The 255,068-nt window shown below is 44.6% G+C and overlaps 3 protein-coding genes and 1 pseudogene across 6 annotated transcripts; 3 read left to right on the top strand and 1 right to left on the bottom strand.

Moving 5' to 3' along the window:
• The first annotated feature begins 29,801 nt into the window (after positions 1–29,801).
• LOC135898047 (HEAT repeat-containing protein 3) lies at positions 29,802–102,234 on the top strand. 2 transcript variants are annotated; one of them, XM_065426798.2, is made up of 15 exons: positions 29,802–30,046; positions 33,481–33,653; positions 39,116–39,200; positions 66,255–66,349; positions 66,423–66,532; positions 69,935–70,063; positions 70,700–70,842; positions 75,659–75,706; positions 75,773–75,869; positions 80,096–80,184; positions 80,263–80,408; positions 83,248–83,384; positions 87,516–87,766; positions 92,658–92,831; positions 102,017–102,234. In XM_065426798.2, the coding sequence occupies exons 1-15, from the start codon at positions 29,909–29,911 to the stop codon at positions 102,149–102,151; spliced, it is 1,950 nt and encodes a 649-aa protein (XP_065282870.1). In that variant the 5' UTR covers positions 29,802–29,908; the 3' UTR covers positions 102,152–102,234. The 2 variants fall into 2 exon arrangements, with proteins under 2 accessions (XP_065282870.1, XP_065282869.1); XM_065426797.2 differs by having other exon boundaries at positions 87,501–87,766.
• LOC139054938 (uncharacterized) lies at positions 92,851–99,359 on the top strand (annotated as a pseudogene).
• A 2,447-nt stretch (positions 102,235–104,681) lies between the features above and the next one.
• On the bottom strand, positions 104,682–157,498 carry LOC135898048 (alanine aminotransferase 1). Its single transcript, XM_065426799.2, has 13 exons — positions 157,041–157,498; positions 156,248–156,337; positions 146,447–146,555; positions 146,005–146,135; positions 145,768–145,881; positions 129,387–129,516; positions 121,694–121,773; positions 121,487–121,620; positions 107,453–107,561; positions 105,998–106,063; positions 105,768–105,923; positions 105,542–105,654; positions 104,682–105,431 (listed from the first exon to the last, which is right to left on the bottom strand). Exons 1-13 carry the CDS (start codon positions 157,293–157,295, stop codon positions 105,341–105,343), a joined length of 1,578 nt encoding a protein of 525 aa, XP_065282871.1. The 5' UTR covers positions 157,296–157,498; the 3' UTR covers positions 104,682–105,340.
• A 1,250-nt stretch (positions 157,499–158,748) lies between these two features.
• Positions 158,749–229,098, top strand: kappaB-Ras (NFKB inhibitor interacting Ras like 1). Of its 3 annotated transcripts, XM_065426800.2 has the most exons (9): positions 158,751–158,956; positions 159,078–159,211; positions 159,292–159,411; positions 172,168–172,263; positions 184,368–184,415; positions 214,218–214,313; positions 214,390–214,483; positions 224,325–224,411; positions 228,844–229,098. In XM_065426800.2, exons 2-9 carry the CDS (start codon positions 159,161–159,163, stop codon positions 228,906–228,908), a joined length of 657 nt encoding a protein of 218 aa, XP_065282872.1. In that variant the 5' UTR covers positions 158,751–158,956; positions 159,078–159,160; the 3' UTR covers positions 228,909–229,098. The 3 variants fall into 3 exon arrangements, with proteins under 3 accessions (XP_065282873.1, XP_065282872.1, XP_065282874.1); XM_065426801.2 differs by lacking the exon at positions 184,368–184,415 and having other exon boundaries at positions 158,749–158,956; XM_065426802.2 differs by lacking the exon at positions 159,078–159,211 and having other exon boundaries at positions 158,755–158,956.
• The last annotated feature ends 25,970 nt before the right edge of the window (positions 229,099–255,068 follow it).

Here is a 255,068-nt window from a genome sequence, read left to right as displayed (position 1 = left end):
AGCCGGATCAGAGAAAACCACGTGCAACAAGGTGAGTTGGGCAGAGGTTGCCGCTTCCTCGCCTCCCCAGTTGGCTGCTGAGAAAGTTGAGGAGGAAAACAGTAGATTAAGGCAGGAACTGGCGAAGTATAAAACTCAGAAGCCTTGGGAGTCGGCAGGGGGTGCAAGCGTGCCAGAAACGCCTGCAGAGTCTACAATGGAGGAGGATGCTCCCCTCCCTCCTACTCAGCAGGCAGTGGCCCACGTCATTCAGGTTGCGGAAAAGTGGGAAGGGGTAAACAGTGACGTAGTGGCAACGGAGACCGATAAAAAGGCCGCACTGCTTACTCCTCAAGGTCGCCTGCATGTTATGCTATTCATAACTTCTCGCTCCTTCAATCAATGAGATATCTGGACACGTAGCCCTCTAGACACTGTGGCGAATCCTCGTCGGATGCTGCGGTCCCGTAAAAATAGTCAACTACGTCCGAGATGGTGTAGGGGTTGAGGACGGACTTCGGGATGAAAACAAACTTGGGAGGATTTATTTTACATTATATACAGAGAGGTGAGAGTCAAGTAACAGTCGTACAGGCATTACGGGCCGGCAGCAACTCGGACGCTGCGGCCCGCGGCAAGAAGTTCGAGAGAGGTCAATCAGGGAATGCTCTGGAATCTCTCGAATGCTTCTTTTAAACCCTTCGAGGACTGGAAGTCGCGTCATGTTCGGCCAATGGGAGAGTCCGCGCAGATGACGCCATTTTCGGCCAATGGTAGGCACCCGTGCGGCGGTGTCACACCCGGCGGCTCCCTGCCGTCTTGCCTTGCTGACTTGCAATGCGCTCTTCAAAGGCGGACAAGGGGGGACGCTTGGGCCCCATTGTCCGAGGGCCCACCTACTCCCGGCGGTACGGCTCCGCTGGCGTGCAAATGCCTTCTTCAAAGGCGACCGGTGCGACGCTGCCAGGCCTTCCCGGTACATCACAGCCGTCTGGCTTCGGGACTCATGTTACCTGGAACAGTGCCGGGCTATCCCCTCGCTTTCTGGAAGAGCCAAGCATTGAATAGCTCCACCGGCGGCGTACGAAGTATGGGCCTTCAACTTGTTTGCTCGAGCGCTCCTCTGGAATGTGCTTTCTGCGTTTCTGCGCTTCTCAATTAGTTGTGCTGCGATTCGATGTGGTCTGGGGAGCTCGAAGTAGGCGCAGGAAACAGCCCCATATTTAACAATGGCCGTAGCGAGTACCCTCCTTACTATAATCTCGGACGTAGCATTGACTATTACGGACTCGCAGCATCCGACGAGGATTAACAACAGTGTCTCGAGAGATACATGTCCAGATATCTCATTGATTAAAGAAGTGAGAAGTTATGAATGGCACAACACGCAGGAGACATTGAGTAGTGATTCTTACGGAACCGCAGCATCCGACGAGGATTGGCAACAGTGTCTCGAGAGATACGTGTCCAAATATCTCGTTGAATAAAGGAGCGAGAGGTTATGAATGACACAACACGCAGGAGACCTTGAGGAGTAACCACTGTATTCTCAAAATCTGCCTCGACTACAGTAAGCATCGCAAGCCGAGAGGGCAGCCCAGCCTCATGGAGTGGTCGTTGTTCCGAGAGGTGGAAGACCCTACACTTAACGCGCTCATTGAAAAGTAAGGAGTGGGCTGAGTCATTGCTGGGAGCGAGGGATCGCTTTACGCGTGCGCTCCAGACCACAGAAGAAGTTCCAGTTATAGAAAACCACCTGATACATCTGTGAGAGGCCAGAAAAGGCCTCACACGTCGGTGGATGAGGCAAACGTATAACTGCAAGCTCAAAATCAAGATCGTGGAAGTAGCACGGCAAGCGGAAGAGAATGCATGAACCTTGGCCGAGAACGATTGCGTTGTCAAATGCGACTCCATGAAAGGCAGCCTCGGCACCAAGGCGGCTTGGTGCCATCGATGTTTCATAGAGCCTACCAAGTCGTGCGGGAGCAGCAACGTAACTTCAAAAGAGCCCTGCATGGCTTCGCGGGCATGGACAAGCAGCTGATTGCAGCCCCCACTAGCAAATATCTCTGTACAATGAAAGACAACTAGCCAGCACGGGAGTATGAAAGCATGGAGAATCCTGACCTGGGCCGGGAGTTCGAGGTCGAGGAAATACAGGCGGCGCTTATGGCCATGAATCGGGGCACGGCGCCAGTGTTGAAAGTCGCAAACGAGCAGCTAACATTGTTGCACCTGTGGTTGGGGGACCGACGACACAAGAGAAAGAGGGAGCCGGCGAACGGACGAGAGGCGCCCCACTGCAGCACGTGCCAGCCGGCGCAGCTACCAACAACCTGATCCGTTCCACCGCCTTTTCGGCGAACCGCCCATTCAGTGCGAGGCGCGGGCGCCCCCGACAAGGACGAAGGCATCGGTGCGGCCAAAAGAGAACGTGGAGTGTTTCTTCTCACTTTCCCTTCTCCTTTCTTCAATATCTTTTGTAAATAAACCAGTCTCGAAACGGATCCCAACGAGTGAAGTTCCTTCCTTCGAGGCTCCTGCGTGCACGGCCGACGCCGTCCACCTTAGTTAACACGCAGCAAAAGTTAGCAGAGTCGTCCAAGAGCGACAGCAATTAGAGTCAGCCCAAAGGCGCGAGCATTCATTTACAGCCAGGGAACGACAATGTGACGGTGGGATTCCTTGCCATTCTTAATTGGCAGACGCTCGAAAATCTCACGCAATACATGAACTAGTGCTGGAGAAGGGGATCGAAAGATACCCAGGGCGTGGAAGACGGCTTGTCGGCTTCATTCCCAAGCCTGGAAAGAAGGTGAGCATCAATAATTTGAGGCCAATCTCGCTTACCTCGTGCTCAGGGAAGCTTATGGAGAAGGCGGTGCAACTGCGCCTATCGGCGTATCTAGAAGACCAGGACTTAATGCCCCACACGATGTTGGAGTTTTGGGCACACTTGTCAACTCGGGACGTGTTACTGCAATTGAAAATGGAGGCGATCGATCCCCCGTGTAAGCGCAATAGTAGGGTCATACTGGCGCTGGATCTTAAGGGGGCATTCGACAACGTGAAACACTCCAAGATTCTGAAAAATCTACTGGGAACTCATTGCGGAAAGCATATCTTTAAAACAGCAAGTTCTTCTTGAAGATAGGCAAGCGCACGTCAAGATTGGTGACACGAGGTCCGAGCCGATACTCATGGCCACCACGGGTACGCCTCAGGGAGTGGTCCTTTCTTCACTGCTCTTCAACGTTGCCTCATGCACCTTCCGGAACAACTTAGTGCCGTAGGAGGAATTCGTCGCGCCCTTTACGCGGACGATATAGCCATATGGACAACAGAGGGCAGCTTAGGACAGATGGACTGGAACCCTTCAGAAGGCTGCCACCACATTGAAAAGTATGCAGCAGAATGTGGACTGCGATGTTCCCCGGTCAAGTCGGAGCTCTTCGTCTTGCGCAGGAAGGGGGATACTGCACCGCTGGAACTCTCGGTCCACAACACACTTATTCTTGAGGTGGAGACACTGCGGGTTTTGTGGCTGCTTATTAACAACAAAGGCATGAACGCAGCCGCGATCACTAAGCTCTGAACGATGTGCGAAAGAATCATCGGTATGATATCTCGGATTCAAACCAAGAAGAATTAAGGGTATGCAAGAAAAGGACACTCCTAGGCTAGTACAGGCCTTTATCCTCTGCAGAATAGCGTACGGGGCCCCGTGCCCTCGGATAAGGAAGAGCGATCTAACCCACCTGGATGTTATCATTTGAACGGCGTGTGGGGATGTCGTGTCTAGCGAAGGACGAATCCCAACATAAAAACGTAACGCTTCTTTATTCGACGAACGATGGCAGCGGACGGGCATACCAACGCTACGTTCGTCACAGTAGCGGATGGTAGAAGGCGGCTTCTCTCAGCCAGGCAGCCTGTTTTTATAGCCACCGTCGGTGACGCATACCTCGGGTGACATGGCGGTGGCGCTATGCTTTATCGGCCATGCAATCCAGCGTGCAGCTGTGTTATGCTTGGCCAGATGATAAGATGGAAGGTGCGCAGAAATATGCGCAGAGTGTGTCGCCACATCACCCCCCCCCCGCGGAGTGGAGAGCCCTCAGGGCTTGAAAAAATCTGGGCAGCGTACGCGACGTCCGCTGCGCGTAGTGACAGAAGCAGGCTGCGATGTCGGCGGTCGTGGATGGACGTCTGTGGGTGTACTGGTATTCCCTGGTTCGGCGGAATCGGTGTAGGCCGGCTTCAGCCGGTCGATAGAGACGCGGATGGCGTTCCCTTTAATGCGCAGGGTGAAGGTTTTGTCATCGCGACGGATAACTGGGTAGGGTCCGCTGCAAGGTGACTGTAAAGGCCGGCGGACGGTGTCGTCGCGGAGAAAAGTGTGCGAGCACGTTGCCAGATCCTTGAAGACGAAGGGCGCGGTCTTACAGTGGTGAGCTGCAGGTGACGGGCGGAGGGTATTGCGTCGGAGCCGGGCGATGAAATCGGTGGGATCTGACGTCGCGGTGGTGGATGGCGGTGCAGCGAGAAATTCGCCTGGGAGGCGGAGAGGTTCCCCGTAGACGAGCTCTGCGGGTGTAGCCTGAATGTCGGGCTTAAAGGTGGCGCGAAGACCTAAGGTGACGGCTGGGATGGCTTCAGGCCAGGTTGAGTCCGGGTGGCACATGATGGCTGCTTTGAACTGTCGGTGGAAACGTTCGATCATCCCGTTGGCGCATGGGTGGTAGCTGGTGGTCCGCGAGCGTTCGAACCCGATGGTCAGTCCGAGCAGCCGGAAAAGGTGCGATTCGAACTGTCGTCTTTGGTCGGTGGTGACGCGGCGAGGGGGCCCGAAGCGGGCAATCCAGCCGGCGAAGAAGGCCGAGGCGACGTCTTCCGCAGTGATTCCCTCGAGGGGCCATGCCTCAGGCCATCGAGTATACCGATCGATGGCGGTGAGGCAGTAGCGATAGCGTCCAGCTGGAGGCAAGGGCCCTATGATATCAAGGTGGACGTGTTGAAACCGACCGGAGGTCTGGGGGAATGCGCCGAGTGGTGAAGTGACATGCCTGGTCACTTTAGCGCGCTGGCATTGAATGCAGGAGCGCGCCCAAGTGCGGCAATCACGCTGCATGGAGGGCCAGACATAGCGGTCAGCCACGAGGCGTGCAGAGGCGCGTATGCCGGGATGGCTGAGATTATGTAGCTGGTTAAAGAGGCCACGGCGATGGGAAAGGGGCACGTAAGGCCTGCTTCGTGTTGTTGACATGTCGCAGTAGATAGTCTTTGTCGATTCAGGTATGGGGACTTACTGCAGTTGTAGCGAGGACCCGCCCTTAAGAAGCTCCTGCAGTTCAGCGTCCGTAGTCTGAGTCTCGGCGAGGACATCAGCTGTTATCTGTGAAGGGCAAATAGCTGCCACACGTGAAAGCGCGTCGGCGACCACGTTGTCCTTCCCGCTGACATGTTGGATGTCGGTGGTAAACTGGGCGATGAACGAGAGCTGGTTCTGCTGAACCGGTGGGAGTTTGTCGCGGCGCTGAGAGAAGGCGTAGGTCAGAGGTTTATGGTCGGTGTAGATAGTGCAGTGTTGTACTTCGAGAATGTGGCGAAAGTGCTGAACTGCTTCGTATATCGCCAGAAGTTCTCTGTAGTAAGCTGGTGAACTCGACGGCGCGGGGGTCGTGGTTTCGTCGGTGGGACTGGCCGCAGAAGGGGTCGTTTTGCGGGCTGAGAGTTTCTTGGAGAAGAACGCCAAGGGATGCCAGGTGTTGTCTACGTGCTGCATAAGGGCGGCGCCTACGGCGATGCTAGAGGCGTCCGTGAAGAGCCCCAAGGGAGCGTCTGGCACAGGATGGGAGAGAAGTGTGGCGGTGCAAAGAGCAGCTTTGCATTTTTCAAAAAGTTCTGTTAAAGCCGGTGTCCACGTGATGGGTTGGTTTCCTCGCAGACCAGCCAAAGCATCATGGAGGGGAGTCTGGTACTCGGCTGCGTGTGGCAAGAAACGCCTGTAAAAGTTCAGCATGCCGAGGAAACGGCGAAGGTCTTTAGCGGTGGTTGGTTGAGGGTAATTTTGCATGTCTGAGATGCGTTCAGGTAAGGGTCGAGTTCCCTCTGATGAAACTTCATGGCCGAGGAATTTGACGACTGAAGCGCCGAGCGTGCTCTTTGGGACATTGACGAGAAGGCCGTGGTCATCGAGGCGTTGGAAAAGCAGACGAAGGTGCCTGTGGTGTTCGTTGGCGTTGCGGGAAAAGACCAATATGTCATCAAGATAGACGAAGCAGAAGTCGAGGCCGCGGACGACTTCGTCGATGAAGCGTTGAAAGGTTTGTCCAGCGTTCCTCAGGCCAAAGCTCATGAAGGGAAACTCGAACAAGCCGAAAGGAGTAATGACTGCAGTTTTCGGGACGTCGTCCGGATTGACGGGTATCTGCGTGTAGGCCTTGACCAAGTCTAGAACGGAAAAAACGTGGCAGCCGGAAATGCGATGTGCGAAGTCCTGTATGTGGTGAACGGGGTACCTGTCCGGAATTGTGCGGGCATCGAGGTGGGCGACGACATAGTCGTAACGGATCCGGTCTTGTGTGATGTGCGCAAGAGAGAACTGGGCCTCGACTTGGGCGAACCATACCTCGGGCGAGTCGGCCCAAAACGGCGGAAGCTTGACAGCGACACGCCAGACGCCGTGCGGGGCAGCGTGCGGGATGCCATCTGCCGGGGTTGTGGCGTCCTCGGCGGAGCCGGCAGGATGCTGCTGCACGGAACCATTGAGCTGGTCGTGCCGTTCCTGAAGCTGTTGCTCTTGCCTCTGGATCACCTCTTGCTGCGTGTGAAGCTGTCTGTTGAGAAGTTCCAGCTGTCGTTGAAGGGCGTCTTGTTCGTCCATGGCGATGCGTTGTTGTTCGTTGTCCGGGTCACCAGATGTGGGGATGTCGTGTCTAGCGAAGGACGAATCCCAACATAAAAACGTAACGCTTCTTTATTCGACGAACGATGGCAGCGGACGGGCATACCAACGCTACGTTCGTCACAGTAGCGGATGGTAGAAGGCGGCTTTTCTAAGCCAGGCAGCCTGTTTCTATAGCCACCGTCGGTGACGCATACCTCGGGTGACATGGCGGTGGCGCTATAGGCTTTATCGACCATGCAATCCAGCGTGCAGCTGTGTTATGCTTGGCCAGATGATAAGATGGAAGGTGCGCAGAAATATGCGCAGAGTGTGTCGCTATGGATGGCGGCGGGATGGCGTATAAGAAGGCGCTCGGTCTACCCAGAAAACATCTATAGCGGAGCGTCTTCTGGAAGTGCATAACACGGCTGATGAATAGTTCAGCGCCCATCTTACAAGCCAGGTAATGCGATCGGCCACAACCAAGATTTGGAGGGCCTTAAAGAGGATTTGAACATCTGCCTTCCGTAACAAGTGGCTGGGCGTTAAGGTATTCCTTGGGAGTGGAGGGAGTGGAGGAGCAAACTCCTTACTAAAAACATGCACCCGTTGCGAGGAGCAAGATGATGAGCAAATGCTATTCAAGAACAGAAGTAGCGTTTTTCGTGGACGCTGTAGGTCCTGTAAAGGGGTTATCGACAATATTAGGGGTCACCAGATGTGGGGATGTTGGTGGGTGCACTAAATACAGCTTGTAGACAGGCTTTCACTTCGTAACGAGGAAACTTTGGCTATGGAAGAAATAGCCCTAGCCGCGACATACTCCGCGTCGGAATACGTTATTACAGATTCACAGGCAGCTTATAGAAACTATATGCGTGGTAGAATCACGCCTGAGTCAATCACATTCTGAGTCAATCTTAAGACTCTAGCTGCACGGAAGCAGCTGATACGGGTACCAGGTCACCAGCGGGTTGAGGGAAACGAGAGTGCGCGTGCTTCGGCCGGAGAGTTTCTTCCCCGGAATCCTTCTACGCAGTGGCGTAGCAACAGGGTGGGCCGGGGGGCCGTGGGCCCCGGGTGCAAGGGGCCAGTGGAGGGGAGGGGGGGTGTCATATACGTCTGAAGACGCCCCTCTTTCCGCCGGCTACACCCGGGCGGGGGGGGGGGGGGGTGACAGAAGACCTATGGGCCCCGGGTGCCAGACGACCTAGCTACGCCACTGCTTCTACGTCCTCCTTTGTTGACTTATAAGCTCTTCCTCTCCGTTAACGACATACCGAGAATAATTAATGAATTAATAAAAGATGAATTGCAAGAATTATATGTTGTAATGTAGTCATCGCTGGAGAGGGTCGTCCGGGTCCCTATTCCAGGACTCGGACTTGTACTGGGCTGCTACCCGCTCCCGCTCCACAGGCTCTGCTGGCCCTCGAGAGCCGGGCTGGACGAAACCTCCTCTCACCCCTCCCACGTCAGCTGCGTAATTCGAGCGATGCTGCTATTAGCTTGGCAGGACCAAATTATATGATACATGTCAGTCCGGCCGCCACAGAATTTACACGTAGCAATAAATTCTTTTCGATCGATTTTGGCCAGCACGGCCGGGCTGCCGTACGATATGGTGTGAGCCTGCGCAGATCCTTCTGCTTTAGTAAGACCGGCCCTTAGCGGGATAAGGGAGAGTTCGCAGTATCTCTGCGTATGTTGTAATCGGTGTTGGTAACTGAGTGCTGCAATCGGAGGGGTCGGTAGACAGAGCCAGGGGACTGGATGCTCGGGCCGAGTTGTGTGTTAACCCATTTCCGGGTATACATACTAATGGACCGGCACCGAAATGAGCTGTTTTCTCATTTCTCGTGTTCGTATCTGTCATACGATGGTGCGAGACAGAGGTGAAATTCGTCCTCTCATGTAATTTCTATGTGCTACCTTAGAGTCGGTAAGTATATATAGTCCGCAGGGGGGGGGGGGGGGGGGGCAGAGCGCGTTGCTGCGAGGGCGATCACGGTTGCTTCTAAATCGATGCATACCCGTCAACTAGCTAATTTTGGTGGATGACTGCTACTGTGGAAATCCCTCCCGCGGGGCTCGCAGCGTCTACGAAGTAGGCTCCCTCTGCGTTGCTATAGTGCTCATTCATGAATTTAGCTCGGGCTGCTCTTGTTCCTTAATTGGTGGTAATCTGGGTGCATTTGCGAGGGAAGGCAATGTGAGGAAACAGCTCCGCGATTTACCGGGTATGTCTTGCCTGCCGGACGCTGAAGCAGCAATAGAAACGTGGAGACCATCCACAACCTTCTTGCCTGTTTTGGTAGTTATCAGCAGCTCAATATGGAAGTGTCCCGTGTCTAGAAGCCTTTCGAGTGAGAGAAGCGACCAGTTTTCCATCATTATCTTACCCCTCCACGTTCTAAGCGCTGTCAGAGTCCTTCCAGTTTAAAAAAAAAAAATGGAAGGACTCTGGCGCTGTCAAAGGTGGCTGAGCACCTAGCCGGGTTCTCGGGCTGCTGCGCACGTGTGATTCCGGAACTACGAGGCCGGAACCGTTTAGAAATCGTTCTCTATTGAGTTACCCATCGCGAGCTAAAGGCATCTATCGCGGAAAAATCAAGGAAATGTTTAGGCACATAGGGTCCTCGGGGCTGTATTTTTCGGCAATAAGGTAGCCTCGCCGCACGTGGGATTAGCTGACTGAGCTATGCCGAATACTCGGTTGCCATAGTCGAAAGTTGGAATCCCGCTATAAGTTGTTTTTTTCTTCTCATTTTCATTTTTTTACGATGGTGAGCTTTCAATTGACCTCCTGTGAATTGTGACGCCTGTCACCGGCAAAAGATGCCGAGAGTGAGCGGGGCTTTACTAATCCAGGTACAACCAAATTAGAAAAGCCCACTAAGCTTCAACAAGACAATCCCTCACCAGAACAGGAATTGGCCTCCCTGGTGCAGTACTCGGCTACCCCCTCCCCCATGGCTCACTCAGTTACCCAATGGCCCTCAGTCCCCAGCTGCTGCGGAGCACCTGACCTAGGTGGCGGTCAGACCTGTAACGCAGCAGAGGGTGCTAAGAATCTTTGGATCCGGACAGACCGCCAATGGAAACTGACCCTTGCAACGTTTAACACCCGAACCCTCTCGAGTGAGGCTAGCTTAGCAGGATTTTTGAGGAATTATCAGACATTGTTTGGGATATCATCGGCCTTAGTGAGATTAGAACTGGTGAGGCTTATACATTGCTGAATAACGGACATGTTCTCTGCTATAGAGGTCTCGTAGATAAGAAGCAATACGGGGTAGGATTCCTAGTCCATAAGGACATAGCGGGCAACATTGACGAATTCTACAGCTGTCGTAATCAAGCTTAATTAAAGGTAGTACAAGATTACGCTCCAACATCCAGTCACGACGATGAGGAAGTAGATCAGTTTCATGAAGATGTTGAATTAGCGATGAGAAAAGTGCAAACTCAGTATACTATAGTAATGGGTGACTTCAATGCAAAAGTGGGGAATAGGCAGGCTGGGGAACAAGCAATTGGCCACTTCGGCGTCGATTCTAGGAATGCTAGAGGAGAGATGCTGGTAAAATTCGCAGAAAGGAATAAGCTTCGAATAATGAACACCGTTTTCAAGAAGCGTAGCAACAGAAAGGGCCTGGAAAAGCCCTAATGGGGAAACAAGAAATGAAATTGACTTCATTCTTTCTGCTGATCCCAGCATAGTGCAGGATGTAGAAGTGATAGGTAGGGTAAAGTGCAGTGATCCTAGGTTAGTGAGGGCTAGGATTCCCCTCAATTTGAAGAAAGAAAGAGCAAAATTGGTCAAGAAGAAACAGGTCAATCTTGAGGCAGTAAGGGTAAAAGCAGACAAATTCAGGCTGGTACTTGTAAACAAATATGCAGCCTTAGAACAGAGAGAAGATGATGACAAAGAGCTAATGAATGAAACTGTAACTAGGTTGGCTTCAGAGGCAACAATAGAAGTGGGAGGCCAGGCACCAAGGCAACCAGTAGGCAAGCTTTCCCAAGTAACAAAGGACCTAATATAGAAACGACAAAATATGAGTGTCCAACTCAAAAGATAAGATAGAATTCGCGGAACTGTCAAAACTGATCAACAAGGCGAAAATAAGTGATATTCGAAACTATAACGTGAGAAAGACTGAAGAAGCCGTAAAAATGGACGCAGTCTGAAATCAGTGAGCAGGAAACTTGGCATAGGACAAACCAAGATGTATGCACTAAAGGATAAGCAGGCTAATATCATCAGCAAAGTCGAAGATATAGTAAAAGCAGCGGAATAATACTATACTGACCTGTACAGTACCCAGAGGAGTCAGGATACCTCAATTATAAACAGTAATGAACAGGATACAGAAACTTCTCCTATAACAAGCGACGAGGTCAGAAGGGCCCTGCAAGACATGAAACGAGGAAGAGCGGCAGGAGAAGATGGAATAACAGTCGATTTAATCGAAAATGGAGGGGGCATAATGCTTGGAAAACTGGCGGCTCTTTATATGAAGTGTCTATCGACTGCAAGGCTCGCAGAAAACTAGAAGAATGCAAACATTATACTAATCCACCAAAAGGGAGACGTTAAGGAATTGAAAAATTATAAGCCCATTAGCGTACTCCCAGTATTATATAAAATATTTACCAATCTCCAATAGAATAAGGGCAACACGACTCTAGTCAACCAAGGGAACAGGCTGACTTCAGGAAGGGATACTCTACAATGGATCTCATCCATGTCATTAACCAGGTTCTTTATATGCTTCTTTATATGGCTTTCATAGATTACGAAAAGGCAGTTGATTCAGTACAGATAACAGCAGTCATAGAGACATTACATAATCAAGAATTACAGAACGCTTACGTAAATACCTTGGAATATATCTACAGAGGTTCTACAGCTACCTTAATTCTACATAAGAAAAGCAGAAAGATACCTATAAAGAAAGGAGTCAGACAGGGAAACACAATCTCTCCAATGCTATTCACTTCGTGCTTAGAAGAAGTGCTCAAGCCATTAAACTGGGAAGGCTTAGGAGTAAAGATCGACGGCGATAGCTCAGCAACCTTCGGTTGGCAGATGACATTGTTCTATTCAGCAACACTGGAGACGAGTTACAACGAATGATTGAGGACCTTAACAGAGAGAGTGTAAGATTGGGGTTGATGATTAATATGCAGAAGACATAGATAATTATAAGTAACCGGGCAAAGGAACAGGAGTTCAAGATCGCCAGTCGGCCTCTAGAGTCTGTGAAGGAATACGTTTACCTAGGTCAATTAATCCCAGGGAGCCCTGATCATGAGATGGAAATTCACAGAAGAATAAAAATGAGTTGGATCGCATACGGCAGACATTGCCAGCTCCTGACTGGAAGCTTACCATTATAATTGAAAAGGAACGTGTACAATCAGTGCATTTTACCAGTGCTGACATATGAGACAGAGACTTGGAGACTGACAAAGAAGCTTGAGAACAAGTTAAGGACTGCGCAAAGAGCGATGGAACGAAGATTGCTGGGCATAACGTTAAGAGACAGAAAGAGAGCGGTTTGGATCAGAGAGCAAACGGGTATAGACGATATCCTAATTGACATCAAGAGAAAGAAATGGAGCTGGGCAGGTCATGGAATGCGCCACTTAGATAACCATTGGACCATAAGGTTACAGAATGGGTACCAAGAAAAGGAAAACGCAATCGAGGACGACAAAAGACTAGGTGGAGCGATGAAATTAGGAAATCCGCGGGCGCTAGTTGGAATCGGTTGGCGCAGGACAGGGGTAATTGGAGATCGCAGGGAAAGGCCTTCGTCCTGCAGTGGGCATAAAACAGGCTGCTGCTGCTGCTGCTGCTGCTGCTGCCGCCGCCGCTGCTGATGATGATGAAACATTTGACGCCAGAGGAGCTTTGACTTTCTAAAGTCGTCCATCGGACCATACAACGAGACAAGCCAAATCAACACACTGTCAAACAAGCTGACAATGCACGCAGTGAGCGGCGATGAGACAAAGCGTTGTGGTGGTTCATTTGTGTCGTCATGTCACAGAAAAAATGCGCCAAGGCATCCATGTCGAGACACTAAAGCCAGCAAAGTTAACTACGTTATGATGTATTTTCTACGCTTTCTGGCTAGCAGACGAGAAAAATAAACAATGGTCGCTCGCCGCCATCACTGCGGGGACTCGACGTATTGCAACGCGTTCGCTTGTGCGCAAACTCTCCGGAAAGTCTGGTCTCGCCGGTGTAGGATACCGAGCAGTATGCGCATATGGTTATCCGTGGCCCAATCATCTCGCGTTTTCTTCGTTATTCCTTCGGTAGCCACATTAGTTGCCGAAAGTAGGCATTCGATCGTGGCCAACATGATTTCCTTTGCGTTTTCTTCATTTCGGTGCCCCCGCCCCACAAAAAAAAAGTACATGTTGCGGCGCAGCGAATAGTCGCATGGTGAAAGCTCGATTTTGTTACTTCTTTTGCGGAAAGTAATGGGTCACGGCACACTTCAGTTGCCGGATACTCTTATTACATTATTGCGATAACAATTACATGGACACTCCAGGCGTATTCCTGCCGTCGCCGTCATGTTCCATATAAAGCCCAAGGGCGACAGCATCTTGACCGCGCGCCGCATGCTGCATGTGAGAGAGAAAGCATAGGGAGGGTGTGTGGCATGGGTGAGCTGACGATGGTGGCTCAGTTTTGTGTGCGCAAGGGAGAAACGCTGGAAGGAAGCGCGCCGCCTTCCGTCGCGCGTGTTACAACGGGTGGAGTGAAGATTCCGTAATCTGTGAATCTGTGATTGGGCAACATGTTTATTTGCGTTGTTTGAGGCATTATATACAGTGACTTTTTCTTAGATACGTAGATTTATTGGAAACTTATACGTACATTTAACTATCTTATTGCGAGGTTTTGTGTATACGTGCGGTGAACTTTGTTTCCAGTGACACTTTCTTGCCCTTTATCAAGCTGTATCTTCGTATTTGTATATTCCATTGTATCATTGCATTTCTAATGTACGATGGCGAGTCAAGTGAAAGTTAGCCAACCAACCCCGCGCAATGATGGTTCGGTTCCTTATCTGCGAGGCATGCGCGTAGCACACAGGCATCTCTCATTTAGAAAAGTGGCACGCAGGTGTGAGGACAAATATTCGTTAATGCTCTCATACACTGGGTTGAACATGGCTGCGTGATATAATAGACCCTCCAAAAGTTGAACAGCGCGGTGTCGGGAGGTTTTTGACAGCTGAAGCTGTTTCCCAACAAGAAATTAGTCGCCGTGTGGCTGCCATACGTGTACGTTGAACATTGCATTTCATTGGTCATTGTGAAGCGTTGGAGGAAACGGTTCAAAGAAGGACGTGAAAGTTGCAAAGACGGTCCAAGACCGGGCCAAAGCCCCCGTGCAATCACCCCAACGCGATTGAAAAGGTTGATGAGCTGATTAGACAAAACGGTGGATAAGCATCGATGAACTGGCAGAGCGTGTGAAAATCAGTCACGGTTTGGTTCACACCATAATTCCCGAACATCTCGGTTATCGCATCTTGGATGCCCAAGATTTTGAACGACCGCCAGAAGACGGAGAAGTTCCGTGCTGCCTTGACTCATCTGATCCGGTATTACAATGAGAGTGACGACTTCTTGTCTGCAATTGTGACCGGAGGCGAATCATGGGGCCACTACTACGAGCCCGAAACACGACGGCAAAGCTTAAAGTGGAGAAATTCGAATTCACCACCCGAAAGCAAAGACCGTCATTTTCGTCTGGAAAGGTGTTGCTGACTTTCTTTTTTCTTTTTGATCGTCAGGGGCCATTACTGATAGTATTTGCTAAACTTGGAGAGACTATCAATCGTTTCCGATATTGTGAAACGTCGGAAAGGCTGCGTGTCGCAATCAATAACTAACGACGTAGAAAATTGACAAATAGGGTCATCTTGCCCCACGACACATGTCCACGTCGCTTATGTGGTTAATACAAAACTGGCAAAGTTCAAGTGGGAAGCGCTGCAACATCCGCCATACAGCCCAGACCTGTCGCCTTGCGCCATCCTCATTTTGGGGCAATTGAAATAAAAAACAGCGCAAGGGAACCATGATTCCTGTCGGACGATAACGTGAAAGAGTCAGTTGCAGGCTTTTTTAAGCCGAAACCCAAGGAGTTTTATGAGACGGGAATCACGCGACTCGTTAGCCAGTGGGACAAATGTCTATATGCTCATGGAGACTATACTTCGCATATATTCCCATTGGTTCACTTTGATTTGACTCGCCCTCGTATATTTTGTAGAACTCCTGCTTTCTGTATGTGCTCTCTCTTGCGACTATAATTTGGATGCAATTACTCACAATACACCGCCGGTGAGCGCTGCTCTTGCGCAATACATTGGAACAAGGGACAGTGTCATTGAGATTTTTCGCTGGCCGTTGTATATGTACAAAAATGTCAACAAGGTTCTTGAATGACAAAGTTTAAATAACATAATTGTCCTCAAATTCATTTTATGATGTTTACATTTTTCATATCAGTGGCATACACTGCTTTGCTGGTTTCGAAATTATATAGTTCTAAAGCTTACGTGATATTTTCTTTAGGCAAAAAACATGGAAACATTGATGTCAGTTATGTCGGGTGCAATTTTTGGGACATACGAGTGCATTATTTTATGAAAAAAAAACTTAATTAACTCATCTTGGCAGTGCGTAGCATTGAAGAATTCGTTTGCAGCATCTTTGGCAATGGCAATGCAGTTATTGTTCATGTATTTGATCCCTCTACAAATTCTATAAGGAGGAGGCGGAGCTGCAACGTGACCCCTCCTCCTCCTCCTCAGAACGATATTTCTGGCTAGGCCACTGGTGCTATGTTAAAGAGCAGCGGGGAGAGGACGGCTCCTTGGGGCGTCCCTCTAGTGCCCATATTTATTAGTGCGGAATTGATGTTTGCGATATTAAGGATCGCCTTGCAGCCGGTTAAGAGTTCCTAACGTAGTAGAAAGTTCTGATGCCGCAGTTCGTTCTCTGCAACTTATCTAATATTTTTGATTGCTTGACGTAGTCAAATGCCCCCTTGAAGTCCAATGCGAGAATGGCCCTGTGATTATATTTGCTGTTAGGATCTATAACTTCTCTTTTGAGTGGTAGCAGAACGTATTGTGCAGATAGATGCGCCCTGAACCCGAACATGGTGTTGGGGATGAATCCGCGGTTCTCGAGGTAGGTAGATAGCCTTAGCTGTACACTGTTTTCTCCATGAGTTTACCTGCGCATGACGTGAGGGAGATCGGGTGGAAGTTATTAATGTTAACTTCTTTGCCTGCTTTAGGGATTAAAGTAACCGCCGCCATTTTCCAGGCCGTGGGCAAAGTGCCGGTTCGCCAGCTCTCGGTGATGTATTAACGCGACAGCGTTAAGGAGCTCGTGTCGCAGAAAAGCCGGTGTCGTCGGCGTCGGTGTCGGCGTCGGCGGCGTTGGCCGTGAGCGATAAATCCCAGCAGGCACTTCATGAATAAAAAACAACTTGCAAGATGGGCTGGGTGGGAATCGAACCAGGGTCTCCGGAGTGTGAGACGGAGACGTTACCACTGAGCCACGAGTTCGATGCTTCAAAGCGGTACAAAAGCGCCTCTAGTGAACGCGGTGTTCCCTTAGAAACGAGCTGTTTCTAAGGCTCAGGCGTGAGTCGCATGCTCAGGCGCACATTTCGTTGTCGCGCCGAACGCTGCGTTGCTCGACGCTCACCGCGTCCGATGCGGGGCGCGTAGTCGCTGCGCCGTAGCCCATTGTCTTACACCCCTTGGCGGGTCGACGGGAACGCTCACGCGTTCCACTCTTGAAGGCGAAGCTTAAGCGTCCTCCAATTTTTTTGTGAGGCTTTCAAGCATCTTAGCGCTGAGATAGCCAGGATTTCGACAGTGATTTTGTCGCCTCCAGGCGTCGTGCCTCGCCTCATGGCCATGAGTGCAGCCTGGATTTCGCCGGTGCTGAATTTGCGATCTAGTTCCTCGTTTTCGGTTCTGGTATGCTCTTGCTCAAGCTCGTTATCTTGGGTCATGCATAAATATTTATCTTGAAGTGCTTGGATGAGTTCCTCGTTTGTGCCCACGAACCCGAGAAGTGCACGTTTCAAGTGCCGCTATTGCTCTCCCCTAGTTTCGGTCAGTTCGATCAGGCACCTTAGGAGGTTCCATGCTGTCTTAGTACGCAAGGCGCCGTTAAGGAAGCTCGCACTTGGCAAGCCAGTTGTCCCGGGCCAGTTTCCATGCATATTGCTCCGCTTTCGCTTTAAGGACGGCTATCCGAAGTTTGACCTGCCTGTTTAATTTGTAGTGTTTCCATCTCCGCGTTATAGGTCCCTCCTTGCGTCCCATAAATTAAGTAGATGATTATCGATTGCGGGGGTACTGTGTTTGGGGAGTGCGCGTATAGCTCTCTCACGTCTCTATTAGCAGGTGGGCTCATTTTTCGTATTGTTCTATGGGCTTGTTTAATGAGCTGTCCTCATGTTTCTTGAAGGTGGTCAAATCGGTGATTCTAGCTTGTGCTCTGCGTTTACGGTAGTATCCATGCTGTAGCGTTAACTGGAGAATACACTGACCACTCTCAAGCGTTTCTTGAGTGTTACTCCATTCGCAGACGTACGCATGCTTCGCTAGTATAATAGGTCAAGGCACGTATACCGGGACGCACTGTTGCCTGTCCTCGTGGGTTGCTCCTGGTCCGTGAGTATACTGTTAGACCACAGTTAGATATGGTTGACGCTAATTTCCTGCGCTTGAAATCTTCTTCAGGGGATCCCCATTGAAATGCATGTGCGTTAAAATCCCCCACTATTACGAGTGGGTCTTGTTTCGCGTGGCGGAGTACCTTCTGAAATATTTCGTCTAATGTAGCTGCCCTTTCCCGCGATCTGCTATAGACGTTAAGAATGTAAACGCTGGGTTTGGATTTCTGGTGAGGAACAAGTTGTATAAAAGTGCATTCTACCTTTAGCATGAGCTCGAGGTCTGTGGTGAGTGCGGCGCAGTCTTTGAGTACTATGAAGCATGTAGATGCATTGGTTTGGTGCCTGCTGTACTTCCTGAGCTTCGGTATTCACATATTGGAGCGCGACAATGTTAGACATTTGAGCTAAGACTCTGCGTATTGTTGCAGGGTTTCTCTTTTCTTACAGAAGCCCCTACAATTCCAGTGCGCGAGTTTCAGAATGAGTGCGTTAGCCATCTTGTTCCTGTAGGTCACAGTCTTGGAGTTCCTCTCCATGCAGTGCCCCACGAATCGCATCTATCTGCTCCTTTACTACATTTTCGCACAGATAGCTTGGGGATCTTTGCCCGAGTGCACTCGTCGTGTTCCTGCAATTTACACTCGAACTTTGACAGTCTGCAACTAGAGCAGCCGTGGCTCCAGAACTGCTTGAAGTGTGCGTTCTATTGTGTTTCTAGTGTTCTCCTCGATGGCTGTCTGCACGCTTCGTTCAATCACATTTTGGAGTTCTCGCTCCTTGTCTGCCTGCACGCGCTGTATGCACTGCATGACTATAGCCTTTATTTTAGCTTCATCAAAGGCGGCCGCACAATTCACAGGCCCTTAAAAACTTCAGTAAAGCCCTAAAGGCCTTGAGTGCAGAAACCCGTCTGGACCAGTGTGCTAAAACTTTGACTATTGTTGCGCGTAACATCGCGTTACTGCGTGAATTTTTCTAGTTTCTTTCCCTCTCTTCTTTCTTCTTTTATTCCCTTTACCCCTTATCCCAGTACATGGTAGCCAGCCGGTATTTACACTGGCTAGCCTCCCTGTCTATCCTTCCCTTTTGTCTCCTCTCTCTTAGCTTCATCAATGGCACCGCTATTACTTTCTGTATTGCTTTCCGCACTTGACCCTCACCTAGATTGCTTCACTTCCTGAGTGCCTGCCTGTGTTGTGGGGTAGTGGATGTCTTCGTCCATCTCTGTTTCATGTATACTGCGTTTGCGGATGAGGCCTTATGACTATCGATTGTTTTCGCGTGCTGACACTTCAGCTCGATTAGTTCTTGTCTTAACAGGATATTATCTAACTTAAGTCTTTCAGCTAACGTAGGGGGGTCCGGAGGCAGCAATACCAGCCCAGCTCACCTTGTTAGGGTTCTTGCGTTCTCTTGTGCGCGGTGGGTGATACCGGGCTGCTGGGCGACTGCTTTCCTTGGCCTTGTTCCGGTAGTTGTCCGCTGCTGTCTTGGGGAGTGTATCGGGTGTGTCGGTTAATTCCGCCTTGCCGGCCTTTCCAGGCGATGGTGATGTTGAGCGTTGACGTGGTTTGATGTTCTGTTGCCTTTGATATTGTTGGAGATGGTGAATTTTCTTTTTTCAATTTTTTCCTGTTCTTCTTCTTTCTCCTTTTATTCCCTTTACCCCTTTCCCCAGCACAGGGTAAGCCGGTACCTGCACTGGCACCTCCCTGTTTTTCCTCTCCTTTGTCTTCTCCTCCTCCTTGGCGTTCCTGACTTGGCTTCGTGCTCGTTGACCGCCGATGGCTCGTCGGTATTTCCACTTGCACTCGGTGGATCCCGTGAGGTGCGGACCGTTGCATACACCACACTTGGTGTGGCATTCGTGTTCCGGCCTTTGGATTTAGCGTTCCACAAACTGAGCAGCGGGCAACATGCGGATTGGGGCATACGTCCGACCGATGGCCCACTGTGCCGCAGTGGGTGCATACTGGTGTAGTATTACGGTAGAGGCGCACAGTGACTGCCTCCCACCAGTAGAAGATATGTAGTGTATGGCACCTTTCTGCCTTCGAATGTAAGCACTGCTGCATTTGAGTTGTCCACTTTTCGGACCAATACAACCGGTGCATGCGGCGAGTATTTGGCCGAGCTGTTATCGATGATAACAGCTCCGCCAGATACTCGCCGGATGCACCGGTTGTGGGCTGTGCAGCAGGCCCACGACGCCGCCGAGCGGCTCGGCCTTCCGGTTCCCACGTGGGAGCGGCCCGCTTTGTGAAGACTCACGATCTGCAGGACTTAGTTAAAGTTTTGCCATACTATACCATGCGGCGAGTATATCGCTTCGGTAATGTTGGCTTGAGGGGTTGCAGGGTCTACTTGAATTACCCCACGACACTTGTCGCCCGTGGCCTTGAGGTAGGTATGCACTGCGCACTTGCGGCCGCCTAGCAGTAAGTGCGTTACTGCCAGGACTTGCAGTATGTGCTGCGCCCGTCGTATTCCAATGACTACGATGTTGTGGATCCACACCGACCCCATACAGAGTACCTGAGCCCCGCACGGGAGTCCGGCAGCTGTGTATACGGCTCATCCGATCAAGTTGCTGCGCTTGTATTGAGTGAGGTTGCATACGTCTCTGGGTTTCATCGCTGCGACGGCGTCTTCCGCCCCTATCTTCGGGTTCGTTGTTGGCTTCCTACGCTTCGGTCTTCCCTGCTCGCCGGTAGCAAGCCCAGTTCCGTAGTTGTGTGCACGGTTCCCGTAGGGAAGCGATGCCCGTTGTATCGCGGTGGCAGGTGGAAGTCGGCCCCACGCTCGCACGATCTGCCGTCTTCTTCTAGATTACATATTCAGTGGTCTTATCAAAGACTGGAGTTGTTACAGTTCGCACTTCTTGCACTTGCACAGTTTTTGGGTCGTGGGGTACTCATGGCGACTACACTTGCTGCCATGCCCGCAACTGCACGGCGTCTGCGCTAAGCCTTGGGTTTAGCGACTACTGCGCGTGGGAAATGTTGAAGCCCCGTAGAAAGCCGAAAAGTTGGCCCACCTGATTGAAGCTGGTCTCTACGGATTGTTCAGCCGAGCTTGACACGGTTCTGCTGATTTCCGGTCTCTGCGATGAAATTATCCGCTGTTACGTTTCGCCTACGACGCGTGGTATATAGCCGGCGCGGATGCAACGGACGCCGGAGCTTCATTCAAAGCGGCGGACATTTTGGCCCGTTCAACGCTGCCGCAACGCCTCCCCGCCAAGCGCGTCCAGGCATGTTTCAATGCCACGTGTCTTCGTGTGTGTGTGTGTGTGTGTGCCCACGCTTGTCAAAGCGCGGCAGCCGGGGAGAGGAGCTCCCCAAGTGTGAAGCGAGGAGGTCTGACAGGCGCCGGCCCGGCTGATGCGTCAGTACACTCGTCTCAACATGTCTCTCAGCTTGTCCGTGCCCCGCCGTCACGTGGCCTCATCCCGTGACGTTCCTTCTTGCCCTCAACTCCGAGAGTATAAAAGCAGCTGCCCCCGGACGCCAGGAGAGAGGCTCCGATTTCTTCCGTCGAGTTACGTGCTCTCCCGTCTCTCCACTTCGGTCGACCTGACCGGCCGCTCTTTTGCGATGCTAGAATAAACAAGTTGTTCTGTTAGCAGTCGACTCATGCTTTGCCGGGACCTTCGGATGCTTACAGTTGTGCCCCAGGCCGCCAGGCCAACGCTACCCTTGGGGCTTGCGACCCAGTTGCAACAACTCGTGCCAGCGGTCCGATTGCAACAACGGGCGTCAGCGCTGAGATTCCAACACCGCCGTGAGGATTTCGCGAACACGGAGATGATGTGAAGCTTAACCGCTCGGCAGGACGCCCCTCCACGTCTCAACATACTCCAGGCACGTACCCAAGGGGGGGCCCGGGGGGGCCCGCCCCCCCCCCTCCGAATTTAAGACGCATAACACCTCCCCCCCCCCAGCCCACGCCACCACTTCTCACACATGCCAGATCAATGTTGAAACTTGACAGCTATTTGGCGGTCAATATTTTGTTGCCTTTTTCACTCCTTTTGGATGGCTGTAGTTATCGGCATCTTTTGGGGTGTGAAGGCCAGTTTCCTAATCGATTCGGTGCCCACGCGATTAACTCGAGATGCATTCAGTTGTCGCCATCTTTTCGACGGTCACGCGCTTCGCTGTTGCTTCGTTAGTGCAACCTTCTTCGTTTAGACTGGTCCAGGGACCAAGAAAGGGATTCGGTTCGTAGTCAGCTGGTCTGTATGCACGTGGAACGAGTTGCGGCCAGAGAAAACGCCAATCGCGTTTAATTTTTCCTTTTGCTTTAATATTCTCTGGAGTAACGGCTCACCGCGACGCTGACAGATTCTCGGAACCATATACCCGCGATATGGGTTAGATAAGGTGAAAAATCAAATAATGCGAAACAGCGTCCATCATGAAACCCTGCAATAACCGTTAAATCCGTAAGCAACATGAATGTCATCCGTTACCTCGTCTGGTTCTTGCCTAATTGTAGGGCACTTTTCGTGCAAAATTGCCAACTGGAAACGAAATTCGCAAGGCGGTGAGAAATTAAGCGATCTACTAAGGAATCCATTGTCGGCAACCGAGGCAACAGCCAAACAGGAAGAAAAAGCGAAAGTTAACAAATTTAACCGTTGTTTATGAAAGTATTTATAGATCAACAGCTTTTTATTTAAAGAGGAAGTAGAAAAAACGCCGCCGTAAGTGGAGAACAATTCGGCGTGTTTTGAATGACGCTTCCGCAGTTATCAGTCGAGCCGCCTGACGTAGCCACTTCTCTGCCGTGCTTATGCAAGTGTCTTGCTAAGCTTCCGCGGTGGGCATAGTATGTCTAGAATCACAGCGTCCTGTGCCCTACAAGGTTGTACTGGACTGGCAGCCACGCATCGTTACGTAACTTCCCAAATAATAATACGAGTCGTTTGCGGCGCTTAACTTGGTAGAGCATAAACGAGGGATCCAAAAGAACTGTGACGGTTCCTCAAATATATATTTCTTTATAGTTGTTCCAGAGCTAATTAAAAAAACGCTACTATAGTCGGATACAAATTAAGTCTGCAGTGAAGCCCCGCCCACGCCCTCATAACCGCCAGCCACTGTTCCTCCGGGAGGCTGCAAATAATTCGTACTTCAAACTTTTTCTGTTACCCATATAAGGCGCTAACCACAAAAATAAAATTATTAGCGCGTAATTTTATACATTTTGCCTCGCCTATTACAGTGGAACGGCCAAACCCTAATTCTTTATTGAACTGAAATAACATGCTTGCTTTGCTGCCACTATTTATTGTCAAGTTTCGCTTTAGTTGGCAGTGAAGTTTCATGAGTAAAACGGGTTCAGCAGTGAAATGAACGGCACCGCAGACTTTTGAAGAGTGAAATGCTCAGACTCCATACACTTTGTCCATGTCTGTTGCGCACCCCATTGCTTCCGCCGATGAAAATACTCTTCAGGAACAGCAGACGCTCCGGAGGTATCAAGTACGACTGCATTTTGAAATAATAATAATATTTGGGGTTTTACGTGCCAAAACCACTTTCTGATTATGAGGCACGCCGTAGTGGAGGACTCCGGAAATTTTGACCACCTGGGGTTCTTTAACGTGCACCTAAATCTAAGCACACGGGTGTTTTCGCATTTCGCCCCCATCGAAATGCGGCCGCCATGGCCGGGATTCGATCCCGCGACCTCGTGCTCAGCAGCCCAACACCATAGCCACTGAGCAACCACGGCGGGTAACACTTCGGCTTCGTTACTTGTCCTTGGCAGTGTTCTTCCTGCGCTTCTTTCCTGCGCAAGTTCAATAGACGTAGTTCCTTGTTTGCCAAGTAAAGGAGAGGTGTATAGCACAGGGCGTACCTGTAAAATACGCCTTATTTCATTTCTTTTTTGTAGGTTTACGAGTTTTTTATGTCGAATGGTGGACGTTATGCACATTTGTACTAGTAAAGGACCCCCCCATCTTGCATAGAAGTTACCTTGGGTTGCCCCCTCCCCCCCCCCCGAAAAAAAAGTCCTGCGTACGTGCCTGACATACTCATATATACAACATCATACTCATAGATACATACTCATAGCTACAGCATGCTCATAGAAACAGCATAGATATTGCAGCATTCGCGCCTTGAGGGGCAGACAGTCCCGGGGCCCGCTAAGGGTCTTAGTAAATTAGAGCAGTCTTATATATATATATGTCATTTAATAATCCGGCTACGCTTCACGACAGTGAGCCTGAGTCTTTGTCGGTGCAGTGCAAATTTTGTGGCCAGAATCGGCAGACTCATACCATCATACCATATCAGAAACATAGCAGTATTGCCATAATAAATCAGTCACATTCGGAGGATCATCATTATGCGAAAGCGTCAAATGGCCCATTCAGCCAAAAAGCCAGCACCTGTCGTTAGTAACAGCGAAAAGGCAGGTAAATTCCCATTGGCTGCATGCGACGCCACGTCTCGAGCGCGCCTCGACAGAGCCAAGCGGGCGAAAGGGCACACCTCGCTAAAGCGCGCCAGGTGTTGCGTGAGGGCAGAGGGCATCGCCGCGACGCACGTGAACCTCGCTCTCGGACGCCTGTGTTATCCGCCCGTGAATTCCTTGTCCGCGTTCTAACGTTCTGACTGCGCATCGGCAAGGCCAAATAAAAGCGCGCCAAGCGTCTCAACGCGCTCGCTTGCCCGCGAGTTCACAACTCCAGGGACCGCTAAGCGGCGATCAATTAGACATTAATGCTTTCGCATTCACAACTCATAAGAAGTGCTTAGGTGTCCTCGGAGTTTCTTTAATTATATGCGTGAGATAACTGCTTTATTGTAGCATTAAACAATTCTAAGTGTTTACTTCTTCTATAAGGCAAGTACTTGGGCTTCCGCGGCTTCGAAAGCTGTTTTTTTTTTCCCTTCTTCTGTAGCGGGTCTGTCCGTCACGGTTCTTTCGACGTCTGCCAGTAGTGCCTTGATAAACTTATCATTCAATATTGATTGAATCTTCGCGTCATGATCACTTCTCTCGGGGCACACAAAAGTGGGCACCACGAAATGCGCGTGTAAACGGTGCAGATTGCACGCAACTAGTGTCGTCCGTTGCACATGGCATTCGACGGTCAGCTTGCATCGGCACAGTACTGCTTGCGGAGGAACTCAGAAAGCCACGCTAAGGTGGCTAGAAGCCAAGCTTTCCTGCTGTTGGGAGTGCTCATGAAAAGGGCCGGAACAAACGTAGTACAGATGTGACATTGCGATCTCGGTGGCCATGGGGCCACGGCATAAGCTGTGCAAACCAACGTGTGGTTGAACACGTTGGTTCTGAGAAAGGCACGCTAAGATGGCTAGAAGCCAAGCTCTCCTGCTGTTGCGAGCGTTCATCGATAGGGCCGGAGCAAAGGAGGTTAAAGGAAAACTGCTGGAGTGGAAGTCGCCTATAGTGAATCCGGTGGCGGCCATCTTGAGGAAGGCAAGAAGCGGCCTGTCAAGAGCTTCGCATCGCTGTTCGACGACTTTTCCAACGTTTTTTAATTGCCTGACCAATTTTCAGGTTCTAATGCTACACTGTGGCCTGGAGTGGCACACCAACTATTTCTCGAGTGGGAGGGCGAACCGCAAGAGATCTCACCTCTCTCTCTTACACACACACACACACACACACACACACACACACACACACACACACACACACACACACACACACACACACACACACACACACACACACACACACATATATATATATATATATATATATATATACGAGAAGAAATTGTGTTAACCGAGGGGCCCGATTTTTTATTCATCATATCACGAAAAACCAACACACAAAGACACCAAGGGCAACGTAAAGGAAATTACTTGTACCGACTAATTGAATTAAAGAAATGATAAATTAATGGCAATGAAAGCGGATGAAAAAAAAAATCGCCGCAGGTGGGGAAGGATCACACGTCTTTGTATTACGCGTGCGAATCCCACGTCTTCGCATTATGTGTAGCATCGCACGCGCAATGCAAAGACGTGAGATCGTTCCCCACCTGTGGCAAGTTTCTTCATCCGCTTTCATTGCCATTAATTTATAATTTCTTTAATTCAATTAATGGGTACAAGTTATTTCCTCTATGTTGTCCTTGGTGTCATTGTTTGTTGGCTTCTCATGATATCACTATATATATATATATATATATATATATATATATATATATATATATATATATATATATATATATGTGCTGCTGCTACTGAGCGGGATCCGGGCACATCTGTGAGGCACTCATTGCCTCCGGTACATGCACTATCTTGAGATTTTATAAAATTGCAAGAAATAAATGCAAATTAAAATAATTTTCCGGGCCCCCTATGGTTCACCATGTGTGAATGATAAATAGGTCAGGTTTATTACTCAGGTTCAGGTCAGGTTCACTTACTGTAATAGTAATTATATATATATATATCATTGCGAATTACTATTACAGTAAGTGAACCTGACCTGAACCTGAGTAATAAACCTGACCTATTTATCATTCACACATGGTGAACCATAGGGGGCCCGGAAAATTATTTTAATTTGCATTTATTTCTTGCAATTTTATAAAATCTCAAGATAGTGCATGTACCGGAGGCAATGAGTGCCTCACAGATGTGCCCGGATCCCGCTCAGTAGCAGCAGCACATCGCACATAAAAAATGCTCGTTCGCTACGAACAATTTTGAATAACTAAACAAAGAATTGTACTTGGTGTTTACGTCTACAACATAAAGGTATCGATAGTATACATAATATTATTACCGAGGTTATACGCAACGAAGTACAATCAACATAAATTACTTGCAATATCCACAAGAAAAGAAGACAGCAGATGTGGGACTCCTTGAAGACTTACAACCCGATTTCCAGCGAAGCGGTTCCTTTCGACCAGTTGTAATAAATGTTTCTTGTAATTATATCACATACTTTAAAAAGTTGTCCGTATATACATGACTGTCCCGTTTGAAAGCTTATCCGCATGTAGTGTTTTGTAATATTTATTGTTGTAAATTTTTGTTAAATCAACACACATGTTTTTTCAGCATAACATTTTCATGGTGTCCTCCCTCCATCCCTGCCCGCCCCCACCATTCAATTTCCGCTAGATATGGTATCAGAATTGAGTTCATAGTTCGCCCAGAGCAACAGGATAAATTATTTGTTCGCAAAACGCATTCATAGAGCTCTGGATCGCTTACATGCATAATTTACCGCAAATGTCATAATTAGTCACCTGTATTTGAAGTTTACCTGCATATTGCCCATAAAGCGCCCTTTACTTTCGCCAGACATAAACAAATCCTCTTGTTTGTTCCCCGAAGACATCGCTGAAACACCTGAAAATAGGGAAATAGAAACTACGTCTATAATTATTTTCAACGCTTCTAACTAGACCAGGAACATAAAAATTGTGTCGCACATTGTAGTTACCATGCCACCCCACTCCCCCTACACTTTCCACAAAATATAAACCTGTTGTAACCTACAGCAATGCCGGGACAGTGGGAAGCATAACTGATAGCGGCCATATCACGCTCTATAACACTTCAATTAGATTTTTTTACAAAGGCTGTGTTTGATCCAATCACATTTAACTTCGCACAGAAAGTTTCTATAGCGTAGCACCAATTTCGCTAAATTTAGCCTTGGTGGCTTTCACAGTTATGCTAGGGCTGCAGCGGGCTCAGTTCTTCCCCAGTCGTTAGACATGCTCAAACACTCTAGAGTGCTTGCATACGTAATTTATTACGAAAGCCCCAATCACTTATCTATTTTGAACTTCATCTACACATCACCCATTAAATTGTCCTTAAAATCGCTACACATAAGGAAGCTGCCTCCTTTAGGTCAGTGAGGCGAAACATATCACGCATGAAAAAGTAAAAAGAAGAAAAAGAAGAAAAAGATGAGGGCTCAATAATTATTCGTAACGCTTCTAAATAAGCCAGGAACGTTAAAACCACACGACACTTTGCACCTAAAATGCTGTCTATTGCTTCAAAGTACAAATTAACTGAAACGCAGAGTTCTCTTGGGACATTGGGAAATTTATAGCTAATAGCAGCAGCGTGAGACTTTCGAGCACTTGCTTACAATTTTTTTAACACTGTATTTGATCAACACGCATTTACCGTCGTACATAAACTTTGCGTATTGTTCTCCTTATGTTCGCAAAATTTGATCGCAGTTGTAGCTGTAGTTATGCCAGCGCAACCGCCTAAGTTTTACACCTTTCGTAAACAGTCTAACAACGTTATGGACCACTTGCATATGTATTCTGCTGAATAATGCTCATTTAACCCAGCCATTTGGAACATTGCCTAGACATTGGCCATACCATGCCCCTAATATTCCCCAGATATAAACACGATGCCTTATTTAACTAACCGAGGACACAGAGGAAACAAACTACGAATCTCCTATGATGCACGAAAGCACATGGAAAAGCGGGGGTTTAGTTATTATCTGCAACACTTGCATTTAAAGCAGTGAAAGTTTCGCAAGACATTGTGTTTAAAATTCAATTTTCACGGGATTTAAACCATCTCTCGCGTCGCTTTAGGAGTCTGGGAAACATTTCGATTAGCGGCAGTACGACGCCCTGGAACACTTTAATGAGTAACTTTCTACAAAAGCTGTAATGAACCTACACTGTATAAACGTATATCGCTGGTCCCTCAGAACACTGCTTAGTACTTCGAATAAATATAAACACCGTACCCCGCATGTCTTACTGAGGGTGCCGTGACATACTTTGCTCAAACATGAGCAAAGTGACATACTGAGCAAAGTGCCGTACTTTGCTCCCCCCCCCCCCCCCCACCACCACTTTTGACAGTGGGGAGGCAAGTGCCCCCTATGACCCTGCGGTAGGCTATGGTGGGCTGTGAGGTGAGCCATATCGCAGGCCTCTGGATCAGAGATATTCGAGTACTGGGGCATTTTCCCATTTTATCGGCATCAATATGCAGCTGCCGAAAAGTACAACAAATGAAATCTCGCAATAATTAACATTTATTCCCCTTCTTTAATGCAGTGTAGAAATTCATCAATCATGAAAGCTGTCAGAACAAAAAGCAATTAAAGACTGAAAATGTAGCATGAGGAATAGCAGTACATGCAACAAACACAAGTATTCATTATTGTTTTCATTATCATCAGGTGTTGCTTTAGCATCTTCATTGCATGCAGGGTCTCGGAACTTTGGTGGCGGCCGTTTACTTTTAGCCTAATATATAAAATTTTCCTTTATTCTAGAGCAAGACAATGCTAATCTGCAACATTATTTAAACGAGAAAGATAACGTTAACATATCCACTGCTTGTACGTCAACTATCCTAAAAACACCCGAGTGCACTAGCTCATTTTGGGATCCGCGCAACACCGCGCACAAGATACGACGACCCGAAACACATAAGCTGCAGCGACTGGCGTGCTTTTACTTCTTTTGCCTCCCGCAAGATGACGATGCGGCGGCTTCACTTGACGAGCGCTCCCTCCACTCCAGCAGTTTTTATTTAACCTCCCTGGGCACGGTGTAAGAATAATTATTCTTACACCGTGTCCCTGGGTAGCACAGATGTGACCATGGTGGAAGAAGAGTTCTACCATGGATGTGACATTGCGATCCCGGAGGCCACGGGACCCCGGCATAAGCTGTTAAAAACTGTCTGATTCAAACCGTTCAAAAAACGCGCGTTACACTAAATGACGCAACAGTGCGCCCCACAGCACAGCATTTTTGTTCTCGGACATAAGAGTTTCTAAATAATATGAAACTCTATGTTCTCGGGTTTGTTTCCGTTTATGACTCCATCACACGGTGCTTTAAACACTCCATGGCCGTCATATTTTAAACCAGCGCCTGTCTGAACATAACTTATTGTTAAAGAAGTTTAATCACAAATATATTATTTATAAATTAATGAAAACTTTGATTATAATTACTGTATAAAAATAGGCCACGATGGCTCGCCAGTCCTTTCGGAACCTGCAGTATACAGCAAAAGTACGGCCTTTGAGATGGTTTTACTACTCTGTGGGTATGTTTGGGGCACGACCTACTGTAGGTCGTGGTTTGGGGGGTACGATGCCGACATTTTTGGGATAGGTGAGGTTTATGTTGGCAACCTATGTGTAATGATTTTTTTTTATTATTATAATTAATTTTTTGATAATCATGGCCGCGGCCAGCTCTCATGTGGGCCGACGTGACTAAACCTGCAGAACTGATAAGTTCGCTGATTTAAAATTCGCCGATCCAAATGGGCAAAGCAAAACCTAAAAAACATACGTCCCGACGTAACAACCCTACTGGAATGCCATCGGCTCGTGACATGGAACAGGAGGGAGTACTCCAGGAGACAAATGTCAACAGCTCTGTCGAGGAGCTGTGCGACATGGTAGGAGTCGAGTTACGTTTTGCACGTGGTTTCTAACAACACATTGATGTCATACATTCGCTGGTTTTGGTTCAGTTTTCACTGTTTGTGTCTGCTGAAATTTTAATCGTTGTGTGGCGGGCAGCCTGCTCTCTAAACAGAGCAGTTGTGTCGGAAATGTTTTTACACCTGGTGTTCTGTTGATTACCAAGTTGTTGAGAGGGAAGGCAAACGTGTGGCCAGTGACCGGTGTTGCTTTTGCGGCTTAAGCCCCAGAAGTACTCGTTAGTTACTGTTCATGTGTTTACCGTGTGCTGGGTGCTCGCACGTGGCGCAGAGCATTGCCCGTTTCCTAAGTATGCCGATTAACATTCGCTTGCTTATGTCGTTTGCGTGCTTAAGCTTCACTGGTTTAATACTAGTGAAGCTGAAGCGTGCACGTGTCGCGTGCAGTGCAATTACACTGGGCACGACAACTCTGTATTTGTGGTGCACTCGCTCCAGGAGCCAGGCATGATACTGTTTGCTTATAAAGCCGCTGCATCAGAGAGGTATGCTCATGGAATACCTAGCTCCGTATGAGCATCATGCACAGAAAGTTGAACAGGCATGCCGAGCTAATCATACTAAAGAACTGATGTAAAAGTAACAACATACGCAACGAGTTGCTGAAGCGCAGGCAGAGCGAGCGGCTTAGGCAGCTTGTTTAAGGAGAAAAAGAAGAAGGCAAAGTGCAGCGTCCACCGCCCGATTCTTGGCCAATCCCCCACTGTGGGTATGTGCCATGGCCACTAAGGACAACAACAACAACAGCTAATAGAAGCGGTGTAGAGCAGCCCTTCGAGCCCACTGAAGCAGCATGCAAGAGAGGATAAAGTTCGAGGCATCATCATGCGCAGAAAGTTGAACGAGCATGCCGAGCCAATCATACTAAAGAACTGATGTAAAAGTAACGACATAGCAATGAATTACTGAAGTGCAGGCAGAGCGAATGGCTTCAACGGCCCAGGTAAGAAAAAAAAGAAGGCAACGTGCAGTGTCCACAGCTAATAGAAGTGGTGTATAGCAGCTCTTCGAGCCCACTGAAGCAGCATGCAAAAGAGGTTAAAGTTTGAGGCATCATGATGCACAGAGAGTTAGATGGGCATGCCGAGCTAATCATACTAAAGAACAGACTTCGAAGTAACGACATACACAATGAATTGCTAAAGCACAGGCTGAGCGGGCGGCTTAGGCAGCCCGGGTAAGAAAAAAAGAAGGCAACGTGCAGTGTCCGTAGCGAATAGAAGCAGCGTAGAGCAGCTCTTTAGCCACCAGACGGGGCGGGCGGCGGCTGGAGAGATGATGATGATTGGCATCCCCAACGGGGCGGCGACTAGTCACCTAGCCTGCTTGAAAGCAACATGCAGTGCCCACAGCGAATAAAAGCAGTGTAGAGCAGCTCTTCAAGCCGACTGAAGCAGCATGCAAGAGAGGATAAAAGTTTGAGGCACGGTAAGCGGCTGCCATCAATACGGTGGTACTTCAGCCAGTGAACCTCTGTGGATGCCTCCTCATCCTTCCCAATAAAACATCTTAACTACATCTTGCAGCTATTGCAAGTTATTAGCTATTAATGGGATGTTAAAGTTACAATGGGTGTATTGTGTCATTGAGTGCCACGAAGTGATGACTTTCTTTTTATCGCATACCTCTCGAAGCCTTACAAAAGTGCCACCTTTAGTTTTATAAACATAATTTATTCTTTATTTGTAATTAACCAATATTTACATTTTCACAGCGTAGCTGCCAAAAACTAGTCACTTCTGCATGAAATAAACTGCCTATAAATTCCAAGTCTAGTTATAACTGCTAACCACACGTACATGCCGACATCAGCTCACGTCTGATTGTGGAAAAAGGGACTATTACTTCTGGACAGAAAGATTCTGAAACCCAATGAGTTTGTACAATAAATATTTATTCCTCTCTTATCTGGCGAGGGATTCACGGATTCACAAAGAGGTGCCCAGATCTGTCCCTGCCAGATGTCAACATATGCGACTGGGTGGTTGGGGAAGGCAATGACAAGTTGCGTGCCCATTTCAGCAGTGCCTCTACACTGGCCCTTTAACAAAGGAGGGCACCCTGCAAGTTTCTAGAATCTCACTCTATCCACAATGGCTCACAGACCCTCTTTACTTTTTCTCTCTGCAAAACTTGCGTTCCCTCTCCGTTGCTTCCCCCCCCCCCGCCCCCCTTCTGGCCTTTGTTCGCCTGTCCGCCGTCATGAGTGCAGTCAGCAAAATTATCCTCCTTCCATCAGACGATAACTGACATCAATGCCAATGCCAGCGTATACGTGTGGTTAGCGCTACAACGTTGTAATTCAGGCCAAGTGCCTTGTTTTGAAAAATATTGTCGAGCTTTTATGGTGAGAGGTTTTGATTTAAAGATTTGGAAGGAAATATGCACATCCGGATGCAGAGCAGCATCTGCACAAAGATGATAGGAGATGTAGTGTCAATTTAGTGTTGAGCAGACAGCTTGCCACATATTGCCCTGTTCTCTTTTAATACTTTGTTGTTATTCATATTTGGTTAATGCATGTTCAGTTAATGCGCACTTATCCTGACCATGATGTGTACCTTTTTACTTGCTGTGTATTTGGCATCCGTCATAATTTGCGTGACTATATTGTACAGAGGTCAAGACACTTGTCTAGAATGCACAAGTCACATGCTCTAGTCTGTACTGGCAACATTAGCCAGGTGGATGTGACCGTTCACAGCTACATTTACGAGATGCCTTGTCTCCTTTTATTGCCTAATGCTTTGACAGCTGCTCGCCGTCAGGAGCACGTTCTAGACAAGTGTCTTGACCTCTGTGTACCCATTCTTGGAAGTTATGATGTTACCAGGTCTAAGTTGAACTATGTATAGAGAAACCTGATGTGAGGAAACATTGGAGAGCTTTAAAATTGGGGACCCAAAGTTGGAGTACACTATCGGCTGAGTGTACAAAAAATTCAAAAGGAATTTGGGGTTTTGGGTGCAAAAGCCACTTGAGGATGCTATATCTAAAGCTTCCATCCTATTAGTAAATATTTTTTCCTGGCTTCCTTGTTGTTTACATTCAATAACTAAACATGTCAGAATACAGGAACATTTTATTAAAAATATGTAGGAATTTTACTAAATATATTTCAGGTTCTATGCATGCAGAATTAAAGAATAATAAAGCCAATAGTTGGAATCGAGCTCACTCTAGCAGCACGTTGGTGTGGTCTGAAATGCATTCACTTTTTCCAAAAACTTGATTTTTTCAGTGCTAAGTAATCAAATGAAATTCCTAATTTTTATCTATAAATGATCAGCAAAACTACATCAAACCATTTTTCTATTGCACTCATGTGCAACATATCGTAGAGGCATTGCAGCATCTCCTATCAATCATTTGTGCATCTTTTATTCCAGCTCCAAGGAAGTAAATTGGAGGAACGAGAATGTGCAGCAAATATTATGGCCAGTATCGCAAGAGACCCAGCCTCCTGCGAATCACTTCTGAAAGCATCAGTTATACGAACAGCAGCGCCACTGCTGCTTGACAAGAACACTGCCGTGCGGCACTGCATTGCTGGAGCACTTCGGTAAGTGACCGGCAATTCTGCTACGGACAGGCTGCATTGTTTTTCTAGGCACTTGTGCTATGACATGTGCTAAGTGTATGGACATCTCAACTAGCCAATGCAATCAGCCAACATGACGTGTATGCTAGTGCAGGCCATGTAAACATTTATTGTGGAGCTTTCTGACTGTAGCTTTCTTATATCTATACCACACGTACAGAGATAAATTAGTGTTTGGCATTATCATAGCACTTGTCCCATGTCAGGTAATGGCCTTGTTTCCCAGCTGTGGCAGCAGCATTTTGATAAAGACAACATGCAAAGGCCCTGAATGCAGCATTATTGGCCACATCACCAGCCATAGTAATTGGTTGTTTATTAAGATAAATAAAATTAAGGAAGGGAAGGAAATTACTGCTGACCGCGCTATAGTTGTCTAGCACAATCCGCTGACACCTGAACAGCGGTCAACAGTGGTCAGGTGGTGGTAGGATAGTAAATCGCCAGCCATAGATGGCCATGATTAGTTTGGACAGTGTCCTCCATAGCCCAAGTGTTACATCGGAATGTTAAACCCTTACCACTGCATGTATGATATGTGATATAGATAAAAGTTGAAACTTAATAAAATCAGAGTAAGGAAATCTTATGTATTCAGCCAGAATCTGTCATGTCTAGCAATGAAATACACAGAGACCGTAACTCTGCAAACAATTTCCCAGTTCTTCAAGAATATGTGACCGCAGCAGTTTACACAACGTCCAAAATGTTTGTAAATTAAGTGGCTTATTTTAACCATTTTTACATCTGAAATCAGTACACAAAAAATACCGTGATGTTTGTTTGCTGTTTATCACCTTACTGCAATGTGTTGAAAGAGATAGGCATTCAGGCAGTTCTGTGAGGCAAATATTAATTACTATTTCATATGTGATACAGTATACAGTTATGGGTTGTTTTGTGGAGAGCCAAAATCTGATTCATTGTGAGAAAAGAAATTTTGTGGCTAAATGTAATGTTTTTATAACCTAAGCAATTCCTTAGCATCATTATTGTCATGAGTATGTGAAAAATGAAAATGCTAGCAATGTTTACAATAGCTTAGCATGGGGCCTGCCGTGTTCCAAGAGCTATTGACAACAGACACAACAAAGAATTTGTGGTGGAAAAGCAAGAACGCATTCTTCTGCCTTACGTCAGTCTCTAAAAAATTATGAAAAAAAAAGAAAAGTCAGGAAAAGGAAGCGCTGGAAGGGTTCCAGCCTAAATATTCTCAATCAAGGATAACACTGGCAAATTTTAAATAAATTTAAACTATATGCAGCTTCTTACAGCAAAGTTTGTTAAGTTTTTTTTTAATGGCTCAGATATTTTTTGCAGGTTTTGTGCATTCCGAATGCCCTTCTGCATGGTCACAAAATGTATTGGCGGCGAGGAGTTACGGAGTCGCCATCTAGCGGAAGCACCTCGCTGGCGTAGTATGAGGGATCACGCGGCGCGCTCCTCATAGGTTTTGCTGTCAGCGCTCACTGAAATAAAGTCCCTTTTACACTGAAAACACCATGCGCGAGCTCTCCCGGACATTTCTGTCAGTACTTTTGAAACGAGAGAAGTTTTTTACTGTCTAAATAATAATCTTTGGCAAACTGAAAGCACACAATCGTTTACAGACGCTATCTCTTTACCGAATACGTACAGTGAACGCCACTGCGCGCGGTCGCCGCGATGGAGTCTCCCGAACCGGCTTCTTGCGTGAAAGGTAGGTAAACGCTGAGAGCAAGCTATGTGAAATATGTTCTTATAGTATTTGTATAACTAAATGGAGCGTAATAGAACGAAGCCTCAATGCAGCGATCGCATAGATTCGCAGCGACTGACTGCGCGTCTGCGTGCTTGTCCGTGCACTGTTTCGCTTTCTCCGCGCGCGCGTTTTCGCACCGTGCCATGAGCTTCAGGCCGCAGAATATGAGCATTTGACAGTATGCAAGCAACCATTGTTGCGTGGGTGCTATCAGAGCTGTTCAAAAATAACTTCACTGTAGAGACTTCGACACCTACGGGGACTGTGATGTGCCGTCGCGACGATTCAATCTTTTTTTTCTTCTAAATTCTTTGACTTTCAATATTATTTCTCGAGTTGCGTCGCACTGTATGTTTATCGGTGTTCTCGGCATGCCATTTCCCGCTGCTCCTTTTTTTGTAATCCAGTGCATTAATTCATAACACAAACATGACCATATGCCATGATTTTTTGAAATGTGCTTCTTACCGTTGCCTTTCCACTCCACTCAACTTGCCAGTATCTATAGCATCGACAAGTTCATTGACCAAACTTCATGACATTAGTCGGGCAGCGGACTCGGGCAAGCGTCTCGGTGCGCGTTTTCAGAACATCGCAGACCGGGTGCCGTAGCAGAAATCTTCCTCGCGTCTGTGCTTGCTGTATACCCGAGTTGTAGCTGATGACTATTTGCTGGTTTTATGTTCGCGAGCCAAGCTTCACACAGCTTCTTGTCCTGCGGCTACGTGTGAATAAGGCTGACACCGGCCTCCGTTACGTGCATTCGGCCCTGCGGCACGGAGCAGTAGCCTACCATGTTGCGTGCCTTCAAAGGCAGCCACTACCTATTATAGTGCTTTCAAGCGTTGTAAAGGAGACTTTGAAGCGGGAAAATTTCGCCACTAAATAAGGACCGCAGCGTACGAGGGAACTTAAACTCGTTTTCAGCTCGCTTCGGCGCTCCCAAAGCAGCCGACACGCCCGCTATGTCCACGTGATCCCTCCTAGCACGTCACGCCGACGGTGGCGCCAGCTTTTCCAGTGGTGGAGCTCGAGGCCAATATTCTTCATTGTGTATCACATATGATACACGATAACTTTTGCTCATAAAATCATAATCATGCTTTTCTTTATGAAATCAAGGCTTGTTTGGGCATGTCTAACCTGAACAAAGGCTTGTCCAATTTTCTCACAAGGAAATCAAAATTTATGCAATATGGGTCTAAAGCAAATCACTAGGACTGTTCAGCTATCATCTTGCCATTCCGCCGCTTGTTGAAGTTTAACTTTCTTATTCATGGATTACAAGTTGCCTATCCCAGTAGTGCCATGTTTATGATTAGTAGTTTCAGTGTTCTGCTTAATGTCACTGTGAAAAATGACATCTTCATTTGCTGTAATCAAGTTATTGAATTGTCTTCCATAATTGCTTAAGTCATGATCCTTATGAACCTTTAAACATGAAATAAAGCTTTTTCTTTTTATGCGAAGCATATTACGAGAGCTCAACCCAGCTCCTCAGGCGCGGCGGTGTCGCCGTCAATGACCTTTGACCCCATGCCATACCACGTGACACCGTGACGTCACGACAGAGGAGAAACGGGGCTCCAACTTGCGCCGTCGCTCAACTCTCGCAAGATGGGCTGGGTGGGAATCGAACCAGGGTCTCCGGAGTGTGAGACGGAGACGCTACCACTGAGCCACGAGTACAATGCTTCAAAGCGGTACAAAAGCGCCTCTAGTGAATGCGGTGTTGCCTTAGAAACGAGCTGTTTCTAAGGCTCAGGCGTGCGTCGCTTGCTCAGGCGCACATTTCGTTGCCGCGCCGAACGCTGCGTTGCTCGACGCTCACCGCGTCCAATGCGGGGCGCGTAGTCGCTGGCGGGTCGACGGGAACGCTGTCGCGTTCCACTCTTGAAGGCGAAGCAGAGTAACGCATGAGTTGTTTCTTCGTCTAGCCGAACCAAATATAGCCAAGCAACAGCAGTTCACCAGGCTAAACAGTGGTTCAACAACTAAAATAAAGGCTAGTATGCTTCGCATCCTGGGCTTAACCTTAGCTAAGCCACAGCCATTTTTTGCTCCATATAATTTATTTTATACATTCCTAAACATTCTGGTTATTACATTCCAATATATTTGGTATATGTATATTTGGTATATATATTTGGCATGAAGCATTGTGTTTTGATACTTGTAATTTTATTAATAGTTTACGCTGTGCATACTTATTTTTCACTTGTACTGCCCATTTTCAATGCTTTCTACATTCATGGACCCATTGCCATCTTTGGCTTTGGGACTTGCATATTTATATGATTTGTATCAAATTACTGTGTGTCCAATTGATAATTGCACTCAAGTCATCCCATGATTTTTTCGAATCTGTGTTCACCGATCTATCTCCATCAAACCTTTGGAGCAAGAGTTTGAAGTTACATGGCTACATCATCTGAACAATTTGGTTGGTGACTTGCCTGCTGTGTGGTCAGTGAAGTGTGACAAATGTGAAGCAGTTGTGCAAGAATTGAGTAATTGTGACAGTGCATTTCTGCAACTTGTGTTCTGAGTTTATCAACATGACTTATAAGCAGTGCAGCAAAGCCAGATGCTATAGCATTTTGATTTCGTTTCAGTTGTGTGGCACCTCTCATGTATTTAAGGTGCCCCTCACCAGGCCACATCGAAAATTTCAATTATATGCTGGAAATTGTTAAGTTTTCTGGGAAGCATTCTACCGCAATAATTTTTCAAATTAGTTTATTAATAGCGAAGATAGAAATATTTCAGTGCCGCAAACCCCTGATTTAAGGAGGCGAGCGTCACCGCCGACATAACACTCTCTCCACTTGCCCCACCTAGCCTCCAGAAGTAAAATTCCTTCCCTGTGTTCTCCCATACTGGAGCTCTGGGATTGCATGATGCATACGTCACAGGCCGCGGTTTTTTTTTTTCTCCCTTTTTTTTTTTGATGCGTAGTGCACTTCCGCTGAGAGTGTCATGTGCAAGCTGTGGTGTTTATCTGATTCGATGCAGCACATGATTTTGCTCGCTGTGCATGAGAACACCTGACTAGCGATATAAGTTAGTGCTACGAGAACACTAAGGCTGACACAAACGAATCATAGAGCATGATTTCACACTAGAACACGATAGAAAATAACATAGTTTTGTTGTCTGCTTGCATGACTGCACGACGTAGGAACAAGCAGACAAAACAAAAGTACATCTGTCTTGCTATGGCATGAAGTAAAACAAGAAAATGCAGACATTAGGTTTGTGTTTTATTATTTCTCTAAACTTCAATTTGTCCATTGAAGCAACAGATTACACAAATAACAGATGTTGCCTTGAATAATTCTCAAAGTCATGTGTCACTTTGAGCGACGTCACAGCATATACGTGTAGGTAGGCGAACTTGCACATATACGTAATTTCTCCGGCAGGGAGTGCGGTGCTCACGAGGAGAAGGGCAAACGACGTTTGGTTTGAAATTTCAGCTCTTTCCGGGGCACGTAGCAATGTAATACTTAGCCATGAATACAGACATGATCGTTAGTGCACATTGTATGCACTGCGCTTGTCAGTTCAAAATGGCCAGACCTGGGGAGGGACCCTTTCAGATTGGAGTGCAGTTGGTTCTAACAATGATGAGGCAACTTTCTTGAGACTGCTTTCCATTTTGTTGTCTTTTTCTTAATAGGAACATAAGTGCCATTAGCCATGAAGCATGCCATGCACTTATTGACTTCGATGTCATGACACCATTAATAGGCCTTCTAAAACAGGTAAGTTTGGGTTGAACTTTCTTGTGTAGGCATTTTCTCACTTCTGGATACATTCCTTTAATTTCAGAACGTTTCTGTTCCTGAAATAGATGGAAATAGACCAAACTGGTTGCAATTAAAATGTGAGGTTCTTCTGGCTTATGGGAGCAAAATCTTGATTTATGCTATCAAATCTTTTGCAAAAGTTCACAAATTCTGAAATTTGAACTTTTCTTCTTTCTTTCTTTCCTTACTTGTTTTTTTTTTTTCTATGTGGAAAGCTACAAGCTGCATATTTTTGAGCATCAGAAGCATGCAAAATCGACATTCTAGGCAGCTGCAGCATATATTTCTTTTATGTGCGTATTTATGTGACTAGGTGTGTTGCAAATCTGTGTGACTCAAATGGGCAATTTTGTGTGATTTGTAAATTAACATGAGGATTTTCTGTCAGGCAGGCAGAATGTGCGGAATTGCAGTGATTGATATTTATGCAAATTTATTGTGTTACTGTTTGAATAGTATTTATTTAGAACATCTGTGCATTTTTTTAAAATTTGCGGACTTATATTTGAAAGTTTGAAACTGCTGCGAAGGACCATTAATTAAAGTTTTTTTCATTGTCCATCATTGGCTCAAACAGTGCAATTATAGAACTTTATTTTGAACAACTTTATTTTGACATCAAAAGCTCCCACATTGAAAGCTTTTGACTGACATGCATAATGAGTCTTACTTTTTGATTGTGTTTGAATTTGATCTATTGTCTGGTACAAATATTTCACTCAATTTATAATTTTTGCCCATATATAAGGCATTAAAAAAAAGCAAGCATACGTGTTTCACTGTTCTTTGGTAGAGGTGAACTGAGGCAGTTGCTTTATGTGAGCGCAAGTTTAAATAGTACTCGAGAAACAAGGTTAGACCATTGAGGGGAGGGGGGGTACCATTCCAGAGTATACTTGAGCGAGTGGCACAATGCACACCTTGTGCAGCAGCAGCATGTCTTTATTTTACATTTTGTACTCTCAGTCTGCCGCTGCTGGTATTAGAGTGCACATTCCTGAGTGAATTGGTAATGAGTATCATAGGTGTAAGCATACGACACATTCTGTACTGTAGGTGTCCTCGTTTCTGCCTTCACGGTTTTTAACGTTTATCGCTTACACATACAGGTAGTGGCAGTACTTGGGTTTAAGAAAACTACTACAGAGCGGTTCAAACTTAAATTCCCCGGTAGTTTATACGGGGTATATGACAAGTCCAGCTTCATTATATTGAGCTCTCCAACATGGAAGATCTGTTCAGATGCACGCCGCTCTTGAGCAATGTCTGTGTTGAATAGAAGCGAAAATCAATGCATATTTGTAATGAGTTTTCTTGCCAGTTTCCATCAAAGTACAAGTCTCGCCCTTCCAGTGATTTTCTTTCGTCTGCTGAGTGCCACAGACAAGTGGCAGTCGATTTATTATTTTGGTGTGATTGCTGTGCTACTAGATAGTGCCAGCTTCCCAGAAAAAAAAATTTTTTTGTCTTAGTGCGGTGGAAGTCTGGCTCCCCTGGGTTGGACAAATGGTATTGTGGCATTGGGCAGCTGCAGTAATGACAGCTGCCTTTTTAAATTCCAGAATCATTGTGTTCTTCGATTTTTTTGTCACCTCAAGCAGACAATTACAAGCTCTAGTGAGCCAAGTTTGGCACTTCAACTTAGTACTGACAGTTGCAAAGAAAAGTTCGAGCCTCAGGTGTTCTTTCTTGTGTGGACACAGCTCAATGAAAATGCTTTGTTGCCAGCATCTCTGCGATTTCCTTTCCTTGCAGTGCTAGGAATGACGCGTCACATGGAGGACATCAAGAAATGTCAAACTTCACGTAGACTGTTTCTCCTGCCATGCCTATCTGCAACTCATTAACATGGAAAAAATTGACAGAAACTTACAGCAGTACATAACAAATCAACTGCTGATATCGCAATAATGCAAGCTCCTCACGATGAATCAGTCATAAAAAAATTCATGAAATATTGGTGTTTTTCTAAGAAGAAATTTGGCACACAACTGACAAAATACGCCAAAGTTTGTCTTGTGTTAATTATTTATTTTTACTTCGTTAATAGCTGCTGAGTGTAATTATATGTGGGGCCTCAATTCCTCAAACACACAATACTATTGAGGTGCCACAGAAATGTTATTACCATGTTTATTATATAGTCATAACATGGATCATGAAAAAAAATACTTAATGAATAGTTAGTGTGATATTCAGTTCATATTCAAAACTTCAAATATTCGCCCACCCTACTTAATACCTTTTGCTTCGCTATGTGGAGCAGTCTCAGAGACTCAGTCGTGATTAGAGCTTCCTTGGATGTCCTCACTCATTACTTCCTCATCAATTTTGTCACTGTTGTTTGCCCTGCCGGGTACTCTGGCAGTAACTGCCGCATCTGTCAGAGGCTTAGGAGTAGCTACAGCATTGTCAGTGTACAGATTTTCCTCCAATGCTAATTCGGGTTTGTTTACCGAAGACCAATGCCCCACCATCACTTCATCAACAGAAGCTTCGTCAGCCTCCGTGTTACTTGTAGCGTCCAATAGAAAGCCTCCCTTTTTGAAGCAGTTCACAGGTGAAGGGTGCACGTCTAGCCATGGCTAAAAAAATAAACTGGACTGCCATTAGTAGTGGTCAAAGTCCCTTTGCGACTGTGTACGTATTGAGAACAAGTTTACTTGGGACATGTTAGCCATAGAATGGTTTAGTTTGTGATGATGCCAGTGTCCATGGGCTGCATATCTACTGTTGTATTTGGAGTGACCAAGCAGACTTCCACAAATGAAATGTTTGACACAGGGGGTTGTGCACTGCAATTGTCCAGAACCAGTGCCACCTTTCTTCTTTCGTGGCCCATCCATTCCATGAGCCATTCGTGGAAACACTCCTTTGTCATCCAGTTCATTTTACTGTGGCATCACACTGTTACTCTTGAGGCACCAGTAAAGCAGTATGGGCTCTCCTATTTTTCAACCACAAAAGTGGAACACTTGTCGTTTTAATCCATATTAGAGCTTGGGAAAATGGTCATACAAAGCTTGTGTTTTACATCTTTGCACGGTTCTTATTTCAAAGCATTATTTTTGGATAGCAATATGTCGTAAAGCGAACCAGACTCAACACCATTAAAACTATTTTTGTATTCATATACTGTAAAGGTACAAGGCAGTTTTCTCCAAGCCTGCCCATTTTGTGTGGACATAAGTGATGCTGCCTTTCTGGAAACTGACTTAAAAATGATTCTGTGCGGTTGTGTAAACCTGTGCCTAGGTACTGCATGGCTGGAAATCAGTGCTGTGCAGCAGGAAAGCAAAATGCTTCATCTTTTCTTCCATAATTGGTCCAATGAGTAGCAGGTTCTTTGCATGGGCGTTCAGGATCCACAGGTAAATGTTCTGCTCCATATCATTGTGGGGGCCCTGCCAAATCTTATTCACTATCTATTGCATTGCTCTGATGTAGAGGAAGCTGTGCACCTTCTTGTCATTCTTGTGATCTTTCATGATGATGCACTTTGTTTTAAGAGGGGATATTTCCTTTGCTCTGACCGTGCTGTGCCTCTTGGTGGAGGTGACGATCCTCAATTGTTGCGAAAATGAACTCCTAAGAGACAGCAACATAGACATGCAGAAATGGCAGCATGTACCGATTGCACCAGTACAGTGGCTACTGGCTGCATGTAAGTGCCTATGATGTGGAAAAACAGGTTAGGTAATCTGTAGCCATGCTGGAAATGGGTTGGGATCATTCTTTTGGAGAAAAGGTGTAGGATAATTACTGCTGCCACCTTTCACATGTCGGCTTTGTCAGGAGTAATTGATTACTACTTCCAAGTGGAGAAAGGTTGATAGGTGTGCAAGGGCGCACCATGCATACTGACCATAGTTGTGGCGCAGTGCTGGAGCAATGCTGGAGCAATGCTGATGGCTTGCTTACATAATCACAGTTGGGAAAAGAACCAACTCAGAGAGCACTCAAAAATACATCGTCATCAGCCTGTTTTATGTCCCCTGTAGGATGAAAGCCTCTCTCTCTGATCTCCAATTACCCCTGTCCTGCGCCAACTGATTCCAAATTTGCCTGTGAATTTCTTAATTTCATCACCCCACTGAGTCTTCTGCCATCCTCGACTGCGCTTCCCTTCTCTTGGCACCCAATCTGTAGCCCTAATGGTCCACCAGTTATCTAACCTACGCATTACATGCCCTGCCCAGCTCCATTTCTTTCTCTTAAAATATGAGCTATATCTGTTTGCTTCCTGATCCATACTACTCTCGTCCTGTCTCTTAACGTTACGCCTAACATTCTTCGTTCCATCACTCTTTGCGTGGTCCTTAACTTGCTTTCGAGCTTCTTTGTCAGTCTCCAAGTTTCTACCCCATATATCAGCAATGGTAGAACGCATTGATTGTACGCCTTTCTTTTTAATGATAGTTTCCATTGGCGTTAATAGTAGATAAATAGTAAATAGTAATAGTAATAGATAAATAGACATAAATAGTAGGTAACCTGCCAAGTTAAGAAGATAATAGGTGGAAGTTGTGTGTTATCACCTATGTAATAGATCCATAACCGCAAACGCTCTTCTGGCGCTCTTGGTCATTTGAAGTAAAGGCCTGCGCGAGATCGCGACACTCTTTGGCATGTCTGGCTATGGCAGAAATAGGTGCACACTCAGATGCATCCGGCTTGTACAGAAGGATTGTGTCGATTATGTGCAACGGGTGCCAGTCGTACAATACTGCGAAGCAATACAATACAAGCAGTACTGCGAAGGCTGATGGAAGAAACGGCAAGCTGGGATACAGAGCGGCGGGTATTGTCGTTGGGCAAGGGAGAGCAGGAGAGTGCGTCAGCGTCAGAGTGCTGGTGGCCGCTACGGTAGAGCACACTAATATCATAGTCCTGCAGGTGAAGTGCCTAATGGGCAAGGCAGCCTGATGGGTCCTTCAGTGACGACAGCCAAGAAAGTGCGTGGTGGTCTGTGACGACATCAAATGGGCGGCCATACAAATATTGGCGTAACTTAAAGTCCAGATGATCGCCAAGCATCCTTTTTCCGTCACGGTGTAGTTACTCTCGGCTTTCGTAAGCGTGCAACTTGCATAAGCCACAACATATCCAGAAAACCTGTGTTTGCGCTGTGCAAGGGCTGCGCCGAGGCCAACACCACTGGCATCAATGTGTACCTCTGTACGGGTAGTCAGGTCTTAGCGACGCAAAATTGGAGGTGATGTCGGCAAACGGCACAGGATTGCGAACGCCTCGTCGCACTCTGACGATCACGAAGTGAGGAGCCTGCTGCTTCCAAGAAGCTTCGTCAGGGGCGATAAGATGGTGGCGAAGTTTTGAATGAAATGTGTAAAGTATGTGTAAAGTAGGAACACAGACCTACAAAAGAGTGCAGATTTTTGATGGATGTAGGTTTAGGGAATTCAGCAATGGCCCATAGTTTGGCTGGATAGGGGAGAATTCCATCCTTGGAGACAACTTTACCTAGTATGGACAGCTGCCGCACTGCAAATCGGCACTTCCTTAAATTTAGTTGTAGGCTGGCATTTCTCAAGAAGGTCAAAACATGCCGGAGGCGTTGAAGGTGCGTGGGGAAGTCCAGAGTGAAAACGACGACGTTGTCAAGGTAGCAAAAGCATGTCTGCTATTTCAAGTTGCGCAGAGCAGTATCCATCATGCGCTCAAAAGTTGCGGGTGCATTACAATGTCCAAACAGCTTGACGCTAAATTCGTACAAGCTGTTGGGCGTGACAAAAGCCGTCTTCGGCCGATCGTCATCTGCCATGGGTACTTGCTGATACCCTAAGCGCAGATAAAGAGAAGAAAAGAATTCTGCTTCTTGTAGGCTATCAATCGCATCGTCAATTCGAAGCAGTGGGTAAATGTCCTTGCTAGTAAACGTGTTGTGCCGAAAGTCCACACAGAACCGTACAGAACCATCTTTTTTCTCAACGAAGATGACAGGTGATGCCCATGGACTGTTCCAAGGTTGAATCACTTCGCATTGAAGCATGTCATTGACTTGCTCGTTCATTACACGACGTTCTGCAGGAGACACACAATGCAGGCGTTGCCACAGTGTTGGTCGGGAGCCAGTGTCGATGCAATGCGTAACAGTGGACGTCCGGCCCAGGGAAGGTTGCCCGACGTCGAAAGAAGAACGAAATTATTCTCACAGGCACAGAAGCTTGGAACATTGGCTGATGTAAGGTTATCAACAATGGAGGAACCAAATACATCACAGGGTGTCGGAGCAGACATGGAAATAGCACTGAGCATACTGTAAGTGACGCAGTGCGTGTCTTCAGGCACATCCATAACTTGCATGGCTTCAATGGCTTCCACGCAGCCAGTACATTCCCCTCACAGCAGCATCACAGTGTATGGGGACGGGTTGCTAAGAAAGATAGCGCTGGATCCCTCAGTTATTTCTACAGTCGCAAAACATAGCAGCAGACCTTTTCGGGTGCAAAGGCAGTCTGATGTAGAAAGTAGTGTAGCAGTGTCAGAGAGGCTGCCGCAATAGACAGGCACAACTGTTGACGAGTTCGGGGGGACTGTGGTGTCGACTTTGACAAGTAGCTTGTTCGAAGTCAAATGACTGTTGGCCAGCATCAAGTCTGACAAGGGCAAGAGTTCTGTTTCAGCGTGTGCGCAATAAATCGTGGCATTGTGACCGGAGAGAAAATCCCAGCCTAAGATGAGGTCATGCGAGCATGACGAAATGGTGATGAATTCGGCGGCGTATAGAACGTCTGCAATGACAACACGAGTGGTGCACGCCGCTATGGGGTGAATACGCTGGGCGCTGGCTGTACGGAGGGATAGTCCAGAAAGTGGAGTCATCACTTTTTGAAGCAAACGGCTAAGTTGCGTGGTCATAACGGATATAGCGACTCCAGTGTCTGCAAGCGCAGATGCGTGAATGCCGTCCACAAACGCGTCTATCACATTCGATGGGCTTTGTTGAGGGCTTTCAGATTGCTATAGCATCGCAGCCCATGCCTCGTGGACTGCAATGACTAGCTTTCCTCCTCACGAGCGAAGGGACGAGGCCGCATCGGCGATAGTGAGCGACGACACAGAGAAGGCGAACAGCGGGTGGTGGGCCTCGGGCCTACTGACTGTGACAAGTCAGAAGGTGGGTCATCATATGGGTGGGGAGAACCGGCAAGACGACTTGTCGAGTATGATGATGCGCTTGAAGACTACACGCGATTGCAAAAGCGTGCCACATGGCCGGCGTAGCTGCATGCAAAGCATATGGGTCGATTGTCCAAAGTGTGCCACCTATTCGCCATGGCAGGTCCCATCCATGGCACAGGAGACGTTGTACGGGGCGGCTGGTAGAATGGTTGTGTGGCGGGCTGCGGTTGGGGTCTAAACATGACGCCGGCGTAGCTGAGAGGCACACATTGCGGAAGTGGTTGGGGCCAGGCGACGACATCGGCATAGCTGAGTTGTGCAGGCACACAGATCTGTTGGGTCCGAGTGACGACATTTGCAGAGCTGAGAAGTGCAGCCGCAGGAACACTTTGGCAGAGCTCAGGCAAAGCCACACTGATCTCATGCTCAATGGCGCAGCGGAGCGGAGGCACAAAATGCGAGGAGGGCTCCTACATACTGTAACGGATACAAAAGGCAGGTACAAAAAGAAAGCGAAGAGAACGAAGAGTTTTTAGAGGCTGGACTGCGCTACGATCATGCTACGATCATCGCCCATCTCCTGTAAATAAAACCATTTCTTCACAACTCTTCGTAACAGTTGTGGTGGAAGGTGCGGGGTAATCGACACTCGAAGGCGAAGGCTGAACCACAAGTTCTTCGACAGAGCCGTCGCCTTGCTGGACTCCCACTGAATTCACCGGTGTTGAATATGTCCCATGACGCAGACAAACAATGGCTCATTCCACCTGCTGTACTGACCAGTTCTGTTCAACAACTGATAGGTGTGCATCCCTTCACCAGAAGATCGGACGAAGGCATCAAGGAATGGCTCATTCATTATCACTGGATGAGTGCCGCCAACAAGTGGAACAGCGCTTCTAAGCTTTCGAACGTCATGTTCTTTCTAACGGATACTGCATTGGTTTAGTTCAACAATCACGAGGAAATGTTCACAACATGGGGCAGATTTCTTTCGGAAATCAAAGAGCAATTCAGCGACTCCACCACGAAAAAGAAGAGGGCAGAACAGACGCTACTGCAACGTGCGCAAGTGCCAGGTGAAACCTGCACGACCTACTCTGAGGCAGTAATAAAACTGGGTAGGATGGTGGTCCCTGGAATGTCTGAGGAATACAAAGTGGGGCCCATGCTAAAAGGAATTGCTGAAGATGTTTACAGTTTCCTCATCGCAAAAGACACCCTGGCTTCCATCTCCGACATCATTCGGCACTGTCGCACTTTTGAGCAACTGAAGACAAGGCACATCACACCAAAGTTTGGCAGGCTAGCCAATGTGACGACAGTTGCAAGCATAGATAGTAACCAGCCCCTTGATCTTGCATCAATGATCTGACAAATAGTTAGGGAAGATCTCAGCTTGCACGCGCAAGTGATGCACCCAGGCACTCATAGCTTCCACCTACCACCAGATTTCGAGCCAAACGTGGCATCCTGCTCCCCGTATCCTGCGACGAGGGGCATTGAGGATTATGAACTCGCGCCCCAACAGCAGCCACGTCTCTGTGACAGAGGCCCTACTTGTGACACGTGGCCTCAACGAGGACAGCCACGTTTTTACCCGTGAGGCCCTGCGACTTCTGTCAGGGTGCGACAGGAACCGCACTAACCCTACTACCACGACGTGACTTATGACCGATATAATGGATTTCAGCGAGCAGCAGAGACACATTAGCCACATGACAATGAACTTTCTCGCTGCCCGCAGCAACCTGGAATTCGTTTCGAGGAAGATGCTGTGAACCGCGACCCTCCTGTGTGCTACAACTGTCGTTCCAGAGGCCATATAGCTCGGTATTGTCGCCAAGGCCGTCGGTCACGAAGGACACCACCGATGTTCTCGCTTCCCGGAATCCGTACTTCATATGACTTGCGCATGACCGATTTGCTTCCAATGGACCGCTTCTCGCATGAGACAAGACACAGTGATTCGCCAGCATCTGAGCGGAGTTTGACGCCACCAAATAACCGTCCCCTCGGTGCCATTCTTCCTCACCAGCGCCAGGAAAATAGCATCCGCGACCAATGGAGGTGAGGTCGCCAGATGGTCTTCGCAAGAAATATCTCTGCCTGTTGTCATGCTCAAAAACAAAGTGAATGTGTTGATTGAAGGAATACGGACTATGGTGTTAGTTGATACTGGGGTGACTGTATCTGTGATGAACCTCGCTTTCAAAAACCATCTAGGCCACAGAGTTATGTTTTCTTGGAACGACGGTATTACCTTTCGTGGAGTAGGCTGCAAGTGGCTTCATCCCCTTGGTGTTTGTGCTGTGATTGTTTTGTTGGCTGGGAAAGCGTCTGTGTCGGAATTCCTTGTTCTTTCTCGTTGTTCGCAAGACTTTAATCTTGGTACCGATTTTCTTGAACAATGCGGTGCTTCCGTGTACGGTGGTTGTGGTGAAATATCATTGAACAAGTTATTTATATCGGCACACTCCGAACAAAGCTCGCGTGGCGAAGACAGGGACACAGACACACTCAGTGTTCTTGATGAAGTGACTGCACCATCGTGGTGCCTGACGCCCGTTCGTGTTTCTGCAACTACTGTTGACGCTGATTGTGTTGACCTTGTAGTTAGGCCTCTCTGCATAAACTCTGCTAAAACTACTTGTGTAATATTTGTGCCCTGCTCTGTCGTGTGCATGACGAAAGGAGTCGCCACATTGTGGGCGCTGAACTATTCAGCCACGCCGGTTGTCCTTCCTTGTGGTATGAAAATTGCTCTCTTCAATGAAGCCACAAGTAGCTCAATGGCGGCACTAACTGCGGACGTCTATACAGCTTGCTCTCCTTGCGATAATCGCCATGCTGAAGAGCTAATGCTTGGCATGATCAGCAAGGATCTCTGTACATCGGAACGGCAAGCACTGGTACAGGTCCTTGCCAGGCTTGAGGCTGCATTCGACTCACGCATAGAGATGCAGCCCCTCGTTTACCGTCGTCCCGCGCTCGTCACAGAATAGATACCGGCTCAGCACACCCCATCCGCCAGAAGTCCTACCAAGTGTCATCCTCCAAGCCCAAAGTTATTGCAGAGCAAGTCAAGGAAATGATGAACAAAGGTGTCGTTCAAGAGTCGTCTAGTCCATGGGCAGCCCCAGTAATCCTGGTCCAAAAAAAAAGATGGCTCCTGGAGATTCTGCGTGGATTACAGACGTATAAATGCAGTGACGAAGAAGAATGTCTATCCGCTACCATGAATCGATTACGTCATTGATTGCTAGCACGCTGCTTCTTACTTCTCAACACCTGATTTGCGATCGGGGTATTGGCAAATACCCGTGGACCCTGCCGACAAGGAAAATACAGCTTTCGTGACTCCAGATGGCCTATTCGAGTTTAATGTTATGCCTTTTGGCCTTTGCAATGTTCCTGCCAACTTCGAGAGATTCATGGACACAGTACTACGGTACGTCGTCTAAAGTGGGAGATATGCATGTGTTACCTCGATGATGCTGTAATCTTTGGCCGCACGTTTGAAGAACATAACGAACACCTCAGCCTTGTTCTCGACTGCATCGAGAAAGCTGGACTGGTTCTAAACTAAAAAAATTGTCGGTTTGGCGAACGTCAAACACTGCTTCTGGGACACTTAGTCGACAAGGATGGCGTCAGACCCAATCCTTGTAAGATTGAAGCAGTGAGCTCCTTCAAACCCCTGCAGTCGGCATGAAAATTTCCCTCATTCATTGGCCTATGTTCATATTTTTGTCGTTTTGTTCTCCGGTTTGCCGACATCGTTTACCGGTTAACAAGTATTTTGCGACAAAATGCGGCCTTCAATTGGACACCAGAGTGTGACATGTCATTCTCTCAGCTGAAGTTTATACTAACGTCAGCACCCTTCTTGTGTCACTTCGATCCATCTTGCCCGACTGAAGTTCACACTGATGCCAGTGGAATCGGGATAGGAGCGGTGTTTGTACAACGTCACAGTGGCACAGAACATGTCGCATATGCCAGCCATTGCCTGAGCAAATCTGAACGCAATTTTACGATTATGGAACAGGAATGTCTGGCAGCTGTTTTCGCCGTACAGAAGTTACGGTGTTATCTTTACGGTAGACCATTCAAGATTATCACCGATCATCATTCTTTATGCTGGCTGGTTGGTTTGTATGATCCCTCTGGTCACCTCGCACGTCGAGCGCTGCACCTCCAGGAATATGACTATGTGGTATCGTACAAGCGTGGCCGTCGTCATGCTGATGCAGACTGCCTCTCTCGGATTCCTCTTGCGACTACCGACTGTGATGCTGAGAATTTTGACGACTGTCTCACTGCTGTTACTTCTACGTTCCCTGTTGGGCAGACTTTCAGCGAGAACAACGGAATGATCTTACCCTCGATTCGCTTTTTGTCGCCGCCCGTACTTCTCAAGTCAGCAGTCGCTTTACTGTCTGTGATAAGTTGCTCTACAGAACTAATTACTCCGGGCATGGAGCGCATTTTCTGCTTGTCCCCGAGAGTCTTCGCTCCGACATTCTACGCGCCATGCATGACAATGCAACATCCAGCCATTTTGGCTTCGTACGCATGCTACATCGCACCCAGGAGCGCTTTTACTGGCCCAAGGTGTACGAAACAACCAAACGCTATGTCACTAGTTGTGAAACGTGCTAACGTCACAAGCGACTGACCACCGCAGACCCGGGTCTCCTTCGGCCATTGACACCGCCCAGTATGCCATTTGAGCAAGTAGGCATTAACCTTTTGTGTCCATTCCCGTTATCTAACAACAAGAACTGTTGGACAATTATCTGCGTAGACGATCTTGCACAGTATGCAGAAACTGCAGCCATACCCTCTTCCACCTCTGCTTGCGTGGCGGTTTTCCTGCTGCGTTCCGTGGTCCTTCGTCATGGCCCACCACGTGTCATCATCAGCGACCGTGGTCGCCACTTCACTGGTGTTGCCATCGAAGAGTTACTTCGTTTGTGCACTTCACAGTTCTGTCATTCCATGCCATATCATTCACTGACCAATGGCCTCATTGAAAGGACAAACAGAATGCTGACCAACATGCTTGCCATGTACACTTCCTCCAATCATAAGAACTGAGACAATGTGCTGCCCTTCATCACTTACGCATACAACATGGCGAAACACGAAACCACAAGCTACAGCCCATTTTATCTCCTGTATGCAAGGTTATCGCGAAGCCCTCTGGACATTTTCCTACCCTTTGTTCTGCACAATGACGATTCTGTATCGAAGACTTTGTGTCTCGCCAAAGAAGCCCGTCGAATAGCTCGTCCTCATACTCTGGCCTCGCAATGTCGCTCGAAAGAGGGATACGATGACTGTCACGTATAAGTATCGTTTGAAAAAGGTGACTTGGTCCTTCTTTGGACACCGCAACGCAAGCATGGATTGTGCCAAAAGCTCTTGTCACAATATTCAGGCCCATTTGTAGTTGTGGACCACCTGAGCGAACTCACTTACATCATAGCTCGCCTCCTGTGCAATGATCAGCGATCAAACAGAACTCAGCTTACTCATATTGCTCACCTCAAGCCTTTCTCCCCTGCTTGTCCATCCTGACTTGCCCCATGGGCTTCGTCTGCTCGCGGGGAAATGTAACAGACACAAAAGGCAGGTACAAAAAGAAGAGAACGAAGAGTTTTTAAAGGCCGGACTGCGCTACGATCTTGCTACGATCATTGCCCATCTGTAAATAAAACTATTTCTTCACAATTCTTCGTAACAATATTCTGCGGCTGTGCAAAGGTCAGCAATGATAGTTGGTAGGCAACCACCTCACGGACGAATGCCTTCATTTCTTTGAGCAATGCAGACTGGTTCGAAATTGTAGCTAAACCAGCAAGGGGTTCGTCGTGCAATGAAGAGTGACGGGTCAACGGCTGCTGCTGCCGTAACTCTTCATAGCTTTGGCCCAGTGTGATTATTTAGGCCACGGAACGAGGATTCTTGGTGAGCAACATGTTGAAGGCGTTGTCTTTGATACCTTTCAGCACTTGACTGATTCGATCAGACTCTGCCATGGTTGAGTTCGCTCTCTTGCCAGAATGTCTTCAATGTAACTGGTGAATGATTCACCCAGCTGCTGAGAGCGCGCCTGTAGATGCTGCTCGGCACACCGCTTACGAACAGCAGGGCGACCATATACATGGACAACGGCAGTCTTGGAACAGGTCGAGAAATCTGTTTCGTGGTTGTTGTACCATAGGCTGGCGACAGCCGTGAAGTAGAACAACACATTGTTCAGTTTGGCTGGTTCGTCCCAGTTGTTATGCATGCCGACCCTATGGGGTGAGCCAGTCCTCCACATCGGTGTCAGCTGCGCCAGTGAAGATGGCAGGGTCGCGGTGAGGAGGTACACCAGAACATGCGGTCGGTGTGTGAGGATGTGTTTGCTGGGAGGCGTCCTAAGGAATGGTAGATGGCAGGGTACGCGATTGAAGTTCCAGGGTGGGAGGTTTGAGGGCACAGCACTCTCCACCAAATGTTAAGGTGTTTACTTTATCGGACTAGGAGCAGTGCAGCAGCGACAGTCTAATGGCGTTTTTCACTGGTCGATTCGGAGCAGGATTTCTTGCTCCGTGGCAACGAATCCGAATTTCACTGGTCGATCTGGGGCGGGTTCGCGCGTTCCACTGGTCGTTTCGGATCAACTCGCTCCACGCCGGATCGTTCTGACTTGCTCCGCCGCCGAGGCGCGGATTCGGGTGGAAATAGGTCGCGTCACTTCCGTCTTCAAGCAAAATCTGTACCTGGTTGGTACGCACAACATTGTGTTGCTTCGCAATATGGCTGCGTTCGGTGCTGCTGCAGCGCTCGCGTTTAGCGATTAGAGCGCGGATGACAGCGATTACGAAGTGACGCAGGTGCTGTACGAAGACTTCTATGCACGTTGTCCATGCACAATCCTTACGGGCACGACATGGAAATGACGGACTATGCGACTGCCACGGTCAAATTACACATGGGGGACGGCGAGTTTGGTTGCCGTGGAAACGTACAGAACGGAAGTAGGGCATGGTTTTCAAAGCCGGTTCGTGCGACGTGTATGCAGACTTTCTGTGTGATGCGCCGCGGAGCGTTTTTGCGCTCCGCTGGCCGATTCGGATTTGTGAAACCCGAGCGCTCGCTCGAGGATTTCGGCGGCCGCTCCAGATCGACCAGTGAAAAATGCCATAAGCAGGGCACTGACTAAGTAGAGCACGGACACTTCCTATCGGGCCGCCTTCATCCGGTTTTCTTCTTCAAGCTGGACAGTGTCCATATGGACCAGTGCACAGTATGGCGCAGTGGAGTGTGGTGTGGTGGGGTGGGGAACATGTGCTCACCCATTTAAAGATTGCGTGGCTAGTATCATCTCCAACCAACCTGCTCTGCCGGTTGCCATTTCATGCTTACATCCATTCTTGATTATGAGAGAGCCAGCAGTTTTTTTTTTTACTTGGGAATTTGTGTATTACTGTTTTGATTTATCTGTTATCATCCAAGAAAGTTATAATAATATTTTGAAAAGTCTGAAGCTCTTAGGGGGTTTGACATATCATTTTCAATCCGACCAATTCAATATGCGTGCCAAGTGCGATATCACTTGGGGCCTGTGGAGAAGGCCTTGTTGTTGCATTCCTCCCTCATCTGAATTTAGGAGGCGTTACTTGGTACGGCTCCACTGAGCTGCCATGATGGGCATGGCTGATAGTTGTAGACTAAGTTCATCTCGCATATCGTTTAAAGCTTCAGTGTAAATGGGGTGCAAATGAGTACCTTCACGACAATGCAATCCAATTTTTTGTCCGAAGACCAGTCATTTAAGCGAAGTATCACTTCGGCACCATGAAAATGTGCATCATCCGTGATAAAATGTTGCTTTTCGAAGAGTAATAAATTTTCTGTGGCTGTTTGATCTATGGAAGAGGCACAGTCTTACGAAATCACTACATGCTGACTTAAGGAAACCATGCAGTCAGCAACAACGCTACATTATTGTGTTGGTAAAACAGGGATGATTATACTTTCTAAGAACAGTTCATAGATGCTGTCACTTCAAAAAATAGCAATATGCCGGAATTACGATCGCGGCAGCTGATATACGTATACAAGCAGCGCTCTTACGCATGAGAGAAGAGGTTGCATGAACATTTTTTGCCAACCAGCGCCCACTTCGAAGGTGTGGATGATGGGAGGGGCACTTGCAGTGACATCACGCTGTTTGCAAACATGGAAAGTTCTATTACCTCATTTTCTTGCTTTCTAAGGCTCTGCTCTCGATAATATTGACTCCTTAGACATTTTCTAGCAATAATGTATTACTTTAGCTTGACTTAATATTTACGTTTAATGCCCTTTTAATATTTTTTTCTGGATTTATGCCAACAATGTTTGCTGTGCTTCAAAGTGTTGTTTACACTGGCTTTACTCAACAAAGTATAACAAAAACATAGACGTTTCGCCACCTATGCGGGTGGCATCGTGTTCACAACCTTTCTGAAAAACGGCTGTCGCAAGACCAAGTGAGTGTTTTGTCGAAAGGGATGAACTTTGCTATCGCACCGCGGTTTATTCCGAAACGTGATATTATAGTAGAAACGGAAGAATGTTTCCGTCACATGAAAGATACTGCAGCTGTATGCCTTGCTCGTAGCCGCATTGTGAACATTTTGGCAAATGCCCAGACGCCTCAGTTTAATTTAACCACTAAGGAGCGCGCAGCGCTTCATGACTTGAAGTCTGACGCATCGGTCGTGGTCCTCGAAGCTGATAAGGGCGGAGGTATTGTAATAATGAACCGCAAGGACTACGATAGAAAAATGCAACTGCTTTTGGATGATCCTCTGCACTTTCAGAAGTTACAGCACGACCCCACTTCCAGTTGCGAAAGGCAGTTGGTCGACTATTTGCGCAGCTTGAAAACGAAAGGAAGGGTCGACCAGTCGCTGTACCGTCGACTCTTTTCGTCTGACGGAGCAACGCCGAGAGCCTATGGGTTGCCAAAAGTTCACAAAGACGGCTGCCCCCTACGCCCTATTGTTTCTTTTGTTGGGTCGCCGACATACAACTTGTCTAAGCTTTTGGTTGAAATTTTAAAGCCGCTTGCGGAAGGGAGCACGTTCACGGTCAAGAATTCTAAAGAGTTTGTTACCGCGGTACGCCAGCAGCAGCTTCGGGACGACGATGTTATGGCATCCTACGATGTAGTGTCCTTGTTCACGAATGTGCCGATAGCATTGGCTACGGATATTATTGAGAAACGCCTGCAGGAGGACTGTACGTTAGAAAGCCGTACTTCCCTGACTGTTGACGACATCATGATTCTGCTTAGGTTCTGCTTGAAGCAAACATATTTCTCGTTTGCCGGTACCATATATCACCAGATAGAAGGCGTCCCGATGGGTAGTCCTGTTTCTGTAATCGTGGCTGATCTGTTAATGCAACACGTGGAAACGGCTGCGATGACGTCCTTACCCTTCCCTGTCAAAATGTACTGCCGCTATGTAGATGACACCTTTGTGATTGTCGAAAAGAAAAACCTGCGTGCCATGCATGAGGCGCTTAATGCCGTCCATCATGCCATTCAATTTACATGTGAGACGGAGAATAGTGGCAGCCTAGCCTTTCTAGACGTGCTGGTACAACGGAGCGAAGGAGGTTCGGTGGAGACAGCCGTATATCGCAAATCTTGCGATAGCGGGAGTGTGCTGAGTTTTGACTCTCACCACCCTATAGAACACAAACATGCCGTGGTACGCACTCTCCTGTCTCGTTGCGATGCGCTCTCGTCAACGCAAACTTTGAGGGAGCAAGAATTAACGAATGTGGCCACTCTATTGCATAAGCGGAGTTACCCTGAGCATTTTGTCAATGATACGCAGCGCCGCATGCAAAAACCTCGTGAGAGCAAGGCCGAAAGGCCAGCTTCCTTTGTGTGCATTCCGTATGTCCGCGGTGTATCAGAAGCAGTGCGCAGGGCTTTACGGCCTTTAGGTGTTCGAACTGTGTTTAAACCCTCGTACACGTTGGCAAACGTGTTCCCGAAGCCAAAGGACCGCACACCTCCGGACGAACAAAGTGGTGTCGTCTACAAGGTCAACTGCTCGGACTGTGATGCCAGCTACATTGGCGAGACAGGGCGGCGACGTCGCACCCGTATCAAGGAACATCTAAGAGATGCTACGAAAGCCACCCATGCTACACGTGCCAAGACAGAATTGGTTGATCATTGTTTATCAAAGGGACACATGTTTGATTTTAACAATGTAACCACACTAGCACGGGAACACCGATGGGGCCCAAGAAAGTTCGTAGAATCATGGTTCATCCGTCGTAATCAATCTTCATGTAACTCTAACCGTGGCCCCCTGCCGGATGTTTACGGCACTTTCATAGATAAATAGGATGTATTTCTCATTTGTTGCCATTGTGTACTGACGATGCCACCCGCATAGGTGGCGAAACGTCTATGTTTTTGTTATACTTTGTTGAGTAAAGCCAGTGTAAACAACACTTTGAAGCATGAGTTCCCCTGGCTTTTGGAACATTTTCTCAATGTTTGCTGTGTTACCACATGCATCACCTGTTGGTAGCAGCATAATTTAGGCATTGCTAGTAGAGTTTACTTAGCACACCACCACCTTAACAACACTAACAGCCTTATACTCTTAATTGCACTTCCCTGGACTTTTGCTAAGTCTTATTAATAGCACGGCATTAATATTGTTACGGGGTTAAAAACAGTCAGACATGTATTTACAGAATATTTACAATAATTATAGCAGCTGACAAGATGGTAGACAGCACGCGAAGACCAGAACATCGTCTTCTTCCGACGATGATTAAAACATCTTCTTCGTCAGTGTGTCAATATTTCTGAAGACTTGTGTTGGTTCATGCATGTTGCCTACATAATTAACCGAACGCCTGGCTACATTCTCTGTAAGCTCTCCGGAGCACCTTCATCCTTAAAAATTAATCCTGTGCAAAACATTAATTCACCATAAACTGTAGTATGTATCTGCCATCTGGGTCAAGAGTCACTCTGTACTCATCACAACCTTTGAATTGGTCCAGAATTCCACTGCATGGTTCATACTGTCGAATTATTCCTGTCAAGGCAGTTTTTCATCCATTAAAAACACAAACTCCACCCTATCTGTCTTCAGACCATAAATATCCTCGCCTCTGCTGCTCTCAAAAACTTCATCAAACGTTAAGAATCGATCTCCTTTCTCGACCTATGTACATTTTTTTTGTGTGTGTATGGATCACATATTCATATTTGGTGTCCCATCTTGTGTAACTAACCTGTTCAATTGGTCTTTTGTTCCAAAAAACGGTGATAAATAAAAACACCTCGTCGCTCCTATCTCTGTTATTACTGACCCCAGCAGCTTCAAAACTACCATAAAGTATGCTTTTTTTATCAGTCATGTATCTAATGACACCTTTCTGTAATGCCTTCAGGCTTTGAAAGTACATCTAGTAAATAAGTACTAAAACAAGCCTTACATTTTTCGAATCATTAGCTGCAGTTTTGCAGGCTTTAGAAATCGCTGAAAGACTTTTCTCTTAGTGCCAGCCTGACGCTTTCATAATGTGGTCCTTTCACAATGTAGTGATAGTTGTCCTGTTTTGTGTCTGGCCAGACTCACCTCCTTGATGGTAGATTGCAGCAGCACTGTTAGCCACTTTTCATAATAGATTTTTGCTTTATTTTTCCACCTCTCTGTGGATGTTGGTGTTAAGAGGAGCATTTGTTTCCGATGTATTTTCCCAGCTTTTGGTAAGCACTATCTGGCACATTGTGGTGCAACACACACTTCATACCAGTAACACAAATTTTCTTGTTGACAGGCATTGTGTATATGTTTGATTCAGAAGAAAATGCATTACTGCAATGCAAGCAGCTTGGTGGGAGTTAGGCGGTTTGTATTGTTTAAGGAAGAGAAGAAAAAGTAATGCTGTAGATGTTATTTTTAATATTCCCTTCAGTCTCAGTGTACACATTTGTGTACGCTACTTTATTTGCCTGTTCTGTCCAGTGATGGCATGGAAAAAAAACTGGACATCGAGCCACTGATAAATTGAACCCCTTGTATACTCACTGTGGCTCTATTTGGCTTTAATGCACTGAGTACTGCGGCAAGTACTTTGGTGAAGGCACTGCCATGTTTGACGGGATGTGCAGCATGCTGCATCATTTTAGCAATGGTGAAATAATTGTTTTTTCTTTCTTGTAATGCTTGCTGCCAATATCTAACTTGTTCACATGTTGTGAGTGTTCATGAAAAAACGTGATATGAATGACTGCACATTAAATTGAAATTTAATAATTCCGTAATCATGAGGACTCGCTAGAAAATACACAGAGCATCATCTTACGACCTTGACTTTCTTTCACTGGAGTGTTGTGCCTTGGAAAAAAAATTTTATAACTTTGACGCGTTTATCAGAAGTCCTTCAAAATTAGTGACTGAAGGGAATATAGCTTTGATGCAGAATGGCTTGCATACAAAGGAAGTTCCTCCCATACTAATTCTGACGCTACTGCTATTTTAGTCTTTCTTCCACTTATTTCACATTCTGTTGGGTTTCAAACAGATGATGGGATGCTTTTGGGTGCCACTGCCAAGGTTGGTGGTGCCCAGTGCTTGTGATTAGCCGACTGTACATGGCCACACATAGCACCGTGGCATAGGCGAGGCCATCAGCCTTCAACGTAAGTGTTTAAGGGTTCGCCGTGTGCACATGGGCCATTGCACCATATTGCCATCCATCATTGACCCGAGGTGCTGACTTTAAATATACAACAGCACGCCGATGGCATGCACTGCTTGCCGTTTTGAGATGCCCTTCTGGCGTAGGCACAAAGGGCATGTTGATTATCATGGGGGGACTCATTAAGAATAGATGGGGTCGCGCACGCTCGCACCACGATGACGTGAAATATGAAGCGCTTCCAGAGAGGCGTGCGTGGCCTCTGGGACCTGGTGGTGCGCACTACATGTCATGAGGATGTCCGGCCGGTCGATGAGTGAGTCGTCCCCGTGGCCCTGACGACACTGTTTGTAGCGTGGGATAAGTGCCGTCTCGTGGCCTGGCGTTTCCATGACTGCCTTCCACGTTATCCTCGAAGCTTTTCTCATTGACCTTCATTTAAAGTCCAGTTTTAAAAGAGTGCAATTCAGCATCGATTGGACGGTGCTTGTGTTCTGTCTAGTATGTACACCTTTTTGTATTTTTATTACTCCACTCCTATCTTGGTCCTGACTGGTCCAGTAGTATCCCTAATAAATAAATAAGTAAATAAATAAATAAAGTAGTTATAATAATTCAGCATTTATTCTTCGGCCTACGACAGTCGCCTTGAAAGTTAATGCGTTCGAGTGACAATTTCCATTGCAATGTTAGTCTGGCTGTTGCCCTCTGCCACATTCCGCCTCGTTTGGCAACACTTGCATGTGCTGAATGGCGCATATTAATTAAAAAGTGCAATGTCTGCATTGTGAAAATGGCGTCCAGGGCCGCTCCATAATGATGAGCAGTTTCACCAGAAAAATGTATGCCTTGCCGTAGGCCTAAAGTTTTCATTTTCCCTGTGGGCGCTAGGGCCCGGTAGACCTACCACCCTCCTTTAGAAGAGCATGCATGTACACTAACGCCTTTATTTTCCAAGTATTTCACCCGGGGTCTGGCGAAGGAGATTATGCACTTGTGGATTGGTGGTCTCTGCCGCGGCCTATGGGAGTGAGTGAAGCCAGTGGCGGCCATGTTGCTAGATGAAAAACAGTGCAGCTCCAGCATAGGCAGCTGTGGTGTATGCGCGGCGCTCCCTGGGTTTGGGTTCCATGATAAAAAATAAAAGTGAAAACCCTTTAAGAGGTATATCAGTCTATGGTTGTGTGTCACTGTTCTCGAAAAAAATAGTCCTGCGTCGATTTATTGCCGCAGACTTTGAGAAAAGCTATCAGCAGGGTGCTTCACCAATTGTGCTTCCTCGCTTGGTTAAATTATGAATGGTGTCTCCATGCAAACTAAGCTTGTATGACGTGAGTGCATAATGTACATTTGCCATTATTTACCCACTAATTGATGTGAAATATTGTCAGACACTGTGCATAAACACTGAATACACTTCCTGTCCGTGAACGTTTGACTAAATGGTACCACCACTGTTTCATCTGTCGCGAGCGTTGTCACATTCTTGTGAACATTTGGAAAAACTGTGCTGAAGATTTTGTATCTGCTGCTGGTAGTTCCAAAAAAACATTCATGCAACTGGAGACCTTGCTGAAATTGCATTAGTATTATATTAATAATAACTCTTTATTCTAGTGCACAACATTGCGAGCTGGTTTACACAAGTTGCCGCAAGCTATATATGCATTTAGCATTCTAAAGAACTTGAAATTCATATGCTGAAGCTAGAGCTTGCATCAAGAACTTCACTGTAGACATTCTCCTATATTTCGTATGTGCTGAAAAGATTTATGCCACTCATCCATCCCGACCAGAACTTGTTATTGTAACACATAAGACAACTGAAACATATCAGTCAGAAATGCTACACGGCAGAAAAATTTCCACTTGACACCTGAACTTTTGCAGTGCATAACATTCACTATACAAGCTTAGTTTATAAATCAGGTTCTGTTTCATTAATTTTTAAATATAAAAATCTTGAAAGCAGGTAAATTAGCACAATAAAACACAGACACGAGAAAGGGAGACAAAGACAAGGGCTACTCACAACTGTTTAATGGCAGCGAAAGATTTTACGGACATTTCCTTTAGTCACGCATGCACAAACAGAACAGTACGAACGGGCTCATGTATACCAAAGGCGGTTGTGCAAGTTGAATTCAAAGTCAAGTAATGCGATAGACGGTTCACTCACATGCCCAATCTGTTTTTCTTGATAAAGAAGGCATCTAGTGCAAGCCTTAAAGAAGCGTTACCGCTCCTGCCTAGAATGGTCATCTCCGAAAATCGAGCATCACACCCACACGCAGTAACATGGGCCACCGTATGTGTGCCCTTATCCTCCTCCTTGTTTAATTTTTGTACATGTTTTCTTAAGCGGTTGTTTGTGCAATGTTCGGTTTGGCCGATGTACAACTGCCCACTAGACAAGGGGATGACATAAACAACCCCTCTAGAGCACTTAACAAAGGGCTTCTCATACCTAGTGCGGCAGCCCTATGTGCTTTCACAGCAAACTCAAGGGCACAGCTTCAAAAGCTTGTTGGGCGCAGAAAAAAACTAGCAGCATACCATTATGGCTTGCAACCTTAAAAGCTGTGTGACGCTTTGTGCACATAGGGTATAACTTCCGGCATCAACTTCGGTTGTTGGACCTCTGCTCTTGCCTTTCATGCTCCAAGCTTCACTTTTTGCAACAGAATCTCGGCTACAGCATTGACTACCATCAAAGAGAAACCAGCTTTTAAAAAGCGGCCTATTTGGTTTGAGGATCTAGATGGTTTGAGAAACTAGACCGCATTTGGTGCATGCACGATTTGCGGAGAGCCGATTCCTTGCACAGCATTCCTACTGCTCGCTTCACCACCTTAGAATGTGCAGAATCATCAGGCAATAATTTCTTCAAGGCATGTACAAAGGGCAAGAGCAGATGTATTAGAATGCAGAATGCATTATTAGAGAACAAAATTTATTACCTGCAAAAATTGCTTTGAAAAAAATCATAGTTTTGCTATAAAGGTGAAGCAATGAATGCGATAGCAACATATTAAGATATTATACGAAGTGTAAGACTCCTAGCTGTAGTGGCAATATGAATTGAAGTAAATGTAAGCGAAGTAAAAAACAAGCTGTTGTACTGGGAGTCCTCTGTTGGAATCCTGCCATCGGCCAATTTCATTTGTGTTTATTAATAAAGCCAACATCCTTCTTAGCAACTTTGCCACCACTTTTCCGTATCGGGTATGTTTCAAACCTCTTTCCTGGGCTGCTTCTGGAGGTAGTGCACAGCTGCCAATAAAATCACATTGTTTTCAGCTTTGAGCTCTGCTATTGTTTCGCTCTTTTAATGTTTAAGTCTGAGAAGATTTAAGATGAAAGGCAATGCGCTGTCGGCGTTTTGTGAAATTTTTTGTGGGCTGCCATTCTCAAAATCCTGAAGAACAATTTTGTCAAGAATGTAATACCTAGTATCCGCAAATATAGTGATCGAATGGTGTGGCAATATAACCAGCATATAGACCCTTTCACTGTTTACAAACATAGGCCCTGGACGGCTTCCGGTTTTGCTCATTGATGTAGCCTGCTAAATTTAGCGAGCAAGAAAGGCATTGGCTGCAATGTCGCATAGCAGGAGTGCGGTGAAATCTAAACGCACAGATTTTCAACACTTTTCCTCTGTACATAATGACAAATTTACAAGTGAATGTTGCGGTAAGCTATGCGAAAATTTTACGTATTAGTCTTGAATGAGCATGTCTTTTATCTCAAAACTTTAAAATAGACTTTCCACACAGTAAAACAGCTTAAAAATGTGCTTTGTATTCCGGCACACTAGACTGATAAAGCCCGTGACCGGAAGTTTCTTGGGACCCGCCATGGTTGCTTGGTGGCTATGGTATTGGGCTGCTAAGCACGACGTCGCGGAATCGAATCCCAGCCATGGCGGCCGCATTTTGATGGGGGTGAAATGCGAAAACACCTGTGTACTTAGATTTAGGTGCATGTTAAAGAACCCCAGGTGGTCAAAATTTCGGGAGTCCCCCACTGCGGCGTGCCTCATAATCAGATCGTAGTTTCGGCACATAAAACCCCATAATCTAATCTATCTGAAGTTTTTTGCGGCCTCACTCTAGCTGCTGTTATCACGCGAGTGAACCTGCATATACCGCATGTCATATAGCATGGCATGGCATAATATACCTAAATATATACGGAACCTCACGGCAAAGTCGATTGCGAGAACGACGGCGAAAATTCGGTTGGAGTGATCATATAATTGCCATCGCAATAAAAAAATTTTTACAGCCTTCGAACACCTAGGTAAAGGTTTAAATGAGTCGTTGCACCACGTGCTAGTTGACCGCGGCTGCTTGGCCCATCGACATAGTATGTGCAGGCAGCGCCTCCTAGATAGCAGGCCTGTGCACTCTGTTTTCTGACATCATGCTACTTGGACCGAAATTTCCATTGCCAAGCCCGGCTTGACCAAAGCGGTGACGTAAAAATGACGACGGGTTACTTGGGAGCGTCTCAGTTAGATTCTATGGCAGTCGGCTGGGGTAGCATAATGTCACAGATCGATGTGCACCGCCCTTGTGCTATCTAGGAGGCATTGGTACAAGCCAAAGTGCACAGTAGGGTGGTTAAAAACCTGCTTCACGTTATCATGCACATGTGGCGAAAAGCGCGGTACCGAACTCGCTCTTTGGTGTGGCTTTTATCCGTCAGTACATGCCGATTCTTGCACCTTGGCCCGCACCTGTCAGCTTTGGGACCCTTCGCTGTGGAGGGTGGCAGCTGCCAACATCCGTGTGTTCATTCAGGCAAACCGCACTAGGTATTAGTTTGCATAAATTAGTGCACTTTGCAGCTAACGGTGAACAGACGGCGTGCTTTGCGTACCCGAGGCCAGTGTGGAGCGTGTTCACCTGAGGATTGCCTCTCTACTGGATTAGCGAAACACCGCATGAGAGCGCCTTCCTTTACCCATCCTATTAGATGGGGAACTGAAAGAAATGAAAAAGAGGGGTGCAGTCGTGCCCGGAGCCAGCTCCTATGGCCGCGGCGCTGCAAATGAAAAGGGTCCTCTAGGGAGTTCCATGAAAGATTTGTATGTCGCGCACAGTGTTTCGCTGGTCCCAAGGGTACGCGGCGAGCGACATGCGTTTTCGCACGGCCACCGGTCTGGCCCCACGGCAGCGTGCTGTTGCCAGATCACTGGCAGTGGTGTGTGCAATTCCAGGTTTCAGCAGCATTTCATACCACACCACCTATCGAGTTCTTTCTTTCTTTCTTTCTTTCTTTCTTTCTTTCTTTCTTTCTTTCTTTCTTTCTTTCTTTCTTTTTTTCATTGCTGGGTTTGATTTCATGTCAAAAATATGGTTTATTTGCAAAGTTTTTCATTTTCATCACCACTATAAAACAGCACCTCAAGGGAATAATGAATGAGCATAAGAATAGCGCAAGATAAGACAAGGGCAGCTCGGACGCTGACTTCCAACTGATTTTATTGCTGGAAACCTACCGTCATGTCTTATTTTACAGCAAAGCTGTTTATGGCTAGGGTTCCGTGGATTTTTCATGTCCGTCAGCAAATCTGCGTGTGCAAAAACTCAGCTTCCAAATTTGATGCAAAATTGCTTCATTCTATGCATAAGCTTATACATTTCCAATAGATTAGTTATCACTAGGCACCATTTTCAAGATCGGTAGACTCTCAGGTAGATAGTTTTTTTTTTCTTTGCTTACGGGGTATGAGCCATTCATTGTCTTACGTGGCGGACAATTTTCTTGTTGGGTAGGCATAGAACTGCTTACGCATTTAATAACAGAGGTGATACGAGAATGTGTATGCATACCTATCATCACTCTTGTTTTATCAAAACGACTCCCCCGAAATTATGACAGTTGGCCACTAAGACGACTATCATTACGCCGAGTTTCATTTGCTGTTCACAATTAGGTAGTTCGCAGTGAAGTTGCAATAGTTGTGGAATTCCCGTCTGCTGTCAATACATGAGCTTCTACGGGAGGGAAATGGATAGCCCCATGTTTGTCTACTAGGATAAAACTCTAGTCCTTACAAGTTTCATTAAGCTAATTAACTAAGAAGTATGCTAAATGGCAATTACAAACAAATGTGTTTTGTTTCGTGCACTTATTTGGCTTTGCTATCCAACCACGTTCACATCATGGATTGGAGGTAAATTTAAGAGCACACTGACAGCTTCGCTGGCATTCCACCATCACAGAGTGGATTAGCCCCCAATTTTTTCCTCTATTCTTAATGAACCAGCTCATGTTTGTCAGAATAATGAATGCTTTTAGAAGATCTTGGAGATGAATTGGGCAGAGTAATTTAGCCATGATATCAGCGCCTCTGTTATCAGAAAAAAAAAAAATTGTGCCCTGTAGTTTTTTCTTGCTAACTGCAATATTTTGCTCAATTCTATAATAATTTCACCTTCCCTTCATGTAGGAGTGAAGTCTGCAAAGTATAAGTGTGGTACCTAAAAGTTGATTGTTAAGCACATTTGCATAGATGTTATGACCATGAAATCAGTCTTAGGGATTTAGCAATGTCGTTTTCCACCATGGCTACTCAATTCTCTATGTAAACACTGTCAAGTTGTAACCCTGGGAAATAATGCTGTAAAAGGGGCAAGACTCATTCAAGTGTTTTTCCCTCTTTAGTCTTGCCTCTTTTGTACTGGTGGGAAATAAACATTATTATTATAAAAAAGTTGTCAGGACAGTCACTTAAAAAAAAAAAAATTATGGGGTTTAACGTGCCAAAACCACTTTCTGATTATGAGGCACGCCGCAGTGGAGGACTTCGGAAATTTCGACCACCTGGGGATCTTTAACGTGCACCTAAATCTAAGTACACGGGTGTTTTCGCATTTCACCTCCATCGAAATGCGGCCGCCATGGCCGGGATTCAATCCCGCGACCTCATGCTCAGCAGCCCAACACCATAGCCACTGAGCAACCACGGCGGGTGGGCAGTCACTTAGAACCTTGTTTCATTCTTTGCTATGTTTTGATGGCTGAGGTTCTACCAGTGACATTTGGGTACCCCAGCAACATTGCTTGTGACATTAGAGAAGATTCTTACGGCACTGAAACTTATTTTCCGTTTTATTGCAGTACAATTCTCCTTGGAAGCCTGCTGAATCACAAGAGAAAATAGATTCAAAGACTGAAGTTTTTTATGAAGGCGTACATTTATTGTGGAATTTGTGGTGAGTGCACCACATCTGTGCACCTTTTCACAGGTTAATTGTAGCTACTATTTTCTTATGTCTTCACTTGCAGTGAGAGCAGTGAAACCTCAGTGTCTGTATTCAACCGAGAAAGGTTATGGACATTGCTGCTTCCCTGTATGGATGTAGGCATATATGGTACAAGGATAGCAACAGCTGTAGGTAAGTGCCATTGCTCTTATCCCATGCTGCTCCTGTCAAGAGATTAGAGAGTTGTACACTCCATATGCTGTAGGAATATTCAGCCTAAAGCTCCAATGCTATGAAAATGTAAGAAAAATGTTTTCACGTCCACAACTGTACAAACAAGGCAACATTTGCTACTTGTTTGCTCCGAGTAAACAATGCATTCTCGCTGTGACAAGAGTGTACCAGGAGAAGTAGGCACTTCTGTTAAGTTTATTCTGATTCAATGCTCACACATTGAGGGCAGTAGTGACATAGGTTGGAATGCTAGATACGCTCAATATTGTCATGTAATAGCGGCGGTGTGCAAGAAGGTCAAAATAATGCATCGAAGAACAATAAAATGATGCAGTTTAGTGGGCAAACTTGTGCCTGCAAATAAACTCGGCGGCAGCGCAAGTAGCAAGCTTGAACATCCGGTGTCGAATTGAGACTGGCAGCTCACTCATTCATTACTGATAGCTTGCTCCAAGAACCTTGTAGCATCCGCGTCAAGCTTATCTGACCGATTTATCTAACAAAAGTTCAAGGACACATCAATAGTATGATATCACTGTGCATCGTTGCGCTACAGCAAAAACACGATAACAAAGCGGCTCCGAAGGTGGGCGGTCAAAAACTACAGGAGTGCACGTGGCATTGCCTCCTTCCCCCCCCCCCCCCCCCAGGAAAGAAATTGTCCCGATGTTTTAAACAAAATAAGGGAGCAAAACATGAAAGTTTGAAAGCCTGCAATGAAAGAAAGAAAAAACTGTCCATGAGTCCGCTAATGGTGAAAAGACTTCTTCAGGCACACAACGTGGATAGCTTCTGGTCGTGCACAACGTTGTTGGGACTGTGTCACTCTGTTGGGAACAACTTCATGGACAAGTGATGCTATTCGCCGGGTAATTTTGTGGGGCCCGAAGTTCCTGCGAAGCAGCTTCTCACTCTGACTACAGTGGCAGATCGGCATCCGGACCATAACACATTCACCGGGCATGTATTCTTGGTCGCGTTGTCATAGGTTGTAATGGCGCATGTCAGTGCATTGCTGTCGTTTGATGCATGTTAAGGTGAGCTGGGCGAGCATAACCCTTGTTGTGGCAGTGTCGTGTAGTGCTGCGGGTGTGGCGTCAACGTGTAAGGTTGAGGGCGGACTGGTGGCCTGTAGGGTTCCCACCGCGAGCTGGCTGGTCATGTTTGGCTTTGCAGTGCAGATGTTTAACTCATGACTTCGGGTGTTGGTCCTTCTGGCTGCAGTACCTGAGGTGGCCGTGCAGTTGAGCCTAGGGCTTGTTGTAACTCCTCCCTATTAATGTCAGAGAGGGATGCTACTTGTGGTTGAATTGTCGGGCAAACTTTCCCCAATTTTTCGCAGATGATATGCAGATAAGGTCTCTAAGGCTGACTGTGACGATTCCATTGAAATCCGTGTCGTGGGTTTGGACTGCATCTAGGTGGTGTTTGTACTGTCGCCCGCAGATGTTGTGCACCTTCTCAATTATAGCTGCTTCAGTGATGAATTCCTCGACGGTGGTTCACGGTATTCACCTGGCGAAGAGTTCCTGCTGAACGCCTCTCATGAGGTGACGGGCCTTCTTATCCTCAGGCATTTCTCTTGATGAAAGAGACACTTCAGTTCCTCTGCGTAGACCGTAACGGTCTCGGTTGGCCATTGAATTCTCATCTCAAGCAAAAGCTCAGCGCGTTCTTCGTTCAGAATGCTGTCCCAGAGGTGAGGGTTGCTTTGTGGTTTTGTCCTTGCAGATTCTTCTAATGAGAAGTACACAATTTGCAGCTTCTCCATGTCAGACCATCAGTTAAATGTTGTGACCCGTTCAAATTGACCGAGCCACTCTTTGGGGTCGTCGGACGTGGCTCCTCGAAAGGTCGGTGGCTGCTGTGGCTGGTGTAAGATGACTGGGCCAGTTGATCTGCTCACCATCGGGGTGATCCTTGCCTTCTTCACCTGATTGACTGGAACAGGCAAGGCCCTGAATTCTGGTGGCAGCTGCTGCCCTTGGCAGCTTCTTTGCAGCTCCTCAGTTTCTGCTTCTGGGCTGTGGTCCTTGACGGCATGTAGTAATGTCACGTAGTAGCGGTGCGCAAGAAGGTCAAAATAATGCATCAAAGAGCAATAAACTGATATAGTTTATTGGGCGAAATTGTGCCCGCAAGGATACTCGGTGGCCGTGGAAGTAGCAATATTAAAGGTCGGATGACGAACCGAGACCGACAGCTCAATTGTTTGTTATTCTTAGAGCATGCGCATAAAGCTACAACAAAAATGCAATAACGAAGTGGCGCTGAAGGTGGGCGGTCAAAAACTTCAAGAGTGCACGTGGCAATATCTACACGGGTGAACTGTTCTGTTCACTTTGGTTAATTTGATCTCTATGAAAGCAGGTCATGCTCACTAAGTCTTATTAAAGGAAACAGCAAAAATGTTGGAATTTTTTCTGCCATTTCAGTTGCACAAGAAATGTCAGTTTTTTCCAGAAAGGTAAAGCGTTGATTGCGGTAGCAAATTATTAGACCGCTATATGAATTAAGGTTAATACGGCCGTGTAAATTGCAGGGCCAAACATTCGCTTACTCTCCAAATTAACAAGCATGGTGTCGCGTGTACAGGCAAACATGAACAGATCTTACTTGATGACCATACAAACTCACTATCAGAACGCTACCGTGATGAAGAGCGGCACTAGCGGCAAGCGAAAGCTTCATGCTGCCATTAGTTTCAATGCTTCTCCGAAACTTGAGATTATGCAACGTCCAACACTAGGTGCCTGAGAACACAGCACAGACGGAGCCACCAACCATCACAGCTCGTGTAGTTGTACCTGCTGCAGATTGCCTCCAAGATAGAGCACATGCGGCTGCTCTCAGCCACACCACTCACGTCCACAGCTGGGCTAGAATTGGAAAAGAGAATTGGAGAAAGGAACAAGTGGTCCTCAAAGTTGATCAGCTCCTTGCTGTTCGTTGCCTTTTCTGTTCCCTTATCATTGATTCCTCCCCACCCCTCTCTCCTTTTGTGCATAACACCTGCGAATTTGCCTGTCCCTGCTTCCACTGTAAATTAAAGACAAAGGAAGAGACAGCTGCGAGAATGAAATAGCTGCACTGTTTGCACATTTAAAAGACAAGGCTTCTCTTCTTTTTTCCTGCTGTTATGCACTGGAAGTGTGTACATTGGGATTGAACTAATCAGAGGCTTGGCCCATACATTGTATTGCCGTTGGCCAGACCCTTCAGACAGATTTAACTAACCAGCATCAAATTAATGGAATTGAAGTGCATGTGTCCTTCAGTTCCTTCTCCCCCCGTACACCCCCCATCCCTCCCCAACATTTAAAAAATTGTAAACGTCAATTTCTGTGGTGTCTTTTGCAGGCCATTGCTTGCATGCTGTTTCTGAGGACAATGCAGAGCTGGCTGAATGTCTGAATGACTTTGAAGCTAGCATTTTCAAAACTTTATCGGAAGATCCCGGTGTAATACTACTTCAGGTCCTCTCAGCAGGTAACACATGCAGTATTTTTTTTCACTGAGCTGCTAAATATTATACACCTTCCTTGACTAATAAAGATTTGAAATAAATTTATAAAGGATTACTGTGATAGCATAGTGCATAGTATGGAAACTATGAGAGTAGGGATGGAACTAGAGGGAAACACTGTACTGGTTGTCTGCACAGTTGAATTTCATGAACTCAATTTTGTCTGGGCATTCATGCTTGATTCAAATTTTTTAGAAGTTCGAATTGAAAAAATCTTATACAAAAGCCTAGGCACCTTTTTTAAATGCTTGAACACAGTAAATGGAATCTGTGTCTTGGTGGCCATGGAATTCTGTTTTTGAGCATGAGGTGGCAGGTGTGATTCTTGGCTGCAGCAGCTGCACTCCCATGGGGGTGGAACACAAAAAAATTCTAAGCTATCGACCATTTCGTACATAGTAAAGAAATCCAGATAATCAAACACCACTTGTACTTTTAAGACTTTGTGTAGTAACTGGTCCACCGTTTGTGCTCTGTGAAGGAGGCAGGCATGTTAGATATCTAGGTTAAACTGCATGCAATGCAGTTTCTGCTGTGATACATTTTAGATAGGCCCATCTAACCCTGAGCCTTCCTTCACTTGACTTTGTCCACTGCAGGGATCCTGATAAATATCAGAGAAGTTCAGGAAGTTCCCTTGGTGCCTGCTGTGTTGCCACTCATTCCTGTTTTGGCTAAGGCACTGTCTCTTCCAGTGCTTGATCAAATAAAGACGTTGTCAGAGAAGGTGGCTGAGCTTCAAGTAAGCTTTTTTATATGTTTTTATTGTTTAGTCACAAAAAGTTGTAATGGAAGCTCTGAACTTTTTTCCAGTAAATATGGTGTTCAGGAACGCCTATTCAGAGGCTTTGGCGCTTGTTAAAGATCCCTATTTAGTCTGAAATATTCTAGAGAAGGCTTATAAAATGTATGGTCAGTAATGTTCTTTCACCAATGACGGCCGTCTCATGAAGCTTGGCAATTTCAGTACAAAAGTACATTTCAACTGCGTGGCTTCCCTAGTGATACAGGTCTGTTTACTTGCTTTATTATTTACCATTTGTCCTCAATGTATTTTCCCTGCTTCACATGTGCTGTGGAGCACAAATCATGAGTGAAAGGAAAGAAATCTGTTGCTGTTGTTTTGCCACACACCATTAAACTGTATATTCTGAACTCTATAAAGTGGGCCATTTGCAGCTGCACCGCAGAAATAAATTCCAAACATGCATCTTCTGGCTCTGCCCTGGACACATAATCTTGTGCCTTTAAGAATTCTCCTTCCTACATTTCTTCCTAGTTCCATTTACGTGCGCATGCTGATGCTGTATATTAACTGTTATTATTATACAGATTATTATTAATAATAGCCCCTTGAGACTCTTGAGCCATGGCAATGTATGCAGTATTGGACACAGCCATCGAAAGAACGAATTTTTTGTGTGTGATTTGCACATTCGATTCTAAGCATCTTAAGAATTCTGTATGCGCCTGTTCTTGCAAAAGGCAATCATGCATCTGCAGCAAGATATGTTTGTTTGTTTGTTTGTTTGTTTGTTTGTTTGTTTGTTTATACTGTCAGTCCTAGGATGGACCATTACAGGAGTGGATAGAAATACAACAAAAAAGATAAAAAATATCGGTACAATAGCAATATTAGCAATAATAGCAATACAATAGCAGTCCTGTAAAAAGTGGAAGGAAGCCACACCGGCGTTCCCAAGTGCATTTCCAAAATTGGCCGCGCGGCTGGTTACAGTGGCACCTACAGGTGTTACAGGTGGCACGCGGGGAATGTGACAAACTGAACTGAGTTCTACAAGTTGCTCGGCATGCCAGGGAACTTGGCCTAACAGAATTTGTCTTGCGTATCTTGTGCTGAGTGATATTCGCTTTCTATATCTTTGTGTGTATGTTGAGAATTGTGCTTGCTAACTGATGTTGATTTAGAACATAAAGTATAAACAAAATGGTAACTGAAGTTTTGAATTTGTCACACAATAAATAACTTGAATGCTTTACTATATGTAAAAAACGAGAAATGGGGTTAACCGAGGGGCCCGATTTTTATTAGTCATATCATAAGAAGCCAACAAACACTGAAACCAGTGTTTCAGTATATCATATTGACCGCAAATAAGACGGGGACAGAGGGAGAGAACACATAAACAGCACGGGCAGTAAATACCAACTAGGCCAAAGTGAAGTTCTTCTGAAGCAGTGTTTCAGTGTTCAGTGTTTGTTGGCTTCTTATGATATTACTATATGTAAGGTGGTACAGTACTTGTCAGAAATTTCTAAGCCATCCATGAATAATGAAATCTCTTGGGAAGATATCTTAAGGTTTAGCATGCCTTGTGCTTTGAAGCTTGATAGAGAGAGCAACACCGTGAGCTACAGTGTCCGAGTATGCTGTCCGTCAACAGGTATAGTTACACGCAAAGTGGCTTCAGTACTTTTGACAACGACTACTTCTTTCACTAATCAAAAATGTGCTTCTATAGCGTCATATGAGCATGCTGCTCGGCACAAAAATTAGAAACTAAATTGCAATCACTGTGTTGGTGATTGGGCTGCTAATCCATGTGCAAGTTCAAGAATGGTGTTTGGAGTTAAGGCTTTTTGCACTTATGTCATCTTCTGAAGCCATGGTGCACCTCAAATTCACAGTCCCTAATTTCAAAAGCTGGAATTTGAAATTTAACTCGTGTACCTATTTCAAAATTTTAGTTTCGATGAAGATCATGTACTTTTTACAACGAATTAGTGAAGTAGTTCTATATTGCGATGAAACAGCACTGAAGACAATGCAAAAAAGAAGAAACAACAAGACTGCTACACACACACCACATTAGCCTTGTGGTTATGGCATTGCGCTGTTGAGCTAGAGGTCGTGCATTTGATCTCTGCCATGGTGGCCGCATTCTCATGGAGGTGTAATGCAAAACTCTTGTCCTGGTACCATGCATTGGGTGCACATTAAAGGGCCCCTGAAACGGCTCGGACAAATTTTGCAGACGCGTAGGGTACAGCTAAAGTTAATCATTCGCACCACAATTTGTTTGAAGCGTATCATATGAAGAGAGCTACGGACAATTACAAGTTACCCTCCTCCATAGCCTCGCATTTTCTCCTGAACTCGTTTGCCGAGTGATCGGGACTAAGCTCCGACTTCATTGGCTCTGTGTCATGATGGCACATCGTGTCGTCTACTTCCGTTTCTGTAGAAGCACGCGCGCAAAGCCTCTCTAACCTTTTCGGCAGCTGCTTGGCAGTCGACCCCAAGCGAGAGCTATCGAAGCAGCGTGTGTTAGTGCATTCTGTCGCAGCGCCGAACGTGTCTGGTATTCCGGTAACCACAGGTGGGCTGGGCTTTTCGACGGATGGGTGGAGGCATAAACTCAACTGATGAAGCAACTTCAGCGTAGACGTATGTGAGCGGCCTGATTGGTCTGCACGGTCCATCCACCTGTTTGCGCAGAGCTTAACCAGCCAATCAAAGAGCTAATATTGCTCTAACTAAGTGTAAGAGATTTTGAACATTTACAAAAGCCATGTGTTCACGATTATGGTCGAGCGAAAAATTTACACCAGCAGTAAAGATACACTTCGTTACTGCTACTGTGTTTGGTTTGTGCCACCAGGTGGCTGTATCGGGCAGACCATACACATTTGCGCCTTTGCTCATCCCGTGAAATGGCACGGTCTAACGGCCAGGCCCAGTCCGCTTGCGCTTCCGTTTACCCGAATACCAGGTTTGCGAAACGCTATTGTGGTATTAATCCTCCAGTGTAAAGGGACGGTCACAAATGTGCAAATTCTGGCGCCGATCAGATAGCGACAGTCAGATGCGCTGCAGCCACTCTGCTCGTCTGCTGCCTTGCATAGGGACACAATGTCACAGCTTGACATATTGACACAACGCAACAAAGGTGATTCATGGTGCTCATGAAAAGACAGACCGACACTGACCGCGGAGCTCTCGTCAAGATGGAGCACAGTGTAACACAAGCAGACGATGCTTGCTGTGTGCCGGAAGTACTTAAGTGTAGTGAGAAATTGTTCTTGTACATTCTCTTTCTGTTACTTTCTATTAACTAACATTCCAACTATTACGAACATCATTTATCACCATAAAGGTGGAAAAATTATTGATGACGTGCCCTGAGAAGCCTATCGGATAGCTTGCCCTAATGACGTCAATTGGGTGATTTACGTCATATGGGTAGGGGTGGCTGAAAATTCCGCCGAGCAGTGTGCTGCGATCGGCAGCGATGTACATTTTTAAAACCTTATATTAAATTACACGCTTTATGCGGAGCACTTAGATGGGTCAATTAATGATCAGAAGGACCTACTCTAACGACTCGGTATGTTTGTACAAAATCATCAAAATCGTTTCAGAGTCCCTTTAAAGAATCCCAGGTGGTCAAAATTAATTCGGAGCCCCCCATTATGGCATGCCGCATAGTCAGATTGTGGTTTTTGCATGGAAAATCTCAGAATTTTTTTTTTTAAGACTGCAACAAAACAGCTCACTATCTTGTTGCTTCAACTTTTTTATCCTTTTCTCTAGTGCTACTTCATCATGTCATTACACCAAATCATCCAACTGTCCCTACTTTTGTAGTTCTGTTTTGCAATTTGAATTTAATGAAATTCTGACACATCACATGCACACAGAAAGGCAGGCAGACTTCAGAAGCTTTGGCATATGTGTTTCTGCATGCAGGTATTTGTGGCACTCGCAGGAAAGTGGAGTCAAATGCACCACTGTGTCATCTGTTGTACCAGTACAAAACTTGTATTGGGTGTTGCTTTCATGTAATGCGTGTCAGCGGCGTGGAGAATGGGAAGAATTAGGAGAGAGTTTAGGAAGCATTATGTCGCAGCCTTGAATTACAGTAATTGAAAATGAATGCACTGTGGGATGAAACAGGTTTTATTTCTACTTTTTTTTTTCTGCAGGCAGCACATAATGCCTTTACTTTCTGTACTTCCTTTGATGAAGGTGGTCAGTCTTCATCTTGTCTGTCTTTGTTTTTATAATGTCGCGCTGCTGCCATCATTTACTGTGGTGCACATTTAAGCTTTGTGTATTGCTACTAGAGTGTGCTAGAGAACTAGGTGTTTGTACAGTACTGTAAACCAACAGAAAATGGAAGTCTGGCCTTGGCTGCTAGTGATGCATGTGGCGCTATCTGACAGTGGGTTTGTGAGCTAGGTGTGACCTGTGTTGCAGCTTTGCTTTCTCCAGCCTGAACCATGCACTAATTGTGCATTAGGCTCATAGCATACAAGATACGGCAGCTGGTACTCTTGATTGCGAAAATATCATTGAAATTTCTTGCACAATTTTTATTCACACATTTATAATGACAAGGTTCTATCATTTGTGGACATTTTAACTCTCTCTGGTTGCTACTCTTTGCATTATTTGACGAGCTCAGCCTGTGCAAATTGATTATAGAGTGCAGTTTGTAGCCATAAAATACTTAAACAAATTATTTTTTGATGAGTAAATCATTATGAATTAGCTTGACTGATTCAAGCATACTTTTCTGACATGTTGTGTATAGGCAGCCACGAAACAGAGAAACGTAGACACAGAAGAAGTGGAACAGGAAGTAAGTAGCTTTCTAGCCACTCTGAGTGTTGTGAAAACTCATTCTTATAGATTGTACTTTGAACAGGAGAAGACCATTGACCAACTTGTTGCATTGGTTTTGGATGCCTTGATGGCCAAGCAAACTGCCCTGGAAATTCTTTCCAACCTCTGCTGTGGAGAAGGTGCTTGCACAAAAAAAAATTCATAAAAGCAAAGATGTGTATTAAAGGGGCCTTGAAACACTTTTCTTAAAAACTAATCGTGGAATGGCATTGCAAAAGCAAGGGCAAGTGATTTTTCACGGTGTTTGACACGAGATGGTAAATTACCTGCTGCATGCAGTGCAGTTATAGTTGGCTGACATGTTCACCGCAGCCTCTATGCCAGATGACAGATCGGCAACATTATTTCACTATGTTCAAAAAGTGTTTCAGGCCTCCTTTAGTAACGAAAACTGCTTGTAGTTTCTCCCACATGCTCTCACCATGTGGGAGAAACTACAAGCAGTTTTCGTAGCATATGTTTGCACCAGGGAGGTGAGTAGTATATTGTTATATTTCCAATCTTAGATTACAGGTTACGAGATGTGTTGCATTGACGTAGCAGGGCTATGTGTTAGCCGCTTTTGCAGTGTGCACCGTAATGTGAGCAGTGACATTCTTTTCATTTGCTTGTACATATATATATATATGTATTTATGTTCAGCTGCTGCAACTAGGAACCAAATTCACATAATTAGCTTTCATAAGGCCTGCTCTTGACCAAGGGTGCAGTTCAGAAAACAGCCACTGGCTTTAGAGGAAGTTTTAGTTCAAAGCTCATGCCACCTATTCAAATAGATGCAAAATGCAGAGGCACCTTTATAAAACAACCCCTGGACCAATTTTAATGAAATCGATGCATTTGAGAAAATTCTAGTGACTTTTGAATGCGAATTTCTTAGAAGATTACAGAAAGTCGGTAAGTTAAGAAAAATAGAGCACAGAGTTTACAAATACATAACTTTTCTCCAAAAATGTATATTGCAGATTTGTAAACTGCATCTGTTAGAGCATTTAAAGGATACAAATTTGATATACGACCTTCCAGCTTTTTACGTGAATTTGTTACAGTGTTTACGAGTGTTTTGTGTAAGTCCTACTCACATAATAAGGGCATATTTCATATCGGTGTATAATACATCAATTTGTCCACTTAAGATGTACTATTAGGTGCAGCTTACGAAATTGTGATATCACTTTACGTTGCTGAGTTACCAAGTTCTAAACTTCATAGTTTCGTTTTCTGAAATTTTACAATATTCAACAAGTCTTATTAAAAATTAAATGGCCTAAATGAAAAATGCGCTTCCAACAGGCACTAGATTTTAACTTTTTCCTTTAACTGCAACAAACCTCATCACATCCAGTGCAGTGCTTGAAGAGAAGATCTATTTCTTCGTTCCCATGCATTTAGATAGGAGCCCCCGAGCTAAATACTGCTTTCCTAATGCGAAAGCCTTAATTCCCCATGAAGCAGAAAATTCGAAGAGCGCCCGGCGTTAACATCCAATAGTACCAAAACTTACGTGACCTAGTGATGACGTCGCATTCCCGCTGCTGGACCTGCTGCAACTCGCACTGTGAAGTCCCATGTTGAACAGCCATGGCATCGGATGTGTGCTGTGGCCCAGACTAAAAAAAATTTACGTCTCCAGATTCAAAAACTGAGTTGACCCACATTCTAAACTGACCTGGCCCGCTCACAAAATTGATTTAGTCTACCCTCAGATGTTGGGGGTCCAACATTGACTTTGCCCAATTAAAAGAAATGAGTTGACCCACATTCAAAACCGACCTGGCCCACACCCGAAATTGACTTGGCCCACCCATCTCAAAATTGACTTTGTCAAATCGAGCAAATGACCAAGTGAAAAGTATCGCATGGAAGAGTCATCATATCCCTGTCACACAGGCAAACTTCAGTGCACTTCGCCGCTACTGTCATCTGCAGGCTGCCACACGTGAACGCTTAGTGACATTACGGCAGAGCGCACTCATCGGCGAACACACTTCGCAGCGGCGTAGTCTCGTTAGCAATGAGTAAAATATAAGTAATATTGAAAGCAGTCAAGAGTAATTTTTAATAACATTTTTTAAAAATTACTAGTGTTACAAGGTACATAATAGCATGTGCCAAACTGCACAAAAAGGAAAAGGAAAAAGGGTAAAAAACTACTCTAGTTCTCGGGCTGTTTACGGCCATGCCAGGTAATGGCGACACAGTTGTTCGGCAGAATGCGTCGTTTGAACTGGTACTGGTCAAGTCTTGTTGTCTTGTTTTGTCTTAGCTTGTGATGATTAATCTTGTTACTGAGGTTGCAATTAATTATTTCACTTGCACTTAAGTTGATTGTAAATGCTGTTTCTAACAATAACAAACTGTTTTTGTACATGCATTTTTAATTTAACAAATATATGCTTTGCCTTCTGACTGCCGATCACGATTGCCACAAATTTGAAAGAACATTTTTCTTTCTCATGTAGCAGCACGCTGCCAAAATGACACTCAGCGTACTGAAGTGCACTTTAGTTTGCTCATGTGACAGGGGCATCATACTGCTTTCGCATTCAGTGTACCTAAGGAGACTTAATGTGCCTCTATAACATTTAACCCCTTCAGGTCTGTTACTTCTGTCCAACAAAAATTTAGTTTCACCACATTTTTTTGCATCTTCATAATATATTGCTGCAGAATGTGTTAAGAATTTTCAATCTTTTGGTGTATTTTGTCAAGTTTGCAGATAGTGGATTCCATGTGAGAATTCTCTCCTGGAATGTCATATATGAAAACGTCAGTTATTTCAGACCTGGCATACATCTAAAGCACCCACCCAGCGACTTGAAATGTATGCTAGATGTAAAAACATTATGAAAAGCAATTGAAGATGTGAACCTGCTACATTATAGCATACTGACACAAAGAGCAAACACTCGGACGTCTACTTTCGAACTTGTTTCACTAAAACACCTCGCACACATTTAAACTTGCAGCACGGGTCTATTCAGAAGTGTTTCAGAATAGTTGCAGCACATTTCAAATGTCACTATTTTCATCAGTGGTTTTGCTTTTGATGCACTATCTTGGCGTGCACAATATTGCATACGGCGCCTCAAAGAGTTAAGGAGCTACTCTAGCTGGGGATTTTAAATTAATAGCTGTTGATGAAAAAATTAGCTTTCTTTTTTCTTTCTTGTGAACTTATATGTCAAACAATCAGACCATAGTAGTGAAGTTTCCTTTGTGCCTCTGCATAGGCCACTGAATTGCAGGCCTTTCACAGGGTGCGAAGTGCAGATACAAGTCGAGTGAAGAGTGGAGATATCTTACATCGTCATTTAATCCATTAATTCAGTGGTGTCAGTGTGTAGGGATGAGTATGATAGTTGATAATTTCAACGATTGCAGCAGATTCATTCCTCCTTGAACCTTTCTTGCCATATTAGGAGTGGTGCATATATGTCTGCAGTCTGTAGGAATCTGTAGATAATAAGTGCCTTAAGTTATGGCCAAAGTGCTCATCCAGTAGGTAACTGGCCGACAACTGTACACACAGTCTCAGTATGCACTCTCGTTGGAGGCTGCATTTACTCAACAGGCCTTATATAAATTCAGCTTTTTTACTGTGCGCATTGTCTTCAAAGATTTATCCCCGACTTTTTATAAACAAAACAGATTTTGTAGTAATAAATGTTGTGACCTCTTTTCATATTTAACACTTGCGTAATTGTTTGAGTAACAGGTGGTTTCAATGATGGACCATCATTACATTAGCTCTTTGTTTGCATGCCATCAAAAGACGTGACAGTACTGTTGTAGCTTATTAATCTGTATGAGATACGGATACTATCTTCAGCATTTTCGAAACAAAGTTTTTTCAAAACAAAACTCACTCCATCTCTTTTGTTTCGCTGTGGCGTGTATTGTTGTGCTGCCATCGTCATGTTGCTATTGTTATACCACTGTTGTCATCATCATCACATCACTATCATCATTGTGCATTCATTGTCCTGCAGACGCCGTCGCATTCGTCCTCATGCCGAAGCCCTTGTCGTTGTCACTGTGTTGTCATCGTCTTCAATGTTACTGTCATTATGTTTCCAGGGTTTCAAGAGTTTTGAGCAAAGTTGGGGCATTGGTTACAGTCAAAGGAATAACTGCTGTTCCAATAAATGAGTTCAGGACTACAGGTGTCATTGAAGTCTGCAGATTTTTGGGTATATTAGACCCTGCAAAAATTAGTGAGCATGGTGCCTTGGTTATTGCTTTTGTTTTGTTCTTGTTTATTTCTGGACGGGTTTGAAGTTTCTTGTTTTGGTGACACCATTTATGTAACATTGATATAATTTGTGCTCATGCGGTGGCACAGGTGATGACGAGTCTGAAGATGTCGATGTTTCTGACGATAGCTCCGATACCTTTGATGGTGACATGGAGACTGAGGAAACTTCTGCCATTGTAAGAACCCACATGATTGTCCTTTAGCAACAGCACCATGACAATGAGCTAAAATAGTTTTATTTATCTTTATTTCAGTTCCCTCTTAATATATCTTCTGAATTTCATGAGGCTCTGATGGCACAGAACATTGTCTGCAAAGTCCTGGACCACGTGAGCCAAATGGACGATGCATTTGGCAGTTGTCTTGGTGAACACAAGCTTTCAGCCTCAGTGCCAAAAAGGTGCTGCTTTTCATTTTACACAATGAATGCAGTTGCTTGCTTTTGTCTATTTCAGGGCACCCCCTAACTCCACTTTTTTTTTAATCTTAAAAGCCTAGGTATAACAAAAAGGAAGAAAAAGCAACTACGGCTGCCTCAATAGCAGCTACTATTTCAATTTTAGTGTTCGAAGGTGCTCCAGTAAACATGAGCACATGTTTTGATAGCATGTGCCTTATTAAATGACTTTGCTCATGAAATTATAAATGCTGTAAACTGTGAAAGACGCATTGAAAGATCCACCTTTCATTGCAGTTTATCTGCATTTGCACATAAATGTAGATGCATTTGCTAGTGTGTGTTGATGCAGTTCTTGGAAAGCTATTGGGGAGGTTTCAATTGCCCCAAAACTGCGTAACTTTCTGGTTAAGAAAACTTAGAATTATGGGACTTTGCAGAATCATTGACCAAACACCGGCAAAGCTATCACACTTTCTAGCCAAAGAGAATAATGCCACCGTGGCTCTGGGCATCTTCTGGACATCACAATCGGTTTTATTTTGGCATTGAGAACAAAATGCATATGTATTTTGCTCTTATGGCATGTTCCTTGCTGCTGAATGCACCCCACAACACACTTAGACATTTCCAATTTCATGAAGCAATCTTCATTGCCCACATTGGCTCGTAGAGATCCTGATTCAGCTATACTTGTATAACATTTCACCATGAAATTATTTATTCTACCTTGTCTAATTGACCCACACATGTGAAATATCTCCTATAGGTGCTCTGTGGTGTAGGGTAGCCAACTGGACTCTTGACTGGGTAACATCCCTGCCTTCTCTCTCTCTGTGTTTTAATGTGGCTATCATGATCTCTGCTGCATGTTCCAGTTAACGTCACTTCAAACATTTCTTTTATCTCCCAAAGTAAGCAAGATATATCAAATTTCCCAGTATGTTCTAAAAAACACCCACTTTATTTCTGCAAAATTTCATTTTAATCCAACTTCTAGTTCTCTTACAGCATTTCTTTCTAACGACCCAGTGAATGTTATCTGCAGTGCATGAGACTTGTATAATTTCTTGACTCCCATAAATTACTCAGATGCCTTCAATTTTTCATGTAGACGTGAAATATCTCCTGCATTTCTGCGAAGTTTCATGACGATCCTACTTCTAGTTTACCTGTAATCAATGCAGACAGTTTTGTGCATGGCTTCCTGTTCATGTTTTGTTTCAATGCAAATTGATTTTAATAACATTTGCCCGTAGCTTCACTGTAACGAAACAAGGTGTTCAGTGTGAAATAATTTAAGAAAGGGAGAACAGTTTCATGTATGAAATAGGTAACAGACATATATATATATGGAGAAAAATATTGTCTATATGCTGATTGGGTAATTCGCACAATAACATTGCAGCTGGAAGCTTGTCCCGGTTTGTTCGCATAATATGCCATTTTCCAAACTGGTTGCACTTAACATTTTTCAGTGCAGGCTATTGGACCTCATCGGGCTGATTGCCACCAAATAACCAACCTTCACTTCGCTGCTAATAAACACGGTTAAATGAAGAGAACAGTACAAGAAACATGTGCGCAACCCTTGCATTTTTATGCAATTGTCAATGGTTTCTAATTGTGCACACTTAAATGCTAAAATTTACTGAGCATGAGAGCTGTGAAACAGTTATCTCCTTTCAAGCTGGCTGCAGAGTCAGTTTCAGGAGTGTGGTGCAGTAGTCATGCAAAAGCACAAAAATTCTCTTTTAGTTTGAAAGGGCTTGCATTGGATGCGAAGAAGCTTTGAGTTTTCACATCTCCTGTATTACATAAACTTCATAAAGCTCTGCCAGTGATCATATCATAGTTTGTCATACCAGTGTTACATGGGGCATTTTCAGCCGTGATCTGGAAATGCAATCCTAATCAGACTTCATCGCGATAATAGTGTCCCGTTTGACTGGGGTGTCAGATAAGTGTGCCTGAATTCCACATTTGGGACTCTCATTGAGTGACTTATGATACTTTTTCTTTGGACAAGTGATCATACTATACTGTAGTCTATTCCACATTTTTAAAAAATGATAATATATGTTTTCCTGCTTCTACAGTGTCCATGCCTACATGTAGAATACAGAAACAATAGTGTGTTGTCAGTATGCATAGCATATTGTAATCATTGTGACATTCTCTTAGATAAGTGTGCCCATAGTGACCACTGTACCTAGTTTGTGGCTACAGGTAGCAGTTTTTCAGGTATAGGTAATAACCTTATCCCTGTGCCCATGATGCTTTTGGCATTTATTCTTCAGTGAAAAAGTGCTGTGAAAAAAACATCACGCACAAAAAAAACATGGTTCAGCTGTGAGCTGGTTTTAAATTATGTTTTAGGCAGTGGTGCACTGTCAGTTCTTAAATGCCAGAACATGCAACCAATCTATTTAGAAGTAATTAGGTGTGCTTGCACGTATTTGTTTACACTGAAAGGTCTAGACTAGCTTATGAAAAATCTAGGCTGCCTAATCTGCATTTATTAGAGCTCATGGAGAATGTAAATTGATATTGTAACAGAACAGTTCATGCCCACAAATATAAGCAGCATGCTTTTTTCATGCAGTTTCAAGACCTTTGTGTCCTTATTGCCTTGTGCAGTAGATGACTACTGTAGAAATGATTGTGCGTCTAGGGATGTATCTTGTAGATTCTGTTAATTTCTGCAAGCTTGAAGAGAGATGTGTTTGCTGTAGAATATTCACCAGTATGCCTCTAAGTGATAGACTACACCATTAAACCGTATAATGTTTTCTGGGGGGATTTCTAGCTTTTGCAACATGTATAATATGCCATTTTTCAGGGTTCATGCAGTTCGGTGCCGCGCCCTACTTTGTATTGGTAATATGGTTCAAGCATTGGCTCCGGATGATCTTGGTGGAATTTCTGGTTTGGTTAGCATGTGGACATGTTTGGCACAGCTGGCGTTTGTGCAAATGGGTAAGTACAAATATATGGTATATATGCAAATATAGAGTTCATCTGTGATGTCTATAGATGGGCGTACTAATCGCATTGCAGCTTTACTGTGTAATATACAGAATTCATAAGCTCATATGACTATTGTGGCTTTGGTTGTGACTGGGGTGATTCTGGTGCTCCATAGATGATTCCCTGCCCAAGGACAAGTAAGGAAGGGACAGAGTATGTTAAAGTATGATAAATATCTTCTATTTTTTATACTGCACAAAGTCTGAACATAAATAGAAACCAGATGCAATACGAGGGGTAAATTTAGGTCCGCAAGAAGGAAAAAGAGTTGTCCGACATGTCATGAATGCCTTGATAATGTGACATGGACTTCGATGATAGTTGTCTATTAAAGCCCCGCTGCCCGCTTATTCACCCTCCCTTTTCTAAATGGTACACTGGGGTTCCACGTAGAGGTGCTCATGTGTGCCACCCAGAGCGTTCGATGTTGTGCACTTCATAAACACATGCATGACAAGTGCACCTATCTAATGAGAAGTCAGCGCTGCTCATAAAAAGGCTCATCCAGTGCCTGCTAGCCTGAGGCATGCATTGTATTGCGGCGATACTCTAACAAGCATAATGTAAGTACAGTAAAAGACATGAGGCTAATACACGTGTTCCATGACCAAAGTACTGGAAAAGTGCACTCGCGGTGAACAAAAGGTAGCTTATTCAGGGTACGAGTGGCCACCAGTGGTTATCGATTCAGTTAATGTGCGACATTGTGTGATCATGCATATAGCACGTTGCATGCACAAGGTTGCACGAAGTGTGGTGCGATAGCTCGACATTCACTGCAAGATGCAGAGAGCATTGCCACTTTATGTAGGCATAGGCTGCTAAGGCCTCCTTGATTTCAGGGACACCACCTTCCTTGGGACCTTGTAAATGCACAAAAGAAGTGCTTTTTGTCTCTGCCCGCCCTGGCAGCTCCTTTCAATAAATCTGAACTGACTCGGATCGTAGGATCGTAGGCTTCGTTGCTTGTAGTTTCGGCAGCCACAATCATGGTGGTACTGCCATTGTACACCTCGATAACAGGGAAGAGGGATGATGGCCAGCATGATATGCAGTCTGCAAGCCACAGCAAACGTATTGGCACAGCGGGAATGGGCATCTATGTTTTCGGTTTTCCACTTCCATCCATCACAGCGCTTGGCAACAATCGCAGTTGGTGTATGCTGCTTGCCACATTTCATTACCAAGACCCTGTGCACAGAATAACGTGGAAAGTTTTGGGACCCAGATATAATACGGGAAAGAAAATATGCATGTTAAAATTAAAAAAAAAAAGCCTTGTTCCATTTCATAGATGTGGCTGTTTATGGGGCCTCTTGCAATATGTGATCAATTATACCTCTAATTCTTAAGGTGGGGTTCGTCTGAGTTGATCACATCCAGTTCCAAGGACCCCTCCGCGAAACCTGGAAACTATTTGTTTTCGGAGTTAGGTATGTTAAAACACCCCAGTCACTATTGTGGGCATAGACTTCTCTTGTGTTGCCGTAATATGAAAGCATAGTGTTCAAGGTATTGCTTCTGCTGCTCTCTATGATCTGCGACTGGAATGACCTTCCTTGCAGACAAGCTCTTATACCTGATCCAGCTGATTTCAAAAAAGTCATCGAAGAAGCTATGTACTCTTCATAATTCTACGCAACAATCATTGTTATCCGCCCTTCATGCCCCCACCCCTCATGTAAAGTCCCGTCTGGGAACCCTTGAGGTTAAAAAAAAAAAGAAAACATTCTTTAGCTGTTTAGGTGGTATAGTGGCAATGCTCTGCGATCTTATCAGCTGTGGGTGTACTTCCTCTTTGGAGCCATTAGAACTTCTGAGGCGGTTTGTCATGGTATGGTCTATATGTTCTTGTGATGACATACAGTGAGCACTCCATCGCAATGTGCTTGTCTAATGCCAGTCTGAACACATTTGATGTGTTATCAATCTATACCAGGACACCTGTGATACGATGGCTACTTCTTGCATTAGTGCCATTTTATGCTTCAGCTTCGAGGCACGACAGCTAGGTTCATGAAAGTGCCTGTGGGTATGCAAAGTACTATATTACTTTTAAAAAATGTTAAGAGCATACAGAATACAGTTGAGCCCCACATCTAACGATACAACTCAAAGCGAACTTTTGGCTCCTACAAAGTGTTTCTTAACAGCCAAAATGTTTCACAAGGAGTCTATGAGACAGCTGTCCACTATGAGACAGCTGAAGCGCACCTGCCCTTGGCTGCTGCGCGGGCGGCGGCAGCGGCTGCTCTCTTTGATGCCGCTTGCTCCGTCCACGTCAACAGATGCCTGCTTGCGAGCTGCACATCGCCTTGCGCTATCTTTTAGATTATTTTCTCAGCTTTTTTTTCCCCACTAGTTCTTTGCTTCACGCAATGCCGGCAACGAAGCCCAAGACAGTGCAGATGTTCGGTGCGCTAAAGCGCGATATGCGACTTGTACGAGCATCGAACTTCCGATCTTGCGCAGCGAGTGCCGACTGCGTAGACGCTTTCAGAGGCGGAACTGTGCTGTCGGCTGTCGCCAGTTGAAAATCCGACACATTGAGTGTGCCTGGAGCCGCAAGAGCTAATAAGAAGCTCCGCAGGAGCTTTCTAATAAAAAACACATGTTCAACTTTAAGGCCCGTTTTCTTGGAATGGATTTGTTCGCTAGTAGAGGTGCTGGGGAAGGCGATATCTCAAGAAACGCTCTTCACATTTGTGTGCCGTTTTTTTTTATTCTGCTCTTGAATGACTTTGCCAGGGGGTAACAAGCTTTTTTTGAAAGCTGGTGCAGTTAAATTATAGTAAGCTATCAACTTTTGATGAATGTGGTCATTACTGGCTTTATCAAATTCAAAGTTGTGTTAAAATTTTTGGTGGGGAAATTAAAGGGCTTTGTAGCCCCCTGGATATCTATCAAGGGATCATAACAGTAAATTTCAGCTTCCTACGATGTCCTAACATTTCTCCAGGCTCTTCCTCAGGCATGTACATGAACCACCTAGTTAGACCACAGTAACTTTGGAACTAATCAACACATCTTCATGAAACTTTGCAGTTCCTCATAGTTCGGTGGTGTGAATTTACCCTGAAAGTTTTATCCGAATATCTTAAGAAATAAAGTTTGGTCTCCAGGGTAGCCTCCCCTCTTAAAGGTTCATTACTGGCACTACAGTATTTGACTCCACCAATGATGAAAGCGAATACAGTGCAGAAACACAAGTCGATAAATAATTGGGACAGACAGAGCGCTTGTGTCTGTCCCTGTTATTCATCTACTTGTCTGCTTCTGCACTGTAGTCGCTTTGATTATGAATTACCAACTAGCCTGTTATTATAACTTGTTTCACCCGATGAACCACTCAAAGTCCTTAGGTTCTCACTTCTGTAAAGTGCTATATATACATTGAAGAAGGAGGTAAGCCTCCATGAATAAAAAGCTGCTTTCACTTTGTAAATATGGCATTTTCTTTTGATCAGGGGACACAAATATCCACAAATATGAAAGGGCACATCAGGCTTGAATTTCACTAATTTTCCTTCTATCTGCACTAAAGTAAAAGACGATGCCTTGAGCAGGATTTTTAATACGAGAACCATTTTGGTGAATAGCAATGAGTGAGGTTCTAGCTTGCACATTAGCATAAATTTGTTTGAACACAGAGTGCCCCTTTCATATAGGCACAAAGTGCACATCTCTACACTCTTGACAACAGAAGAAAAAACAAAAAGCACACATTTGCTATCAGCATCTGTAAGACTGCTCTTATTAGAAGCTTGTTTGAGTGTTTTCTACACAAAGGCTTTCCTTGCAATACTCAAACTTGCATATTTAACACTGTTGGAGGACATATCAGGTGAAAGGCTTTCGAAACAAGCAAGAATTGCCCTGACCACACTAGTCGTAACGTTATTACTTTCATTGTTGCTGTAGCACTTGCCAGCCTCAGCTTCTACAATTACCTAGTTCGGTTCAGAAAGCAAATAGTAGCCTTAACTTTTTTCTTTAACCTATTAATTTTGCGTAGTTATTTAGCACCACATTATAAACATCTTGATTTTTCTGAATGTGTTTAAGATGGTTTTGTTTTAGATTCCAAAGATCTTGAGCTCTTGGAGGCAAGCACCAGTGCCTGCAGGTCAGTGTTGCAGACTCTAGCCTCATCTGTCGCCAGCAGTGGAAATGGCGGCACACCGCCTCTGCCTAGTGTCTCTGATGAAGAACTTAAAGTCCTCACTCAAGTGGGTCTGCAGTGTTCTGAGCCCTCTGTAAGGACTAATGTGACGCGCATTATGGCCACCTTGGGCTGCCTGTTGGGTGCACATGAGACTAATGTCCTCAAGGTTAGTTGTTTTCACAACTAATCTACCTTGTGCCTTGTGGTGCATTTCTCTGAAAAATCTTGGTAATGAAGTTATATACGGTGCACGAGGTATTTGCAGACATAATGATGACTTCATAAATAGCAACAATATATCACGCAGTATCAGTATATTCATTCTATATTTTTTGCATTCTTTATTTTACTCCACTATGTGTAGCCTCCATTATTGACTGAATTAGGCTTCGGTAATGGCTGTATTAATGCATCAAACAGCTGATGTTGGATATTGTTTCCCCATTAGTACTAGTAGCCTTTAACATCAGCATTGTTTCTCTGTTCATTAGTCTCCCTTTCAGTGATGCCCCCCTGATACATAGTAGTATAGCAAGTTCATATTGGGAACTAGGACTCCACATTGAAGATAACTTGGCCACAGAAGTTCACAGTGAGCCACCCTTGGGTTGCACAGGCCCTATGGGAGCAAGCGAATCCATCACCTAGGAATAAGACCTAACGCCCAATGACTTCATGCACAGAAAGCCTAGCTGTCGACTTTGTCACTTGAAGCTGCTCTGCAGTGGCCATAATTGGCTTTTCAGGGTTCTCACTTGTCGTGGCCTCCACCTGCTGGAAAAATGGAATTCGCGTGACGGTTGTCTGACCAGTAGCAGCACTTATTTCTCTTTATCTCAGGTGATAATTGGCTATAAACAGTTCTTACCAAAAAAGAAAAAGGATTTGGCAACATTTAATAACAAGGTGGCTATGCCAAGTCACTGTGGTTGGCATGTAAGGCTACTAGGACAGCGTTTGGTTTCATCTTCTGTGTCAGACTGGAAGCTGATATCCTGGACTGACTGAAAACATCTTTATTTACAGGATATTCATAGAACTCGTGGGTGGGCCGCCTATTCCGGTAGCCCACTGGTTACTGCTGCTGCGCTGGCCCTCCCCACCAGCCAGTGCTGACGGTCAGGATCATCGCTGAGCAGAATAGCCTCCCACTGCTCTTTTGAGGGATTTGGAATGGGATCAACTATGGGATTAAACTGGCAAGCCCACACCATGTGGTAGAGCTTAGCTACCTCTCCACAGTGTGGGCATTGCGGGGAGTATAGTGTAGGGTACCACTGGTGTAACTTAGCTGGCGTTGGGTATGTATTAGTTTGTAGCCTCCTAAGAGTGTTCTCTTGCAACTTATTGAGGGATTTATGTGGTGTTGGGTACTCCTTCCTGGCTGTTCTGTATGGTGCGAGAATGTCCGCATACACTGCTAAAGCAGTTAGGTCCCAGCACTCTTCACGGTCATCAGGGGGAGACGCCCGGTATAGAAGAGCTCGGGCATGCCTGTGAGCGGCTTCGTTTCCTCCTGGTAGTTCCAGGTGACCGGGAAACCAGATGACTGAGGCTTGGCTGGGTGGATGCTTAGTCAGCAATGACAACCCTGACCTGTGAATTAATCCATTATTGAGGTTGCGACAGGCGTTCTGGGAGTCAGTGAGCACATCGGCGTTGGGGTTAGATGCTATAGCTAATGCAATAGCTGCTTCCTCTGCGTGAGTGGGGTTGGAAGTTTTCATCGAGGCGCAATTCACCATCGATCCTGAAGGCGTTGAGACCACAATAGTCTCCATTCTTTGGCCCTGCGGCGTCCACATAAAGGTTGTTAGGTTGCTCGTCCCATTTCTTCTGCAGGGCTTCCCCTCTTGCTTTTCTTCTTTCGATGTTATATACGGGATGCATGTTCCGCGGAATGGGGTACACGTTGATGCGTCTCCTCACATCACGTGGTACCTCTTCCCTTTGGTCTATCGTATAGGGCAGATTAATATGGATCTTTTCGAGCAGATCTCTACCTGGTTTTGTGAGTGCGAGCCTATTGAGTTGTGAGAGGCATTGTGCTTCCCACATCTCTTTCAGGGTATTATGTACTCCTAGAACCATGAGCTTTGCCGTTGGCGTGGAGTTTGGTAGCCCCAGTGCCGTCTTGTAGGCCTTCCGGATCAGCGTCTCCAACTTTTCTATTTCCGACTTGGAGAGGTTAAGAAATGCCGTCCCGTACATTATCCGAGAAATCACGAAAGCCTGCACTAAGCGGATGGCGTCCTTTTCCTTCATGCCATGGTGCTTATTTCTAATACGATGCATCATCCGAAGGATTTGCTCGGTGGATGTTGTAAGCTTCTTCACAGTGGTGGTGTTCTGTCGCCCCTGCGGGATATACAGCCCTAGGATTTTGATCTCCGTGGGTTTCGGTACTGAGTGGTTGTCTATATACACCGTGATGTTCTGCGGCAGGGGTGTCCTCGGGTTCTTCAGGATGAGCAACTCGGACTTTTCCGGCGCACACTGGAGGCCTCTTTCCCTTGCGTACTGGTCCACCGTGTCCGCTGCTGCTTGAAGACGCTCCTCGATCTCGGCGTCACTGCCCGAGTTGCACCAGACAGTGATATCATCCGCATACAATGTGTGTTTGATACCCGGGATTTCGGAGAGAAGGCGTGGGAGATCTTTCATAGCCAAATTGAACAAAAGGGGTGACAGTACCGCCCCTTGCGGAGTTCCTTTCGGGCCTAGAGTGATGGGATCAGATTTTATTCCACCGAAGTTTATAGTGGCTTGCCTTGCTGATAAGAAGTTTTTGACATAGTTGTAGGTTCTGGTGCCACAGTTGGTGTCGGCGAGGCTTTGAAGAATATTTTTATGCAGAACGTTGTCAAACACTCCTTTCAAATCAAGTGCCAGGATGGCCCTTGTCTGTGACTTGGGGGGTGTCTCAAGGAGATCCTTGTACAGGTACAAGAGGGCGTCCTGGGTCGATAGGTGAGGGCGAAAGCCGAATTGAGTGTTAGGTAGGAGGTTGTTCTCTTCTAAGTATCTACTGAGTCTCGTGTTGATGACCCTCTCTATGAGCTTGCCCAAACACGAGGTCAGCGATATCGGTCTTAGATTATCCAGTTTAAGGGGTTTGTTCGGCTTTGGAATGAACCGAACCTCGGCCGTCTTCCAGGATATTGGTAGCGTTCCTGTAGCCCAATGCTGCTCGTTGAAGCATTCCACCAGCGAGGTGATGGTGTCATCGCTGAGGTTAAATAAGAGCTTAGCTGTTATTTGATCTGGACCTGGAGCTGCATTTTTTCTCATGGCCGCTATTTCTGCTTTGATCTCTTCCTTCGTGAGTGGGATGTCCAGCTTCGCATTCGGCAGCCCAGAATACTCCGGTTGTTCCACGACTGGGTCCGTGCACAGATACCTGGTCTTGAGCTTTTCCATCAACTCTGTGTCCGTACCCGGGATGGTGTGTACAATCTTCGTGAGCCTGTCTTTAGTGGCCGACTTGCTGCTGCTGGGGTCGATTAGGACACGCAGGAGCTTCCAAGTCTTTGACACACCTAGCTTCCCCTGAATACCATCGCAGAGCGTATTCCAGTTCTGTCTAGCCAAGGATATGGCGTAGGATTCTGCCTTTTTGTTTATCTCGTCTATTTTTTTCCTGAGTTTGCGGTTAAGCCGTTGTCTTCGCCATCTCTTTGTCAATGAGTGTCTTGCTTCCCATAAATGCAGAAGGTGCGGATCGACCGCTGGGCAATCTTCTGTCGTGCAGACCTCTTTCGTAAAGGCTTTCAAAGCTTGCACCTCACCCTTAACCCATTCCTCTAGGTTTGTAATAGAGTTTGCAGTATATGCCCGGGCCTGTCTCCACCTGTCCCAGTTCGTAAGTCTTGCGACACCTATTTTGCGTTTGCACGCGTTTGTGCTTATCTCCAGAGAGAGGATGAAGTGATCGCTTCCCAGGTGACAGAGGTGTTAAGCACTTAAACAGATCTAATGTTAATGTGTGTGGTGAGTCAAAGCTGTGTCCTCAAATACGCTGTGCACCCGATACACTCCAATTGTGTAAATTGAACTTAATTATTCAAGCATACGAAGAGTTTAGCTAGCTTGCATTTTCAGTGCATATTGAAACACCTAGTGGAACTAAACCTTTCGGTTTGTTTGAACTTTTTGTTACCCATGTCAAAATATTGTACCAAATAAAGCACTTTCTGTGGAAAAAAAGACTGTTCAGGGAAGACATTTAGAGTGTGCTGTAAAATTAAACCATATCATATCTGCACAATAACATTAACATACACATATTACGTACACTCCGTTTTCTTAGTTCAGAAAAAGTGCAGTGTCCTCTATTCCAACGAGCACCCAGTAACTTGCTTGTATTAGTTGTTCACAGAAGTCTGAGGGACATCAAAGGAATTTATTTTTTGCTTGCTTTGGTGTAGTAAAAGCGAAAAATCTCACTTTTAAGTTCAGCGTAATCAGTCTAAAAGTCCACTTAGTCGACTGTCTGTTTTGATGGCTGCTGATTAGCTGGAGCAGTACCAGCAAAGAGAAGACTGGCTGCGGGTGCAGGTCTCCTCTTTGATGGTGCAGCTGCAGCCAATCAGCTGTGGCCGAAATGAACAGTCCAAATAAAAAAAAAGAAAAACTACAGCTGGGAGGGTATTTAGTTGTATTCTACTATGTGGACTCTTACAGAATAACTCTTCAGCTGTAGTTACTTTTTCGCCACAACCTAATTTCACCATGTTTCCATCTCAGTAGGATTCTCCATTGAAGTTGAGCCAGATATTATCCCAAAAAGGTTTCTTTTTTTTTTTCTCTTCTCTTGACTTACTTAAAAAATTGACTCTACTTAAAAAATTTAATTGCTTTCTTCTGGACTTTGCATTGCAGGTTTAATTTCACTGCACTGCTACTCAGCTGAAGCTTGTACAATTGTTAAACTGCTTTAGTTGTGGCTTGAACGGTCTTGTGGTGATTGAAGAACTACTCGCATGCAAATTTGTTTCTACATTTTTGGAGTTAAGATATTAACATGCTGTGTATGTGCTTCATGTGTGTATATGCAGAAAGTAGGGCAGTACCTTTTGGAAGTTTCCCTGAAGGACTCCGACACCGTGGTGGTAACAGAAGCACTGGATGCTATTTTTGATGTCTTTGGAGAAGACACAACTGATGCAGTTGCTGCAGAAATTGAATTGGTGGCAAGGTTACGGCAAGTGCTACCTGCCTTTAAAAGCAAGGTTAGTGGCACTACTTCGCCCCATGAAAACTGTTCACAAAGCACCTGTAAATTGTGATTTATGATGTCGTGAATAAGGTAAAACGGAAGCAGCTTGCAGAGCATGCATTGAGGCTATCAAGTTAAAAGCGCCCTGCTACACCTTTTCTTAAAAACTGAGAGCATACTGGAGCAAATGCAATGCTTTTCAATGTATACCCGGTGTTTTACATAACTAGAGCCAAGGAGTAAGAATTCAGTCGTCAGTCGACGCTGGTGTGTTCCCTTTTTTGTCCTTCGTCTTTTCGCACTGTTCCCCTGTAGCGTATATACCGACTAGCCCAAGCTGCCATGGTGTTGCAGTCTAAGAAAAAACAGGAAACTGCAGCAAGGTGAAGTGGACTGTGCTGTTATCGCCCGCCTGTATGCGGCGTGCAACGTCACGACAGATAGCTGGACGACCACTGCGATTGCCAAGCTACTTGTGACACGTGACGTCCCCAGAATGTATATTATCGGCCAGCACAATAAACGGGGGACTTTTTCCCTTTCGTCACCCGGACCGCGGCTCGTCGACTGTTCCTTCCGACACGCATACGCGTCACGCTCGTATGCCGTGTCACGACATGGTGTCAGAAGTGGGCGGTGGTCAACTATCTCGCTGAGGCCGTGGACGGCAGCATTTCCAGAAAATGGCAAACAAGCCCGCAACGGTAATCCCCGGGCTACAACAGCCACCACCGCTGGACTTTGACAAAACGTCAGAGTGGCCGGCGTGGATCGACCACTTCGATGACTACCGCTTCGCCACAGCTCTCAACGAACGTTCGGGAGATGCCCAGGTACGCACGTTACTTTACACAATGGGACGCCAAGCCCGCGAAGTCTTTGCTACATTTTAGCTGACCGACGATGAAGCAAAAAGTTATGATGTCGTGAAGCAGAAGTTCGACAGTCATTTCGTCAAAGAGCGGAACATTGTTTATGAAAGTGCCTGCTTTCACAGACGCCAGCAACGGCCAGAAGAGTCGGTGGATCAATTCGCAACCGCACTTCACGTGCTGGCAGACCGCTGCGACTTTGGGGATATGAAGAAGAGACTCATCCGGGACAGGTTTGTCGTCGGGCTCCGGGACGTGCAACTATCCGAGGCCTTGCAGATGGATCCGCAGCTGACATTGGCTACGGCGCTAGCCAAGGCTCGCCTCAAGGAAACCGTGCGTCAGCAGCAGCAGAGCCTTCGACCGGAGGGTGTCCACATCGGGAGCCCGCCAGAACTTCAGGACCAAGGCGCCATCGTGGACGCCGTAGGCCACCAGAAACGCCCGCAGCACAAAGAGGGACGGTGCCCCTACTGCGTCGGCGACACGCACTTGAGGTCGACGTGCCCAGCCAAGGCTTCCAAGTGCCACTACTGTGGTAACAAAGGACATTTTGCGAAAGCCTGCCTTGAGAAAGTTGGGTCAGCGCAAAGAAAGGTACGCGTCTGGGCTGTCGAACATGGTACCGGGGAAACTTTCATTGGCGCGATTGACGCGGCCGGGAAAGCGCGCTATGTGCAGGTTCTGATAAACTCTGTGCCTATCCTTGCTAAAGTTGATTCGGGTGCAGAAGTGTCGGTTCTACCTTCTACATTTCCAGGATTGCCCACCCACCTGGATAACGCAGACGAGGTACTACAGGGGGCTGGCGGGAACAAGCTCAATGTTCTAGGCAAATTTTTCGCAGAGATTGCGTGGAAACAGAGGACTGTCCGACAAACGTGCTATGTCGTTAGCCCTCTTCGCGACATACTTCTCGGGCTGCCAGCCTTAGAGGCTTTAGGTATCGTTAAATTTGCCGACTCGCTGACTGCAGACAAGCAACGGTATGAGACACTTTTTCCGCTCATGAGTCGTAGTCTAGGCACTATCCCAGGAGAATACACAATCAGGCTACAACCGGGCGCAATTCCACATGCCATAACCGCTCCGCGGCGAGTGCCGATTCCGCTCATGGAAAGGCTAAAGCACGAAATAGAGAGACTCGTGCGCATGGGAATAATTAGAAAGGTAGACGGCCCCACGGATTGGTGCGCAGGAATAGTCCTGGTAACGAAACAGTCGGGGGAACTGAGAGTATGCGTCGACCTCACAAAGTTAAATAAGTGCGTCGTTCGTGAACGCTTCACGCTACCTACGGTCGATCAAGCATTAGGCTCTCTGGCGGGTGCGAAATGGTTTTCGAAGCTTGACGCCTTCTCGGGGTTCCATCAAGTCCGACTAAGTAGGGACTCTGAAGAACTAACTACGTTCTTGACTCCATTCGGGAGGTACTGTTTTACCAGACTACCGTTCGGAATTACGTCCGCTCCGGAGTATTTCCAGAAAAGGATGTCAGAAATACTATGTGGCCTGCCAGGTGTTGTCAACGTCATGGATGACATTTTAGTGTTTGGTAATACGAAAGCCCAGCATGACGAACGTTTAGCTGATGTTCTGTCACGCCTAGCTAGCGCAAACGTGACTCCGAACAAAGATAAGTGCCTGTTTGGCGTTAATAAACTGAGATTTTTGGGCCATATTCTGAATGAGAACGGAATTGAGCCTGATCCAGCGAAGGTCAGCGCTATTAAGAATCTAAACGCACCGAAAAATGTCACCGAACTGAGAAGCTTGCTCGGCATGGCCAATCACCTAGGTCGCTTTTTGCCTCACCTGGCGCAAACTACCGCTCCGATGCGTGCTCTTTTGCGCAAAGACAGCGAATGGGTCTGGGGGTGTGACCAAGCAAAAGCACTGAACGAGCTAAAAGAGCTCATTTGTTCTGCGCAGTGTATGGCCATGTACGATGCAATGCTTCCTACCATCCTTTCAGCGGACGCATCCTCTTTCGGACTGGGAGCTGTTCTTTTTCAAACACAGAAAAACGGTCACCGTAGACCAATAGCTTTCGCGTCTCGTTCTCTCACGAACACAGAACGGCGATACTCCCAGATAGAAAAAGAAGCGCTAGCGCCGACGTGGGCCGAAAGATTTGACGAGTACATCCGTGGCCTAAACGTTACCTTTGAAACTGATCACAAGCCTTTAGTGTCTTTACTGGGCCAGATGGCCATTGATGATATGCCCCCTCGAATTCAACGCTTCCGGCTACGCCTTATGCGCTATCTTTTCACGGTCCAGTACGTTCCCGGCAAATCGCTAGTCACAGCCAACACCCTCTCGCGATCCCCTGTAGCAGGCAGCGATTCTGAAAAAGGCTTGAGTGTGTCAGATATCACAGCGTACTCTAAGGCGTGTTTGCTTGGCTTGGAAACGGGGGACAATTTTTTATCCAGAGTGAGAGAATGTCAAATTAATGATCCCGTTTGCAAACATTTGCGCAGACTGTGTAAAACCAATTGGCCAAGGAAACCGAATGTTCCTTCTTTCCTCATGCCGTACTGGCAAGATAGAGCATGCCTTAGCATAATTGATGGTCTCTTGTTGAAAGGAACAAGGCTTGTAATCCCACAGTCTCTAAGAACGGAAGTGCTGTGTAGACTACATGATGGGCACCAGGGTATCGTGCGTTGTCGTAATATTGCTAAAGGTTCTGTCTGGTGGCCAGGATTGAGCACCGATCTGGCACAGTTCGTGAATCAGTGCACTGTTTGCGCACGACATGCCCAGCAACTAGCCGAGCCCATGATAGCAACCGCAACACCATCGTTTCCTTGGGAGAGAGTGGGAGTAGATCTGTGCGTAATCAACGGCCAGGCATATCTTGTCGCCGTGGATTATCTTTCACGCTACCCTGAGGTAGCCATTCTTCCATCCACAAAGTTGGGAACGGTCATTGATAGACTGAAAAGTATTTTTTCTAGGCATGGAATCCCTGAGTGCGTGGTGACCGACAACGGTCCTCAGTTCGTGGCAACTGAGTTTGAACAGTTCGCTATGTCCTACGGGTTTCGCCATGTCACCGTGAGTCCGAGGCACCCGCAGGGCAACGGGGAAGTAGAGCGAATGGCTCAGACGGTTAAGCACCTCCTTCTAAAGTCTAAAGACCCTTATCTGGCATTGTTGGCTTACAGGGCGACGCCCGGCATTCTTGGGGTCAGTCCTGCGGAAATACTTATGGGTAGGCGACTGAGGACAAGAGTCCCAATGCTACCACGTCATCGAAATCCGGGAAAAAGCAGCCCGAAAGTCGTGGCCAGAGACCAGACGGTGAGACGGCGGCAATGCCGCTACTACAACCGACGCCACCGGGCCAGACGGCTTCCCGAGCTAGAAGCAGGTGACTTGGTCTGGGTGACAGACATGCAATCCAAGGCCACAGTCCTCGCACGAGCACCGAAACCGCGGTCATATGTAGTGCGAACAGACGACGGCGTTTGCCTCCGCCGAAACAGGAGAATGCTTAACCGTCTCCCAAAAGAAAGGGCGCACATGGAAACTTACGAATTTCCAGAAACCGCGGAGCAACCGAGCGCGGCACAATTGGCTCATAGCCCAGATGGCGCGACTGCAACAGATTCAGCGGGGCCTCCAACTCGCGCGGTGGCCAGTGGTGACCCCACTCCAATTGTAACACGGTTTGGTAGACTGGTGAAGAAACCCATCCGACTGGGCTTTGATGAGTAGTGCTTTGGTGTTTAGTGTTCAGTGTTTTTCTAGTACAAAATATGTTCTTTTGTGGTGATGAAATCCACACGACTTCACTTTGAGTGGTTTGCTGTTGTTTTTTTCTGTCATAACATATTCTCTACCATGTATGTGCGAATGTTCCTGTGCTTGAGAAAGAGGGATGTGCTGTTATCGCCCGCCTGTGTGCGGCGTGCAACGTCACGACAGATAGCTGGACGAGCACTGCGATTGCCAAGCTACTTGTGACACGTGACGTCCCCAGAATGTATATTATCGGCCAGCACAATAAACGGGGGACTTTTTCCCTTTCGTCACCCGGACCGCGGCTCGTCGACTGTTCCTTCCGACACGCATACGCGTCACGCTCGTATGCCGTGTCACGACATATTGCTTGCCCTCGGATATATTTTCATATTCCACTTATGTAGTTAATTAAATATGAATTATAGAACAGATTTTAATGTTCACTTTGTGCCAAGTTTTGCATTCTAGAGGGAGTTCATTCAGAAACAGTGCTTTTTTCTGACATTTGTAAAGGCCGGTGAAATATGTGAAAATATGAAGATCAAGACGCATGCCCCCCCCCCCCACCTTGTGTGAAGATGAAAACATTGATTGTGTGCATTCTCTTGTGCTCATTGACCACCAAATGTCTGTTAGTATGATATTGGAAGCACTTGGTTTGGAAAATTCTTGCATGCACCGAATTTTCACAGAAGATTTGGAAATGAGAAAGGTTGGTGCCAAGATGGTGCCAAAACTGCCAACTCCTGGATAAAAAGTTGTGACGGAAAGAATGTTTTATTGATTGGAAAACTTCAGATGACAGTAATGAAATCTTGCCAACTTGGATTTATGAATATGACATCATGCTGAATGTCACAGAGCAAGGTGTGGCAAAAGACAAGGCCCAAAAAAGCACCGAAGAACAAAGCAAAAATCATTCACGTTGATTGTGTTTTTTGACTGTCATGGAATTGTACAACACGAATTTGTACCAGAAGGTTCTGTCAATGCAGCTTTTGATGTGAAGGTCGTGACATGTCTGAAAGATCACATGCGCTGCATGCGACTATAGAAAAAAGGGTGCTGGATTCTGCACCACTATAATGCCTCTGTGTGCTATGTACTGATAGTACATGCCTTTTTGGCGTTCCATAACTTCTGGAATACCCTCTTTGCTCGACGGGTTTAGCCTCCTGAAACATTTGTTTTGTTCCCCAAATGCAAACTGGTGCTTCAGGGTGGCATCTCAAGGATGTGACAGTTCAAAAGAAAACATTGCTGCTGAAGCGCTTAGGTAAACAGTGCAAGACTTATTACTGCACATTTTATTTGGCCAACTATCACGTTACTGCTTCAAATTGTGGGCAAAGCTTCTTTTTTCTTTCAGTAATGCAATTATGGTGAGCTTTCGAGGTTGGTGTCAGACAAAGATGCCAAAGATTGACAAAGGAGTGGTGACAGGATGGGTGGTACATGTTAACAGCTGCTGCTTTCCAGTTTTCTATATCTGAAAATTCATCAGCCCGTCCACTCTGTGAAGGACAACCAGCGAAGCTGTTATGTGTTCTTCTAAAATTACGAAATTATATATTATATGTATGATTATATATATGCAACTAAAGCCCGTGTCTCACCAGTGCTATTTTGTTGCCGCCGCCGCCGCTCAAGTTCTGTTTGCGTGCCCGCTCATCATGGGCACGCTGCGGATTGTCGCTGGGTAGGGGATCGCTACGACAGGCCTTAGCGGTGTTCCACTGCCGGCGCTGACATTCCCGGTTCTGCTTATGCTGCCGTTCTTGACAGGCACGCTGCGGGTCTTTGTCGAGCGGCACACACGACTGGACATGCTCATTGAGGGACGCGAGACCAACCTTAGCGGCTTCCCACCGCCGCCGTGCACATTCTCACTGTCACTCCCATCATCATTCTAGAAGGACACGTTGCTCCTCTTCCGTGTGCACTATACACGTCCACCCCATGGAACCGTTCAACAAGAACTGCCGATAAGGTCGCTAGGTGACACTGATGTCACTCTATAGACGAACACACATTGGATGATACGTATGTGTACGTTTATTACAGCTTTTACACGTACATGGATGGATGGACGGATGGATGCTACGAGCGTCCCCTTTGGAACGGGGCGGTGGGTTGCGCCACCAAGCTTTTGTTATTATATTGCCTAATGTCCTACCTATGTTAAAGAAAAAAAAAAGAGGACAAGCAAAAAAAAAAAACACGCAATGAATTCCTGTAATCAAACTTTCTGAACCTCTGTTGTGAACTTCGTTTTGCTACGTCTCCATTGTTGGTCGTTTCCCTACTTCTACCAATCTTCCAGTCGCCTCTTAATAATCTCTATTGCGGACATGTTTCCTTTCCCCCTGCTCTCGCTGAACCCAAGGGCTTCAAGGAGGCCAGCGGTGCCTAAAACTACTGCTGGGCAGATATCTTCACATCCTAATAAAACATGCTCCCATCGTTTCCCTAGCTTCACCACAGCAAGCACATGCTTCTTCCTTCTTATATCTCGCTTTATACGTGCGTGTTCTAAGGCATCCTGATCTCACTTCGAGAACTTATAAGCTTCTCTTTGAGTTATCATAAGTTGCTTCTTTCCCGATTTTGCTTTCCCTCTAAATTAGTTACTCATAGCAGGTTTCATTTCCATTGCTGCCACCCATGAGATTATTTCAGCGTGTCCGACTTTCCGCTTGACGTTCTTTGTTGCTCACCCTACAGGCCGCATACTTGCTGGTAAGCTTCCTAGTTCTTTTCCTCCACTGTGAATCAATGTACTTTCTGTACAAATACCTGAACACTCTCCCAGCCCATTTACTTTCTTCTATATTCCCAAGTTGTTCTTCATAACAAATTTTAGTGCGAGCTTCCCTTACTTCAAAACTTGTCCAGCCCATATAGCCCTGCACAGCTTCATTTGCATCTTTTCCGTGAGCACCCAATGGGAGGTATCCCACTGACCTTTGGTTGCCATTGAGTCGTGATTGTACCCCTGATTTCAAGCAAACTGCATTTCCAAATGTAAGTCCTAGTACCATTACACCTTTCCAGATATCCCGGAGCACCTTGTGCCTGTTGTATCTCCATAGTGCTCTGCATTTCATTATGGCCTAATTTCTTTTCCCTTTACTGTATTGTTTTTTCCTGTGTTTCCATATATCTATTGCCTTTGCTTATCCATATACCAAGGTATATGGATAAACATGGTTGCTATAGTGGTGCGCCGGCAGTGAACGAGCGCCGCGCCAAGAATGGGCGATCCATCATAGGTTTTGGCACTTATGCTAATGAACCTACAAGACTAGACTCTTTTTTACACTAGCTCTGTAGAAGAAAATATTTCTTTGTTGACGCAACGTTACTTGCACCGACACAGAAAGTTTGCTGGGGTAGCCATACACAGTTTTGCTGTAAAAGGCTGTGTATGCTTGTGCGAGTTTCTGCTTGAGTAAGTTCAACTATTCACAGAAAAGCAGGCAACAAGAGAGACATAGATGTGTCACTCCATGTACGAGAAATTTATAAAGAATTTTAATATCCACAGCACACCACAGTAAACCAGTTGCAATTAAAACCAACACCGAGACAAAATAACCTACGTGAAGCTGGTGGCAAAAAGCAAAAGTTAGATAAGAGAAGGAAGGAAAGGCTGTGTCTGTTTCTCCTCCACTAGGGAGGGAATGTCACTCCCACAAACGAAGACTAGTTTGTTTTATGAAAGGAGATTGCCTGTATGCATCTATAACCTTGACTCCAACTGATAGTGCTGAACAGTACGACTTGCTTTGCACAAGCTAAGCTATCATGTGGCTGCTTCGCATTATAGGCAGAACTGCAATTTTTTTTTTTTAAGCACAGCTCCAAGCCTTGTTTATGCGGGTAGGTAAAAAATGATGTGGCCATCTTCTGCAGTTTTGCTCGTTCTATGCACGTCACACCAAATGCACAGATCTATACACATGGCCTACAAGTGTTGGGTTGAAAACATGTGGCTTGACACACCATCACAGGCATTGAATGGTAAAGTGCCCTCCATTGGAACACAGACCATGTTTCCACATCAGTCAAAGCATCAATAATGGCTTGATGCACTACGTAGTATACACTATACAGGCCTTTGATTTTAGAATTATCATGGCCAAGCATCTCTGGGCACACACCCCTATCTCTTTCTCACCTGGCTACACCAGCCATAGAGCAACACAGCTTTTGTCATTTTTAAATTTGAATTCATAAAATCTTGTGTTTGACACTCTTGCACCACTAAACTCAACTAGCCACTGACTGCTGATAAGTGTACTGAATTCATGGTGGCATTTCACAAAAGACAATGGAAACAAATGATATATAGCTCTGCAAGTGCACAGTAGTAGCTGCACCTTTCAGGAACAGGCCTTAGCTGAAGTGGGTGGTCTCACTGTATTTATCCCATGTCAGAATTGCTGTGGATTTGCAACTCGTTTGTGTGTAGCTGTTTGTCAATTCACAGCTGCCAAGGCATCTTGCATACGGCAAAAAGCTCCTCAATTACGAATGGCAGTAACAATGCGTTTTCTTTACATTTCAGGTAAAGCAAGCAAAAACGATGTTCGCAAGTCACTACCCCGTGATTGTGACAGCCAGAACAAATTTGATACGCTTCATCAAGTACAAGACACAAAGAAAAGGAATGCAGAATGGAAGTGGAGGCGATATTGGCTAAGCATTCCTCCACATCTAAGGATGCAAGAAAAAACTTGATTTGAAACCTTGTGTGTGTGCATAAATTTTTCCTTGATGCAGGCACATGCTGCATACAATTTTTTGCACAATTTCGGCTAATCTAGTTGCTGTAACGCACGTTCTGGCTGTGACTGATGAAAACCTCAATCAATATGCAAGATTAATACCTTTGTTCACAAAGTCCAGGTGAATATGGCAACGGAATCATTATGGGAGAGGTAGCACAAATGGCGCACACAATATGGCAAATCAGACAGAAACATAGTGCCCATCTTTTTTGTGTGTGCAGGTTGACACTGAATTTGACTATTTTACTGCAGTGTCTACAAAACTAATGGGCAAATCAGTTCAATGATAGTCTAATTTTTTGTATCTGTGTTACTGACAGCACCTGTGTTCTTTAGAAGACCGATTCCACTCACAAAAGCAGACATTCACATCATTCTTTTTATTGTGCATGAAGTAAACCCCACAACCTCATCCATCTACCTAAACATGCAATTTATACACAGATAGCAATATTGCTTCGAACTATTAACCGGAGGTCACAACATACAATGTTACAACAGCCAAGACAAACTGCCCACATACAAGTGGAGATAATGTTTCAGGAGGCTAAAGGCACACGACAGTGAGAGAAAAAAACTACTCGGCTCACCAAGTTGAACAGGGTGTCAAAGCTACACAGCAAAGAAAAATGAATGGCCCGCTCTCAACACCAACGAAGCAGGGACTTCTCAGACATAGAAAGACTGAACAACTGTTCACTGGTGTACTTGCACATTTACGCACCCGAGTGAAGGAATGCACACACACATAATTTGTCTTGTTTACACAAGCTCCCAACATTTAATAACCACACCGCAAATGCTAATGAAAACGAAATTATCATGCATCTGAATGAGGCAGGTAAGTCTTGGCCAGTCAGGTACAGCTGCTGCTCTTTCAAATGCAGCAGCAAGCTATAATAGGTCACACTCTGGAGTGCTATTCTATAACGGCTAACGTTGCTGAGCAGCAGCACTCTCCTCTCCCAAGATTTACTTCGAGTATATATTCGATGATAAATTTCTGCGTGCCAGTCAATTCAGCATTTTAAAAGGTATGGCACGAGCATCTTTTTGTGCTCATTTAACTTATTGCAAACGAATGCACAAAATAAAATAAAGCAGGCTTCCTAAGCATGCAAGCATGGTACAATTACATACACAAATGAGCAACATCATCTACTAAAATCTGTGTTGCCAGCCAAAGGAGACCATGAAAGATGTTTCAAAAGTGTTCATTCAACATATTTTATGCCAACAAACTTTCATGTGTCTCGCAATGTCGTGTGACTATAGCAGGACCCTACCAATTAGCTGGCTTGCCCAGCAATGGGCGGTATGGTTTTCAGACATCAGCTTGAGCAGGCACATGGTATTGCACCTAACAATGTGCAACAAAGGTTAATTGCTTGAAGGTGCCATATGCAGATTCATGTTCCATCCTTCAAGGCTTGTTTTTTGTGATCTCCGCAAATCATCTCGTGCGAAAGCGAGAAGCAATTTACAGCGAGACATGCACGCAAATACATGTTCTTGTCTCGCTGTAAATTGCTTAGTGCTTTCACACATGATGCTTCAACACCAACTAGCCTAATTAGTTACATTACTCAGTTACATATGGATAAGACTGCCTGTCTGAAGCCGCATTACCAATGCAACTTCACCTGTGCATGAGTAGCGATCACAGCTGCATCAACGGAAATGTGCTCGGGGATGACATGCCGTGTGTTCAATATATGAAACAGGTGCAGCAAAAGAACAATATACATGACTGCACTGCGCTTAGTGTTGTTGTGCCATTACCACAAAGCCGTAATCGTGGTGCAGCGGTACAAGTTCGTAACACTGCTGGCACCGGTTGGATGTCATAACACTGGTGGCACCGGTTGGGGAGTCCATAACAGTGTCACACTGACGGAACATGGATGCAAGTGGTGCAGTGCGCCACATATGTCCACGTTTTCTTTTTTTTTATGTTCGTCCGTTCTGTCAGTGTAACACTAAGCACGATACTATTATGAATATCCACCAACTAGCCCCGTTCATTGCTTAACTATTTAGTTTTTACAAGGCTTGAACAAAACATACGGTTGCAAAAAGGTACTTCTGATTGATATATATATATATATATATATATATATATATATATATATATATATATATATATATATATATATATATATATATATATATATATATATATATATATATGAATTTAACAATTTTAAGCTATCTGGGCTTGATGCCAGTGGATGGCACAGGGGAACACTGTATATAATAGTCTAACAGCAAATTCACAGCATGAAAATGTCGTGATGCTGCAGGGGTTTCATAGACGAGTTCTACTATCATAGTAACAATTCCTATCTTTTAAAGAAGTAGGACTAAACAATGCAAACAGTCTAAACCGGTATGAAATAATCCTTGTAGGGGATTACAAAATATAAAAGAATAGAAGAAAGCTTTTGCAGGGAAAATATACATAAACTAAGGGTTGCATGTTTATTGCTACTTAAATATCAGCACTGAAGTCATTGATGTGCTAATTTACACCGACTACACGTTATACAAAAAGTAAAAATGAATGCTTTCAAAAGCATGTTATAATAAAGTTCAAAACTAGACCAGTTTATACGCTGCCCTTTAAGGGAAACATTCTTGTATGGCACTATACACTAATTTCCAACAGGAAATGTCGCAATGTATCGCTGCACTGTTCCACAGTTAAAATACCATAACTTGCTAGAGTACATGCATAAAACAGCAATGATATCTCATGTCAACAATGTGTGAACATCACTTATTATGGCTTAATATCATAGCAGAATAACGCGAGAGACGCCTTAAAAGCAGTAAAGAGAAAAACACTCGTCAACACCTTATACCTACTATAAGGGCACTTCAAAGCATATGACAAAAGCTAAACCAAAAGCAACTGCACCTATGTGCCGAACACTTACACATACAATCATTGTCCTTTGGTGACCAGACATCTAAACATTGAAAATGAGACACGGTATTATAGCTAGTCTCTCAGTCCGAGCGAAAGCACGTGGCATAGGTATTTTTTGGCCTCAATGAATAGGGCGCAACTGGAAATGCTTTGCTTGTGAATGCAGCACTCATTTATACTTGTCCATGAACTTCTGGTGGAAGCCCTTTAAATGTGCAAGCATCACCTGGAGCTTCTCCAAGGGGGGCAAAATAGTGGTCCTGAAAAATAGAAGTCTTCCATAGTAACTGCTGCCAGTTCAATGTGCTGAGGCAACTTGCAGTTGTTAAGCACAGCAATTATCATGCAAGAATATCTGGGTTATACAAACCTAAAATGATAAGTGCCAGGTATCTGCCCAAAGCCACTTCCTGGGACAACACACACACCAGTGTTCTCAAGCAGCTGCATTACATAAAAGAAGTCTGGTGCCTGGCCTGTAGCCTGTCAACAGAGAAAAGCACAGGAACATAATGTCATGCAGTGGTTGAGCTACTTCCAAGCCAAAACTACTAGCCACCCCTTTGACCTCCCACACGACAGATAAGAATAAGCACCTTTGCCTCCTCAATGGCTTTTTGGGGTAGCGTGAACTTTGGGAATGCATACATGGCCCCAGCTACTTTGTTGCAGCTAAACCCTTCAAATGAGTTGAATGTATCAGCAACAAGTTCTGCCCTCTTCTTCAAAGAATCCAGGACAGCTGTCTTCTCCTAAAATGAGATGAAGTGGGTTTATTTCAACACAGTGTCAATGCAAAAGCTAGCCATGAAAACAAAGTAGTCACCTTTATGAACAAGTCATACGATGGTTCACCAGGTTTTGGAGGGTTGACAACACAGTCCATGGCACACTGCAAGTGTTAATCATGTCGTGAATGAACAAGCACGTTTCTATGCACTGTTAAATTTTAAAAAAAAAAGCCACAGAACAGTTGTAACACACTACCAAGATGAAACACAGCTTTACCCATTTACATATAAGCCGCATCTTTGCTTACTGGCACATTTCAGCCTCAACCTTTTCAAGGACTAGTGATTCAAATTAGCATAGTCATTAAGATAGCAAAAGTTGAAGAATTACTATTACTTTAACTACTATTCAGCTTCTTCCCACCTCCAATACATATTTGGGCAATCTTTGGAATAATCTTTGGAACGCCATCGCTTATGAGAGTGACAAGAAAAAATTCCAGCATCTTTTAGCAACGCATTTTTCAAACTCTACATAACCTAACATGTTATTTTTTTTCTTGAATTTCCTGTTATTATTGTGCTACTACCCCTTAAATTCTGCTTTATTATAGCCAATATTGTCCCACTTGCTTTGTAATTCTATTGGTTATATTTTACTTTGTGAAAATTTCTTGTTCACCAACTTCCCACATTCCAAAGCATTCAGTTCGTCTTTTGCACAATTTTTAACACATTACTGCATGTTAGCACATTTCTTACACTGTATTTCTTGTATATGTATTCATATATGTATTATAATTATTGTATAACCTTTGAGTGTACTCTCCCCCATTACACAATGCCTCTAGGGGCCTGTAAGGTATCTTTAAATAAATAAATAAATCCTTTGCAGTAAAAACTATTCCTACCTAGAATGTGGCAGAAAAATAGGTGTTTTCCCCCATGATCCTGCGGTGCTACCAAGTTCCCAACAGTTTAGGAAAGATGATATCATATATTTTAGTAAAAGCATCACTAATAGCAGTGGTAGTCCAGGCAGTTTAGGCTTTGGAGCAGCCACACCAGTCTTTTGGAACAGCTTTTAAGCAGAAAAAATTTGCTTTTGGAAAACTTGGAGCAGTATATAAGTAATGTGTGGTTATTTGGTGCAGCTTCTTATTACTGCGTAATCGGTAAATGATGCTCAAGGGTAAAGGAAGACGCAAGGTCAACAGTCAGTAGCAGTAACATTTCGAGTATAACATATACCACAATTGTGATAGCAAAAAAGTCATTTAAGAAGCATTTTAATTATCTTTGGTGACTAATTTGTCTTAATTGTGTGCACCAAAGAACATAAACTAGCTTTGAAAGCAGATTTAAGCATAGCTAACAGTGTTCTTTGTTAAATTTAACATTAGTTTAATAATGAAGACCCTGTATATCCTGCCTATAATATCTTGAACAATCAGTTACAACATGCAGTAGTTAGATTATAGTAACCCTTTAATCATTGCAAGAAATTAGGCTACTGTTCAAATCGCAACTTAAAAGCCTCCTCTACTTACTTGGCCCAACACGGAGGAACATAGTTTGGCAGAAACCGATTTCAACAGGACACGCTTGACAGCTGGATCAAGATTTATCACCTCTACGTAGCCACCACGTAATCCACATCTGCACGCATTAGAGTCAAAGAAATGATCATCCAAATAAAAATACACAAGTAATACACCAAACTTTTCATACTGACATCATGATACTACCACAATTGTAATGAAGGAGAGGAACAACTGCATGAAAGAGGGGTAACAAAGAGTGCACCTGACATTACCAGTGCAAACCACCAGACTTACTAAAGGTAACCAGTATGAAAACGCAACCAGAAATTATCAGTGAATAAAGGCAAGCAGGCAAATACACAAAGCCAATTTCAAATGCATGCTCTATACAATAACAAAGGTGCACTGTCTTGTTAATGCAGTCATGCTTGTCTTTACTTATTTGACCTTTTTCTGCAGGGTTGTAGGCAAGGAGAACAGGACGGGGTGCGTTTCAGGATGCTTTGTTTTCCTGTGCTTTTCCCTCCACAAACTTCTAAATCTGTTGCACAACTGTGTGGCAAGGCTCCTGAGGAGGTTTCACTACTACAAAGCTCTAGAGAACAAGAGGTCCAGGCCCATTATAGGGCCCAGTGCACAGTGCAATACAAAGGCATATGAATGGTACTGTCTGGCTATACAGCAGGCACGGCACAAACATGGCTGCATTTTTTTTTTTGTATGCTGTATGTCGCCAGATGGCCACAGGGTGTTGGAATCGTCATTTTGTATTGCCTCCTAGTGCCGTGATGCATTGCCCTCCTGTATTTTGCTGCAACCTTTGGTGTTCTGCTTATTTTCCTTCATGCAATTGTGTACTACAATAAAGGGGCAAAAGGTGCCTTATGCCCATGCAACACTGGCTGGATGTCTCGTGAAAATCTAGCCAAATTATAGCACAAAAAATTAGGCGTGGTTCAGTCAAATGTGGAGTGCAATTTCACCATCTATTTTGAGCAACATAACATGTTTGTTGCATTTAAAACCTGATCTTCAAAACAAGGAATGTATTCTGGCATCTGTCCCATGACAAGAGCATTGCTGTCGAAGGATGCTTGTCTGTATAAAAATTAAAACATCACATGAAATGTTGAAAATAGTAATGAGCCCTCAGATGATTGACAACCACTGTGCCTTCCATAGAAACGTTTCTCCGAGACATTGATGCAGACCAGCTATGAAGTGCCTGAAGAAGCTGCAGTGTATGTTTCCGAGTTGCTAAGGGGTTGAAGTCTCCATGTCAGTTGTGAACTTGTGCACTGACCCAATACAATAATTTCTAATATCCACTTGGCAGGGTATCATTTATGTGAAATTTGCAAAATTAAAAGTGTGTTTTTCTGCAACATGCATGCAGGAAGCTTGCTCAATGCAGCACATTGTTTAATAGCAAGCCATGTGAACGTCTTTCTTGGCTGCATGAGCACACAAGTATTTTTCCAGCCTGGTTGCAGCGAGTATTACATATGCAGTGGTGGGAATGACCAAGAGCATTTTGGAGCACTCTGCAGCACTCAACAGTAACTATTCCGAGTGGTTGACGGATGGACACTATTCTTGCGCATCAGAAATGGTTCCAGAGTACCGGAGTACATCACTGCAAATATTCTAGACGAAGATAAACCGCATACACAACCATTCACAAACAAATGAAACCATGCGAGTCAACCTGCATGGCAGGAGAAAAAAAAGTGAGTGCTCAGTGGTAAAGCAAGTCACACAAAAGCACAAGAAAATAATGACAATACAGTCACAGGGTATGCAGGATGGCTATTACAGCAATTTTATTTTCGGCCTTAAGTCTAGCAAGTAAAAAAGCTGAGCTACAAATCCACTGCACTACAAACACACGCAGATAAACGCAACACAGCAAAGCGTCTAATAACATGCAAGGGGGTACGTTTCAGCTTGCCAAGTGCCATCACACAGCAGCCGTGCTGAACGCCTGGAGTACATGTCATCGGTTGAGGAACACCTTCCCCACCAAGGCAACATCGCTGCTACAAAGTATGAATGCGGGACACTCCAACATTGTGGAAAAGGCCAAGTGTGCTCTACTATGCCCAACAGAACTTCATCCTAAACTACACACAACCTGCAAATACGGCGCATAAGAGTTTCCTAACGGTGGACTGCGAACATGCGTGATTGCACACTGGATTAGATTACCTCAATGACCTTTTAGCTCATTTAACTTTATGGATGGCAGGAGACACGACGGCATTCTTAGGTGGTGGCGACTGCCACCTGGCGTTAACCACAACCCCTCTTCACCTTGGCCTATGAGATTGTGCAGTGGCTCATCCTGGAGCAGCTTTGGAGCAGTTTCTCATTTGTAGCATGGATGTAACAGCTTTAACGGAATGAAGCAGATTGGAGCAAATGTAGCAGCATTACTGCCACTGCATACCCCTTACAGAATTCAGCACTCCACAGAAGCAGGCTCTTATACTTATTTCTTAAAATAACTTGTGTTAAGTAAACCTCAACCTTTGTATACTCCAATACAATTAACATAACCCCACAAATAGCAGCAACCAGCATATTCTACATCAATCATTTATCTGCTATCTGATTAACTGTATTCAAACAAGAAATGTAGCTGCAGCCAATGTTTCGACAAGGGCACTTGTCTTCGACAGGGCCCTGAGGAAGACAAGTCCTCATGTTGAAACCTTGGCTCCAGTGACATCCTTTGACCACAGTTAATCGCGTCAAGCCTCCTTCTTGCTGTGAACTTTATGTGCTGAAATTTATGTCAGGCCATTAGGACGAGTGCACACACAGCTTGAGCCGCACATTTCCTTCACTAAATAAATTAAACTCTCTGGAATTTTTTTCCATAGCTGTGGCTTCTCAACAATCATTCAAGTCAAAACATAGCATATTTATGCTGTTAGGAATGGCCATACGGGGTGACAATGTGCCAGCTATTTCAGCCCGCTGCACATGTTCCAATCCAACCGGACGGGGCGCACTTCAGAGAACTGCGGAAAACCGGCAGCCACGTGGCGCGGGGTCAGCTCAGGCGAGTTCTCGAGGGGAGGTAATTGGCGGGACTTCCCCATGAGCTTTTCGAGACACCAGACAATGTGTTACCTGGCCGCACCACCCGGGACGGAGCAGAGTTCTACGAAGCCCCTCTGACGTCGACTCCGGACCTTTACACCAGTGTGTGTGCGGCACATGTATGTGAGCCCTCCTCCACCTCCAAAAGGGCGGGTCATCTTCGGTGACGTCGAACGATGACTGGACGAACGTTTCCGTCCGCTTGGAATCAAGGGGGGACCAAGTGCTTATAAGCAGCGATTGTCGGCTGCTAGTGTCTGCTCGTCGTCGGGAGCTGAGTGCTCGTTGTTATGCTAGAAATGTAATTGTGAGCTGTGTGCTCGTAAGCTGTTTGCTGAATGTTAGTCTTGTGGGCTCCATATGGGAGTCACGCTAGACTGTCGATGTATGTCTTGTCTAAGATGTAAATAAATCCTGTTCACCAAGTTCCTCTCTACGACCTTCAACTCCTTCAAATGGTGGCAGCGGCGAGATCGTCCGACGACTCCTACATCTGGTTGACAGCGGTGGGATCGTCCGACAACTCTTACATCTGGTGGCAGCGGTGGGATCGGCCTACGGCTCCTAGACCGGCCTACGGCTCCTAAATCGGCCTACGGCTCGGGAGACAGCAACGGCAGCTGACGGACGTTGGCACATGGTGATCGACCAGTATCCTGATCAAGTTGGAGGCGACTTAAGATTGACCACCTCTTGCAACTGACTGGGTACGGCGGAGAAGGACTGGCGATATGGTGCTGCTTCAGTGGGTAAGCACTTGGTTTTGACTAAGATTTACCAGGCTTCAATTTCTCTGTGTTTTTGGATTTGATTCACTGGGGATCTTTTTACTTGTATTCTGATTTGCGCGAGTATCGCAACAAGTATTGTGCGACAGCAGAGCCAAAGCTTAAAGTAGCGACCATGGTCTTAATGTGTTTGACGGGGGCTGACCTGTTGTGGTTGTGTGAAGAGCTCGAGGTAGACGTAGAGAAGGACTTGATGGAAGCAGAAATTCGGAAAACCATTCTCGCAAGTAGCAATGATTTGAAACTAATCGAAAACCTAGGGAATCGAATTCTAAGAAAAAGACAGGAACACGAATCAATTAAGCAAGAATGCCAAAAGCGCGAGCGAAAACGCCAAGAGCATGAGCAAAAACGGCAGCAGGTTGAAAAGGAAATGGCAGCAGTGAAGAAACAGAGACAGGATTTGCAGCAGTTAAACACACGAGGAGAACAGTGGCTTGAGAAATCTGTAGGCTGGAAGCAGCGAAAGTGGGAAGAAAAAAATTAAATTATGGGGTTTTACGTGCCAAAACCACTTTCTGATTATGAGGCACGCCATAGTGGAGGACTACGGAAATTTCGACCACCTGGGGTTCTTTAACGTGCACCTAAATCTAAGTACACGGGTGTTTTTGCATTTCGCCCCCATCGAAATGCAGCCGCCGTGGCCGGGATTCGATCCCGCGACCTCGTGCTCAGCAGCCTAACACCATAGCCACTGAGCAACCGCAGCAGGGTGAAAGTGGGAAGAAGCAGATAGTAGCACACTCCAGAAATTTGGCCGGCTGACCCTGACACTTTACTGCCCAACAGAAGAACATGACCGTAAGAGTCGTACTGCTTTATCGTTCGATCCAAGCAAGTGGTTTGGCAAGTTTTTTGCAATCAGATGCCAGTTGAAAGCCAAGAGAAGGAGTAGTACCTGTGAGAGTAGGAGCACGTTCATAGGTGAACTCGAAGTGCTAGCAGCTAACGATGCCTCAGTGGCAGCAGAGGCCGTTAAAGGCCAGAGTGAGAGCGACGAGGTGCTGTGCCAACAGAGGACTGTAGAAAGAGCTAGGCCAGCTGCGAACAAATTGGCACAGTTACCGTGTGTGTTCGTCGCATCTAATGGTATCGAGGTCGTTAGCGAGGTACAGGGTACTGTTGACCCGACAGACACGAGCACCCATGTTGAGTCAGATCTGCGTGCCGAAGTGATGTGCGAGCTGGACGATGCAGTTGAGAGTAGTTCTCAGGATGGCAAGCTCCGCAGCTCAAGAGAAGATAACTGCATTGTTCAGGGATCGGTGCGGCTCTCCGCCAGTCTAGTTAGCCAAGAGAAGGGTGATTTAGTTATTAATCACTCAGACTGTGCAAGTAAGAGACCGATCTGGGCCGACGAAATGTGTAACGGCCAGCATGAGGCACGAGAAGACGGCCTGAAAGGAAATGCTAAGAGAAAGCGCCGTAAAACGAAGCGGGGTAAACACTGAAAGACGGTGACTAATATAGGGCCGCCAAAAGTGGCGAGAGACCCAAAAGGGCAGGGCGCGAGAAAAAGAAAAGTGCGGTTGTCGTTGACGACGTGGGCACATCAAAAACGTTCAGGCCACCGGTCAAAAAGTGACCGAGAAGCATGTTCTGCACAGACGCGGACACAGGGCAGCTACGTTCCTTGTCGGTCCGTCGTTCTTTTCGAAGCTCAGCGTGTAGTACAAAGAAGCTAAGAAAGGTGGCAAGAAAGGTGGCAAGACGAGACCAGGTGGGGAGTAGCGACGCGGTCAATCGAGTTCGTGAGGAAAGAGGGGCGCCAGGACGCAAATTGGCAGGTGACTAACGTCTTTTAGGAGCTGATAGTGAGTCAGCCCTTTTATTGTTCTTGGGTAGCCAGAATAGCTTTCAAACCGCGACCACCTCGAGTACGGCTCAAAAGTATGAGTCAGTTGTAAATGCTTGGAACGGGAGGCCAAGGGAGCTTCCGTAGAAGTGAAAGGTGTTTTATTTTTGAACATTTTGGAAATTTTCGTGATTTGAGACTAAGAATTTCTTTCAATATGTAAGGTATGAGCTCTGTTTATGTTTTGTTTGAGAAACTCAAGATTTGAAAGACGAGTTTTTTTTGTAAACATGTATCGCGAGGTGTTCATTAATAAGTACATAGGCTTTCTTTTTTTTGTGTGCGTGAGTAACCTGAAGGTCAAGGTTATCGTTGAGAGGCCTATCGTAACGCATGTGTATTAGTTAACCTTCTTTTGTTTTATGTGTTTTTTTATTTTGTAAGGTTAAGCGCATAGATTTTCAGTTAGTGCATCATTTGCATTGAGAAGAGCTCTTAGGTCCATTAGCGCATGTCCTGTGCGGACGGAAGGAAGCAGGAGGTTTATGACTGGGTTGCTCGTGTGTGTCGAGGGCAGCCGTATTCTGACTTCTCTAGTACGCGTGCGTAGAGCTACCGTATTTACTCGCATAATGATCGCACTTTTTTTGTCAGAAAAATTGACGCAAATTCAGGGGTGCGATCATTACGCGGGTTAAATTTACCGCGAAAAAAAAATTTTTTTTTTCGCCCCGCGTTTGCTGCGGGATGCGAGATTGCGGGTGCGGGACACCAAAACAAAAATGGCGGCCGGCGGAGCAAGCCGAGCGCGCCGAACGCGATTTTTTTTTCTTCTCGTGAGTACATTACGTGTATTGAAACAGTTTCTTCCGTATCAGTGATGAATAATATCGTTAATATCGGCAAGTTTGCGGCAGTAACGTAGCCATGTCCACTTTGAGGGGACAGAAACAGGTGGGCGCGCTTAGCTGCCAGTGACATAGAAATGCATGGGTGACGTGCTGCGGAAACTGCGGAAACTGCGACATCTGTCTTCACTACTATCCTAATACGGCACGTTTCCGCTAAGGGTGGGCGAATATCTTAGCTGTGTTACAAGTGTCGGCGTATGAATAGGGTGCACTTTTATCGTATCAGAGACGTGGCTACTATCATTGCCGCGCGCGATTTGTTGCGTGCTCACGAGTGCAAAAGCAGATGAAAAGAATCGAAATGCGCCGTTATTGTTTTTGTTGAGATCAACCATTATAAAGCCAACCCATAATAAAGGCAAGTTTGGTTGTACCTCATTTTGTCATAGATGTGCGGAAAGTGATGAAAGTAATGAAATGAGGCATCTACTTAAGAATGTTTGGTGCGTGCAGGCCGCTTGGCTTGTCTTGAAGAGTCGTTCGCGTAGCATTCGACAGATGGTAAGCGCGATCATTATTAGCTAGACTTAGCACACGACATATCGCTGCGGCAAGTTCGGGGTGCGATCATTACGCGGGGAATAAAAAAAAATCGAATTTTGACGACAAAATTTAGGGGTGCGATCATTACGCGAGTGCGATCATTATGCGAGTAAATACGGTAGTTAGTAAAAGACACATTTGTTCAAAGGTTCCTCTGTGTTGCGTAAGTTACGCAAGTTTGGTTGTTTGTTTAAGGAACGTGTCCTGTGTGGATTAAAGGAACAAATGTGAGCAAGCGTCGCAAGTACGTGTTTGGAATAGAGACCACAAAGCTAGCGCGATTGTATTTATGTACCTGTGGAGTTGGCCAGACGGTTCAGTAGCAGCAGTACATGAGATAAGTACGCCACTGTGATAGGATAAGAACAGGCTGTTCGCGAAGTTAGACTGCTTAAGTTATGTTTGGGTATTTGTGTTTGAGAGAATTCGGTTGAATTCTGTGTAAACCTTTACTCTTGTGCAGCGTGAGCGTCGGGTTTGGTCGAACTCAAGAGGAACGTGAACGCTCGCTTTGGCGGCACGAAATTTTGGGGCGAAATTAGGGGTTCCCAGTTGAGTGGCTTGCATGGAAATTTTGATAGGAAGCCTGGTGGGTTAACAGCTGATTCCGGGCGTCTGCACGCTGAGTGGTATTGTGTTGCCAGGATCGACTCTTCTGTGCCGGTTGTTGTGAGATGGTTGAAGGCATTCCAAGTGCGCAGGGGTTGCAGAGAGCAAAGCCATCTTCTTGCTCGCCAGCCATTCTCTTCCTGCCCAGCAGTTGCCAGCACTGGCCAGGCGAGATTTTCTGGGCCATGGAGGAGCTGTTAGAAATGGCCGTACGGGGTGACAACGTGCCAGCTATTTCAGCCCACTGCACGTGTTCCAATCCAACTGCACGGGGTGCACTTCAAAGAACTGCGGATAACCGGCAGCCACGTGGCGCAGGGTCAGCTCAGGGGAGTTCTCGAGGGGAGGTAATTGGCGGAACTTCCCCATGAGCTTTTCGAGACACCAGACAATGTGTTACCCGGCCGCACCACCCGGGACGGAGCAGAGTTCTACGAAGCCCCTCTGACGTCGACTCCGGACCTTTACACCAGTGTGTGTGTGCAGCATGAGTGTGTGAGCCCTCCTCCACCTCCAAAAGGGCGGGTCATCTTCGGTGACGTCGAACGATGACTGGACGAACGTTTCCGTCCGCTTGGAATCAAGGGGGGACCAAGTGCTTATAAGCAGCGATTGTCGGCTGCTAGTGTGTGCTCGTCGTCGGGAGCCGAGTGCTCGTTGTCATGCTAGAAATGTACTTGTGAGCTGTGTGCTCGTGAGCTGTTTGCTGTATGTTAGTCTTGCGGGCTCCATATGGGTGTCACGCTAGGCTTTCCATGTATGTCTTGTCTAAGATGTAAATAATGTAAATAAATCCTGTTCACCGAGTTCCTCTCTGCGACCTTCAACTCCTTCAAATGGTGGCAGCGGCGAGATTGTCCGACGACTCCTACATCTGATTGACAGCGGTGGGATCGTCCGGCAACTCTTACAATGCCAAAAAAGAAAAGTTCTCATCACCTTGACTGTTTGAAAACAATATGTACAGCTTATAGGCGTGTTTCCTTATTACCAATCATGATCGCAGAGAGTGCGCCAGAGTGCCATGCTTTTGCACTTGAAACTCACGCCCTGTGATCGATGGCGCCATCTGTTGAGAGAGGTGGAGACTTCAATCAAGAAAGCAGTGTGTTCCTGGGCCTCATTAAGTACCTGTCCATTATTCTACTATAGTCTATTAACAGCACTTTTAGAAAGGCTACACATGAGGTCACAGTTGAACAGGGTTTCTTCGACACTTGTCTACAGTGCTTGAGCATGCTCAGGTGCATTACGACAGTTTTGCGTAACTTGTGCGTAGCTTGCACGTCGGCAAGCGCACGTGTGGTCTCAGCTTTAGAGTAAGTGCAGATCCCCGGCTTGAAATAACAGACATTTCACTACACCAGCATAGACTAAGTACAGACAAGATTTCCAGGAGACCCCTTGTGGACAACACACCACATTGGGCTGAAAATTGCTTCATGAACTTGCTCAACAACTCTCCTCCACCTCAAGATACCTTAATAAACTGACATTAGGCAGGGAGCAATAATCCTTACTGTTAATAATGAAAGCTAAGAATTTTGTATAGTTCCTTCAACTCTCATAATCGCAGATAAAGATAAGCAGTTTTCAAGGGTCTAAGAAAATTTTTTATCGCCCTAAACAACACTTGAGCAATAAACAATGCAGCATTATATATTGTAGAAAACTAATAATTTGCTATTCCAAATACACATAAGTTGCAAGAAAAATCTTTAATTAATTGCACACAAAAATTTGTGTACGTCCTTGGCCATGTGGGCTCAGAGGCCATGCATGCACTTGTAGTGTTTGTGTACTTGCTATCGAAATAAAAAGCAATAAAAATTATGTCTACGAACAAATCAATGTTAAATGAAATTTAGAATATATGCTCACAGTCATATGTTCCACAAGGACTTTCCTATAAAAATAGTAATCAGCACATAACTATTCTTCGGGGACAAAACAAAAAGGATAGTCTTTCCAGTGCCCATGTCAAGCTGTTAAGCAGTTTCTCAATCTTGTGAAACAAAGGCAGACTGCATTTCTAGCAGCACACATTCATTTTTTTGCACTCCAGATAACACAGCTGGCAGTTTTGCCTCTTCTACATCTTCCTTAGTCAGTGTTGAAGTTCTGGCACTAGTTTTTGAGTAAGAAGGTGTTCACAATCTTCACCATCGAGCCCCAGCAGCTGCTGGACAAGGTCACTTCTGAACAAGTGGCTGAATTTGGTTTTTCTCTCAAATTGCAACTGGACAATTCTACAAAAGATCCACATGGGTCTGAAACTTTATATCTTAAATCCCACTGAATATTTTATATTTTATGCACATATCACTCTAAAGCACGAGTGCGATTTTTTTTTTTGCGAATGGATAATTTAAGAGGAAAAAAATACTAAGGTTTTCCAGTGTCCAGGCACCATTTTCATGCACCGGGCATCCTCGCAACTTAACAACCATGTAAAATGCGAAATATTATGGCTACAAAGAATACATTTTTTTAAACATTGAAGTGTTTTTGAAAAATGTCTTAATTTGCACCACTTTTCAAATGTTGCTACATTTACTCATTTTTATATCCTCGACCAATGCATATAGCCTATAGAAACTTCGTTGGCTGTGAGAACTTAACCTGCTCAAGAAGTGGGCTGAATATTGTTGCTATATAGCTAATGAACTTTTTTACAACATGCCTCAAATTTCTAGTTTTGACGAAAATGAACACTAAAAACCAAAGTAAAGAAAAACTATTGTTTTTTCAGAATCTCGTAAATATCTGTTCACAGACACTGCAAAAGAACATTAAAGAACATGTTGCATTATTAGACAGTTTTAGTTTAGCGTACGCAACTATAGCGTACGTTATACGCATAGCATAGAGTACGCTAAGCAGCGCACATTTTTTACAGTTTTAGTTGGCCTGCAAGATCTTTGGATCTCAGAGGCCATATGCCATCGTGGCTATTTCCCAACTAGCAATAGGTGGTGCTGACATCTCTAATGTTTCTTTCGTTCGGCTTCAACTCATTCGAAACGAGGAGCGATCTCGAAAACACCACAAGGTCATCCATAATGCTCTGTCGTCGAAGTGGCATGAGACATGTTACATAGTCATTTGCTAAGTGTATTTTACAAAAGCAACACCAAATTCAATTCGAAGCGGGCAGCCGGTACCGCCACCATGTTTGACGCAAACACCGCAAACCACGCAAAGACGCTAACGCTAAATCTAAGAAATAGTGTGCGCACGCTATACACTATGGGTCGTTTAGCATTCTGCGCATGCGCAGTCACGACCCGTTATTTTATAGCCTACGCTAAATTAAAGCTGTCTATTTTGTTTGCGTTGACAATATAGGTGATGGAACGAGAGCTTTACCAGGATGCAGCGAGTTGCTGAGAAAAAGGGAAATCTGGATAACAAACATGGATATGCCTCTGAATTGCCTAAACTTGGCCATCATTGCAACATAAAGGCAATTCATGATGAAATCGGTGACTGAAATCATTCACCACTGATGATCTATTTGAATAGGCATGGTAATAAAAGAATTAACTGGTCTAACCTCTGAACCGCGTATGTGGAATGGGTCAATAAAATCTAGTGACAACAAACTGTTCTGTAAACATCAAACCACAATGCACAGCCACATACCCTTTTTGGAATGATAGTTCGAAAAGGAATCCATGTCATTTTGTGGTGGGAGAAGAAGCACGAGACTCTGCCTTTTCAACTCTAGAAATTTTACCAAACCTACCCCGATTTTGTATTCAGCCTTGAAATTCTGAACTGCTAATACTTTTTCTGAGTGCATGCTCGGCCTCATGACAAAAAGATTTTACTTATCAGATATGACAGATCTAAGCTCCCTCTCAACAAGGCACAGCTAACCAACAATATAATGAAGTTGGTTAAATCAGCAATTTGCTTCATTATATTGAAATTTTATTCTACTGAAAATGCACCTTTTACGCAAATAAATAGCCGCTGATCGATTTTTCTGACATGGAAAGGGCTCCAAGATTTTCTGAATTATTGGGCAATTGAAGAAAGCTAAAGTGAGAAAAAAAATGCATTTTGTTGAATTTCAGTCAGATGAAAGATGCCGTTTCATGCCGCGTTGACGATATCTTCACATTGGCGGTATGAACTAAGTGAAGCTAGCCGCTTTTTCATGTCCGGCACACAGTGTGACAACACTATCATGAAAAGCGCTGGCAGCATGCAATGAATGTTTCATCTGCCTCAAGTTTCAACAAGTTTCTGAAACTAAACGCACAGGAACACCACATATATGATGCCATAGCATCTTGGCACATCTACTGTTTGGACACGCAGCAGATTACCTCTAAAGTTATAATATAGTGTATGCTAAACTAAAACTGCCTAGTAGAGACATTTAGCGTGTCCGCTATGCCAGGAAACAAGGGCAGTTCGGGTGGACTGCCGGATTGCAGGGGCGTAATCGTGAGCGGTGCAGCTGCCTGGTGGCGTAGAGTTCAACCAAAGACAGAGCTAGAATTGCAGTAACGTAATATATCCTGCTTCGCTGCTGGTGCAAGTTTTCGGAAGCGGCGTAATCGTGTTTACAATTACGCCGCTGCCGAAAATCTACACCAGCAGCTAAGCAGAATATAGTAATTGGTTTTGTGTTTGTGTGGTTGAGCTTTGCACCACTAATCTGGCCACTCGCATTTATGCCCCCTGCTCAACCGGATAACTGCCTGTGCTTGCTAGAATACCGGATGCACTAAAATTCTCTTATGAGCAGCGATCGTCGGCTGACCTTCGCAAGTCGACATGGCAAAAGTACGTTGTATGCGCCCGATTCAGAAAAAAAAAAAAATTTGCCGCTAATTTCTTCCACTGTTGCCGATAGTTGATTGTAGCGTGGTCTATTAAAAGCGAACTTCGTTGCATTAGTAAAACAGGTAGAAGAAAGTAAGGCTGAAATACGGGGTCTGTTATATCCGAAAGCCTGTTGTACCCAGGTCCGTAGTAACGAGCATAGATTGTACACACACACACAGACACATATAAGCTAACTACTACATAATCCATAAATAAATAAGATAGATCCAACCTGTGCAAGGTCACTCGTCAGGTAGCATTTTGTAATAAAAATAATGTACAGTAAAACCTCATTAATATGTTATTAAAGGACCACAGAAAAATAATGCATTATGCAGGAAAATTAACATTAATTAATAAATGCAGCAGCTCTACAGAGGAGGCGAAATGCTACTTTCACACAAAAATTTAAGTTGAGAAGAAAGTAAGCTATTGAAAACGAAGTAAATAAGGCTAGCTACTTCTGCCTGGCAGTTGTATTGAACATCAATATTTTGTAGCAGCCACAGCCATGATTCAGACTAAACAAAGCCTCCAATTTCTGCTTGGTGTTTAGACAGAACGTTTGATAATTGTAACAGCCTTTTTTTAAGCACTCGCAGCCCTTTTTCAATTTCCCTGTATATTGAAGTAACTGCACAAGGTATCAAAAGCTTTTGACAGCATCTGCAAGCTGGGTTGTGGCACACCCGCTCATGCCTTCATTCACCTCCTCTTTGCAATCAGCATCAAAAGCTGTACCAAGGTCAACGCCATGTCCAGCACGATCAGCGATTCTGATGTTCGGATACCATTACACGACACATTCGCGATGGGCGATATCGGCTTATATTCGTGCCATAGCATCCTCAAGTTCCTACACCTCTTCAGCCGACTTGTTAGTATTGTTGATGTCTTACACAGCTTTGGCATGTTTTCAATGGTACCGTGCAGCAGTCAACATAGATGATGTCGATGGACTACAACACGGCTGAAGTGTGCAACTGAAGTTTTTGGACGTAACAAATGTAAACAAATGTAACTATGGCAATTACAGGACCAGTGTTTCAGAGCACAAGAGCTAAGAAGACATAAACACGAATATATCAATGACGTTCTACTGTAGTTGAAACAAAGCGTCGAATATGAAAAGTAACTAAGCACACGTCGCTTATGATCTAAACAAAAGTTTGAACTTGCAATGAAAACTTTACAAAATGTCTAGTAATAATTAGACAATGTGGACATAAAGAGGTCCTTTAAGTGATTGCACATATTCTTTTGCATATCCTGTGCCCTTAACAGCTGTATAAGGGCATCATCTTGTGTACAAACACCATAGGTCAATTTCACTGGTTCACATGGAAAAATGTATCGCTAGTATGTAAGCATTAACTGTGCCACCACAGCACACCACGAAAAGCTGCTGTGCTCTACTTCAACGCTTTCAGGTGTAACTCACTCTCCCATGTAGCCTTTCGAAGCAGACATAAATGAAGCAAGTTCCATGTCAGAGTAAGGGGGACCCATGTTGTGCATTATCTTGCGAAAACTGTGGAATGCAGCCCCTTCAGCATAGATGTTATGCTGATACACCTGCAAGTATCAACAGAATGCAAGAGGCATTTCAACATATAATAGAAGTAATACAACTTAAATTATTTATTACCTCATCAGCCATAAGGAAAAGCTTGTGCTTATAAGCGAACTCAACTACTTGTTTGATATTCTGCTCTGTCAAGACTGCCCCTGGAAGAGAAGAAGTTGCAGAGAATCAACAAACTTCATTTTTTCTTCCGAACTGATATTTAGCACATTCAAAATTATATATTTAGAAATCAATTTAACAGCTCCTTTTAGCAAGAGAAAAGTACAACACTTTTTCACAGGCAAAGATAGTTAAATGAACCAATGAGCATTTCTAGCCAACAAGTCGGAAGATTTCACATGGTAACACATCGGATCTCAATAATTCAAACTCGAAGGGCCCGAAAATTTGTTTGAATTAAAAGAAGGACTTGTTTTTGAAGTATTAGTGCATCATAGCACGATGAACGAATGGTGCGAGTCGTGAAATATCGCAGCGCACAAGCACACGGCGAGCGAAGACCACGAAACTGCCGATGCTGGCCAACGCTCACCTTCCCCGATAACGGCAGAAAATGAAACTTCAAACAGCAAGCTGGTGCCGGGCTGCCGGGGCTGGCGACACACCGGCGCGGAGGCAGGCGCTGCTGGGCCGCCGGGCACGTGTGTGCGAAAACCATCGAAGATGAGGGAGTTGAGAGGGAGGGCGAGGGGAGCGGATTTGCTTTCCTGCCAGTTTGATGGATGGCGCTAATTACCTCAACATCTTAGGGTGCCTGAATAAAACTAAAAGGTAGCGACATACTTTTCTATTGCCGCCGCCACTGCTGCGAGGAGGCAGGAGAGAAGGCCTTCGCCTCTCGATTGGTTGAGTGCCGTCATGTGGTATTTTTTTGCCTTTTTTTCCCTATTTTTTCTTCCTTTCTACGCCTCGGCGCAATCACCACCACGACAGTTAGCCGCCATGTTTCCGCGGCGAGGCTTCCACAAGGGATTTCGGATGTTTTGGTAAAGTTTCGTGGCAAACCGCATCATTGAAGAACTCAGTTTTTTTGTTTCATGTTGGGGATTGATTTTAAGAGTACTGGGGGTGCAAACATGTATGAACGGAGCTGTTCTCTTTGTTGACAGGGTACGGAACTCAGGCAATGGGCAAGCTTATGCACGGGTGCTATTCTCAGTGCTCATTAAGATTTGTTTTCCTGATCCCACAGTTGCTGCCGCCGCGAGCCGCAAAAACCGGCCCAGGACTGATCCCTACGCGGTGCGCGTTTTACCGCTAGTGCGGATGGGGCATTATGGGGCAACACAAAAACGGCGACTTGCTGTTTGAGAGACAGTAAAATTTCTGCTACAGTTTTTTTCTTTTAAAGCAATAACGTTAAGGGCCTCGTGTTGCAGAAAATCCGGCATCGGCATACCAAGTCAGACGTAGTTTCGGCAAACAAAACTTTTGAACCACCGATACCAAAGCCCTCCGTGTGGCGCAAGGAAGTTACTGAACTAATTGCATTTCTTAAGCTAAAATATATTTAAAAAATCGTAAAGTACCGTATTTACACGACTGTAAGTCGACCCCTTTTTTTAAATTTGAAAGTCTGAAGTTGGGGGGTTGACTTACAATTGAAACCAAAACATGGCCCCGCCAATAAAAGCAATACCAATGGGAGCTACAATGTAGTTACAATTTTATGTTTGCTCTATAGCCCTACCCGTATCTTTTTGCTATCCCGCGTGTTTGTTCGCTTTTCGGAAGGGTTTTTCTACATTTTTGAGAGTTTTACAGTGCATGCAACAATCATGGGGGAGGGGGTGTCGATAGTTGATGGAAGCGCCGCTGTTCCCATTTGCGGCGGCACCCTCAGAACGGCGGCGCTTGCGGGCAGTGATGCCACGGCTGCTGATTTATCAGTAGATCTGATTTTTTAAGTTTTCTGCTGATTCAGTGATAAAGCGCTTGAATCTGCTGATTTTCTTGCTTTTCTACTGAAACGAAAGCAGAATCTGCAACTTTTTCAGTACAGAGGATGGATGGATCGATGGATGGTTATAGAGGTTACAGAGGTTATATTAATGTGATGCCACCTAGCGAGACAAAAAAAAAAAAAAAAAAACGTGGTTGGCTTCGAGGTTAACATACATTCTTGCGTTTCCAGACTCTCAAACGTGGCGCTAACTCTGTCTTTGAGCAAAGTGGGAAGAAGGCATAGAGTTTCTATGCTCTATGGGAAATGGTGAGGCGGTGAATTTGTGAAAGTGGGCGCATACCGAACCCCACAACTATGAAACGACCATTATCATCATCATCATGACCAACCTATTTTTATGTTCACTGCAGCACGGAGACCTCTATCTTCCAGCGATCTCCAATTACCCCTGTCTGGAAGATACTATACTGTAAAGCTTCCAGGTACTAACTACCATCTGACGCCTTTGAATAGGCCATCGGAGGGCTTCACTGTTTTTAAATTCGTGCTTGACAATGGCTCTCTGGATCCCCGGGTTTTTCAAAAGTATTGCTAAGAATCTCGGGATCAATTTTTGTACTATTTCCTGGAAGCTACAACAATTCAACAGAGTACTAATATAAGCGCTGAATTCGTGGGCTCATAAACTGAGTGCAAAAATTGAAATAAAAAAATCTACTCATTTCTACTGATTTTTCGCGAAAAAATCTATTTTTTAATGTGTCGTGGCAACACTGCTTGCGGGGAGTATCGGTAGTTCATGGAAGAGCAGACACCGCTCGCGGGTTTCTCTTTCTCTGTTTAAAGGCTAGACGCGTTCCACTTGACTGTCGGCTACATGCTACTTCTATGCTTCCCCAGTAATCATGAATGCTACAGGCCCACTAATCGTTCGGGACTCGTTCACAGCAGCGTTCAAGAGGGCTGCCATCCTTTACGCCGAAGAAACAAATCGCTGCGCAGCGGGTTGCAATTTCGATGTTTCTAAACGGGTGGTGTGAAAGTGGCGACTGCAGCGAAGCGAAATTTTCACCTGTGACGGCAAGTGAGAAATTTCCCACGTGCCGAAGTCTGGACGCTTTCCGGAGCTGTAGGCTAAGCTTGCGGCGTGCGTCGCTGAAATGCGTGATCGGGCCCTGCCAGTGAAGTGCGACGTGGTCATGAAACAAGCCCGGACCTTCGCCTTAATTTTAAGGTTCTACTCCGCTGTGAGCACGAGTGGCTGGTGGCAGAAGACTGCGAAATTACGCCAACCGGACCTGTCAAAAAAGCCTCCCTGACGGCTGCGTGTGGTTGGGTGCATTTGACGTGGGCTGCTGTTCTGCAAAATGTTTGCCAAATTCGAAATTTCGCTGGACACTGACGCGCTGTGGGACCGCAGCAACGATGACGATGGCAGCACTAGTGAAGACGAGTAGTCCAGTGACCATGTCAGCTACTAATAAATTTTCGTTATCGAATGCGCCCTCGGGTATGCTCTCTTATTATTTTTTTTTTCCGGTCACGCGATATAAGGGGGGGGGGGGTCGACTTACATTCGAGTCGACTTACAATCGTGTAAATACGGTGACTTACAACCTACGGACATTGTAGGTCGGGTTGCAATTTGAATGTACGAGAAAACACAATTCTGTTACGCAAGAACAAAAACACCTTTTCCAGCGTTTCTACCATGTACAGTTAACGACTGAATTTTAGGATGCACAATTTTTCAGACATGCCTGATATTTCAAACGTCTTCGCGGCACCACCATGAGCCCCATAGAATCAATGCATAAGGACATCTGAAATTTCGGATGCTTGAACCCCCCCGCCGTCCAATTTTCCTGAATTTTTGACACAACGGAAGGTCCTTTGGCTCCTTGCGCAGCGCCCTTGCAAAGGAAATTGACTTGCAGCCGAAGCATATCACTGCTTTGAACCACAACTAGCCGAATCTAGCCGTCACACACCGATTTGGTCCGGCCACGCTGGCTATGTTCATTGCCGCATTTTTGCCTCCGGCGGAGTTTCCGGAGCGGCGCCATTTCGTTTGTTTGCGCAGGCCACGTTTTGGCTAGCGTGGTGTGTGGTTGTGCTGTTGTGTCAAGTGTGCTCTGCGACGCTAGGCCTAGGTGCTTCGACGTTCGTCAGCGAACTCCACTGTTCGCAACTTGCCTTCGATGGCCCCCACTCCATCTTCGTCGTCCTCGCCGATGGCATCGAAGCGTGGAAAGCAATACCGTCGGTTAACGATGGAAAAGAAAGCCGCCGTTATTAAGCAAGTCGTGAGTGGCCGATCGCAGGCTGACGTGAGCAAGGAGTTCGGCATCAGCTCCGCTCTGCTGGGGTTTCCATACCCACGGAAATAACTTTTGAACAGTTTGTTGACGCTTACAAGCTCGACTTGTGTGCAGAACTGACTGACGAGAAAATAGTCCGTCAGGTTGTGGGGGATTCAGAAGACTCTGATGTTGAAAATGAGGAGCCAATGCCTGCACCGCCTACAAGCGCCGAGTTGACGCGAGCACTGTTGACTGTTTCATCGGTGTACAGTGCTGACATGACCCTTGCTCAGAACGCCGTCCAAACAACAATCAACAAGTTCAAGCCACTGCAGCAATAACACCGGCTGTCTGACGATGCACATGTACATAATAAACCGGCAGTCGGCTGCATACAGTTTTTGAACGCCTCCTTTTATAGCCACTTCACTGATGCTTTGGCAGGGTTTTGGAAGCCTGGTACTTCGCCCTTTACCTCCAGATCAGAGAAAAAAAAAAAAGAAAGTGCGTTTTTTTTGCATGCATTCATTTTTTCGGACGTTTTTACGTTCCCTGGAGGGAAAAATCGGTATAGACCGGCCATGGAGTACGCCATTTGCGCGCGCAGGCGCACGAATATTTTGGAGTCCACGGAACGGCATGCCCTTTTCCTTAAAACACTTCCAGATGGCGCTCACCTCTGCAGCATCGCAGCCCATGCAAGAGGTCGCGTTTCTACCACAAAGCCCGCTTTCGTGCTTAGCATTCGCCACGAGTGTTTCCCGGTAAACTTTACGGTTACATACGCTGCAGTTGCCGGGAGGCATGAAAAGCAGTCAGGTATCTTAGATTGCTTAAGCGTTACACACTTAAAGGCGAAGCTTAAGAGTCCTTCAACATTTTTTTTTTTTTTTCGCACAGCGTTGAGGGGTCTCTCCTAAGCTTTTCCTCTATGGCAAAGTCAGAGCTATAGTGTACTAGAATATGGTTGAGTAGGACGAGCAGCTGGGGTGGTGCATGCTTTGCAATGAGGCGCACAATGACAAAAATACTGTGGCGGCGCTGCAATCGAAGTGGATTGGGCCGCATCAAGGTTGCACCGTTGGAAACTGCTGGCAATACTTCTCAGAACAGTCAATTCATAGAACTTCGCGTGCTGGTATATGCGTCCAGACCACTCAAGCAGTGTTTATAATTGCATATTACATGTATTTATGCCTTAGGAATAGATGCCTTCCTTTTCTTTATTTCATTTTATTTTTTTTAAATGCCACTCAGTGATTGCATGTGCATTGCAGCACAGTGTCGACTTTCATTCTACTATTTTATTGTACGGTTGCCTTTGGAGAACAAATATTTTTCTTGTTCTTCAAACAGCATATAGTAGGTCTTCGAAACGCAGATGGAAAAACATTATGCAAAAAAGAGGTGAGGCGTGCAGACAGGACACAACAGTAGAGAAGTGGACAACATGAACGTCCACTTCTCTACTCTTGTGTCCTGTCTGTACGCCTCACGTCTTTTTTGCATTATGAATCCTTACTAACTAGCTCAGCTTTCTGTCGTTCTATGGAAAAACGTATGTACATTTCCTGCTTACCGCTTTAAACAAATAAAACATGCCCCATCTGGCCCTCTGTACTCAGATTTGCAAGAAGTATTCTTAAGAAAAAAAAAAAAACTGTAGCAAAACGTTTCATTCATTTTTCCATCTTCTTTACATAACAGAACATGGAGTAATTGGCACGGGTTCTTTTATTGCGCTCAGGCCTCGGGCGCCGAAAACAGTTCTAGGAAGCCATCATATATGTTAATCTTTGGCCCGTAAACAGTGCGACATTTTTTGTCCTGCCCATGCTTATAAAAAAAATTCAAATAAAATAAAAGCGGTGCGGCAGCCTAATTAGAGGTTGCGTAGTGGATATGGTGGTGCATTGTTAAATTCAAGCTCACGGGTTCAAACCAGGTTGCGGAATTCAATGAGAACGAAAGGAAACTTCTGTTTAGGTGAACGTTAAAGAACTGCAGGTGGTGAAAACAGAACAAGGTGCCTCAAAATCATATAGCCAGATCTAAACCGTCAGAATATGTTTAATTTTAAATAAGAGAGAGATAGAGAAGGTAACTGCGTCCGTTGGCTTTATTCTAGGGGTATAAAAATAAATTATTCTTGAGTCCGATTTTTGAGAAAAACATGTTGCGCTTATCTTATATTTCATCCCTAAATGTAATGCCGTTACTAAGCAGCTTCTGTATTATAAACGGCTTTCAGTTATCTGGTGCACTATCATAAGGACAATAATGAAGCAATTAGAGGAATGGCATGCCTCACATACATGTAGAGGTATCTCTAGATCTGCTGTGTTTGTTGAATAAGTATGGCACCACATTTGGCACCCAGGTTTAATGAGTTGCAGACATGGTGAGACTGTAAAAAAAAAAAATGTTTTCCTTGCCTGACCTTAAGAAAGGAAAGTCATTTACAGTATCGCGCACCTCATTCTTTCATACAGAAATACAACTTTCTCTCATTTGGAAAAGACAAAAGATTTACTCCCAATGCACTTGTGATAAATATGAAATTCGCAGTTTCGCGCAAAAAGCGAAGCATTGATTACGATGGCAAACTAGTAGACAGCTATATGAAAAGTAACGATAGTAGTTTTATCGGACTATGAACTTTTAAACGTTCGCTTACTAACTAAATTAAGAAGCATGGTGTCACGGGCACACAAGCATGAACACGTATCACTCAATGACCACGGAAACTCTTTAAACACTGGAGTGAGGAAGTGAAGTAGCAGGAGTGAGGGAATGGATTTTGTGCAGCCTCTCACTTCGATGCAAACTAAGTGACGAGAACACAGCGTGGTGCGCCTAGATGCTCACTCTTGTCTCTGCCACAGATCACTTTAAGGTTAGGGGCCACATGGCCGTGCCGTACGTGTACGTAGCAACCGCCGGGGTAGAATGCCTCTCCTGTTTGCACCAGTCCCGCACACAAGTTTCGGGAACTCCGAACACCCGTGATGAAGCACGATTTCCGTCCGTCCGGCACACGTGAGTGCTTTCCTTTTAATTGCGGCATCGTGATGAACTCTGCATGTCTTTGCAGTTGGTACTTCCATGCTTATAGAGCAAATGCAGAAAACGGGAAGACGGACGGTGCACTTTTGCCGAAGCACACATACTACAGCACATGGAGAAAGCTACGGCAGCTAGGTTCAAAGCACGTACGAGGCGGCCATTTTTAAATGGCGATGGCAATATGGTAACACAGGTTTAAAGTCATACCCAATTCTAACACGCACACAATTTTTGGGCCCATTTTATGGGGAAGGAAATGCGCGTTAGATTCGAATAAATATGGTAACAAGTTACGGTGTAAAAGGATTACAAACGCTATGAAGTAACGATTGGATAGGAAAAACCATAAGTCTGACAAACCAACTAAACCAGCAACAAGTGGCGATAATCGCAATATGCTGTACTAGATAAAATTTCTAGCTATGAACCTGCTGTCTGCACAGAAACCAGTGCTTAACAAAACTTTTGTGCAACTCACCAGTAGGGTTTCCAGGATTGATTACAACCAGGCCACGAGGATTGCAAACTTTTTTAGCTTCATTCAGAGATCTTTCGAGTTCTCGGATGCTCAATGCCCAGTCATTCTCTTCATCCAAGTAATAGTTTATCTGCAGACACCAAAAGAAAGTGCAATTCAAACTGTAGAAGTGCAAGCTGTCACAGAACCACTGCCAGGTTAAATTGATAAACATAAAATTGTTCGACAGGCTGTTCCCAAAATATTGTTCAACCAAGCTAAACAAGGAGTTGCTTAGTTTTCATTGGAATTATAGTAAAACCTCTTTAATTCGAATTTCACAGAACCGAAAAAATGACAGAATTAACCGAATGTTGAATTATTGAGGGTACTAAGAAAACAAACAAATGCTTACTACGCCAACACGCTTTTATTTACTGAATCAGCAAATCCTGTTTCTATTTTGCATAAAAGCAGTCCGGAAACTGCAATTCCCATCTCATGACTGATTAGTGCTCGCAGCTGTGAAGGCCTCGTGACTTCCTTTACAGCGCGGCCGTGGCAAGTCTTCATCTGAATTTTTGATCTTTAATTATGTTTAAATATGGCCAAACAGTGCCATGCCCATGGTAATGAGTTCGCAGTGTAGTGATGAGCTCTATGAAGTTGGTGCGACGCGGCTGTAGAGGGGCCTTAAAATTAATCGTTCTAAAATGCATAGAATTTGTATAATAAGGTTATGGCCGTGACGGTTATGTCATAAGGTTAATAAGGTTATATGAGGTGTACTATGAACATTGGGATGCATTTGAAAAGAATGATATGATGTATAAAATATATGATTCTAAAATTGGCTAGAGCACTACTGCCTCCTTAGAGCCCTTGAAACACAAGGGCCTGGAGGCATGTGCTATGCAAAACAGTTATCGCAGCAGCATCCTCTGGAACGAGGATGAATTTATTGGACTTATAACATGTAATATAACATCATTAAGGAAACCGAGGCCTGCCTTGGTGTCAAAAAGCAGTTCCTTACTAAGAAACATAGCCGGGTGAAGAGGGATGTAATAATGGTACGCAAGAGAAAAATGTTTCCTTCTTTCCGCTTCGGCTTCCCGGTGTTAGGAATGGCCGTACGGGGGTGGCGACGTGCCAGCTTTCAGCCCGCTGCGCGTGTTCCAACCCCCCCAGACAAGGCGCCTTCTGAGAACTACGGATGACAGGCGGCCACGTGGCACGCGGTCAGCTCTGGAATGTGGTGCGCTGCCGCGCCACCCGGGACGGCGCAAAGTTCTGCGAGGGCCTCGGTCGACGACACCGCGGGCTATGCTGTACCGAGAGTTCTACAAAGCCCTCGAACGCGTTAGCCTTTGTGTGTGTAGGCTCGAACGTGTTAGCCTTTGTGTGTGTGGGCTGTACTGCGGGGCGGCGGCAAGTTTACCATGATTGGACGCACATTCCCGACCATTCGTGCTCCGTCCACGCCGAACGATGACGTCGAACTATGACGTCAAGCGGAGGCTTATAAGCAGCGTTTGCCGACTGCTAGAGCATGCTCGGGCTCGTGTCGTGCTCGTCGTAAGGAGCTGAGTGCTCGATGTTATGCCAAAATGTAGTAGTGAGCTGTGTGCTCGAATGCTGTTTTGCTGAATGTTAATCTTGCGGGCTCCATATGGGAGTCGCGCTAGACTGCCAATGTATCTTGTCTTAAAATATGTTAATCCTGTAAATAAATCCTGTTAACCGAGTTCCTCATCTACGACCTCCGACTCCTTCAAATGGTGGCAGCGGCGAATTAGTCCGACGACTCCTACATCTGCTTGACAGCGGTAGGATCGTCCGACAACTCTTACACCGGCACTCCAACAGCACGTGGAGGACGGTCAGCCTCTCACCACATCAACCACAGGTTCTAGGTTCATTTTAAGTAAGTAAAAAATGATGGGTCCCAAATGTGTGTCCTAGTCTGAGACTACAGAATTGGGCATCTGTTCACCATGATATTGTTGCAGAGGGCCAAGAACCTAACTGTGGTGTAATCACATGCAGTTTGTTACTTATTTCTGCGTCCCACATGAGTTTCCAGTGGTTTCGCACTTTGTTTCATATGAAAGGTTTCAGATCTGTGACGGGGACCGAAGCAGTAGCATTAACAGCAAGTGATACGATTGACGTGGCCATCTCGTCAGCCAAAACATTACCCTCAATTCCCCTATGGCCATGTACCCAGCATATAATGGTATGCTGGTTAGATAGATAAGCTTTACACAGGTCGGAACAGACCTCAATAAGTACGGGATTTTTGTGTTTGCAGAGTGACATCAAGGCGTTAACCACACTTAGCGAGTCTGTATATACAGTCAAACTCGGCTAAATCGAACTCGCAAATAAATGCCTATCAGTTCAATATAAAGCATAATTCGATATAAGCCTGCTGAATAGTTGCACATAACTGCACATATAAGCCTGCTGAATCATAAAAGCACATACCATTTATAAAATCACTTTTATGATGAAACTAGCTTAGTTTCGCATGAAATAGTCCTGCATTTCTTTCTACTAGGGCAATTTCGCTGCCTGCGACACATGCACTTCTCCACATTGTCTAAGGAGTCGGGAGCAGCTGAGGCCGCAACCTTCCGCATTCGCACAGAAGCACCAGACTAGTGCAAGCGCACCAATCACTTCGAAGGATGTAGGCAAAGGACCATCGTTGCTTTCCTCATTGTGCCCACTTTCACTTGTGCTCGGTATGATGTCGGCAATGTAGTCTTCGTTTTCGGGCTCTCCCGTGGTAGCGACACCATCATTTGCACTCACAAACTCGTCCACTGTTGATTCGTCAACAGCTCCTGGAAATTCTGACAGCTCGCTCCAAGTTTCAGCAACACAAACAACGGCTGCATCGCATTCATCAGAATTTACAGTCATCACCGAGCTCGCGGAAGCCGCCACGGCTGAAGCAATTTCGGATGAACCACTCGTACACGGCCGTGCATACGCGTCGGGCGCCACGGGCATAGGGGCGAGAGTTTGGCCGCTTTAGCCCTAATTTCCCCCTTATTCATCAAGATCGTCCCGAGAGTGTTCCTCGGAATCATTCACGATGCGGGGACACATCCAACTGTTCACCGCGTTCGACCCGATTTATGATTACGAGCTTCACGACAAAAAGTAAATTCTGCCGCTTCATCACGGCAACACTGCGGGAGAAGGCCCACAAGGCACACGCACAATGGACCAGAAAAGCACCGAGACAACTTGCACTTTCGCCATTTTGAACGACGAGGGCACAAGAGCCTCTGATTGGCTGTCTGAGCAAGCGCTGCGGGTGGGCCAGGATCATTTTTTGCAGGGGGGTGTTGACGGCTCGTCCGAGGCAGCACGGTCATGGTAGGGAGAGCGGTTGGATGGAGCCGCGCCGTCAAGTTTCCCCGAAACCAGGAGGGAAAGCCAACTTCTGGGGGCACTTTTCCGCCGCTCGACGTTCAATATATCGGGAGTCGCTGCTATTTTTGCTTGATGTAAATGTAATTTCTGCTATATATATTCATTGCAACTATACCGTGCCCAGAAATTGTTCGATATATAGAATATAGTAAACGGGTTCCATATAGTCCGGTTCAACTGTATAACAGCTTTTTGGAGTTTTGATTTCCTTTATGCTTTACAGTCGACAATAGTGCATAGGCCTCGGCCGTAAAGATACTTGCTTCTGGATGTAGTACATCGGATTCCGAGAGGGATGGACTGACTGCTGCATAGTACACTCCAGCATGCGACTCGGAAGCGTCTGTATAGAACTCTGGGCACGAGTGCTTGTACTGAAGTTCTAGGAAATGCATTCGGATTTCGACCTCTGGAGCATGCTTTGTAACCTTTAGAAAGGATTCGTCATATTCTATAACCTGCCAATCCCAAGGAGGTAATCGCTTGGTTAGGTGCATTAAGCGATGCTCAATGAGTGGGACATGCATTTCATCACTAAGCTCCTTCACACGCAGAGAGAAAGGATGTCTTACAGAGGGATGAGTGCAAGAAAGTGTAGCACATGTAATTATCAGTAACGGTATTAAAACATGGATGTTCAAGATTAGAGCACCACTTTAAGGAAATATGATCTTTGCAGGTGGAGTGACCACTCATTCTATTCGGCATATAAGCTTTCAATCGGGCTTGTTCTGAAAGCGCCCGTGGCTAAGCGGATACCTAGATGGTGAAAGGGATCCAGCATCTTTAGCGCGCTCGGGGTGGCAGAGTTATATACCACGGCACCGTAATCCAATCGTGACCAAATCGGGCTCTTGTAGAGATTCGTTAAACACTTCCTGTCACTACCCCATGTAGTCTGGGATAGAAGTTTCATTAGGTTCATTGTTTTTGGACATTTTTCTTTAAGATGTTTAATGTGTGGAGTGAAAGCGAGTCTATAGTCAAGTATAACACCTAGAAATTTGTGCTCTTTGTTTACAGGTATCTGTTGTCCACACAGTTCTAAGTAAGGATCCGGAAACAGGCCTCTCTTGTAAAAAGAACGCAAGAAATCTTGTGAGGATTGATTTTAAATTCATTTTTCTCTGCCCACTTTGACACTTTGTTCAAGCCATGCTGTACCTGTCTCTCGCACACTGCGAGGTTACAAGATTTGAAACCTATCTGAATGCCGTCCACGTAGATGGAATACAAAATGGCCGGTGGCAAGGAAGTACGAAGTGCTGTCATCTTAACAATTATGAGTGTGCAACTGAGCACACTTCCCTGGGGTACACCAGTTTCTTGTGTATAAGGACGTGGCAGTACATTGCCGTCTTTTACCCGGAAGGTACGATTGGACAAGTAGCTTTCTATTAGGTTTAGCATATTACCATGAATGCCCTTTTCTGACAAATCTCTCATGATTCCGTAGCGCCATGTTGTGTTGTACGCCTTCTCCATATTGAGGAATATCGATAAGCAAAAATATTTGGGCACAAATGCGTCACGGATATTTCCTTCAATACGTACCAGATGATCGGTTGAGGAGCGCCCTTTTCAGAAGCCGCACTGATAGGGATCAAGCATTTTGCTCATTTTAAGGAAATGGACGAGTCGCCGATTAATCATTTTTTCAAATACTACCTTACTAAGGCAACTTGTGAGGGCTATCAGGCGGTAACCTGCAACTGAGGAAGGGTCGTTGCCTTGTTTCAAAACAGGGACCACAATGGCTTCTTTCCACGGGGATGGAAAGTATCCTACAGACCAGATAGTGTTGAAAAGTGTGAGTAGTGTAAGTTGCGTATCATTGTGCAAGTTTTTGAGCATTTCATACCTAATTCTATCAGATCCCGGTGCAGAGCTCTTGCATGCGCTCAAGGCAGCTCTCAACTCGGCAATACTAAAATGTCGGTTGTATGGTTCTGTCAGCACTTTCTTACGAATGGCTTACATTCTTCTATTTGTTTATATTTGAGAAAGCGTTTTGAATAATGGCTTCAACTTGACACGCTCTCAAAGTGCTCCCCAAGTGAGTCTGCCTGATTAAACAGGGTATCGCCCTGTGTGTTTACCAAAGGAAGTGAATATGTTTGTCGCCCTCTAATCCTATTAACCCTGTTCCAGACTTTGGACTCATTTGTGTACGGGTTTATGCCCAAAAAAACTTCTGCCAACTTTCTCTTCCAGCCTGCCAGCGAGTTCTCCTGCCTTGAGACTTTACTTTCTTGAAGTTAAGAAGATTCTCTGCAGTGGGAGAAGCACGTAACGACCCCCACGCTTTGTTCTGTTTCCTACGAGTGATCCTAGATTTGTCATTCTACCACGGTACACGTCATTCGCATGCAAACCACTTACATCGGATATGCATTTAGATGCGGCATCTATTATGAATGCTGTAAAATACTCCACAGCAGCATCGATTCCTAAAGAAGACATGTCAGCCTATGAGATACTAGTGAGAGTTCGAAATTTCTCCCAATCGGCTGTATCAATCTTCCACCTAGGAGCCTGTGGAGGATATTCATTTTCTTTAGATGTTCTTAGCACTATGGGGAAGTGGTCGCTCCCGTAAGGATTGTTGGTAACTTCTCATTCAAGTTCAGGCAGTATAGATGGGGAAACTATGCTAAGGTCGATTGAAGAAGAGGTTCTGTTTCCAAGACAGTAATATGTGGGTTCCTTCATATTGAGAAGGCACGCACCAGAAGAAAAAAAAGGAACTGTTCAACAAGACGGCCTCGCACATCTATACGAGAGTCACCCCACAGGCAGCTGTGTGCATTGAAATCGCCAAGAACAATATAAGGTTCTGGCAATTCATCTATAAAGGACTGAAATTCATGTTTGTTTAATTTGTAATGCGGGGGTACGTAAAGCGAGCAAATGGTGATGAGTTTGTTTAGGAGAACAACTCAAACCGCCACTACTTCAAGGGGCGTTTGGAGCTGTAAACACTGACACGCAATGCTTTTCTGAATAACAATGGCAACACCCCCTGATGATGCGACAGCATCATCGCGATCTTTGCGAAACGTAACATACTATCAGAGAAAGTTTGTGTGTTGTGATTTTAGGTGAGTTTCCTGTAAACACAGCACTTTTGGATTGTATTCGTGGATGAGTTCTTGCACATCATCAAGGTTTCTAAGAAGACCTCTGACCAGGGTGTCTACCAAGTTGACATTTCCAAATTGCCTGAGTTTTCCAGGTTTTCCCTGAGTGCCTTTGCGAAATTCCCCGAGTGATGCAGAACCATGTTTTATGTCAAGACGGGCTGAAACCATATCACCCAATGCTGTTACTCTCTAGTACGCATACAAAAAAATTTTTTTTTTTAAACAACTTAGTCCAATTTGAATACGAAGGAGTAGTGTTTATGTTATTCACAAAGGAAGCGAAGGGAGGGGTTAGGAAAATGCACATCAAATAAAACGTCATAGAAAAAAATTGCAAATCGAGCCAAACATTCTCAAATACGAATAAAAAGGAGATTCATACAGAAGCAAATATTTTCGAATATGTGCTATTTCTATCAACTGATAGCAAGCTCAGTGGTATGAGGTTTGAACGTTGTCACAATTGAGATTATCGCTCAACAGCTCGTGAGTCAACTTCAACTGTCCTGACATACTCTCAGCCCGCGCACGACGCCTCAGTGTTGTGTTTCACTGCTTTAAAGAAGTTATTTGGTTTGGATGAGGGACACCTGCATCTCGGCATCAGCCAACACTTTGTTTTTTGAGCTCAAGCTCCTTCAAAACGGCGGCAGCATGCTTCCTTTCCCGTTGATTCCTCAATTCGTAGGTCCTTTCTGTTCTCTACTTTCCACCACTTGTTCACCCACGGACCATTTGAAACATCTTCTTGGTCAGTTGCACAGTCCACGTCCGATATTTCAAACTCCCTAGGGGCCGCGAAAACATCCGGGCCAGTTGGAAAAAATAAATGCATGTCATTTACTGCCCTTAAGGGCTCAAACCACCACAAGCACATTCGAAAACGCTTTGAAGGCCTACCAGTACACGTATTAGGCATATCGGTGCTCGTACTGCGACAGGAAATACTGGGTGCACGCGTGTGTAATTAAGCAATACACACTGTGTACCATGGCAATAGACCCTTCCCATGCTTGTTATGCTTCACTGCAATACTTTTGGGTAATGGCGGCTAGGAGTTACGGAGTCGCCATTTGTCGGAAGCGCCTCGCTGGCGTAGTATGAGGGATCATGCGGCGCGCTCCTCATAAATTTCGCTGTCAGCGCTGACTGAAAACACCCCGTGCGAGCTCTCCAGGACATTTCTGTAAGTACTTTCGAAACGAGACAAGTTTTTTACTGTCTAAATAATAATCTTGGGTAAACTGAAAACACACAAACGTTTACAGACGCTATCTCTTTACCGAAAATGTACAGTGAACGCCATTGCACGCGGTCGCCGCGATGGAGTCTCGCGAACCGGCCTCTTGCATGAAAGGTAGGTAAACGCTGAGAGCACACTATGTAAAATATGTTCTTATAGTGTTTGTATAACTAAATGGAGCGTAATAGAACGAAACCTCGATGCAGCGATCGCACAGATTCGCAGCAACCGACTGCGCGTCTGCATGCTTGTCCGCGCACTGTTTCGCTTTCACCGCGTGCGCGTTTTCGCACCGTGCCATGAGCTTTGGGCCGCAGAATATGAGCATTTGACAGTATACAAGCAACCATTGTTGCGTGGGCGCTGTCAGAGCTGTTCAAAAATAATTTCATTTTAGAGACTTCGACGCCTACGGGGACTGTGATGTGCCGTCGCGACGATTCAATCATTTTTTTCTTCTAAGTTCTTTGACCTTTCAATACTATTTCTCGAGTTTCGTCGCACTGCATGTTTATCGGTGTTCTCAGCGTGCGATTTCCCGCTGCTCCTTTTTGGTAATCCAGTGCATTAATTCGTAACATAAACATGACCATATGCCATGCTTTTTTTAATGTGCTTCTTACCGCTCCCTTTCCACTCCAGTAAACTTGCCAGTACCTATAGCATCGACAAGTTCATAGACCAAACTGTCATGACAATAGTCGGGCAGCGGACTCGGCCGAGCGTCTCAGTGCGCGTTTTCCAAACATCGCAGAGCCGGCGCCGAAGCAGAAATCTTCCTCGCATCTGTGCTTGCTGCATATCCGAGTTGTAGGCGATGGCTGTTTGCCGGTTTTATGTTTCGCGAGCCAAGCTTCACGCAGCTTCTTGTCCTGCGGCTACGTACGTCCGTTGCGTACGTCCGTTGCGTACATCCGGCACTGCGGCACCGAGCATTAGCCTACCATGTTGCGCGCCTTCAAAGGCAGTCACTACCTATTGTAGTGCTTTCAAGCATTGTAAACGAGACACTCGAAGCGGGAAAATTTTGCCACTAAATGAGGACCGCAGCGTACGAGGGAATTGAAACTCGTTTTCAGCTCGCTTCGGTGCTCCCGAAGCAGCCGACACGACCACTATGTCCACGTGATCCCTCCTAGCACGTCACGCCGACGGTGACGCCAGCTTTTCCAGTGGTGGAGCTCGAGGCCAATGCTTCACCAATTAAAATTTGTGTAAAGAGGCGAAGCTGACTTTTGGGAACCGGCATTATGCAACGCACTGTGCTTTCGAAGCTTCTAAGCCAATTGCGAGGACCACAAAGGCGGAGTCCGTGCCATTGCTGACAGCAGTGAATTATTTCAAAAAAAAACATGGCATCCAACGGCAAGAAGCTTCACAGCAAATGAAGCAATTAGGCCTAGCATTGCCGCCGTGGTGGCTACGGCTGCCAGCGGATCTGCGTGAAAGAGCGCCGGTTCGAGGCGGCAAGGTAATCGAAATGGCAGCAGTGGTGGCTTTGATTAATGCCGTTTCGGACCTGCGGTCAAGGCAAAACCTCTAGAAAATCGGACAGCAAAGAATTCTTACGTCCGAAATTTCAGACGTTCTGATACATTGACTTTATGGGGCAGGTGGTGGTGCCACGAAGCCATCCAAATTATCGGGAAGACGGAAAGTCGGTCGTTGACTAAACACTGGCAACTCCTCCAGCCGATGACAGGTCGTCAAAGACTATTCATTACGATTCCTGTCTGTTACTCGCACCAGCATTACCGCAACTTTCGACCCTTTCAATAAAAGTCTGTGTGACGTTCCATTGAATAATTTGTGTATCTATATGGGAAGTAAATTGGTGCTGTGTGTACAGAAACAGAAGTAGTGATTACATAGATTACAGAGATTAAATTACAGAGCTAGGGTTTTGTCCTTCTGGAGCGTTCGAGGTAGCCTCGCCGCTCCTTAGGCGCTTGGTGCACCGGGAGGATAGATGTAGTGCAGTGGCATAGATAGAAATTTCGTTCGGGCAGGAGGAGGGGGGGGGGGGGGGGGGGCTCGCTTTGCAGCTTGGTCTTCTCCTCAAAAGGAAGCTTTAGCTCGGGTGCTCCCATCTAAATACATGTAGAAGGTGAATTCGTTTTCTCAGCAATCATTGCACCAAATTTGATGAGGTTTGTTGCATTTAAAAGAAAAACTAAGTTCTACTGACTTCTGGTTTCGGATTTTACATTTAGGTTGTCAATTCTTTATTAAAAATTGGCAAACATCGGAAATTTTCAGAAAACGAAACTATCACATTTAAGACTCTGTAACTCAACAATGAAAAATAATATCACGATTATGTGAATCGCATCTAATAGTAAATCTACAGAAAACAAATTTGATATACTCCAAATGAATCTAAAAAAATTTAGTATTTTCGAAATACGGCTTTTGCAGAACCCTTGTACACCATGTAACCAATTCACGTAAGATAAAAATTAACATACTAAATTTATCTGCTTTGATTTTTATAATAGATGCCACTTGAATAACTGCGATATCTGTTCTTGATGCAGAGCTATGAATTTGTAAAACTTGTGCTTCTATTTTCTTCGCACTGTCAAATTTTACAAAATATTTTTTTTAAAAATTCAGGCCCATAATCAAAATTCTGCTTAAAACAGATACTAGAATTTAACTTTCTCTCTCAAATGCAACAAATTTGATTAAAAGCAATCCAGGGGTTATTTCAGAAAAGCGTTTCTGCGTTTTACATGTACGTATTTGAATAGGCCACGTTGGAGTTTGGCCCTAGCTAAAGCTTCCTCTTAAACAATTTGTCGAGGGTTCAAATGCATGAATAATAACTGCATTGCCATTGCCAAAGATGCTGCAAACGAATTCTTGAACACTACACACTATCAAAACAAAGCAATATATATATTTTTTCATAAAAAGATATACTCGTATGCGCCAGAAATTGTGCTCAAAATAACTGATATCAATACTTCCATGTTTTTGTCTATTTAATGAGGAAGGAAAATATCACACGGTCTTTAGAACTATATAAGTTCGAAACCAGCAAAGTAGTGCATGCCACTGATATGAAAAATGCAAAGGCCATGAAATGAACAAGTTGAGGACAAATATGTTAATGAAACCTTGTCATTCTTGAACCTTGTCTACATTTTTGTACATATGCAATGGCCAGTGAAAAATCTCAATGACGCTGTCATTTATTCCAATGTATTACGCAGGAGCAGCTGTCACCGGTCGTGTGTCGTGAGCAATTGCGCCGAAATTATTGTCCCAACAGAGAGCATGTATATAAAGCCGTTCTGCAAAATATACGAGAGCGAGTCAAATGAAAGTGCGCCAATGCGAATATATGACAAATGAAGTACTTTATTTAAAAGAAGTCTCCATCAGCATTTAGACATTTGTCCCATTCACTAACGAGTCGGGTGATTCCCTTCTCATAAAACTCCTTGGGTTGCTGCTTCAAAAAATCTGCGACTGACTCTTTCACGTCATCGTCCGACACGAATCTGTTTCCCTTGAACTGTTCTTTCATATGTCCCAAAATGTGGAAGTCGCAAGGTGACAGGTCTCAGCTATATGGGGATATGGGGAATGCTGCAGCGTTTCCCACTTGAACTTTACCAGTTTTGTATTAACAACATCAGCGACGGGGGAACGAGCATTTTTGTGGAACAATTAAAAATTAAATTATAGAGTTTTACATGCCAAAACAACTTTCTGATTATGAGGCACGCCGTGGTGGAGGACTCCTGAAATTTCGACCATCTGGGGTTCATTAACGTGCACCTAAGTCTAAGTACACAGGTGTTTTCGCATTTCGCCCCCATCTACATGTGGCCGCCGTGGCCGAGATTCGATTCCGCGACCTCGTGCTCAGCAGCCCAACACCATAGGCAGGTTGTAGAGCAAGATGACCACATTCGTCAATTTTCCACGTCATTTATTTTTTATTGCAACACGCAGCCGATCCGGCGTTTCACAATATCGGAAACGATTGATAGTCTTTCCAGCTTTAGCGAATTCTATCAGTAATGGCCCCTGCCGATGGAAAAAAAAAGTCAATAACACCTTTCCGGCAGAAATTACATCCTTTGCTTCTTTTTGGGGTGGTGAATTCGAATCTTTACACTGTAAGCTTTGCCGTCATGTTTCAGGCTCGTAGTAGTGGCACCATGGTTCGTCCCCGATCACAGTTGCAGAGAAGTTGTCACCCTCATTGTTATACGGGATCAAATGAGTCAAGGAAGCGCCGAACTTCTCCATCTCCTGGCGGTGGTTCAAAATCTTGGGCATCCATTGCGCATACAAGAGCCGATAACCAAGATGTTCATGAATTATGGTGTGAACCGAACCGTGACTGATGTTCGCATGCTCTGCCAGTTCCTCTATGCTTATCCTCCGTGCTTGTCTCATCAGCTCATCAACCTTTGCAATTTTGTTCGGGGGATTGCACGATGGCTTTGGCCTGGTCTTCGATCGTCTTTGCAACTTTCACGTCCTTCTTTCAACCGTTTGCTCAAACGCTTCACAGTGGCCAATGAAATGCAATGTTCAATGTAGACAGCAGTCACACGGCGACTAATTTCTTTTTTGGCAAACCCCTTCAACTCAAAAACCTCACGGCACCACGCTGCTCAACTTCTGAAGCGTCCATTATGTCACACCACCATGTTCAACCCGGTGTACGAGAGCATTAAAGAACATTTACTCTCACACCTGCGTGTCACTTTTGTAAATGAGAGAGGCCTGTGTGCTATGTGCATGCCTTGCAGATAACGAACCGAACCATTATTGCGCAGGGTGGGTGGGCTCACTTTCATTTGACTTGCCCTTGTTCATTAGAAATGCGAAGATACAATTGAATATACAAATGCTTGATAAAGGGCAAAATAGTGTCACTGGAAAGGAAGTTCACAGCACGTATACACAAAACCTCGCAACAAGATATTTAAATATACGTATAAGTCTCCAATAAATCTACGTATCTAAGAAAAAGTCACTGTATATAATGCCTCAAACAAGGCAAATAAACATGTTGCGCAATAACAGATTCACAGAATCCTAGAACCCGTGCGACGGAAAGCGGCGCACTTGCTCCCCGCTTTTCTCCTTTGCATGCACAAGACTGAGCCACCATCGTCGGCTCATCCATTGCACCCCCCCCCCCCCCCCCCCACTCTTTCACTCGCACATACAGCATGCGGTGCATGGTCACGACGTTATCGCCCAATACGAAACATGAGGGCGACAGCGACAGCAGGAATCTGCCTGGAGCGTTCAATATAATAATAGTATCCGGCAACTGAAGCATGCCGTGGCCGATTACTTTCCGCAAAAGAAGAAGTAACAAACTTTCACCATGCGACAATTCGCTGCGCCGCAACAATCTATTTTATTTCTTTTGTAGGGCAGGGGACCAAAATAAAAAAAAAGCCCGCAAAGGAGAGCATGTTGGCCACAATCCAATGCCTACTTTGGGCAATTAATGTAGCTACCGAATGAATATCAAAGAAAATGTGATACGCTTGGTCCACTGAGAACCATACGCATATATTCCTCGTTATCCTACACCGGCGAGACAAGACTTCCCGGAGAGGTTGCACTCAAGCGAACGTGGTGCGATCCGTTGAGTCTTCACAGTGATGGCGGTGGGCGACCATTGTTTCTTTTTCTCATCTGCTAGCCATAAGGCGTCCAAAACTCTGCCAGGTGGAAATCCACTCGGCCAGAGAAAACCAAACGCGCACCGAAGTGCACCGCGCGGTGGTCGGGGCAACACGAGAAAAATGCGTGCGCTCTGGCTGGCTCCGGCAGCCCGCGGGTATAGTAGTGAGAATAAAAAAAATTAAGAGGCTCAATGTGTCCTCACGAATAAAAGTCAAGCTAGAAAAAATAAATAACAATGTAGTTACCCTGGCTGGCTTTAGCGCCTTGACATGGATGCTTTGGCATAGGTGAAAAAAAAAGTTGATATTCTTTTTATGCGACACGACGGCCCAAATGAACCATCACAACGCTTCGTCTCATCGGATCTCGCTGCGTGTTTTGTCAACTTCTCTGATAGTGTGTTGATTTGGCTTGTCTCGTTGTATGTTCCGATCTAAGACTTTAGAAAAGTCAATGCACCTTTGGCGTCAAATGTTTATAACAACATTAAACCCAAAAACTTCCACACAACCTCAAACCCACATTCTCTGAAGCACAACTTTGGAAATGTCAATGCACGTTTTGCATCAAAAATATACAAGAACTTTGCGCCAATAAAGTTTCAGAATTGAAATCTATGCGCTCCTAAGATTCCGCGGCCTCTTCGCGATTCCGCGGTGAGCCCATTCACCATCAAAATGCCCTTGAAACTGTGCTAGCATGGGGCTGCTTGCGTTATGCGACTCCCGGTGCATGGGCGTTGCCACGAAATCCAGCCCGAGTTCGCAATGTTAGCGGTCAGATGTCTTTTCGAGCGCGAACAAGACATCGTATACAAAATCCAGAATAATTTCCGGCGGCGGGGGTTGCTTTGGTCGACGGTGCATGGACATCACAACAAAATTTCAAGGGGGGGGGGGGGGGGGCATGAACCCCATTGAACCCCAGTTTCGGCAGCAATGATGGCCAACCACCGCGGAAGCCTAACTAGGGGATGCTGTAGCTCTTAACCTGTAAGGCTGCAGATGCCAGCCGTGCATTGCTGCTATAACCCAATATAACATACCGAAGAGAGGGCATATACTCAAGGTTAACCCAAGCCGCCTACGAAAATTTAGAAGTAACAGAAGAGAAAAGAGGACAGGACAGCGGTGAAAGTATCCAGGAAAGAAATAAGTTCGGAGAGGGGGACAGGAAAAGGCAACCAGCCGATTTTCCCTGGAGGGGTCAGCCCAGGGGTGCCATCTACGTGAAGCAGAGGCCAAAGAGGTGTGTTGCCTCCACCGGGGGGCCTTAAAGATCCGAACACCCGGCATCGGCTCAACTCCCAGGATCCCCCTTTCCCCGGAGACAGCTAAGCCGCGCACAGCTACACGCGGGAGGGTCCAACCCTCGTGTGCTCGGGTACGCGGTGTCGCAACACACCAAATGCCTGCCGACGCCTATGTGGGGATTTTTTCGCCAGTGTCACCAAGTCGCCGCCCATTGCGATGTAGATGGTGCTCTTCATCCTCGAGAGCTTTGCACCAAGTAAAAACGAAACGACTGCTTGCTGCAACTGCTGCAGACGAAACAGAGGCCACTGTTTACGTGATCGTGGATGGCGACTACGCAGTCATGAAAGCATGCAGCTGACGTACGTACAAAGTCAAAATGAAACTACTGTTTGCCGCAAAGGCTGATGATGAAATCATGGACGCTATCGACACAACTGTGCATGACTACGCAGTCATAAAGGCATGCAGCCGATGCGCACACCGAGTCAAAGCAAAACTACAGACAACAGCTGCAGAAGAAACCGCGGCCACTAAGGACGTGATCATGGATGGAGATTATGCAGACATGAAGGCACGTGGCCAACACGGTGCCACGCATGGCGGTAAACGCAAGAATGAAGGTTTCAAAGGCACAAATAGGCACAAAGCGTTCTGTTGTTGCTGTCAATCATGTACAATTTCCACTGATGACTATGGAAATGCAAACTTCGCTGCTTTCTTTCGGTGGACGCCATTTTCGCTCTTTTGCGTTGCACATTTGGTGCGTCACATTTGTCGCATGATGGCACGATCATGCCGTCATGCTGTCCTGGCATAGATGGTGCATGCATGGACTGTGCGCTGAGGTTTAGAAGGCCTCCAGAGATACACAGTGTGTTTGGCTGCAAAAATGACAAAGCCAAGTGGATGCACAATGACGCTTGGCTCAATGGGCTCTGCCAAAGTCAAGGCAGCATTTTGGCTTCCACTGCAGACATGAGCAATACTTAAAAGCTGTGTGCATACCATGTCGTGATGCATACACTGGTCTGAGCGGAATAGACATTATTCGCCGATCTAAATTGATGTAATCCTTTCTTTGGATGTTGACAAATGCCAATAGTTTTCCTTCGGTCACATCTCGTGCGCCATCAAGGTGCGATACCTGCAATGCCACTGGCATACTCCTCGTCATGCCAGTGTTCCGAGAAACCTTCAATGCAACGCTCAAAACTAAGGGCTCCAGTTATCAATAAATGAAATTAAATAATGTAAGCACACAGTCTCAGACACATTTGGTATATCATGATAATGAACGAAGAAACTTTTCACTTAGCAATTGGTCATGGTGACGTCAAAAGTGCTCATCTACTGCCATATCTTTTTCTTTTTCACAATTCCATTTCAAGCTTAAATTGTGCAATAACCCATGAATGCAGTATTTCACAAAATGGATAATTGTAAGATGGTCAACTGTGTTAAGTCCGAATTCTTCACAGGACCTTTTTTGTGTGTATTTGAATGGCAAGCAATGAGTAAACATTTTTAACAAGTGAGCGCTTGCAGCAACCTTCAAAGTGCATGATGTACTATGCACCTTGTACTAGCATTACTGCGCTTCATTTGTTGGTACATGAAAAAAAGAAACAAGTATACCATACCTGATGTATACCATATTCAGCAAGGGTTGCAGAGTAGAGGGGATACTGGGGGATTGGAATCATGACTCCAGATGGTTTTCCATCCTTATGCACATTAAGCAAGTTCAGCACTGACTGGAAAGACAAAATTCCCAGTTACAAAGGCTTGCTCCATAACAGCAGAAACTCATAGCAGGCTCACAACAAAAAAATATCAGCTTAAACAGAAATAGCAATAAAATAATGAGATCTACAAACCCGAACAGACTCGCTGGCACCAGTTGATAGAATCACATCTTCATATTTTGCATTCAAGCCATCACGCTCACTTATATACTCGGCGACATGTTTCCGAATGATTTCGACACCTGCACTATCACTGTAGGCACCTGAGCAATAAAAACATAAGCAGGTGAACAATGAGATTCTGAAGTGCTCTCATGACAAGGAACACAACATTACAGAACTATAAAACATTTATTGCATCTAAACCTTATGGTACATTAAAATGCACCAGCCCAAATGTATAACAGCTTCATAAAAATACACACTTGTGGCTCACATGATGAAGCACAAAGCACTTTTGTGTTATCTGCATTTTGCTGTTGTCATACTGATAATTTCTTTTGCTGTGCACAATGCAAAGTTTTTTTAGCTCACGGCCAAACCTTAGAGCATGCTCCAAGTGCCTAGTGCTTACCTACGCTTTTTCCTCCACAGCCCTCCAGAATACGTTGAGCTCTTGACTTTACGTCAGCTGGAAGCAAGTCCCCTTTCATCAAATCAGGTTTTGCACATGCTGCTATGACCTAAGAATCAGGGAGCAAGGATGGGGCAAGATTTCAATACCATTTCTATGCATACAGCAGACATACACAACACAGAATTTTTGAGTTAAAAAATTTAGCAACTTTGCACAATCAGAAATTCCAGACTGGTACCTTGCTGACCTAACAAGTTTTAAGCCAAATTCTCTTTTAAAGAGCTCAATTTTGAACGTTCTGAATGAATATGAGTGTAAAGCAACTAGCAATGATCACTTCAGATTATTGTGGGAACCAAGAGGTATTGTGGGAGTCAAAAGGTTTGGCTGAATGTTTTGTTGTTATGGCAGTTCCATGCCATCAGCAGCAGGGCTGTGCTGCACTGATGACAATAAACTACTGGAGCTGACAATGCCAGCTGACAACATGTCAAACTGTTGCAGCTAGGAGGGGAACCGATTGATTGATGGGGCTTTTCATCCTGAGGTTTTACGATGAGCTACACAAGGGTCATGCAGTGAAGGACCCCCCGATTAATTTTGTCCTTCTAGGGTTCTCGCAATGTGTATCTTTTTATTTTCTACCCTAGGGATGGAAACTGGCCATGCTCAATAAAAGAAGAAGACAAAGCACAACTTTGATGTAATAGTTCTAAACATAGGACTATTTCTCCGGGGACCTGTTGCTGCATACTGCAGCTAGATGACAGTTAAAGAAAAGAAGAGGGAGTGCCGATTTGAATTTTTTTTCAAATGCCTTGCAATAGCGCCATTTTACCTTTGAACAGGAATTCTTGTGAGAAAATGCTTCTTAGCACCTCAAAGTTATAAAACCTCCAGCACTTAATGTTTTCAGCTTGGAGTGGTCTTGAACATACAAATGTTTCTGCTTCACTAGAGGCACGCAAAGGGCTGTCATAACAATGTAGAGGCACCAATTCCCTCTGGAAAAGCATGTGGAACAAACAACATGGCCACACAGGAGGATAGTTAATTAAATGGGGTTTAGTGGTGCAAAAGCAACTAAGGCTATGCTGCGCCCAACACAAGGTGTTATAAAATCAAATTTAATATCTGCGAAAGCTGTGGTGTTCTATAGCTTGTGTAAAAAGGCAATGTTGTATAGAAACTTAACCCCGTTGGGTAATGGCACTAGTCGATCATTTCCAAAAACTAAAGCAGTATGTGAAAGCATGTGTCGTTTATATAAATTGTGCAAAAGTTTTCGTCTCAATATGTGTACCTGTCAGTAAAGTGTGCAGAACTGTTAGCTGTTCTTGGCACTTCTCACATGTTGGTGGGTCTCCTTTTTTAAGTAAAAAATTGTGTGTGAGGTGTGTGTGCCCAATCCTTAGTCAGCATAAAACTGCTTCAATAAACCGTTCCTGGTGATTGCATGACTTCCACTCACCAAGTACAGCTTTAGTAAAATGTAGCTTGTTTGCACAATAGTCCCATTCATGTTGCCATTGTGTCATTAAGGCCTTCCAAATCGCTCAGATGCAATCTTTGTATGTAAGTGTTGAGTTGGTTATGCCTTTGAACGATGCCATGGATGCAAATGTGTCTGCTGCTTCGTTACCCGGTATTCCAACATGGCTTGGGACCCAGCAGAAATGAACTGATCTGCCGTATTTGTTAGAAGCCACCATGTTTAAAATATCCCTTAGCAGGGGTTCACACTGATTTCGGATGTAGAGCCAAGCGTACTTAATAAATCAGTGTATATGACTATTTTCATGCTTGTCAGTGATAATTTTTTTTAACTACAAGCAGGAGGATAGGAAACATGCAAGAAGCTACAAAGGTAATATAGAGAACTGTGCATGCGCCACTGTAATGTTACCTTTCCATCTGTTACAAAAAAGGACAAAAAGAAAAAAAAAGTGGAATAAGATGTAACAGAAACTTCTAAACATGGGGCGAAAAGATTTTTTTTTAAATTTAATTATGGGGTTTTGAGTGCCAAAACCACGTAGTGGAGGACCCCGGAAATTTCGACAGCCTGGGGTTCTTTAACGTGCACCTAAATCTAAGTACACGGGTGTTTTTGCATTTCGCCCCGACCGTAATGCAGCCGCCGTGGCCGGGATTCGATCCCGCGAGCTTGTGCTCAGCAGCCCAACACCATAGCCACTGAGCAACCACGGCAGGTATGGGGCTAAATGATTAAATGCACAGCCAATGTCCAGTTTGTTGAATATGATGTAGAAGTAACTGTCACGATAACGGTATGTTACTGATCTCAAGAGTTCTAAGTTCTAATTACATTGCACATTTATAGTGACCACATTCATAAAAAAACAGATGCTGCTGTGATGCATGGCTGTGAAATAGGTCTGTATACCACTGAGAGCCCATGACCGGCTGTAAATGCAAGTCAAGCCCAAACCACATGAGAGCGATTTTGTGTGCAATGGCAACAAACGACGAAATGGGCTGTCATGTGAACAGACTGCTTGCTCTTGTCACTCTTAACGCTTGGTTCTGAAAAACCTAGAATTTGTCACTTGTCACCCAGAAGTGCCATGAGCGACTAGCCAATAGCGCAAAGCCGGAACTGGATACATAGAGTTTCCTACAAAAATTACTAGAGGGAACTCTGGCGCTGCAGTCGTTGTCCTACCATGAGAATGATGGGAAGTACATGGATTTGTCTGATCTTCGTGCTTGTGGATTCAGACGTTCTTGTGACTTTATGTATTACGCCATATAAATCTTATTGTCGTATATTTCAGCGCAATCTATATTCTTCGAAGTGCAGGAGACGCCGGGAACGCGTACAATTGCTATTAATTGCAACGATTGAGCTTGTGCAGGTGGCCAAATCGAAACGCGCCAAGCGTCTCAAGGCACTGGCATGCGCGCGATAAATTCATAAGGGCGTTTCATTCGCTTGTCGATACATGCGTCCGTGGCTTAATGGTTTCAATATCAGGTATCTGTGCTAGAGTCCCTGTGTTCGAATTCTGCCATCGGGCAATTTTAATAATGTTTATTTAATTATTTGTTGAGCAATATACTCTTGAAAATGACGAGTTTACAAAGTCACAAAGCCGTTTGAAGCCAAAAAGACGAAGTTTAGGCAAATCCATGTACTTCCCATAATTCCCATGCTGGGACAACCGCTCCCATTGCAGCTCCCGTAGACACTAGCGCCAGAGTTCCCTCTAGTAATTTTCGTAGGAAACTATGACTGAATATACATTAGTCAAGTACTACAGATTGTCGCATGGAACGAGTAAACAATTAAATTTTGATACGTGCAAGAGTAAGAACCTACTACAAGACCTTCAGAAATATTTTAAGCTGCTCTTTACAATAAAACACATCAACTTAAAATAATAAAGCACATGTCATGCCAGTTTTGGCGCGCATTTGCTGCACTCACACCGGCAACATTGAGGAGACGTCGCTCAAAGTTGTTGCTTGCGTAGGGTATGCCTTGTAGGGTACGAGCGAACGCGACAGCCATGTCCACCCCGTCGCTTGTCGCGCGCAAGATCGCTTGCATGGGGTTTGTACTTTAATGGTAACCACCAAAAGAAGGTTATAACAGCTTCAAATGCCAGGAACTTGCCTAGTTATTACTTCAACATTACGAAAAATTCCCATTTGAAATCTTACAAGCTCCTAGTATAATTTTCTACGAGGAACACTTTCAAAAGCAAAAAGATTCACACAACACTGGTACACTGCCTTTATCTCACTGCACTCCTCTAATGTAGTTACTACTATAAATGTTGCCTCATTTGGCTTTCAGTTTCCCTCCCTTCATTTTCTCCACGGTGCTCATTAAGTTCCCTTTCTTCACATGTACAGTCACGGACAGAATATTACGGACCATGAAATCTAAGAAAAAGCTGAATATCTCCGCAACCTCACAACGCAATCTGGTATTTGCATTTTGGACCTCGACTAGAATATGCTAACAACGTTGTCGTGGGCAGTTTTACTGGTTACTGCTACAGGCTGCTCGGGAATTGAACGTTTTCGGAGATCCCGTGGTCCATTTTATTCTGTCCGCGACTGTACATATAAAAGCAAACACTCAGCAGCAGGTGGTCGTCCATCTATTTGCATCATTACTTTAAAGAATTGTTTACTGCCTTTGTGTTTTAGTTCTTTACCCAGTGAAACAAACAGCTAAATATTTCAATATGGATTTCTATACAGAAAGGGTTGCTGATGGCATCATATGGAAAGGAAATGAGATCATTTCTTGAATGAAATTACCTACAAGTGTACAATGGGCCGAGGTGGCTGAAGATTCTTGTAGAGTTGTCGCTGTGATCAGTAGTGATGTAAAATCTAATATTTGTTTACAAATCATATGGCTTACCTGAGCACTTAAGTATGGCCCTTAAAGGCCAACTGTAAGAAAATTTCGCTTTGGCTAAATTAGTCACAAATGAGTAGTATACAGCGTGTTTCACGGAACCTGAACCAAAGATTTTAATAAAGCAGCTAACCACAGCTGAATGAAACCAACAACATAGTTTGCTGCCATGTGGCACTCTTTAGAGTGCCTTTTACATTCCGTTTATTTACTTAAAAAACGAAGATGAATTCAAAATTTATAATATTCACTTTAGAGCCAAATGATTTCAATGTGTTTAGAGGGGGTTCAGAAACACTAGATAAGATAAAACTAAGATAAATTCAAAATTTTTAATATTCACTTTAGAGCCAAATGATTTCATTGTGTTGTAGAGGGGGTTCAGAAACAACCAATCCAATTTTTTGTGGCAACGTACATGCTGTGTGGCAATTTTTTCCGGCATTTAAAGAAAGCCTGCAAAATATGAAATAAAACCACATGACTGCACTCGTGCGCTATTGTATTGCAGCGCTCTGGACTGTGCATCAAGCCTATTGCTTATCAAAGACAGCGACCCGTCTTTTCCATGTGCCACTGCCAAAGATGCTGGCGCACAGTGAAGCCGATGCTAGAGCCATGGCCGCTCACTTCGCCATGGTCCGTGCGCACGGTTCTTTCGCACAAAGCGAGGTTAAGAGTGCTGCAATATGATAGCGGATGAGTGCAGTCACATGGTTTTACAGTCAAACCCACTTATAACAATACCGCTTTTAACAATATATCGGATATAGCAATGGACAGCCGCGGCACCGTCACCTTTGCAGTGTGTTCTATGGTAAAATAAACCGCTTATAACAATGCTATCATACTAGATTGTCGGTTATAACAATTAAATGTCATTTGGAGCCAACCCTCACAGAAAAAAAATGCGCAAACGCAGCGACCACACCGGCCAAACTACTCCGCCAAAAGCGCGCGCGTGTATGCGGAGCCGCCCACATAGGGGCGGCGAAAAGCTCACGTGACGACGCATGCGAGGAGAAAGGAGAAGCAGGAGAAAAGACGGACGCTTTCCTCTGGGCAGAGTAGGAGAGGGAAGGAAAGCATTTCTTTTGTTGCTTTTGTATCGGCGTGCGGGGAGCAGTCCATTCTGAGGGTGTGCCGCTCGTTGAAAACGCGTCACGACAGTGTCAAAGCACGTGCGTTGCCAGCGAGGTTTTTGTCATCTGCCATCACCGGCCTTGGTCCTGCTGGTTCTGCAAGCCCATCAGATCCCCCCCAGAGTTCAACGATGGAGGATTCTCCTTCAGGAAGCGCGGCCAGCGTGGCTCAACTGGATCAATTGCCGCAGAAGAGAAAGCGAGCGGCAATATCTTTGGAAACGAAGCGAAATATTTTGAGAGAGCACAGAGGTGGTGAAAAAGTGTGCAACTTAGTACGCAAGTACAGCCTGTCACAGCCGACAGTTTCAACCATTATCCGCAATGCGCTCAAGATGACTGAACACGAATGCCATGCTAGTGCTGGCCATGCTATGGAGGAGGGACAGAAAAGGATTCGGCATGGTGCCTACAAAGACGTGGAGGAGGCACTGTATCAGTGGTTCCTTAGCGCACGTGCTATGAACTTGCATATTAGTGGCTCGATTTTGGCAGAGGAGGGGAAACACTTTGCATATCTCCTTCAAAATACCGATTTCCAGCCTGGTGGTGGCTGGATTCAGCGGTTCAAAAAGAGGCACGGAATCGTCTACAAGGCACTCGTGGGCGAGGCAGGGTCGCTCGATGTCGACGCTAGACTGAAGTGGTTAGATGAAACACTGCCGTACATCCGCGAAGCATATGCGGACCGGGACTTGCACAATGGTGACGAGACCGGGCTATTCTTTCAAATGCTTAAATCGAAGACACATGCACTCAAAGGCGATTCCTGTAAGGGCGGCAAGCAGAGCAAATTACGGGTGACCGTTTTCCTTTGCGCGAATATGGACGGCAGCGACAAATGTCCCGCGTTCGTAATTGGAAAATTTATGAATCCCCACTGTTTCCGTGGTGCTGCGAGTATTCCAGTTCGTTACCGTCATAATAAGAAAGCGTGGATGACGCGTGAGCTTTTCTGCGAGTGGCTGAGCGAGTTCGATCAGCGGATGCAGCACGAAGGCAAGAAGGTGGCGTTGGTCCTTGATAACTGTACTGCACAACAGACTGCCCAGAAGCTGTCGCACGTTAAAATTTTTTTCCTGCCGCCGAACACGACGGCAGGCTTGCAGCGCATGGACGCAGGCGTGATTGCATGCTTCAAGGCATTATATCGCCGACGTGTGTTGAGCAGGCTTGCTCTTAACCTGGACATTGCTGTGCGTGAATGCCGACCCGCTCCAGACTAAGATTTCGCTTCTGATGGCTGTCCAATTCATTTTTGGAGCATGGGCAGAAGTCAGCTCCTCCACCATCATGAATTGCTTCCGAAAAGCGGACTTTGCCGGGGATATCAGTGATGCGGAGTATCGCGAAGCTACTGCCGATGGAGCCATTACAGAACTTTGGTCTACGGTGCGTGGTGATGACGGCGACGCGGAGGGGCTTCAAGAATTCTTGCACGCCGACGATGCAGTCGCGACAAACGAAGAATTGACTGACGAGGCGATCGTTGCAGCAGTCACCGGCGCGGAAGACGATGACAGCAGCAACGACGAAGATGAACCGGAACCTGTACAAGTTGTGTCTCAACAGGAGGCCTCAAGAATAATCGATTCCCTGCGGGACTTCGCTCGGACATGTTTAACATTTGGATGCCCTCCAGAAAGACATCGGCAAGATTGCCGCGAAGCAGTCGAAACTCGCCGATTACGGGTTTGTTTCAGCAAAAAAGTGAGAAGTGCAAGCTATTTTGCCATCATTAAATGCTCTTAGGTATTCACGTTTTCTTTGTTTTTTTTGGGGGGGGGGGGGGGGGAGGACGCTAAGGGATTTTCAAGCTGAGAGGCAGCCGCGGCAACCTTCTCGTATTTTTTACAAGGCCCCTTTCGGGACCACCAAAACGATGCCTGGGCGGAGCTGGCATGTCACTTGCCGTCTGTTACCCCTCTTTGCAGTTGTTATGCTTCTTTTCGTGCAACCCGTTTATAACAATTATCGGTTATAACAATAAAATTTTCATGGCACTTGAACATTGTTATAAGTGGACTCGACTGTATTCCATATTTCGCGGGCTTTCCTTAAAAGGCGAAAAGAATGACCAGGCAGCACGTACAATGCCACAAAAAAATTGGATCGGTAGTTTATGAAAACCCCCTCTACAAAGTAATGCACTTGGCCCTAAAGTAATATTAAAAATTTTGCATCATTTGCCTTAGTTAAATAATTAAATTAAGCAGAATATAAGAAATACTCAAAGGAGCGCCACTTGACAGCAAACCATATGCTGTTGGTTTCATTCAGCTGCGGCTAACTACTTTTTAAAAATCCTTGGTTCAAGTTACGTGAAACACCCTGTATATACCTCTCAACCAATCTTGGAAAAGCCACAGGACTAGAATTGTGCATAGTTTTTCTTGTTAGCAGCCTTTAAACAGCATTTAAGGTGATGATGCTCGCATCTGGTGTTTGTCGTTCTGACGTAAATCTCAACACGCCACCTCCGAGATTTTTCAGTGTACCGTGGGTGCCTGGACTGGCTCGCATTGCTAAACGCCTGTAGCAACATCACTCACAAATACCAATCGGAATACCCACTTGTACGAGCATCTCAACAGTGAGCGGGCTTTTTGCAGCACGCTGGGCTGGCTACAGTATCTACGCTATGCAGCAGACGCAGCAACCCGCAACTGCTTGAGTACACGCTCACGCTCGTGTGCTCCAGTCTGGTCATGCTATGTGGTGCGGACCAGCTTTGTCCTGCACCAGTTTGACTGACAGATAGTAGCCAAATCCAGACTGAGCATTTTGAAGCAATATCAATAACAAACGTATGTTACATGTGGTCTGGGCTTATCCCTAACAAACGCCAACGTGACGCTTGTTAGGTCATACATCCTTTCCGGCGAGTGGTCATGGTGGTGTTTTTTTTTTCAGTTTGGCCTTAAAGACAGCTATTTTGTTACCTTTTTGCAACGCTTCCACTCATATTTCTAACGTCAAATGTTGCATGGAGGCTCCTCTATATCTACAGTACCTTCAACGAGGCTTTTATGTGGTCCAAAGTTTGTTGCAGTTGGTTTTTAATATTAAGGGACTTCCTCAGTAAAATCAATTTGACACAATACAAGCACCAAAATCATATCATATAACATTTCTGTTCAACTTATTGCACCATTTTCAGCTGCCTCGAGCAAGCGGCATCTGTTCATTGCAAATGGCATTGATTACAATAATAAAGCAATGTTTTTCATTACATTAAATTTACTGGTGGTCCAAAAAACCTTCGTTTCTTTTTATTTATAAATTGTAATCCCTTATCACAACACTTACTCCGTAGGACACTTAAAAGATGATAGTAGGTCCACCTGGACCAACATCACGCACACATGCATGTGACAGCTATCATGCATACATGCATGTGACTATCAAAGCATAGTGCCAAAGCATAGTTCAGTCACATGCAAGTGTGCATGATAACTGTCACATGCGTGTGACTGAACTATGCTTTGGCACTGCCCAAAAAGAATGCAATGGCTGTACTGTTTTTGACACATATTTTGTGTGCAATAAGTGCCAGTAATGTTTGTTGCATGCCACGTGTTACACATGAAGTCGCTTGCATTACTTTGGAAATATTTAATGCAATGTGTATTTAAGAGAAATGACATTATAGTCGAAGTTTCCATAGAAAGCATATACCGAAGTCTGTACAGTGCTGGATCGGAGCACGAGCCTTAAAAATAATGTGCATGGCTTTTATTGCCAATAATCCATGATCAACATTTGAGTTGCAGTAGCAATAACTTTGTCAAGTATGTCAGGCTACCTACATTTTTGCTGCATGTAGTTTAGAGCAGTGGCGATTTGCAACACTAAATATTGCCAATATTTACACTGAGCAAATGGCTTTATTTAAATTAAGTTTACTTATAGTCAACTGTAGTGAAGTTATTAGAAACAGCCAATGCTAGCGGCATTGCGAGCATGCACGTGTGTGAACGTACAATTACGATGAAAAGTATGGTGATATGTGCTGCACGAAATCAAATTGCACAATGCGCATGTCTGACCAATGCAGTCATGTCCGAATTCCAGACCGCCAAGGCGGCGCAAGAAAAAATTTAAAAATTTCCCTCAAATCGTGGTCTCTCCAAACTCCCTCTTGCAGCAACAGCAAATAAGGGGGCATTTGGGGGGTCTTACAGCTGAAATTATCAGGAAGCTTTGGACCTTGCTAGGCTCAAGTAGGGATTAAAAAAAAAGTTAAAAGATGTGTACCTGGCGGAAGAAGGTCAATGGCACTTGACCCATTGCGTGGCAATCACCTATGTTGGCTCGAATCACTTCAGTGAAATTGAACTTCTTGCCCTAGAAAAAAAAAAAAGCCTTGCAGTAGACACAAAAACACTTAAATATGCTTATGGGTGCTAATCCGCTGGTTCACACGGTCATGTTTTAATATGATGTGCCCTGCGGCGCTCAATCAGTGTCATAACAAGCCGCGGGGAACTTCATAAAACTGAGAAATCTTCCATATCGATCTTCACCGAGATTACGCCAAGCACAAAGTTCACAGACCGTAGACGACTCGACACGCCCGCGCAATCACAACCGCGTAATGCCGTTAATCACTTCTCTTTATCTGCTTTGCACTTCGCGGAAGACGGCCTCGCCATGGCCGCTGAAGCGAGCACGTATTGTTTAACGGACACTGCTTTTCCAAAAAATTAGAACACATGTATTCCGTTGCTCGCGACTACTGCTACACGAAGATGGACATCTAAAAAAGACTCAAACAAAAAAATTCTTTGGGTCACGTGCAGCCATACACGGAGACTGACACAGCCGGAGATCGAACACATTCCGTGTATCCGTCCGTGCGATTGCATGTAACCACTAAATTCCTCTACTGCGCCACTTTTCAAGTAATCGGTACTTGAAATTTCGCGGGCATGGAAGTATCAATCGCGTAGCCTCCTGTAAGCGTGTGTAGTCGCTTCCAAAACAGACACGGGCCGCCGCAGTATGACGTATACGCGAAGTGTGGTGAACGGAAATGCACCGTACTCACTGCTTTGAGCTCCTTTTCGATTTCTCCTGCTCGTATAACGATGGGACCGCGAACGGCATACTCCATGGTTATGAGGTGAGGGTTCATGTTGTCAAGAGTTACTGTTTTTCCAGCCATCGTTGATGCGGCACGACCAACAGCTGCTCCAATACAGAACTTGTGAGCTTTCAGCGCTGCTACCTGCGGCCTGGAGTCACGTGACAACCGAGCCTCCGATAGGAGGCGAGCTTGCCGAAGAACTGCGCGCTTATGCATGCCTGTAGCACAGCACGCAGGCCTTTCCAGAATAAAAGCTGTTTTCCTAGCAAGCTTTGCAGTCTGTAAAGTATTGCCCACAGTTTCCTTTGAATGCACGCGCAGAATAAGAGTGACACAGAGATTAAAGTTCACGATCACGGTTGCAGTTTGATAACCGCGTCGACGCGCAAATAAAAATACCGTAGGTCAAAGCAGTTCCGCAGCAACTCTAAGCACGGGATATCAGCTGAACTATATTTAAACGTTGTATCCGTCACATGGTCGTTATTATGTTTTTATTAATGTAAAAAAAGTTTTTGGAGATTAATGTTTTTCTTAACATTTCTAATATGTCCTGAAACATCCAGATGAGGTTTTGCAACGTGACATGCGTATGGCTGCAGCGAACTAGTCAAATTTACCGCCAGAATTTCGACAGAAATCAACGAGAAGTTGTGATACCGGCTAGGTAGGCTGCTGTTTGATAGTAAAGAATTTCGCTGTTGTTGTTGTGTTGCTTTTTTTTTTCGCGCAAGACGCCGTTGCGCCTGAGCTGCGTCGACATTCTTAAGAAACAAAACTATGCCATCGACAAGTTTGTGTAAATATGCTTCAAACGGGGGCAGCGCGACGCAACGCAGTCAAAAGGAAGAGCTAGAAAAAAGAGACTACGCTGCCCCATTAAAATCAGGAGTCCGCAGCAACGCCTTTCAGTCATAGAGTTACTATGCTTTCAGTGGTTCCACAACAGCAGTAAAATTGAAACTATCAAAGGGGATCGATCGTGATTGACCCGAGAGCGTTCGGTTGGTTGGGGAGAACCATGTACTTGAAAAACTTGTTAATAAAACAAGCTGAAAATAAATATTTCATCCTGTCATAAATGCAATCGGGCAAGCAATACATACGCAACATGGAATGCATTTCTCAATGAAAGGTAAGGATGAAAGTTGAATGAAATAAGAGGTTCTTGGCAGTCATAATGATGACATGTAACTATCTCTCTTACCTTTGAAGTAAATATTTTATATCTGCAATGCAACAATTGACACCACATTGGTTCACTCATCATGACTAAACAAAAACATCCGTAGTAGTGTAGTAGTGATAGCTACAGTGTCGTCTGCTTCATTCCACTTTTATTGTTTTCAAGTTCCGGTTTCTCAAGTACAAGACAACCTTGTGATTTACCAAAAGCATTCCGCTGCTAAGGTGACTAAAAGTGTTAGAATATGTATTAGATCTTGATACAGTGGGTTGCATTATGTAGATGTATTCTTTAACAATAATGAGATTTGTGTAAAATCAGCGCCTGGTAAAATGCAATGAGACTCCGCATAATAAAATAAAGATAACAATTTTGTAAACTTGTTTACCTAAAAAAAAAAACTCAAACCTTTATAATTGACTTCTTCTGTAGTCCATTTAAAGATGAAGACATCAAACCATCGGCTATGCTATAGCTATGCCATTGGTATCGGTATCATTTTGTCTAGTGTCTGGTTTCGGGATTTATGGTTGTTGCTGTTGCGATGTTATTGAGGAAGTTGAGGTTGTTTTACACGAATAAAGTAGTGATTAGTCGATAGAACATGTCTGTCAAAGAAGAAGAGTCTCTGTAAAACCTCACTGGGAGATTGCCTTTTGAAAAGGTGCCGAGTGGCATCTGTGCTGTAAAGGTAAGCGTCACCTTATGCATGCCCTAGGAATTCTGTTCAAGGATGCTGTCAGTTCATGTCAGAGTAGCTCGCCAGCTCGGCATCCGTAACTTACTGCGGCGTGTCTTTGTTTTCCTTTCAGTGAATTCTAAACCGAATGCGCGCAAGTCACCGTCCTTTGTTCTTGCTTGATATAGTGCTGTCCTAGTTGCGAATGCTTCTGTGATGCTTTCTGCTACTAAAAAGCGACGTGGGCATGGACAAAAACAAACAATTGTAATTATGCTTGCGTAGTATTTTGCTCCTGGTAGGTATAAGCTTGTGAATTGGACTGAGTAGCAAACTGCGGCGTGCAGATGCTGAAGTCGTCAGTGTCATCGGGAAAGACAAGCAAGATCATGGTTTGCGGACACAGAGGCTGCGGCAAGACTTCGGTGCTGGAGCAGCTGATATATAACCACCATCCCCTAAAGGCGGTGAGCCCAACTTTTGCCGTTTATTCGTTTAGAAATCGTAGATGGCGTTTTAGTGTATGCCAGTGCTGCCTGTCGTCACATTTTTAACGTTACGCTCCACGAATATAGTGAACTGCCACGAACCTGTGTCGGCTTTGCGCATGTAGGTCCTCCTCATCGATTGTAATTTAGCTGCGAAAGAGAGTTAAATTCTACGTGGTAATTTTTGCGCATGCGAAGAAGAAGGAATTATTGTGTACAAGTCGTTGCATGCGGTGTGTGTAATGGCTTGATGTACGTATTTAATTAAATTTTTGTCCTCTCATGTCTAAGTGACAAAGAGGAAAACATAGCAGTGACTGAGCTTTGCACTGCAGCAGAATAATTTCTTACTTCTTGATGAGCTCATTTTAAGTTTTCACTGTTACAAATTTGGGGAAGCCCATTTCTAAAGGGCAGATCACTCCTAAAACATCAGCTTCATTCCTGTCGCAGGCTGAATGTTATCATTACCTGATTTGTCTAATAGGATTATTGGTGCAGTTGGACTTGGTAACGTTGTCCAAACAGTCTTCTTATGATTCAATATTTCCAGTTAAATATTACTAGAAATGCACATGTACATACCGAATTAGTATTCCAAAGTTCGGTTTTTAACAACAACAAAACTACACTTTATAGGGTTTAATAGTACTTAAAAGATTACCCGTTAATTAATTAATCAATTACTTTTGCTAATATACGTGAAAAGGGCATTGAGGACAACTCTATAGCATGTTACTTGAAAACAGAAGCTACCCACAAATGTGTGGATACAACATTTTTGGCAGCCACACTTTGCTTTCTTGGCCCATCTGAACCCAACCAGTTAATATGATTATTAAAAAGTAGGGGTGTGCAAATACTCAAAACTTTAGAATAATGACTCCAATATTGTTGTATTTAATTTGGTCCCCGAATTGAGTTGTCACTATTTCAATATCTGACTATATTTCTAAAAGTTGTCAAGGTTGCGATCTTGTACGCGTTCCAAAATAGAACGGAGGCGGTCCGTTCCACCGAGCCGCACACGATTGGTCAGTTTGAACCGTGACGAACGCCATGACGTCAATTGTGAAGTGATATCTGCTGTCAATCATTCCGTGTCGTCTGCTATCGGACGAACACAACGGAACGGACCGCCTATTTCACGACGTAAAGAACGGACCGCCTCCGTTCGATTTTCGAACGCGAACAAGATCGCACCCCAAATGCCCTATGTTGGTGGCTGCACACAATTAAATACGAAACTGAAGCAAGAATGGGATAACCAAAAACTAAGCACAAGTATCAGTACGTGCCCTGTGCCACCAATGTGGTGTACCAGTTTCTGCTGCAATGCGGCAGTGTTTACGTTGCCCAAACTGGTCAATGTATTAATGATAGACTGCGGCAGCGTTTCTGCTCCTTGGAGGGTCATAGTGGCGCCAATCTCCCCCTACATACTAGGGAATGCAAAGGTTGCTATCCCAAATTAAATCCAGCCGTCATTGTAGGACTGGGAGACTCTATAGACTTGAGCGAGAAATAATGGAAGCGGCACACATGCGCAAGCTTAGACTAGACATGTGTGTAAATGAGCCTTCGGTGGCTCTCCTAGGTAAAGAAACCCGGTTTTTGATTAACCTGTGATAGCTGATTTTTTTGCCCCTTGGCACTTTCCAGTCATATAGGGTGCTTTCTACCACATGTTTCATTTTGTTCATCAGTATGTCAAGGCACGCTGCGCGCAGATGCGACATTTTGCTGCTCTGTGTTTCATGGTAATAAACTGCAGTTGCTAGTTACCGCTCATCCTGTCTTGTCATGTCCGATCTGAAGTCGCGGTTCTTTTCCTCTAAAAAGTGTGATAACTTTCATCCCATCCATAGTGGACATGACTACTAGAGCACACTTTGTCGCTCATGCAGCCAGACTTTTCTGGCAAAACCACATATAATCGCAATAAATTTTTTTTTTAATCATAGAATTTGGCAGTCGGTATTGACTCGTACTGTTTACAGATTTAGCACTTGTGTCCTCTTATCAGATTAACTCTTTGAGACACTGTGTACACAATTGTGTACATTGTGAACTTGCATGTTTTTTTCCAAGCATTTTACAGATGCTGCCAGCTTCACATTTCCAGTCCAATTCCCCACTCTTTGTTTTGCAACTAGGGAGTTTTCCTGCATTATATATTGAATGCAGATAAAACGAATTTACAAAGTATTCCACATCGCAGCACACAGTTTGGCCTCACCAGATAAGCAATCTTTCTTAATTTTTTCTGCATTCCTGGCATTGTCTCCACAGCTTTAAAAAAATTGCCAGCTGATATAACAATCATGAATGTCTCAAAATCAAAAACAGCACCTGCATACAGCGAGTGTCATCTCAGTGCCGGAATTTGTGTATGGTCACAAACGTGTGCAAAGCGTTATCGTAGATGTATTTGGAACGCTTTAAGCGAAACCACGCACAGCATGGAGCAGTGCTCGATTCAGCTAGCTAGTGAACTGCTCGTATATTGCTGCAGAGTTTGTGGCACTGTCTTCTTCATTTTATAAGAAGAAACTGAACGATACGAAAAAGCAATGTGCGGACGAGCTCCTAGAGAAAATGCATCGAGAAACATCTCGGACGTTAACTCAAGAGGAGACACTCCTCGAAACTTTTTTGTTTTTACTACTTGCATTAAAGGTTGCAAAATTCAGTCAAGTATAGATTTTGCTATGTAGACTTCAAATATGACACTACTTTTTGTGTAGCTGTTATAGTTTTAGAGTTATGTGATTTACAATGGCAAAATATAGTCATCTTTATGGCCACTTTTTTATGTAATAAATTTTCACAAAAAGCATCGAGCTTTAGCTTGTTTACGTCTTTGTAGATCGTAAAGTGCCCATATCTAGCCAAACAGTGTGTACAATTACTGAAATTATGCAAAAAAGTTTGAACATTTCAACTAATTTTTTTCTCTATTCTCTGAAATATAACCATGTACTTTCGCAACTTACTGCTTGGAAATATTGCAATTTCAAATAGGTATTAGCACTACATACCTTCAAGAGTATGTATGCCAAATTTCGTTAGTATATGGCAATTCAAGTGTACACGGTTATTTTCATGTGATTGTGAAAGAAATTAGTTGAAGTGTCCTAATCTTTTTTATAGTTCCAGTAATTGTACACGCTGTTTGAATAGATATCATCACTTTGCGGTTTACAAAGAGCTAAATAAGCTACAGCACAAAGCGTTTTGCGAAAATTTATTGCACAGTAAAGTGGCCGCAAAATCACTCATTTGCCATTCTGTAGGACTTAACTCAAGAACTATAGCAGCTACACAGAAGCTAATGACATATTTGAAATCTACTTGAAATGCTTTATGAGTGGGTGGATTTTCAAATCTTTAGTACAAATATTTAAAAAAAAAATTTCGAGGAGCGTCTCCTCTCAAGTGACGAGACAAGGATGATGTTGCCCGAGTTAAGTTAATCAGTTCCATTTGCATTGAAGACGCAGATGAACAGAATGTGCAAGACTTATCACTCACAGGGCCTCTGGTACTGCGAAAAATTCTGAAAGAAAATTAAAAAAAAAAGAATTGCCTTTTCTCCCTCTCCTGTAACACCACCGTCACTGTAAGGATAGGCCTGAAATTCAGAGTAGCTTGTTTGAGCAAAGCTCCAGCTCGCTGTCCTTTGCCAGGCTAAATGGCCTTCCTGAATAAACGTCATTGTGTGCACCCATGTCCACTCTGTTGAGGATTTACTGGCTTTCGGTCTGTCTGGCCCAGGCCATAGTTGGCACCCATGGCCACACCCTGAGATGATCTGACTGTACAGCAGCAAACCATGAGAGGGGAACCTCCCAAGCAATTCCCTGCTAATTTTCTCAACTATACAGCGACGGACCACAAAAAGAAAATCTCACGTGAAATTCTCCACCAATTCTGAGGAGATGTCTGAACCACCTCTCGGGCTCAGTGAAATAACATGGTCTACGGGCAGCATACGGTGCTGTGAACATCTCAGCCAAATTGTGCTGTTGTACACGGTGCGTGGAGCTCACAAGCAGATCGGGAAGTCGTCTTTCTCTCAAATGCTCTCTTTTCAGCAGAAGGCCCTGCCCTCACTCTCTTATAGACGCACTATTTTGTCATTCCCTTATGTGGCTGCTATTGGCCGATAGTTGACATCAAGCTGTGGTTGGCTAACGGTGTAGATACGGCGGCTGCCACGGGGTGGCGCCACAAGTACACTGGCTAAGCGCACTGCAGCTCGCTGTGAGCAACTGCATTTGGATTATGTTTAGCGTGTCGTAGGCACCAGAAGTGGAAGTCGTGGCATCTACGTTAGCATCCAAAATTAAATTTGAATTGCGTGCTACAGTGACATTTAGAAGGTGGAGTGCTGTGGGCACACCCTACTGCACCGTAGCTTCCGCAGTGCAAGGCATTGAAGAAGGAATGGCAGCACAGCGGAGGCCATGTTTGATTGCCAATTACTCCGGTTCCCCTGAACGCATTGAAATACTTTTTGCAGCAAAGTATCACTTCAAATACCTTTTTCCACTTCGGTAAAAAGTGGTTAAAGGGACACTAAAGATTAATATTAAGTCAACGTGAACTGTTGAAATACCATCCCAGAAACTTTGAAACGCTTGTTTCATGCGAAAAAGAGACTTATTTTAAGAGAAAATGCATTCTGAAGCGTCCGCGTACCTCTAGCACAGCTCAAATCGCCCGCCCTCCGATCGAGGATTGGTGACATCATGGTCTCATAGTGACGATCCACCGTCGGTGAGTAGAACGGCACCCGCAGGCGGCACTACAGCTTTTCTGCGCAAAACACAAATGCGCGGCCAGAAACAGAGCCGACAGCAGCGCGAAAGTGGAACTATGATGGCCAGCAGAAGGGAAAGCGCTCAATGATAAGCTGGTTCTTTATTTTATGACGCCAACTTTGACGCTCGTTGCAGTGGATGTCCCTGACAACGACACATTGGCTCGCGGTGCTGGGCTCGACTTTAGCGATTTAAGCATTGATGAATGTGACCTGCTACTGAGGGCTCGCGCTGCTGGCGTCGTTGCATACTACTACGACAGCAACTGTATGTCATGGCTATACATATTCGCACATTTGTAGCTTTTCCTTCGTGAAAACCAAATGCCACACTCACTGCCCCGTCTTCGACCTGCAGTTGTTCTGGCGCTTCGGAGAATGCAGGCAAGACCGACGGAACAGCACTGCGTGAAAGCATTGCTTTGAAAGGCACTCCGCACGACTTCAGTAAGTCAGCGTTGAACTCGCAATCCTCTGGACGAAAGTGCAGCGAGCACACTATGCGATTTTTTTGCTCTTTGCCAACGCGCTGTGGCCGAGGTACGGCACTTAACCACTTCGAACTAAGAGGTTCACTCGTTGGCACACAGTGATAAGTAACGTTGAATTCGCCGCTGAAACTGCCCTTGGCCAAGCTCCGCGGACCGTTCGCGCATCCCACGACATCAAATGGACATGGCATTCTCACTGCTTGTTCCAAATGCAAGTTTCGCGAGCCAGCAGAACCAGCGCAGCACGACGAGATAATGAAACAACTGAGACTCCAAAGCACACGCGGCACAGAGTCGAGCGAAAACGAAACCTTTCGACCCTACTGAAGGGTAACGCTAAATGTTATTTTTTCTTAGAATCGACAAGTAGTATTTTCTTCCGTCTTATAACCTAATGAAATTATCTTTTTAATACGAGTAGTTTAGTATTAGGGACATAAATTATGATGAGGAGTGCCTTTGTCATCGGGCTAGTACCGGAATGTCGCTGGGGGGCCTCAAATTGTGTCATGCATTTACCTCAATTTCTCGGTTACTAAAGCTCTATTCGTGATTATATTGACACCTTAGACGTTCTAGAGCATTGCTTTATCACTTTAACTTGACTTCATAGTAACCTTTAGTGTCCCTTTAAGGTCTCCTTTAAGGCCGTTGGAGTCCTACTGTTACCAGAACCGCTCAAGACTTTTTGAGAGTCACTACCTTGTGCACTCATGTATACATTTCTTGTGTTTGTCAGCATGATGCCCATCTTCATCGTCGTCTTTTGATTGCTGCGGTGAAAACTCGCCTCACTCGGTCCTGGTTGTATCGCCACCAACACTGGGCTCAGTGCACAGCCCAAAAGCCTCTTGAATGCGGATAACACCCAAATGCCACACATTTTTTGGAGGTACATGCCTGAGTCCATCATAAATTAATTTGTCAAGAAGAACACATGCAGCATTCATACAGAACATGCAGATATGAACATGACTTCCAGAGAATGGAAGGAGAACAAAACCAGAAGTTCACGATCGTGCCAGAAGCAGTACCAGCTCAGAGCTGTCTAACCATAAATTAGAAGGCTGCAGAGGCTTATCAAAAATATGCCACTGTACCTAATAAAATACCACAACTGCTTTTAGTTTCCATGCCGGAGACCCATTGCTGAATTTTGTGATGACCATGACGCTTTTTACACAATTGTGCACATACCATATTTTTCTGCATATAACGCACTTCCGCATGTAACCCACACCCCCAATTACAACTCCTTCAGAATAAGAAAAAAATCTGTGTGTATAAAGGACAGAAATAGCTTTGTACAACAATTCTCAAATCTTTGTCAACACAGTATCCATTCGCAGATGCATGACTCATTCACACCGTATCTTTGTGCTCTGTTCCCCACCTGTTCGGTGATGCTGATAATATCCACTAAAGGACTGTCACCAAGCGCAACTTATTGTAATCCGGGTTCTGGTTCACTGGCACTTCTTGCACTATTCGTTAACTATTAACAAAATGCAAAATGGCAATCAAACAACAGAGAATGGGTGTCCATGTAAAAGCAGGAAATGTAGCTTCAACATGCGAGAGAGAAGTTCTCTAGGAGGTAATGAAACTGGAATAATGAAAATGGCAGAGAACTTTGGTGCCTCAAAGTGTGGACCTTGAAGTGTGGCTTCACGGCAGCATTCGTCGAACTGTCGTGAAGCCACATCTCGAGACTAAATGCGCATATAACCCGCACCTTGATTTTAATGTAAGGCTTTTTGAATTTTTGGTGCAGTTATAAGCACAAAAGTATAGTACCTGTAAAAAAATACACAATGGTAGTTTATTGTTTGCCACTGACCTATTTAGATTCACTGAGGCCTACTTAAGTGGCCTATTCTGAAAAATGTCTTTTTTTTTCATTCAACAGTCACTCAATTTTTCATTAGAACTCTTCTAATGATAAAATAATGTCAGAGGTGAAATAACTTGCTTCAAGCAACTTTATACAGGCAAGTCCCCGAAACAGGTGACATTGGCAACAACTAAGTCAGTGAAAAAGTAACCAAGATCTAAAACCTGTGTTGCTTGCCAGCCTCTACTGTTCGAGTTTGCTGCTGCTTGTGTGCGGTGCCTAAAGGTAAATCATCATTAATGAAGTGCTTATGTATCGCACAGTAGGGATGTGCTCAGTGCAAGCTTTAAACATGCCCTGAAACACTTTTTGAACGCAGTAAAACAATGTTGCCGATCTGTTAACAAGGCTTGTGTGAACATGTGAGCCAAATATTATTGCACTGCATGCAGCAGAGAACTTACAGTTTCATGTCAAAAGCAGTAAACAGTCGCTTGCTCTCACATTCATAATGTTGTCATCGAAGGCAGCTGGTCCACCGATGCTGTTGGCCAATTTCATAATCGCGAGAACATTCTCAGTAATACATAATTGCTAATTTTGATTTAAGTTAATTAAAAATATATGTCTGCAATTTCAGAAAAATAATTTCATCTTTGTACTGCGCACAGCTGCGTCTGCCGCACGGGGCATCTAAGATGGCGTGCGGCATAGTGGGCTCTACTGCGGCCAGCAGGGGGTGCTGCAATGAGCCCTTTCGCTGCCGCGACATTCAGCTTTTGGCCAGCACTTTGCTCTCTTGGCTTCTCCACTGTGTAGCTTCCAGTGCACTTGAGGAGACGAAAAGAGAGAGAAAGCCGGGTATCAGTGCGATAACTCCACCTATACTTGAAGGATTCGAAATATTTTTGCTGCATGAGATTCGTTAGACAACGTCCTTTAGTGGTGAGGCCATTCTATGATTACTTAGATAAAGTGTTTCAGAGCCCCTTTAAAGAAAAATGAATGCTATTCTGCTCTTCCCACTTCCCCCCTCCCTGCCCTCAATGTCATGTTTGCGGGATTTTTACTAATTTTAATGTATCCACGTTTGCAGATATGTAATTGTGATTGAAAGATTAGTTGTATGTAGTTGATCACTCATCCAGCTGTATTATTTGAGGACATTATGACTCGGAGGAAGAAAGTACCACAGAAACAGTACAGGTATACCAAAATCGGCATGCAATAAATTTAAATTGATTACTATCGCAAAGAATATGAACTGAAATTACAGGTTTTCTGCACGCATGACTAAATAAAAGCCTGTTAGTAGTGTGCTTAACTTTTGATGAACGCTTTAGAGATTCGTGCAGTTTTTTTTTTTTTGAGCTTCATCATATTTTAAAATTTTCACAGAGCATTTAGTGCTATTGTGTCTGTCCAGGAGATTCACCTGAGCAGGCAGACATTATTTGCACAACATATTGCTGTGTCCAGGCAGTCAATTAAGATTCACTAACTTTCTGATTATTCACTTTAGGACATGTTGCAATTGCAAATGAAACTATGCAATAGTGAAATTATCACTCCTTAGCAGAAATGCTAAGCGTAGCACCATTTAGAAGATGCCTTCCTCAAAATATGTTCAAAAATTGCATTGGTGGTTCAGTTAAAATTGTCTTGAACTGCTAGAAAGACAATCTTGAAAGTCTTGGAATGCCAGTGTACTTTGTAGCACATTTAACTTTTTCACTATTCAAATTATTCTTCGATCATTGATTTCAGCTTGTTAAAAACTGTTACTTAGATACATAAGGTTATCTATTTGTTAGCCTGGGAAAAGGGCTTTCAGAATAAGTTTTGGTTTGAGCTTGTCCAGCAGCTGCTGGTGCTCAACAGTGGAGGTTGGAAATGCCTTCCCACTCAACTACCAGTACCATAACTTCAAAACCAACCCAAGAAGATGTAAAAGCAGGGAAACTGCAAGCTACACTCTCTGGAGCACAACATTGGAACAGAAAACAAACATTTTCTTGCAGAAATGGAGTTTACCGTTGCCTCACAGTCTAGAAACTTCACAGCATGGTACCAAAATAACAATTGTGTGCTTAAAGCTTTTTCAGAAAAGTGTTCTTGAACCATCTATCTGTGAAGTTGACAGTTGTAAACAAAAAGATATGAAATTTGGATTTTGGGTCATGTGAGGTAAACTGTTTCAGAATGTTGGTGCTGCGTTATGCCAGACTGCTAGCCTAGGGCTATAGTATCTTGAGCACGCACTGATATCGTACTTTATTCGCTGACATAGCCCACCCATCATGTACGTAATTTATCTATTCCAAGAATGTTTCACAAGAAGCCCGTAATATCAACCATTAGTGAAAATATGTGTACGCTGGTGAGAGAAATCTTAATGATAGGTGTGGAGGTGAGCTGAACAAAAGGTTCTTCAAAAAGCTGCACCAGGAGTTTTTCATGTTGCTCCGCAATTTTCTCATTCACACTTTTCATCTAATTATAACATTTGAGAAGTTGATTAATTAATATTAATTATGTAATTAGGGGGAATGCAAAAGATAATCTGAGTATCTCCAAGCAACAGCAAACAACATTACCTTGGTTCTGTTCAGCTATGTGGCATTCACACATTTTTAAGTCTTGGTGCATGATAGTTGGGACGCCCTGTATATACACTGTGAAAAAAGAGAGGAGGGAAAAAAGTTTCTTATTCACAGGTGCTGAGTTTTCAAAAGAGAAAACAAAAGTAAAGGTAATTGATGGTGTTTTGCATCCCAAAGCCACAGTTAGCAGTAAGGGACACACCGTGGCGGTGGCTACAGACTACGTCCATGCAGATCTAAGCACTCAGAAGCACGGAAAGACAGAGGCACAAGAAATGAGGAGTGGACAAGAAATGGGCAGTGCCTGCCATGTCCATTTCATGCCGGATGTACTGCACATAAACTGACTCATGCAAAACTGCTAACTCCCAAGTATGAGCCATAGTCGTCATAGCAGCTTGTGCCATTTTCCTCAAATATGGGTGCTGCTTTCCTAGACCATTCCTGGCTTTTTGCAGTTCTCCTGGGAGGGTGTAGGGATGTGTTGACGCTGTTTGGCATATATGAGGGGTGATCACAAAAGTTTGCAACTTGTTTATTAAGGAAACTGCTAGGGGTGTAAACTATATATATATATATATATATATATATATATATATATATATATATATATATATATATATATATATATATATATATATATATATATATATATATATATATATATATATTGTGACGAAGAAGATCGGCAGGCTGAAAAGCCCCGTTGCCATCGCGTGGCACGTACCCAGTTCATTCGCTGGCTGCGCCCTACCTGCTGGTGCTGAGTTTGTCGCTGCTGCTCTACGAGCCGAATAAACCCCCCCTTTACAATTGGTGGAGGTGCTGGGTACAACCAGAATTCTGGAACTTCGTAATCGGACACTGCAGCCCGTCTTCATAATGCCAGAAGAAGGACCACCACAACCACAACTCGCTGCCCCGGTGACTACCGTGGTCTGCCCCGGCCCGTTGCGGCAACATGACCCACCCATCTTCAGTGGTACCGAAGACCATGACGTCGAAGACTGTCTCGCTGACTACGACCGGGTGAGCATCCACAACCACTGGGACGACACCAAAAACTTAATTACGTGTTGTTTTATTTGAGTGGTGTTGCCAGCGTGTGGCACCGCAACCACGAACGTGATCTGACGACGTGGACGGCCTTCAAGACTAACGTGACAGAGGTATTTGGGCACCCCGCGGTTCGCAAGCTTCGCGTCTAGCACTGTTTGCGTGACCGTGTGCAACAGTGCGGGGAGACATTTACGAGCTATATAGAAGATGTTGTTGAACTCTGCAATCACGTTGACATCGCAATGCCTGATGCCGAGAAGATCGCCATATCTTAAAAGGCATTGAAGACGACGCCTTCCAGATGCTGTTGGCGAAAAATCCCGCGACAGTCGCTGAACTCGTCAGTCTGTGTCAAAGCTTTGACGAACTGCGCAAACAACGCGTAGCCACCCGCCAATCTACACCTCAGGCCACTTCAATGTCGAGCTTGGCTGCTGCCTCGGATAACACTTCGCTGCTGCTACAGATCAAGGAGTTCGTCCGTGAAGAAGTGGCTCGTTAGCTTTCCTTGATTCCACTTGCACACGGCCAGCCAAGTACTCCCTTGGCACCCGCTCTCCAATCTGTCATCAAGGAGCAGGTAGCCGACCACATTTCGCCTTCTCTTCAACAGGCTCCGACGGCCGCTCCCCTGATGTACGCCGAAGTCGCGATGAGGCCTGCGCCACAGACCTATGGCCCCCTTCGCCCACCTTTGCACCCACCCGTATCCCGTCCAGTCCGTCCACTGGTGAACTATACATGACCTCAAGACCATTGGCGCACGGAAGACAACCGTCCGATTTATTTTTATTGTGGCCGTGCTGGACACGTGGCACGTCACTGTCGCCTGCTTACACCGAACGTCCCGAACAATGTGCGTCCGTATGCGTCACGTTTCCAACAACGCCGCAACTATTTGGACACCTTTGAATCTCCTTCTGCCAGTGAACTACGTGGTCGAACCCGTATCGCCATCTTCCGATCTGCGTCGTCGGGGGCGAGAGACTGTGCACATTGACCGGCTGAAGCAGTATTATGATCCGCCCACCTCCTCCTAGGTCGCCAGGATGGCTACTCTTCAATTCCGGGGGTGATTGTGATGAAGATCGGCAGGCTGAAAAGCCCCGTTGCCATCGCGTGGCACGTACCCAGTTCGTTCGCTGGCTGCGCCCTACCTGCTGGTGCTGAGTTTGTCGCTGCTGCTCTACGGGCCGAATAAACCCCCCCTTTACAATATATATATATATTATTTTCAACATAAGCCATCATAAACTGACTAAATATAGATAGACTACTTGCATCAAAACCTTGTGTGGCTTGACACATGTATTCAACATTTCCTTGTTTTATTTTTCATATTTATGAGTCCTTATTTTTAATGTCAAATGCCAGCAAGCTGTACCACTTGAGCATGGTATGCCGGGTGTTTCACATAACTTGAGTCAAGAATGTTAAAAAAGTTGGTAAAACACAGCTAGGTGAAACCAACAACATATTGTTTGCCATCATGTGGCGTTCTTTTTGCAATATTTTTCAGTCCCATACTTGTCATAATCGACAACCTGGTATTCATTTTTGTCAACACTAGCTGAGATACAGGAACATAGAAATACAAGTTGCAGCTGTTTCAAGAGCTAGCATTTCTCTATTGATGTGCTCATACATTGTCTTTTCCGCTGCTAACCATATATAAAGCTTTTCTTTTGGCTCTGCTTTGAAAATTTCTTCAGAAATAAGTGCAACCACAATATTGTCATACATGATTACATTGCAGCGGTGCAGCTAGTGTTGTGGTGTTAGAGCGGATGGAATAAGTCTTCGTAAGTGGCGAGGTCAGTCACATTTGACAGTAGATGGCCACCTTTGAGGGTCAGGGGAATGCGCTATCATCTACTTCATTTATACACTGGACTATACTACTCTTCGTCATTATATTCGCAGGACATTCAGCCAACAATTGAAGATATCTACTGTGCTTTAGTCGATAATGACCGAGGAGGGAAGGAGAAGGTGCAGTTTTTCGACTCCCGTGGTGTGGTAAGCAGCTCTCTTATGATGTGTGCTTTGACTTTGGACTACCGGTGTTCCCAATTCCTGACACAAGTATTCAATAATAATATCTTCAATTTTTGCATTAAAACATTGAATATTTTCTCATTTCTAAACATCAGAAGCCAACAAACAAAGACACAACACAAAGTGTCTTTGTTTGTTGGCTTGTATCTTTGTTTGTTGGCTTCTGATGATACGATTAATAAAAATCGGGCCCCTCGGTTAACCCCTTTTCTTCTTGTTCTCATTTCTAAACAGTTATATATAAAGCATATTCAGATATATTGTCTACTGAGCAGCCCATAAATGAGAAATAACTGAGCCCATCCTATCTGGTGCACCATCACAATTACCATAAAGAAATGCAGGAACAGCATGTCACCAGATGCATGTAATGTGCAGTGTTCTCGAATGAGCAAAGTGTAATAGTACAACAGCACCACACATCATATTAAAGGGGCGTGAATATGGTAGGATCATCCAATATTAAACTGCTTCATCTGAATGGAGAAATCGTAAGCTGCCTAAAGGCAACGCATTCATATTATTTGACTGGAAATTATTAAGCTGATGTACTCCATTTGTTAGCTCAGCAACTGGTGCCTCTGCGCAGTAACTGTGGCTCCCCTGCAGCAGAACTATTCCAAGTAGTCATTTACATCTGCATTTCACCCTGTAGACACTTATTAAGTATTGTACATCTCTTGTATTTTAATGTAAACGAATATCCGACAGTTTTAACATAAACGAATATCCGACATTTTAACATTAATGAATATCAGACAACCTTTAATTGTGAATTCTCTAATTGAATAACAATCAAATTACATGTACTATTTCATTAGAAATTTCGAATCTTCGCATACCCCTACTTTCGACACATCTTTTCCTGTCTTGGAACTAACATAGTTGCTAATCTCCCAGTTTACCTGTTCAGTGTGTGGATTTTCAACATTTCATATGGTCATGTGGCTCACATAAAATGTTTCCACAAATTCTAGAAACCTGTTGGTGAGTGCAGAAATAAAAGCCCTGGTGGCTTGCTCAAGCCTTATTACCATTGCTATCAATGTGCAATTGTAGTAGCACTGCACAGTGCACCAACATTTACTGCATTGTCAAGGAACTGGCCTTCGAAGTGGGGTGCTCTATGTGACTCATTTTCCCCTGTGGTGTCATTGAGAAACATCTCGATGATTGCATTACAGCAAGCTGTCTTTCTTTGCAATTGCATTTCAGCTCCTCTATTCTTTCTCTGCCGCATTAGACCTTTTTGTCATCAGTGATAGCTAACTGCCAAGAGCTGGAGCAGAGGTACCTGCAAATGTTTTTAAAGCAGTACATTGCAGAATTTTCATACATCAATTGAAGAAAGGCAAAGGCCTGTGTTCTGTACTGCTTGTTGGTGTAAGTGTCCCACATGGTGGGTAGAACAGTATTGTTCTTCATACTGTTTTGAAAAACCATGGGAATGGCCTTCACTAACAGGAGCAGCAGTGACAACAGGGGCAAGTTTTCTCATAACAGAACATAGATGTCATTCATACAGAGTGTCTCCTTATTGTATATTTATTGGAACTTTACATTCTTCATTGATGTGTGGTTTTCTATGCCCAACCCTTGTTCGCGAGATCTTCCAGATTTGCCAGCAGTATACCTGGCACGTATAAAAGTATTTTTGATAGTAGTTATTGTCAATAACACAGAGCAATTCTAACGCAAAGTAACTGGTCAATTACATTGCTGCGAGCTCATAGTAACCATCCGTAATGTATCAGTAGCAATCGCAGTTTAGAGCCTATTTCAATTTAATTTTTAAGTTTGTGCGAGCAATGAATCTGAAAGTGCAGCGCCTATTGATGTAGTCATCAGCATAGGTCCTATTTGTAAACACTATGATGTCACAAGTTTCAGCGATTGATTTCAGTGATGTGCAAGATCATTGGCTTGTCTCGCCCTTCGGAAGACGTTTCAGCACTGTTTGCATTGAATGTCTTGTGCTGACCACACACAAAGCACGCTTACATGCACACATGAAGCAGAACTTTCGAAGTTAATCAACAAGCGTAAGACAGCTGACATAAGGAAGTATAATATGGATAGAATTGAACATGCTCTCAGGAACGGAGGAAGCCTAAAAACAGTGAAGAAGAAACTAGGAATTGGCAAGAATCAGATGTATGCGTTGAGAGACAAAGCCGGCAATATCATTACTAATATGGATGAGATAGTACAAGTGGCTGAGGAGTTCTATAGAGATTTGTACAGTACCAGTGCCACCCACGAGGATAATGGAAGAGAAAGTAGTCTAGAGGAATTCGAAATCCCACAGGTAACGCCGGAAGAAGTAAAGAAAGCCTTGGGAGATATGCAAAGGGGGAAGGCAGCTGGGGAGGATCAGGTAACAGCAGATTTGTTGAAGGATGGTGGGCAGATTGTTCTAGAGAAACTGGCCACCCTGTATACGCAATGCCTCATAACGTCGAGCGTGCCGGAATCTTGGAAAAACGCTAACATAATCCTAATCCATAAGAAAGGGGACGCCAAAGACTTGAAAAATTATAGACCAATCAGCTTACTGTCCGTTGCCTACAAACTATTTACTAAGGTAATCGCAAATAGAATCAGGAACACCTTAGACGTCTGTCAAGCAAAGGACCAGGCAGGATTCCGTAAAGGCTACTCAACAATAGATCATATTCACACTATCAATCAGGTGATAGAGAAATGTGCGGATTATAACCAACCCTTATATATAGCTTTCATTGATTACGAGAAAGCATTTGATTCTGTCGAAACCTCAGCAGTCATGGAGGCATTACGGAATCAGGGTGTAGACGAGCCATATGTAAAAATACTGAAAAATATCTATAGCAGCTCCACAGCCACCATAGTCCTCCATAAAGAAAGCAACAAAATCCCAATAAAGAAAGGCGTCAGGCAGGGAGATACGATCTCTCCAATACTATTCACAGCCTGTTTACAGGAGGTATTCAGAGACCTGGATTGGGAAGAAATGGGGATAAAAGTAAATGGAGAATACCTTAGTAACTTGCGATTCGCTGATGATATTGCCTTGCTTAGTAACTCAGGGGACCAACTGCAATGCATGCTCACTGACCTGGAGAGGCAAAGTAGAAGAGTGGGTCTAAAAATTAATCTGCAGAAAACTAAAGTAATGTTTAACAGTCTCGGAAGAGAACAGCAGTTTACAATAGGCAGCGAGGCACTGGAAGTCGTAAGGGAATACATCTACTTAGGGCAGGTAGTGACTGCGGATCCGGATCATGAGACAGAAATAATCAGAAGAATAAGAATGGGCTGGGGTGCGTTTGGCAGGCATTCTCAGATCATGAACAGCAGGTTGCCATTATCCCTCAAGAGAAAACTGTATAATAGCTGTGTCTTACCAGTACTCACCTACGGGGCAGAAACCTGGAGGCTTACGAAAAGGGTTCTACTCAAATTGAGGACGACGCAACGAGCTATGGAAAGAAGAATGATAGGTGTAACGTTAAGGGATAAGAAAAGAGCAGATTGGGTGAGGGAACAAACGCGAGTTAATGACATCTTAGTTGAAATCAAGAAAAAGAAATGGGCATGGGCAGGACATGTAATGAGGAAAGAAGATAACCGATGGTCATTAAGGGTTACGGACTGGATTCCAAGGGAAGGGAAGCGTAGCAGGGGACGGCAGAAAGTTAGGTGGGCGGATGAGATTAAGAAGTTTGCAGGGACGGCATGGCCACAATTAGTACATGACCGGGGTTGTTGGAGAAATATGGGAGAGGCCTTTGCCCTGCAGTGGGCGTAACCATGCTGATGATGATGATGATGATGATGAAGCGTATGTGCAAACTTTTACAGAATGCCAAGTTACCGGTGCTGTGGCCAGCAGTCGCAAGTCTGGTGGTGACATCTTGTGACAATTTGTCCAACTACAATATATTCAAATCTTGTTTGTTTTGTGTTAGTGTTACTGTCCAAGGGAATTATCATAAATGTACAATATGTTAACGATTATGTTGCTACCGACACTTTACACCAGCAGTTAGGCAGAATATATAAGTTACAGTACTAGTTCTGCGTGCTATGTGGTTAGGTACTGCATTACCAGATGTCGCTAATAGTGTTGTTCTTGTCATACACCTCTCTGGTTACCCAGCAAATTGCAAACTCTTTTATTGTTTGTGGACACACCAAAATGTGGCTAAAGCTCTCTAATGTCAAGATCATACTTCGTAGTGTACTTGTGCCCAATGAAGTATTACAACAGTGTAGCAATGCACAGGTTTCCTACCAAACTATCACCAAAATAGCAGATGAAATGGAGCATAGATGGCATGGTAGACGGTGTGCTAGCAAACCTCACAGGTCTGCGTGCTCATGTGATCATCGCCTGGCCTCTCCTAAGCTTTTAGCATGCCTCTTACGTTACGGGGCGTGAAGTGCTTTTTGAAATCGAAACCATGACTGACCGTCAGATACCAGCATGCAGTCGAATCTCAATAATTCGAACTCGAAGGGACCTGAAAATTTGTTCGAATTAAAAGTACTCGTGCACCATAGCACGATACATGAACGGTGCGAGTCGTAAAATATCGCGGCGTGCAAGCAAACAGCGAGTGAGGACCACGAAACTGTCCGTGCCGACCAACGCTCACTTCCTGATAACGACAGAAAACGAAACTTCTGGGACCTGGCTAAGCTGACACGGAAACGGACGCGTGCGGGGGGCCATCGAGGGGGAGGGGGGGGGGGAGTTGCGAGTTAGAGGCAGAGCGAGGAGAATGCAGTTGTGAGGAGGAACGGGAGGGAAGTGCATTTGCTTTCCCGCCAGCTTGATGGATGGCCCTAATTAGCTCTGCCACCTAGGCTTACTGCCATGTACACCCTTATACTGTCACCCAAGACTATCACGGCAGAGTTGCTGAGGCCGGACTGGGCCTCCGCTGCTGCTTCCCTCTGCGTGCTCGCATGGTTTTTCCCTCATCTACTGACAGATAGCCGCTGCATTTACGATCTTCGTACTACGTTCTTAACGCACCATGTCTTATGAAGATGACAAAGTCGTTGCCACTGATCATAATCATGTTGGTGTGCTCCCTTCTGTTGCAGTGTCGCCGCGTGTGAAAGATAAGAAGAATGAGGTACTGGGTGTCTGCTTCGTGTGCAGAATCGGAAGATGTGCACTGGCTTCGACAACCTTTCCATCGGGATATCTCGGTTAGACTCATCATTGTAAAAAAAAAGAGTTGAAATTTCGCTCGAAAGGCGAAGCATCGATTGCGATAGCAAATTAGTGGACAGCTATACGAAGCAAGGATAGTAGTATAAACTTGTAAACATAGGCATACTAATTAAACAACCAACCATGGTGTCATGCACGCACAAGCAAACATGAACACATCTCACTTGATGACCTAGAAACTCGCTGTCAAAACGCTGGCATGAGGAAACGCTGCAGCAGCAGCAAACCAAGTGACATTTGTGCTGTCTATCACTTAACGAAAAGTGAATGCCGAGAAGACAAAGCACACGCAAATCTAAGAACCGCCGAAGTACCTAGACTCTGCCCTTAATGTAGATCGCTCTCAAGATACGGCCGGGCGACCGCTCGCAGCCGGAATAGAGCGCCGTCCCCCCCCCCCCCCCCGGGAACTCACAATGTTGGGTGCCTCGCACATGGTGGAAGACGGTGTGCCTCCTCCCCACTTCGTCTATTTCGTGCAGGCGAGACTGAGCCGTGATTATCGCTTTCACTCGCATATACAGCGTAGGGTGCATGGCGCCGGTGTTATCGCCCTTGGGACTTTATACAGAACTTGCGCGCAGTGATGTGGGGCCTCTCCTAAGCTTTTCCTCTATGGCGGGGTTAGAGCAATGCTTGTTGGGGCGCTGCCACTTGATTTGTCATGCTTCTGAGAGCATTGTCGGAGCGCGGTATGTTCGAATTAACCATCGCAAATGCTTGCACATTCGAATTACCGGGCGTTTTGACCCATTGGAATGCATATAACTTTGACAGGACCAAAGTGTCAGTTCGAATAAATCGGAAGTTCGAATTAAGCGTGTTTGAATTAACGAGATTCGACTGTATAACTAAGCAATTGTCGTGCACTGTAGCAAACGAGTTTCTTTAGCATGATTACTGGGCTAATAGCTACTGATTAGTTGGAAAAAAAAAAACAGAACCCAAGAAATTTTATGTCAGTGCTTCATTAAGGCAGCTTACCATATTTTTTACTGAAGAGGTTGATTGTTTCGTGGCTTGAGGAAGCTCAGCTTTGAGATTAAACACAGTGCTCAGTGTCCATTTACATATGATATGTAAGAACAAGTAGCTGTGATAGGCATCTTGTAGAAAGCGAAGTTCCACCTTTTGGTGCAACCACTCCTTCCAGCCCTCCACATTTCTTTAGGTAGCCTTTCAAGTTTTGTGCTACTGTAGTATCTTGAGTTATAGCTGGCATTTCTAATTAATTCACCCTATTTGTCACAAAAGAGTGCCTGGCCTCAGTGCTTTGTTGTTGAAGCAATTTCTCAGTGCCATTGCAAAAAATGTTCATCAACCAAGCATGCAGAATTCCTGGGCAGAGACAGTAATAAAGATGTATCAGATTTGTTTTTCAGCAGTGTGCCAGAAAGTTTATTTTATTCAGTGCTTCATCAAAGGTCACCATCCAAATAAAAAGTAATACAAGGGCTGTGGAACCTAGTACTTGGTTTTCAAGCACTGCAAGTGCAGCAGTATCATTTGTGCATGCCATTTGCTACAAGGGCTGATCAAAAAGTTTTGAAACGCTTGTGTGAAGAAAACTATCTTGGCTTTGAAAAACATTATGCAGAAACCATCGATGATTGTCAATGTGAGTGAATAACCTAAACATTCTGGAAGGCTATTTGCTTCATTAAAGGAATAATCCGCTTGACGGTATATATTTGTTGCAGTGGGGATTTTCAGGTAGCATTGTTTCGTTACATAATTCCATAGAGTACAGAGTTGTTAACCAGAACATTTGTAACACATCTGTAGTATAGGTGGCTATACATATAAACCAATGCATCATGTGTGTTTTCTCCAGTGATGCGAGTGCCGGCGTGGAAGGCAACTGCCATTTTCCTCTCCTGTAACCGCCACAGGGGAGGAGGCAGTGGGAGAAGAGGAGGGCCGTCCTTCTCAGGCACGCCACCATGGCAACCAAACCTTCAGACTCCCTAAAGCTCTCGTGTGGCGGCAAGTGCGTTTAGAAAAGCTATAATATAGTTGGCGTTCGAACGCGCTCTACAACTCAGTTGCGTGAGAGTATGCATCCTTTGCATTGGCACCTTTGTTTCGGCAGTGAAAGTCTGACCACCACTGACATCCACGAAAACTAGCAAAAGAGTGAAAGAAAGCTATTTGCTTTTAAATATGTAATTTTGTGATAAAATGCGATAAATTGCAAAAATAAATAAATAAATCTTTCATCTTGTCGAATCACTGCTCTGTGGAAGTTTGCAGTGTACTCAAGTCGTTGAACTTTGTTCCCTTGATTTGTACCTCCAGATTCGAGAACAGAAGAACGTCACTGGGGGCCAGATTAGAACTGCAGGGTGGGTGAGCAAACTCTTCAAAAACACTCTTCCGAATGACAGTATGGGCAACACAAGATTTGTAAAGCAGAGCGTTGGGCAGGATGAAGATGCCTCTTGTCAACAATCCTCGTCATTTTTTGCAGGATGGCTCCATGCAGTTTTTGGAGAATGTTGGCATAATATTATCCTGTTACTGTCATGCTATTTTCCAGGTAATCAATCGGCAAGGTACTCTTTGTATCCCTAAAAATGGTCGCCACCACTTTTCTACCCAAGCAGAGGCTCTTGAATTTCTGGGGAGGGAGCAATGCAAATGCCTCCACTGTATTGACCCTTTTTTCGAAGCAGTTCGTTCTAGAAGAACGAGATGGCGCTTTTGGTGGTGTGCTGCACATAGCCTCAGTGATAGTGCGCGGATACAAAACCACTACTACTTCCACCTTGCTTCTGTGCAATCAGCTGTCGGAAATGCAACTTAGTTCTGCTAACATACTGTGCTTCAATCATGCTGCATCGAATCATGTGGAGTGAAGATATGTGCAGTAGTTGGTTGCAAAAATAGTGACTGGCATATTAAGGAATAGAATGAATCTGTGTGGCTAAGTTCGTGGACCACTGCTGCAACTGTCCGTATCTATCACCAGCACTTTGAGATGTACGGCTTTCCTCGAGGTTACAGAAATTTGTTCACCCACCAGCGATGTATTGCTAACCTTCAAAGAAAGTGCTTCAGCCCCAGGGCATTGGCAAGAGTGAGTACCGCTCGTTAAACAATGACAAAGGGAGTAGCGCCGCGTCCTGTCGTAGTAAGTTTCATGCACAATATCAACACACCTCTACTGCATCTGGCACGGAAACTTATGCCCACTCTATCGCCAACATGTCAATGAGTGAATGGGTGCACACTTGAATATATGCACAATGAATGATTGACTATACCGATAGTGCACAAATTGTCGAAGCTAAATGTTTCATGATGGTCCACAAGAGTAAGCGAGTTACTAGCGATAATACATCTTTGCTACAAGGCATTGCAATGTACAAAATAGCTATGTTTCAAGACTTGCACGCAGTAAGAACAAATCTATCAGAACTTAGCACGCCTGTGAGTGATTTGGCAGAAAATAATCAGATAGCGACCGCACCGAGGAAATTTACTGAGTCTGCAATGTGACAAGCCGCTACTTCAAAATATTTGCCAACTAAAGAATGAAGAGCAAAACACCCTAATCCTGATTCAATTCATGAGCAGAATGTTTGGATAGCTTGGAGTACATATTTATCCCCGCTTTTAGAGCAAGCACCACGTGCACTGCTTGCGCTGTTTGAACATCATATCCGAAAGCACTTTTGCATGTTCTCTGAAGCTGTGGCCAAAGCTTCGTATCGTCCACCCAGTCACCATCTATGATACCCCTCCCAAAACAGAGGTTTGCTAAGCTGCACCGACGTCATACACACCCGTTGTAAACATGGAAACTGAGGCAGTTGAGGCAAGCAATAGACGCGTCACCACGTAATCAAACATGGCAGCACCTACGGTATCACCACGAAAAGGGTCAATAGACTGTCACATTGTTTCTAGATCCCACTTTTAAACCATGTTTCATTTCCCATTCACAAAATGGGGGAGGAAATCTTTTGGGTAACTTTCATAGTGGCTCAAAAGTTCTTTGATGAATGCAGGCAGTGGTGCGAATATTGCAGAAAGAGGTTTCGATGCACTCCTTAAGCCAAGACCTTAAACTCAATACGTCATAAATGATCGTGCTCAAATTCTTATACAAATGTTCAACTTCATGGCAAATTTAAGCACTTTCATTTGACGATTGTTCATGAGAAGGCTTTCAGATCGAGCTGAATTATCCAAATTGGTCGAACCAGTGGGTCATCTTGCGCCATGTCTGTACTCGTTGAACTAATGACTTACTGTAGCATACCGAGAACATTTACTGCCATACACATTCACTATTATGCTGTAAATTTCCCTTGTGCAACTCCCTTCTTTGCACAGGCACTTTACACTCAAGTTATTCTCAAGTTTTAAATTATGGATGGATAACATGCGGAGCAATGACAGAAATGCAAGTCTTGATATTGCTACCATGTTTGGCTGGATAGTTGAGCTAACTAAGGGAAAGACCAGTGTCTGACTTCTGGTTATCGCCTACTTGCAAAACTTTTTGATCGCCCCTCATAGCTTTGATGACATGTACTGCATTTGTGGTTCTTGCAAGAAGTATGGAAAAGTACATGTGGCCAAAAAAAATTTCATGGACAAGCGGATAGGTCTCCCTATGATTGCCCTTAGGCTCCCTCACTCCCAAGTTATGAACTAAAGAACGCTTTCATTGCAGCAGGTGCTGCACTTGCGAGCTGCATGTTGGACATGGGACTTTGGTCCCTGCCACTTCTTGAGCTTGGTGAATGATCGCTTCTCAGACAGCCTAGCACAACGGTTACACATAGACAGATGGTTTTGCAAGTGCCTTGCCCATCAGCTGTGACTTTCATTCTTGGTTCTCTTTTTGGGCGAATAAGCACACTTTCATTGGGGATCTCGCTCTGTACCATGTTAGAGAGTTGATAAACCCTGCTACAGTGTCTTTTGTGTGCTGGAAATTGCGAACATGTGTCATGTCCTGCAGACTATCACTTGCTGCGGGATCATTGCTCAAGCCTATCTTCACAAGCTGCACATTTCAGGGGTTGCTGATTCGTCAGCATATTTTATGAGGTTTGCATCTCGCAGAAAAGGAGGGTTTGGTGATGGCTCAGGATATTACAGTGTGTACATACCTCCAACACTCTAGAGTTGTGTTGGGGATGCTACTTTTCATTCACTTGCTGCAACGAGCAGAGCATTGGAGATTACCAGAAAACCTTTACTACAAATGGCTGTTTATGCTGCTGCGCTACCTGCTTTACTTAAACAGCTAGACAAAAAAAGAAGCCTAATTATGATCAAGGCTTGAACCTGGGTGACTTATATGAAGAATTCTACCACAATGCTGTTCAAAGGGATCGAGAACAAGCCAAGGCATGATTATAGAAACACAGGAAGAGGCTATTTGCTGTATATTTAGTTTGCTAAAAGTGTGCAGTTTTTTTTGTTTTTTGTTTTTTTTTGGCTGACTTGTATTTTTTTTTTTCTGCAGGTGGGAATGGCAGTAGCATGTTGCATTTTCTTATATAGGCTTTTTTTCTCAGTTGCTTGTATGCTAACACTGTGATAAACATTAAATGTTTCCAACATGCCACCTAACAGCTTTGCAGTTCCACACATGGTAGTCCAATGTTTCCACTAAGTCTGTAGAGACCTTTTGTCAGGTAGGGCTTAAAAATTAAACAAGCTACATGAAGATGTGAGGTTTGCGTTGGCATGTAGAAATTATATGGTCAGTTCCCTCCTTTCACCCCAAAAGGTTACCGTTAAATACTAAGTGAAATGCGCAGGCGTAGTTCAGTCTGGGCTGTGAGAAGGTCAATAAAGGTTTTGGCTATGTTTAAACATTCTAGAGTCTGCAGTCTATTGGCTAGACCATTAAATAGCGATTTTTCCGATAGGTAAGAGCGAAGCAAGAAGACACAATATCTTTAATGCTGCATGCTAGGAAAAAGTATTCGAAATGCTGGATTCGGAAAGGATAGGTGTGAGATTTAACGGGGAACATGTCTGCAAACTGCAGTTTGCACATGACATTGTCCTGTTCAGCAATGCTAGAAATGATTTGCAGCAAATGATTGAGAGGCCTTTACCAACAAAGACTAAGGGTAAGTGTGAGGATTAATGTGCATTTGTATGCGATGTGACATTAATGTTCAGTAGCCTGGGATAAGAGATTGTGATTGGTAGTCAGCCTCTTGAACCTGTGCAAGACCACATTTATTCAAGCCTAGCAGTCACAAAGGACTTTGGTCATAAGAAGGAAATCATTAAAGCGGGTTGGAGAGCAATTGGCAAGTCATGAGCAGCTGTTTAATGACACCTTCAAAGAGAAGTGTATGCAGTCAGCATCTTCTACCAGTATGAATTCTGTGGTACTAACCCATTGGGTTTAAACTTTGAGGATAACAAATAATCTTAAGAAGCTAAAGATCATTATTAACTTGGAAAGAGCTACAAATGCTTTTTAGAAGAAGTTCCTAGCTACTTTTAAGAAGCTAAGATAACTGGTCTTTAAGAATAACAGAATTGGTTCCAAGGAAAGGAAAATGTAGTGGAGGATGGCAGAGGATTAAGTGGTGTAAGGAGATTACAAAGTTTGCAGGCATATGCGATGAAGTTATTCAGGGGTAGGTGGAGATCACTGTGAGATGCACTTTATGTTGTTCTGCACTGGATGTAAAATAGGCTGAGGAAAAGCCAAACTGCAAAGGTTACAATGGCTATGCCATGAAATTTGTTATATTTGGTGATGCAGCTATGGTATTGCTGCATTGAAATATTGTGTGTTTATGCTAAAGAGGAAGGTGCTGCAGAAAACAATGTTGCCCTGTCTTTTTCCCAGGATAGCTCTGACGCAGAGGTTTCAAAGTCCCACCTGGCACATGCAGATGCAAGTATTCACATCATGTTCCCAAGTTTTATCTAAAGAACCATCTACCATAACAATTTCATACATGAAAACTTTGTTATAGTTGTAGGCCCACATAACAATTGACACTGCTTGCACAGGATTTGGTAGCCTGAAAAATAAAGTTCCTTGTGGGCAAATTTGCTTAAGAGCAACAGCATAGTGTATGTAAATATGGAGAATATTGAATGTCTGGCTCTTGTGTGTTGAAATTTGGCTGCTTTATTGGCAAACTAGGTGTGTGTCTACTGTGCCATGTGAATTAGAGCTCAGAATGACATCGCATTTTTTTAGACATGTTGGCGTGAACAATCACTTTTAGCATTGAGCATGTTCCATTATTTATTTATTTATTCATTTATTTATTTATTTTTCATTTCCTCAAAGCAAAGAATTTTAAAGGGGAGATAGCAAATGAACCATGCACTTAAACATCGAAATGGTGAATGCAATAAGTCGCAGAAATAGATGTGGCCTGACGGCAAATCTGGTGCTGTACATAAAGGTGTGCAAATTGTTGAAAAAGAAAAGCTTATCCAATCTGTCACACATTGCTAATGCACTTTTTCACTACCTTTGGGCTCTGGTATAAATGCAGAGAGAGCAGTATCAAATAGAGGTGTTAAAATACTAAAAAATTTCAAACAAATTGAACACATTTCTATTCAATTTGGTGCTTGAATCAAATAGTTAACATTCAAAACACTGAAATGGAATAATCAGCACTGACATGCAAGCACTCAAAAAAAGGAAAACTAAAACGGGGAGGGGTCAATTTTTTTCAGTTTCAACCTTGGGTTACCCAAATCGGGGCTTAATGCATAGCCGAAGCTTTCATACCACTGTGGATGCAGTATTTATCTCAAGACGATATTCCTGCTTGATACTTATGCAACGCCGATGCTCATGTGCGGTCAATCTCTAATATAGGGTTCAGCATTTTCAGTCTAACACCGCCCTCCCCCACCCCCCAAAAAAAAGTATGTCAAATGTTTTTAGGAATTTAATTTTAACTGAAAATTGGTTATTGTCGCTCGCTGCTCAGGCATTCTTTACTCTTCTTCATTTATTTATGCTTGTTCTGCGTGTTGTTGCAACAAAAATGAGCAGCAGGGAGGGGGAGTATGAAGAGAGGCCAGGGTCCTTGCAGTCTTCATGCTGAGGCCACTGCTGTGGATAGACTGGACAAATTTACTGATAAGAACGAGCAGCTGTACTTCGTCATTTTTCTTTAATTATTATTTATTGGATCTCCCTAGCTGGTTAATGTTATGTTCCTTGTTCTATTTCTGCTCTAATATCTAATGCATTCTCTCAGTTCCTGCATAGTCACATTGCTTTGTGGCGTTATGCCCTTGCTATAGACTGCTTCTCGAAATCTTTACTATTCTATATATAGGACTCAACTACAGTGTTGAAGAGCAGAATGTGCAGTCATATAGCACATTTCACGGTCAACAGAATTAGCAAACGAGAGTCACCGGGAAGAAAAAACCGGTAAGCTTGTCACAAAAAATTATATATAGAAAAAAAGCCAATTGAAGCTGATCTATAACGATATATTGACTATGATACAGAAAGAACTTTCATGTAAAAATAAAAGCAGATAAAGGTACACCAAACTTTTTTGAAAATGAAATCTGAAAACGCTGAACCCTACTCATATTATTTTATGTTTAGAGACTTGGTTTATCTCTTGCATTCTTTCAGGAAGATCATGCTTTCAGTAGTATTGTGATACTTGTGCTTTGCTCGTTAATCTGTCGTTTTCTTAAACATTTCGTTTAATTTTCAATGCCTGGCTTTTGTTTAAGAGATGATGACAAAATAGCACCTTGAATAGTCGGTCACAGCTGTATGGGAGCTCGTTTCAGCGCATAGTGTTTCAGTCTTCTTTTGTTGTAGGCCGAAATTTAGGAATACTTAAAGTAAAGTTTTTTAGAACATGAGCATTGTATTGAAAGAACTTGTCTTATTCGAAAAGTGTTTGATTTGTATTCAATTTGGTTTTAAAAATTACTATTCGCAAACCCCTAGCATCAAAGCAGTTTTGGAGAGAACGACTAAAGACTGAACAAACTTGTGTTCATTCAGTCCTTTGTCACGAGGGCTTCCTTCATAGCCACCACATAATTTTATTAGTGCATCGCAGCCCACAACAGTTCTTTGCAATAGAACACAATATAACCGCAATCAAAACCACCAATGTAGTGCACCCAAACTGGCACAGCAGTGACTGAAGAGGCAGCAGCCTCTTATAGAAAGTGCTAATGCAGCAGCATGTCAAGTAACATTTTTTAGAGAACAGGAAGGAAGTTACGGTTTTGATCTCTTGTAAGCTTGAATGAGATAGGGTAGAATATCAATTGTGAATCAGGTAGTCTAGCGTGCAATCAACCTTGTTTATAGAAATCCTACACACATCTTTCAGCTGAGATTACAGGTGTTGTGAATGTCGGGATAGTATTTGTGAGAATGATGCTTTCAAAGATATGTAAGTTGGCACAGTGCAGGAAAATCAGCTGACCTGCATGAATTTGCACTTGTTCATGGTGAATGTCATCTGCCACTTCTGGTACCTGGTAGAGATGACATAGAAGGGACAAGAGGTATTCTGCATAATACTTACTTTTTTTTTTTTTTACAGAAAATTGATGCAAAGTTGGGGGCATAATAATTATGTGGGAAGATTTTTTTGGTGGAACATCCTAGGTGCCAATTAAACAAATGATGTTAAATCGAGTTCTTATGCCAGCCAGTGTAAGCTCAAAGAAAATTATACTTCCAAACATTCTTCACCTTTGTAATAAGATCATAGGTTCTACACAAGTAGGAATGGCAAAGGCCCTTAATTTGTGGACACTAGCTGAACCTAAAGTCACTGGATGAATTCTAAAAAGTGACTCTGGCCTGCCCTATTCGGAGTCGGTGTCAACACTGGCGTCAGGACAAGCAGGTGGCTTTCACTGCAGCAATTTTCGAGGCTAAAGAATACTCAAGAGAAGAAGAAAAAAATTACATTCTTGATGCCCATTGGGGGGGAGGGGGAGGAGTGCGAGCATTATGCTTCTAAATACAGTAGCTTATACTCTGGAATACCATATAGGTCAATGTTAATAGGAGCAGAAACTTGTTAAGTGGGAAGGGAGCTAAAAAAATGAAAAAGAAGTGCTGATCTCACTTTCAAATTTCTGCACACACCAACTGCGCGTTGTGGATTTTCACTGTGTGTGCTCCGAGACAGTCGATTCTTTGCCTGTGATGAAGACTACATTGCAATCAAGAGCAGCCAAAAATGCAAACTGGCAATGTTTTGCAACTGTTCCTATGCAGAAATGTCCCAAATCTGCAGAAATGCTACAGACTATGTGGCATCATTCTGACATTGTCAGTACCATTGTTATTATGTGAAATTTGGAGAGAATTTGCCCTATATTTTTTTCCTCATTAATTCAGCTTCATCTGCGAAAGAAATGCAAATAAAGTTTCCAAACGACTCTCTACTGTGTTGCTTTCATGTCCCTTTAGCATCGGACTGAATAGAAAGTATATTCCTTTGTTTAGTAGTTGTTTCACAATAAAGAATGTAGTCACAAGCAAGTATGTGAACCAGTGATGATGCACAGTTAGGCAAGTCAATAATATGTAAGCAAAGTGAAGAATTATGGACAATCTCTTGCAGTGCACCAGATATAGCAATGGCTAGCTAACCTTGTTAACTGTGCTATATTTAATAGAAATTTGGGCATGGCACAATATTAAGTGCCCACATTCATTTGGTAATTACGTTTCATGAGATAAGGATCTCTAGGTCATTTAAGCTTACCCTCCGTGGTGGTGTAGTGACTTTGGCATTGTGCTGCTAAAGCCTAGGGCATGGATTCAAATCCCGGCCACGGCGGGTGCATTTTGATGGGGGTGAAATGCAAAAAAGCCAGTGTATTGTGCATTGGGTGCACCATGAATATGATGAATATTAATCTGAAGTCCCCCACTATGTTGTGCCTCTTAATCATATCGTAGTTTAGGCAAGTAAAGCCCCACCATTTCAATTTTCACTCATTTAATCCTAAGCTCAAGAAGTTGGGGGGGGGAGGGGGTGAGGGGTTTTAATTAACGTAAATATGTTATGTTTTAATATGTTTGGTGTTCACTTTGTTGTCATTTGGCAATTATTACGTGTTTGTTTCTTGTAAAAACTTAAGAATATTGCCTTCCAAATTATAAATAATTTGGCGTTTAACATGTCCACTGATGCTGTTCTTTCATGAAGTCCTAATTCTTTTGCTTATCATGACGCACCAGTGGACTTCATGCCAGGTGTGCCAGGTTAGTGAACAACCCATTTGGCCAATGGCCAGTGGCTCAGATTTCACCTAAAAACTTATACTAGCTGCATTAAATATAAGAAAATACCAAAAGGCCTTAGAATAAATTTTACATGTTCCCCCAGCTCTTTACCCTCCAGGCTATTATTGAAGCAGAATGCTGTCCTAGAAAATGTATCGCTCTCTTTAATTGATATTCCCGAAGAACACTGCCGGGAACAACTTACGATAATTACTTATCAGCTCAACAGAATAAATTGATCTCAGCCGGAAAAAATAAAACTTGAACCATACGCCGGAACTAGGGAGGAAAACCTACTAGATAAATACCGGTGCAAAAGTGTTGGAGCTGCAGATCCACCCAAGAAAACTACCATGACCCCTACAGCACATAGCTCCACCGATAGTGCTACGAGTGAGCATCCAGAGCACTGCAGCAATGTAGTAGACATATCACAGAGTTTAAATCCCGATGAAGTTGATATCCCCAAATGTGGTCTAATGTTTTGTCCTACAAACAATGCACTAAATGAATACGAACTCCACAAAGATATAATAGATAGGTTGACGTAGCAAAATGGGATAAGACTCTCTTGGATCACCTAGCACGTGGACATCAGAAACCGAACAGTGCCCAGACCTTGATTTATACATAAAGCTAATCTCAAAGGAAATTCTGCCGCATGCGCAAAATTTGTGCCCTGCTCAGTACCAAATTCTTAATGAACTTGTGGAAAGAAAGGATATTGTAATAAAACCAGCAGTCAAAGGCAGCAGTATCATAATCTGGCCTATAGAAAAGTGCAAAAGTAAGTCGTCCAAACAACTGAGCAACCATACCCACTACAGAAAACTCAACTTTAATCCAACTTCAGACTACAGCAACCTTGTGCAAATTGCAGTTGTGGAGCTCCTTTCCAGAGAACTAATCACCCAATCTGAATATCACTTCATGATGCCCAAGAACAAAGCAGGCCATTCTTATCTTCCTAAAATACATAAAGTTCCCATAGAAGAAATATTTACAGCAGAAATCGCTACATCGGCCTATAGTATCTAATAACAACGCACCTACCGAGTCACTATCTAAATTCTTAAACCACCGCCTGTCAAACATCCCGACCACCCTTCCATCTTTTGTTCAAGACAAGCCCCACTTCCTTCGAATTATCAACTGCATCAACATCAACCAAATCCTTTCCGACCGCACTATTCTAGTCACTTTAGATGTTTCTACCTTTACATTAAAATACCCATGAGTGAAGCAATTGAAGCCATATCAAAGTCCCTCGCAGTCAATACTCAAGCGCACGCTCCTGAAGTTTACCTGTCACTCCTTCAATTAGTTCTCACGCTCAACTATTTCGAATTCTATTCTATTCACTACCAGCAAACTTTCAGCACAAGCATGGTAACACCATTTGCTCCCACGTATACCAACATGTTCATGAAACAGCTTGAAGCAAACCTGATAAAATTATATCCTTCAAAACCCTACACCTATCTGTGCTACACTGGCGACATATTTGTAATATGGGAACACGACACAAGCACGCTAACCGACTTAATTAGCCCTTTCAATCGCTTTCACCCGAGTATTAAATTTACTGCCTACCACTCTCCTAGTCAAACCAACTCCCTCGACACGACGGTCTACATAGAAAATGGAAAAAAGAGGACGCTTAAGCTTCGCCTTTGAGAGTGAAATGTGAAATAGCATTCAAAGATCCTTACTGCTTCTCGTGCTTCATGGCAACTGCAGCTTATGTAACCATAATATTTACTGACAAATGCCCGCAGTGAACGCTATGCGCAAAGGCAAGCTTTCTGGTAGAAACGCAGCCTCTTGCGCAGGCCATGATGCGGCAGAGGTGAGTGCCATCTGGAAGTGTTTCAAGGAAATGGGCGTGCCGCTCCGTGGACTCCGAGATATTCACGCACCAGCGCGCACAAATGGTATACGCCATAGCCGCTCTATGAATTGTAGAAATGCTGGAAAAAAGGATTTGAGTTTAGAATTATGTTTTCTCGTATATTCAAATTACAATCTGATGCTGTCATGTCTGCAGGTTGTGTGTAAGTCATACTTTACAATTTTTCTACATATTTTAGCTTGAGAAATACAATTAGTTCAGTAACTTCCTTGCACCACATGCAGGGCATGGGTATGGGTAGTTCGAAAATCTTTTTGCCAAAACAACATCCAACGCTGGATGCCGGACGCCGGATTTTCTGCGACATGGGGCCCTTAACGCTATCGTGTTAAAACTGAGAACTGAGAAGGTCACTTTACAAGACGCCTACAGATAGCCAGCATTATTTAGACTACAACAGTCATCACCCGCAACACTGGAAGCAAGAAATTTTTGTCGGACAAACAAAACGAATAAGAAGAATCTGTAGCGAAGACAACGATTATATCCACCACCTAAATGACCTTAAAACAACACTAGCAGAAATAAACTATCCCCAAGTTCCTCTCAACGAGGCTTATGACATTGCATCAAGATTGGAGAGGCAGTCAGAACTATTTAAGAAACAGCCTACACCAGACTTGGAGAGACCACCAGCCTTTATAACGAAATATTTTAATGACCTCCCAAACATAAACAATATCCTACGAAAATATCATCCAATATTATCAAGTAATGAGTGTCTGAAGAAAGCATTCCCGGTGGTACCAAAGGTGACCTATCACTGCAACAGAAACTTTAAAGATATGTTAGTGCACACAGAAAATCGGCCAACATCATTCCACCATAATAAAAGCATGTTCTTGCCTCAGGTGGAAAACCTGGAGGCACCTTCAAAACGACCTTACAATTAAATACTATATACATGAAGTGAAAACTAGCTTTACTTGCATTAGTTCCGTTCTAATTTATATGCTTGAATGTTCCTTCTGTAAGAAACAATATATAGGCGAAACGGGACAATCAGTGAACGTCAGATTAAGCGGACATCGTGCGGACACAGCTAAAAAGCTTATCAAAGCCATTGCCGTACATTTAAACCAGCCAGGTAATAACTTTGATGAACTGAAACTCTACCTCTTACAATCATATCTTTGTTCTGCGCGAGACAAAATACAGAGAATCATTCCTCATCCATAAGTTCAAGATGTTGTGACCAATAGGCATGAACTTTTCAAAGGAAGCTTTAGAATCTATTCGCTATGCTAAATTTCAATCTCTAGACAACAGCATCTTGGTTGGGTTGCTTAGTTTTTTTCTTTCTCTTCCTTCCTTTCGTTTTTTTATTTTGTAGTAATTTTTTTACCACAAGCACCATTTTCTGCTGCTACTTTTATTCTCTCTTTCAGAGAGACAATAGTTCACTGACTTTCAATAGAGCAGATAACCCCCCCCCCCCCCCTCACGTCGTCCAGGCTCCTTCCATGAAAAAAGGAACCTACATTGACACGTCAACTGGCTGACACATGACGCTACCTCACATTCCTCTACCGACGTTGAATAGCACACCTCTATTTCCAATTCTACACCCTCACCGCTAGCATACCCTCATTCATTGTCTCACCTGCCCGCCTCATTCCCCTCTCCCCCTCAGAAAAACCGTACCTATATATCATGCTGAGGAACGCATATGTTGCCTTGGAAAAGACAAGTCCGCTTGTCGACATGTTGGCTCCGGCTTTCACCTTGTTGTTGTTTTGCTAGTCCATTGCAGATCATGGCATTTTCGTGTTGCCAGCAGTTCTTTATTCCCATTGCAAACCATATACTAGAACAATAATTGGGCATCTATATTAGTTTCTCACGTAGTATATAGTAGGTTCTGCAATACAGTTAAAAGTTTGTGTTCTCTTTTCTTGACTCTTGCCTTTTTCGCACTGCTAAGGCACACACACACACAGCAGGGATGCCTAATGTAACCCACTGGTGGCACTTGACACGGTGACTATGTCAATTACATTATAGTGCAGGCAGTTGAAAGCTAATCAGGAAAAGTAATATTAAGAAAAATAAGCAGGGAAGGATGCTGAAAGCAATTTTATTTACCTGAAGTGCTCATCTATTTAATGAAATCACTGACACAGAAGCGTTTGTTTTTTGCTTTATTAAATAGCTTCTTATTCTATCATCTTAGTACGGAGCCTCAATTCCTCAAACACATAATATATATTCAACTTATATCGTCTTTTAATGTGATCTGTTCAAAATATGTGCCCAGTGGAGCACATATTCATGGCATAGGGTTTCATCATGAAAACTGGAGATGGTGGTCACATGGGCCACGATTTTGTAGCGGTACCTTGTCCAATTCTATTACTTTGTGCTTTTCATGCTTCATCAGTGGTCAGAGCGACGCTCAACCCGTGTTATCAATAGGATCAGTCTGCCATGAATGGTGGATAAGAGAGGCATAGAATCGAGCAGGAGGCGTTGCTATAAAACCGTGGCCATGATATGACACACACAGGTATGCTGGCTGCAAACTCCACCATAACAGGGTAACTGTGTTGTTCTTGGATGCTAGACCCCATCAATTTAGCTACCTGCTAAAAAAAATAATATTGTTTAATAAGTAATAAAAAAATAAAAAATTGAAGTGGCCAGAGCTAGCTGCCAGTGACCATTAAATTTTTCAGTGTCTCAAATTTTAATGTTTATTATTTACATAGTAAAAAAAAATCCGCTTCTCTTCCACCCTGTAAAAGTGTAAGTACAGCAAAGCTGTTGCTGATGTTAGACGAAATTACAAAAGCATCACCACCGCAAGCAACACATGTCACTAGCACACGTCCATGTGGGGAAGTGCAGCATACATCCTCATTCTTCTAGGCCCTCTGCCAAGTATAAGTGCCTTATTGAACTAAATGGATGCTTAAAGGTAAATTGTGTCAGAAAATGTGTAAAGTACAACTTATGCACAAGCTTCAGACATGATAGCTTTGGATTGAAATTCAAATATATGAGAAAACACTATTGTGCTATGTATAAAGTGAAAGACAAAGCCCATTTCCAGCTGCCGTTTGAGGTCTGTCTGAATGAATGTGGCCACTAGGTGGCAGTACCACTTTTCGACAGTGTTCGCCATAACGTCTGTTACGCCCTCTGCCTAGCGCATGTTTGTTATTGAACTAATTGAATTTATTAAAGTAAAATGTGTCACAAAATTCATAAAGTACAACTTACACCCAACCTGCAGACATAATAGCATTGGATTGTAATTCAAATATACGAGAATTCCTATAAACGCAAACACAAATTGAATTGGTTTACGGTAGCACCATTAAAAGACACGACAAAAGAAGACACACATGGGGACACACGACGCTAACATCCAACAATGTTTATTATTGAAAACGAGGTCGTACTTATAAATTTAGCTATCATGAGTCACAGCCACGGTAAAAGTTAAACATTCAAAGTGAATATTTTTTTAATACAGTGATATATTAAAGGGCCCTTCACCAGGCCCAATAGCAAATTTTGGTTATACGCGGGAAGTTGTTACGTGTCCTCTAGGGAGTGTTCTGCCGCAAAAAAATTTGTCAGATTGGCTCATTAATAGCTGAGATATAAATATTTCAGTGCTGCGAACTCATGATTTCACAAGGCAAGCGACTTTCTCCACTCACTCCGACTAGCCTCTGCAAGCGAAATTCCTTCCCTGCGTTCTCCCATACCAGACCTCGAGGATCGCATGATGCATACGTTACGGGCCCCGCCTTCAGTTTTTTTATCCTTGGTTGTCTCTCTCTCTCTTCTTTCTTTTTCTTTGATTGATTGATTATGAGAAAGCGTTTGATTCAGTCGAAACCTCAGCAGTCATGGAGGCATTGCAGAATCAGGGTGTAGACGAGCTGTATGTAAAAATACTGAAAGATATCTATAGCGGCTCCGCAGCCACCGTAGTCCTCCATAAAGAAAGCAAAAAAATCCCAATAAAGAAAGGCGTCGGGCAGGGAGATACGATCTCTCCAATGCTATTCACAGCGTGTTTACAGGAGGTATTCAGAGATATGGATAGGGAAGAATTGGGGATAAGATTTAATGGAGAATACCTTAGTAACTTGCGATTCGCTTATGATATTGCCTTGCTTAGTAACTCAGGGGACCAATTGCAATGCATGCTCACTAACCTGGAGAATCAAAGCAGAAGGGTGGGTCTAAAAATTAATCTGCAGAAAACTAAAGTAATGTTTAACAGTCTCTGAAGAGAACAGCAGTTTACGATAGGTAGTAAGGCACTGGAAGTGGTAAGGAAATACATCTACTTAGGACAGGTAGTGACTGCGTATCCGGATCATGAGACTGAAATAATCGGAAGAATAAGATTGGGCTGGGGTGCGTTTGGCAGGCATACTCAGATCATGAACAGCAGGTTGCCATTATATCTCAAGAGAAAAGTTTATAACAGCTGTGTCTTACCAGTACTCACGTACGGGGCAGAAACCTGGAGGCTTACGAAAAAGGTTCTACTTAAATTGAGGACGACGCAACGAGCTATGGAAAGAAGAATGAAAGGTGTAACGTTAGGGGATAAGAAAAGAGCTGATTGGGTGAGGGAACAAACGCGAATTAATGATATCTTTGTTGAAATCAAGAAAAAGAAATGGGCATGGGCAGGACACGTAATGAGGAGGGAAGATAACCGATGGTCATTAAGAGTTACGGAATGGATTTCGAGGGAAGGGAAGCGTAGCAGAGGGCGGCAGAAAGTTAGGTGGGCGGATGAGATTAAGAAGTTTGCAGGGACAACATGGCCACAATTAGTACATGACCGAGGTAGTTGGAGAAGTATGGGAGAGACCTTTGCCCTGCAGTGGGCGTAACAAGGCTGATGATGATGATGATGATGATATCAACTACACATACCTTTACACCCTGCTCTAATTTTAGGTGACGATCCGCTAGTCTCATTATGTGACGTGCGTAAATTTCTAGACAACACTGGATTTTTACATAAAATATAGATTATTAACACAGCCTTTTCCTTCCTAAACTGGATTTTAAAACACCTCGTGTTTGGCGCAGCATAACCCTAGCTGTTTTTACGCCATTAAACCACATTTAACTAACTTTCCACATTAAAAAATTTTACTATCTGATAAAGAATTGAAATTTTTGTGCATGCCTTACAATATCAGTGTATAAAAAAATGTTTCGCTTTGAATGTTTAGCTGTTCACTTGGGTTGACTCATGATGGCTGAGTGTATAAGTACGACCTGGTTTTCAATAATAAACATTGTTAGAAGTTTGCACAGTGTGTGTCCCTGTGTGTCTTCTTTTGTCCTTTCCTTTAATTGTGCTACCGTAAACCTTACCAACAAGCCCGCATTGCAACCATCGTCAAACACAGATCCCATTTCGAGCTGCTCTGGTGGTGGTACTGTTTTTTTGGGTGAGCGCAGACCGAAAAATTCTCACGAAGTAGAGGCTAACAGCTTCTCTGTCAAAAGAAAGGGGCCAGGACACCAATCAAAAAAGATTTGAAAGTTTTTTAACATTTCAGCTCCCCCATGTAACATTGTTCGCAGTGAGCGAAAACCGGCATAGTTCGCAATTTATATGTATGGCGCATGACATCATTAAGGGGTGACGCGGCTTTCGCATCGCGAGAAATTCCCAATAAATCGTTTTGAAAATCACATTTTCAGTATCATAACCCTTTTTCTATCTATTCCCAAATGTCACTGTAAACCACATAGAAGTGATCAAAAAAAAATTGTTTCATCAGCCAAGGTGACGAAAATTTCGCGGAAATCAAGAAAGAACAGTGTTTTTCAAGCCATAATATCTCCAGAACGGCGCAACCGAGCGCCGCCATCTTGGTCTTGTTGGAAAGTGCATTTCTCCGTCTTCAGATTTAATGCTTAAGAGGAAGGTTTAGCTCGCACTCAACTCCGACGCGGCCTATTCAAATACATGTAAAACACTAAAACGTTTTTAGATAACCCCTGGACCGATTTTAATGAAATTTGTTGCATTTGAGAGAGAGAGTTAAATTCTAGTGTCTGTTGGAAGCGGAATTTCGATTTAGGGCCTGAATTTTGTTAAAAATATTTTCTGAAATTCGCAAATTTTAAAATTATAGAAGCGCGAAGTTTACAAATTAATAGCTCTGCATCAAGAACAGATATCGCGGTTCTGTAAACGGCATCCTTTTGATCCTTAAAAGCAGACAAATCAAATATGTCATTTTATATCTTACATTAATTTGTTACGGCGTGTACAAGGGTTCTGCAAAAGCTGTATTTCCACATTACTAGATTTTTTTAGATTCATGTGTGACATCAATTTTGTCCAGTTTAGATGTACTGTTAGGTGCAGTTTACGAAATTGTGATATAACTTTTCATTGCCGAGTTAAGGAGTTGTAAACTTAATAGTTTCGTTTTCTTAAAATTTTCGATTTTCAGCAATTTTTAATAACAAATTGACGACCTAAATCAAAAATTCGAAACCAACAGTCACTAGATTTTAAGGCTTCCTTTTATACGCAACAAACCTCATCAAATTTGGTGCAGTGGTTGCTGAGAAAAACTAATTCTCCTTTTACATGTATTTAGATAGGAGCACCCGAGCTAAAGCTTCCTCTTATGCCATCTTCTCCTTACAGAAACAAGTGCACAAAAAGCAAATAAGTTATGGTTGTGCTGGAGTTTGCGATTGGTCGCGCCCGCCACGTGATTCCAGCGCGGTTCACCGTTAGCCCGGTGCTCGCGTCGTCTGCTCGGCTCTTTACACCTCGCGAGTTCGGACGTCTCCACTCACCGTGATCTCGACATGTCAAAATGGGCGCTACGCAGGCATCGCAGTAGCGTGGCCGATCCCTACGTTTGTGGACGTCTCAGACCCACGGCTAAGCATACCGAGCATCGGCGACGCGGACATTGTGACCAAGATTCGTGCAAGCAATCCTCGGACCCGCAGCTAAGCATATTACTCATAGGAGTCTCCAACTTGGCAATCAAGCACATCGTGCGCGGTCTTCTCGGACCCTTGCCTAAGCGTTTTGTGCATCGGCGTCTCCGCCTGCGCGATTAAGTACATCGAGCGTCGACTCCTTGAGCCTGCATCTAGGCATTTCGCATGTTCGCACCTCAGACTGCACGACTGAGCACGTCGAGTGTCGACTCCTTGTATCTGCGGCTAGGCATTTCGCACATCGGCACCTCAGACCGGCAACCAAGCACATTGCGCGTTCACTCTGTCACAGGCGCGTACGCAGGGATGTTTTTCGGGGGGGAGGCCCAACCCAAGGTAACTTTTTCTGTCCAAATGAGGGGGTGGGTTACCTTTACAAGGACAAATGTAAATAACATTCACCATTCGCAGTAAAGACGCGTAAACCCGCAAAATAGAAATGAAATAAGGTGTATCTCTCAGGTACACCTGTTAGGTACACCGCTCCTTCACTTGACAAAAAAGGAACCACATCAAATGGGCTCGCATAGTAACGAAGCACAGGAAGAACACTGCCAAGAACAAGTAAACATGTGAAATAAAGATTTCTATAGTAGAAAACCACTAAAAAAAAAAAGAACAGCAGTTGGCAACCAAGGCACACGGACCATGCAGGGTTGTGTTACTCCGCCAGCCAAGCACAGTAGCAAAAAAATCGTCATGCAGCCTTTTTTAAATGGCGTCCTACTTGATACCTCCGGAGCGTCTGCTGTTCTTGAAGAGTCTTTTCATTGGCGGAAGCAATGAGGTGTGCAATAGACATGGACAGAATGTATGGAGTACTCTTCAAAAGTCTGCGGTACAGTTCATTTCACTGCTGAGCCCGTTTTACTCATGAAACTTCGCTGCCACCTGAAGGGAAACTTGACAATACATAGTTGCAGTGAAGCAAGCACTTTATTTCAGTTCAATAAAGAATTAGGCTTTCGGCATTCCACTATAACAGGCAAGGGAACACGTATAAAATTACGCGCTAATAAGGTTATTTTTGTGGTTACCGCCTTACTTGGGTAACACGAAAAGTTTGAAGTATGAATTATTTGCAGCCTCGCGAATGAACAGTGGCTGGCGGTTATGAGGGCGTGGGCGGGGCTTCACAGCAGACTAAGGTTGCATCCGACTATAGTAGTGCTTTTTAAAGCGTAAGCCTTTAGTGGCTCATGAGTGTCCGGGCGCATTCCGCGGTGGACGCAGGAAAGCGGTGATCACCGGCGAGCGAGCTTTCCTGTTTGGCTGTTACCTTGGCTCTCTCCCTTAGCAGATGGCTTAATTTCTCAGCTCCTTGCGACTCTTGTTTCCAGTTGCCAGTTTTGCACGAAAAGGGCTGTACAATTAGGGAAAAACCAGATGAGGTTACGGGTGACAGTCATATTGCTTATCTGTCTAAGGGTTATTGCAGGCTTTGATGATGGACGCTGTTTCGCATTATTTTATTTTGCACCTTTATTTTCCACCTTGAGCTGGCACTCGAGGAAGTAATGAAGCAACAGGAAAAGCTAAACGCAACTGGCAATTTCTCCGGCCACAACTAATTCCACGAGCATACAGACGAGCTGACTACGAACTGAATCCCTTTCCTGGTCTCTGGATCAGTCTAAACAAAGAAGGTTGAACTAACGAAGGAACAGCAACGCGCATCACTGTTGAATGGATGGTTACAACAGAGCGCATCTCGAGTTAATCGTGCGGGCACAAATTCTATGAGAAAACTTGCCTTCACACCCCAGGAGATGCGGATAACCATCGCTATCCAAAAGTAGTAAAAAAGGTAGCAAAATGCTGACAGCCGAATAGCTGTCCAATCTGAACATTAATTTGGCGGCAGTTTAGGGATTTCTGTGAGGAGTGGTGGCGTGGGCGGGGAATGGGAGGGGGGGTGCGTGTCGTTCAATTTCGGGGGGGGGGGGGGGGGTCCTCTGGGTACGTGCCTGCGCTGTTATCATATTGTCACCATATCTCGTAAAAAAGAACCTCATCATGAGCTCTGTTCACTAGGCCCCTTGCTGGCACAGACAGTGGCTGCAGAAGTGATCGAGGCATCATACAAAAGTACAAGCTGGAAAGCACCTAGCAGCTGCATATCTATCACTGGCTCTCTGATCCTAAGTTCCACAGCCATTGTCAAGGAAAGATGACATGGAATGCTGCTGAGACTCAAGAGCCTTGAATTAGTAACATGGTCGATTTTTCCAAAAGAAAAAAATTCCTCACTGATTGTACTGGAGACTGCTATCAATGAGGCAGCCTGCAGGTACAACACTGGAACTGTATTCATGCCTACACAGAGTTCTGCTCCTCACTTGGTTTGAAACCCAAGCACCATGCTCCTTGTAGAGCAGCATCAAAAAATGCCATACGAAAAAAAAGGAGGTGGGAAAGGGGGGGGGGAACAAAGGCACACCAGAGGCCACATGTACAAGAAGCCCCACTTCACAAAACACCCCAAAGACTTCAAATTTGGGGCCATTTAGAGAATTGAAGAGAAGGTGAAACTTTGAGAGCCGTTTTCCCAAAACTGTTTTTTTTTTTTGCCCAATTTCTGGAGCTGATTGTTTTGTTACCATTTAGCATATTTTGACTGCTTTTTTTTTTATCATGTTCCTTGGGCTACAGTGCAGGTTGTGACAGTCTCACTTCCTGGACTTTTTATAAATTTATGACATAGCTATTCATCTACCGTGAAAGTGTGCTTGATTTGAGGGTAACATAAAAAATGACACTCTAAAAAATTTGTGTTGCGGAAAAAAAAAGCAAGAAATTCACGACCTTCAGCACACATTTAGCTATGCAGTCAATACTCAACGAGCCTTTTAGTTTGTTTCTTTAAGCTCCCCAGGCCCTCTAGAAAGCTTGAGGGAGAAAAATTCTGCTCAATAAAGTTAAATAGAATGTTCTCAAGTTATCACTCTGAAACATTTATGGAAGCATCAGGGAGACATTCTAATCATTTTTGCCAATTTTCATCAAAATCCATGAAGAAATAAGGAAGTTAATTTTCAAAGCCACGTCCCCCCTTAAGGCATCTGGCATACACGGGCAGAAGATTTTGGTCATTACAATTACAGGTGTGTGACATGGTTAGATGAACAATGACTCCAGATAAAGGCGTAAAGATAGATTTTTTTCCTTGGAAAATGCACGTGCTTCTCCCCATTGGCACAACATTTGGCATTTGACAGTTCCTGTGCTGTTCAAGTCGTGTCGTGACATTGCCGGTCTTGCCTATGTAGATGTATGAACAATCTGCACACGGCATGACGTGTACAACAGCTGGAAACCTGGCCTTTTTTTCTCTTTGGTCCTTCATGTTGACAAGCATGTCTGAGTTTTCTGGATGGAATGTGCATTAGTACATGCATGTCACTAAGCCTAATCATGGCATGTGCCGTACATAAAAACTGCACACTGTGCCGCTTTTCACTCATTGGGAACAAGGCTCCTGTGAGGGAGTCTAAACATTAAAATGCTTTTTAATCTTTTTGGTCGGTGTCCTAGCCCCTTCCTTTTTACTTGTATGTTATGGACTAACTTCAGTTTCTCAATACAGTATTTTTCTCGTTGAAGTGCTAAAGAGGTCATGGGTTATCTTAAATATAAAAGCGTGCCACTAGCCACACATGAACCAATGAGAAAAAGGTTAACCAAGTTTCAGTCTGTAAGTTCTACTGCTTTTCAAGTCACCAGTGCAGTGCCTCTGTTGCATTGACATAGCTAAAACATATACAGTAAAGCCTCATTGATACGATCTTGTTGCATACTATTTTCTGGTGCCTACATTCACAGTCAAGAACACAAAAAATGACCCCACACAGTTAAGCTTCTTTTTTACTAATTGATATGTTCCCGGAAAACACTATCTCAGCGCCAACGTTCAGCGCATCGCCAAAGTGTGATCATATGATACATTTTCTGGCAACTAGAAGACATGTAAACAATAAATTGCGGGAGGCGTATGCGCTGGAGAACAATAGCCTCCCGCCGCAGCAGCTTCTCAGCTGTACTTGCCCGTCGATGCCATGTGAAAATGCCACTGTGCTCTCAGTTTGCTATTCTGGTACCAGCAAATATTGTGGCCGTCGTGCGCTGCATTCACAAATATTGCCAACCATATTGTGATAAGCATCTTCACCTGCCTGTGTCGCAGCACGCATGATGTAGTGCCATTGGGAGCATACTGCACACTTTCAATAGGGGATAAACCAAATGAAGCGAAGTGAGCTTCATGTATCGCTCTGGTGGCATCATATTCTGGCACTGCCCACCAGCTTGATTTCGTTTCAGTTTCCTGCGACTGTCTTAACTCTTTTGTTACCGCACCTATGTAGATCGATCAGTTTGATCGACAGATTTTCTGCACACTGTTAAACATTTGATTTGGAATTATTCTACTAGCAACATCACCCACCATTTGAAATATGACTGAATTTTAACTTTGTCAGATTTGACAATATTCGGCAAATTAGGGAGTCTGGAAAAATAATTATTTGACTGTAGGTATTGTTGAAACTAGCTTCCAATTCTCCAAGGTCTTCAATAAAAAATCCCCTAAGTTTGCATTTTGGTTCACTCGGCAACATAATTTTTAAACAATAGCTGTGGTGAAGACACAGAAGCTGCTCTCGGGTTGTCGGTTTTCTGATCCGTCATATAGGTTGTTTTGACGATGCGTCAAACAACGGTAAATTCTCATGAGTGAATGTTATTTTGATAATTGTGTTCGTCTAATATCAAGTGCAATTTTATTCCCCCCCCCCCCCTCCCGTGGTTTGGTTTTATCCATGAGTGCTTTGACAGCATATGTACAAATTATTACGAATAGTCCTTCCCATTGTGAGGCGTTTTCACTCGCACAAGAGCATGCACTTGATTGAGACAAATCTTCCACTGAAGCTTGACTGGCTGTCTAATCTCTTACATTTTGAACACTGCCTGTGCAAGGGCCCTTATTCATTACTGCACAATATTGTGCAACACCCCTCATTACTGTACAGCACTGTACAGGAACTGAACAAAGCACTGGGAGGCTCCAGCAACATTTGAACAGACACTGTACCACCTTGCTTGCACAGAAAAGCTGATTGAACCCAATAGTCAAGTATAAGGAGGCTTCTGCATGCACCCTGACCTGACAACCATTGCTTCATGAGCCTAAAGAATGCAGTAAAAATAAACAAGGTGCCTGCTGCAATGAGTAAGAACAAATGCTCCCTGTAGAATAGTAACTTACCCATTTCCCCATTTGTAAAGCTCCCCGTAGGGGCGTCTGCGTCGGCAGGCATTTAGTGTGGTCCGACACCACGTACCCGGGCACACGAGGGTTGGAACCTCCCACGTCTAATCGTTTGCAGCTTTAGCCATGTCCAGGGAAAAGGGGATCCTATGGGTTGAGCTAATGCCTGGTGTTTGGACTTCTACGACACCTCGGCAGTGGCAACACACCTCTTTGGCCCCAGACTGACCTACCCAGGGGAAATCGGTAGTTGCCTTTTCCTGTCTCTCTCTCCCTCCAACCTTTGTCTTTCTCTCACTTTCTATCTTTCCTGTCTTCTCCTAGCTTCCCTTTACTTCTAATTTTTCCAGGCAGCAAGGGTTAACCTTTTCTGTGATAGCCAATCTTGATTATAACAGATTTGGTTATAGTGGCTGTGTACAGCTGGCATTAGCAGGCCTTGTTTTAACACAAATCCTGTCACATCCCCTTGTTGGGCTCCATGGTGGGTGGCTAGCACCACTGCCGAAAATTCCATGTTACTTATGGCAAGCTCTTTCTCCCCACTCCTTGATCGCCCTCAGAAAAGAGAGCGAACCAATAAAGTGTTCGTTTTTTGGATGGCACAAAGAAAACTTTCCGATATATCACCTAATACATTCAGAGAAACCAGAAAAGACAGTGAGAATGATCTCACCTTTCGTAGTTGCCAAATCACTTACTGAAATTCTTGGCACAGCCATCAAAGATGGCGAGCAGTGATATCCTTCTCGAGCTCCATGAAAAGAAGCAACATGAAAACCTATCTAAGCAAGTGTGATTTGGAGACATCCCGGTGACAGTTACCCCACACCGTACCATGAACACAATTCGAGGCATTGTTTCCAATTATTTGATGGAATTGGCCGAAGCTGAACTTTCTAGAAGGATGGAATGATCAGAATGTGATTTAAGTCAAGCGAATTAAAATGAGGCACTACAGTAAAGAGATCAATACCAAGCACTTAATACTTACATTTGGCTCAAGCATCCTGCCCAACACTATCGAGGCAGAGTATGTGAAGATTCGCATCAGACCATATGTCCCAAATCCTCTGTGATGTTTCAGATGCCAGCAATTTGGCCACAGTTCGCAGAACTGCCGAGGCTGCCAAACCTGTGCTAAATGCAGTGCTCATGCGCATCCATCAGAATCCTGTGAAAATACTCCACATTGTGTCAACTGCGATGGGGAGCACGCCACCTACTCGTGATCCTGCCCATCGTTGAAGGAAAAAAAGGATATTGTAACTAGCAAAGTCAAAGAGAATATTTCATTTAGAGAGGCACAAAGGCACGTGTTATACCTGCCCAAAAACAACTTTGCCGATGTGATGCACCAAGGGGCAGCCACACAACGGCTTCCGGCAACTGTCTGGCCCACATGCAGTGAGCCGCCAGCGACGCCATCTGCCCCCTTGGTAGGTGCAGCTAGCCCTGCTCTACCACCCCAGCAGAAGGCGCCATTGACCTTCGGGATGGTGGCTCTAAAGTCTTGTCTCCTAAGACAAGGCCTTCACATCAAACAGAGCGCTCACAAGAGTGCGTGCCCAGTGCCTTGCAAGAGGCGACGGACACAACAACCAGCCAGACGGCGCTGCCAGTGCCTAAGGAACGGCGAGGTTTTTGCAATCACTCCAAAAAAGACAAACCTCGCGTCACGGCACCTAGAAAGGGCCCGTGAGCTAATCTTCATCTTTTAAACACTCAGCACTGAACACATTTATCATACTGGAGACAGAAATACTACAATGGAATGTTAAAGGACTTCTTTATAACCTCGATGACATTGGAGAACTCCTACACAAACATCATCCAAAGTTGCTGTGTGTTCAGGAGACACATCTTAAATCTACACAAACTTTCTCCGGCAATACACTATTTTCAGGAGAGACCAAGATGATGCTGCTGTATTGTCTGGTGGTGTAGCATTAGTTGCGGACAAGTCTGTAGCTTCTCAACATGTGTCCCTTGAGACTCCCCTTTAGGCAGTGTCACTTCAGACAATTATTTTCAGTAAATAGGTAACTGTATGCCTTATTTATATACTCCTGAATCATCACCTAGAGAAAACAGAGTTTTATAACCTCATTGATCAGCTTCTTGATTTGCTTGTGGGTGATTGTGGGTGATTTTGGGTGATTTTAATGCTCACAGCACAATATGGGGAGACTCGCGATGTGACGTGAGAGGTTGATTCATAGAGAACTTTTTAGTAAACACCGGTACATGCCTGTTCAATAAAAATGAGCCAGCTTATTATAATGTGTTTCACATCTCTCTTTCTTCTATAGACCTATCTATTGACTCTGCAGCTCTTATCCCTTACTTAGAGTGGAGCGTTATTAAAAATCCTTACGGAACTGACCGTTTTCCTGTAATTTTAAACTTAATTCAACAACACGAATGTCCTCCACATGTGCCTCGGGGGAAGCTAGCTTCTGCCGACAGGGATCATTTTAAGGAATTGACCTACCTATCACGGCATTTTATCACCAATTTTAGTATTGACGTTTTTATCATCAAGGCAGTGAATAACTTCATTCACAATCAAGCGGTAGCCCATCCAAGAAACAAGTTCCGTGGTGGGATAAGGAGTGCAAGGAAGTGCAGAAAAAGCAAAATAAAGCGAGGGGCATACTTTGCTAATCCTCAACTGCAGAAAATTTTATAGAATATAAAAACGTTAAATCACAGTGAAGGTGAACATAACGGCAAGCTGAGAAGACAAGCTGGGAGAGGTTCTTGTCCGGCATTAACTCATACACTCGGGAGGCAAAAGTGTGGAATGGGCTAAGGACGCTTAAGGGACAACAAATTCATCTATTGCCCCTGGTTGATAAAGAAGGAAACAATTTGGAAGACCAGGCCGACACTCTCGGTGAACAGTTCAAGTGCATATCTAGCTCCACTCACTACTCGGAGAACTTTCTGAAATGTAAAGCAATAAAAGAACTTAAGCCACTGAATCAAATGTAGCCCAAACGATCCTTATAACCGTCCTTTTAACATTGCCGAACTTAAAGCTTTTTCATCAGCATGTCAGAGCTCTGCACTGGGCCCCAATAGAATCGTGTACGATATGGTTAAGCACCTGCACTTCGACATGCAAATCATGTTACTCACACTTTACAATACTATCTGGGCTGCTGGCTATCTCCCATCTAGATGGCAAGAAGCTATTGTTATCCTAGTTGTAAAGCACGGTAAGATACGTCATTACTGACCAGCTATCGTCCTATAGCGCTTACAAGCTGCCTTTGTAAGCTTTATGAGAAAATGATCAATCTCCGCCTCGTACATTTCCTAGAGTCTAGCAGAGTGCTTGACCCATTTCAATGTGGCTTTAGGGAAGGCCGATTTATGACTGACCATCTCGTGCGCATTGAAGCAAACATCCATGATGCATTTGTACACAAGCAGTACTTCTTGTCTATATTCCTCGATATGGCGAAGGCGTACGACACGACATGGCAGTATGGTATATTACGAGATCTATCGCACATGGGCATTTGAGAAAATATGCTTAACACTATAGAAAGCTACCTGTCCAACCATACGTACTTTCCGAATTAGAATCGGCAATATATTGTCCTTTCTATTTATACAAGAAACTGGTGTACCTCAAGGAGGCATGCTCAGCTGCACGCTCTTCATTGTTAATATGACCTCTGTCCGTGCATCGCTACCTCCAGCAATTATGTATTCTGTCTATGTAGACGATGTACAGTTAGGCTTCAAATCTTGTAACTTCACAGTTTGGGAATGACAGGTACAGCAAGGCCTAAACAAAGTGTCTAAGTGTGCAGAAGAAAACGGATTCAAGCTTAACCCCCAGAAAAGTTCTTGTATACTTTTCTCAAGAAAGAGAGGGCCAGTTCCAGATCCCAGTATCGTACTGAATGGGCAATGAATACCCATGAACAAGGAGCATAAGTTTTTAGGTATGCTTGATGCAAAATTAACGTTCATCCCACATACTAAATATCTGAAGGCAAAACGCCTGAAAACAATGAACTTATTGAAAATTCTCTGTCATACAACATGGGGAAGTGACAGGAAGTGCCTATTGAACATTTACAAGAACCTTGTTCAGTCACATTTAGACTATGGTGCCGTGGTATATGTTGTAGCGGGTGGCAGAGTGACGGAGACGATCCAAGAGCACGTACCGCACTGTTTTATTTCAGCGACAGCGAACTAGATATATAGGCTGCTTGCCTATGACATAACATAAAAAGAACGAATCATGTTTGACACGTCTGGCACAGCACTTCATATCACTTCTCCCTTTCTTTTAAAACTGCAGTCTTTGCACGGGTCTTCGTTGTCGGGTAGACCTCCGTAAGACCGGCGGGCTTGGGGGAGAGAGAGCCTGTTTGGCTGGCACGGACATTGGAGGTGTTGTCGAAGGAACAGGCGCAGCGCCACTTGCTTCTGGAGTGGCCAGGCTGCACCGGGCTTCTGGCGTTGACGTAGGCCGCTTCTTGTTGTCCGGGCTGGGTTGGAGCGAGTCGGACGCCTCCGCTTTTGGGGTCACGGGTGACACAGGCACGCGACGGAAAATTTGGTCGAAGTGACGTCTGGCTAGGCCATCTGGAGTGTCGACCGTTACAAGGCGTGAACCCTCGATGCTCTTGACGATGCCTGGACGCCAACGCTCCCCTTGGCCAAAGTTGCGCACCCACACCTGGTCGCCGGACTGGAATCTGGGAGGCTGCGAGTAACTTTGAGGTAGAGAAGGGACGCCAGTATCCAAGCGCAAACGAATTTGGTAGTTCAGCAGCATCTCTGAAGGAGACTTGCCGCACGGCAGTGGGGTGCGTCGATAGCCCAGGAGCCGTTTTGGGGTACGTCGATATCCCAGGAGATCGTTCACCATCGAGTGCTTAAGAAGGCCATCCTTTATCGTGCGGACCGCACGCTCTGCGAGACCATTAGATTGTGGGTGGTACGGCGCACTACGTAGATGAGTTATGTTGTTGACAGTCATGAACTGGGAAAACTGCTGACTTGCAAACTGAGGCCCGTTATCTGATACAACTGTTTGCCAGAACGCGCAAACAATTCTCAAAGCCGCGCAATTGTGACTTCTGTGGTCGCCGACTTGACGGGAAGTGCCTCAATCCACTTAGTATGCGAGTCGGCGACTATCAACAGCATGCGTGCCTCTATCGGTCCGGCGTAATCAATGTGAAGCCTTGACCATTTGGTTCCCGTTTCTGGCCAACAGATAGGAACCTGTCGATGGGGCATTGGCTGAGCTTGTACACATGAGTTGCACGAACGTGCAAGGCTTTCGATCTCACCATCCAACCCAGGCCACCAGAACAGCGTCCGAGCCAGTCTTTTCATCGCAGATGCACCCTGGTGTGACCGATGTAGCTCAGCGAGCATGGAGACTCGCGCTTTGCGGGGTACGACGATGCGATGACCCCAGTAGAGCAGGCCTTCTACGCTTGACAGCTCCAGCCTTCTGCAAAAATAAGGTTGAAGGTGATTGTGACACGGTGACAAGCGTTTAGGCCATCCATTCAGTACAAAGTGCTGCACAACGCTAAGGTTTTCATCTCCGTTCGTCAGCGCCCGTATGGCATCCGCTGGCACGAACGAGCTGTCAAGGGTCTCTGTAGTCAATACGTATTCTGGTATGGTGCCCGATCGACAAACGTCTGTTATCGGCACGGGCAAGCGGCTGAGTGCGTCCGCGTTGGCGTTTTCCTTGCCGGCCTTGTACTCTATGCGGTAGCTATATTGGCTTAGAAACAGAGCCCATCTCTGAATACGTGCCGACGCCATTGGAGGCACAGGTCGATCTTCTCGTAGAAGTCTCACCAGTGGTTGGTGGTCCGTGACCAATACAAACTCGCGGCCTAGCAGGTAGTCTCGAAACTTTGTTACTCCGAACACCAGTGCGAGCGCTTCCTTCTCGAGCTGAGAATAATTCTTTTCAGCGTGTGTTAACATGCGTGAACGGAAAGCAATGGGCTTATCCAATTGTCCAATTCGGTGCGAGATTACGGCACCTAAACCCGAAGGTGACGCATCGCATTCCAAACGCACTGGTTGGTTGGGATCGAAATACGTTAGAACAGGCGAACTCAGAAGTGTTTGTTTAGCCTTGAGATATGAATTTTCCTGCGCCGTTCCCCAGTGCCATTTATGCTCTTTTTCAAGCAAAAGATACAACGGTGCCAGCATCGTTGACATGTGTGGCAAGAACCGGTGATAATAAGTCAACAGACCCAAAAAAGAGCGCAGTTCGCTCACATTCGTAGGCCGTGGCGAGTCGCGTATTGCTGCTAGGTTCTTCTCAAGCGGATGCAAGCCGTCTTTGTCAATGCGATGGCCCAGGTAGACGATTGAGTCTTTGCGAAAATGGCATTTTTCGGCCTTCAGCTTGATACCATTTTCTTGAAGCCTGTGCAAAACGTCCCGAAGCACTGAGCCATTATCGTCTTGACGTTCTGCTATCAATACATCGTCCAAATACACCTGCACGGCTGGAAGACCGGCCAGGACCGTTTCCATGCACTGCTGAAAAATCGCGGGAGCCGAGGCAACTCCAAACGGAAGACGGTTATAGCAGAACAACCCCTTGTGAGTGTTTATCGCGGCCAACTTCCTCGCCTCCTCATCCAATGGGAGTTGGTTATATGCATCCTTAAGGTCCAGTGTTGTGAAAAATGATCCCCCACGTAGCGACGCGAAAATGTCTTCAATGTTTGGTAAAGAGTACTGCTCAGTTATGCACGCAGAATTGATTGTGGTTTTGAAATCGCCGCAGATGCGAAGGGAACCATCTTTCTTCAGTACTGGTACGATTGGCGCCGCCCACTCAGAATGTGCTATGGGCTATAATATGCCTTGCTCTACTAAACGGTCCAGCTCAGTTTCCACTTTTTCACGAAGAGCATAAGGAATTGACTGCGCCTTGTGGAACTTTGGTTGGGCGCCTTCTCGAATGTGGAATTTCACAGGTGGCCCCTGAATGTTTCCAAGTCCTGGCTCAAAAAGGGCAGGAAACTTGGTCCTGAGGCTGTCGGGATCTGCTGACGTCGATTGAACCGCAGCGAGAAACCCCGATGGCAAAAGCGAGAACGCTTGGATTAAGTACCTTCCACAAAGGCTGGGACCCGAGCAGCCTGTAACTATCAGTGTGGCAGGTACAGTCTTCCCCGCAAAATGGGCTTCAAGGTGCAGTTCACAGACAATGGGTAGCTTGCCCAAGTAACAGTTGAGCGTGTGCTTGCACTTTGATAAGCGTGGCCAACTCAGACGGTGCTTTAGATACACCTCCTGCGGAATGATAGAAAACGGCGATCCCGTGTCAATAATCATGTTCAAGGGCACACCACCCCAGCGGATAACTCTGCGGAACGCCTGGAGCAAAGATTTCTTTTCCCGTGATTCCTGCAATGTGAAGACTGATGAAATATTGCCTTCCTCCGTTTCGGATACAGCGCTCTCATAATGAACTGCGTTAGCGACGCCATCGCGCCTACGACCAGCCCGGAGCCCCGACTGGGAGCGGCATTTTCTTGCGAAATGCCAGTCTTCCGACAGCGAAAACACTGCTCCTTTTTGTGTGGACAGTCGCTTGCTTCGTGATCGTAGTTTCCGCAGCGTGCGCACTCAGTATGGCTTTGCTTATCTTTGGTGAAGGTCTGATATCGGCGCAATTTACTCGCTACAGTGCACACCGCTGCCTCATTATCAAGTCTAGTCATGGCGCTTACTTCCAGTGCGGCTGTCTCTGCCGCTATGGCAATCGTTTCAGCTTGGGCAAGTGTGAGCTCAGTTTTTTCAAGCAGCGTCTGCTGCACCGCCCGATTTCGGATGCCACACACAATGTGGTCCCGTAACATACGGTCCAAACTGGTGCCGAAGTGACAATTATCCTTAAGCTTGCGTAGCTCAACAACATAGTCTCGGACAGATTCGCTTGCAGCCTGATCCCTTGTAAAGAACTTGTAACTTGCGGCAACCTCATTAGTCTTCGGCGCATAGTGGTTATTTAGGATGGCAAGTGCGTCCTTGTAACTCAGGGCGTTTACTTTCTGGGGGGCGCACTGTCCAGCAAGAACGCCTACCGTCTTCGTTGATAGTGTCGAAACCAAGAGCGCCCTTTTCTTATCATCTGTCTTAATATCATTTGCTTCAAAAAATGCCTCCAGTCGAGTCAAGTAAATATCCCACTTATCTTGATTTTCGTCGAAACTTGGGGTACCTAGGTTCGTAGCCAGGGCCATGACCGCCGATGCTCCGTAGACTCGATTACTTTCAGTACCCAGCAGGACTCCCAGCGCTACCGAGACGCCGCTGTTCGTGGCAGGGGCTCCGCGGGGTGGTCACCCTCGTCGCCACTGTTGTAGCGGGTGGAAGAGTGACGGAGACGATCCAAGAGCACGTACCGCACTGTTTAATTTCAGCGACAGCGAACTAAATATATAGGCTGCTTGCCTATGACGTAACATAAAAAGAACGAATCATCTTTGACACGTCTGGCACAGCACTTCATATCAGTATATCACTCTGCCATGCCAAGTGTGCTAAAAATACTGGATCCCGTGCACCATCTAGGTATCTGTCTGGCCACAGGCATCTTCAGAACAAGCCCTTGAGAGTCTATACGTTGAATCAAATGAGTGGTCCTTTAACCTACAGTGAACATACAGGAGTTTCACATATTTCCTCAAGGTACAGTCTAACCCTCGACATCCTTGCTACACATCTGTTAAGGATATGACATGTGCTGCACTATTCCATAATCACCACTCATTGAGGGAGCCTTTTCCAATGCAGGTCAGGAAACTCGGTGAGGAAATGGGTATCGCAATCCTAGAACATTGTCTGACGGCTCTAGTGAAACTGTTGTCACCATGGCAATGGTAACTTATTGAATTTGACACATCATTTATTGAGGTAACGAAACGCGCTCTAGGTGTTCACATACAGATGCACTTTCTGGAGCTTCAGTCGAAGTACAACTGCCTAGAGTTTTACACAGATGCTTCAAGGTTGCAAGCCAGCATCTTTTACATGGCTGTCAGCGCGTCTTTCTTAGACCCCAATGTTCTACACTCGGAAGCAAGCATCTTCGCGGCAGAGACCTATGCCTTACTGTGGGTCACTAAACACATTAAGAAAGCAAAGCTCCCAAAGGCCATTTTATTCGCAGATTCCTTAAGTGTCGGAAAAACTTTACAACCGCTACGAAAATGCAAAAATCCTGTAATCAACGACCTGTATTCATTGCTCTGCAAAATGTATGCATCCAGCCAACAGATTGTAGTATGTTGGGTGCCTGGGCAAAGGTGTATACAGGGTAATGAGCTTGCAGATAGAATGACAACTTCAATAGCAACAAAACCCAGAAATCTGACCATACCTGTTCCTTGCACAGAGTTAAAGCCATTCTTATGAAAACAACTCGGGAGCTATTGGCAACACTTGTGAGATGTGTGAACATTGAATAAGATCCATGTAATTAAGCCCTTTCTACGGAACTGGCCATCATTAGCAAAGTCGCGACGATCTGGCATCCTCTTTTGTCGCCTCAGAGTAGGGCACATGTACGGTACCCATTCACACCTTTTGACTGGCGCTGAACCACCCCTCTGTGGCAGATATGGTGAAAGGCTGACCGTACTCCATGTCTTGCTGGAGTGCCTGGAAGCAGATGCAGAATGGAAAAAGCACTTTCCTCTGGCATACAGATTGTAGATTCCCTTACATCTGACATTGTTTCTTGGAACAGAACCTTTGCTTGAGACCAAAGCACTTCTTAACGTCTTGAATAATGTTGTGTTGCATGTTGTCAGCCCGAGAGAGTCATAGCCGTCCCTCTGTCTAGAGGGCATTGCTGCGGGCGTACTGTTTTGTAGAGCATGTGCATCCAGACCCTTGTGCCCAAGGCTCTTAACGAGGCGGTTAGCAATAGTGGAATCGACACATTTCTTTTTCATGTTTTTTCATTTTATAATATATTTTATGGTCATCGCTCACATCACTTGTCCTTGACATTATTTGAATACTTGTATATTTTACATACCTTACAGGGAATATTTTAGGCCTCTTACAGCCTTGATACATCTTACAGTTGTCACTCACCGCATCACCGACTCTCCCACACCATTTCTTGGCGCTCTTTGGCCATCACTGGCCTTTGCACCAAAATACCATATACGCCATCATCCCATTTACGAAGCTACTGCTTTCCCACATAGCATGGGCATCACTATGGCTAGTTTTGACGGCAACAAATCTTCATAATAATTATTTTGCGTGATCTCACGAAAGTTGGGAACTAGGAACCAAGTGCATATTTTTTGTATATTTCAGATTTTTGTTACTTTCAGTACTTATACTAAAAATAGCAAGTTATTATATTCATTCGTATTCCTTAAGGTGCTTATAAGAATTCTAAAAAGTTGGCTGATCAATTATTACTGCCATACATCCATCCAAACACCAGCGATCAGGCTATAAATATTTTTCGCAGTATACATTGTGACCACTAACGTCTTGAGAGGAAAGGTGAAAACATAAAAACACCGAAACAAGAGTTCAAGATCACCAGCCAGCCTCTAGAGTCTGTGAAGGAGTATTTTTCCCTAGTCAATTAATCACAGGGACCCCTGATCACGAGAAGGAAATTCATAGAAGAATAAAAATGTGTTGGATCGCATACAACAGACATTGTCAGCTCCTGACTGGAAGCTTACCATTATCATTGAAAAGGAAGGTGTACAATCAGTGCATTTTACCAGTGCTGACATATGGGGCAGAGGCTTGGAGATTGACAAAGAAATTTGAGAACAAGTTAAGGACCGCACAAAGAGCGATGGAACGGAGATTGCTAGGCATAATGTTAAGAGACAGAAAGAGAACGGTTTGGATCAGAGAGCAAATTGGTATAGCTGATATTCTAATTGACATTAAGAGAATAAAATGGAGCTGGGCAGGTCGTGTAATGTGCCGGTTAGATAACCGTTGGACCATTAGGGTTACAGAATGGGTACGAAGAGAAGGGAACCGCTGTCGAGGATGGCAGAAGACAAGGTGGAGTGATGAAATTAGGAAATTCGTGGGCACTAGTTGGAATCGGTTGGTGCAGAACAGGGGTAATTGGAGATCACAGGGAGAGGCTTTCATTCTGTAGTGGACATAAAACAGGCTGATGATGATGATGATGACTAGGAGTCGGTTTTCTTTCTTTATTCTTTTAGGCACCTGCATTGTTAAGGATGTTTGGCACTCTGCTTCTTTACAGGGGGTTGTCTTAATATATGCAATCAACAGCAGGGAGTCCTTCTTGTTGTTGGAGCAGCTGAAGAAGGACATTGACAAGCACAAAGACAAGAAAGAGGTAGCATTCTTGTTTTTTTTTTTATTTAGTGGATCTTGTGGTAGCTTGTTCAGTCTCTAACACTTTATTATTGCAGCTATCTTTCTTAGTGCTTGGAAACAAAGCAGATCTGAGTGCAGAAAGGCAGGTTGAGACACAGTCAGCCATCAACTGGGCCACCAAGGAAAGAGGTGAGCTTTTGATGGAGAGCTTTTATTTTCTTTTGTTGGGAAGTGCAAGTTCTCTTTCTTTTTTCCTTTGTGTGTTGGGGAAAGACAAAGTTTCTGTGTATGTGGAATGATAGCATTCATTTGTAAAATATGTCTGTTGATTTTTTCTTTCGATGTATACAGTCTATGTTTCGTTCTTTAAATTCGAAGATTTCTAAAATATCACTGGTATTTGGATTCTCTTTTCGCTTTGGTTGAATGAAATGGTGGATATAACTTTCATGACAAGTTGGTATGACCAATTCACTATTTAAAATAATTGTAATATCTAAGATTACCGATATTTGAGGTCAGACATGATTTTTGTAAAACTTTCCAGTTCAGTTATGCATTGGGGGGTCTGTCACCAAATATTACATTCCATCAGCTTAATTGCATAAAATAGGTATTGCATATCTTTTCAGAACATGACATGGGCAGGCAATATGGTCGCATCAGCACACTGCACTATTTAGTTCTTTTACACGTATATAAGCAAGAACACTGTGACATCACTTGCAAACTAATGTATAGGCTTCTTCTATGCAGTAAGCATATGTGTTGCATAGCATTCCTCCTTGCATGTTAATAAAGATCCAAAGATACAGCCATGGACTAAAATAGACAGGAGCATTGATTCACCTAATGAGGCATTGAGGCACCTAATGAGGCAATGAGTGTTGGTGAGCCAGGTGCTTTGTGGTGCAAATTATGGATGGTGCAGAAACTTGTTACTAGCACCCAAAGCAGCATCGCCTGCAGAAGCCTATGCACAGTAAGGTGTAGAGCGAGGTAAAGTGGGCTTTCTGTTTCTTGGCCAATTTGCTACAGTGCTTTTTTTTTTGGCATCTAGTAGCAGCAGTGCCATATAACTAGTAGAGGCACACCATAGGCCCTCAGAAGCATCAATACACTTGTTTATGTTGTAACTGTGCTTAAAGAAACTGGGATTTTATTCAAGTGATGGCCATGCATGTAATAGCCAGGCTGGCACCCATGCACACAGCATTTCATTTTGCTTCCTACTTAATACCAACTTGCTGCCCGCAAGCACCTCCACAAGCCAATATGCCACTGCTGCTCCGCTCAGGTAGCACGCAGTTATAGAATTTATCTCTGCGAGTAGAACTGCAATAGCTAAATTTGGCACCACATGAATTCTTCACTCCTAGAAATAGGCCGATCGCATCTTGAGCAGTTAAAGTCGCAATCAAATAAAATGCTGCAATGATATTTTGTTTTAAACAGTGACATGGGAAAAAGCACCCCGTCCCCCCCTGGAACATAATATTTTGATAGTAGAAAAGGTTCTCGATGTGTTCGTTTCTCAACTTGATTCACGCACATTTGGCGTCAACAGCTAGAGAAGGAAGCAAGGGAGTAGAACGCCTTGGAAAGCCATGAAGAAGAAAAGAGATGAGTGGAGACAGAGTGCAAGGTGGAATACTGGGCACCTTATTGCTTTGGCATTAGTTGGCCACGTCAAATTCATTGCAAGATTGTTGAGTCAGCCCTTCTAACTTACTCCCTTTAAGGGCCACTAAACCACCCTGGAAACTGAACCTGGCAACATTCAACACATGAACCCTCTCGAGTGAAGCTAGCTTAATGGGACTCTTTGAGGAACTATCAGGCATTATGTGGGATATCATTGGCCTTGATAAGGTTAGAAGAACTGGTGAGGCTTATGCAGTGCTGAATATCAGCCATGCCCTTTGCTATAGAGGACTCTCAGATTAGAAGCAATATGGGGTAGGATTCCCAATTTATAAGGAAATAGTCGGCAACATTGACGAATTCTACAGCATTAATGAGAGCGTAGCAGCAGTCGTAATAAAGCTATGTAAGACGTTATGGAATAAAGGTAGTACAAGCCTACGCTCCAGCCTCCACTGATGATGATGAAGAAATAGAAAAGTCTCATGAAGATGTTAAATTAGTGATGAGAAAGTGCAAATTCGTATACTCTAGTCATGGGCAACTTCAATGCAAAAGTGGGCAAAAAGCAGGCTGGTGAGCAAGCAGTTGGCAACTGCAGCATCGATTCTAGGGTTACTAGAAGAGAGATGATGTTAGAATTCGCTAAAAGGAATAAGCTGTGAATAATGAACACCTTCTAAAGGAAGCACAGCAACAGAAAGTGGACCTGCAAAATCCCTTATGTAGAAACAATAAATGAAGCAGATTTCATACTTTCTGCCAATCCCAGCATATTGCAGGATGTCGAAGTGTTAAGTAGGGTAAATTGCAGTGATCATAGGTTAGTGAGGTCTAGGATTCACCTCAATATGAAGAGAGAAAGAGTAAAATTGGTAAAGAAGAAACAGGCCAACCTAGACGCAGTAAGGATAAAAGCGGACCAATTCAGGCTGGTACTTGCAAGCAAATATGCGGCCTTAGAACAGAGATATAAAGGTGACATAGAGGTAACGAATGAAACCGTAACTAGGCTGGTTTCAGAAGCAGCAATTAAGTGGGAGGTAAGGTACCAAGGCAGCCAGTAGGTAAGCTCTCCCAAGTAACAAAGAATAATATTCTAATAAAGAACCGACAAAGAATTAGTGTTCAACTCAAGAGATCAGATAGAATTCGCAGAACTGTGAAAACTGATCAAGAAGGAGAAATTAAGGGATATTCGAAAGTATAACGTGAGAAAGACTGAGGAAGCAGTAAGAAATGGATGCAGCATGGCATCAGTGAGAAGAAAACTTGGCATAGGACAGGCCAAGATGTATACATTGAAAGATAAGCAGGTTAATATCCTCAGCAATTTAGAAGATAGGATAAAAGCAGCAGAAAAATTCTATACTGACCTGTACAGTACACGGAGCAGCCACGATACCTCCATTCGAAGTAGTAATGAACACGTTACAGAGTCCTTCTATACACAGCAACAGCATGCAATCAAGTGGACGCAATCTTTATTGACTTCTCTAAAGCTTTTGACTCTGTGATTCATTCTAAACTACTGGTAAAATTAAACGCCATATTCCATAGTCCCAGTCTTGTTTCTTGGAGAGCCAGTTTTCTTTGTTTTCGCTCACAATTTGTTTCTTTTAACTCAGTGGAATCGACTCCTGTTGACGTTACATCAGGCATTCCTCAGCGATCCGTATTAGGCCCTTTATTATTTCTAATATACATCAATAATTTACCTCGTAGCACCTCAACTAAAATCAGACTTTGTGCAGATGATTGCATATTATACAAATCTATTAACTCCATTGATGACCACCACCGTCTTGCCCAATCCCTTATGTCTTTCTGCGCTTGGTGCAAAATGTGGCAAATTAACATAAACTGTAGTAGAACAGTCGGGATGTCATTTGCCTATAGACAGAGCACGCTCTCGTTCGGTTATTCTCTGGGTGGCATCTAACTTAAAAGAGTGTCTCAGTATAAATACTTAGGTGTCATTCTAACCGAACATCTTTCGTGGTCTAAACATATTGAATATGCAAACGGGAAAGCCCTAAAAAAATTAGGTTATTTGCATTGCACTTTAGCTAAGACCCCCCGCGATACTAAACTGCTATATAAATTGTTAATTCACCCTGTTCTAGAATATGCATCTGTTGTTTGGTTCCGTTACAAACAACGTGAAATAAGCTCTCTCAATAACTAACATTCAACGAAAATCTATCTGTTTCATTTACCAAAATTAAAGTCGCAGTTTCTCACCAACACAGGCTCAACAATCTTTGAACATTGAGCCATTACTTTCACGTTATCACATTGAAGCCTTAAAACTTTTATATGCAGTTAATAACTCCATCTCTGGTCTTTCTGATTGTAACTAGATCAAATTTACTAAGGGAAGTTGCACCCGAACATCCCACGTCTTGAACATAATGCTTATTTATGCCCGTACTAGCACACTCAAGTACAGTTTTTTTTTGTGTACAAGAGAGCTTTGGAATTCTCTACCCGGTAACATTCGTTCACTATCACTAAAAGATTTCATAGCTACCACTGGTAAGCACTTCGCTAACATGTTAAGTGCTTCTTTTTGATCATTCATCATTTTGTTTATGTGTGTTTTTAATGTGTAATGTATAGTAATGTACGAGGGGGTGCTGAAAAGTTCCTGGCTTTGCGCAGGAAAAATAGTCACAGTTCTGAAAGTACACATTTATTCGACATATTCCGTCCTCAGACTGATGGAATTGTTACATCATTACTTTAGCTTTTCTAGTCCATTTAAGGAAAAAGTATTGCGATAGGTCATCCACCCAGCTCTCAGCAACACGTTTGACATCAACAATGTTGTCAAAATGGTGACCCTTCAGATGTTTTAAGTTAAGAAACAGATGGTAGTCGGAAGGCGCCAGGTCAGCTGAATAGGGGGTATGGTAGACAAATTGGAAACCCAGGGTCATCAGTTTGACAGCCACAACATTGTCCTGCTACAAAAGGATCCCTTTGTTCAACTTTTCCTGGCGTTTCATCTTTACTGCCTCCTTCAACTGCTCCAGGTGGCTGGCGTAGTACTCACCCAGTTATACTACAGCCCTGAGGCATGTAGTCCGCCGAAAGAACACAGTCTTTGTCTTAGAAAATGGACACCATGACTTTTTTGGCCCATTTATCGGTGCGGAACTTTTTTGGTCGTGGGGACCCACTGTGACGCCATTCTTTCGACTGTTCCTTGGTTTCTGGATCATAAATGTGGAGCCAGGTTTCATTCTCGATATCTAACCTATCCAAGAAATCCTTTGTATAATGAAAATGGGCCAAAACAGCTCTGGATTTTTCAACATGTGCCTCTTTATGTTTACTGTTCAAAAACTTTGGCACCCACTTCACTGAAAGCATGCGCATGGGTAGAATATTGGTATTAATGAAACCAACGTGCTCCCAGCAGATGTCCAGTGACTGTTCTATTTTTTGGTTGATATTTTCCTATCCTCAAGAGTCAGCTTATGGACAACATCGCTTGTTGGCAGATTTGTTGAGGTTGTGAGGCACCCACTGCGGGGTTCATCTTCAATGGTAAAATGCCCTGTCTTGAAATAAGAAACCCAAGTTTTTACTGTGCTTTAGGAAGGACACTTCTCCCCTAATGTTTGTGACATCTCACTGTGAATGTCCTTTGCAGACTTTCCCCGGAGGCAAAAAAATTTCATGATGCCTCGTAACTCCACAGATGGCCGAGGCACAACTTGCTTGTGCCTCAGCCGTCAGTGGAGTTACGATAGCCCTATACGTATTGGTCTGCAGTATATGTAAACAAAAAATAAAAATAAAACACTAGCGATAAAGTTAGAAGGGCCTTCAAAGACATGCAACGGGGAAAAACAGCTGGAGAAGATGGGAATAACAGTAGATTTAAAGATAGAGGAGATATCATGCTTGAAAAGCTTGCAGCCCTTTATACAAAATGTCTCTTGACTTCAAGGGTTCCAGAGAACTGGAAGAATGCCAACATTATACTAATCCACAAAAATGAAGAGATTGGAGAATTGAAAAACTATAGGTGCATTAGCTTAGTTCCAGTATTGTATCAAATATTCACCAAGATAATTTCCAATAGAATAACGGTAACACTTGACTTCAGTCAACCAAGAGAACAGGCTGGCTTCAGGAAGGGATTCTCTACAATGGATCGCATCCATGTCATCAATCAGGTAATGAAGAAATATGCAGAGTACAATCAACCTCTCTATATGACTTTCATAGATTATGAAAAGATGTTTGATTCAGTAGAGATACCAGCAGCCATAGAGGCATTACATGATCAAAGAGTACAAGAGGCTTGTGTGAATATCTTGGGAAATATCTACTAAGATTCCACAGATACCTTGGTTCTCAAGGTAGAAAGAAACCTATAAAGAAAGGGGTCAGGCGTGGAGACACAATCTCTCCAATGCTATTCACTGCATGCTTGGAAGAAGTATTCAAGCTATTAAACTGGAAAGGCTTAGGAGCGAGGATCAGTGGCAAATATCTTAAGAACCTTTGGTTTGCAGATGATGTTGACCTGCTCAGCAACACTGGGGACGAGTTACAACAAACGATTGAGGACCTTAACAGAAAAAGTGTAAGAGTGGGGTTAAAGATCAATATGCAGAAGACAAAGACAATGATCAATAGCCTGGCTAGGGAACAAAAGTTCAGGATTGCCAGTCAATCTCTAGAGTCTGTGGAGGAGTATGTTTACCTGGATCAATTGCTCACAAGGGACCCTGATCATGAGAAGGAAATTTACAGAAGAATAAAAATGGGTTGGAGTGCATATGGCAGACGTTGTCAGATCCTGACTGGAAGCTTACCACTATCACAATCAATGCATTCTACCAGTGCTAACATATTGGGCAGAAACTTTGAGGTTGAAAAAGAAGCACGAGAACCAGTTAAGGACCACGCATAGAGCGATAGAACGGAATAATGTTGGGCGTAACGTTAAGAGAAAGGAAGGGAGTGGTGTGGATCATAGAGCAAATTGGGATAGCTGATATTCTAATTAACATGAGAAAAAAATGGAGCTTGTCAAGCCATGTAATGCGTAGGTTAAATAACCGGTGGACCATTAGGTTTACAGAATGGGTGCCAAGAGAAGGGAAGTGCAGTAGAGGCTGGCAGAAAACTAGGTGGGGTGATAAAATTAGGAAAGTTGCAGGTGCAAGTTGGAATCAGTTGGCACAGGACAAGGACAAAGAGAGGCCTTCATCCTGCAATGGACATAAAATAGGCTGATGATGATGAAACCACCCTGAGCTTGAAAATTAGTTACATGGTGGCTGATGTGTACTTGTCCATCATGAACCGGTAGCCACAGGAATATTTTGAAATGGTGCAGTTATAGAAAAGTTACGGTCGTTTATGGAACAAAAACGTGTCCTCTGCTTTTTCTCTCCTTCACTACACTCCTCACTCGGGCTTTCTTCCCTTTGCCACATATGCTCACCAACTATACGCAGTGTAACGAAAGCTATGGGTCAAGTCCGCACACCAGATGAAAGGCCATTGTCCGCCCCTAATCGCCCTCTGTGTGAAGTGGACTGAATAGAAGCTTTACGTTCAGTGGCGTACGATGGGTGAGCCCCTCTCCATTCTCGGGGCACACAGTCGACTTTTGTCATGTTGGCACTGTCATCCCTCGACGACTGGCCAATTGACAGCTTTTACCCCGGGTAACATCACCTGGAGCACTCTGGAGCACCGAAAAGGCCAGGAGAGGAGCAATGGGTTGCTTTTTAATTTGTGATGTTCCCACAGCATGTAGTGCCGCCGCATTCACCAGAAATGAGGGTTATGGCACACTCTGTGTGCATTTGTTTAAAATGTGTAGAAAAATGTCAAAGGTTGTTTAAGGGCCCTTTAATACAGCTGTGCAAGACACGTCACCTCCAACCAACAGTTTCTTCCTCCTTTTCATGGTAGCAGTCACTTGGTTTGTGAGGATAGTCAGTCTTTGGCATCTGGATTCAACAGTTCATCCATTGCCGATAAAAGTCTCTTCCGGAGTGAGTTGCTCTTCTCGAACCTAAACTGTTGCCCCTTTTGACTAGCTGTAGGGCGATGACTGTATTGTTTATTTACTGACAGTCAAGTTCAGTTTCAAGTTCAGTTGAATGAAGATCATCATCGGCACTCATAAAATCAACTGTTAAACTCGTTTGAAAACAGCCTATTGTTTTTCTCCTGATAAGGTTTAGCTCCAAGATGGCAGCTTGGTTCAGGTTCAGTTAGGCTTTGCAAAAGTAAGCGTTTCAATTCCACTTACAGTTCAACACTTTGGTACAAAGCACTCTTCTTTTAGTATACATTGTGCAGTACAGACAATACGTTGTGTTCTGCATTTGTATATTGACAAGCCAAGCAGCTATCTGCCATGCTGAAGGTTTATAACATATAGGATTGTAATTATTATCATTTTAATTTTTCCCAAAGGCATGACTATTTTTTGATGGCAAAAAAATTGGAATTGGGGGCTTGGTTGTAGCATGTTAAAAAAAAGTACACAGGATAGGGCACATACTAGAGGGACACATAGTAGCACATGTGCCTGTTATTTTAAAATAATACATGTCATAGTTCCCAAGCTTTACGACTTCATCATGAAGTGCTCTATTTTTCTGACTTGTTTATAAATGTGGTAATGAGATGAACAATTTTACAGTTTTGATTAGTGCCCAGTTAAACAGAAATCTGATTTCAATAGTATACAAGTACTTTCATCAACCACTTTTTTGGTGCATTATTATTTTGACCTGCTCAGTTATTCAATATTCTTCGTGAAACCACCACCACATCTATAATCATAGCTATAACAATGACCAAAAGTGCAGTTGTCTGCTTTTCATGTGTTATTCAGTCGCTGCTAAGAGCTGTTGAATGACGGAACCAAACCATAACTGTCATTCATCGACTCCCTCTGAAATGGCACTGGTTAGGCTTAAATCTGAGAGCACGCCTGAAATTATATATACGTGCTATACTAGTGACCACACAAGCATTATTTGGGTTTGCGGATGACCACTCTGATTGCCTGCAAAGCAGTTTGGAGATGGAAAACTCCAAACTAAAACTAATTGTCCAGGTCACATGCAATATCAACGCATCACATATTGGGCTGTACAACGAGACACAAAACACTTACATAATATTCACTGCCATGAAATGTCTACTCGGTATTTCACAGAAGAAACAACATTAAACAGAACCCTGTAAAAGAGTTTTTGGTTCAGCTGCTATAGGCCTGTTGCCCTAATGTTTTGAACACATTGTGGTGCAGTGTGGTGGCAAGCAAGATGGTTGCATAGTGCAAGCTTCAGCTTTGTGCATTGACTTATGCCATCAGTGGGAAGTAGGACACTTCTCCCTTGCTTTGATTTCACGTCCGAAGATCATTTCTATCCTTATTTGGGTGTTCTGCATTTGAAAAAGCTATCTGCATTTACTGGAAGTACATAGCTTGCCTCCGAATTTATTGAAAGGATGCTGCCTAGTTCTTTTCATGATTTATTTCTTTGCCTTTGTCTAAGTGTTCTTGTGCTACAAGCAGTTTCATATGCGTTGACCAACTAGACCGCAAAAAAAATGTTTTCTGATTCAAGCACTTTTCTTTTATGGTGGTTGTTTTCAAAGCAACATTATTACTAATACGCATTTTAAGCGACTGCTCTCATTTGGGTGTTATTTTGTGATGAGGATGCAGCTGTCTTTTGGTTGCCTGAAAAGAATGCTGTATTTGTGAATTGGGGGGGTAGGGTAAGGTGGGCGGGTAAGCGAGCGAGCGGGCGGGCGGGCAAGCGGGCGGGCGGGCGGGCGGGCGGGCGGGCGGGCGGGCGGGCGGGCGGGCGGGCAAGCAAGCAAGCAAGCAAGCAGGCAGGCAGGCAGGCAGGCAGGCAGGCAGGCAGGCAGGCAGGCAGGCAGGCAGGCATATTAATGTCTTGCACTTTCTCCATTTTATTTTTGCTACTGCTGGTCAAAAGAAAAAAGAAATTGTGTTTGTTTTTATTTTACATATTTTCTGGAGTTTTCTTTGCCTCTTTTGCTCCTCCTCCTCCTTTATATATTGGCAGTTTCTGTTTGCTTTAATTTCCTGCTAGTACTATTACTATACCCAATATTAACAATATAATTTTTTTTCTTTAAGGTACTTGTCTCATACTTATTTATTTGGAAAATGACTGCCGTTCTGTTAATTACTGCATTCATTTTATGACATCTTTTTTTGTTATTTCTCTTCCTCCCCTTATGTAACGCCTTGTGAAGGGCCCTTAAGGGTAAAATAAATTATGACGATAATGACTAGAATGGTACTTAAGAAAACTTGACTTGCATGCATTTGCTGACATCGGTATTCTATTTATTTCAGTACGCTTTGCCGAAGTGTCAGCATTTGATAGGAAATCTCTTATTGAGCCATTTATATACCTGGTCTCAAAGGTCAACCCACCTCCAAGTAAGTAAAAATCACTTTTTCTTGCTTTTTTAAAGCTTTAACGCTAGCTGAATTTCTGTAAATATCTAGAAAATGGAGGAAGAATCATGAAATGAAGGCTTGTCATCCACAAATCATAGCATGTTATTTTCTTTTTTTTTTGTGATACCTCAAAGACCCCTTAAGATGTGGTTTTACTTGAGGGGTGGATATAAGAAGGTGTTAAAAAGGACAAGTGCGTGTGGTTAGTATGAACAATAATGTCCACAGGAAAATCGTTCCATTTCATAGCAGTGCAAAAAAAAAAAGCGTTTAAGTGGGTAGTTGTTCAAGCATGTGGCGGGTACACTGACCTCTGAGAGCTGATAGCACTAGAGGTCTGGTTGGCCGGTTTGATAATAGAGCTGTTAAGAGGTAATCAGTGACAGAATATACGAAAAAGGCAAAGCATGAACACTTCATGCTGTATTTGTAGGCTGGACAGGCAAGATTTGGTATAATGCTGACATTGTGCGAGTAAACAGAGAAGATAAATCTAACACTTAAATTCAGGACATGTGCAAGCATTTGAGTTAGGTTATTTTGATGAGGGTCTCATACAGCACTAGCATATTCTAATCTTGGCCTAATGAGAGTTATATAGGCCAATAGTTTTACTTGAGGAGGCGCAAGAGCTAGATTACATTTAAGAAAACCTACATCGTGGTTAGCTTTGCTATTAATTGAAGCAGCCAGTTAACTCTTTTGTACCACACCTATTCAAATCGATCACCGGTGATCAATCATTTCAAATACCGATTTCAGCTCCTTGAAACACTTTCTCAGATACAGAATGCTGTACAGAGTAGTAGCCCAATAAAAGTGCCTTTCAAATCAGTTTTGGTTTTGGTTCTGTGACAAGACTGATTTTAAAGGGCCCCTGAAACAGTTCGGACAAATTTTGTGGACGCGCAGGGCACAGCTTAAGTAGGACATTCGTACCACAATTCAAGTGAATCGTTACATATTGATGGAGCTACAAGCGATTACAAGTTACCCTCCTCCCTAGCCATGCTTTTCCTCCTCAACACATTCGCCGAGCGATCGGGGCTAAGCTCCGCCTTCACTGGTTCTGCGTCACGATTCGACATCACATCGTCGATTTCCGGTTGTTTTGGAGCCCGCCCCCGCCCGCGCGAAACCTCTCCGCTAGCCGCTTCGCCGTCGACCCCAAGCGAGAGCTATCAAAGCAGCGTGCTTTGTGAGCATTCTGTCATAGCGCCGAACGTGTCTGGTATTCCGGTAATCACACACTAGCTGAAGATTTGACGGAACGGTGGAGGCATAAACTCAAGCTGATGAAGGAACTTTAGCGTAGACGTACGTGAGCTGCCTCATCGGTTTCCACGGTCCAGCCACCCGTTGGCGCAGAGCTTAACCAGCCAAAGAAAGAGCTAGTATTGCTCTAACCAAGTGTAAAGAATTTTAAACATTTACAAAAACAAAGTGTTGACGATTACACTCCTGTGAAAAGTTTACAACAGCAGCAAAGAATACGTTTTGTTACTGCTACTGTGTGTGGTTGAGCTTTATGCCACCAGGTGGCTGCACCGTGCAGACCATTCACATTTGCACTTCTGTTCATCCCCTCAAACGACACGCAAGGTGACACAGCCTTGCACTTGCATTTACCCTAATACCGGAGTCGCGAAACGCTATTGCGTTAGTAATCTCCCAGTGTAAAGTGACGGCCGCAATCGCGCAAATCCTGGCGCCAATCGGATAACGGCAGTCCGATGCGCTGCAGCCAGTTCGCTCGTCTACTGGCTTGCAGAGGGACACGATGTCGCAGCTTGACATATTGCCAGTCGCTACGTTTGCAGTCCACAATGCAACAAAGTCGAATCATTGCACTCGCGAAAAGAGACCGACACTAACAGCGGAGCTCTCTTCAAAGAGGGAGCACGTGGTAACACCAGCAGATGACACTTGCTGTGTGCCGGAAGTGCTTAAGTGTGCTGAAAAATTTTTCTTGTGTATTCTCTTTAGGTTACTTTCTTTTTATAAAAACAAATTAACTAACATTACAACTATTACGAACATCATTTGTTTACCATAAAGTTGGAAAAATTATCGATCACGCGCCCTAGTCAGACAATCGGATAGCTCGCCCCACTGACGTCATATGAGTGATTTCCGTCATATAGGTAGGGGCGGCTTGAAATTCCGCCAAGCAGTGTGCTGCGATCGGCAGCGATGTGCATTTTTAAAACCTTATAATAAATTACACGCTTTACGCGGAGCACTTAGATGTGTCAATTAATGATCAGAAGGACCTACTCTAACGACTCAGTACGTTTGTAGAAAATCGTCAAAATCGTTTCAGGGTCCCTTTAATGCAAGTTTTGGCGAACTTGGGCATTAATGTCCTGGCAAAACTTCACGTGTCTTCAGATAATGTGGAGAAGTTATTGTTAGCAAGCACACACTGCTGGTGATCTGCTAGTCTTTAATCCACTGTAGCACCAAATGAGGAAAGTAGGAGTCGCTTATGTGGAATCTTATGAAAGCCTTTTTCAATATCCAAGAATATGGTGTCCATTGTAATGTTTAGGTAAAGATTAGAGCTGGTCCCTTTAAAAACAGTGTGAGTTGTGTGTCGCAGAAAATACCTTTTTGGAATCCCTGCTGCTTACAATAAAAAAAGAAAATCATGAAAGGGGAAAGAATTGTCATCCACCTGACTCTAGCACAAAGCTACAAAGGAGGAGTAATAGCTAGAGCAAGAGCTTTCTGAGAGGTCCATATTGAGGTTTGCTTTTTAGCTTCATGCTACAGTCAGGTGGATGACAATTTTTCCCATTCATCAACGTTCTGCCACCTTGAGGGCTTCTGCTGAACTGATTTGCAATTTTTAAAAATCAGGCAATAAAAGGTTTACGTTGAAGTAGATGACGTGTTCTTCGAACATATTCATGGGAGGGAAATGGGAAGATAAATGTTACGTGAGGCCTTCTTCGGATTGGAACGATCTTGCCTACTTTCCAACCTTTTGAAACAGTGCCACATAAAAGGGACTGCTGGAAAATGTATGTTGGAATTATGCTTATCTGTTTTGTTTGTGTGTTGTTACTATGCAATGTGGGGTCTCAAACATGCTCTTGGGACAAAGGAACAACAGTGTAGTGAGAACAAGCAAAAGAGAATTTATTGCACCTTTATACACCAATCTAGCAAGCCGAATACTACCTATAGAAGATGCTGATGGGCGCTGACGAATTGAAGAATTCCGGCTCGCCGTGACAGGATATTGAGCAAATATTTTTGCCCCTATGCAGGACACCAACACCTAATTGTTTGCATGTACAGTCACACGAATAGTGGCATGTTCGAATGATTGTGTTCATCCATCTCGATGCCCTGCTCCAAAGCCTCTCGTGAGACAGTCCCGCAGAGACTGCCAACAGGCACGTGACAAGTCCGCACCGTCTGCCGACCCCAGGCCAAAGAGGAAGCAGCTACTCCCTTTAGCAGCTGAGTAACCCCGCCTTTAGGGGGCATTAGCAGTGCAGTGCTTACGTGCAATGCATACTATTCTGCAAGTACACCAACCGCCAGTGGTGCTTGGCTGTGTGGCAAAGCCAGATTACAGGAGATTCAAGAGCCATGCAGGGGAAACATCAGGGGACGCATGAGTCGAGCGTCCCCACAGCCATTAGATATGGATTTCATTGTAGCATTGTGTGGTCATTCTTGAAAAAATATTACGCTTGACACATTATTTTCCTAAGATTTCATCACATACTGCAGAACAAAGCTACATGAAATGCCAGTGTACTTCAAGACAAGTTGAAATTTTAGAAACATATGTATTAAGAAACTGGCAGGCTGCTGTCGCTGATGGTGTAGAGTAGAGCAGAGAATTAGGCTCCTACACTTAAAAGTCATTGATTCAAATACCCACCCAAACTCTACTTGGGGGATTAGAGGCTAAGGAGAGAAGCAGCAAAGGGCAATGCAACTAGTGATAGAATAGAAACTTGCAGGCACAGTGTTAGGAGACATAAAGGTGGCATTATGAATTAGAGAGCAAATGTGGGTAGATGATATTCTAGTTGAGAGTGAAGTTGGGCTCGTCATGTAGTGCAAAGAGCAGAGAAGTGGTGGTTTTTTAGAGTAGCAGATTGAATGCCAAGCGATTTGCATACATAGATAGGAACGAGCTGATGCAAGATGGGTAACTGGAGATAGCAAGAAGCACCATCATACTCTACACACACATATACATTTACTCCCTGTGGAGGAAGCGGTCAATGTGATGACAGAAGCAGAAAAACTGTTGTGCTTTCACAACAGGATTGTGAGCCACACGACTATCTTCAAAGAGCTATATGCGCTCTACAAGGCCTTGTGTTGGTGACCTTGATGTTTGTCTAAATTGAAAAGAAAAAAGTTTTTTTTTTTTTTTTTGCAGGCAAGTCTACATTTCCTCAGTTGGGCCGCAAAGGCAAAGCTGGCAGCATCACCATGGAACTTTGAGTAACCAGGCAGCATAGCCCACAACATTGAGCGTGGACTTGGCCATTCCATTTCAACTGCCTAAGAAAGATCTTGGCTGAACAAGCCGTGCATGATTCACGTCCAAAGTCCTGGAAACTGCAGCTGAATGTGTTCCGAGTTTGTAGGCAAGTTGCCGGTCGATAATAAAGAGGCTAACTTATTTTAACAATGTGCTTGTATTTTTAGACGTACATTTCAATGGCTTTTTGCATTGCAGTCATGGTTTTTATATTAAAAGAAGGAATTTGCAATCATCCATTCCCCCTTTTTTTGTATTTTAGATCTTGGTTGTAGACTGGCAAAATAAACAGAACACTCAATTTCGCAGGCCCACAGCTCGCCTAGACATGGAATCACCAGCTCGCAGTTAAGGTATTTGCTCAGTTAAGATTCTATGTGCAATAAAAGTGTGTGTGTTAGCATCACAGTTGTCTAGTGTTGGCCCTGCTGCACCTACATGGTTCATGTGAAGGTGGAGGTGGTGAAAGGGGATGGGGAGATCTGCACACGCTATGAAACATTGTAAAAATCATATATTTTAAGTGTTTCTTAGTTTGTCTTGAATGCAGGATGTCAAATTAAATATGAACTTAAAACTGCATTTTAGTAGGACGTTCTTGAGGGTTAGTGGGTTCATACTTGAAGGGAGGTTAAAACGGTGCGAAAAAAAATGACAAGTGCAAGGAACACACAACACACCACAAGCGCTCGTAGTGTGTTGAGAGTTCCTTTCGCTTGTCCTCATTTTTTTTGCATAGTTTTAACCTCCCTAAAACAGCACCCATACTGAAATACCTAAACTGAAATTTTAACTGATATTCTATGAAGGTACCTACTGTAAAGAAAAAAAAAAAGTGTGGCTACCGGTTTGGGACCAAACACTCGAATCAAGAAATGTATAAGGCAAAACAAAACAGCTTTTCTTCTTTAGTCTGCACTCCCAACTAGCAGTCTATTCAACTAACAATGCAGTTTTTTGTGTTAGTTGTGAGAGAAGCTGTGTACTGTATGCCAGCAAAAAACTATGGGCATGTAAATCAAGACACTTGCACTATGACAGTCTACCATGCCTGCTTGGTTGTGCAGCAGATGCTCTTTTCAAAGGAATCAAGGAATCGCTAATTGTTTGAACTTTATTGTTCAGTCACTATCTTGGGCAACTTAAACACCAACCATAAATTAAAAAGAAACTTGACTACAGTAACAAGCAAGCCCTCAAGTACACCCATGAGGAAAAATGTAAAGCAGAAGAAAGATGTATTGACGGAGGGAATGCAGCAGGCCTAACCATAACAGTGTATCATAGGTCTTTTAATACTGCAATGAGTGAGTGTCGCTGTTCCAGGAAGCAAAGCAATGCCGCGAGGGGTGTGGGGCAAACCACTATAGGTGCCACCTGCAATAACTCCATTTCGTAGAGAACAGTTCTGATTGTGAGACCTCCGGTGTTCAACCGTCAATGTGCTTCCGTCACCAGCATCATTTAATTATACGAGTTTTAATTCAGCCGTTTTGAGCATGCTGTGTCCTACGTAATGATTTTAAAGCAAATAGCTTTCTTTGGCTCTTTCGGCTGTTTTTGTAGGTTGGTGGTAGATACGACGGTGGTTGGTGGTCAGTCTTGGGCAATGGAAGATGAAGAAATGCGCTGAGGAAAATGGCATGCGAGTTTGTACAGTGCAGCCAAGTTGCGGGGAAGGGCGGGAATGAGTGGAGCCACTGTCGCTTATTAGCTCGTTCGCTCGCTCATTAGTCATGGGAAGGCAAGAAAAATGGCATGTGTTTTTGGGCAAGTGAGTTACTCGGAAGGGGCCAGAGGAAGGAAGGCTGTCACTCGCTGTTCATCATGGGAAGGTGCCAAATGAAAGGTCATGTGCACTCCGGCAACCGAGTTAGGGGGAGAGGCCAAAGGGATTTCGTTTTTCACAGAGGGGCCGGAGGATATCGCTCATTCGTATGTTTGTACATTCATTGAGCTCTTTGCTTGCATTTATTTTTTTATTCATTTATTTGTGTACCTTCACGGCCATGTGGCATTATAGAAGGGAGTAGTAATACAAAACTTCACAAAAAATATAAACAGAATATGGTGAGCGTCATTATTACACAATAAAGCTGCTCCTAGTTATACAATGTTAGGTAAGGCTTTATGAAAATGTTTATTGTTAGAGGTGACCACAATTTCTGCAGGAACGTGGTTCCATTCCAGGTATGTGCGCAGAATAAAAGACTGAAAAAAAAATTTAGTGTTGCATAGTTGAATTCAGACTTTGTACTGATGACCGATGTGGTGTGACACATATTGTCGATGAGTAATTAGGGCGTCATGAAGGGTGGTATGATGGTATAGCTTATGAAATGAGCATAGTCTTGCAACTTTACGACAATATGCTGGAGAAGGAAGGGAGAGTTTAGCTTTCATGGAAGTTATAATAGCGGTTTGGTAATTAACTTACAAAAAAAAAAAGTAAAGGGCCTAAAATGGACCCGTAGGGCACACACCAGTTGGTTATTTTAGTCAGAAAATGAATTTTGAACATACAAGGTTTCTTCCGTCATATAAATGACTTCGTTGAAGATTTAACACAAGACCAGTTATTCCATACACCTCAAGCTTTTTAGAGTAACATGGGATGATTAATGGTGTTGAATGCTGTTGTGAAATCTAGCAAAACCGAACCCACAAAATATCTGGCATCAATACCTTTCCTCATATGGTCTGTTAAACAAAGAAGGGCTAAACTAGTTGGAGAACCCAAAATAAAACAAAATTGGCATTATGTAAACTGTTGAACTTTGACAAGTAATCACTAAGCTGCGCTACAAGAAGTCATTCAAACAGTTTACTAAGAGATTACAGGATAGATAAGAGGCGGTAGCTAGAAATATTGGTTTATCACCTTTGTTATAAACAGGAATAATCTTTGCTTTTTTCAAACACCTAGGAAATATGCCTGTTTTAAATGTGCAATTTATAACGTGTTAGGTTTAGAAATAATGTGGGTCACTATTTTCAAATGACGGGAATTGATGGTCTTTACAGTCATTAATGGCTGAGAATACCTCTCAAATAGACGTAGGCCCCAGGGAGAAAGAGTGCTCAAAACGAGGTAGGATGTAGCTTGCTGGTTGTTTTGTCTTCTCTTCAATTCGATAAAATGATTACTGAACGCATTTGCAATGCATGAAGGTTCATCATAAGGTTCTCCATTGTGAATAATTATTTTTAGCCGAATTGTTTTTAGAAGAGTGATTCAGGAAGTCATCATAAAGTTGCCACACCTTCTTAAAATTATTTTTGTGTTTATCAAACTCCTTCTCATAATACTGTTTTTTTAGCAATTTCCAGCAAATCGTTTAAAGTGTTGCTGTACTACCTGTATCAAAGTTCCAATGCAACATTGAAAGGTTGCCTTTTTGTTTGTTTGTAGAGATTCTTGTTTTTGTGCATGCTTTTCAACAAAGCTTTGGATGGCCATGGATTGTGGGGCGAACCAGTAACATTTTTACATTTAATGTGCACTATACTGTCATGTACTGTTTTTAAAAATATTAAAGCTATCTTAGGCGTCTTCTCAGTCAGATAAGGAGTAAATTCACAGTGCTGCTCACAAGACAGAATGCTCACACTGGGATGATTATGAAGACAATGTTCATGCACATATGAGCCTAATAAAGGTTAGTGCTATACACTTAACACACAACACTGTACGCAACATACAGCACACAACATAACACAGCAGCCCTTAACCTGCACGCAAGGCCTCACATTTGAAAAGAAAAGCTTTTTGACTCATAACGTGCAATATCAGCATCTGTTCATAAAGAAAATCTTTCATTGTGCCATAATAAGCTGATGACATACATCATGGGTTACATGTGCACAAAATTACCCACAAAAAAGAGTAGTAGTGTCAGTCATCTATTTGGTAGGGCACAAGTGTTATGATCAGCCTGTCAGATGTCGGAGACATTCAGGTGTACGTTCCCATGACAAGATGATTTGCCTCATCACTGAAAAAGCTGTTATGGTAAGCCTGGGCATCAACCTGTCAAGTGTGAGAAGCGTTCAAGCGGGCGTGCCCATGTCACCATAATTGCCTTCTCCGAAGCAGCGTCATCCCTCTTTTTTCTCGAGCTGACACAAAGGGATGGACGAAGAGAAGACAAACTGAAGGGCGGCAGGCCATTGACAACAGAGCCTGACGAAAGCACTAATGCTTCCTCAGGCTTCCTGGGAAAACATCGACAACCGCAAGACCAGAAGGTGTGATTAAGGCTGTCTTGACCCCCGTATGATTGACTTGTCAAGTGTGAGAAGAGTTCAAGCGGCCATCCCCATGTCGACATAATTGTCCTCTTCTCCGAAACAGCGTCATCCCTTTTTATTCCCCAAGCTGACACAAAGGGAAGGACGAAGGAAAGAAAACCCGAAGAGCAGGAGGTCGCCAACAAGAGAACCTACTTCCACAGGCTCCTGAAGAAGACGTCGACGATCACAAGACCGCAAGGGGTTATTTAAGGTGGTTGTGGCCCCGATGTTAAGCGGAACCGCTTGAGACTCGGATGAGAGTCACAACCATGTCCCAATCAAGTGAATGCAATCTTTTCTATTTTTTTTTTCCATCATTGCAATGCCCGCCTTTGTTGTCGTTTCCTGATTCTTGCGGTGAAGACCCACCTGACCAGGTCGAGATGGTATCAGCAGGCTAGCAGCAATGGGATACTCCACCCTTCGTCCTGGCTTCAGCAGAATGGTGAGCATTTGACTTTCTTTAAGAATTCGCCAAGTTTTAGCTCGTGTGTTTTCTAAAACTGCAAATTAGTTTCTGTATGTGCAGGCTCCACTTGAAAGCTTCCTCACTTCAAAGCAGAGTAAGAAAGTCCTCATTCGGGATTGACCGTGGATTTAAGCAAACGGAAAAGGCCAGAGTTGTTATTACCAGAGTTGTTATTACTATGTGTGATAACAGAGTGATGTGACTGACTTGGCTATCTTGTGCGCATGTCTTCCCTGTTTAAACCTATCGCATGTGTGCCGATAAGCAATGCACCGTGCCTACATAAACCCTTGTTTTTTATGCAATAAAGGAATCTTGCAAAAGCTGCTGCTGCGTCCACATCAGTTAGTACACTGGCAATGAGGCACGGTTGTGCCTGTGCGGGGAGGGTGTTGCCGGCAAGATGGCCTTCAGCGTTCGTGTCGGCGAATTTCACTTAAATGTAACTCTTCATGGGAGGATTACGTCGAGCATATAGAGCTATGATGCTCTGCAAACAAGCTCACGAAAGACGCTGACAAGAGGGCAGTATTGCTGCACTGCTGTGGGGAGGATGCATACTCCCTGATAGCTACCCTTGTAAAGCCTCTCCAGCCACCAAACGCTGACTACCGGTCCATTGTAAAAGCTGTGAAGAACCACATCAACTTGAAGCCATCCGAGCTATATTCAAGGTACGTGTTCTCGAAGCGAGATCAGCACAATGCCGAACCTGTTGCAGACTACGTTACAGCTTTATGTAAACTAGCCGAGAACTGCGGATTCAACAGCAACCAGCTTCCTCTTGACGTAATGCTGAGGGACCGGTTGGTTTTTGGAATCTTCGACAGCATTGTGCAGCAATGTTTGTTGGCCGAGAAAGACCTGACTTTTAAGGCTGCCTACGATCTAGCAGTCACAGCAGAGGCTGGTGCAAAACATCAAAAGGTTATGGGCAGCTTGCGTCAGGACGTCCCAGATTTGACGGCCAAAGTGGACAGGCAACACATGAAGCAGCATAAGAATGGGCAAGATGAAGAAACTTCAAGCGAGCATTTGAAAAGGCAGTGTTTCCGGTGTTCGGGCAACCACGCTGCATACCGTTGCAGGTCTAAAACCGCAGTATGCTTCAACTGTTCCCTGAAAGGACACTTGGCCAAAGCGTGTCGGAAGAAACAAAGAGGTCAGGTTAACCACCAGTTGGAAAATATGCCAAACTTGGAGCAAACTGAGTATGATGACACGCTAAATATTAGTCAAGTGACTAGTGGTTGCCCGAAGTTTATGGTGACCGTAAGTAGAGGCGGTGAAATAGTGCCCATGGAAGTCGACTCAGGAGCAGCTAGATTGATTACCTGTCAAAATACGTTCCTCAAACTGAAAGTGGCATGGCACATTAAGCTTGAAGAAGCGGGCACCAAGCTCGTAACTTGAACTAAGGAAGGATTGGACGTCGTTGGAAAAGCCACACTTCCGGTCAAATTCAAAAAACAAGACTTCCAGCTGCCGATACTCATTGTAAGAAATGAAGGTAGCACGCTTTTGGGTCGTGATTGGTTCATGGGCTTGAACATTAATGTCACTGGGCTTCACAGCATCGAACAAAATGTAGAAGCCCTTATCAAAAAGTTTCCAGATGTTTTTGGCAAAACATTTCTAGGCGCCGCTCTGCCACCACTACACATATAGCTGAAGCAGGACGCCCGGCCCAAGTTTCTAAAATGCCGCAGCATTCCGTTTGCAATCAAATATGATGGCATCACAGAACTGTAAAAACTGAAACATCAAGGTTTTCTGCAACAGACGCAGTACTACGAATGGGCCACCCCTGTAGTCATCATCCGAAAAAAGGATGGGTCATTAAGAATATGCGGCGACTATCAAAGTACAGTCAACCAAGCGGTAAGGAATAATGTTTATCCTTTACCTACTAGCAAGGAACTTTTCGCAAATTTGGGGAAAGGCCATATTTTTTCTAAAATTGACTTGACGGAAGTGTACGAGCAACTTGCAGTTGATGACGCTTCAGCAGAAGCGCTCACGATAAATACAGTAAAGGGCCTGTACAAAGTGCGACGTTTGCCGTTTGGTGTGTCGGTGGCACCCGGATTATTTCAAAGAGCAATTGATACAGTACTTGCAGGTCTATGCCAGGTAGCAGCATACCTCGACGACATCCTTGTGGCCAGCGAAACGGCAGAGGAGCACCACGAAGTCCTCACGGAAGTTCTCAACTGACTGTCAAAAGCAGGACTGCGTATACAAGGCGCCAAGTGTCAGTTCTTCAAAGAGAGCCTGGAGTACTTGGGACGCCGGATAGACGCAAATGGCATCTATCCATCAAAGGCTAAAGTCAAGGCGATTCACAAAGCATCTGCACCAAAGAACAAGAAGGAGCTACAAGCTTTTCTAGGGATGGTGAATTTAATCGCTTTCTAAAGGGTCGGTCCAAAGTTGCAGAAGTCTCTACCACCTACTGGACAGCGACAATACGTGGAAGTGGGGTGAAGAGCAGCAACTAGCTTTCGAAAGACTAAAGATGTTGCTGACGTCCGAGTCACTTTTAGTGTATATCAACCCTGATGCACCCTTAATTCTGTCTTGTGACACATCACCCATGGGTGTGGGAGCTGTATTAACTTACAGCAATGGTCAAGGACGCGAGCAACCTGTTGCTTATGCATCAAGAACACTCACTAAGGCGGAACGTAATTACGCCCAGATTGACCACGAGGCTCTAGCTATTGTCTGTGGTGTCCGTCAATTTCACCAGTACTTCTGTGGGTGAGAATTCCGCATCTTGACAGTTCATAAGCCACTACTCGGTATATTTCAATGAGACAAGCAGATTCCTGTTGTTTTGTCACCGTGCATGTTGCAGTGCTCTTTGTTGTTATCTGCTTACGAATACAAACTGGAGTATAGAAGGACGCAAAATCACACAAACGCTGACTGTATAAGCAGGCTACCGATACCCGGTGACAGGAGGGACATCGAGCCTCCTGGCGACGTCCTTTTGTTGGAAGCAGTGGAGTACCCTCCTGTGAGCGCAGCAGACGTCGTATCAGCCACTCTGCTTGATCCTTGCCTGTCACGTGTGAAGAAATGGGTTGCAACTGACTGGCCAGAACAAGGTGTGCCCCCAGAATATGCCACCTACAAGGTGAGGCGTGAAGAGCTGTCTTTTCACCATAACTGCCTTCTGTGGGGTAATAGGGTCATACTGCCAGAAGAACAGAGAGAAAATGTCCTCGTCATTCTGTATGCAAATCACCCTGGCATAACGGCCATGAAAGCTCTGGCAAAGTCATATGTGTGGTGGCCGAAGATCGATGCCCAGATTGAAGATTTTGTGCGTCATTGCAAACTCTGTCAGAGAACAGGCAAAGCAAACCTAAAACGCATGTGTATTTCTGGACGAAACCCAAAAGCCCATAGAGCAGAATTCACACAAATTTTGCAGGGCCGCTGAAGGGCGTTTTCTTTCTGGTTGTCGTGGACGCACCATCAAACTATGCCAAGATCGAGATAATGCCATCTCTGAACTCCTCAGCTGTAATTGATAAACTGCGAAGACTGTTTAATTCTTATGGATTGCTGAAGTTAGTTGTTTCTGATAATGGCACAGCCTTCTCGAGCAACGAAACGAAATTTTTCTTGGAACAAAAATGGCGTGCGCTACATGTACACAGCGCCATACCATCCCGCAAGCAACGAAAGGGCCAAGCGCATGGTTTGCGAGCTAAAGTGTGCACTCCGAAAGCGGAGCCAGGGCGCAGTGGCGTGTAAAGCTTCTCGTTTTTTATTCAAGCAGTGCTCCACACCCCACTCGGAAACCAGGAGGACGCCAGCAGAACTCATGCTGGGCAGGAGCTTCCGCTCTCTACTGTCGAGACTGCAACCTGAACGTGAAAGGCCCTGGATGTACCAAGCCGCCATCCTCGAGGGGGTTTCTACACGGGGACCCCGTGTATGTGCGGAACTTCTCTCATGGTCCAAAGTGGCTGGCCACATGGATACTGCGTCACTTGGGCCATGTCATGTGCAAAGTAGAGACTTTGAATGGTTCAGCACACCGACGTCATTGCAACCACGTGCACAAAGCATGGGATGTTGTACCGATAGTCTATCACGCTAACCCCTGCTTCAAGCTTCCAGCGACTAAAACTGCAGTGTAGAGATCGCCTATGCCACACAAGGACACGAATGCTGCACAATGCCACGAATGACACAAGGACTATGCCTATGCCCCACAAGGACACGAATGTGAAGTGAAGTGCGCCGTGTGCAGGGCGGCGGGGCACGAGACGCGTCAGTGCCCGAACAAACGGATTGCCGCCAAGCGCGTGAAGACAACTCGCTAGTCTCGATCGCGGGAGCGGTCGGGACAGAACACCAAAAAGGCACCGGGGCGCTGGTTCGAGTCCACGGAAGAGGAGGACTTCTACCGGCACCGATCGAGATCCAGATCTTCACACGGAAGCAGAGCGAAGAGCAATACCCCTTCGAGGGACCCCTCCAGCTCCAGGGCTTCGTAGCGGTCAAATTCGCCACTGCCTAAAAAACAGCAGGTGAGCTGGGCGAGGGTTGTTTCTCCCACTGCTCCAAAACAGAATACCGGTGAAAATGATAAATGTATTCAAAAATTTGAAAAGGAAAATGCGCGACTAAGAGAACAGCTCTCAGAAGAAGAACGCAAACGACAGTCGCTTGAGAAACAAATGTCAGAGTTAGAGGCGCGCTTCAATAGCACAATACAACAGCTGGAAACGCCGCGTCAGTCTGAAGAAATAGCCAAAATGAAAACGGCGGGAGATATAAACTCCGTCTCCGCGCAGTGTCCGACAGCCCAAATCTCATATAACACGCAGATAATGGCAGCACAGATCCAGACAATGATCGCAGAAAACTTGAAAATATTTATGCATGAAATGATGATGTTAGTTACCCAAAGGTTAACGGAATTTCAACAACTATGCATGAACGACTTTGAGAAACACAAGGTATTCGTGGCGGAACAGCTTAAGGCAGTCTCAAAGGCTGTTCCCACCAAAAAATGCGCAATTGCGATAGGAGCGGGTTCGGCAAAAACTAAAATGAGCCACTGCGTAACAGAATCCGATGGCTCGGGCACAGAAACGTCATGGGCTTAAAATAAGAGTGGGCAACATGGCTAATCACGCTAAGAAATCACAACGAATACAAAATTCAGACCAATTACAGATATGGCAATGGAACTGCCGCTCCTTCTCCAGGAAAGCGGCAGTGTTCCACCAGTTTATCAAAAACCTCGGAATCGCTCCGGACTTGGTATGTCTGCAGGAGGTCAGGGCCAAGCCGGCCAAACTGCAGGGATACGACACTCTGACCGATCCTCAAAATTCGAAGGTCGCCACGCTGGTGAGTAAGTTGATAAACGCTCAATTATTAACACTTCCGCAAACTGAGGAAGAGACTAATTCCATAGTTATCAGTGTGATGCCAAAGAAACAAAGTAAGGCACACACACTAATCACAAATCTGTACAGTCCTCCCAAAAGCAAAGGGGACGACCTACCCCACATTCTCTCAGCAACAAAAGATTTAGCAGGCACCAGGGATAAGGCGGTGATAGTGGGTGACTTTCATGCACCCCAAATACTATGGGGATACGCGAAAACGTCGCCGAAAGGGTTCCTACTCGAGTGCACCGCAACGGCCTTGGGCTTACGGGCAATCAGTCAGATCGGCAAACCGACGCGTGCGGGTAACAGCGTCAGCAGAGACACGGCGCCCGACCGTGCCTTTACAATTAACATCAGAGACGCACAATGGGTTTCCTTTGACGAAAATTTGGGAAGCGATCACGACATAATCCGAGTAGCGCTCTCCACGCCCAACATACTGAGACTAAATTAACTGACTGGCCTCATTATAGAGAACTCCAGAGAGCGCTGGAGGAGTCGGATACAGCCTCTTGGCAGAGCAAGCCCAAGGCCACGCCAACGAGCTCGCTAAAAACGAGTGGGCGGCGTTCTGTGGAACCCTATCAGGAACTCTTGGAACGACCAGTACGTGACGAATACTACGAAGCATGCTAGACCCGATGAGCACGCGTACTGTGAATAACAAGAAGCTCCAAATTATAGCAGACAACTTCGAGGGTACAGACCAAGATCTCGTCCATGCTCTTCAGAAAAAGTACATAGGACCCTCACCAGCTGCCACGGGATCGTCGTATGCGAGGAGACAATATGTGGGGGAGGCGAACCCTAAATTAGACGATGAAATAATGTACGCGGAAGTGTATGAGGCTACACAATCCGCAGTTAAAAGCTCGGCACCGGGCCCAGACTCGATGACAAATGCAATGCTTCGAAACATGGATTCGGTAGCCCTAGCGAAAATAACAAAGATTTTTAATAGCGAGTGCTGGGCCAAGGGAGACTTGCCCCAAAAGTGGAAATTGGCTAAACTAATCATGATCCCCAAACCAAAAAAGAATCCCTCGATTGATACACTACGGCCGGTGTCGCTCACGTCGTCCCTAGGTAAGCTCTATGAAAGGGTTATCCATATCAGATTGCAGCGATATCTGGAAGAGCGGAGCTGGTTCCCGGACTCCATGATAGGATTTCGCACGAGTTTATCTTGCCAGGACGCGTTCCTCCTACTTAGAGACGAAATTCTAACTAATATACCGTACGGCGACGAGAGACTAGTCCTAGCACTAGACCTCAAATGAGCCTTCGACAATGTCTCACGCCGTAATATTGGAGGGACTCGAACTCGCGGGTTGTAGTGAGCGCACATACAATTACTTAAGAGCGTTCCTTTCCAACCGCGAGGCGAGCATCAGTATTGGCCAAATCACTTCGGATTTATTTAAAATGCCTGGCAAAGGAACACCTCAAGGAGCTATATTATCTCCTCTTCTCTTCAACATGGCGATGTGTCGCCTCGAACGTGATCTGGATCGGATACGCGACCTAGGTTGCACGCTCTACGCGGACGACATCGCGCTATGGACGAGCAGAGGTTCACTAGGGGATAAGGAATATACGCTCCAAAGCGCAGTATTAGCGGTGGAGAAATTTTCTACATGGAGTGGCCTGAAGTGTGCAACCAAAATATCTGAGCTTATCCAGATACACACGAAAGGCTACAAATCCAGAGGATCGATTAACATCTTGGTTAAGGGCCAATCAGTCCGAGAGGTACCCACGATCCGAGTCCTGGGTTTGTGGCTTCAGAGCGACGGGAGAGCATTACAGACACTCAAGACCCTCGAATCCACAGCCAACAACATAGCCCAAATGATACGTCGGGTGACGTATCGAAAAGTGGGGATGTGAGAAGACGATACCCTAAGGCTCAAACAGGCCTTAGTGGTTAGTCGAATAACGTATGGCTTACCACACCAAATCCTGAACAGGGAGGAGGAAAAGCAGGCTAACCCAATAATCCGAACCGCTTTCAAAGCTGCTGTGGGCCTGCCTAAATGTACTTCAACGGAGCGCATGTTAGCTTTGGGAGTGCGCAATACTTTCAACGAACTGAGGCAAGCCACCCTGATGCGACAGAGGAAGCATCTCAGCTTCAGAAAAACTGGTAGGGCAATATTGGCTAGACTCAATATCCCAGCATACCCCATTTATCTCACAGAGCAGGCCGTACCTCTCCCTCCTTCGATGAGATCCAAAATTACAGTAGCCCCAATCCCAAAGAATATGCATCCCGAGTACAACAAAGAAAGGCGCAAAGCACGTGCACAACACATTCAATCAGCGTACTCTAATAACCATAGGTACAACACGTACTACACGGACGCAGCTCTGTATGCAGAGGCGACCGGGCAGCGCTACCAAAAGGGGTACACCCTGGCAGTCGTGAACGCTATCAGCCAACAGCAAATTGCCGCGTCGGCCACGGCGGGATCCCCAACCTCGGCTGAAATATTATCAGTGGCGATCGCACTCGCTCACGCGGAACATTCGCAAAGGGACTCGGTCGTGGTCACGGACTCCCAGGAGACATGTCGCATGTTTCTCAAGGGGCACATGACTGCGGCTAGCCTCGCGATGATCCCCAAATCTTTCAACCACCATCATCGCCTACTCTAGTGCCCGGGCCACGCGGGGGTACAGGGGAACGAAAAGGCTAATGCGTTAGCTCGAGGGTTCACTAACCGAGCGACGGCATCCTCTTCTGACCCCAACCACCCGCACTGTCCCTCACAACATTCCACCACTTTAAATGCCAAAGACATCCTTGCTCATTCGCACGGAGTCCGCAGAAAATACCCGCCGCCTCACCCACAACTTAGCGGGGAAGAGGCTGCCGATTGGCGTAAAATACAGACCGGGATATTCCCCCATTTAAGATTGCTAAACACCATGTATCCCACTCGTTATAGGGTCAACTGTCCTTGGTGCGGTGGCATACCTAGCCTAATACATATAACCTGGGAGTGCACTAAGCACCCTCATAGGCCGAATACCAGTACGACAATGGAGCAGTGGGAGGCACAGCTCTCCCGCTCCGACCTGGCAGGACAAAAGTCCTTAATTAGCCAGGTCAGGCAGGCGGCAGAGGCCAGTGGGGCCCTGGACTGAGAGGCTCCGACCACCCCTCCTTCAAATCTTTTCAGTTGCAATAACCTCTCTCTCTCTCTCTCTCTCTCTGCAAGCATGCCATAGGTCTACCTGTGTACGTACGTCAACCAGTGCTTCGTTATGGCATTGACTACTAGGTGGGAAGGGATGTGATAACAGAGTAGTGTGACTGAATTGGCTATCTTGTGCGCACGTCTTCTGGGTTTCAACCCATTCCACGTGTGCCGATAAGCGATGCACCGTGCCTACATAAACCCTTGTTTTTTCTGCAATAAAGGAATCTTGCAAAAGCTGCTTCTGCGTCCACATCGGTTATTACACTATGTGAAGAGCTGGGAATTGGGGTCGGGAAAAGTCAGAGAAAGCCGCCGTTTATTAAGGCGATAGAGAAGTGTGGGGCTCTAGAGGACGAAATTTCAGAAGCATGGGAAGAGAGAGAAACGAGCTGAGAAAGCTGAACAAAACGCTGTAGTTGAAAGGGGGAGAGCTGAGAAAGCTGAACAACACGCTGCAGAAGAAAGACATAGAGCTGATCAAGGGAAGCTGCTGAAAGAAAGGAATGAGAGGAACAGAGAGGCTCATGAACTAAAGCTAAAAGAACTGGACGTGCAGCGGGATCTGGCCATGCAATCTGCAAATAACATCTCAGTAAATGAAAGACGTTCAGGTGAAGCAGGAGTGAAAATAAGGCATCTCTTGCAATCGTACAAGGTAAACGATGGCATGGGATTGTTTTTTGTTACTTTTGAACGAACCTGCGAGAAAAACGGGTTGGCACTAGAGAGCTTGCCACAACAGGTTTTGACCATTCTTCCTGGCAAAGCAACCGAAATAATTGCAAGGCTAACGAGAGACGACACAGGTGACTATCAGAAAGTAAAAGCTGCGTTGCTAAGGAAATATCGGCCCTCAGTGGAGGCTTTCAGTCGTCATTTCCGGGAGACAGCTAGAACGCCGGGCGAGTCTTTTGGAGATTTCACTTACAAGCTGAAAACCAATTTAATTGAGTGGATAAAAAGGGAAGATGCGTTCAGTTGTCACAACAAGGTTGTTGAGTTAATCTGCATGGAGCAATTCAAATTTTCATCCTGCAGTATAGCTATAAAAAGGGCAACCGCTAATAACAAGACCAGCCTACCATGTTAACAGAAATTACAATGAAAACAAATATGCAAAGCAGAAAAAGGTGAAAGAAGAAGCCGATAAAGGGCTTATTGGTAAAGTATAACAATCAAAAGTGCAGCAGTATGAAAACAAGAACATGCAGCGGTGGCGTAGAGGTAGAACACCCGCCTCGCGTGCAAGAGGTCCGTGGTTTGAATCCCGGTGCCGCGCAATTTTCCACCGGATTAAAAAAAAAAATCCGCATGTTGATAAAATTGCATAAACAGGCCTGGAGTGTGGCCTGATTCCGGTGACCAGAACCGGTAACGCACTCCCTCACCAGAGCAGGATTGGCCACCCTGGTGCAGTACTTGGCCACAACCTCCTACATGAACACAAGAATCAAACCCCGGCCCTCAGTCCCCAGCAGCTGCGAAGCAACTGACCACGGCGGCAGTCAGACCTGCGACGCAGCAGAGGGTGCTAAGAATCCCTGGCTCCGGACAGGCCACCATTGGAATATGAACCTGGCAGCGTCTAACGCTAGAACGTTATCTAGTGAGGCTAGTCTAGCAGTGCTATTGGAAGAATTAGAGGGCAGTAAATGGGATATAATAAGGCTCAGTGAAGTTAGGAGGCCAAAAGAAGCATTGACAGTGAAAGCTCGTTAATTCGAACTTCAATAATTCGAATTTATGGATAATTCGAACTGTACGATTTGGTCCGGCCAAGCTCCATAGAAGTCTATGTATAAAAAAGTCCGTTAATTCGAACGCGAGAAGGTTCCCTCACGGATAATTCGAACTACGCTCACCTGGCACACGGCCACAGAAAAGCGCCCACTGCCTACACACAAGGCTGTATTGCCTCCGAAACGGAGAGAACAGCGAGAGAAGGCAAAATCGGAAAAAAATCTAACCGACGCGGGGTCAGCCAGAAGGCAGCAGCGGCTGCCGCCTCTCCGTTCTACGTAGCCTCCGAGACATCTTGCCCGTTGCGAATCTCGGAGGCTTTGCAAATCTTGTACAGCTGCTAATGTTGTGCGGAGATGGCACGGCAAGCGCCAAAACACAGCGAATCAAGTACGTCGCAGCTGCGCTTGCAATCAAGAACCAACGAATCAGGGCCTTCGCCACCTTCACATGTTCAGCGTCTTTGTCTCGGCAGTCTTCATCGGTTGTGCACCTCTGTTTTCAACTTAGGAGGTATCGGCCGTCGCGAATCATTGTGATAGTGTTAAGCCTCGGCTAACGTTCGTTTCGGTGGACATCGGTGGTGTGGCACAGTCGGACCCAGAGCTTCGACTTGAAGATGGCGTGTGCCCGCGGCACACGCCATCACTTTCTGACACGCCAAATTTCTGACATGCCCTACTGCTTCCAAATCGCAGTGTACTGTTGCTCTCCTTCACTTTCGTTAGTTCGAACTTTCGTTAATTCGAACTGAAGCGGCTTCCCCTTGCGGTTCGAATTAACGAGCTTTTACTGTACAGTGCTAAAAAGTGGGCATGTCCTGTGCTACCGGGGCTTAGCAGAGAGACGAGAACTAGGAGTCGGATTCCTGAATAATAAGATTATAGCTGGTAACATACAGGAATTCTATAGCATTAACGATAGGGTGGCAGGTCTTGTTGTGAAACTTAATAAGAGGTACAAAATGAAGGTTATACAGGTCTGCGCCCCTACATCTAGTCATGATGACCAGGAAGTCGAAAGCTTCTATGAAGACGTGGAATCGGCGATGGGTAAAGTCAAAACAAAATACACTATACTGATGGGAGACTTCAATGCCAAGGTAGGCAAGAAGCAGGCTGGAGACAAGGCTGTGGGGGAATATGGCATATGCACTAGGAATAGCAGGGGAAAGTTATTAGTAGAGTTTGCGGAACAGAATAATATGCGGATAATGAATACCTTCTTCCGCCAGCGGGATAGCCGAAAGTGGACGTGGAGGAGCCCGAACGGCGGGACTAGAAATGAAATAGACCTCATACTCTGAGCTAACCCTGGCATCATACAAGATGTGGACGTGCTCAGCAAGGTGCGCTGCAGTGACCATAGGATGGTAAGAACTAGAATTAGCCTTGACCTGAGGAGGGAACGGAAGAAACTAGTTCATAAGAAGCCGATCAATGAGTTAGCGGTAAGAGGGAAAATAGAGGAATTCCAGATCAAGCTACAGAACAGGTATTCGGCCTTAACTCAGGAAGAGGACCTTAGTGTTGAAGCAATGAACGACAATCTTGTGGGCATCATTAAGGAGTGTGCAATAGAAGTCGCTGGTAATTCCGTTGGACAGGATACCAGTAAGCTATCACAGGAGCCGAAAGATCTGATCAAGAAACGCCAATGTATGGAAGCCTCTAACGCTATACTAGAATAGAACTGGCAGAACTTTCGAAGTCAATCAACAAGCGTGACACTGCTGACATAAGGAAGTATAATATGGATAGAATTGAACATGCTCTCAGGAACGGAGGAAGCCTAAAAGCAGCGAAGAAGAAACTAGGAATTGGCAAGAATCAGATGTATGCGTTAAGAGACAAAGCCGGCTATATCATTACTAATATGGATGAGATAGTTCAAGTGGCTGAGGAGTTCTACAGAGTTTTATACAGTACCAGTGGCACCCACGACGATAATGAAAGAGATAATAGTCTAGAGGAATTCGAAATCCCACAGGTAACGCTGGAAGAAGTGAAGAAAGCCTTGGGAGCTATGCAAAGGGGGAAGGCAGCTGGGGAAGATCAGGTAACAGCAGATTTGTTGAAGGACGGTGAGCAGATTGTTTTAGAGAAACTGGCCACCCTGTACGCACAATGCCTCATGACTTCGAGCGTACCGGAATCTTGGAAAAACGCTAACATAATCCTAATCCATAAGAAAGGGGATGCCAAAGACTTGAAAAATTATAGACCGATCAGCTTACTGTCCGTTGCGTACAAAGTATTTACTAAGGTAATTGCAAATAGAATCAGGAATACCTTAGACTTCCGTCAACCAAAGGACCAGGCAGGATTCCCTAAAGGCTACTCAACAATAGACCATATTCACACTATCACTCAGGTGATAGAAAAATGTGCAGAATATAACCAACCTTTATATATAGCTTTCATTGATTATGAGAAAGCGTTTGATTCAGTCAAAACCTCAGCAGTCATGGAGGCATTGTGGAATCGGTGTGTAGACGAGCCGTATGTAAAAATACTGAAAGATATCTGTAGCGGCTCCACAGCCACCATAGTCCTCCATAAAGAAAGCAACAAAATCCCAATAAAGAAAGGCGTCATGCAGGGAGATACAATCTCCCCAATGCTATTCACAGCGTGTTTACAGGAGGTATTCAGAGACCTGGATTGGGAAGAATTGGGGATAAGAGTTAATGGAGAATACCTTAGTAACTTGCGATTCGCTGATGATATTGCCTTGCTTAGTAACTCAGGGGACCAACTGCAATGCATGCTCACTGACCTCGAGAGGCAAAGCCGAAGGGTCGTCCTAAAAATTAATCTGCAGAAAACTAAAGTAATGTTTAACAGTCTCGGAAGAGAACAGCAGTTTACTATAGGTAGTGACGCACTTCCAGTGCGTCACTACCTTGGGGCAGGTAGTGGGCATATACTTGGGGCAGGTAGTGACTGTGGATCTGGATCATGAGAATGAAATAATCAGAAGAATAAGAATGGGCTGGGGTGCGTTTGGCAGGCATTCTTAGATTATGAACAGCAAGTTGCCATTATCCCTCAAGAGAAAAGTTTATAACAGCTGTGTCTTACCAGTACTCACGTACGGGGCAGAAACCTGGAGGCTTACGAAAAGGGTTCTACTTAAACTGAGGACGACGCAACGAGCTATGGAAAGAAGAATGATAGGTGTAACGTTAAGGGATAAGAAAAGAGCAGATTTGGTTAGGGAACAAACGCAAGTTAATGACATCTTAGTTGAAATCAAGAGAAAGAAATGGGCATGGGCAGGGCATGTAATGAGGAGGGAAGATAACCGATGGTCATTAAGGGTTACGGATTGGATTCCAAGGGAAAGGAAGCGTAGCAGGGGACGGCAGAAAGTTAGGTGGGCGGATGAGACTAAGAAGTTTGCAGGGAAAACATGGCCACAATTAGTACATGACTGGGGTAGTTGGAGAAGTATGGGAGAGGCCTTTGCCCTGCAGTGGACGTAACCAGGCTGATGATGATGATGATGAAAACAAGTACTCATTACAGTGTTTCAGTGGCTGTGGCATTGCACGGCTGAGCACAAGGCCGCAAGTTGGATCTAAGCTGTGGCAGCCATATTCTGATGGGGTGGAATGTAAAAATGCTCCTTTTGGATGCACATTAAAGAACACTAGGTGATCAAAAAATCCAAAGCCCTCCACTACGGCGTTTCTCATAACCCACTGGGCAGTTTTAGGATGTTAAACCCCACAATTTAATTTAAAAGCAAGTATGATGGGCACATTAAAGAATTGTAGGCTTCCAAAACAACAATGGAAGAAAGTGGCAGTTTTGCCCCAAGGATGAAGCAGTGACAGCGATAATAAGGTTTAGCGTTGTGCTTGGACTCTCATTTGAGGCCTCCACTCTGGGTTTCAGCCGCTAGGATGTCCGCTCCACTGTCCCGCAATTTCTTTTCGAGTTTAACCGAGTGGCCCTACTACATTTGCATCCTTTCCTTTCTTTGTGTAATTTTCAATTGATAATAAATTATTCTTCCTGATATTATTTGAACATACACTGTCAAATGCTTCTATAACGAAGTTCTGTGGACCTCCAAAATCCTTCATTATACAGGTCAGATCACTAAAGTTTGCGCACCGTATACAAGTCAACCATTGCATACACCTAAATTTCTTTGTTGTACAGGCAAATCTTTGTAGTGGTCTTCATTCTAGTGGTGTTCACAACACATGTGAAGAATAGGAATTCGGTCTGGACATAAATCAATCCTTCATCACACAGGTCATTTCACTGTAGAGGCGTTCAACTGTAATTTCACCTTTTAATGTGATAGCATTAAGGACTCTGTGTCGCATAAAATCTGGTGTCAGTGCCTTGCGTCGGATGTCATTGTGCGAAAAATCATTACGAACCACAACCAGCCGCAGGCCACCACGCAGGCCTTCCGCATGGCGCTGAGGTGTTACTGAGCTAATTGAATTCCTCAAAGTAAGACGCATCAGGAAAATGGTAAAGTACAACCTAAACACAACCTACAGACATGACAGTGTCAGATTGTAATTTGAAAGTACCAGAAAGCATAATTCTGTTACGCGTAAACTCACCCATACATACCTTTTCCAGCATTTCTATCATTCTAGAGCAGCGCGCTGCGCTCGGTTCCTCGCAACAACACCATCCAGATGGCGGCCACCTCCATGCATTCATGGCCCTTGCAAGAGGCCATGTTTCTACCAGAAAGCTCACCCGCTTGCCTTGGTGCATAGTGTTGGCCGCCAGCGTTTCCCGGTAAACATTGCGGTTAGATAAGCAGCAGTTGCTGGAAAGCGTGAGAAGCAATAAGGGATCTTTGAATGCTATCGCATTCCACTCAAAGGCGAAGCTTAAGTGTGCTCCGAAATTTTAACAGCACTTACTCTATACCAGTCCTGAAAGTTTGTTTGTGTTTATAAATTAAAATAATCCACCCATTTCTTGGCCGATCTCCCATAGTGGGTATGCACCAACAACAACGACCCTTCGAATAGCGTTTATACGGGAGTGTGACATATTGGTGCAACACATGGCACACTGGGTAAAGACAGCACTCTGGCAGCTACAAAACACCCTTGCACGCAGGAAATTCTTAAGGATGTTCTATTCTGTGTGATGAGGCAAGCATCTGTGACCTATTGGTGAGAGTATCGGGCTTCTGTCCTAGAAGTCCTGTGTTCAAATCTGGCAGGTGCACAATTTTATTTTTGTTTATATATATATGCAACATTATGGCGACAGCAAAAATTCACCTGGAGTGTCCGTATACTTGCTATCACAATAGAAAACTTAAATGTGTAATATATATAAAGAATAAGAGCACCCATCATAAAAATTCTTTAATTGCTTTTTGAGCAAGTATAAAAATGATTTTATTAGTCGTAGTACTATATTGTTCCATGATGAAATGATAAAAATAGAACTATCTGTTTGTCATAATTAGTCTGTACTTTTGGAAGAAAGTCATTAACTGAAGCAAATCATGTTAGTATTGACCAAATATTCTGTTGGAATTAATGCAATTGGAACTTCATTCTTGAGTAACCTGAACAAAAGTGTATACCAAGGTTTTAATTAGCTCATTGATTGTCAGAATGTTACTGTCATGAAGGAGTTATTTGCTATTAGTATGGAATAGGTTCAATGTAAGAAAGCTTATAGTTTGATTTTGTTAAGTTTGCAACAATATCAGGTTGAGCTGTATGTACTTCCCTAATACAATGTACCATAATTAATATAGGAATGAATAAAAGGGTAGTGGATGTAGGTGTTGAGGGATTTAAAAAAGCACGAGCTTTGGTGATGGATATCCATACGCTTTAATATTTTATACTAGTGATGTCATCGTGATATGGCAGATTACAGTAAAGGCATAGAAATGTGCAATGGTTATCAGGTGGAATTGAATGCGATCCAACTGGAATACTTGGAATATTGCTTGGTTGATTGTAGTGAGCTAAAGGCTACAAATTTTGTTGGTTTTCCAGAGATTAATCTGTGATATTTTTTTAATGGCACCATTTTAATGTGTTTACCACATCACTGTGTAATTTAGTAACTAACTAAATAGGTATATATTGCTGCATCGTCTGCATATGCAAGATCGTGGGGTAACATGGTCATGTGTGCGCTAGGGTTGAGAGTGGAGGTCAGGTGAGTATGCATCTCCTCCCCTAGCCAGGCTATGGCTGCACATGGCTGTCAGTGTGGCTGAGTGCATACACGGCCTGTGGCTTTTGCTCGTCTGCACCTCTTTTTCACGCTGGCTGTTTGTTAAGATGGAACCACACCAACTCATCCAGCTTTCAGTTTTGATATCTTTGAGGTAATCTGCAGCGGGTGCAAAGATTGGACGAGCACAAGATGGCCGTGGCTTCATGTGCGCCGTGTTCCTGCGCAATTAGTGCTAGAGGTTGCATAATCTCGAGTTTTGGAGATGTGTTGAAGCGTAGAGGAAAATTAAGAATGAATTTACTTCCTTCTGCCTGCATTCTTCATAATTTCCCCTACTAGATTACAAAAGGCACACTTCTTTTCCAATCTTTCATGTTGCATTTGCAATGGATAATATCCTGTAGCGTTCAAGGCATTTGTTTGCAGAATCCCTTTTTTTTCACTTGTTTGGCACAGTCATCTGAGCAGAAGATACAAATGTTTTTATATATTTATAGCAGTTCCAAAGCATGCCAACATTAACACCAGTGAAATAGCGAGACACATTTCCAAATGGTGCGTTACGCCTGCATCATTGGCAAGTGAGCAAGTTTATTTACCAGCTTAAAAAACTATTATTTTTACAAAGAAAAACAAATCATACTGAGACTCACTAGAGTGGGATAGACCTTGTTTAGCTCATGCAGTATACTTTACAAGATCACAGGACTTAAACACAAAATCCAAAATAATACTGCCAACACATTGTATGCACATTGGTTTTCGGACTGGTTGTCTGAAATATTTGCCATAATGATCAGCAGCGTGAAGGCACTCCATATTAGCATAATGTCTGCAACTAAGAGGGTCCTGCCACCCTGGTATTTGGCCATGTGGGCTTGTTATTTAGGGAAGTTACGTGCTGTGGCACTTGGAAGCCTGTACATTGCATGTATAGCATAAAGCTGCAACCCCAACAACACACCGTTACACACAGCCATTCTTGTTCAAATACAGTAGAATCTGCTTAAACGAAACTCGAAGGAACAGAAGCTTTTGTTTCGTTTATCCAAAGTTTCATTATAGGGACCCTGAAACAATTTTGGCAATTTTGTACAAACGTACTGAGTCAGGGTAGGTTTTTCTAATCATTAAGTTACACATTTAAACACTCCATGTAAGGCGTGTAATTTCTCAAGCTCTTCCAGCACACAGTGTAGGGGTTGGAGGACGGACTTCGGGATGAAAACCCCAAACTTGGGAGGATTTATTCTACATTATATACAGAGAGGTGAGACGTCAATTAACATTTGTACAGTCATTACGGGCCGGCAGCAACTCGGACGCTGCGGCCCGCGGCAAGAAGTTCGAGAGAGGTGAATCAGGGAATCAGGGACTGCCCCAGAATGCTCAGGTCTCTCTGGAGGGCTTCTTATAAACCCTTCGCGCACTGGAAGTCACGTCATGTTCGACCAATAGGAGAGTCCGCTCCGATGACGCCATTTTCAGCCAATGGTAGGCGCCCGTGTCGCGGTGTCACACCTGGCGGCTCTCTGCGGTCTTGCCTCGCAGACTGGCAATGCACTTCTTCTAACGAGGAGAAGGAGGGGGGGGGGGGCGCTCATGCTCCATTGTACAAGCGCCCACCTGCTCCCGGTGGCTCGGCTCCGCAGCGGTGGCAAATGCCTTCTTCAAAGGCGAAGGGGGACGATTGAGCTCCATTGTCCCAGGGCCCCTTCTAATCCCGGCGGCACACGACCTGGGGGCCGCAAACTTGTTTGCACGTGTCTCCTCTGGAATGCGCTTTCCTGCTTCTGCATTCCTCAATTAGCTGTGCTGCAATCCGATGTGGTCTGGGGAACTCGAAGTAATCGCAGGAAACAGCTCCATATCTAACAGCTCGTCCTCGCCCCGGTTGTTCTGAATGGCCGGTGAACTCAATTCGCTGGCCATGAGGAACGCTGAAAGAAGCTGCAGGGTACTGGGGTCGAGCCTCGTTTGACAACCCTCGGGATCCTGGGCCCTGGAGAACATACGTCAAACAAACCAAACAACACAGCGCTGCACCACGCGTAAGCGCAGGCTCTTCACCCCTGACTCGCCAGGCTATTACTGAGTCAAAATCAACCCTGATCTTTTAGTTCCCCAATTTTGACAAAACAGTTGTAACCACCCCTCCAAACAGCCATCCATTTCTCCTCGAATGCCGACAAGACCAGAGTACTACTGTTGTTGCAAAACAAAAGGGTCGTTGACGATGCAAACAACAAATGAAAACAGCCGAACATAACTTAAGTGGCCTAACTACACGAACAGCATGTTTCCAATCTATCGCAGTGGCGTACTTATCGCACGTAATGGTGCCACTGAACAATCTGGTCAACCTCACAAGTACGTAATCACAAGCGCACTAGCCTTGTGGTCACTAAACAGAACGCGTACTTGCGTTGTAGGCAAACTTTTCATTTACGCTTACTCACGTTTCTTCCCTGAAAGTTCTACAGGACACGTGACGTAAACGAACAATTAAACTTGCGGGACTTACACACTCCGCAGAACCCTTAAAATAATGCGTCTTCTAATAACTAGTTCCAGGCCCGCTCACTAAAGAAGTCAGAATACGGCTGCCCTCCACACACACGAGCAACCCAGTCATAAAACTGCTTCCTTCCGTCCACACAGGACATGCGCTAATGGAACTAAGAACGCTTCTCAGTGCAAATCATGCACTCACTGAAAGTCTACGCGCTTAACCTTAGAAAATTCAACGCTTAAAAAGAAAGAAGGTTAAATAACACTTGCGCTTTACCATAGGCCTTTCGACGATAACCTTGACCTTCAGGTTACTCTCACACACACAAAAAAAAGCCTATCTACTTATTTATGAGCATCTCGCGAGACTACATGTTTACTTAAAACGCATCTTTCAAATCTCGGAGCTTCTCAAACAAATCATAAGCAGAGCTCATACCTTACATATTGAAAGAAATCCTAGTCTCAAATCGCGAAAACTTTCCGATGCTCAAAATAAAATACAAAACAACACATTTACTTCTACGGACGCTTTCTTGGCCTCCCTTTCCAAACGCTTATGTCTGACTCATACTCTGAGCCGTCCTCGAGCTGGTCGCGGCTTGAAAACTACTCTGGCTGCCGAGGAAACACAAAAGGGCTGATTCGCTATCAGCTCCCCCAAGACGTTACGGTCTCCTGCCAATTTGCGTCCCCGCGCCCCGCTTTCAACACAAGCTCGATTGACCGCGTCGCTACTCCCCACCTGGTCTCGTCCTGCCACCTTGCGTTTCTTCGAACTGCACGCTGAGCTATGAAAAGAACTACGGAACGACGAGGTGTTTAACAGCCTCGTGCCCTTTGTCCGCGTCCGTGCAGAACATTCTTCGCGGTCCCCCTTTGACCGGTGGCTCGACCATTCTGGATGCGTCAACATCGTCCTTGACGACCGCACCTTTTTCCTCGCGCACTGCCCTTTTGGGTTTCTGGCCATCTTTGGCGGCGCTACATTAATTACCGTCTTTCGGTCTTTACCGCGCTTCTTTTTACGGCGCTTTCTCTTTGCACTTGCTTTCATGTCGCCTTCTCGTGCCTCGTGCTGGCCGGTACACGTTTCGTCGGCCCGGATCGGTCTCTTACCCGCACAGTCTGAGTGATTCTCACTTAAATCAACACTGACTTTGCCTCGACTGGCGGACAGCCCAACCGACTCTGGAACAATGCAGCAGGCTAAAGCCTGCTGCATTGTTCCAGTGCGAGTTAGACAACTCGCACTCTTGCGAACTGCCCTCTACTACATTGCCCAGCGCACGCTGTGCATCGGCACACAGCCCGTCGGTATCGATCGCTATCTCACGCGCACAGTCCGAATGATTAATAACTGAATCATCCCTATCTAGGCTATCTAGACTGGCGGAGAGCCGCACCGATCCCTGAACAATGCAGTTGTATTCTCTTGAGCTACGCAGCTCGCAATCCTGAGAATTACCCTCAACTGCAGCGCTCAGCTCGCACTTCACTTCTGCACGCAGATCTGGCTCTACATGGGTGCTCGCGTCTGTCGCGTCAACAGTACCCTTTCCTTCGCTAGCAACCTCGCTAACATTACCAGCGACGCACACGCTCGGTAACTGTGCCAATTTGTTCGCAGCTGGCCTAGCTGTCTCCACAGTCATCTGTTGGCACAGCACCTCGTCGCTATCCTTGCGGCCTTTAACGGCCTCTGTTGCCACTAAGGCATCGTTAGCAGCTAGCCTTTTCCCTTCACTTATCAATCGGCAGCCAATCTCACAGGCACTACTCTTTTCGTCGGCTTTTGGCGAAAATCTGCTAGATGCTTCCTCATTCTTTCGCTCTGTACTACCTACAGAATTCAGCCGTTGTCTCTGTGCCAATAACTGATCACAATACTGTATCTCTTTGATCAGTGCTGCCTTCTCTCTCTCATACTTTTGCTCAAGCTCTCGCTTACGTTCCTGATACTCACGTTTGCGTTCATTCTCACGTTCGTGACGCTGACACCTAAGAGTAAGTTCTTGAAGCTCCTGCTTCCGTTCATTCTCGCGTTCTTCAGGCTGACGCTTACTCCTAAGTTCACGACGCTCTCGCAAACGTACACGACGCTCACGCTGCCGTGGCTCCTGTATCACCTCCCAAGCAAGCTTAATGCTTTCATCATCATTGCCACTATCTTGAATCGCCTTTATGATAGCTGGCGTTTCCATCCGTTCGTCCGCCTCAACTCCCAAATCGTCGCACACCAACAACAAGTCTAACCTCGTCAACCTTCTAAGATCCATGGCAG

The sequence above is a fragment of the Dermacentor albipictus genome, chromosome 1 (genome assembly GCF_038994185.2).
Source record: "Dermacentor albipictus isolate Rhodes 1998 colony chromosome 1, USDA_Dalb.pri_finalv2, whole genome shotgun sequence".
Taxonomy (NCBI): Eukaryota; Metazoa; Arthropoda; class Arachnida; order Ixodida; family Ixodidae; genus Dermacentor; species Dermacentor albipictus.
Note: the sequence above shows the minus strand (reverse complement) of the source record. Positions and strands in the feature narration are given on the sequence as shown.

Bases quoted from the DNA above. Each gene is read 5' to 3' on its own strand.
- kappaB-Ras (XM_065426800.2), top strand. From the start codon at position 159,161: ATGCTTTCTGCTACTAAAAAGCGACGTGGGCATGGACAAAAACAAACA. The intron at 214,484-224,324 runs GTGAGCTTTTGA...TATTTATTTCAG, and splicing joins CTGGGCCACCAAGGAAAGAG to TACGCTTTGCCGAAGTGTCA. The intron at 224,412-228,843 runs GTAAGTAAAAAT...TTTTTTTTGCAG, and splicing joins AAAGGTCAACCCACCTCCAA to GCAAGTCTACATTTCCTCAG.
- LOC135898047 (XM_065426797.2), top strand. From the start codon at position 29,909: ATGGGCAAAGCAAAACCTAAAAAACATACGTCCCGACGTAACAACCCT. The intron at 75,707-75,772 runs GTAAGTAGCTTT...TACTTTGAACAG, and splicing joins CAGAAGAAGTGGAACAGGAA to GAGAAGACCATTGACCAACT. The intron at 87,767-92,657 runs GTTAGTTGTTTT...GTGTATATGCAG, and splicing joins ATGAGACTAATGTCCTCAAG to AAAGTAGGGCAGTACCTTTT.
- LOC135898048 (XM_065426799.2), bottom strand. From the start codon at position 157,295: ATGCATAAGCGCGCAGTTCTTCGGCAAGCTCGCCTCCTATCGGAGGCT. The intron at 106,064-107,452 runs GTAAGTAGAGGA...TAACACTTGCAG, and splicing joins GTTCCTCCGTGTTGGGCCAA to TGTGCCATGGACTGTGTTGT. The intron at 105,655-105,767 runs GTGCTTATTCTT...CTCTGTTGACAG, and splicing joins AAGCCATTGAGGAGGCAAAG to GCTACAGGCCAGGCACCAGA.